This window comes from Homo sapiens, chromosome 2 (genome assembly GCF_000001405.40).
Source record: "Homo sapiens chromosome 2, GRCh38.p14 Primary Assembly".
NCBI classification, from domain to species: Eukaryota; Metazoa; Chordata; class Mammalia; order Primates; family Hominidae; genus Homo; species Homo sapiens.
The window spans coordinates 200,857,077-201,095,247 of record NC_000002.12 but is presented as its reverse complement, the minus strand read 5'-3'; the positions used below and the strand labels follow the sequence as shown (position 1 = coordinate 201,095,247).

The window sequence follows — 238,171 nt, the reverse complement described above, 5'->3', positions numbered from 1 at the left end:
TTGCTGGGATTATACAGGCGCCCACCACCACGCCCAGCCAATTTTTTTGTGTTTTTAGTAGAGACGGGGTTTCACCATGTTGGCCAGGCTCATCTTGAACTCCTGACCTCAGGTGATCTGCCCACCTCGACCTCCCAAAGTGCTGGGATTACAGACATGATTCACCACACCCAGCCAGTTTCATTTTTTATAATTCTTTTTTTTTTAACTTTTATTTTAGGCTCGGCGGTACATGTGAAGGTTTGTTATATAGGTAAACTCATGTCTTGAGGATTTGTCATACATTTCATCACCCACCCAGGTGTGTTAAGCTTAGTACCCAATAGTTATTTTTTCTGATCCTCTCCCTCCTCCCATCCTCCACCTTCAAGTAGATCCCAGTGTCTGTTATTCCCTTCTTTATGTTTGTGAGTTTTCATCATTTCACTCCCACTATTATAAGGGAGAAAATGTGGCTTTTGGTTTTCTGTTCCTCTGTTAGTTTGCTAAGGATAAATAGGCTCCAGCTCCATCCATGTTCCCACAAAAGACAAGATCTTGTTCTTTTTTTTTTTTTTTTTTTTTTTTTTTTTGAGATGGAGTCTCGCTCTGTCGCCCAGGCTGGACTGCAGTGGCGCGATCTTGGCTCACTGCAAGCTCTGCCTCCCGGGTTCACACCATTCTCCTGCCTCAGCCTCCCGAGTAGCTGGGACTACAGGTGCCCGCCACCAGGCCCGGCTAATTTTTTGTATTTTTAGTAGAGACGGGGTTTCACCGTGTTAGCCAGGATGGTCTCGATCTCCTGACCTCGTGACCCGCCCGCCTTGGCCTCCCAAAGTGCTGGGATTACAGGTGTGAGCCACCGCGCCCGGCCAATGCAAATATATATTTTTAAAAAACTCTTCGTTTTCTATAATAAGGTAAAATGCCTGACCAATGTATTTAAAATATGAAAGTAAATTTAGAACGATATTTGATTAGTTACCAAATCAGCAGGAAAATGTATGTTAAATGCTGTTTTTCCAAATTGAGCTTGGGAATTAATTAAAATGAGAGTGGGTAGAACGTGTGCAGGGAGTACTAAATATTTTTTTCTTTTCTTTTTTTTTTTTGAGATGGAGTTTCGCTTTTGTTGCCCAGGCTGGAGTGCAATGGCGCCATCTCGGCTCACTGTAACCTCCGTCTCCCAGGTTCAAGTGATTCTCTTGCCTCAGCCTCTTCGTCTCTACTAAAAATACAAAAATTAGCCGGGCGTGGTGGCGGGCGCCTGTAGTCCCAGCTACTCGGGAGGCTGAGGCAGGAGAATCGCTTGAACCTGGAAGGCGGAGTTGCAGTGAGCCGAGATGCGCCACTGTGCTCCAGTCTGGGCAACAAAGAGCGAAACTCCATCTGGAAAACAAACAAACAAACAAAAAACCCACAAAATATGTGAATTTTTCAAATTGCACAAAATCTTCTGATTTTCATTATAAGTATGCATGTTCTTATTTTGCAATGTTCTTATTTTGTAATGCATTCTCAGAAACACAAGTGTTTAGCAACAACCAAACCAAAATTCTTTCCAGTTAGTTTTGTAATTTGGGGCCATATTTCAAAAGAGTTACTTCATTTTGTTGCAGGTGATATTAAACAGAAAAATATACAGACCTTGAGACAAGGGAATTTTGTCCTTTTCTTTTTGACTTCTAAAGCAGTTTTAAATTGTTTATATGTATCAAAAGTAATTCAGTCTAATACAGTATATGGGACTAATAATTTAATCTTTAAATTAGTTAGCATTTTGGATAGTTTATTATAAGTGTAAACTTACAACAATGTAATACTATATATAAATTAAAAATATATATATATAACATAGTATAGAAGATTAAAATAAGATTCCTCTTTTCCATAAATCCTTTCTGACAGAATCAAAGGCAAGTCAATGCAAAACAAAAACAAAAGCAGAAAATTCGCTTTTTCTCCTCAAATTGGTATTGAGGTAAACCAGGACTTGAGGGATTCCACTTTCATAGCTATTTTTTGCTTGTTTGTTTGTTTGTTTGTTTGTGACGGAGTCTCGCTCTGTCGCCTGGGCTGGAGTGCAATGGCATGATCTCGGCTCACTGCAACCTCTGCCTCCTGGGTTCAAGCGATTCTCCGCCTCAGCCTCCTGAGTAGCTAGGATTACAGGCACCCGCCATCATGCCTGGCTAATTTTTGTGTTTTTGCAGAGACAGGGTTTCACCATGTTGGCCAAGCTGGTCTTGAACTCCTGACCTCAGGTCATCCGCCTGCCTTGGCCTCCGAAGGTGCTGGGATGACAGGCATGAGCCACCACGCATGGCCTCTCATAGATATTTGAATTGGAGTACTTTGCAACTCTAGAGATTTGGAGGGTGAGTGAGGATTATATAAAATTTTGAAACTCATGTTGCCAACTGAGAGGCCATCATGAAGTAACATTTATTTTATTTTTTATTTTTTTCTGAGACGGGGTCTTCTCTGTCATCCAGGCTGGAGTGCAGTGGCGTAATGTCAGCTCACTGCGGCCTTCACCTCTTGGGCTCAAACAATCCTCCCACCTCAGCCTCTCAAATAGCTGCAACTACAGGAATGTGCCACCACGTGCCACCACAGTGGCTAATTTTTTCTATTTTTTGTAGAGACAGAGTCTCTCTATGTTGCCCAGGCTGGTCTTGAACTCTTGGGCTCAAGTGATCCACCCACCTTGGCCTCTTGGAGTGCTGAGATTACCCGCATAAGTCATTGCGCCTGGCCACATTTAATTTTTTAAAAATAAACTACCTGGGTTGTACTTAATAAACTATACATTTAAAATACTCTAAAAATCTGATGAAGGCCTCAAATGCTATTTTAAAATTTTTAAATTTAGAGACAGAATCTCACTGTCGCCCAGGTAACCTTCCCTCCGGGCTTAAGTGATCTTCCTGCCTCAGCCTCCTGAGTAGCTGGGACTACAGGTTCACACCACCATGCCCGTCTGATTTTTAAAAATGTCTGTGGAGACGGGGGTCTCACTTCATTGCCCAGGCTAGTCTCCTGGGCTCAAGCAATCCTTCCACCTCAGCCTCCCAAAGTGGTAAGATGATACTTGTGAGCCCCCATGGCTGGCTATTTTTTTTTTTTTGAGACCGAGTCTGGCTCTGTCGCCTAGGCTGGAGTGCAGTGGAGGGATCTCAGCTCACTGCAACCTCCGCCTCCCGTGTTCAAGTGATTCTCCTGCCTCAGCCTCCCAAGTAGCTGGGACTAAAGGCACGTGCCACCACACCCAGCTGATTTTTGTATTTTTAGTAGAGATGGGGTTTTACCACGTTGGCCAGGCTGGTCTCGAACTCCTGACCTCAGGTGATCCACCCTCTTCGGCCTCCCAAAGTGCTGGGATTACAGGTGTGAGCCACTGTGCCTGGCCCCAGCTGCTATTTTTAAATAACTGAATATTGTGAGTAAAAATTACAGTAAATCCCAACCTGTGATGTAACATTTTGTTACATGTAAATGTTATCATATATGTACATTGAAAATACACAAATAGGCTGGGCACGGTGGCTCATGCCCGTAATCCCAGCATTTGGGAGGCCGAGGCAGGAGGATTGCTTGAGGTCAGGAGTTTGAGACCAGCCTGGGCAACATAGCAAGACCCCACCCATCTCTACTAAAAAAAAATACAAAAAATTAGCCAGACATGGTGGTACATGCCTGTAATCCCAGCTACTTGGGAGGCTGAGGCAGGAGAATTGCTTGAACACGAGAGGCAGAGGTTGCAGTGAGCCAAGATCACGCCATTGCACTCCAGCCTGGGCAACAGAGCAAGACTCTGACTCAAAAAACAACAACAACAAAAAAGAAAATACACAAAAGTACACAAATATGGAAACGAAAGGTAAGACAAAGATTAAACATTTTTAAATGTCTTACTAATCATGATGACTACACGCTATCATTAGTTAACAGATCAGTACACTGTTAGGACAAGTTTCATTGTTCTGATAGTGGGTCCAGGTCCTTTTTTTTATTTTTATTTTATTTTTTAGAGACGGAGTCTCGCTCTGTCATCCAGGTTGGAGTGCAGTGGTGCGATCTCGGCTCACTGCAACCTCCGCCTCCCAGATTCAAGCAATTCTCCTGCCTCAGCCTCCCGAGTAGCTGGGACTACAGGTGCACGCCACCACGCCTGGCTGATTTGTTTTGCATTTTAGTAGAAACGGGGTTTCACCATGTTGCCCAGGCTGGTCTCGAACTCCTGAGCTGAGGCAATCCGCCCACCTCGGCCTCCCAAAGTGCTAGGATTACAGGCATGAGCCACTGTGCCTGGGCTTCAGGTCCTTATTTCAATCTTCTTTTTTTTTTGGTTGACTCGTCTCGTGATTAGATCATCCTATTTACTGATAATGTTGCTGACGGAGTTCATAGCTCTTCTATTTTATTCTTGTTTGCTTGTTGTTGGGTTATTAGTATTAGCTTCAATCAGCAGTTTCTTTGTAAAAAAATCTTTTTAAGCCACTTATCTACTTCATGAAGGTTTAGTTAAAACTAGTAGACAAGGCTGGGTGCAGAGGTTCACACCTCTAATCTCAGTACTGTGGGAGGTCAAGGTGGGAGGATTCCTTGAGCCCAGGAGTTTGAGACCAACTTGGGCAACATGGTGAGCTCCCTGTCTCTACAAAAATAAAAAAATTAGCCGGGTGTGGTGGTATGTGCCTGCAGTCCCAGCTACTTATGAGGCTGCAAGAGGATCACTTGATCCCAGGAGGTCCAGGCTGCAGTGAGCTGTGCTTGCACCACTGCACCCAGCCTGGGTAACACAGTGAGATCCCATCTCAAAAAAACCCACAAAAAAGTGGGGTGCAGTGTCTCATGCCTGTAATCCCAGCACTTTGGGAAGCTGAGGTGGGTGGAACATTTGAGGCCAGGAGTTCGAGACCAGCCTGGCCAACATGGTGAAACACATGTGAGGCCAGGAGTTGGAGACCAGCCTGGCCAACATGGTGAAACACAACATGGTAGAAATACAAAAAATTAGCTGGGCATGGTGGCTTGTGCCTGTAATCCCAGCTACTCAGGAGGCTGAGGCAGGAGGATCTCTTGAACCCGGGAGGCAGAGGTTGCAGTGAGCCGAGATCGCGCCACTGCCCTCCAGCCTGGGTGACAGAGCAAGACTCCATCTAAAAAAAAAAAAAAAAAAAAAACCAAGAAACCACAAAAAATGAAAAACAAGAAAACAGTAATTAGTAGATAATAAATTCCAAAACTGAGGACATACAAAGTATAGTCTATAGCAATCTGCTGAAAACTCCTTTTGTTCTCTCCTTTGGAGGGTAGAACTCTTACTTTCACTTCAGGATAACTTACCACTAATTCTGTGTGACTGCTTTGGTATCCGCCATGTGAGAGCAAACTTCACTGTGAATCTATTAAACATTAACAACATTTAATTCATTTTCTTTTTTTTTTTTTTTTTTTGAGACGGAGGCTCGCTTTATCACCAGGCTGGAATACAGTGGTGCAATCTCGGCTTACTGCAACCTCCACCTCCTGGGTTCAAGCGATTCTCCTGGCTCAGCCTCCCGAGTATCTGGGACTACAGGCACGAACCACCACGCCCAGCTAATTTTTTTTTAATTTTTATTTTTAGTAGAGATGGGGTTTCATCATGTTGGCCAGGATGGTCTTGATCTCCTGACCTCGTGATCTGCCTGCCTCAGCCTCCCAAAGTGCTGGGATTACAGGCGTGAGCCACTGTGCCGAGCCACCAATTCATTTTCATTAAACATGGAAATAAAAACAGAGGTTTAAATACTTGCTCCTTTTACCCCAAGAGATAGTCTTGTACATTCCCTGGGTTTTGTTAGAAAGTGAGTGATTCAAAATTCTTAAATTTTTTTAAATTATTGTTTTTGAGACAGGCCCTCACTCTGTTGCCCAGGTTGGATGGAGTGCAGTGGCATGATCACAGGTCACTCTAGCCTCGACCTCCTGGGCCCAAGCAATCCTCCTGCCTCAGCTTCCTGAGTAGCTGGGACTACAGGTGCACGCCATCACGCCTGGCTAATTTTTTTTAACTTTTTTTGTTTTTAGAGACAGAGTCTTGTCCTGTTGCCTGGGCTGGTCTTGAATTCCTGATCTTAAGTAATCCTCCTACCTCGGCCTCCCAAAGTGCTGGGATTATAGATGTGGGCCACCACACCTTCCCTATTTTGAATTTTCTATCAGTAACTGAGAAAGAAGTGTTGCAATCTCCAAACATATCATAATTTTGTTTGGTCTCTAAGTTTTCTTTGTTTTTGCTTTACATATTTTGAAGCTCTGTGCATAAACACTTAAGATTTCTTAGATCCTCTTAATGAACTGACCCCTTCATTATTATGAAATGTCTCTCTCACAAGTAATGGTCTTCATTCTAAAATCTACTTTGATATTAATATATTTCAACATTCTTTTCACTGGGGTTTTCATATGGGCAGTTTATAGATGGGTCTTGTTTTTTGCCGAAGTTGATTATTTCTGTCATTCATTAATTCATTTATGAGACAGGGTTAGGCTATCTCCCAGGCTGTAGTGCAGTGGCATTATCTTGGATCACTGCAACCTCTGCCTCCTGGGCTCATGCCATCCTCCCACCTCAGCCTCTCAAGTAGCTGGGACCACAGGTGTGCACCACCACACTCGTATAATTTTTGTATTCTTTGTAGAGACGGGTTTTTGCCATGTTGTCCGGTCTGGTTTTGAATTCCTGAGCTCAAGTAATCCGCCCACCTGGGCCTCCCAAAGTGCTGGGATTACAGGCCTGAGCCACTGTGCCCAGCCATCTCTTTTAATTGAAATGTTTTAGAGTGGGCTGGGTGCGGTGGCTCACGCCTGTAATCCAGCACTTTGGGAGGCCGAGGTGGGTGGATCATCTGAGGTCAGGAGTTTGAGACCAGCCTGGCCAACAGGGTGAAACCCCGTCTCTACTAAAAATATAAAAATTAGCTGGGCAGGTGGCGAGTGCCTGTAATCACAGCTACTCAGGAGGCTGAAACAGAAGAATTGCTTGAACTCGGGAGGTGGAGGTTGCAGTGAGCTGAGATCTAACCACTGCACTCCAGCCTGGGCGACAGAGCAAGACTCCGTCTCAAAAAAAAAAAAAAAAAAAAAAGAAATGTTTCAGAGTTTAAACTTTAGGCAATTTACATTTAATATAATTATCAATATAGTTAAGTTAAATCTATCATCTTGCTATTTCTATTTGTCCCATTGATCTTTTTCCTTTTAAACTCTTTCCTTTTGCTTCTGGTATCCTGCTGGAAGATAGAGACTGTAAATTCCAAAAACAAAAACAAGACAGGTGGGGCGTGGTGGCTCATACCTGTAATCCCAGCACTTTGAGAGGCTGAGACAGGTGGATCACTTGAGCTCAGGAGTTTGAGACAGCCTGGGCAACATGGTGAAATCCAGTTTTTACCACAAACACAAAAAATTAGCTGGCTGTGGTGGCACTCGCCTGTAGTCCCAGCTACTTGAGAGGCTGAGGTGGGAAGATTGCTTGAGCCTGGGAGGCGGAGGTTGCGGTGAGCTGCGATCGGGCTACTGCATTCCATCCTGGGCAACAGAGTGAGACCCTATCTCAACAAACAAACAAAACACAGAGAAGAAAGTATGTATTAAATTTTTATCTAAATTAAAAAATAAACGCTTTCCTTTTTTTGCATGGAGTCTTTTTTATGTTTCATATTACCATATTCTATTTACCACTATCAGTTTATTAGAAATTCATCTCACTTTAGCATTGCTTTACATTTAAAAACAGAAATTTATGAAGAAAAAGTCACCTTGGGTGCGGTGGCTCACACCTGTAATCCCAGCACTTTGGGAGGCCAAGGCAGGTGGATCACATGAGATCAGGAGTTCAAGACTAGCCTGGCCAACATGACAAAACCTGTTTCTACTAAAAATACAAAAATTTGCTGGGCGTGGTGGTGGGTGCCTGAAATCCCAGCTACCTGGCAGGCTGAGGCAGGAGAATCGCTTGAACCCAGGAGTTAGAGGTTGCAGTGAGCTGAGATTGTGCCACTGCCCACCCCTCTAGGCTGGGAGAAAGACTCATTCTCAAACCAAAAAAAAAAAAAAAGAAAAGAAAAAAATTCACATTGGGATTTTCTCTGTTTCATTATTTAAACAAAATTATCACCCCTCCTCAATAAGTGTTACATCTATTTTTTTTGTTTGTTTTTTCGGAGACAGAGTCGTGCTCTGTCACCCAGGCTGGAGTGCAGTAGCGTGATCTTGGCTCACTGGAACCTCTGCCTACTGGGATCAAGTGATTCTCCTGCCTCAGCCTCCCAAGTACTTGGGATTACAGGTGCCCGCCACCACGTCTGGCTAATTTTTGTTTTTTTAGTAGAGTTGGCGTTTCACCATGTTGGCCAGGCTGGTCTGCAACTCCTGAGCTCAAGTGATCTGCCCACCTCAGCCTCCCAAAGTGTTGGGATTACAGGCATGGAGAATGTCTAGTTTATTGTTAGAAATACAGAAAAAGGTCAGGCGCGGTGGGTCATGCCTGTAATCCCAGCACTTTGGGAGGCTGAGGCAAGTAGATCATTTGAGCCCAGGAGTTTGAGACCAGCTTGGGCAACAAGGCGAAACCCCACCTCTACTAAAAATACAAAAAGATAGCCTGGTATGGTGGAAGGATCCCTTGAGCCCAGGGAGGCTGAGGTTGCAGTGAGCCAAGATCACTCTCCCACTGCACTCCAGTCTGGGTGACAGAGCAAAACCCTATCTCAAAAAACAAAAAAAAGAAGAAAAAAATGTAAGGTTTTTCATGACATAAGAACAATGAGGACTAAGGACTAAGAGGACTAAGCAAGAGTAGAAAATACCACAAAATACCACAATTAAGAAAAATGAACATGATACATGGATGTGTCAGCCAGAAAAGGGCAGTAGAATCTGGGTTCCTCTAAACCATCTGAAGAGGATGATAAAAGCAGCAAGGCCAGCCAGGCGCGGTGGCTCACGCCTGTAATCCCAACACTTTGGGAGGCTGAGGCGGGTGGATCACAAGGTCAGGAGATCGAGACCATCCTGACTAACACGGTGAAACCCTGTCTCTACTGAAAATACAAAAACAAAATTAGCTGGGCATGGTGGCGGGCGCCTGTAGTCCCAGCTACTTGAGAGGCTGAGGCAGAAGAATGGTGTGAACCCGGGAGGCAGAGCTTGCAGTGAGCCGAGATCACGCCACTGTACTCCAGCCTGGGTGACAGAGCGAGACTCCATCTCAAAAAAAAAACAGCAAGGCCAACTCCCATTTAAATACTTGTTAGTGCCAGCTAGGTCAGGACTAGTTAAAAAAAAAAAAAGAAAAAGATTAAAAAAAAACTTCTTAGAACATGCCCATTTGCTCAGCCAAATATATGATGCCTGCCTGCTATATGCAGAACGCACTACTGCTGTTCTCCAACCCCCTATGTATTCTAAACCAAATCTGATATGGCTTGAGACACTTTTTTTTTTTTAAGAATGACAAAAGCAGATTGGCATATATATATATTTTAATTGATTAAATCTTACTAATATTCTGTAAGGGATAAACCAGACAAGTAGGCTACAGAGAAGAAATCTTATTTTGGAGAGTTAAGAAACCACTATGATGCTTCCAGGTATTATCTTCAGTGATGCTTCTTATCTTTATTCAGGGACTCCAGGTAATATTCAGCTCCTACAGCTACCACAAATGCAGCAAATCCCCATTTGAATCCTTTAAAGAATACATCAGAAAAGGAAACACTCTTTGCAAAGCCACCCATGTATCTCCAAGCTTCATTGCTAGAAAAAAAAAAAGAAAAAATTATAATCATACACAACGTGTGTGTATATACGTTGAAGACATTTAATTTTCATCTTTCTAATTGACTTAAATGCTACCCTACAGAAGATCATTTAAGTGAATCGCAATAGGAATCTTTCTGTGGCATAGGATAATTAAGTATATGCCCAAGTTTCACATATAAAATAGAAGAATAAACACTTGATGGTTTCACATTTAATAGTCATATGCCTCAGGATTTTACAGAACCCTCAAATGCAAGACTCACGTCAGCTTATCTGTCACAGGTCAGATGGGCTCTGCCCACACTAGTCATTACAACATCACGGAAAGATGAAGTTAGAGACTTGGTATTAATCTTTGGTATGCCACTTATATTAGATTCACAATCTTGTAGGCTGGGCAAGATGCTTAGCCTGTCATGGTCTGCTTCCTGTTCTATTCAATGATGATTATTATCTACTTTATAATATCATAAAGACTAAACAGGCTCATGCATGATATATTTTGGCAGAGGAGTATGGAGTATGTAACACTTGACATTACTGTTACTATTCAAAAGGATCTCTGCTTCTCCCTACCATAGCAGCCTGAATTTTGGAAGATTGATACCCTGCTCTGGTCTGATAAGGACAAGCCAATGAAAAAATCATGTTATGAAAAACAAAAACTATTTAACTCTAGAAATATGACTTAGGAAATACGAGAGCTAATTAAATCTAATTGGGATACCAAAACCAGACAAAGATGTTAGAAGAAAAGCAGCTACAGAATACTATCCCTCATGAACATAGATGCAAATATTCTTTTTTTGGCGGGGGCGGATGGAGTCTTGCTCTGTCACTGAGGCTAGAGAGCAGTGGCACAATCTCAGCTCACTGCAACCTCCACCTTCTGGATTCAAGTGATTCTTCCACCTCAGCCTCCCAAGTAGCTGGGATTACAGGCACACACCACCATGCCCGCTAATTTTTGTTTGTTTGTTTGTTTATTTATTTATGACAGAGTCTCAATCTGTTGCCCAGGCTGGAGTGCAGTGGTGTGATCTCAGCTTACTGCAACCTCTGCCTCCCAGGTTCAAGCAATTCTCTGCCTCAGCCTCCTGAGTAGCTGGGATTATAGGTGCCCGCCACCATGTCTGACTAATTTTTGTATTTTTTTTTTTTTTGAGATGGAGTCTCGCACTGTCGCCTGGGCTGGAGTGCGATGGTACGATCTTGGCTAACTGAAACCTTCACTTCCTGGGTTCACGGGATTCTCCTGCCTCAGCCTCCCCAGTAGCTGGGATTATAGGCGCACACCACCACATCCAGCTAATTTTTTGTATTTTTAGTAGAGACGGGGTTTCACTATGTTGGCCACACTGGTCTCGAACTTCTGACCTTGTGATTCACCCACCTCGGCCTCCCAAAGTGCTGGGATTACAGGCATGAGCCACCGCGCCCGGCCAATTTTTGTAATTTTAGTAGAGACAGGGTTTTGCCATGTTGGCCAGGCTGGTCTCAAACTTCCAGCCTTAAGTGATCCGCCTGCCTTGGCTTCCCAAAGTGCTGGGATTACAGGCATTAGCCACCACACCTGGTGCAAATATTCTTAACAAAATTTTAGAAAACTGAATCCGACAGCATATAAAAATGGTAATACATCATAATGAAGTAGGGTTCACTCCAGGAATGCAAGATTTGTTTATATTTGAAAATTAATAGAAGTAACTCGCCATATTAACAGAATAAAAAGGAAAAACTATGAACATCTCAATAGATGCAGAAAAAGCATTTAACAAAATCCAATATCCATTAATGGTAATAACAGGATGGGCACGGTGGCTCAGGCCTGTAATCCCAGCACTTTGGGAGGTCGAGGCGTGTGGATCACCTGAGGTCGGGAGCTTGAGACCAGCCTGGCCAACGTTTTAGTCTCTACTAAAAAAACAAAATTAGCCGGGTGTGGTGGCACATGCCTGTAATCCCAGCTATTCGGGAGGCAGAGGCAGGAGAATCGCTTGAACCTGGTAGGCAGAGGTTGCGGTGAGCCAAGATCTCGCCATTGCACTCCAGCCTGGGCAACAAGAGCAAAACTCTGTCTCAAAAAAAAAAAAAAAAAAAAGAAATAATAAACAATGAAACACTTAGTAATCTAGAAATAGAGAGAAATTCCTCATCTTGATAAAAGGCACCTAGGAGATCACTGTAAGAAACATCATACTAAGTGGTGACCCACCAAATGTTTTCTCCCAGTTGGGAATAAGGCAAGGACGTCCACCACTTTCATTCAACATTATAGTAGTGGTGTTAGCCAGTACAAAAATGCAAGAAAAAGAAATAAAAAGTTTACAGATTGAAAAGGAAGAAGTAACAATGTATTTGTAGACAGAATGATTGTTTATGAAGAACATTCTAAGAAATCTGTAAAAAAAATCTACTTGAACTAAAAAGTGAATTTAGCGGCCGGGCGCGGTGGCTCACGCCTGTAATCCCAGCACTTTGGGAGGCCGAGGCGGGTGGATCATGAGGTCAGGAGATCGAGACCATCCTGGCTAACAAGGTGAAACCCCGTCTCTACTAAAAATACAAAAAATTAGCCGGGCGCGGTGGCGGGCGCCTGTAGTCCCAGCTACTCGGGAGGCTGAGGCAGGAGAATGGCGTGAACCCGGGAAGCGGAGCTTGCAGTGAGCCGAGATTGCGCCACTGCAGTCCGCAGTCCGGCCTGGGCGACAGAGTGAGACTCCGTCTCAAAAAAAAAAAAAAAAAAAAAAAAAGTGAATTTAGCAAGGTAACAAGATATAAACTCAACATATAAAAGTCAACTGTGTTTACAAGTATTAGCAATGAACAACTGGAAGTTGAGATTTTAAAATACTATTTACAATAGCATCAAAAATTAAAATAATTCAAGCTGGGTGCTGTAGCTCAGATCTGTAATTCCAGCACTCTGAGAGGCTGAGGTGGTCAAATCACATGAGCTCAGGATTTTGAGACCAGCCTGGGCAACACAGGAAAACCTCGTCTCAACAAAAAATACAAAAATTAGCTGGGCATGGCGGCATGCACCTGTAGTCCCAGCTACTCGGGAGGCTGAGGTGGGAGGATGATTTCAGCCCACGAGGTAGAGGCTGCAATGAGCCAAAACGGCATCATTGCACTCCATCCTGGGCGACGGAGACTCCATCTCCCAAAACAAACAAACAAACAAACAAACAAACAACGCCAGGCCTGATGGCTCAAACCTGTAATCCTAGCACTTTGGGGGGCTGAGGCGAGCGGATCACTTGAGGTCATGAGTTCAAGACCAGCCTGGCCAACATGGTGAAACCCCATCTCTACCAAAAAAATACAAAAATTAGGCCTGGCGCGGTGGCTCATGCCTGTAATCCCAGCGCTTTGGGAAGCTGAGGTGGGTGGATCATGAGGTCAGGATATCGAGACCATTCTGGCTAACACAGTGAAACCCCATCTCTACTAAAAAATACAAAAAATTAGCCGGGCATAGTGGTGGGCGCCTGTAGTCCCAGCTACTCGGGAGGCTGAGGCAGGAGAATGGTGTGAACCCAGGAGGCGGAGCTTGCAGTGAGCGGAGATCGTGCCACTGCACTCCAGCCTGTGTGACAGAGCGAGACTCCATTTCAAAAAAAAAAAAAAAAAATTAGCTGGGCGTGGTGGTGCACGTCTGTAATCCCAGCTACTCAGGAGGCTGAGGCAGGAGAATTGCTTAAACCCAGGAGGCAGAGGTTGCAGTAAGCCAAGATTGTGCCACTGCACTCCAGCCTGGGTGACACAGTGAGACTCTGTCTCCCAGAAAAATAAAATAAAATAAAATAAATAATTAATTCAGTATAAATTTAATAAAATATGTGCAAGACCTGTACGTAAAGCAATAAAATACTGCTGATAAAATGAACAAGACCTAAATTGCCCATTGACTAGAAGACTTAATATTGTTAAGACATCACTTATCCCTAAATTTTTTGTTTTCTTTAAGATGGAAGCTTACTCTGTTGCCCAGGCTGGAGTGCAGTGGCACGATCTTGGTTCATTGCAACCTCAGCCTCGCGGGTTCAAGTGATTCTCCTGTCTCAGCCTCCTGAGTAGCTGGGATTACAGGTACCCACTACCACACCTGGCTAATTTTTGTATTTTTAGTAGAGACAGGGTTTCCCATGTTGCCCAGGCTGGTCTCGAACACCTGACCTTAAGTGATCCACCCGCCTCGGCCTCCCAAAGTGCTGGAATTACAGGTGTGAGCCACCATGCCTGGCCCCTAAATTGATGGGAATCTGATTCAATGTGGATGTGAAATAGATTCCCATTGTGAATCTATGTGAAACAGATTCAATGTGATCCCAATTAAAATCCAAGCAGGGATTTTAATAGAAATTGTCAGGTTCATTCCAAAGTTTATATGTAAAAGCAAAGGACCTAGAATAGCTAAAACAATTTTTTACAGGTTGGAGATCTTGGCTGGGCACGGTGGCTCATGCCTGTAATCCCAGCACTTTGGGAGGCTGAGGCGGGTGGATCATGAGGTCGGGAGATCCAGACCATCCTGGCTAACACGGTGAAACCCCGTCTCTACTAAAAATACAAAAAATTAGCAGGGCATGGTGGCAGGCACCTGTAGTCCCAGCTATTTAGGAGGCTGAGGCAGGAGAATGGCGTGAACCCGGGAGGTGGAGCTGGCAGCGAGCCAGATTGAGCCACCACACCCTAGCCTGGGTGACAGAGTGAGACTCTGTCTCAAAAAAAAAAAAAAAAAAAAAAAGTTGGAGATCTTATGCTATGTAATTTAAAGACACTGTGGTATTGGCATAAGGGTGGACATATTAATGAGGGTAACAGAGTACAGTCCAGACATAGATCCCATAGATACAGTCAATTGATTTTTTTTTCTTGAGGCAAGGTCTCTCTCTGTTGCCCAGGTTGGAGTGCAGTGGCCAGATCTTGGCTCACTGCCGCCTGGACATCCTGGGCTCAAGTGATCTGCCCACCTCAGCCTCCTGAGTAGCTGGGACTACATGTGTGTGTCATCACATCTGGCAATTCTTAAAATTTTTTTGTAGAGACAAAGTCTCCCTGTACTGCCTAGGCTGGTTTCAAAATCCTGGGCTCAAGCGATCCGCCTGCCTTGGCTTCCCAATGTGCTGGAATTATAGGTGCGAGCCACCACCCACATTGAGTGTCAAAAATCACTCAATGGATTTTTGACAACATTATTAAGGTAATTCAACGGAGGTACAATAATTTTTTAATAAATGGTGCTGGAGCAACTGGATGCACATATGTAAAAATACTAATCTTCATCCTTACTTCATATGACACAAAAATGAACTCAAAACAGATCACAGAATGTAAGAAGAACTATAAAAGCTTCTAAAAGAAAGCATAGAAGATAATCTTAGGGTGCAAAAAGGATACATTGTAAAATTTAAAAATTGCTAAATTGTGAATTCATCAAAATTTAAAACTCTCTGAAAGACATTATTCAGAAAATAAAAAGATAAGCCACACTGTGAGAAAAAACATTTGCAAACCTTAAAAAAAATTGTTTTAAATCCTTGCACAGGGCCATACTAACTTCTCTGTATTACAATTTTAGTATATATGTTTCTGAAGCAAGCACCACAAAACTTTTATCTGATAAAGGACTTACACTCAAAACAGGTGAATTTTACTATATATAAACGATAGCTCAATAAAGTCGATTTTAAAATTTTAATGTGGCTAGGTGTAGCGGCTCATGCCTGTAATTTTAACACTTTGGGAGGCCAAGGTGGGCAGATCACTTCACCTCAGGAATTTGAGACTAGCCCGGGCAACATGGCAAAACCCTGTCTCTACTAACAATATAAAAATTAGCTGGGCATGGTGGCCCATGCCTGTAGTCTCAGCTACTAGGGAGGCTGGAGTGGGAGGATTGCTTAAGCCTGGGAGATGGAGGTTGCTGTGAGCGCACCACTGCACTCCAGTCTGGGTGACAGAGTGAGACCCTGTCTCAAAACAAACCAAAAACTTTTAAAGTAGCCAGGCGTGGTGGCTCATGCCTGTAATCCCAGCACTTCGGGAGGCTGAGGCAGGTGGATCACGAGGTCAGGAGATCGAGACTATCTTGGCCAACATGGTGAAACCCCGTCTCTACTAAAAACACAAAAAGTAGCTGGGCTTGGTGGCGCGTGCCTGTAATCCCAGCTGCTTGGGAGGCTGAGGCAAGAGAATCACTTGAACCCGGGTGGCGGAGGCTGCAGTGAGCTGAGATCGCGCCACTGCACTCCAGCCTGGCAACACAGCAAGACACCGTCTCAAAAACAAAACAAAAACCAAAAAAAACCCTTTAAAGTAAAAAGCCATTTTTCATGATTCTCTAAGGAGAATACATTGAAAAGCAACATAGACACTTGATTCTCTAGGATACATTCTATCTAAATTACTTAATTCATCTTACCGGCCCCATGGATCCCTTAGCCCTTTTGCAGCCAGCTTCTTCTGGATAGTTTCTAATGGTGTCCCTTCTATCTTCCATTGTCTATAATCTGGAAGTTCCATTTTATGATGTCCATGCTCATGTCCATGTTCATGGGCCATGTCTGTAAGGAAAAGATTAACACAAGTGAGAAATATGCAAATTGTAGATATCAAATACCCAAATTTATTGTTTATGTTTTAAGGTAAAGCATTTAATATTAAAAAAAAAAGCCAATATAAATACTTGAAAATTCCAGTTAAAGGATTTTATAAAAGTGTCTTATTCTACAACCATGTTCACAGTTAGGAAATACACATACACAAAATATAAAAAAGAAAAATAATTGGCAATCTCATCACTCAGAGATAACCATTTACTATCTGGTTCTTTTCTTCATTATAATAATAGTAAACATTTGCTAAAATGCTTTATGTGTATTAACTCCAATACCTCTAAAACAACTCTTTATAAATAGTAAACATATGCTAAAATGCTTTATGTGTATTAACTCCATTACCTCTAAAACAACTCTTTGAACTTAAATAATGAGTATCCCCATTTTACAGATGAGGACAATGAGACTCCAAGCAATTAAGTAACTTTCCAAAGGTAACAAAAATAGTAATGGTACAGCTGGGATTAGAACCTTGCAGTTTGGTTTTAGAACCCTGCTCCTAACTTCTTCTTCTTCTTATTTTTTGAGACGGCGTCTCGCTCTGTCGCTCAGGCTGGAGTGCAGTGGTGCAATCTTGGCTCACTGCAAGCTCCGCCTCCCGGGTTCACGCCATTCTCCTGCCTCAGCCTGGCGAGTAGCTGGGACTACAGGTGCCCGCCACCACGCCCGGCTAATTTTTTGTAATTTTAGTGGAGACGGGGTTTCACCATGTTAGCCAGGATGGTCTGAATCTCCTGACCTCGTGATCCACCCACCTCAGCCTCCCAAAGTGCTGGGATTACAAGTGTGAGCCACCGCACCCGGCCCCCTGCTCCTAACTTCTAAGCAATATTGTTTTCCTTTTGAATCCTTTCATAATGCATAAATATGTATAATAAAAAGGTTATACATCCTGTTTTAAAAATTTTCTTTAGATGATTCTTTTAAAATGCAATGCTTTTAAATACATATGATTACATGAAAGGTTTCTTTAAAGAGGCAGATCGTAAATATTTTAGGCTTTGTGGGTAAAAGAGGTAAAATTGAGGCAATTATGTAGGTACATTTATAGGAAGAGAAAACACACTACCGCAAATACCTTATTGATAAAATTCAAAATGTAGTAAGTAACTGACTACAAATTTTTTTGTAATACAGGTCTACTGACGAAAAAAATGGAACTCCCCTTTTGGGGGTAACATTCTACTTAACTGGAGCTCAAAGTTAGTGATCCTTAGCATCAAAGTCATTACAAATGTTCATTTGTAAAAACCATTCTTAGCTCATGGACCTTACAAAAACAGGCACTGGGCTGGATTTGGTCCACAGGCTGCAGTTTGCCGATCCCTGAACTGGGCCAACAGATACCTTAGGACTCCTTTTTAATCAATAAATTTGCTTCCTTAATTAAAACATGTCCTCAATGGTTATATAAATACTTTGGTTTTACTAGTGTTATTTTAATATATAATATAAAAATAAACCAGCTCAGTCCTCATTTAAATTGCTAATTCAAATTAAGGGGTATGGCTTAGTAACACTATACTATAATTTGTGTAAGGTTGGCAGTAGCAATCCTTTTATTTTTTTTTACATTTTTATTTTTCTAATTACTTGGCAAGCAGTAGCAATTCTATAATCACTGCTTTTCCGGAAGTAAAATCAAGTAAATATTACCATTATGTCCATATTTATAACTATGAACAGGCCCAATAAGGTAGGATTTCTTTTCTTTTCTTTTGTTTTTGAGATGGAGTTTTGCTTTTTGCCCAGGCTGGAGTGCAATGGTGTGCAATCTCGGCTCACTGCAACCTCCGCCTCCTGGGTTCAAGCGATTCTCCTGCCTCAGCCTCCTGAGTGGCTGGGATTACAGGCATGCGCCACCATGCCCGGCTAATTTTGCATTTTTAGTAGAGATGGAGTTTCCCCATGTTGGTCAGGCTGGTCTCGAACTCCTGACCTCAGGTGATCTGCCCGCCTCCGCCTCCCAAAGTGCTGGGATTACAGGCGTGAGCCACTGTGCCTGGCCTGGTAGGAATTCTTACATTGCATCTCAGAAGAGAGAGGTAATTATTAAAAAGTGTATATTAAAGACACATTATTGGGAGGCTGAGGGATGAGAATCGCTTGAACCCAGAAGGCAGAGGTTACAGTGAGCCAAGATGGTGCCACTGCACTCCAGCCTGGGCGACAGAGTGAGACTCTCTCAAAAAATAAGTAGTTCCAAGATATGAGAAAAAAATTGTACATACTAACTGTGAAAAACCAACACTTATTATTTGTAAACATGTTAAGATACTAAAAAACATTATGTTGATGATTTTCACATTTAATTATATATATATATATATATATATATATATTTAAAGATAGAGGGTCTTGCTCTGGATCATAGCTCACTGCAGCCTCAAACTCCTGGGCTCAAGTGATTGTCCTGCCTCAGCCTCCTGAGTAGCTAGGACTGGAGTGTGCACAACGCCTGGCTAGTTTTTAAATGTTTTATAGCGATGGACCCTCCCTATGTTGTGCAGGCTGGTCTCAAACTCCTGGCCTCAAGTGATCCTTGATCCTCTGGCATAGGCCTCCCAAAATGCTGGGATTACAGTGGGATTACAGCCACACCCAGGAGGATTTTCACATTTAAATGAAAATGAAAATGAAAACCGATACTCTCAAACACAAGTTAAAATTACAACACAACTCTGAATGAAACATTTAACCCATTATTACTTGGTAGATTCAATAAAATGAAGGAAAAAAATTATGGTGTCAGACTTCAGACTGACTTTTGAGACTGAATACATTTATTACAAACGAAGACCATTACAAGTGTTTATTTAGAATGATAATGTCTTGGCTTCTGCATACCATGTTTTCAAAAAATCTTTTTTAAAATAAGGCTTCATTTTAAAAACACTTAAAACAAGACAAACCCTTATTTTGGCAAATGTCAATTCTAGAATATCAACCTGAGTATCAGTGTATTTGGAAGAGAGTATAAAACAAAGGGTCAAGAATTTTGATAGAATAGTTTTTGAAAATAAAACTTGAAACATTACCATGGTATAAAGACTATTTCAAAATTACAATACTACTGTGCTTAAACAAGTAATTTGAAAGATAAATCTTTGAAAGAAAACATGAAAGCGTACATACCCTCATTTCTCCTATACAAGTTTATTTAAATACATTCAATGTATTTTCTCTTCTACCTAATTATTTCAGAAGTATCCTTTTCATAGGAATTTACTAAATATACCTTTTTTTTTTTTTTTTTTTTTTGAGACAGAGTCTCGCTCTGTCGCCCAGGCTGTAGTACAGTGGCGCAATCTTGGCTCACTGCAACCTGTGACTCCCAGGTTCAAGCAATTCTCCTGCCTCAGCCTCCCGAGTAGCTGGGACTACAGGAACCCCCCACCACGCCTGGCTAATTTTTTGCATTTTGTAGTAGAGATGGGGTTTCACCGTGTTAGCTAGGATGGTCTCGATCTCCTGACCTTGTGATCCGCCCACCTGGGTCTCCCAAAGTGCTGGGATTACAGGCATGAGCCACGGTGCCCGGCTAAATATAACATATAAATGACTTTTCAAAAAGAGCAGAAAGTTGAAAACACTTTCTCTAGGAAACCTTTCATTTTCTTTTTTCTTTTTCTTTTTTTTTTTTTTTTCAGACAGGATCTTCCTATGTTGCCCAGGCTGCTGTTGAACTCCTGGCCTCAAGCATTCCTCCCTCCTTGGCCTCCTAAAATATTGGGACTACAGGCGTGAGCCATGGCACCTGGCCCATTTTTCTTTTTAAACTTATTTCTATTTCCAAATAGCCATAAATCAAACAATGATATCGTGACCTGTAAAGTAAGAGCTTGAAATTCTCCTACTTTGCACTAGTAAAAGTAAAATCCAAGGCAAATCACTTAATTTCCCTGAACTTCAGTTTCTTCATATAACATGAAGATAAAACCTACCTTGCAAGATCGTGAGAGCTGAGGAAAACACATTGTGATGTGCCTTCTACTTTCATACTTAGGTGGTGAGAATGTAACTAAGCACAACCATTCTGAAAAACTGGCAAGACCTAGAAAGGCTGAACATGGCTGGGCGCAGTGGCACACGCCTGTAATCCCAGCAATTTGGGAGGCCAAGGCAGGTGGATCACTTGAGGCCAGGAGTTGAGACCAGCCTGGCCAACATGGGGAAACCCTGTCTCTACTAAAAATACAAAAATTAGCCAGGTGTGGTAGCACACACCTGTAGTCCCAGCTACTCAGGAGGCTGAGGAATGAGAATCACTTGAACCCAGGAGGTGGAGGTTGCAGTGAGCCGAGATTGCGCCACTGCACTCCAGCCTGGGTGACAGAGTGAGATTCTATCTCAAAAAAAAAAAAAAAAAAAAGCTGAACATATGAATACCTTATGGCCATCAATTCCACTCCTAGTACATATATTCTAGATAGACACTGTCCAATATGGTAGCCACTAGCACTTGAAATGTGGCTGGTGCAGTTGGGAACTGGGAATTTTAATTTAATTTTAATTAACTTAATCTCAAAACAGATGATCAAATCGTTATTAGAAAATATTAATGTGTCTTTGGAGGCCAGGAGCGGTGGCTCACGCCTGTAATCCCAGCACTTTGGGAGGCTGAGGCAGGTGGAACACCTGAGGTCAGGAGTTCAAGAAAAGCCTAACCAACATGGCAAAATCCCGTCTCTACTAAAAATAAAAAAATTAGCTGGGCATGGTAGCACATGCCTGTAGTTCCAGCTATTAGGGAGGGTGAGACAGAAGAATCACTTGAACCTGGGAGGTGAAGATTGCACTAAGCCGAGATCGCGCCACTGCACTCCAGCCTGGGCGACAGAGCGAGACTCTGTCTCAAAAAATATACAAATAAAATAAATAAATAAAAGTGTCTTTGGAACAATTTGGATATATGAATCTACTTTATCAACTGTAAATCTTATAAACATAATCACAGATCAAAGGTTTATATTTATGGAATATAAAAAATATATTTAAAATATTTTCTTAGAGACATCAAGCCTCTAGTCTTTAAAAAAAAACAAATTTTTTTTTTGAGATGGAGTATCACTCTGTCGCCAGGCTGGAGTGCAGTGGGTGGTGCAATGTCGGCTCACTGCAACCTCCGCCTCCCAGGTTCTAGTGATTCTCCTGCCTCAGCCTACCGAGTAGCTGGGATTACAGGCGTGCACCACCACACCCGGCTAATTTTTTGTACTTTTAGTAGAGACTGGGTTTCACCATGTTGGTCAGAATGGTCTCGATCTCTGGACCTCATTATCCGCCTGCCTCGGCCACCCAAAGTGTTGGGATTACAGGCGTGAGCCACCGTGCCCAGCCTAAGAAATATGTTTTTAAAAGAACCTTTATAGCCACATTGTTTATTCTCTCTCCCAACTGTAAACAACCCAAATGTCCAATAACAATAGAAGGGATTATGGTATAGTCACACTGTAGAATATTATACAACAAAAAACTACATGCAAAAGTGTGATTGAATCTCCACAAATATGGATAATGAGCAAGGGGTGAGTCAGAAAAAAATACACATGCACTCTGAACCCATTTATATAGATTGAAATGCCTAACAATTCATTTTTTAGGAATTCATCATAGACGGAAAAATTAAAGTAAAACAAGTGAGTGCTTAGCACAAGTCAGGATAATGGTTACCTCTTGGTGGAGGAGATGGAATCACAGAAACATACTGGGAGATTCTAAGGCAGTGTTTTTCAACCAATTTTTAACTATTGTCCCTGTAAGGAACCTTTCTAGACATTTTATTCCTAATCACACCCCCCGCCATGAAAATTTAACACTACATATATACTGTATAACTGTTTATATACTGTGGCCCTTTGGAGGGACACAAATCATTGTAGTAACTAAGATTCCGACCCCGGCCCCACCAATTTTCAACCCCTTGAAATGTAAAATCACCCCTGTTAAGACTGCATGTTCTAAGTTATTGGCAATGCTTTATTTTCTAATCTAAGAGGTGGATACAGGAGTGTCTGCTTCTGTTAGTTATAATTTTTTAAAATGTATGTTTTATACACCCTTCTGTATATATACTTGACAATAAAAAATAAAAATAGAAAAATTGACTTAAATTGTGCTGAGGACTGAAAAATGGTGGTTATTTCCGTTTCAGAGCAGCTCAAATAATAACAGTAAGGAAATTAGTTAAATAAAGAAAAAACATGCAACCAAAAATTTTAAAAGCTATCTATGTCTGAAGTGAATCTAAAAGTCTCATGAAGATCAACCTCCACTAAAGGAAGCTGGCTCTAAGAAAATGTGCTGGTATCCTTTCCCTAAGAAAGAAATAAGAAGATAATGCTACTTCCACTACATGCAATTTTAGTTTACCGAAGACTATCAAGTATATATCTTAACTTCCTCGTATTAAAAACTGTGATTATATGAATATTAGAACATAAAAAACAAATGAACTGTTATTACTTTTAGTGATGCTGTTCTTCTGCCTTTGCGATCCAAAGGCAAACAAAGACAATTTTGCGTGTGGCAGAAGCGGGAACAAGCACCTGGATTTAACAACTACAGTAATGATCACTGAATCCTCCAACCACCTCTTCCTACCCCAACTCTAAACTAGGACTTCATTAGTTCTCGCCTGCTAGTTCTTTGATCTCCCTCCCAGCCTCCCATCCTTCTCCATTTAGTCTCTCCTTTTCTGCACTCCCCAGAATAGAGTCTAGCTCTTAATCCTAATCAACGGGCCTCCCACCAACTCCCTAATTTACCTGACAGCAATCTGACCTCTCAGGACACTCAACTCTGCAACCGGAGCCAACCGGAAACGGAGGTTGTCACCTCGAGTTTCTCACGGCAGGAAAGCGGAGAAGCCGCTTAACGTTCCGATACTGGGTTAGAGATTCCTGAATCAGGTAGAGACTACATGAGGGACGCTGGAAGTCGATTATTTTCCCAGTATATGTGCATCCTCAATCTGACTGAGGTAACAGATACTGTAGAAAAGAGAAGGGCGGGGAAGATAATATGTTGTCCTTGCTTGGGGACGGAATCCTTAGACACCGCACACAGGGCGGGGCTGCCGGCATACTGCAGCCAATAAGGGAGGCTGTTGTTGAGAGCGTGTTCTCACCCAATGAGAGGGTTGGTTGTTGCGCTGCAGTTGGCAGGCTGCTGCGGGAGGCGGCGGCGGTAGGAAGCCGGAGACAGCAGGGTGACAGGTAGGCGGCGGTGCTGTCTTTGGGGGAGGCAAAGTGCTAGATGAAGAGGGGTTTTCTTCTCCTTCGGCCGCGGAAACTACAGACGGGAGCTGGCGAGGGTGGTCTGGAAAGGCGGTAGCCGGTGTGTTGGTGGTCCCGGAACCTCTCGTAAACCAGGTAGCATCTTGGGAGGGTCGTGAGGAGGAGAAGGCGGCAGCCGAGGCGGGTGGAAGCCGAGCCTTGTGGGGCGACGTGGGGGCCCACCTAGGGCGTGGGGGCTGCGGTGGCGCCAGCAGAGAGGGAGGAGAGGCGGGAGCAAGGCGGTGTCGTGAGGGCTGAAGGGATTCTTTGCACAAAGCCCCAGGCGAGAAAAGGACACGGCATTGAAGACAGTTAAGAGAAATCCCAGTGATTGCTTCTTAGGGCCATTTCCTGGGGGTGGTGAGGGGGAGCGGAGAAGAAAAATATTTACTGGCGGTCAGATTCTGAACACTCATTATTGCTGTACATTATGTAATCTTTGGCTGTTATTTACCCAAACAACTAGGTTGTCCCTCCTGGGAGAGGAGGTCTTGCAACCTATTAATGTGTTAGAACACTTTTTTCATTGGCTTGAGTGCCATTTACATTGGCAGGTTCTCTAGGCGAAGGGTGGTAGCATGGAGGATAGAGTAGTCACGAAGAGCTTATCCCAATTATGGACTTGACAGATACTAGTTTGCGATGAATGTGGCCAGGTTCATGTTTTGTAGTTCGTGAATTTATTTGAGGGTCAAGGCTGACAACATTTTTTAAAGATCTTCAGAAAAGTGGGGAATCCTTTAAAAATGTACAGTAGGAGCTCAGTGTAAGTTGGAAAATGACTAGAAAATTAGTTGGTAGATCCCTTCCTCCCCCCAGGATATTGTGGAAGTTAGGGACTGTGCAAATAAGGTGGTGGTCTGAATATGGGGAAAAAAATAAACTTTTTTTTTTTTTGAGACGGAGTTTCGCTGTTGTTGCCCAGGCTGGAGTGCAATGGCGCGATCTCGGCTCACAGCAACCTTCGCCTCCCGGGTTCAAGCCATTCTCCTGCCCCAGCCTCCGGAGTAGCTGGGATTACAGGCATGCGCCACCACGCCCGACTAATTTTGTATTTTTAGTAGATACGGGGTTTCTCCATGTTGGTCAGGCTGGTCTCGAACTCCGGACGTCAGATGATCCGCCCGCCTCGGCCTCCCAAAGTGCTGGGATTACAGGCGTGAGCCACCGTGCCCGGCAGAAAAAAGTCAACTTTTAAGTAGTTTGTTCTGTAAGCAAGTCTGAGAAGCTACTTATGAATTATTTATTAGGTTTAAAAAGTGGACTCTGAACCTCTCGGACAGAGGCAAAATATATTTATAGATATAATTAACTAAATTATCTTATTTAAAAAAATTTTATAATTCATTGTTTCCACAATAAAATGTAGAATTAAAATAGGAATTCTATTCAGTATGTGTTATGGAAGGGCAAACGACATAAAAACTTGATTTTGTAGGTCATTGAAAAACAATTTTGAGAGCAGCACTGGAAAATGATTTTAAAAGAAGTGTTATAAATTTCTAAAATGTAAGGTGTTTGAAATATTGCCTTTAGCTTAGGAGATAAGGTCTAATGTAGTGTCAGCAACTCTACAATTTTCCTAAATTTATTTCGGTACTGCATGTCAGAAAAACTTTATAAGATGTGATTTTTTTCTATTAATGGTAATTTATATTCCTATATATGAACCTAAATCAAAATTTCATTTTTTCTCAAAAATTTAATTGGGAAAGAGGTGCATCATTAAAGTTGTTTGTTCCCAGATGTTCTCAGTACTGAGACATTTGTCAGTGCTTTAGATAAAAATTTTTATTGATGTTTGGTGTTTTGTTCTTTGTCTTTTCTCCTTTTCCAAGAATAATGCAATCTCAGTCACAAAGAAAATTTCTGGTTCTATTTTAGGTGGAATTCTGTAGTGTTTTGAGTACCAGTTAAATCTTTGCTTTTATGCGTGTGTGTGTGTGTGTTGCTTTTATGCGTGTGTGTGTGTGTGTGTGTGTGTGTGTGTGTGTGTGTGTGTGTGTTTCTTCTTATGTAACCAGCCTACTAGAGCTGTCTTAGAGAACTAATGGCTGATTTTGAATGGCCAGTAGGTGTCATTGTAGAATGCAGTAAGTTGAGTATCGAGTAGGAAATTACCAAGTAGCTAAAGAAACACTAGTCCAAATTAGCATATAGTGTGGTTAGATGATCGTTTATACGTTATAGAAGTTCTCTCTGATGAAACATTTCAGTATTGGAGCTGTTTATAAGGAATTTGAAACAATGATTGTAAAGGAGTTTAATTGTTTGCCCTAAAATAGACCTTGAAAGTGTGTTTTTTAGCCCGGCCCTTTAACTGTCTTGACATGCAATTCAGATTTAAGTTTGATTATTTGCAATACAGTTTTGGCATCTTGTAGTAGTTTATTAAGTTCTAGAATGATTGAAATTTTCAGCTTGACTGAGTCTTATAGAAAAACCAATGCTACATAGTGAAAAACTGATAAAATATGGGCAGAAGTTTCAAAACTAGTTATCATACCAGTACTTTGTATTGTTCTTTTTTTTTCCCCTTAGAGATCCTTGTTCCGAGTTACTGTTCTTTTAAAGCCAGAACAGAAGATTTTTTTGTCTGTCATCGTCTGTGGCTTATTATCTTTTTTTTGATTTCCAGAATTGCTTCTTTTTACACTTTATCTGGTCAGTAGCCTATGTTCTTTTCTTGGGATGTGGAACTGAACATTTATCACTGACTAAAATGTAGTGGATTCTGGAGGGAGCCAGCACAGAAAGCTCTGAAAGTAGCTTACATCTGTTCCGAGTACAGCTCCTTACCTTCCTAGCCTTCTGTTGAGCCCTTGTCACTTTGTAGCTCTGCTCCTTAAGCCTGTGATAGATACAGTGTTTTGAAAAAGTTTGGACCTAATTTAAGAATTCTTCATGGAGTTGGAAATAGATACCTCAAAACAATTTAGGAGTTTTTAAAAAGGCATACACATATCACTTATATCATCTCCACTTCCCTTCAGAATTTTACGGATGGGAGGAGTGTGAAGGGGGTAGATGTATTTTGGAAACAAATTCCCTTGATTAATTTGGTTCACCACTGGCTTCCACTTCAGAGTGGAAGTGCCTTGGTCTAATTCAAGGCTCTAGCACTTGTGGTATGAAGCAGTAACAGTAGTTTCAGCTTTAGAGAAAGGGCTGCCAAATCTACTAATTTACTAATACTTTTATAGCTCAATAAATTGTCACCATTTCATGTCATAGCTAGGATAGCTTTTTTTTTTCTTTTTTTGAGACGTAGTTTCACTTTTGTTGCCCTGGCTGGAGTGCAGTGGCGCGATCTGGGCTCACAGCAACCTCTGCCTCCCGGGTTCAAGCCATTTTCCTGCCCCAGCCTCCGGAGTAGCTGGGATTACAGGCATGTGCCACCACGCCCGGCTAATTTTGCATTTTTTTTAGTAGAGACGGGATTTCTCCAAGTTGGTCAGGCTGGTCTCGAACTCCGGACGTCAGGTGATCCGCCTGCCTCGGCCTCCATAAGTGCTGGGATTACAGGTGTGAGCCACTGCACCCAGCCTGTCATAGCTAGGATAGTTTTTCTAGCCGGGAGCTGGAGTTGCCAGAAATGAAAATTGTGCTGAATGTTTTGGTTTGGATTAGTTCTTACTTGGCACTTAGCTGCTTTCCATAAATCAAACTAATTTATTTCATGATTCAGACCTGTGCTAATTTGTATAGACATTTATATCCTATTCTCTTACTGTCCCTGAAAGCTATCTAGTTCTAGAATTAAACTAAAATTGGAAAATAAGAGTTGGAGTAATTCAAGGTCCTTTTCTGATAATGCTATATGATGAATATATGCATTAATCTTTGCATTAACATTCACTCAGTAATATATACTAAAAGTTGGCATTGCAAATATGTTTACCTTGACTTGGGTCCAGTTTAGAAACTTACGGTTCATCTTTGTGAATTCTAGACTTTCTGTTTGGGTATCTGGCTGCCATGGAGACAAATCTGAGAAAAAGTATGAGTAGATTTTAATTTTAGAGAAAAGCATAAAAACTCAATTATGTAATATATTAAGAGGTGTGACTTTGATTATTTATAGAATTATAGTACTTTCTAGGTTTGAAATATAACTGCCAAAAAAGTGGTCATAAAATATGGTAAGTGGCATCAATTTATTGAATGGCAAAGCATGGTTTACAGAATATCTGTTTTGTCCTATTTTGACACATGAAACTTCAAACAGTGTTAGAATCAAATTTATCCATCACCTTTGTCATTTTGAATACTTAACTGTTGATAGTGCTTGATTCTTTTTTTTTTTCTGGTGAGAAGATACTAATATATATACTTAGAATTAGCCAGCCGAACTCAGTTTAGATGATCCCAATTTTGTTGACAACCTCCAAAGCATCATAATCAGGAGCCAGTCAAACATAAGCCTTCTTCTCTTCATCAGGTCTGATCAGGGTCTTGATCTTGGCTCATCAATGTTATGGAGCTTCTTTGTAGCCTATTTGACCTGGTGCTTGTTGGCTTTAACATCCACAATGAACACAAATATGTTGTCTTCTATCTTCTTCATGGTGAACTCTGGTCAGCAGGAACTTGATGATGGTATAGTGGTCAAGCTTCTTTCTCCTTGTATCCTGCTATCTTACAAGGATATTTGGGCTGCCTATGGGGCTGCAGTGCCTTGGGCCACCGGGACGTGGGTGACTTGCGGATCTTCTTTTTTTGTGTATGTGTTTGATGCCACTTACCATATTTTATGACTACTTTCAGCCTTTCAGCACTGCTTTCTTGGCCTTCAAAGCCTTTGCTTTGGCTTCTGCTTTAAGATGGGTAGGAGCTTCCTTTTTCGCCTTCGGCACTATCTTGTGAAAACAGTCTCCCTGATTCTTAATTAATATAGACTTGTTAGCTACTAAGACTTGCCAATTAACCTCCTTAAATTCCTTTCCATATTATATATAAAATGGATGAGAGAGGCAAGTTAGATACTGAGCAGGTACTGAAAGTTATAATTTTTCCATATTCTTTTGTATTGGGGCTTTTTAATCTGTGTATTCGTTCTTTATTTATTTATTAGTTTATACTTTTTAAATGAAAAAAGGTGTGGGGATGGGAGAGAGTATACTACTGTCCTTTCTACATTATAGGGTGACTGTAAGACTCAAATAGAAAACATAGTGGCTGGGCACAGTGGCTCACGCCTGTAATCCCAGCATCTCGGGAGGCCGAGGTGAGCAGATCACTTGAGGTCAGGATTTCGAGACCAGCCTGGCCAACATGGTGAAACCCTGTCTCTACTAAAAATACAAAAGTTAGCTGGGCACGGTGGTGCACACCTGTAGTGCTAGCTACTGGAATGGCTGAGGCAGGAAAATTGCTTGAACCTAGGAAGTGGAGGTTGCAGTGAGCCAAGATTGTGTGCACTCCAGCCTGGGCGATGAAGTGAGACTCTGTCTCCAAAGAAAAAAAAAAAAGAAAAGAAAACATGAAGGGCTTTTATAAAATCTAAAGTTAATTTGAATTTGCAGTATTTTACAGTATCTGCTATTTATGGAAAATACTAGGGGAAATGAATATAAAACTTAAGACTCAAATGTTTCTGTTCCTTAAGGTTCTGAATCTTCTCTCATTTTATGCTTTGTTACTCTGTGATTTTTTTATTTAATTAGCATCCAAATATGATGGTTCTCAATCTGTGTCTCTAATCCAGAGCTTTCCCTTTAACTTTAGTTCCTATTCTATACATGTAATTGCCTGCTAGATGAAGATGAGCTACAGGTCCTTCAACTATAATATGTTTAAAAGTGAATTCATGTTTTCCCTTTTGTCATCTTTCTAACCTGCTGGAGCTGGAACCCTGATGTTATCTATCTTTAACCCTTACGCTTCATCTGAGCAATGCTAGGTTCTGTTGACTTTACCTTCTTACTCTTTCTTTGATTCCATTTACTTCTCTCAATTTCTGTAGCTGCTAGAAATATTATGAAGAATTAGGGCCTAGAGGCAACTATCTAGATTAGAATCCTAGCTCCGCTATTTACATCTCAGTGTCCTTATCTTTAGAAATAGAGTTATACAAGCCAACAATTGCAGTCTTGGGCATTTGTTCCAGAGAAACTGAAACTTACATTCATATAAAAACCTGTGTGAATTCTCATAGCATCTTTATTCCTAATAGCCAAAAACTGGAAACCTAAATGTTCTTCAACAGGTTAAATAGACTATAGTGCATCTATATCATGGACTGCTATGCAGCAATAAAAAGGAATGGACTGTTAATAAAATGTAACAACTTGAATGGGTCTCAAGTGAAAAAAATCTCAAAATTGCATATTCCATGATTCCATTTATATAACATTCTTGAAATACTAAAAATAAAGAGATAGAGAACAGATTCGTGGTTGCCATGGTTTAGGTATCAAGGAGAGGGGAGTGGGTGGGACTACAAGAGTGTCTTGGTGACAGAACAGTTCTGTATCTTGATTGTGATGGTAATTACATGAGTCTACCTATGTGATAAAATTGCATAGAGCTATACACACACGTATACATGAGTGCTTGTAAAACTGGTTAGATCTGAGTAAACTTTGTAGACTGTAGCAATGTCAATTTCCTGGTCTTGATATTTTACTGTAGTTATTCAAGGTGTTCCCATTGAGGGAAAATGGGCAAAGGGTACATGAGACCTGTTGGCAGTTTTTTTTGCAACTTCCTGTGAGTCTATAATTTCAAAATTAAAAGTTTTTAAGAAGAATTGTTAGGATTAAATGAGCAGATACACAGAAGATTTTTTTCCAGAGAATTAAATCGTTTATTGATTACACATGATAATGGATGATACACAAGCTTCATTCCCATCTATAATTTTATCTGGTACCATTATTCAATTTAGATATATTGCATAGGATGTGCCAACAATCACTTTTATAACCAATAATTCCATGATTTTGCTTGGGTAATCCCTTTTAATGGTGAACTTCAGGTCACAACAGTAACTATCAGTTCAACTACACCAAGGTTTCCGAAGACAATAGCTTCTCCACCCAAGCAGGTTGTATATAAATTCCAAATAGAACCTGGCATCACCCTGAAGGAATTCTAACTTCACACTGTTGGGGAAATTTACCAAGATGGCTTCAGAGTAGACTAACTTTACACAGCACATTAAAAAAAAAGACATTTATTCAGCGTCACGATCAGACTATTACATTTAGCAATCAACAGCATGGGTGCAAAAAAAAAAATCTACATTAAAACCCTTTGTTGGAATGCTTTACACTTTCCACAGAACAGAAACTAAAATAACCTGTTATACAATTAGTCACAAATACAGTCCTCGAGTTTTTTGCCCATACACATGAGTATTTGTCTAAAACATGTCTTCTTTGTAGCAGCTAGGCCCTGCCACCACTGTGCTTGGCTGAGTTCACAAATCTGTTGTAACCTGTAGCTTCCCTGTCACTTCTCTGGCTCTCCTCTCCTGCTAAGCTTTGTTTCCTAATTAAAATCTTCTGCCACTGCCATAGCTACTGCTACTGCTGGAACCGCCATAGCCACCTTAGTTTCGTGGTTTTGCAAAGTATTGGCCTCCACCGCCATAGGGGCCAGAGCTTCTGCCTCCAAAATTTCCTCCCTTCACGGGTCCAAAATTTGAAGACTGATTTTTGTAATTGCCAAAATCATTGTAGCTTCCACCACCTCCAAAATGGCTTCCATCATTACCAAATCCATTATAGCCATCCCCACTGCCATCATATCCACCACCACCACGGCTGCCACCAAAGCCACCATGACCACTGAAGTTTCTTCCATGACCAAAGTTGTCATTCCCACTGAAACCACCTCCACGACCACCACCAAAGTTTCCAGAACCACTTCGACCTCTTTGGCTAGATGAAGCACTAGTCATCTCTTGCTTTGACAGGGCTTTTCTAACTTCACAGTTGTGGCCATTCACAGTGTGGTATTTCTGAATGACAATCTTATCCACGGAGTCATGGTCATCAAAGGTTACAAAGGCAAAGCCCCTTTTCTTCCCACTGCCTCGGTCAGTCATGATTTCAATCACTTCAATTTTTCCATACTGTTCAAAATAATCTCTTAGGTGATGTTCTTCAGTGTCTTCTTTAATGCCACCAACAAATATCTTTTTCACAGTTAAGTGGGCACCTGGTCTTTGAGAATCTTCTCTCGAGACAGCTCTCTTTGGTTCCACGACTCTTCCATCCACCTTCTGTGGCCTTGCATTCATAGCTGCCTCCACCTCCTTCACAGTGGCATATGTGACAAACCCAAAGCCCGTGGAGCACTTGGTGTTTGGATCTCTCATTACCACACAGTCTGTGAGCGTTCCCCGTTGCTCAAAATGGCTCCTCAGGCTCTCATCGGTTGTTTCAAAGCTCAACCCTCCAATGAAGAGCTTCCTCAGCTGTTCGGGCTCTTTAGGAGACTCTGACTTAGACATGACGGCAGGGTGAAGAGAGACTTTAACGATGCTTCTTCGGCGGCGTCCACGGGCAGAAAGGAGAAGATTTTTATTATAGTACTTGATGCATAATAAATGTTAGCTGCTATTAATAGTAATAGCAGCAGCAGCAGCAGTAGTAGTTGTTCAGGCCTCTAACCTCTCAGTAGGCCTCTCACTAGGACCATTTCAACAGTTGCCGTATATATATGTTTATATATATTATATATATAAATCTAATTAATATATTTAATAATTATTATTATTTTTGGAGACAGGGTCTCACTCTGTTGCCCAGGCTGGAGTGCAGTGGTGCGATTATAGCTCACTGCAGCCTCAACCTCCTGAACTCAAATGATCCTCCCATCTCTGCCTCTTGAGTAGCTGGGATTACAGGCGCTTGCTACCACTCCTGGCTAATGTTTTTTTTTTTTTTGTGAGACAGAGTCTCGCTCTGTTGCCCAGGCTGGAGTGCAGTGGCGCGATCTCAGCTCACTGCAAGCTCTGCCTCCCAGGTTCATGCCATACTCCTGCCTCAGCCTCCCAAGTAGCTGGGACTACAGGTGCCCGCCACCACCACGCCTGGCTAATTTTTTGTATTTTTATTAAAGACGGGGTTTCACCATGTTAGCCAGGATGCTCTCGATCTCCTGACCTTGTGATCTGCCTGCCTCGGCCTCCCAAAGTGCTGGGATTACAGGTGTGAGCCACCGCGCCCGGCCTCATTTTTGTATTTTTAATAGAGACAGGATATGTTGGCCAGGCTGGTCTTGAATTCCTGACCTCAAGTGATCCACCCTTTTCAGCCTCCCAAAGTGCCAGGATTACAGGCTGGAGCCACCATGTCTGGCCAGATTTCTATTATAATATAGTAATTTCCTCCCACCAGTTTTGCCAGTTGATCTTTTATTAAAGATAGTATACCTTTGTATTTGTATTCCATAATATTACAATATGTGCTTTTACTTTATTTTATAATTTTTTGAGACAGGGTCTTGCTTTGTTGCTCAGACTGGAGTGCAGTTGTGTGATCGTGGTTCACTGCAGCCTCGACCTCCCAGGCTCAAGCAGTCCTCCCTCCTCAGCCTCCCAAGTATTTGGGACCACAGGCATGCACCACCATGCCCAGTTGATTTTGTCCTTTTTATAGAGACGAAGTCTTGCTTTGTTGCTCAGGCTGGTCTCAAACTTCTGGGCTCAAGTGATCTGCCTGCCTTGGCCTCCCAAAGTGCTGTGATTACAGGTGTAAGCCACTGCACCTGGCCAGAATGTGTACTGTTTTATGCAAGTCTGTTGGGTAGGCCACAGAGAGATCAGTTTATTTTCCGTTTTCTTTAAGAATGAAAAACAGTCTAAAAAATGACAGTCAGTAAAATAATTTGTGAAAAGATTTTTCTGAATTAAATTTTAAATTTAAAAATTTAAAAATTTTCTTATTCAATAAAAATAAAAAAAAAAAAACTATAAGTATGAAAGACTTCAAGTGGCAGCCAGGAAGAACTGGTTCAAAGTATTTATGAAGTATAAATAGAAAAGTCTGTATAATATGCAGGAAAATCAGCCTTAATTGATTATGATTGTTGTGCTACAGCAGTGTTTTTTTAAAACTTGAAGGAGGTTAATCTGTAGAAGAGTCAACTATTTTATTTTATTTTTTTTTTCAGATGGAGTTTCGCTCTCCCAGGCTGGAGTGCAATGCTGCAGTCTCTGCTTACTGCAACCTCCACCTCCCGGGTTCAAGCGATTCTTCTGCCTCAGCCTCCCAAGTAGCTGGGGTTAAAGGCATGTGCCACCATGCTTGGCTAATTATTAGTATTTAGTAGAGACAGGGTTTCACTATGTTAGGCTGGTTTCGAACTCCTGACCTCAGGTGATCCACCCACCTTGGCCTCCCAAAGTGCTGGGATTACGGGCATGAGCCACCACCACACCCAGCCAACTTTTTTTTTTTTTAATTTGAACAAGTTTTAAACAGCTAGTTGAACATCTTCCATTAAAATGTTCCTTTTTTTTTTTGATAAACTATTTATTTTCTTAACCCATTATTTTCATGTAATTTGGCTTTTCCAGTTACAGTTTTGTAAGCCACATTGCCTTTTTAGAACATAACTACCAACTGTTGGCAAAAAATTACAGTACTGTAGTATGAAATTTGTTAGTGTACTAAAGTACTCTAAACATCCATCCATATGTTGTACTCTCCAAGAGTAGAATCTCTTTTTTCAGTCTTGCTTCCTACTCTACCCCTCCCATTTCAGTAGAAATATCTTATACTTTATGAACATTAAGTTGAGGCATAGCTGAGATGGCTGTTGGTGTTTTAGAATACAAATTTGTTGCTGGAGTCTCTTTTTTGCTTTATCAGTTAGGAATTGTGTTTGGCTGCCGGAAACAGAGATAAGAAATAACCATTGCTTAAAGTAGTTAATTTGGTAAAAAAAATTCAGACGTAGGAGATCTAGGGCCTATATGGCAACTCTGTGGAGTTGTCAAGGGCACAGGCTGCTTCTGTCTTCTTCTTTCGCCATCTTTAGCATGTGTCTTCTACTTTCAAGATTACCTAATGGTTGCTGGACCTCCAGCCATCACATTTATGTTCTAGGCAGAAGAAAGGAGGAAGAAAGGCATAGACAAAAGGGCTATATCTCTCATCTTTTAAAAAAACCTCTCTAGAATTTCCTACACAACACTTCTTCTGATCTCATTGACTGAAACATAGTCATTTGGCTATACTTAGCTACAGGTAAGGTTCAGAAATGGCTTTTAGCTGGTCATACAAACTAGATTAGTGAGAGTGGAGTAAGGATCTATATTGGATGGAAACTAGTAATCTTTGACATACTTGCTCCTTATCTTCTATACTGTATCTGCTGCTGACCGCCTAGTAGTGCTGTTAAGCTCTTCATTCAATAGACATGAATTAAGTGCTAACTATGTACTAGGTCCTGTTAAGAACCGGAAATGCAAATGCAAGTGAGGCATACTCCCTGCCCCAGAAAAGTTGTGGTTTAGTAAGAAGAACCCCCCCCCCCCCGCTTTTTTTTTAGACAGAGTTTTGCTGTTGTTGCCTAGGCTGGAGAGCAGTGGCGCAATCTCGGCTCACTGCAACCTCCGCCTCCCGGGTTCAAGTGATTCTCCACCTCAGCCTCCCAAGTAGCTGGGATTACAGGCATGTGCCACTACGCTGGCTAATTTTTGTATTTTTAGTAGAGACGGGGTTTCACCATGTTGGCCAGGCTGGTCTTCAACTTTTGACCTCAGGTGATCCACCCGCCTCGGCCTCCCAAAGTGCGAGGATTACAGGCATGAGCCACTGCACCCAGTCAATAAGAGGGCTCTTCAACCTGCACACAGGTCTTTGACAACATAAGATGTTGAGTACTATGGGCTGTTGTGACTATGATTCTGCCCACCCCATCAATTTATGAGGCTTAAGAGGGAGAAGGGGAGAGGCCTTCTTTGGAAGGGGAGTATTAATGGAAAGAAACTATTCCCTGCTCTGTGAGGGGAAAGGAAAGGGTTTTTTCCTTCCCAAAAGTCAAGATAAGGAGGTCCTGAAAGAGTCACTCTCTGTCATTAAGAAGAGAGATTTACATTTGCTCTTTGGTTGGGTATCTGCCTAGCCACCAATCTCACTTATATGCCCCTGTTCTACTGAAGAAGACATGGTAATGGAATGCCTGATACCAGGGCCAGGCATTCCCATCTATAACTTGGATTCCTGTTCTGAGAGGTATAAGAGATGGATTCTGCATATATCCTTAGGTCATTCTGAACAAGTCAGGAACTATATTCATCAGGGTTTTCCAGAGAAACAGAACCAATAAGGTTGTGTGTGATTTATTATAAGGTTTATTATAGGAATTGGCTTACACAATTTAGGAGGCTGACAAGTCCCGAGATCTGCAGGGTAGTTGGCAAGCTGGAGACTCAGGAGACCTGACTGTATAGTTCCAGTCAGACACAGTCCAAAGTCCTGAGAACCAGAGATAACATAGTAGCAGTCACTCAGGCTTGAGACTCTGAAGAGCTAATGTTTCAGTTTGAGTTTGAAGGCTGGAGAAAGCCAATGTCCTTAGGCAGGAGGAACTGACTCTCTACTTGGGGGAGGCTTAGCCTTTTTGTCTGTTCAGGCTTTCCACTGATTAAATGACATCCACCACATTAGGAAAGGCAGTCTGCTTTACTCAGTCTATAGATTTAAATGTTAATCTCATATGGAAACACCCAGAAAAATGTTTAGCTAAATATATGGAGATGAGATTGGAAACATTTTTATCCAGGGTAGAATGGAAGCTCTCTGACCAGAGAAAAGTGTCATGACATAGTGATAAGAAACAAATGTAATTCGATATGAAAATTTCTGTGATTTCTTTTTTTTTCTTGAGATGGGGTCTGGCCCTGTTTCCCAGGCTGGAGGCCAATGGTGCAATCTTGGATTACTGCAACCTCCACCTCCCAGGTTCAGGTGATTCTCATGCTTCACCTTCCTGGGTAGCTGGGACTACAGGCATGCGCCACGATGCCTGGCTAATTTTGTATTTTTAGTAGAGACGGGGTTTCACCATGTTGGCCAGGCTGGTCTCCTGACCTCAAGCGATCCACCCGCCTTGGCTTCCCAAAGTGCTGGGATTACAGGCGTGAGCCGCTGTGCTGGGCCTAATACCTGTGATTTCTATTGGTGACCAAATCACAAAAATATTATGGCTGGTTGTTTTATTGTTTTGCCTATACTCACAATCTAATGACATTATAAATGTTAGTTAGAGATTGGTAAAAAGTGATACAATTTTCTTCTTATCAAAGTTTATGAGTTTTATTATAGATCCCTGGGGGTCTGTGGACGCTATGTTGAGAACTTCTGTGTGAAGAGGAAGGAGAGGGCTTTGAATTGATGCAGGGTTGTATGCTATGGAAAAGATTCATAGAGGAGGCAACTGTTGGTCTGAGTGTTGGAAGAAGGGGAGGGTAGTTAGGATAGAGGGTAGTTGAAAGGCATTCCAGAGAGGAATGTAGCATAAGAAAATGTGTGAGGTGTGAGACAGCCTGGCATATTGTGAAATTGTAGATCAGCATTGGTGAGGGGAAGTCTGTGTTGAGCCAGGGTATAATTTCTATTCTTGCTGACAAGACCATTTTGTTCACGTGCCTGTTGAGCAAATACTGGTTACAAAGGCCATTTAGCCAAACCGATAGATCCATATCTTTGGTCTCTTCAGGTATAGTGAACAACGAGATACTGTTTGAAGTTTTGCCTACTGGGAGTTCCCTTTCTCCTGTCCTGTAGGGCTACTTCTCTGTAAGGTCAATGCCAGCAGACTGTATGCAACCATGTATAAACCAGGCCTAAGTTTTTTTTTTTCCTTCTTTCCTTTGATCTTAGGGAACTCTACAAGGCCATAGATTAAGGAAGAGTTGATTAGTAGAAGTAAGTGCCATGGGTGTCTCAGCCATTTGTTCTTCTAGCTTATTTGTGCTTTTGGAGCCTGCTCTAACCTCATTACAACCATTGTAGTCAGGATTACTTGGTTATGTAGTGGTAACAACCAACCTTCAAATAAAGGCTTAAAATTTGAAAAAGAGAGATTTGTTTCCTCTCATGTAAAATCTGGTGCAAGCTGGGTGATTCCAGGCAGCTGTTCTTCATTTGATGGGTCAGCATTGCATATCTATATTTATCTCTGCTTCTATTATCATAGTGACGAGAAGAACAGGCTGGAGAATTGCATACTGGCACATAAATGTTTCTACAGAAATGATTTCTGCTCTTTGGTCAAAGAAAGTCATAAGGTCACATTTGACTTAAAGAGGATAGACAAATATAGTCCTCCCTTGTTCCCTTGAAAGTTCATATCTGACACACTATCACTTCCATTTCATCATGGAATGCTGCCAGCACATATAGCTTTATGGCTTGGAGGATCGGAACACTCACTTCTTGAAAGTATGTCAGGTCACATGGTCAGTCTCTGCTGGTGCTCAAAAGCCAAGCAAGGAGCTATTTCTCAAAAGAAGAGCAATCATCTGCAGAGAGGGCATAGCTCTCTTCAGAAGCAGTAGTTCTCATGCAGGGGCACACTTGACAATGTTTAGAGACATTTTGTTGGTCCAATTCAGGGCATTGCTATTGGCATGTAATAGGAAGAGGGCAGGGATGCTGCTAAACATCCTACCATGTAAAAGACAGCCTTTCACAATGTCAAGGGTGACCAAAATGCCAATAGTGCCAAGGTTAAGAAATCCTGCTTTAGATGGACTTAAGTGCCTGGTGGTCTGTGTTGTGATTCTTCTAGCAGGGCCTACTGGTAGCTTTATACAGCTACTTTATCATCTACCACAGACGCTTTGAATACCACCGAATTTGCTGGATATTAAGGCCCAAATGGCAGAGCATCTTTTTTTTTTTTTTTTTTTGAGATGGAGTTTCACTCTTGTTACCCAGGCTGGAGTGCAATGGCATGATCTTTGCTCACCGCAACCTCCGCCTCCCGGGTTCAAGCAATTCTCCTGCCTCAGCCTCCGGAGTAGCTGGGATTATAGGCATGCACCACCACGCCTGGCTAATTTTGTATTTTTAGTAGAGATGGGGTTTCTTCATGTTGGTCAGGCTGGTCTCGAACTCCCAACCTCAGGTGATCCGTCTGCCTCAGCCTCGCAAAGTGCTAGGATTACAGGCGTAAGCCACTGCGCCCGGCTGGCAGAGCATCTTATACTGCTACCTTGACCTCTTGCCTTCTCATGTCCTAGGCCCCATTTAAAACTGGCAGCTATTAATGAATTATTCAGGAAATGGGCAGAGCATCACACTAAATATGGTTTATGTTATTTCTAGAATTTAAAGAGTTCCACTGTGCACAGTGCTTCATTTTATTTTATTTTATTTATTTTTTTTTTTGAGACGGAGTCTCGCACTCTTGCCCAGGTTGGAGTGCAGTGGCGCCATCTCGGCTCACTGCAAGCTCCACCTCCCAGGTTCATGCCATTCTCCTGCCTCAGCCTCCTGAGTAGCTGGGACTACAGGCTACAGGCGCCTGCCACCACCCCGGCTAATTTTTTGTATTTTTAGTAGAGACGGGGTTTCACCGTGTTAGCCAGGATGGTCTCGATCTCCTGACCTTGTGATCCACCCGCCTCGGCCTCCCAAAGTGCTGGGATTACAGGTGTGAGCCACCGTGCCCAGCTATTTTTATTTTAGAGATAGGGTCTTTCTATGTTGCCCAAGCTGGTCTTGAACTACTGGCCTCAAATGATCCTCCCACATCAGCCACCCGAGTAGCTAGGATTACAGGCATAAGCCACTGCTCCCAGCATTGTGCTTCTTTCTAAGTGGTGGTGGCAGGCTGAGCTATGATAACTTGTCCTTCATTTTTATTTTTATGTTTTTATTTTTAGAGACAGGGTTTCACTCTGTCACCCATGCTGGGGTGCAGTGGCATGATTGTAGCTCAATGTAACCTCAAACTCTGGGCTTAAGTGATCCTCTCACCTCAGTCCCTGGAGTAGCTGGAACTATAGGTGCTCACTACCATGGCCTGTTAATTTTTGTATTTTTTATTGAGACAGGGTTTTGCCATGTTGCCCAGGCTGGTCTCAAACTCCTGGGCTCAAATGATTTGGCTTCCTCGGCCTCCCAAAGTGCTGGGATTACAGGTGTGAGCCCCTACGCCTAGCCTAGAATTTTAGTGTTTGTTTTTTTTTTTTTTTTCGAGATGGAATTTCGCTCTTGTTGCCCAGGCTGTAGTGCAATGGTGCGATCTCGGCTCACCGTGAGTTTTAGTTTTACAAGATGAAAAGAGTATGGTGATGGTTGGACAACATTATGAATGTATTTAATACTACTGAAATGTACATTAAAAATGGTTAAGATGGTAAATTTTTTTACCACAATAAAAAAAATTGAGGAAAAAACACAAAAGAAAAAAAGATGCCAATATTTCAAATATTTTTGCCTTTAGGAAGAACTTATTATGAACTGTGTCAGTTAACTAAGTAAGGAATACTTTTAGAGGTTAAAAATGCCACGAAATCCAGACACTGCATTTCTTGACTCAACTCTTTGAATACCAACCGCTTTAAACATTTATTTATTCAGTATTTGAAAGGTTTATTCTAAAATTCAACATAGGCTAGGTACAGTGGCTCATGCCTGTAATCCCAGCACTTTGGGAGGCCAAGTCAGGAGGATTGCTTGATGCCCAGAGTTTAAGACCAGCCTGGGCAACACAGCAAGAACTCATCTCTGAAAATTAAAATTAAAAAAATTCGACATGTTTTCTTGGAATTTATTTTTGACTTTAATTTTGTGCCTACATACCTAAATAGGTTATATATCCAATATGTTTTTAGGTTCTTTGGTGTTGGATACTACTTTTTATGGGGGAAAATTTTTTTTTTACTTGAAATACAAGGAATGGATCCTTTCCTCCCTCCACCCCTATGTCACTAAATGGGAGTAAATTGTACTTAAGATATGCCCAAGCTTTAGCACCCAGAATGTAGTCTTTAAAATATTATTTCCTACTAAAAGGGGTTCCTTGGAGAAATGTCTGGTTCTAGGCCTAAGGCAGGATTTGTAGAAGGTAAGTCTGGAACTTCTTGTCCTAGCAGGAAGCTAGGAGGTTATCTTCATTTACTAGGTTTATGTCAAAAGGGCTTAGGAGCTTTGTAGAGGGTCCCTCAAGACCATTCCCACATTTCATGATTTCCAAGATTGACTCTCAGGACTCAAGTCATTTTATTCACAGTTATAGTTTATTGCAATGAGATGATACAAGGCAAAATCAGCAAAGCGAAAGGCATATGGAATGAAGTCTGGAAGAAACCAAGCTCAAGCTTGCAAGAATCCTCTCCCAGTAGAATTGGAAAAGATGCCATTAATTCTCCAGTAATGAGTTGTGTGCACAGCCTCAGATTAGCCCCTAATGAGATTTTAAGGGCTTCTCCGATTATTCCTGAGCATGCGTATAGCACTGGGTACACATCCCTTTGCATAAATATGACCTTCTGGATTCCCAGGAAGTTGTTGGAGCTTTTCAGAGTCTTTTATGGACATCTCATTCCCCAGCTTTTCTTTTCTGGGTTTTTTGTTTGTTTGTTTTTGAGGTAAGGTTTGTTTGTTTGTTTTTGAGATGGAGTCTCGCTCTGTCATCCAGGATCAAGTACAGTGGTGCAATCTCAGCTCACTGCAACCTCTGCCTCCTGGGTTCAAACGATTCTCCTACTTCAGCCTCCCAAGTAGCTGGGATTACAGGTGCTCGCCACCATGCCCGGCGAATTTTTTGTATTTTTAGTAGAGACAGGGTTTCACCATGTTAGCCAGGATGGTCTTGATCTCCTGACCTCGTGATCCACCCGCCTCAGCCTCCCAAAGTGCTGGGATTACAGGTGTGAGCCACCACGCCCGGCTTGGGCAGTTCTTTTTCTGATCTTCCCTGAGATTACTCATGTCATTTGATTGGGACTGTTATTTAAGATGGCTTCACTCACACATTTGTTGGGTAGTGCTGGCTGTTGGCTGGCCTATGTCTATTCATTAGGCTAGCTTTGGCTTCTTCACATGGCTGCTAGATTTTAAAAGTAGAAAGAAGGGCAAGCTCCAGTATGCAAGCACTTTTCAAACCTTTGCATTACGTGGGATAGTTTCGCATTCCTATAAATGTTTTTGAGCTCTGCTCTGGGATGCAGTTACATTTATTTGAAAATAGTTCCAGATTTTGATTTTACAGATCACCTGAGTTCAGGAGTTCGAGACCAGCCTGGCCAATATGGTGAAACCCCGCTTCTACTAAAAATACAAAAATTAGCTGGGCGTGGTGGTGGGCACCTATAATCCCAGCTACTTGAGAGGCCGAGGCTGGAGAATCACTTGAACCCAGGAGGCGGAGGTTGCAGTGACTGGAGATTGCGCCATTGTGCTCCAGCCTGGTTGACAAGAGCGAAATTCCGTCTCAAAAAAAAAAAAATTTTAAGATTTAATAGATAGTACTGGATCTGTGTTCACTGTAGGGGTAGTAAGTCCCCATTACTTAGGAAGAACTCTTATGTGTACTTGACCCCATCCTCAATGGAATTGGTGAGAAGCGGCACTATTTCTGGCCCTGTGTAAGTTCTGGACACTGCTACCTCTAATCTTTCTGGTGCTTCTTTTCCTGGCTTCTGGTAGTTTCCTCACACACACAGTGTGCTGATCAGTTTTCGTTTGACTACTAGAGAGGGATCCTTTGCAGATCTTCAGAGTTCGTTTTCAGTACAGCTCTCCACATTACGCTGTCCTCTAACACTTTGGTCTACCTGTACTCTTAGCTCTGCCTCCTTAACTCAGAGAGTCTACCAGGTTTCACTTGCCTTTCTCTTCCTTACCCTGCAGCCTGGAAAGTCTTGAGGAAGGAAGTTGAGGCAACTTCATTGTTCTTTACTGTCTGTGCCCAGTGTAATGAAAACTGTGTTTCATGTACTTTCTTTCTTTCTTTTTTCTTTTTCTTTTGAGACAGAGTCTCACTCTTGTCTAGGCTGCAGTGCAGTGGCACAGTCACGGCTCACTGCAGCCTCAACCTCCCAGGTTCAAGTGATCTTCCCACCTCAGCCTCCTGAGTAGCTGGGACTACAGGCTTGTGCCACCATGCCCGGCTAATTTTTAAAATTTTTTTTGCAGAGACGAGGTCTCACGGTGTTGGCCAAGGTGGTCTCAAACTCTTGGGCTCAAGCAGTCCTCCTGCCTTGGCCTCCCAGAGTGCTGGGATAACAAGCGTGAGCCACTGTGACCTGCCTTTGTTTCATATTTTCTTCCGTGTTTTTTTCTTCCCCCCCTCCTGTTGCCCAGGCTGGAGTGCAGTGGCGTGATCTCGGCTCACTGCAGCCTCGCCTCCTGGGCTCAAGTGATTCTCCTGCCTCTGCCTCCTGAATAGCTGGCACTACAGGTGCGTACCACTGCACTGGGCTAGTTTTTGTATTTTTAATAGGGATGGGGTTTCACTATGTCGCACAAGTTAGCCTCGAACTCCTGAGTTCAAGTGGTCCACCCGCCTTGCCCTCCAAAAGTGCTAGGATTACAGGCATGAGCCACCACATCGGGCCCTCTTCCATGTCTTAAATTCAGGCAAGAAGGTAAATTCACTTTCTGTCACTCCATCTTGTTGAGAAATAGAAGGCCCTTCTCTCCTCACACTTTTCTCCTTCCTTAGTATTAGGCTCATGATTGAGGATTGGGGTGTTCTCTATGGTCTTGGTACAATCTCAGTTTTGGGCTGGTTTTTGTGCCAGGACCTTACAGTTTTCCTGCCCCCACCCCACACAATGACAGATTAGGCAATACATATGCTTAATACCAAGGTAGTGATTAATTGAGGGAGAACTGACATCTTTATGAGTCTTCCCAACTCATGAACATGGTATATCCTCCGCTTTATTTACACCATCTTTATTTTCTCTCGAAAATGTTTTCTTGTTTTCATTGTAGAGGTCTTATACATCTTTTGTTAGATTTATTTCTAGTCTTATTTTTTAATGCTGTTGTAAGATGCATTTTTAAAAATTTGTGGCTGGTTTATAGAAACAATTGATTTTTTGTATATTAACCTTATATTCAGAAACTTAGATAAATTCACTTATTTTAATAATCTATAGAGTCTTTTGGGTTTTCTTGGTGTATAATTATATCATCTGTGAGTAATAGCATTTCTTCCTTTCCAGTCCTTATTCTTTTTGTTTTTCTTGCTTTACTGTACTAGCTAGGCCTTCCAGTACAATGTTGAATAGAAGTGGTGATAATGGTCATCTCTGTCTTGTTTTCAACCTCAGAGGGTAAAGTTTTCAATATTTTACCATTGTGATACTTGCTATAGGCTTTTTACGGATATTCTTTATGAATTTTTCAATAGGTTATATCATAACTGAATATTGAATGTGTCATGCTTTTCCTGTACCTATTTGGATGATCACATGAATTTTCTCCTGAACTGCCGTTATATGCCTGGAGTAAATTCCTTTTTATATATGGTATTCTTTATATATAGTACTAGATTTAATTTGCTAATTCATTGATATTTTTGCCTCTGTGTTCATAAGAGAAATTAGTGTGTGATTTTCCTTCCTTGTAATGTCTGTGTTAATTTTTGTTATAGCTATACTGGGTTTGTTTGTTTGTTTGTTTGTTTTGAGACGGAGTCTTGCTCTGTCCCCCCAGGCTGGAGTGCAGTGGTGCGATCTCAGCTCACTGCAACCTCCGCCTCCTGGGTTCAAGCGATTCTCCTGCCTCAGCCTCCCAAACAGCTGGGATTACAGGCACCCACCACCACACCTGGCTAATTTTTATATTTTTAGTAGAGACGGGGTTTCACCATGTTTGGCCAGGCTGGTCTCGAACTCCTGACCTTAAGTGATCTGCCTGCCTCAGCCTCCCAAAGTACTGGGATTATAGACATGAGCCACTGTGTCTGGCTATTATAATGGTTCTTAAAAATAGGAAGTCTTTATTCCTTTTTTTTTTTTTTTCTTTTTTTGAGACAGGGTCTTGCTGTGTCACCCAGGCTGGAGTGCAGTGGCGTGATCTCGGCCCACTGTAACCTCTGCCTACTGGGTTCAAGAGATTCTCCCTCCTCAGCATATTTATTATTTTCTGTTCTCTGGAAGACTTTAATAAGCTTGGTGTGGTTTCTCCCGTAATTGAAAGAATTCACTAGTGAAACCATCTTTACTTGAGATTTTCTTTAAGGAAAGATTTTTAATAATACATTCCATTTCTTTATTTGCTTTGGGGCTATTTGGATATTCTGTTTCTTTCAGCATTAGTAATTTAATTTATATTTTTTAAGAAATGTGTCCGTTTTATACTGACATGGTTTTTTTTGTTTGTTTTGGGGGGAATTTTTTTTTTTTTTGAGACAGGGTGTCACTCTGTTGCCCAGGCTAGAGTGTTGTGGCACAGTTATGGCTCACTACAGCCTTAAACTCGTGGGCTCAAGCAATCCTCCCACCTCACAGGCTCTTGAGTAGCTGGGACCACAGGTGTGTGTCACCACACCCAGCTTATTTTTTTTATTTTTTGTAGAGATTTCTTCTTTGACCTATAGATAATTTAGGAATGTAGTTTTAGGCCAGGTGCAGTGGCTCACGCCTGTAATCCCAGCACTTTGGCAGGCTGAGGCAGGAGGATTGCCTGAGCCCAGGAGTTCAAGACCTGCCTGGGCAATATGGTGAGACGCTATCTCTATTTAATTTTAAATTTAAAAAATAAAAAAGAAATGTAATTTTAATTTTCCAGGTAGTTGGTGTTTTTCTAGGTTTTTCTTTATTATTTTTGTTATTGTTGTTAATGATTTGTAGCTTATTTTTGTTGTGGTTAGAAACCATACTTTGCATGCCATCATCTTTTTTGAAGTATGTTGAAACTTCTCTTGTGGCTGACTATGCAGGGAGTCTTTGAAAAGAATTCAAATTTTTGCCAGGTGCGGTGGCTTACGCCTGTAATCTCAGCACTTTGGAAGGCCAAGGCGGGTGGATCACGAGGTCAGAGGATCGAGACCACCCTGGCCAACGTGGTGAAACCCCGTCTCTACTAAAAATTAAAAAAAAAAAAAAACCGGGGTGGTGGCACGCGCCTGTATTCCCAGCTACTCGGGGGGCTGAGGCAGGAGAATCTTTTGAACCCCGGGAGGCGGAGGTTGCAGTGAGCCAAGATCGCGCCAGTGCACTCCAGCCTGGGCGATAGAGCGAGACTCCGTCTCAAAAAAAAAGAAAAGAAAAAAGAAAAGAATTCAAATTGTGTAGTTGCTAGTTACAGTGTTCTGTATTAGTCATTTTGGTTGGTTGTTAATTGCACCATTCAGATCTTACTGATTTTTGGTTGCTTTTTCTGTCAATTTGCTGAGAGAGATGTGGGTCTCCAACTATTATTATGGCTTTATCTTTTTCTCCTTTTAATTCTGCAAATTTTTGCTTTATGTTTTTGTTTTCTTTTTTTTTTTTTTTAAGACAGAGTCTTACTCAGTTGCCAAGGTGGGAGTGCAGTGGTATGATCATGGCCTACTGCAGCCTTGACCTCCTGGGCTCAAGTGATCCTCCCAGCCTCCCAAGTAGCTGGGACTACAGGCACACACCACCACACCCTGGTTGTTGTTTTTTTGTTTGTTTGTTTGTTTGTTTTGTAGATAATGGGTTTCGCCATGTTGCCCAGACTGGTCTTGAACTCCTGAGCTCAAGCCTCCCAAAATGCTGTAATCATAGGCTTGAGCCGCCATGCCCTGCTGCTTTATGTATTTTGAGGTTACTGGGTACATATAAGTTTATGATTGTGGTACCTTCCTGTTGGATTGATCCCTTCATTAATATTACTTTAATCTCTAATAATCATCCTTGCCATAAATTCTAAATCTTTCTCTGAAATTAGTGTGTCTTTTTTAAGGACTGTGCTTCTTGTTTAATCCAGTCTGACAAAATTCGTCTTTTACTAGAAGAATTTTTTCTACATCGGGGTATCTACTCTTTTGGCTTCCCTGGGTCATACTGGAAGCAGAAGAATTGTCTTGGGCCATACATAAAATACACTAACACGAATGATAGCTGATGAGCTTAAAAAAAAAAAAAAATTGCAAAAAAAATTGCAAAAAAAAAATCTCATCATGTTTTAAGAAAGTTTACAAATTTGTGTCGGGCCATATTCAAAGCCCTCCCTGGGCTGTGAGTTGGACAAGCTTGGTCTATATACTGTAATATAATTATTAATATAGTTGGGTTTATATGTATAATCTTACTGTCATTTGCTATTTGTCCCATCTGGTTTTTTTTCCTATTTCTTGCCTGCTTTTAGATTAAATATTATATTTTCCTTCTAACTTGTTTGATATATGTATATAATTTTGTTGTAATGGTTATCCTAGAAATTACAACTTCCTTCTTTAACTTTTTACAGTATAATACAAACTATTACTATTACTAGTGTCACACAACTGCTAAAATCTTAGAACCTTTAAACCTTATAAGGCATTTCAGTTACTGTTTTGAACTGTCACTATTAACATTTCCTTATACTGTTTACCCCGATATATATATTTTTTATGCCCCAGAACTGAGCGGATGATATTGTTTATTTCTTCCTACATTTCCATGTTTATGATTTAGGATAATTTCCTTCTGTCTGAATAATTCCTTTTAAGTTTCTTTTAGTACAGGCTTGAAGGTGAGATTTTTTTTTTTTTTTTTTTTGCAAATTTTAAAATTTCACCTTTATTTTTGAAGGATAGTTTTGCTGGGCATAGTATTCTAGATTAGCAGTTATTTTCTCTTTGGCCCTTTAACAGTGTTATTCTATTATATTTTGGCTTCTGTTGTTTCTGTTGAGAAATTTGTGAGTCTTACTGTTTTTTGAAGAGCAACTCTTTTTTTTTTCCTATGGCTGCTTTTTTATGATTTTTTTCTCCATCCTTACTTCTTCCCTTCCTTCTCTAGTTTACGGCATCCTGGGTAGAATTTTCTTTTAATATGTCCTGCTTGGTGTTGGCAGAGCGTTCTGAATTTCTAGATTGATTTCTGTCATCAGTTTTTGAAAACTCCCAGTTATTCTTTCTTAGAATATTGCATTTATCAATTTATCTACTTTTCTAGGACTTCTGTTTTATATGTGTGTGTGTATATATATATATATATATATGAGAACTGTGACACACACACACACATTAGACATTGTGAGTGTGCATCACATTTCTCTTAAACCTCTCCCTCTCCTCCTTTCACTACTTTCCCTTTCCCCTTCCTCTCTCTTCCATTCTTTTCCCTTTATGCTTCAGTTTGGGTATTTTTTTATTGATTTGTCTTCTAGTTTACTCATCCTGTATTCTGCTGTGTCTCATTTGCTCTAAGACCAATATATTAAATTCTTCAGATTATGAGACTGATGTGCTGCCGGCTGCACTGAGAGGGCTCTATATTGAGTTCTTAATTTCACATATTGTATTTTTCGGTTCTAGAGTGCTTATTTAATTATTTTTGTAGTTCCTAATCCATTAGTGAAATGTTGCATCTTCAGCAGTTTTGTACATTTCCCCTTCTATTTTCTATTAATCAGGATTACTTTAAATAATTGTCCTTGTGTGTTAACTTCATTTTACAATTATCTGTGAGTCTGATTCTCTTGTCTAGTTTTCTCTTAATTATTGGTCACTTTTTTTATCCCTTTGTATTTTTAGTAATTTTTAAATTGTGTGCCAGACTTTGTATATGAAAGAACCATAGAGGTGCTATGCAGTGTTCCCAGTAGGGATCACATTTTTCTCTGTTGCACAAATTGGTAAGGACCTAATTACCTTCAACCAGACAGGGATTGAGCTATTTTAGGGTTGTCTTAAAGTTTAATAAACTCATTGTTCTTGTCATTTGGCCTTTTTCTTTGTCACTTTTTAAACTGAGAGTCTACTGAGTATCTATCTCCTTGGCCCTGAAGTCTGTGGGAGATTTGTCTCTGTAGAGATTCCCCACATAGCCATTCTGCCTATAGACTGCTTCAAAAATTTGGCAGTCATCTTGGTGGTTGTGGTTCAAAATTCCCAAGGTACAAAAAGAGAGTCTTTCCCACCCTATTTCCATGATATCAAGTGCCCCTTCTCAAAGTACTACCAGTCTCTTTTGTGTCTTTCCAGAGATACTCCCTTAGCCCTTTTCAAGTTCTTCCCCCCCACTGCAGAACCTTCTCATAAAACAAAACTCACATGTGAAAGCCCAGTGTATGAGATAAAGTGTCAGCTGCTGTGGTGGAGTAGGGGGTCCTGACACATCTTCAGTTAAAATAATTCTAAGAGAATTTTATCACAGTATTCTTTGTATCAAAGAAAGGTAGAGCATAATGTAGTCAGCAAACACATGAAAATAGTTATTACTTTCTAAGAAAAGTCTCCATTTTAGCAATTTGAAAATGATTCTGACAAAATCTTTTAATGTGTTTTTCTGCCAAAAATTCAGTAAGAGCATTTTTTGTGTTCTTTTCTAAAAAAGATAAGTTTTTCAGTTATGTGAAACCCATCCAAAATAATTTTGTAGCTTATGATACTTATTATTTAAGCTTGGTTTTATACTGCATATTACGATTTTAATGAGGGTATTTTTAAAATGATTGTGTGTTTGTGTGTCTGTGTATGAGAGAGAGAGAAAGAAAAATCACTGTAACATGTTTCAAAAGAGTCATAGAATTTTTGTCTGGAAGGGACTTAATTTTACAAATAATGCAAGTGAGGCTCCAGATAATTTAAGTAATCTACTCAAGGTCTTATAGATAATTAATGGCAAATTTGAAATTAAAATTCAGACTTTCTGTCTTCAAAATAATGCTTTTTAATTAGGTTTGATAAAGGTATACAAGTATGCTAGTTATTACAGAAATGTTTTGGATCTATAATTATTTCTTAAAATTAGATAAGCTATATTGTAAATGCCTATCAAAACTGTTCTTTGTATTACATTCTTGAGAATATTACCTCAATATTTCAGTTTTCTATTTTTATTTTTTATAGAATTGGAAAATATTTAACTCTTAACAAATGAATTCCCCACTTGAACTCTGCCGAATTCCTGTGCCACCTCCTCCTTTAGAAAACTGATCTTAATACAGGTAAAATTAAGACTTTAACTTTTTAAAGGATAAAGAATAAATTTTCTATATCATTAGACATGTTAGCATTTTTGGTAATCTTTGCTGGATAGCTTCTATTTATTGAGCAGTTTTACCTAACATAATGACATCTTAATTATTGCCTTTGAATTCTATTTTGAAAGTTTTTCCCTTTTATAAATGTGTTTTTTAAAAACCTTTCTGTTATCTAAACTTTATTGAAGAATTGAATTTACTCAGCATAATTGCATTATCCGGCTACATCTAGATCGATGCTGTCCAATAGAACTTCTTTGATGATGGCTATATTCTATATCTGTGCCGTCCAATATAGGAGACTCTAGCCACAAGTAGCTTCCTATTTTAGTCAGTGCAGCTCTGGGCTTTGCCTTAGGAAATTTGGTAATTATACTAATAGTATGTCTTAAATGCCTAAGTTTTAGACTTACACCTTGAAATATCTTCATAGTTGTTGGTCAAGTTTGAAAATTAGCAGTAGCAAAACCATCACTGGCTATTTCATATGTTGTCCTGATAATTGTATAGCTTGGTTTATCCCATAATTTTGATCCACAAGAAACCTTTGAGAGCACTTACCACAGTTAGTTTTGCTCACTGTTGTATCTTTAACATTTTACTTGGTACCTAGCATGTAATTGGTATTCACAGTGCATATTAGTTGAAAGAATGGATGAATAATCTCTGTACTATAAAGGAAAAAAATGCCTCCTAAATTGTTCAAACCATTAAATAATTATATTGATAATATTTCTATAATAATAATAGTAGCAAGCATCCATTGAAGACTTATGTTGTACAGTCACTGTTCTAAGTAAGACCTTACGTGTGTTGATTTATCAGATCTTTAAAAATAAACCTTTGTCATAGCGACATGCATTATTCTCATTTTATAAGTAAGGAATTTGAAGACAGAGATTACTTAAGTAGCTTTCCCAAGGACACATATTATTGTACTTAGAGAGCTTGGACAAAAACTGTGAGTTTTCTTCCCTGCAAGTAGTTCTTTACCTTCTTCAGATCACATTCCAGCAGCTTATTATTTTGTTCATTATGTTGTAGTTAGGGCTTGCTAATAAAGGTTGCCATTACCATCTCTGGTACAGTGGTGCACACTTGTAATCCTAGCTCTAATCCCAAGGCGGGAGGATTGCTTGGGGCCAGGAGTTCAAAACCAGCCTGGGCAATGTAGCAAGAACTCATCTCTAAATAATGGTAATACTATTAATAATAAAAAGGTCATCATTGTCATAGTTATCATAAAGATAGTCATTTTCTGTGATAGCCTCTTTGTTATACATTCTGGAACTAAGGCAGTATGGATCTGAATTAAGCTGCATGCTGGAATATCAGCTTGAGTTCTTTTAAGTATAGTTTTTACCAGGTGATGTAATATACAGTAGGAGAAATGATCTTCAGAATTTTATATTTTATGGTTAGATAAACAGAAAGGTTGCAAGTCCAGGCACTGTAGCGTATGCTGTAATCTCAGCTATTCAGGAGGCTGAGGTGGGAGGATTGTTTGAGCCCAGGAGTTCAAGACCAGCTGGGGCAAGATAGCGAGACCCCATCTCAAAAAATAAAAGATAGCTTGCAGTCTATTTGTAGCTGTGCTCTGTAGATATCTCTATGTACTAAGAGTGCTGTGCCTGGTTAGAAAATACATGTTTGGCCAGGCGCGGTGGCTCACACCTGTAATCCCAGCACTTTGGGAGGCTGAGGCGGGTGGATCACGAGGTCAGGAGATCGAGACCATCCTGGCTAGCACAGTGAATCCCTGTCTCTACTAAAAATACAAAAAATTAGCCAGGCATGGTGGCAGGCGCCTGTAGTCCCAGGTACTCGGGAGGCTGAGGCAGGAGAATGGCGTGAACCTGGGAGACGGAGCTTGCAGTGAGCTGAGATCACGCCACTGCACTCTAGCCTAGGCAACAGAGTGAGACTCTGTCTCAAAAAAAAAAAAAAGAAAAAAAGAAAATATATGTTTACAGAATTTCTCTGTAACCAGTACTATTCTATTTTTCTTTCTTTTTTTTTTTTTTTTTAGTATTTATTGATCATTCTTGGGTGTTTCTCGGAGAGGAGGATTTGGCAGGGTCATAGGACAATAGTGGAGGGAAGGTCAGCAGATAAACATGTGAACAAAGGTCTCTGGTTTTCCTAGGCAGAGGGCCCTGCCACCTTCCGCAGTGTTTGTGTCCCTGGGTAGTTGAGATTAGGGAGTGGTGATGACTCTTAAGGAGTATTCTGCCTTCAAGCATCTGTTTAACAAAGCACAACTTGCACCGCCCTTAATCCATTTAACCCTTAGTGGACACAGCTCATGTTTCAGAGAGCACGGGGTTGGGGGTAAGGTTATAGATTAACAGCATCCCAAGGCAGAAGAATTTTTCCTAGTACAGAACGAAATGGAGTCTCCTATGTCTACTTCTTTCTACACAGACACAATAACAGTCTGATCTCTCTTTTCCCCACATTTCCCCCTTTTCTATTCCACAAAACCGCCATTGTCATCATGGCCCATTCTCAATGAGCTGTTGGGTACACCTCCCAGACGGGGTGGCGGCCGGGCAGAGGGGCTCCTCACTTCCCAGACGGGGCGGCCGGGCAGAGGGGCCCCCCCACCTCCCAGACGGGGTGGCGGCCGGGCAGAGGGGCTCCCCACTTCCCAGACTGGGTGGCTGGGCAGAGGCGCCCCCCACCTCCCAGACGGGGCGGCGGGCGGGGGCTGCCCCCCACCTCCCGGACGGGGCGGCTGGCCGGGCGGGGGCTGCCCCCCAGCTCCCGGACTGGGCGGCTGCCGGGCGGAGACGCTCCTCACTTCCCGGATGGGGCGGCTGCCAGGCGGAGGGGCTCCCCCAGACGGGGCGGCTGCTGGGCGGATGGGCTCCTCACTTCTCAGACGGGGCGGCTGGTCAGAGACGCTCCTCACCTCCCAGACGGGGTGGCGGCGGGGCAGAGACACTCCTCAGTTCCCAGACGGGGTCGCGGCGGGGCAGAGGCACTCTTCACATCTCAGACGGGGCGGTGGGGCAGAGGTGCTCCCCACATCCCAGATGATGGGCGGCCGGGCAGAGACGCTCCTCACTTCCTAGATGGGGTGGCGGCCGGGCAGAGGCTGCAATCTCAGCACTTTGGGAGGCCAAGGCAGGCGGCTGGGAGGTGTAGGTTGTAGCGATCCGAGATCACGCCACTGCACTCCAGCCTGGGCAACATTGAGCATTGAGTGAGCGAGACTCCGTCTGCAATCCCGGCACCTCGGGAGGCCGAGGCTGGCAGACCACTCGCGGTCAGGAGCTGGAGACCAGCCCGGCCAACACGGCGAAACCCTGTCTCCACCAAAAAATACGAAAACCAGTCAGGTGTGGCGGCATGTGCCTGCAATCCCAGGCACTTGGCAGTCTGAGGCAGGAGAATCAGGCAGGGAGGCTGCAGTGAGCCGAGATGGCGGCAGTACAGTCCAGCCTCGGCTCGGCATCAGAGGGAGACTGTGCAAAGGGGAGAGGAGGACCGTGCAAAGGGGAGGGGGAGGGGGAGAGAGACTATTCTATTTTTCAAATGAAGGTACTAAAATATATTTTTAGGATTTTAGAGTTGGAAAATAACTAATCATTGTAGGAAACTGAAGCCCAAAGGGTTTAAATGAGTTGTCTGAGGACATATAAACAGTATGGTTCATTGACTATATATATGTTTTTTAAGTACCCGTCTTACATCCAGAAATCATAGTATCTTTGTTAGCTTTGAATGCATAGTAGTGAGCAATGCAAAAATGTACCCTGTTCTCTTGGAATTTACAATCCAGTGGGGAGATGGACAATTAGTAAGTAATGAGGTCTGATAAAGAAGTTACAAACCCCGAAGTTCTAGGCAGGAAATAAATCTTGTGTTGGAATGGAAAATACTGGGGAATGGAAGAAGAGCTGCTATTTACATAAAGTGGTTCAGAAAGGCTGCTGAGACTTACAAGATCAGAAGGAGCCAGCCACTTAAGTAGCAGGAGCAGGACAGCATTCTAGGCTGGAACAGCCTGCACAGATGTGCTGGAGTTAAGGTGCACGTAAAGCTGTAGAGAAACTCAAAGGAGAGTATGGCCAGAACATAGAAAGCTGTGGGGAGAGTAGTATGAACCATAAGACAGGGACCAGATTGCATAGTGCCTTTTTCAATCATAGATTTCAAAATTATGGCATTAGATTCAAATCTGAGTTCTGCCACTTAAACTGTGTTACCTTGTATAGGTCACACACCCATTTACACTTTAATTTTCTTATCTATTAGATGAGAATAACAAGCTACTTCATAGGACATAGTATCATGGAGATTATATAATGCTTATAGCAAACACTTATGTAATGTTTATCTTGTGATAAGAACTGTTCTAAGTATACAAAAACTATATGAAGTAGGTACCGCTATTCCCAGTTTTGAAATGAGGGACAGCGGGTTTGAGTATAGCTAGTAAGAGGGTACAAGGGTTTAAACATAGCTAGTAAGTGACCTTAACCTTAGGCAACCTTGCTCCAGGGTTTGTGATCAAAATGTGATCCTCAGGATCCTTTAAGGGGGTCCATAAGGTCAAAACTATTTTTCATATTAATATAAAGACAGTATTTGCCATCTTCACTGTCATTCTGTCATAAATATACAGTGAGGTTTTTCTGCAACAGATTGAATGCAGAAGCAATTATGAGGCTGGGCACAGTGGCTCACGCCTGTAATCACAGCGTTTTGGGAGGCTGAGGCAGGTGGATCACTTGAGGTCAGGAGTCCGAGACCAGCCTGGCCAACATGGTGAAACCCCATCTGTACTAAAAATAAAAAAATTAGCCGGATATGGTGGTGCATGCCTGTGATCCCAGCTACTCGGAGGCTGAGGCAGAATTGCTTGAATCTGGGAGGTGGAGGTTGCAGTGAGCTGAGATTTTGCCACTGCACTCCAGCCTGGGCAACAGAGACTTTGTCTCAAAAAAATGAACAAACAAAAAAAAATTATGAGATTCACAAAAAAAAAAAAACAAAAGCAATAACAACAAAATGCTATTCTCAATTTGTTTTTGTTTTAGAAGAACATAATTTTCACCTTAAAATGTTAACATGTAATAGGCTTATTTTCAAATGAATTAATAAATGAACTTTTTTAATGAAAGAAATTCTGAGGCCAAAAAAAGCTGAGAACTGCTGCTGTACACCACTACATTGTGCCACCTGTTGTTAAATCAGATAAAATATAGGAAACACCTGGTACCATGTTTATACTTAATAGGCTCGCTAGTAATTTATTTCCTCACTTTTTTTTTTTTTTTGAGACAGAGTCTCACTCTGTCGCCAGGCTAGAGTGCAGTGGCGCGGTCTCGGCTCACTGCAACCTCTGCCTCCTGGGTTCAAGCAATTCTCTGCCCCAGCCTCCCAAGTAGCTGGGATTACAGGCATCCACCACCACGCCTGGCTAATTGTTTGTATTTTTAGTAGAGACGGGGTTTCACCGTGTTGGCCAGGATGGTCTCGATCTCCTGACCTTGTGATCTGCCCACCTCGGCCTCCCAAAGTGCTGGGATTACAGGCGTGAGCCACTGTGCCCAGCCTATTTCCTCACTTTTAAGACACATTTTTTTTTCACATTTTGATATTTTTAGAAATTGAGGTGTGACTTGTCTGAAGAAACTTTTCAGCGACCAGCCAAGTAAATTGTGAAGTAGTAGTAGTCATCTATACTTGGTATTTCTAGAATTTAACTTTATGTATTCTTTTATTCAGTTAGTTGGTATTAGCGGCACCATGTGGGGTTGAAATATTAATTGGATTTGTGTCCCTAATTGTTGTTTAAAATATCTGCTGTATATCACTGTATGATACAGCTTTGAAATGAACAATTATCTCAGTAGAAGATTGCCTGACCGAAAAAAAGACAACAAAATTGCCAAATCATTCAGTCTCTTATATCAAACCTTGGCAAGGTTAGTGTTACTAATTCATGCATCTGGGACAACATCTACTTGTCAAAAATTTCTGGACGATATTTGAAGAAGGTATTTAACTTCCATTTGGTATTTAGTTTTCCAAGTAAAATTATAAAGTTTAACTTAGAAAACAGAAATCTCAGGTTTTGTTATGGCCAGAAATAACACTGTCAGTGCTGAAGGTGCTCAAAATCAACAGATGATTGGATGCCTGCTATATGCCTGTCACTTGGGATACAGTGCCTGTCCCTGTAAAGTACAGATTCCAGTAGAAAAGACAGACATTAAGTAAACAAATAACGTTAATTACAGATTATGCTAAATGCTATGAAGAAAATGGGCAGAGTAATGGGGTTGGAGGGAGGAGGAAGGTAGAGGTAGCTGATTAAAGTATATAGGGAAAGGTTCTATAAGGAGGTGATACATGAACTGAGTCTATTCCAGCCATATACAGAGCTGGGAGAGAATGCCAGGTGTCAGGTACAAAGACCAAAGGTGGCCAGAAACATAAAGGATAATTTTTAAAAAGTGGCATGTGGTTCTGTGGAAGACCTTATACGCTTGTCTTTTAGTTAAGCTTTTTTTTTTTAATCAACAATTTGCAAGTCTTTTTCTTTTTTTTAATTATACTTTAAGTTTTAGAGTACATGTGCACAACATGCAGGTTTGTTACGTATGTATACATGTGCCATGTTGGTGTACTGCACCCACTAACTCATCATTTAACATTAGGTATATCTCCTAATGCTATCCCTCCCCTCTCCCCCTACCCCACAACAGGCCCCGGTGTGTGATGTTCCCCTTCCTGTGTCGATGTGTTTTCATTGTTCCAATTCCCACCTATGAGTGAGAACATGTGGTGTTTGGTTTTTTGTCCTTGCGATAGTTTGCTGAGAATGATGGTTTCCAGCTTCTTCCATGTCCCTACAAAGGACATGAACTCATCCTTTTTTATGGCTGCATAGTATTCCATAGTGTATATGTGCCACATTTTCTTAATCTAGTCTATCATTGATGGACATTTGGGTTGGTTCCAAGTCTTTGCTGTTGTGAATAGTGCCGCAGTAAACATACATGTGAATGTGTCTTTATAGCAGCATGGTTTATATTCCTTTGGGTATATACCCAGCAATAGGATGGCTGGGTCAAATGGTATTTCTAGTTCTAGATCCCTGAGGAATCGCCACACTGACTTCCACAATGGTTGAACTAGTTTACAGTCCCACCAACAGTGTAAAAGTGTTCCTATTTCTCCACATCCTCTCCAGTACCTGTTGTTTCCTGACTTTGTAATGATCGCCATTCTAACTGGTGTAAGATGGTATCTCATTGTGGTTTTGATTTGCATTACTCTGATGGCCAGTGATGATGAGCATTTTTTCATGTGTCTTTTGGCTGCATAAATGTCTTCTTTTGAGAAGTGTCTGTTCATATTCTTTGCCCACTTTTTGATGGGGTTGTTTGTTTTTTTCTTGTAAATTTGTTTGAGTTCATTGTAGATTCTGGATATTAGCCCTTTGTCAGATGGGAAGATTGCAAAAATTTTCTCTCATTCTGTAGGTTGCCTGTTCACTCTGATGGTAGTTTCTTTTGCTGTGCAGAAGCTCTTTAGTTTAATTAGATCCCATTTGTCAATTTTGGCTTTTGTTGCCATTACTTTTGGTGTTTTAGACATGAAGTCCTTGCCCATGCCTATGTCCTGAATGGTATTGCCTAGGTTTTCTTCTAGGGTTTTTATGGTTTTAGGTCTAACATTTAAGTCTTTAATCCATCTTGAATTAATTTTTGTATAAGGTATAAGGAAGGCATCCAGATTCAGCTTTCTACTTATGGCTAGCCAGTTTTCCCAGCACCATTTATTAAATAAAGAATCCTTTCCCCATTTCTTGTTTTTGTCAGGTTTGTCAAAGATCAGATAGTTGTAGATATGTGGCATTATTTCTGAGGGCTCTGTTCTGTTCCATTGGTCTATATCTCTCTTTTGGTACCAGTACCATGCTGTTTTGGTTACTGTAGCCTTGTAGTATAGTTTGAAGTCAGGTAGTGTGATGCCTCCAGCTTTGTTCTTTTGGCTTAGGATTGACTTGGCAATGCGGGCTCTTTTTTGGTTCCATGTGAACTTTAAAGTAGTTTTTTCCAATTCTGTGAAGAAGGTCATTGGTAGCTTGATGGGGATGGCAATGAATGTATAAATTACCTTGGGCAGTATGGCCATTTTCACGATATTGATTCTTCCTACCCATGAGCATGGAATGTTCTTCCATTTTTTTATGCCCTCTTTTATTTCATTGAGCAGTGGTTTGTAGTTCTTGAAGAAGTCCTTCACATGTCTTGTAAGTTGGATTCCTAGATATTTTATTCTCTTTGAAGCAATTGTGAATGGGAGTTCACTCATGATTTGGCTCTGTTTGTCTGTTATTGGTGTATAAGAATGCTTGTGATTTTTGCACATTGATTTTGTATCCTGAGACTTTGCTGAAGTTGCTTATCAGCTTAAGGAGATTTTGGGCAGAGACGATGGGGTTTTCTAGATATACAATCATGTCATCTGCAAACAGGGACAATTTGACTTCCTCTTTTCCTAGTTGAATACCCTTTATTTCTTTCTCTTGCCTGATTGCCCTGGCCAGAACTTCCAACACTATGTTGAATAGGAGTGGTGAGAGAGGGCATCCCTATCTTGTGCCAGTTTTCAAAGGGAATGCTTCCAGTTTTTGTCCATTCAGTATGATATTGGCTGTGGGTTTGTCATAGATAGCTCTTATTATTTTGAGATATGTTCCATCAGTATCTAATTTATTGAGAGTTTTTAGCATGAAGGGTTGTTGAATTTTGTCAAAGGCCTTTTCTGCATCTATTGAGATAATCATGTGGTTTTTGTCTTTGGTTCTGTTTATATGCTGGATTACTTTTATTGATTTGCGTTTGTTGAACCAGCCTTGCATCCCAGGGATGAAGCCCACTTGATCATGGTGGATAAGCTTTTTGATGTGTTGCTGGATTCGGTTTGCCAGTATTTTATTGAGGATTTTTGCATTGATGTTCACATCAGGGATATTGGTCTAAAATTTTCTTTTTTTGTTGTGTCTCTGCCAGGCTTTGGTATCAGGATGATGCTGGCCTCATAAAATGAGTTAGGGAGGATTCCCTCTTTTTCTGTTGATTGGAATAGTTTTAGAAGGAATGGTACCAGCTCCTCCTTATACCTCTGGTAGAATTTGGCTGTGAATCCATTTAGTCCTGGACTCTTTTTGATTGGTAAGCTATTAATTATTGCCTCAATTTCAGAGCCTGTTATTGGTCAATTCAGAGATTCAGCTTCTTCCTGGTTTAGTCTTGGGAGGGTATATGTGTCCAGGAATTTATCCATTTCTTCTAGATTTTCTAGTTTGTTTGTGTAGAGGTGTTTATAATATTCTCTGATGGTAGTTTGTATTTCTGTGGGATCGGTGGTGATATCCCCTTTATCATTTTTTATTGCATCTATTTGGAGGCACCCCCCCAGTAGGGACAGACTGACACCTCACACGGCCGGGTACTCCTCTGAGACAAAACTTCCAGAGGAACGATCAGGCAGCAACATTTGCTGTTCACCAATATCCGCTGTTCTGCAGCCTCCACTGCTGATATCCAGGCAAACAGGGTCTGGAGTGGACCTCCGGCAAACTCCAACAGACCTGCAGCTGAGGGTCCTGACTATTAGAAGGAAAATTAACTAACAGAAAGGACATCCACACCAAAACCCCATCTGAACGTCACCATCATCAAAGACCAAAGGTAGATAAAACCACAAAGATGGGGAAAAAACAGAGCAGAAAAACTGAAAATTCTAAAAATCAGAGCACCTCTCCTCCTCCAAAGGAACGCAGCTCCTCACCAGCAATGGAACAAAGCTGGACGGAGAATGACTTTGATGAGTTGAGAGAAGAAGGCTTCAGACGATCAGACTACTCCGAGCTAAAGGAGGAAGTTCGAACCCGTGGCAAAGAAGTTAAAAACCTTGAAAAAAGATTAGATGAATGGCTAACTAGAATAACCAATGCAGAGAAGTCCTTAAAGGACCTGATGGAGCTGAAAACCACGGCACGAGAACGACGTGACGAATGCACAAGCCTCAGTAGCCGATTCAATCAACTGGAAGAAAGGGTATCAGTGATGGAAGATGAAATGAATGAAATGAAGCGAAAAGAGAAGTTTAGAGAAAAAAGAATAAAAAGAAACGAACAAAGCCTCCAAGAAATATGGGACTATATGAAAAGACCAAATCTACGTCTGATTGGTGTACCTGAAAGTGACGGGGAGAATGGAACCAAGTTGGAAAACACTCTGCAGGAGATTATCCAGGAGAACTTCCCCAATCTAGCAAGGCAGGCCAACATTCAAATTCAGGAAATACAGAGAACGCCACAAAGATACTCCTCAAGAGGAGCAACTCCAAGACACATAATTGTCAGATTCACCAAAGTTGAAATGAAGGAAAAAATGTGAAGGACAGCCAGAGAGAAAGGTCGGGTTGCCCACAAAGGGAAGCCCATCAGACTAACAGCGGATCTCTCAGCAGAAACTCTACAAGCCAGAAGAGAGTGGGGGCCAATATTCAACATTCTTAAAGAAAAGAATTTTCAACCCAGAATTTCATATCCAGCCAAACTAAGCTTCATAAGTGAAGGAGAAATAAAATACAGACAAGCGAATGCTGAGAGATTTTGTCACCACCAGGCCTGCCCTAAAAGAGCTCCTGAAGGAAGCAGTAAACATGGAAAGGAACAACCGGTACCAGCCACTGCAAAAACATGCCAAATTGTAAAGACCATTGAGGCTAGGAAGAAACTGCATCAACTAACGAGCAAAATAACCAGCTAACATCATAATGACAGGATCAAATTCACACATAACAATATTAACCTTAAATGTAAATGGGCTAAATCCTCCAATTAAAAGACATAGACTGGCAAATTGGATAAAGAGTCAAGACCCATCAGTGTGCTGTATTCAGGAGACCCATCTCATGTGCAGAGACACACATAGGCTCAAAATAAAGGGATGGAGGAAGATCTACCCAGCAAATGGAAAACAAAAAAAAGCAGGGGTTGCAATCCTAGTTTCTGATAAAACAGACTTTAAACCAACAAAGATCAGAAGAGACAAAGAAGGCCATTACATAATGGTAAAGGGATCAATTCAACAAGAAGAGCTAACTATCCTAAATATATATGCACCCAAAACAGAAGCACCCAGATTTAGTTAAGCTTTTTGTTTTCTTTTTCATAAAATATTATTTCATATTGTCTTTTAAAGTACTTAATAAATTACTGTCTTAAAACTAGTAGTATTTTTATAGAGTTGGGAAATATGTGTTATGATTATAATTAATACCACTATATTTCTCTATTTAAAGGTATTTCATTTTTAGTCATTTTTTTAAGTGGTATGGGTGGAAACTATAGATATTTAATGTGCTAAATTTGTGGTTATAGGAAAGATCAAATAGGAATTTAAAATAGTAATTTAGCCTGGAGATGGTACTTTTTTTTTTTTTTTAAACTAGAGGATGGTCATCAGGATTACTTGAGGGACTTTTCCAAAATAAATATTCTGGACCCTATATCAGACAGGGATTCTGATAAAGTATATATCAAATTAAAAGATTTGTGTTGCTTTTTAAAAAGTATTTGGCTTGGCTGGGTGCAGTGGCTCATGCCTGTAATTTCAGCACTTTGAGAGGCCGAGATGGGAAGAGTGCTTGAGCCCAGGAGTGAGACCAATCTGGGCAACATAGGAAAACCCGCTCTCTATATACAACAAAAAAAATTGGGCTGGGTGCCGTCGCTTACACCTGTAATCCCAGCACTTTGGGAGGCCGAGGCGGGCAGATCACGAGGTCAGGAGATCGAGACCATACCGGCTAACATGGTGAAACCCCATCTCTACTAAAAATACAAAAAAATTAGCCGGGCGTGGTGGCGGGCGCCTGTAGTCCCAGCTACTTGGGAGGCTGAGGCAGGAGAATGGCGTGAACCCGGGAGGCGGAGCTTGCAGTGAGCCGAGATCGCGCCACTGCACTCCAGTCTGGGCGATAGAGGGAGACTCCGTCTCAAAAAATAAAATAAAATAAAATAAAATAAAATAAAATAAAATAAAATAAATTAGCCAAGCATGGTGGCACATGCCTATAGTACCAGCTACTTAGGGGGCTGAGGTGTGAAGATTGCTTGAGCCTGGAAAGTCAAGGCTGTGAGGCTGCAGTGAGCCCTGATTGTGTCACTGCATTCCAGCCTGGGAAACAGAGAGAGATCTCATCTCTCTCTCTCTCTCTCTCTCACACACACACACACACACACACACACACACACACACATACACACACATACAAATAGCTTTTTGATTTCTAAAGGCAGTTTATGTTCTTTAGAGAACATTTGAAAAAAAATGGACCAATTGTAGTTTTTTCTTGCCCTTTTCAGTAAAGTAGTAATATACATTTAAAAAAAAAACAAATGCCTTGTAGTTAGCTAAAAGATGACTTGTTTATACATTTCTCCTAAAACATAGACTTCTTGATTTAAACCATTTAAAATGTTTTGAATAATTATAATTATCTAAAAAACTTTTAATTTTGATGTTTAAAAAATGTTTTTGTAGCCTGGGCAACATAGTAAGACCCTGTCTCTACAAAAAACAAAATTATAAAAAATTAGCCAGGCGTAGTGGCACACGTGTATAATCTCAGCTACTCAGGAGGCTGAGGCAGGAGGATCAACTGAGCCAAGGAGTTTGAGACTACAGTGAGCTATGATTGCACCACTGCAGTCCAGCTGAGGTGACAGAGACCTGTCTCTAAAAAAAAAGTTCTTAATTTTTGTGTAACAATAACTAGTTAGAAAAGATAATGGAAGCGAATCTCAATCGTAATTGCATCAAAATATAAAAACCACGTAGGAATTAATTGGAAATTGTGTTGACCTCTATGAAGAAAATACAAAATTTATACTAAGACATATGAAAGAAGATTTTTAAGAAAGAGCAGTGCTGTGCTTCTCTGTGGGATAACTCAGTATTGTGAAGATGTAATTTGGAATTAATTTATAAATTCTCCTGAGGATAGGATGTGGGGAAGGAATTTATTATCAAAAGTCTAATATTCATCTTCAAGAATAAGGCAGGCAATAATGATGAAATATATTTTTAGAAAAAATGAATTAGGATAAAGCTTGTACTGTTATATATTAAAGTATATTATAAAATGACAGTAAATAGGCTGGGCGTGGTGGCTGACACCTGTAATCCCAGGACTGTGGGAGGCCAAGGCAGACTGATCACTTGAAGTCAGGAGTTCGAGACCAGCTTGGGCAACATGGTGAAACCCCATCTCTACCAAAAATACAAAAAATTAGCCGGGCATGGTGGCACATGCCTGTAATCCCAGATACTCGGGAGGCTGAGGCGGGAGAATTGCTTGAATCCGGGAGGTGGAGGTTGCAGTGATCGAGATTGTGCCACTACACTCCAGCCTGGGCAACAGAGCGAGACTCTGTCTCAAAAAATAAAATAAAATAAAATAAAATGGTAGTAAATAAATGATTGCAGTCCTTGTGCAAAACTAGTGGGAAAAGTAGCTGGGAAATATTTTCAAATATATGTAAGACTTTAGTAGTATTTCAAGTCTCTGCAGAAACAGAAACAAGAAAAGGCATGCAAACAATGTATTAGAACAATTGGAAGAAAAAATTGTTAGATTTTAATCTAATATCATATTCTAAAATAACCTCCAGATTGTTTAAAGAGTAAACCATGAATGTGGTTTTTAATTTTAGAAGAGTCAAGCCTTAACTAAGCAAGCAAGGTGATTTTTTGTTTGTTTGTTTTTTGAGACAGAGTTTTGCTTGTCGCCCACGCTAGAGTGCAATGGCGCTGTCTCGGCTCACCGCAACCTCCGCTTCCCAGGTTGAAGTGACTCTCCTGCCTCAGCATCCTGAGTAGCTGGGATTACAGGCATGTGCCATCATACCTGGTTAATTTTGTATTTGTATTAGAGATGGGGTTTCTCCATGTTGATGAGGCTGGTCTTGAACTTCCAACCTCAGGTGATCCACCTGACTCGGCCTCCCAAAATGCTGGGGTTATAGGCATGAGCCACTGTGCCCGGCCGATTTTTAAAATACAGTAATATATATTGTGATTTCTTTTTTGTTACAGAGTGTTCTGATTCCAATTTTCATTGTGCTAGTTTTAAAAGTCTTATATATTAATAAATGCAGGCAAATTGATGGTTTTATATTTAGATTAATTTAGGTTTCTATGCTATGGTAGTAGCTTTATAAACAGAGCAGGAAGAAATTATTCTGTACATGTAACAGCCATATGCTTCTTAAAAATCTGAAAGATTATAGTTTTGAGAGTAGATTTGGATATGCTATCAATAATGTTTATATCTTATAACCTTAAAATTTCAAGTACAATTTTTAGAATTTATACTGTGGAAGACAACAACACAAATGCACAAATATGTATAAGGGTGTTGATTGCAACAATGTTGTGGTAATATAAGAAAATTGAAAACAATCTGTGTCCATCAGTAAGTTATTGGACAGATAAGGGTTTGTGCTTACAGTTTTATGGCTGTTAAAAAGGATGAGATAAGCTGGGCGCAGTGGCTCACACCTGTAATCCCAGCACTTTAGGAGGCCAACGTGGGCAGATCACCTGAGGTCAGGAGTTTGAGACCAGCCTGGCCAATGTGGTGAAATCCTGTCTCTACTAAAAATACAAAAATTAGCTGGGTGTGGTGGTGCACTCCTGGAATCCCAGCTACTTGGGAGGCCGAGGCAGGAGAATCACTTGAACCCAGGAGGCGGAGGTTGCAGTGAGCCAAGATCTCGCCACTGTGTTTCAGTCTGGGCGATAGGGTGAGACTCCAACTCAAAAAAAAAAAAAAGGAATGAGATAGATCTATAGATCTTTGATGTGTTTTTAACAAATGTAAAAAGCACACTGTAGAACACTATATATGATGTGAACATATGACTACATTTAAATAACATATTTACCTACATACATGTTATAAATATATATATAAATACAGATCTGGAAGAATGGTTGACAGTGTTTGTGGATGGAATGAGTGGTTGGGCTAAGTTCCATTTTTTTTTTACGGGCATCTATTTATGATATTTTAAAATTATTTCAAAATTTATTATCAACTAACTGTATTTATAGATAGATATTTTTGTAAAACTATAGAGGTAATAGTTGAGATACAGAGCAGGTATGGCTTTTTAATTTTCCAGTAAATAAAAATCAAAGGTCAGTAATTTAATATCCAGCAATAGAGATAAGGGAGTTGTTTAAAGTTCCAATTTTGTTTATTTTGGAAAGTATGTCCTTTTTGTCACCATTACAATGAAATTTCCGGACTTTTTGTTTTTGTTTTTGAGACGGGGTCTCACTGTGTTGCTCAGGCTGGAGTACACTGGCATGGTCATAGCTCACTGGAGCCTTGAAGTCTTGAGATCAAGCGTTCTTCCCACCTCAGCCTCCTCAGTAACTGGGACTACCGGTGTGCATGACTATATCCAGCTAATTTTTTTTTATATGCTTTAAGTTCTAGGGTACATGTGCACAACGTGCAGGTTTGTTACATAGGTATACATGTGCCATGTTGGTTTGCTGCACCCATTAACTCGTCATTTACATTAGGTATTTCTCCTAATGGCTATCCTTCCCCCATCCCCCCACCTCATGACAGGCCCTGGTGAATGATGTTCCCCACCCTGTGTCCAAGTGTTCTCATTGTTCAATTCCCACCTATGAGTGAGAACATGTGGTGTTTGGCTTTCTGTCCTTGTGATAGTTTGCTCAGAATGATTGTTTCCAGCTTCATCCTTGTCCCTACAAAAGACATGAACTCATCCTTTTTTATGGCTGCATAGTATTCCATGGTATATATGTGCCACATTTTCTTAATCTAGTCTATCATTGATGGACATTTGGGTTGGTTCCAAGTCTTTGCTATTGTGAATAGTGCTGCAATAAACATACGTGTGCATGTGTCTTTATAGTAGCATGATTTATAATCTTTTGGGTATATACCCAGTAATAGAATCGCTGGGTCAAATGGTATTTCTAGTTCTAGATCCTTGAGGAATCGCTGCACTGTCTTCCACAATGGTTGAACTAGTTTACACTCCCACCAATAATGTAAAAGCATCTGTTGTTTCCTGATTTTCTGATGGTCGCCATTCTAACTGGTGTAAGATGTTATCTCACTGTGGTTTTGATTTGCATTTCTCTGATAACCAGTGATGATGAGCATTTTTTCATGTGTCTGTTGGCTGCATAAATGTTTTCTTTTGAGAAGTGTCTGTTCATATGCTTTGCCCGCTTTTTGATGGGGTTGTTTGATTTTTTCTTGTAAATCTGTTTAAGTTCTTTGTAGATTCTGGATATTAGCCCTTTGTTAGATGGGTAGATTGCAAAAATTTTCTCCCATTCTGTAGGTTGCCTGTTCACTCTGACAGTAGTTTCTTTTGCTGTGCAGAAGCTCTTTAGTTTAATTAGATCCCATTTGTCTATTTTGGCTTATGTTGCCTGGTGTTTTAGTCATGAAGTCCTTGCCCATGCCTATGTCCTGAATGGTATTGCCTAGGTTTTCTTCTAGGGTTTTTATGGTTTTAGGTCTAACATTTAAGTCTTTAATCCATCTTGAATTAATTTTTGTATAAGGTGTAAGGAAGGGATCCAGTTTCAGCTTTCTACATTTGGCTATCCAGATTTCCCAGCATCATTTATTAAATAGGGAATCCTTTCCCCGTTTCTTGTTTTTGTCAGGTTTGTCAAAGATCAGATGGTTGTAGATGTGTGGTGTTATTTCTGAGGGCTCTGTTCTGTTCCATTGGTCTATATCTCTGTTTTGGTACCAGTACCATGCTGTTTTGGTTACTGTAGCCTTGTAGTATAGTTTGAAGTCAGGTAGTGTGATGCCTCCAGCTTTGTTCTTTTGGCTTAGGATTGTCTTGGCAATATGGGCTCATTTTTGGTTCCATATGAACTTTAAAGTAGTTTTTTTCCAATTCTGTGAAGAAAGTCATTGGTAGCTTGTTGGGGATGGCATTGAATCTATAAATTACCTTGGGTAGTATGGCCATTTTCACAATATTGACTCTTCCTGTCCATGAACATGGAATGTTCTTCCATTTTTTTGTGCCCTCTTTTATTTCATTGAGCAGTGGTTTGTAGTTCTTGAAGAAGTCCTTCACATGTCTTGTAAGTTGGATTCCTAGGTATTTTATTCTCTTTGAAGCAATTGTGAATGGGAGTTCACTCATGATTTGGCTCTTTGTTTGTTTGTTATTGGTGTACAGGAATGCTTATGATTTTTGCACATTGGTTTTGTCTCCTGAGACTTTGCTGAAGTTGCTTATCAGCTTAAGGAGATTTTTGGGCTGAGATGATGGGGTTTTCTAGATATACAATAATGTCATCTGCAAAGAGGGACAATTTGACTTCTTCTTTTCCTAATTGAATACGCTTTATTTCTTTCTCTTGCCTGATTGCCCTGGCCAGAACTTCCAACACTATGTTGAATAGGAGTGGTGAGAGAGGGCATCCCTATCTTGTGCCAGTTTTCAAAGGGAATGCTTCCAGTTTTTGTCCATTCAGTATGATATTGGCTGTAGGTTGTCATAAATAGCTGTTATTATTTTGAGTTATGTTCCATCAATACCTAGTTTATTGAGAGTTTTTAGCATGAAGGGTTGTTGAATTTTGTCAGAGGCCTTTTCTGCATCTATTGAGATAATCATGTGGTTTTTGTCTTTGGTTCTCTTTATGTGATGGGTTACGTTTATTGATTTGCGTATGTTGAACCAGCCTTGCATCCCAGGGATGAAGCTGACTTGATCTTGGTGGATAAGCTTTTTGATGTGCTGCTGGATTCAGTTTGCCAGTATTTTATTGAGGATTTTTGCATCGATGTTCATCAGGGATGTTGGTCTAAAATTCTCTTTTTTTGTTGTGTCTCTGCCAGGCTTTGGTATCAGGATGATGCTGGCCTCATAAAATGAGTTAGGGAGGATTCCCTCTTTTTCTATTGATTGGAATAGTTTTAGAAGGAATGGTGCCAGCTCCTCTTTGTACCTCTGGTAGAATTCAGCTGTGAATCCGTCTGGTCCTGGGCTTTTTTTGGTTGGTAGGCTATTAATTATTACCTCAGTTTCAGAACCTGTTATTGGTCTATTCAGAGATTCAACTTCTTCCTGGTTTAGTCTCAGGAGGGTGTATGTGTCCAGGAATTTATCCATTTCTTCTAGATTTTCTAGTTTATTTGCGTAGAATTGTTTATAGTATTCTCTGATGGTAGCTTGTATTTCTGTGGGATCAGTGGTGATATCCCCCTTATCATTTTTTATTGCATCTATTTGATTCTTCTCTCTTTTCTTCTTTATTGGTCGTGCTAGCAGTCTATCAATTTTGTTGATCCTTTCAAAAAACCAGCTCCTGGATTCATGGATTTTTTGAAGGGTTTTTTGTGTCTCTATCTCCTCAGTTCTGCTCTGATCTTAGTTATTTCTTGCCTTCTGCTAGCTTTTGAATGTATTTGCTCTTGCTTCTCTAATTCTTTTAATTGTGATGTTAGGGTGTCAATTTTAGGTCTTTCCTACTTTCTCTTGTGGGCATTTAGTGCTATAAATTTCCCTCTACACACTGCTTTAAATGTGTCCCAGAGATTCTAGTATGTTGTGTCTTTGTTCTCATTGGTTTCAAAGAACATCTTTATTTCTGCCTTCATTTCCTTATTTACCCAGTAGTCATTCAGGAGCAGGTTATTCACTTTCCATGTAGTTGTGTGGTTTTGAGTGAGTTTCTTAATCCTGAGTTCTAATTTGATTGCACTGTGGTCTGAAAGACAGTTTGTTGTGATTTCTGTTCTTTTACATTTGCTGAGGAGAGCTTTACTTCCAACTATGTGGTCAATTTTGGAATAAGTGTGATGTAGTGCTGAGAAGCATGTATATTCTGTTGATTTGGGGTGGAGAGTTCTGTAGATGTCTATTAGGTGTGCTTGGTGCAGAGCTGAGTTCAATTCCTGGATATCCTTGTTAACCTTCTGTCTCATTGATCTGTCTAATATTGACAGTGGGGTATTAAAGTCTCCCATTATTACTGTTTGGGAGTCTAAATCTCTTTGTAGGCCTCTAAGGACTTGCTTTATGAATCTGGCTGCTCCTGTATTGGGTGCATATATATTTAGGATAGTTAGCTCTTCTTGTTGCATTGATCCCTTTACCATCATGTAATGGCCTTCTTTGTCTCTTTTGATCTTTGTTGGTTTAAAGTCTGTTTTATCAGAGACTAGGTTTGCAACCCCTGCTTTTTTTGTTTTCCATTTGCTTGGTAGCTCTTCCTCCATCCCTTTATTTTGAGCCTATGCATGTCTTTGCATGTGAGATGGGTCTCCTGAATACAGCATACTTATGGGCCTTGACTCTTTATCCAATTTGCCAGTCTGTGTCTTTTAATTGGAGCATTTAGCCCATTTACATTTAAGGTTAATATTGTTATGTGTGAACTTGATCCTATCATGATATTAGCGCACCCAGCTAATTTTTGAAAATTTTTTTGTAGAGATGGGAATCTCGTGCTGTGTTTCCCAGGCATGTCTCAAGCTCCTGGCCTCAAGCAATCCTCTTACCTCAGCCTCCCAAAGTGCTAGAACTGCAGGTGTGAACCACCATGCCTGGCCTTCTAACTTCCTATACCATCAGACCATGCCTTCCTGTCCACCCTCAACTCTTGCCCATTGTGCCCTGTACTCCAAACCACTTGGATCTTCGTTTAGATTCTGTAACTTTCTGTGCTTTTTCTTACCACAGGACCTTTTATATAAGTGGTTCCCTCTTCCTAGAATGTTCTCTTTCTACTCCCCTTAATTCTATAGATCTTTGATATCTCAACTTAAGCAGCACCTCAGAGAAGCTCTTTTGATTCCTTAGTCAATATTGGCTCCTTTGTTTTGTACTTCTGTGTCTTTCTTTCTCTCCTTCTTTTCTTTTCTTTTCTTTCTTTCTTTTTTCTTTCTTTCCCTTCATCTCTTTGAAAAAATATGTTTGGTCTCCTCCACTATATAAGTGGTTCATTAAAGTGGGTGTACATCTGGATTTGTTTATTATTATATTTCCAGATCCTAGCAAATGGTTGCCGTATAGTTGATGCTTAAGAAATATTTATGGAATGAACCAATTAATTCTTACGGAATCCCTTTTTAGCTTTTCGGCAGCTGCCTACTTGGGTGCTGATAAACTTCCAGGGTTGACCTTAGCATTTAAATGGAATTACAGTTTACATCCTACAGCTTGCTTTTTCTACTTGGGCATTTTCCTAGTGCATTTATTTATTTATTTATTTTTGAGACAGAGTCTCACTCTGTTGCCTAGGCTAGAGTGCAGTGGTGTGAACATGGCTCAGTGCAGCCTTGACCTCCTGGGCTCAAGGGATCTTCCTGCCTCAGCCTCCTGAGTAGCTGAGATTACAGGTGCACACCACTACACCTGGCTAAGTTTTTTTTTTATTTTTTATAGATATTGGGTCTCACCATGTTGCCCAGGCTGGTCTGGAACCCTTGGGCTCAGTCCTGCCTCAGCCTCCCAAAGTGCTGGGATTGCAGGCATGAGCCACTGTGCCCAGCTGTTTTTCCATTTTAGAAAATTTATGGATCTGTTTTCTTCAGAGGCCTTATTGTGTATGGTGCATATATGTTTATATTCAGTTTGCTGAATATGTAACCTTTGGTTTCTAGTTTATCTAGCTTTGTCATTTATACTCTCTTGGTTCATTTTATGATGTGTAGTTTGTTCTGGTTATGTATTTGGTAAAACTGTAGACTGCATTTGTCTGGATAATGTGCAACTTGATTTTACTCAGGACACTTGTCTTTGCCAGTTTGAAGTATTTACTGGAGAAAATATGAAAGCATTAGGATAATAGGTTTCAAGTGTATCATTAAACATAAAACTTATTTTTATTTTATTTTTGAGACAGGGTCTGGCTCTGTCGCCCAGGCCAGAATGCAGTGGCACGATCATAGCTCACTGCAGCCTCTATCTCCGGTGGTCAAGTTATGCTCTGACCTTTGGGTACCAAGTAACTAGGACTGGATGTGCACGCCACCATGCCCAGCTAATTTTCTTGATTTTTAGTAGAGACAAGGTCTCACTGTGTTGCCAGGCTGGTCTTGAACTCCGAGCTCAAGTGATTCTCCTACCTCGGCTTCCCAAAGTGTTGAGATTCAGGTGTGAGCCACCACGCCCAGCCAGAACTTACTTCTGAAAAATTTTCTTTTAATTGTGCTCCAAACTAAGACAAGTCACCTTATCTAAAATGTATAGTAGATTAATTTTCCTTGGTGAAAGGCACATATCATTTATTTCTAGTTGTTCCTATAAGTACTACTGTCCTCAGCTTCAATACTTTTTTCTTTTAGAGATAAAAGAGGAGTAGAAGGTAAAAGAAAATGCTGGGAACTGACCGTTGTGTTGTGGAAGAATGGTTATCAGAATTCAAGGTAAATTGGATTGGAGATCAGAATGTATTATATTTTTCTATACATCAGTAATTCAAACTGAATATGTGCTCTATGGAGAAACATTATGTGCTCTATGGAGAAACATAAAAATATGGTAGGAAGTGGAAATGGCAAAATACAAAATAACGTGTTTCTGTAATTGCAGTTCTTAAAAATGGTACTAATATGAATAATGGCTAGAAGGTGATACATAAAGATGAAAATAGTTGTTAGGATTGATGAGACGATATTTTAAAATATATTCAGTAAAAGAGAAGATCCATCAAGCTTTAATAAGGCACAAAAATAGGATTTATGCCTACGTTTTTCTGTCCTATAATTAAAAATCAAATAGTTTTTATGGAAAACTATGTAATTTATGAATACTATGGAATTGTAAATGTTTTGGCAAAACATAAATGCAAGAATTGAAACATCCTACATTTTTTTAAAGATTAGATTAATTTAAGATGGCCCATTTCAGGAAATGTTGGTATAATGTGTGATTTCTAATCAGTATTTATGGTTGAGTAGTTAGAAGAATTGTGTACTATAACATCCTAACTTAATTTGTTTGAACTCTGATGCTTCTTTCTTTCTTTTTTTTTTTGAGATGGAGTCTCGCTCTGTCACCCAGGCTGGAGTGCAGTGGCACGATCTCGGCTCACTGCAACCTCCACCTCCCAGGTTCAAGCAATTCTTCTGCCTCAGCCTCCTGAGTAGCTGGGATTACAGGCACCCGCCACCACGCCTGGCTAATTTTTGGTATTTTTAGTAGAGACAGGTTTCACCATGTTGGCCAGGCTGGTCTTGAACTCCTGACCACAAGTGATACGCTTGCCTTGACCTCCCAAACTGCTGGGATTCCAGACGTGAGCCACTGTGCCCAGCCTATTTCTTTATATTAATTATTTTTACTTTTCTCACTTGAGTTTGTTATAAATCTGTTCAAGAACTATTTGTGTAAAATAAAGTTCCTTGCTTCTCAAATGTTCACTTTTGTTTTCCTTTGGTGGTTTCTTTTAGGCATTACCTGACACTCAGATCACCAGTTATGCAGCAACTTTACACCGGAAAAAAACACTTGTACCAGCCCTCTATAAAGTTATTCAAGATTCAAATAATGAGGTAGGAGACCTCAAGAAAAATAATTTCTACATAGTGAAATGAAATATGTATACCAAAACACATAAATTTAAGTTTTATAATTTTCTTTCCTTGTGGATCTGGAAAATTTTCTTTCTGCTGTTTTTCATTCTGATAGTTGCTTTGGCTTTCCCTATTCCCTGCCTTTCCATATTTTGAAATGTTTTGGTCAAATTTTTTCCTGTTGAGTGTGCAGTATGTTTTGATTGTTAATTTTATTGACCATCATCTCAGTGGATTATTTATTTGAAACTTTTCTGTTTCCTGTTCTGGAATGTTTCCTGCTCTGGAAGCCATATTTTAACTGTATACTGATCCAGCTTTATTTATCTTAAGTATTTTTACAATTATTTTACTGATAATATATAACTAGGTATAATCACTCTAGTCAGTGAAATCAAACTGATAACACAAAATGATGCTGCTAGTAAATTTAGCCTGAAAAGGATCAGAGGAAGCACTTTTTAGTCTAAGTAGTCAAGATCAATAAACTTAGAATGAGAGTTTTGTATTATTTAGCCTTGTGATAGAAGGAAAAAGTACAGTTATTGAATCTGTATATTAATTTATGCAAAATACACACATTATCTTTCCATTAACACAGTAGTATGACATACAGTTTTATCACCACTGGATTCATGTATGCTTAAAATGAAAATGAAAGGAACACACAGGAAAGTAGCTTCTTATCTTCCCAGATACAGCCTCCAAGAGTGCCTCTGCTGTGTACTGGAGTGAGTTTGAAGAAGTTCAGGTAATCCTCTCCTAACCAGCAGCTTAACTTAAAGTGCATCTTCATTTTTGTCCTACCACTAAAAGCTTGCTTATTGACCTCCTTCTTTCCTGTCTCCTAAATTGTGACTGGCTCTCAGTTAGACTTGCATCTGTTGCTATTTGTAGCAGCAATTGCAGGATTCATTTGCTTTTTCTCTTGCAGTGTATTTCTGAATGTTTTATAACTCTGGGTATGCATAATGTACGTATATGCATATCCATATGGTCAAGAGTTTTCAGAATTCTTTGTTTGAATAATGAATGTGTGTATTCCCTACCCCTTGTTTTGCTCTGTCTTAACATTTAAGCTTTGCTTATTAAAATGTATTTGTTTTAATGCTTTCTCTTTAGATTGTAAGCTCTTCATGGGCAGTGGTCAGATATTCTGTATTTGTAACTTCCCGAGAATCTAGTATTTTATCATGTACATAATGAACATAGAATAGTATTGATTGGAAGGACAGTGAAGTACAAAATGAGATTCTAAAATGACATTTTCATTAGGGCTCACAAGTGTATAAGAAGTATCCCTTTCCTATTTTTTTGTTTAATACTTTAGAAGCTATTACATTAAAAAAGCTATTCTCATTACTTTCTGTTGTCATATTTCGTAATATTAATGTGTGGGACTTTGGGGGTTTCATGGCTAGAAATGGAAAAATTACAGCTTGAGGGATGCGAGCTCAAGGTCCAGCATTCATTATAATCAATCAGTTGCTAGAGGAGGTCTGAATTTCTCTCCTGTCTCCTGTCAGGTTAGAAGGCTCTAACCATGTGTTCAGACTTCAGAAAAATAGAATGATAAATTCTATAGAATTTCAAAACAATTCTGGACTTTAGTCATAGAAGGAGGTCCCTTTTAATCCTGATTTTGTTATATTCTGAAAGAAACAAACATACTATTTAGGTTACAAGAAATTATTTTAGAAAATTGTCATGTGCCATATTTAGTATGAATTAAACTTAAAATAGTTGCCGGCGCAGTGTCTCACGCCTGTAATCTCAGCACTTTGGGAGGCGGAGCGGAGTGGATCATGAGGTCAAGAGATTGAGACCATCCTGGCCAACATGATGAAACCCCGTCTCTACTAAAAATACCAAAAATTAGCTGGGTGTGGTGGTGCACGCCTGTAGTCCCAGTTACTCAGGAGGCTAAGGCAGGAGAATCGCTTGAACTTGGGAGGCGGAGGTTGCAGTGAGCCGAGATTGCATCACTGCACTCCAGCCTGGCAACAAAGCCAAGACTCCATCTCAGAGAAAAAAGAAAATATTTGGAAACTTTCATATTTTCAGATTCAAATCTACCATTCTACAGCACTCTCTTGCCTTTTCTGGTGTTTAGTGGGTGAAATATCTCAGGTTGTATGAAAAGCCATCTGTTCTACTTAGGCCTGGATTCTGTCTTCTCTAGCTACCTTAAGGACTCTGGTCCTGCAATTATTCCTTCTCTCTTCCATCACTGATCTTTTTTTCTTTCCCTGATGAGTGGAATATGATAAACAACCATATTCTATTCTCTAAAAACTTTATTTCAGCTTACCTCCTATTATATTATCTACCCCATTTCTCTGTCCCTATTCACAGATGAACTTCATAAAATATTGCTTATTCATAGCCTCTGTCTACTTGTCTCCATTTCTTCACCTCACATTCTTTAACCCACTCAAGTTAGGCTTGTTCATTATTCCATCCAAATACTCTCAGTGTGTTCATCAAATATCATGTCTCTTAGTAATTATCATGTCAAAACAGTGTTTGCTAAATTTGGGAATGGTGTCAGTTATGATTTTTTCTAACCCAAGGATGATGATTTTTAATACTTTTTGATGTGGGTGGTGGTGCCATTTAAGGGAGGTCAGAATCATTTATATTAAGAATTTGAGAACATGGTGCTTGCTATGAGACATATGCTTCAAATTAAAGTTTTTTTATTGTTTGTTTGTTTGTTTTTTTCTGAGCCAGGGTCTCACTCTCTCTCCCATGCTGGAGTACAGTGGCACCATTATAGCTCACTGTAACCTCAAACTCCTGGACTCATGTGATCCTCCAAACTCACCTTCTCAATTAGCTACAGGCACATGCTACCACACCCTGCTAATTTTATTTTTTATTTTCTAAAGACAGAGTCTCACGGTGTTCAAGGCTGGCCTTGAACTCCTGGGCTCAAGCGATCCTCCCACCTTGGCTTCCCAAAGTGCTGGGATTACAGGCATGAGCTATTGAGCCTGGCCACAATTAAAGATTTTAACACATAGCATTGGCAATTTTTCTTTTTTTTTTTTAAGACAGGGCCTCACTTTGTCACCCAGGCTGGAGTGCGGTGACTTGAACACAGCTCACTGTAGACTGAACCTCCTGGGCTCAAGCAATTCTTCTGCCTCAGCCCCCCAAAAATAGCTGGGACTACCCAGGTGCGTGCCACCACACCTGGCTAATTTTTGTATTTTTTGTAGAGGTGAGGTTTTGCCACATTGTGCAGGCTGGTCTGAAACTCCTGGTCTCGAGCCATCAGCCTGCCTTGGCCTCCCAAAGTGCCGGAATTACAGGCGTGAGCTACCACACCTGACCAGCGAGTTTTTAACGGTCTTACTTTGTAGTAGTATCTGATTAAAACTTACTGGATTGCCAACATCTACCCCCCATTCGCTTACAAAAAACACAGAGTAATAATGCTGGTAACCCTGTATTTCTTCACTGTGCTTAGTTAAAATATAGTGTCCCACATGCCAGTGTACCTGTTGCTACTGAGAAAGAGGAGTTTAAGGTCTTCATAGAAGAAATTCATCATAATTGTACCATGGCCCATAAAGTTTAGAGAAGGCAATCTTTGGAGAGTTTTTTACTAAAGAGGAGATTGAGTTTGAAACATGAGTATAAATTTTTAGTAAACAAAATTTGTGAGAGCAACAGTTTTTTACTTCTAAAGAACTGAATATTGCTCTCAATATTTAAGAAAGATGCCAGCAACTGACAGTTTCCAAAAGTTTATTACTTGTTCATTATTGGCACTACATAGAATACACTGTTTTGTGATTAAACAATCTATACCTCCATTCTAATATAAGAAGTGCGGTAGAGTGGAAACATCAACTTGATGTCAGAAGACCTGAATTTAGTGTCTTATTTCACCATTAACTTCACCAACCTTTGACAAATTGTCTGACTGGTCTAGACTTCAATGTAAGGGAAGAGTTGGAATATTTTTCTTTTGTGTCAGTCTTGCTCTGTTACCCAGGCTGGAGTGCAGTGATGCTGTCATGGTTCAATGCAGCCTCAAACTCCTGGGCTCAAGCTATCCACCCTCTTCAACCTTGTGAATAGCTGGATGTGTACCTCCACACCCAGCCTCTGGAAAATTTTTTAAGATTTTAAAAACTGTTCTGATAGTGATTTCACATAAAGGGCTTAGTATTTACTAGACTAGGATGTATATGTATGTAAATTTTTTAAGCTTTAGAATTCTTCCAGAGCTAAGCCTAACTCTTCTAAATATGTTAACTGTATAATTGACATGGATTTGTTAACTTTTTATAATCATGACAGTGACTTTTTATTGTAGAGTGTTAGATTATTACAGATGTATGTAACTATATTCAAACAGATTTCCAAATGTATATGCATTATTTTAATCATTTAGAATAGAGGAAAGTACATGAAATTACTGAACTATTATTCTTTTTTTTTAAAGAGTTAGTATTAAACTTTAAAAATTACTTTATAGTTTCTTGTCAATATTTTATATGAATTTTAAAGTCATAGCCAGTTTTCTGCAGCCTACGGTTACTCCAGCAAACCCATTCTAAATTGGCAGTACATATTTAGGGAAAAGTGGGAAAGTTTATTTTAACTGCTCATTTTCTTCAGTTTTCTAGGTCATGAAGTTCCTCATAAGTCATATTGTGTGATATCGTATGAAAAATTAGCCAATTGAACACTGAAAAAGCTATTTCTGGATACTTTTCTCCTTTATAAAATCTTTCACATAAATACAATAAGAAAAATTTAAGTCAGTTTTAAAATAGTTTGCCTCACTTGTATGTATTTTAAATATTAGCTAGAATTTTGGATGCACAAATATGTATTGCAAAATCCCTTCTTCTACTGAGTGGTATATAAGTTTTTTTAAAATGGAATGTGGATGCTTTAATAAATTTCATATTGCAGTGAAGACACTGAGCACTTAGAGACAATGACATCAATACAATGAAAACTGATTCCACAGAACACTTACAAATGCATACATTTTCCTCCAAAGAAACATGTTTTTCACAGATTTAAGTAACAAATGATTTACATAGGATTCTTCTGATTCCAAAATATGTACAGAATTTTTGACTGTCAGAAACTGATTAGCAGTGGTTGAAAAACAGAGTTGCTTTGCCCAACAGCATGACTCTTAGAAAATTCTGTATCAACACACATTTTTCAGTAAGAGTGGTATATAATTTGCTTAAATCATAGTCTCAGTTGAGATTTTAAGTTTATTCCCAGCAATATTATGCAAAATTATTTTATTTCAATGGAAAGTTTTTGAAATGGAAGATAGAGTTGATAAGAATAGAAAGGAAAATTCTTCTCAAATATAAATGTAGTACATTGGCTAAAGGACTAATAATCTAGTAAATTTAGTAGTACAGTATACTGAAAGGTACATTGATGTATGGGCACAAAATACTTCTTATAGTTAGTGGATTGGTCAGTTTAATATGTGGTCTCTTTACACAAAGGTTTTGGTTAAATTAAAATGTGGAGAAATTAATATTAAGACTTTTAAAAATATTATACAGATATAGGTGCCTTAAAAAAAAAAAAACAACAGTTACAACCAAAAGAATTGAAATGACCAGTGCACTTTATTTTCCTTTTAGCTCCTGGAGCCTGTCTGCCATCAGCTGTTTGAGCTCTATCGTAGCTCAGAGGTTCGACTTAAGAGGTTCACACTGCAGTTCTTGCCAGAATTGATGTGGGTTTATTTACGGCTTACAGTTAGCCGAGACAGACAGAGTAATGGTTGCATTGAAGCACTTCTGTTAGGAATTTACAATTTGGTAAGTTGAAGATGACAGTTTGGGAAATTTTAAGTATTTTTTAAGGTCCTCTGAAATAATACTTAAGGAATGTTTAGAGAAAAATAAATTGGCCAGGCGCAGTGGCTCATGCCTGTAATCCCAGCATTTTTGGGAGGCCAAGGCAGGCATATCACTTGAGGTCAGGAGTTCGAGACCAGCCTGGCCAACATGGTGAGACTCCGTCTCTACTAAAAATACAGAAATTAGCTGAGCATGGTGGTGTGTTCCTGTAATCCCAGCTACCTGGGAGGCTGAGGCAGGAGAATTGCTGGAACTGAGGAGTTAGAGGTTGCAGTGAGCCAAGATTGTACCACTGCACTCCAGCCTGGGTGAAAGAGTGAGACTCCGTCTCAAAAAAAAAAAAAAATTAAAAATAATAAATAAATTGAGGCCGGATGTAGTGACTCATGCCTGTAATTCCAGCACTTTAGGAGGCCAAGGTGGGAGGATCACTTGAGCCCAGGAGTTTGAGACCAGCCTGGGCAGCTTGGCCAAACCTCGTCTCTATAAAAAATTAGCTGGGCATGGTGGCATATGCCTGTAGTCCCAGCTACTGAGGATACTGAGATGGGAAGATCTCTGGAGCCGAGGACATCGAGGATGCAGTGAGCCATGATTGTGCCACTGTGCTCAAGCCTGGGCAAGAGAGCAAGACCCTGTCTCAAAAAAAGAAAAAACAATTCAAATGTCTATAAGTGTAACTTGTTTGAACTAATTAGGTTGAGTACAGGGGTAGATATTGATAATGCATTTTTTTGATAATGTATTTTATAAAGTATGTAAAACTACTATAATTGATTGTATTATTAATATTTTATTTATATCTTCAAATTGTTTTATTTGACCAATATTTATGAATGTTTTTGGATGTATGCCATTGAGTTGGACACTGAAAATATGGAGAATTACATGTGTGGCACCTGCTTTTAGGAAACTCCTGCTGTGTTCGAAAAGACATGTTTATAGATAACTAATAATGTGGTTTGTATAATAAGAGGATTTTAGAGAGAAACTCAGATGTTAGCTGAAGTTATCATGGCAGGCTTTATTGAGGTGATGCCATCTAAGCTGGGTCTTATGAAGAGGTATAGTTTTGGCCTGTTGAGATGAGGAGCCGGTGAGGTTTCTGGAAGCAGCTATCAATTGAACATAAGCAGAGAGGCAGGAGAGTCAAGTCACGTCCTGGAAATAGAAAGTAGTTCTGTTTGAAGCACAGAGTATATATGCAAGCTGGAAAAGACAATTTTGTGTCAGTTTTGGAGAATCTTTTTAAAGTGAAGAGTTTAGGTTTAGGTTCTCTTTAAAGCAATTAGAGGGTTTTGAACAGAAGAATTGTATTATATATTAGGAAAATGAATCTTATGGTGGTGTGCAGAGAGACTTTTGAATTATAAATTGAATTTAATCACCACTTCTTATATGTTAAAGGCTATATACATAATTGAGAAGAGTGAGGCAAATGGACATGAAATTTCTGTTTCTCTGAGGGGAGGACATCAGTTACAGGGAAAAAGTCCATATAGTATTATAGCATGTTAGGATTTTTAAAATCTTAGTAAGAACACAGTGGAAACTAGGGGGAGAAAAACCATAAACACTTCTGAGATACTAGGGGCTTTACATGGAACTTGAAGATTGAGACTTGATTACTTCTGCAAGATGGGGAGGGTATGCTAGAAAGGTTACAAAGACTGTAGGAAGCAAGGTAAAAAGGTGAGAGAGTTTAGGAACATGGGATCATCTGTGTTGCACCTTTCTGAAGACTTGGGCAGCACAAGGCACCTTTTCTTGCGCAGTGCAAGGAAGCAAAATAGCACAGCATCATATTTCCATTCTCATGTGCCTCTACAAAATTGGGCAGTTACCTGAACTCATCAATAAAGAATCGTGAATTTTATGAATGTATCTTGGAGTCGTTGAGTGGGGTAGCAATTGAGAAACCACAGTGTTATTTGTCATAAAAGTTGTAAATTTGTTAATAGTTATTTGATAATATATTATATATTTGATAGTACATTGTTTATGAAACTGTTTTCTTCTAAGGAATTAAGTACCATAAACATTATTATTCTATTTTTTTCTCATGATGTCCAGTTAAGGACCATTGGTATTGAAATTTCTTCACCTTGAAGTCTTATATTTTGTGTATTTAGTATACATTATAAACAAAATTCCACATAATAAAGTTTAGTTGTATAACTGAAAGGTAATAAGGTACAAGAAAATTGAATCTCATGATAAATATTCTTCTGTACCAGTGCTCACTCCTCTCTTAGTTACTTTAAAAAATCATTAGCAAACATTTCCATCTCTAGAAGTCTGAAGGAAGGAGCAAGGGCTTTAGAATGACTTGCATTCAGTTCAGAACCATGCCCTGCCACTTATTAGGTGTTTTAAATTTGGGCAAGTTACTTAATATCTTGACTTCAGTTGCCTCATCCATAAAAAAGAAAACATTGTTAGTAGGACTAAAAACAACTTGAAGAATTCATTATGTTGCATAAGGTGTTTATAAATGTCCATTATTATTACCATCAAAATTAAAAGTGGGTTTAAAAAAATGAAAATTGATCTAGGAATAAAATTCTCTACTTTCCTAACTTGCCTGATTGTTTTTTCTTTTCAAGTAGGAAATTTGTTATATATCACTGTGTTTCCTATAGTGCTTACCAGCAGATACTTAGTAAATGTTTGTTGATTTAATAATGGAATTTGGTGTTTTAGATTATGCTTAGCATTAAGCTATCATTTTTATTAATGTGTTTAGTGTAATAAAATTCAATAATGGGACACATGAAACAAACATTTTGCAAAGTGTCATGTTTGACAAGTTGTTGACATAACTTATTGGTGCTGTGGTTCAGTTATCTTTTGACAGTGCAAAATTAGTATACTATAGAAAAATGCTCAGTTATATGTCAGAAATGTAACCCTAGGCTTTGGACTCCTTTTGATTCCCTCGATGTCTGTGTTCTTCCTTTTCTGTGGTTCTCAGTTTTTCTTAATCACAGTGGGAGTCATCCATATATTCTTTTCTGTTTTTCCTTCTTTCCCTCCCCAGCACTTCGTTGTTTCAAATAGCCCCAGGGGGAGTTGTATATTTCTCTTAAACAAAATTTAGCATATCATTTTCACAAATACCTGCAAAGATAAATCAAAAGTACTTGGCTTAATTTGAAATTTAAGAATAAAATTAAAACATTTTTGCTTAACTTAAATCAGGCCCATTCATCTTAGCATAGGCTTTCTCTGAAGCACAGTGGCCCAGATGTGGTGGGACCTGGTTTAACTACAAAGAAGTTATACCCTCAAGGGACTTTTCAGACCTATTTTCCTACCATAATTAGAGGTATGGTCATTATTCACATGTAATTGGTATTCTTCTCTGACATAATAAACTCAGAAATGAGCCCTATACGGAAGTTCTTTGGGGTTTGTGTTTGGTGATGATGATTATTGCTGCTGTTCTTTCTTTTTTTTTTTTTTTTTTGAAATGGAGTGCAGTGGCACAGTCTCAGCTGTCGCCTAGGCTGAAGTGCAGTGGCAGTCTTAGCTCTCTGCAACGTTTACTTCCGGGGTTCAAGTGATTCTCCTGCCTTAGCCTCCCAAGTAGCTGGGATTACAGGCATGTGCCACCATGCCCAGCTAATTTCTGTATTTTTAGTAGAGATTGGGTTTTGCTTTGTTGGCCATGCTAGTCTCGAACTCCTGACCTCAAGTGATACTGCCTGCCTCAGCCTCCCAAAGTGCTGGGATTACAGGCGTGAGCCACTGTGCCCGGCCTGATGTTTCTTCTTTTTAGGCCATGCAGCTACTCAGTCTCTGACTACTTACCATATAGGTCTAGTAAGGGCAGTCTTCTTTCTATGGATTTTATGCCAGTGATGTATGCTAATATGAGTTGTAAGGGAAATAGACAAAAATAAGACAGTGGGGAAAAGGATTGCTGCAGTTTTCACTCCTCTGATTGTCGTCATCTGTAGGCGTGTGTGTGTGTGTGTGTGTGTGTGTGTGTGTATTTTTTGAAACGAAGTCTCGCTCTTGTCCCCCAGGCTAGAGTGCGATAGTGTGATCTCGGCTCACTGCAACCTCTGCCTCCTGGGTTCGAGCAATTCTCCTGCCTCAGCCTCCTGAGTAGCTGGGATTATAGGCGTCTGCCACCATGCCTGGCTAATTTTTGTATTTTTAGTAGAGACAGGGTTTCATCTTGTTGGCCAGGCTGGTCTCAAACTCCTGACCTCAGGTGATCTACCCGCCTCAGCCTCCCAAAGTGCTAGGATTACAGGCGTGAGCCACCACGCCTGACTGCACATATTTATTTATAACAGGAATATTGGAGGTGCCAGAGATGGAGAAATGAAGGATACCATTGTCCATTGTCTTTTTTATGAAAATAAAGTGTTTTCTAAAAAATCACAAGAACTGTCTTGTAGCTTAGTAAAAATTACCTAATAGGAATTTATTTTTAATGACTTAGACTAATAATCATTTTGTTTGTTTGTTTGTTTTTGAGACAGGGTGTCACTCTGTCACCCATGCTGGAGTGCAGTGGGTGATCTCAGCTCACTGCAACTTCCACCTCCAAGGCTCAAGGGATCCTCCCACCTCAGCCTCCTGAGTAGCTGGGACTACAGGCCTGCGATACCATGCCCAGCTAATTTTTGTATTTTTTTGTAGAGATGGGGTTTTGCCATGTTGCCTAGGCTGGTCTCAAACTTCTGAGCTGAAGCGATCCGACTGCCTTGGCCTCCCAAAGTGATGGGATTACAGGCCTCAGCCACCACACCTGGCCCAATAATTATTAATGTGGCTTATTTCAGGTCATTCGTTTATTGCGAATGATTGTAAGAGTTTCTTTTATTCAAGATTCATTCATAAAGGTTCTCACCATTTAAAAAAAAAGGGATAACTATGAGGTGTTGCATGTGTTAATTAGCTTGATTGTTTTAATCATTTCACAGTATATACATATATTAAAACATTGTGTTTTATGCCATAAATATATAATGTTCATTTGTCAATTATACCTCAGTAAAGCTGGAAAAAATTCATTCTGTATTAAATTAATGTGTTTTTCTTGTTTTCGTAAGTGTGGATCTCTTGGATAAGACTTTTAATTTTAATCTGTTTAGCATAGCCATGTTTTTACTAAAGGAGCTAATCACTTGTAATCTTCCCATCCTGTATGTAAATTTAACATCAAATTGATTCGTTTGCCTGCCTCATGTCTTTGCTGTCATATTGTATTTGATTTAGTATAATATTGTACTCAATGTCCATCTCTCTGTGGATTCTGTGGATTATAACTGTACTACCAAAGTGTACAAATTTGTTAATAAGTTAGAAAAGATAAACTAGGGTGGTAATGTTTTTATACATTACTGTTTCTGAAAAATCTTCCTACTGCCAATCATATATTCTGTAAATTAAGAAAGTAATTATTATTTCGTGTAGATCTGTGATTATTTCATTATCTTTGTATATTTTTTGACTATAGGAAATCGCTGATAAAGATGGGAACAATAAAGTTCTGTCTTTCACTATCCCCTCCTTATCCAAGCCTTCAATATACCATGAAGTAAGTAACATTGGAAAGGTGGAATTATTTTAAATTATATTGAGTAACAAATCAAAAAGTCAGTTTCTTATCAGAGATAAATATTCCTAAAATATCTTTACTGATTTGCTTCTTAAAAGTGGATGTTTGTTATTAGAAGACTGAGCTGTGACGAGAGAGGTAGAAAATAATGAAAATTTTCTTTAGTTCTTTTGTTTTTTTATTCTTCTATCAGTATCTTTTTTGTTTGTTTGTTTGTTTGTTTTTTGAGATGGAGTCTCGCTCTGTCCCTCAGGCTGGAGTGCAGTGGTGCGATCTTGGCTCACTGCAACCTCTGCCTCCTGGGTTCAAGCGATTCTCCTGCCTCGGCCTCCTGAGTAGCTGGGACTATAGACACGTGCCACCATGCCTGGCTAATTTTTTTATTTTTAGTAGAGATGGGGTTTCACCATGTTGGCCAGGCTGATCTTGAACACCTGACCTTGTGATCCGCCCGCCTAGGCCTCCCAAAGTGCTGGGATTACAGGTATGAGCCACCACGCCTGACTCTACCATCATTTTTTACTCTCATTAGTCTTTTATGAATTTTTAAAAAATTCTTTAATTTTTAAAATATTTTTATTTTTAATTTTTTAAATAATAAGCTTAAAAATATTCTTTAATTTTTAAAGTCTTCCATACTACTTAGAAATCACCTTAGATTGATTTGTTTTTGTTATTCTTTATTATTCTAGGAAAATAACTACTTAAAAGAATGTTGACACTCTAATTGTTGTATTTCAGTTTAAAGGAATCTAATTGCTGTATTCTAGGTGTTCAGTACATTATACTTTTTTGCTTATATTTATTTGGCTGAAGAATTTGAGAACACTGATAATCATGTAGGTAAATGATACCTGTTGAGCTGAACTTCTTCTACTTTCTGTCTTTAAGTAAAATCCAATAAGAAACTTATGAATCAAACTTGTGGTCTGCAGTGGCCTTTGTTGCCACTACACTAAGTCGTGAGGATAACATTTAAAGAAACTTTACTAGTAGTCTAAAAATTGTATTCTATTTTCCTGTCAACACACAGTATCCTGACCATCTCATAGCTCTTTGCACTATTAATTTGCTTAATTAATTCCGTGGGACTTTGTTTTGTGTTTAAAATAGAATGTCTCCCATTTAGCCAGGAATCATTTTAGCACAGTATATTTCTGAATAATAGATTTTAATTAAGTTGTGTGTATCATGAAATAAAATGGAGAGTAGTAAAGTATTAAAGAATGGATGGTTCTTCTTCTTCTTTTCTTTTTTTTTTTTTTTTGAGACAGAGTCTCGCTCTGTCACCCAGGATGGAGTGCAGTGGCGCGATCTCAGCTCACTGCCACCTCCACCTCCCGGGTTCAAGCGATTCTCCTGTCTCAGCCTTCCGAGTAGCTGGGACTACAGGTGCATGCCACCACGCCCGGCTAATTTTTTTGTATTTTTAGTGCAGATGGGGTTTCACTGTGTTAGCCAGGATGGTCTTGATATCCTGACCTCTTGATCTGCCCACCTTGGCCTCCCGAAGTGCTGGGATTACAGGCGTGAGCCACCGCGCCTGGCCTGGATGGTTCTTCTAACTTTAGAAACATGAACTCAATAATGTTAGTATTAAAGAGACATTTGGGCCAGTTATGGTGGCTCATGCTTGTAATCCCAGCACTTTGGGAGGCCGAGGTGGGTGGATCACTTGAGGTCAGAAGTTTGAGACCAGCCTGGCCAACATGGCGAAACCGCGTCTCTACTAAAAATACAAAAATTAGCTGGATGTGGTAGTGGGTACCTGTAATGCCAGCTACTCAGGTGTCTGAGGCACAGGAATCACTCAAACCCAAAAGGCGGAGGTTTCAGTGAGCAAAGATTGTGCCACTGCACTCCAACCTGGGAGACAGAGTGAGACTCTGTCTCAAAAAAAAAAGAGAGATATTTGATTATAGTCTTTAATATTGTTTGTATAATTATAAGCAGTTGTACTCATTCTGGAATATAGACATTAAAATGGATGTATTTTTAACCTTTAGTTTTTTCAGCAACTTTTCATACTCTCTTAAATATAGATTTATTACATGACTTTTAAAAAATGTTTTTAGTTTTATATTTTACAGGCAATTTCCAAAAGAAGCTATAGAATTTATATAATTGACAGTTGAAAGATTCTGAACCTTTTCCGTGAAGAATGAGAAGAATAAATGATCCAAAACTGCCTTTTATGGAAAAGAAAATTAAATATTATTACATGATACAGATTTTTACTTCATGGTAGAGACATTGTCTCATACTGTACCTTATTTTTGTAGCCTTCAACAATTGGATCCATGGCTTTGACAGAAGGGGCATTGTGTCAGCATGATCTCATCAGAGTTGTTTATAGTGATCTTCATCCTCAGAGGGAAACATTCACTGCACAGAACCGGTAATGGTCAAAACTGTATATAGTAACAACTTGTATGTATGTATGCATGAATATATATATGAATGAATGAATGACAGAGTCTCACTCTGTCACCCAGGCTGGAATGTAGTTTGTAGCCACAAACATGGCTCACTGCAGCCTTGACCTCCCAGGCTTAAGTGATCTTCCCACCTCAGCTTTCCAAGTAGCTAGGACTACAGGTGTACACCACCATGCCTGGCCAATTTTTTTTTTATTTTTTGTAGAGAAAAGGTCTTGCTATGTTGTCCAGGCTGGTCTCGAACTCCTGGCCTCAAGCACTTCTCCTGCCTCAGCCTCACAAAGTGCTGAGATTATAGGCATGAGCCACTGCACCTGGCCCATTTATTTATTTATTTAGAGACAGAGTCTAGTTATGTTGCCTAGGCTGGTCTTGATCTCCTGGCCTCAACGTGATCCTCCCACCTTAGATTCCTGAGTAGCTGGGATTACAGGCATGCACCACTGCACTCAGCTAACAATCATTAACTTACACTTAGTAGTTAACTATAATTACTTCAGTTCAAGTTTGGTATGAGAAGACTCCAAAAGGTAAATACATCATAGTTGTGAAATACCCATTGTCTAATGTTTGGTATTATGTTATGGTCATCTTGTATAAAGCAGTGTAAAAAGTGGATGTGCAGTCAGTCAAACCAGGATTCATATTCTAGTACTGCAATTTAGAAATTTTTCCCTCAGACAGTTTATCTACTCTGTACACCTTGCTTTCTTGGTTGCAGAATGGGATTCGTACCTGAAATTTTACAGTTTGAGGGACAGGTTGCAAAATTGCCCTCACTTCTGACTAATTGAAAGTTTTGGGAGTTCCCAAAACCAAACTCTTGTTTGATAATTTGCTAGAAGGACTCACAGGATTCACTGAAAGCCATTATACTCACAGTTATGGTTTATTACAGGGAAAGAATAGAGATTAAAATCAGCCAAAAGAGACACATATAGTAGAATATGAAGGGTTTCAAACACAAAGCATCTGTTGTCCTTTCCCCTGAAGTCAGGATACATTACCCTCCTGGCATCAATGCATGACAGTAAACACAAAGTATTGGTAATGGGAGAGGCTCATTTAAGCTCTGGTTTCCAGAGTTTTTTTTATTGAGGCATCATTATGTAGGCATGATTGATTAGGTTGATTGCCTACTTGGTTGATCTCAGCCTCCATGTGGACTGATGCAGTGTGACCCAGAGCTACCACCTTAAATCACACGGCAGTTCTTTCTGGCATGGCCAACTCCTACCTAAGAAAGTCAGATGTGGTCAGTCCGGCCTGAAGTTCTGGTGTTACCAGTCTCGGCCCTAAACAAAGACTCTTTATCAGATTAACTTCCTAGGAGCAAAGGCCAGATGTCTCTTTGGGCAAGGCCAGTTTATAGATGGCCCATGAATTATTATGGTTCAACTTAAGGTTTTTCAACTTTACAATGGTATCAAAGCAATATGCATTCAATAAAAACTGTACTTCAAGTACCTATGTAAACCTTCTCATTTTTACTTTCAGTACAGTATTCAGTAAATTACATGAGATACTCAATTTTATGATAAATATAAAATAGGCTTTGTGTTAGATGATTTTTGCCCAGCTGTAGGGCTAATGTAAGTGTTCTGAGCACATTTAAGGTAGGCTGGACTATGCTATGATGTTCAGTAGGGTAGATGTATTAAATGCTTTTTTGACTTATGATATTTTCGATTTACAATGGGTTTATTGGTATGCAATTCCATCATAGGTCGAGAAACACCTGTATTTATTATACAGGCTGTCCCCTGGTCTTTGGCCAAGGCTCAAAAATGATCATGTTTATCTGGGCATCTACATTTAGTATAGCATTTATATGACAGATACTATCATTATGAATATGCCTAACATTTGGAGGAGCCAGTGTAGGTTACAGATAGATTTAAAGAAATAACTAATTCATCCTTTAATGTTTGCATATATTTTCATATTTTTGCACAAATTTGATTACCTCACCCCTCTTCTTTATCTACCTTGTGGTAAACTTGTGCAGCACTATTTGTCATAGAAATTAGTTAATGATTAGCTAAATTTAGTTCCTCCTCAGGCAAGTCATGTTCCATTAGTATTCATTCTAAGGAGGCTTCAATTCAATTTCCAATACATATGACCAATATTATAACCTTACCAACAATGCCAATATTATACCATGTCACAGGATGGCAGTAAATGAAACCTGAAAAATAAGAGCCAAAGATACTGGCACATTCATAGAGTGCCAGTCAGTCATTAACAATTATCCCAGTTCATCATCATATATGACCAAAATATCTCCCAGAGAGAAGTCACTCAAGTTTACAGACTTCTGTTTAGCCTTATTAAGTTCTAAAAGCAGGAGTGGCCTCACAAACACTTGACTTTTACTCTTTCAGGCATCTAGTATAATTGAGCTAATAGTATCATCTCTTGCTCTGAGTGTCTTCCAAGGTGCTAATGTATTTCCCACATTGCAAAACTCATTTATTCATTTAAAAAAATCTCGCCAGGTGCGGCTCATGCCTGTAATCCCAGCACTTTGGGAGGCCGATGCAGGTGGATCACCTGAGGTCAGGAGTTCAAAACCAGCCTGGCCAATGTGGCAAAACCCTATCTCTGCTAAAAAATACAAAAAAAAAAAAAAAATTAACCAGGCGTGGTGGTGGGTGCCTGTAATCCCAGCTACTTGAGAGGCTGAGGGAGGGACAATCACCTGAACCAAGGAGGCAGAGGTTGCAGTGAGCTGAGATCACGCCAGTGCACTCCAGCCTGGGTGACAGAGCAAGACTCCGTCTCAAAAAAAAAAAAAAAGCCAGGCGCGATAGCTCACGCCTGTAATCTCAGCACTTTGGGAGGCTGAGGCAGGCGGATCACAAGGTCAGGAGTTCGAGACTAGCCTGGCCAACATGGTGAAACTCTGTCTCTACTGAAAACACAAAAGTTAGCCAGGCGTGGTGGCGCATGCCTGTAATCCCAGCTACTCAGGAGGCTGAGACAGGAGAATCGCTTGAACCCGGGGAGGCGGAGGTTGCAGTGAGCCAAGATCGTGCCATTGCACTCCAGCCTTGGCGACAGAGTGAAACTCCGTCTCAGAAAAAATAAATAAATAAATAAAAATAACAAAATAAAAAATAAAAAATCTCAGCTACTATTTCTCTCTCTCTTCATTTGTACTCCGACTTTTCTACCTTGGAGAGAGGTTAGGTTTGACCATCGTGTTGGTCTCTATTTCTGGCAGCAAAACTGGCTAGCAAGTGCCTCCCTATCAATTCACTCCCAAGGATGTAGGGTATATTTATATAAAGAACTAATGTGCTATCACAACTAGGCGATAAATATACATTCTCTGTCAATCCTAATTTTGCCAGATGGAATGAAGGCATAGCCTAGCCCATCAGGCCTTTAGGAATTCTGACATAAAGATTTGAAGGTGTAGTTCCGGTTTTTTTGCTTAGGAATCATCTCTGCTCCTTGCACCCACAGTTGCAGCACTGGTACTGGAACCACTGCCTTAGGTGGGAAAAAAAAATGTTGAGGTGATGTGGAAAAGACGGGAAAAAAGTGTAGTAATACCACCACCTTCTGTCACTATGAGAATAACAGAATAGTAATGATGACTATTCCAGCATCATCTCTCCACTGCCTAATCCCAAACCCCCCCAGAAAAACAGAGGAATCTCTCCAGTGATAATTGGCCCTCCCTTGGCCCCGCTCAGGTTAAGTACACAGTCATGAAGGCCTATAAGCCAACCCTTCATACCTGTATCTCACCCCCAGCCTTTTAGACCAAAAATATCTCATTTGATTGTTCCAATTATTTTCATTTTTCAATTGCTTTCATTCCACGCAATTGCTTGTTCCATTACCCTGAGGATGTCTCTTTGCCCACTGTTGGACTTTTGGTCTTTTTTTTTTTTTTTTTTTTGAGATGGAGTCTTGCACTGTTGCCCAGGCTGGAGTGCAGTGGCACGATCTCGGCTCAGTGCAAACTCCGCCTCCTGGGTTCACACCATTCTCCTGCCTCAGGCTCCCAAGTAGCTGGGACTACAGGCGCCCGCCACCATGCCTGGCTAATTTTTTGTACTTTTAGTAGAGACGGGGTTTCACTGTGTTAGCCAGGATGGTCTCGATCTCCTGACCTCGTGATCCACCTGCCTCGGCCTCCCAAAGTGCCGAGGGATTACAGGCGTGAGCCACTGCACCCGGCCATTGGACTTTTGGTCTTTAAAGTGTGTTTCTTGCTCCAAAAATGTAGCTAAGCAGTCCATATGGGTACAATATCTTCTGGTCCTTTTACAGTACTCTGAGCATTTGATCCACAATCTGATAAGCAAAACCTAATGCAGTGTCTGTTCCTGTCAGGACCCATTTGTGGCCTCCAGAGACTGCTGGCATCTGTTTGGCTTGCCAGCTATGTGCAGGACCTTCCCCCAGAGGAATCTGCCCCATAGCCATCTGCAGTCTTTGTCTGTTTTATTGGCATTTTATGCCTCAGAGGGTACAAAAAATATGTCTAAATTCAACCCATCTCTGCATTGCTGCAGTACCACCATGTCCACTCATTTCATGGACCCAAGTGATCACTCCAGGTGGCTACACAGGGATATTTGCCCATAGGTGCCAGTCACCTGATTCTAGAAGGGAGTTCTCCTGATGTGCATTGACATATCCTACTTATGCACGCTTCAAATTCCCATAGTGATTTCCATATGCCTGTTTTTTTCCATACAGGCACCCCTTTATTAGGCCAGTTTTATATTACCCTTCTGCCTGACCACATGGCCAGGCCACTGGCCACCACTCATAAGCTGATAAAAACCCAAACAGGCCAGGCATGGTGGCTCACGCCTGTAATCCCAGCACTTGGGGAGGCTGAGGCGGGTGGATCACCTGAGGTCAGGAGTTTGAGACCAGCCTGACCAAAACATGGTGAAACCCTGTCTCACTAAAAATACAAAAAATTAGTTGGGCGTGATGGTGGGCACCTGTAATCCTAGCTACTCGGGAGGCTGAGGCAGGAGAATCACTTGAACCCAGAAGGCAGAGGTTTTGCAGTGAGCCGAGATTGTGCCACTGTACTGCATCCTGGGCAACAAGGGTGAAATCCATCTCAAAAAAAAAAAAAAAAAAAAAAAAGCAACAACAACAACAAAAAACCCAAACATAGCGGCAAACTGCATGCAATTCAGCCAACCTGCTAAGCTGATATGTTTTCACTTTTTTTTTTTTTTTTAAGATGGAGTCTCGCTCTGTCGCCCAGGCTGGAGTGCAGTGGCGCGATCTCTGCTCACTGCAACCTCCGCCTCCCAGGTTCAAGCGATTCTCCTGTCTCAGCCTCCTGAGTAGCTGGGATTACAGGCGCACGCCACCATGCCTGGCTAATTTTTGTATTTTTAGTAGAGATGGGGTTTCACCATTTTGGTCGGGCTAGTCTTGAACCCCTGACCTTGTGATCCACCCACCTCAGCCTCCCAAAGTGCTGGGATTACAAGTGCAGTGGTGCGATCTCAGCTCACTGCAGCCTTCACCCCACTAGTTGAAGCTATTCTCCTGCCTCAGCTTCCCAGCCCAGCTTTTTAAAGAATAAGTCTTGGGCTGGACACATTGGTTCATGCCTATAATCCTAGTGCATGGATTGAGGTGGGAGGATCACTTGAGGCCAGGACTTCAAGAACAGCCTGGACAGTATAGCAAGACCCGATCTCTTAAAAAATAGCTGAGTGTGGTGATACATGCCTATGGTCCTAGGTACTCTGGAGGCCGAGGCTGGAGGACCAAGCCCAGGAGTTTGAGGCTGCAGTAAGCTATGATTGCACCACTGCACTCCAACCTGGGCAACAAAGCGAGACCCAATCTCTTAAAAAAATTTTGTATTTCTTTCTCTAGTGGCACATAGATATCTTATTCTTTTTAATGATGAGTTATTATTCCATTTTATGTATGTACCATCAATTTTTAGCCAGTCTCTTATTGAGTAAATTTAGATTGTTTTCAGTTTTTTGCTGCTATAAACAATATTACAGGGAACACATTTTTTGTACATACATTTGCGTGAGAGCACGAAAAGTATCTATAGGATAAATTCCTAGCAGTGAATTGTTACGCTAAATAATATCTGTGGCCGGGTGCAGTGGCTCACGCTTGTAATCCCAGCACTTTGGGAGGCCGAGGTGGGTGGATCACGAAGTTAGGAGTTCGAAACCAGCCTGGCCAACACAGTGAAACCCGTCTCTACTAAAAATACAAAAATTAGCTGGGCGTGGTGGCAGGTGCCTGTAATCCCAGCTACTCGGGAGGCTGAGGCAGGAGAATCGCTTGAACCCGGGAGGCGGAGGTTGCAGTGAGCCAAGATCGCGCCACTGCACTCCAGCCTGGGTGACAGAGGAAGACTCCATCTCAAAAAAAAAAAAAAGAATCTCTGCTTTTTTAGTTGGAGTAGATATTGTCAAATTAGCCTTGCCAAAGCAACTATACCAATTGAATGTCCTACTAGTAGTTTGAGAGTTTTTCCTCCTACTAACTCCCAATACTGATTATTTTCAAAGTTTTTAATCTTTACCAATCTGATAGTTAAAAACTGGTGTCACATTGTTATTCATTATTGTTTTTCTTTACCTATGAACTGCATATTCATGTCCTTTGTCCTTTTTTTTTTTTTTTGGCTGATTGGTGGGAGAGGTTTGTTTCACTGTATTGCCCAGGCTGGTCTCAAATTCCTGGGCTCAAGCAGTCCTCCCACCTCGACCTCCCAAAGTGCTGGGATTATAGATGTGAGCCACTGTGCCCAGCCCCATTTTTCTTATTGAGCTGTGTATTTTTTTTTTTTTCCTGGTGACTTGCAATAGTTCTTTGAATATTGAGGAATTGACACTGGTTTTTCATGTTGCACGTTTTCAGCTAATTATTGACTTTACATTTATTTTTTAAATTGAGATATAATTCACATACCATAAAATTTACCCCTTTAGGGAGCCAGGCACAGTGGCTCATGCCTATAATCCCAGCACTTTGGGAAGCTGAGGCAGGTGGATTACTGGAGGCCAGGAGTTTGAGGCCAGCTTAGCCAACATGGTGAGACCCTGTCTCTACTAAAAATACAAAAATTAGCCGGGTGTGGTGGCTCATGCCTGTAATCCCAGCTACTGGGTGGCTGAGGCAGGAGAATCACTTGAACCCAGGAGGCGGAGGTTGCAGTGAGCCGAGATTGTGCCACTGCACTCTAGCCTGGCGGCAGAGCAAGACTCTGTCTCAAAAAAAAAAATAAAAATAGAAATAAAATTTACCCCTTTAAAGCATACAATTGAGTAGTTTTTATTACTAGACATTTTACATGAATGGATCCATACAATATGTTGCCTTTTGTGTATGGCTTCTTTCACTTAGCATGTTTACAAGGTTTGTTTCTGTGGTAGAATGTATCAGTACTTTCTTTTTATAACTAAATAATATTTCATTGTGTGGATATACCACATTTTATTTATCCATTCATCAGTGGATGGACATTCGAGTTATTTCTATTTTTTCTTTTTTGGCTGTTATGAATAACTCTGCTCTCTTTAGTCTATTTGGGCTGCTATAACAAAATACCTTAGACTGGGTAATATATAAACGATAGAAATGTATTGCTCACAGTTCTGCAGATTCGAAAGTACAAGCTTAAAGTGCCAGCAGATTCAGTGTCTAGTAAGGGCTCATAGTCTCTGCCTCATAGATGGCACCTTCTAGATAATCAAATGTAGGAGGGCAGAGCTGTCATGACCTAATCGTGTCCCAAAGGCCCCATCTCTTTTTTTTTTTTTTTTTTGAGACAGAGTCTAGCTCTGTCACCCAGGCTGGAGTGCAGTGTCACGATCTTGGCTCACTGCACCCTCTGCCTCCTGGGTTCAAGTGATTCTCCTGCCTCAGCCACTTGAATAGTTGGTACTACAGGTGTGCAACACCGTGCCTGGCTAATTTTTTTTTTTTTTTTTTGTAGAGACAGGGTTTCACTATGTTGGCCAGGCTGGTCTTGAACTCCTGACCTCAGGTGATCCACCTGCCTTGGCCTCCCAAAGTGCTGGGATTATAGGCATGAGCCACCTTGCCCAGCTGCAAAGGCCCCACCCTCTTAATACCACCATATCGATGATTAAGTTTCAACATGAATTTAGACCACAACAGCTGTTTTGAACATGCATTCACAAATTTTTGTGTGAACATACATTTTTCAGTTCTTTTTAGTATATACCTAGGAATAGAATTGCTAGGTCATATGGTAATTCAACACTTAACTTCTTGAGGAACTGTCATGCTTCTTTCCAGAGTAGCTGTACCATTTTACGTTTCTACAACAGTGTATGAGGATAGCAGTTTCTCTACATTCTCACGCTTATTTTCCATCTTTTTTATTGTAGCCATCTTAATGGGTATAAAGAGTGATATGGCATTCTGGTATTTACTTGTTTTTGCTGTATGTTTTAGTTTTTTATGTAGCCAACTTTATCAGGAATACACATACATTTTTTTCCCCAAAGCTAAATATGCTTTAGCTCTGCATATTTTTCTTTTTTTCTTAAGACAGGGTCTTGCTTTGTTGCCCAGGCTGGTGTGCAGTGGCATGATCATGGCTTACTGCAGCCTGCACCCTAGAACCCCTGAGCTCAGGTGCTCCTCCTGAGCTCAAGTACTCCTGCCTCAGCTTCCTGAGTAACTAGGACTACCACCATGGCCCGCTAATTAAAAAAATTATTTTTGTACCAACAGGGTCTCAATATGTTACCCAGGCTGCTCTTGAATGCGTGAGCTCAAGCAATCCTCCCTGCCTCAGCCTCCCAAAGTGCTGGGATTTCAGGAATGACCTACTGGACGGAGCCTCCTATTTCTTTTTTTTTTTTTTTTTTTTTTTGAGACGGAGTCTTGCTCTGTTGCCCAGGCTGGAGTGCAGTGGCATGATCTCAGCTCACCATAACCTCCGCCTCTCGGGTTCGAGTGATTCTCCTGCCTCAGCTTCCCGAGTAACTGGGACTACAGGCGCGCGCCACCATGCCCAGCTAATTTTTGTATTTTTAGTAGAGATGGGGTTTCACTATGTTGGCCAGGCTGGTCTCGAACTCCTGACTGTATGATCCGCCTCGGCCTCCCAATGTGCTGGGATTACAGATGTGAGCCACTGCGCCCAGCCCTTCTATTTCTTTATAGTCTCTTTTTCATCCTAGTAGAGTTCCTTAGATGTCTGGCAACCTTTTTTCCCTCATGTTTAAGAATAGGGGAATAGGCTGGGTGCGGTGGCTCACGCCTGTAATCCCAGCACTTTGGGAGGCCGAGGCAGGCAGATCACCTGAGGTCAGGAGTTCGAGACCAGCCTGGCCAAAATAGTGAAACCCTGTCGCTACTAAAAATACAAAAAAAAATTAGCCAAGTGTAGTGGTGGGCACCTGTAATCCCAGCTACTTGGGAGGCTGAGGCAAGAGAATGGCTTGAACCTGGGAGGCGGAGGTTGCAGTGAGCCGAGATCATGCCATTATACTTCAGCCTGGGTGACAAGACCGAGACTCTGTCTCAAAAAAAAAAAAGTGGGGAGAGGGAATAAAAAATGAGAAGCTCTGACCATGTTAATATATGGCTGATTTGAGCTAGTATTGGTGCAAAAGTTATTGTGGTTTTGCCATTTAAAAAATTTTTTTTAAAGTTTTGCACCAACTTAGTAACTGACTATAAACTTCACCATAGGATCCCACTAGGCCATTCATTTGGAAAATTTCCCAAGTCCATATCTTTAAGTCTTTCTTCTTAGAGTGGTCAAATTCCCTAGAAACAACTCTTCTGGTATCTTAACTAGAGATCTTTTTGCTAGTATTTTGGTGGCAAACTGGCAATATCTAGGCAGGTATATTTCACTTCACTTAATCTTCCTATTTTCAGTTTGGCATCCACCCCCATCACAGCTAGGGCTCCCAGGTAGAAATTAGTTTTTATCCTTTCAGAGAATAAATCTCCATTCTTTTACCTAGATATATGGAGAAAGTGAAGGGATCTGAAAGTATGGCTGCTTCCAGATCAGACTTTCAGCTTGATTTTTAACTTTTCATTTTGAAATAACTTCAGACTTACAAAAAACATTGCTAAAATAGTACAAAGAGTTTCCATAAACCCTTCACCATTCATCTATGGGAAGCTTTTTAGAGGTACAACTTCCCTAGTTCCTACCCGAGGATTTAAGTGGGTCAACTGGGTTAAGACATAGAAGTGTATGTTTTTAAAAAGGTCTCTAAATAACTAATGTGCATCCAGATTTAGGAGCCACTTTCTTAGACATTATAAATGTTAGGAAAGCATTTATTTATTCATTCAACAAGTATTTATTAAACAATTATGTATTAGACACCGTGCTGGACACCAATGATAGAGATTAATAAATCAGGATCTCTGTTCTAAAGTTGCTTTATTACTAAACGGGTGAAAGAGACATAGAGGCGTAAAATTACAATTCAGTGGGATAAATGCTATGTTAGAGCTACAGAGGTAAGGGACTGGTTTACTTTAGCAGAGAGAATTAAGAAGGGCTTTATGGCTAAGGTAAAAATTTGATCTAGGACTTGAAATCTTATCAGGAATCACCCAAGTAAAAAAGCATATTCTATTAAGAAGGAGCAGCAAGCATTAAAGCAAGGGATTCTGAATGGTTACAGCATATTGTTGGAATGGTAAGAAGATTGATAAAGTGTGGTATATGTGGTTGGTAATGGAGAGAAATAAGGCTGGAGAGGAAGGATGAGGGTGGATTTTAAAGTACCTTGTAAGAAGGACTTTGATTTTAAAGGACCTTGTGATAAGTTTGGATTTTATTATGAAGTCAGTAGGAAGATGGTAGACTTATTCATAGGGGAGTCATCTGTTCAAGCATGATTGATTGATTGATTGATTTTTTGAGATGGAGTCTCACTCTGTTGCCCGGGCTGGAGTGCAGTGGCACAGTCTCGGCTCACTGCAACCTCCGCCTCCCGGGTTCAAGCAATTCTCCTGCCTCAGCCTTCTGAGTAGCTGGGACTACAGGCATGTGCCACCACACCTGCCTAATTTTTGTATTTTTAATAGAGACGGGGTTTCACCGTGTTAGCCAGGATGGTCTCGATCTTCTGACCTTGTGATCCACCCACTTCGGCCTCCCAAAGTGCTGGGATTACAGGCATGAGCCCCTGCACCTGGCCTGATTTATTTTTTAAAAACGGAAATATAGATGACAAGATGACAGCAAGGGTTATGATTTGTAATAAGGAGAATATAAACAGGGAAACCTTTGAGGAAGATGCTATATTGATTTGATTAAGAAATCATAAAGGTCAATATTAAGGCATTGTCATAACCAGTTGCTAGTAGAAGTAATTATTTGTAATCCTTTTAACCTTGCATTTGTTGTTTTTAGGTTTGAAGTCCTGAGTTTTCTCATGCTGTGTTATAATTCTGCTATTGTATATATGCCTGCCTCATCTTACCAATCTCTTTGTCGGATGGGTTCCAGGTGAGAAGAGTGATTATTACTAATCTTCATATTTATTTGATAGATATTTATTGAGCACATTCTCTAAGCCAAGCACTGTTCTAACTTCTGGTATTACAGCAGTAAACAAAACTCATGGAGCTTGCATTCCTGTAGGAGTCCTTATCCTCATGAGGCTGTTTTTGTTGTTGTTGTTGTTTTGGTTTTTTATGAGATAGGATTTCTCTCTGTCGCCTAGGCTGGAGTACAGTGGCTCAATCATAGCTCACTGTGCCCTCAGCCTTCTTGGCTCAAGGGATCCTCCCGCCTGGGCCTCCCAAGTAGCTGGGACCACAGGTGTACACCACGACTCTCAGCTAATTTTTGTAGAGAAAGGGTCTTGCTATGTTGCCCAGGTTTGTCTTGAAGTTCTGGCCTCAAGCATTCTTGCCACATCAGCCTTCCAAAGTGCTGCGAGTACAGGTGTGAGCCACCATGCCTGGCCTCGTGCATTCTTGAAAATGTTTTCAGCATTAAAGAAATATTTTCTAGCTGAACGTGGAGTTGTACCAAGACATCCAAATCTAGGGTTGTTTAGTGATATATCTTATTCCCTGGTTGCCAGTTTTTGTAAATCACTTTGAGATCTTTGAAAAAAAATAGTGCTATATATGGGGAAAGTCTTAAGGAATATGAACCTCTTCCCATACATTTCATAAATAACTGTCTCTGTGTTGGAGAAAGTGATTAGCAATAGTACCAATGATGTGTGTGTCTCATTTGTATGTAGGGGGTGGATATTCTGTATCTCATGGATTATAATCTTTACTAAATCATAATTTCTAATAATTTGGACAGACCTAGGCTTAAATCTTGTTCTGTCACCCAGACTGGAGTGCAGTGGTGCCATATTGGCTCATTCAACCTTTGCCTCTCAGGTTCAAGTGATCTTCTCACCTCAGTCTCCTGAGTAGTTAGGACTACAGGTGCCCACCACCATGCTGGGCTATTTTTTTTTTTTAAAAGAGACCAGGTTTCACAATGTTGCACAGGCAGGTCACAAACTCCTGGGATTAAGTGATCTGCCTGCCCTGGCCTTCCAAAGTGCTAGGATTACAGGCATGAGCCACCACACCTGGCGTTAAATTTCTACCATAGAAAAAATGTAGGCCAGGGTCAGTGGCCCATGCCTGTAATCCCAGCATGATGGGAGGCCAAGGCCTGAGGTCAGGAGTTTGAGACCAGCCTGGCCAACGTGGTGAAACCCTGTCTCTATACAAAAATACAAAAATTAGCTGGGTGGTAGCGCATGCCTATAATCCCAGCTATTTGAGAGGCTGAGGCATGTGGATCACTTGAACCTGGTAGGCAGGGTTGCAGTGATCTGAGATCACGCCACTGCACTCCAGCCTGGGCGACAGAGTGACACCTTGTCTCAAAAAAAAAAAAAAAAAAAAAGAAAAAAGAAAAATTTAAGTGATACAAATTAGTTCAGAGACAATGGATGTTTAGAGGCACAGAAGTTCAGTTATAGAAGGAATTCTGAATTCAGCCTTTCAAAATGATTTTTACTTGAGGATATCAATCCCCCAAAAAGGTTAAATGTTGTGTTAGTTTTCTATTACTGCATAATAAATTGCTACAAATTGAGCAGGGTAAAACATCACACATCTATTATTTCACAGTTTTTGTGGGTCAGGAATCCAGATGGCTTAGCTGGGGTCCTCTGCTCCTCTGCTTAGCATCTTAGAAGACTGCAGTTAAGATGTTAGCTGGAGTTGCAGTCTCATCTGAGGCTCAGAAGTTTTGTTGGCAGAATTGAGTTCCTGTGGCTGTAGGACTGAGGGCTTCAGTTTTTTGTAGCTGTGTGCTGGAAGCCATCCTTTGCTCCTTGTCATATTGGCCTCCCAACACAGGCAACCTACAACATGGCAGCTTGCTTCTTCAACGTGGGAGGAGTGAGACTCCAGCAAGACCTGTTACCTTATGTAACGTACTCACGTACACATAATCATGGAATCCCATCACCTTTGCCTTATTCTGCTGGTTAGAAGCAAGCTGTAGATCCCACCCGTGCTGAAGGGGAAGGGCATGACACAGTGTGAATACCAGAAAGATCATAGGGATCATGGCTCTCCAAGAGTCTGTCCACCACAAGTGCTTTGCTCAAGGTCACATGCTATTTTGTTACTGGGAAGAGATCCTGCTTATAACAAAACTTATTAATTTTGCCCATCTAAATTAGCTGTTACTTTGATTTTATAGATTACTTAAAAATATGTTTCTCTTAACTGTAATACCATGATTAACAAAATTCTTGTCTCTAATTTAGATGCTACTTAAGCACTTACTCCCTATCTGCAGATAAACTTATTTATAATTCATTACTTTTGGTTCATTAAAAGAAAACTGCTTGTTCTCTTATTGGCAACATTATTGTGGCCTTCAATAGAATTTTTTTCTTTCTTTTTTTTTTTTTTTGAGAGAGTCTTCCTTTGTCACCCAGGCTAGAATGCAGTGGCACAATCATTATACATAGCTCACTGCAGCCTCGAACTCCTAGGCTCAAGCAGTCCTTCCACCCCAGCCTGTTTATTAGCTATGACTATAGGGATGTGCCACCATACTTGGCTAATTTTTAAATTTGTTATAGAGATGGGGTCTCACCGTGTTGTCCAGGCTGGTCTTGAACTCCTGGCCTCAAGTGATCTTCCTACCTTGGTCTCCCAGAGTACTGGGATTACAGGCATGAGTCACCACACCCAGCCTAATAGAATTTCTTAATAACAAAAATGATGGCGGAGTTTAGTGGTCCTCAAACTTTTGTTCTTTTGTTCATATATCCTCTACAGAATTTTGAAAAACTATGTATGTACTCCTTGTACATTGTTAAGTTGACATTAAAAAATTTTCATCCTATCTTAAATAGGTAGAAATGATATAATTTCTAGGCCAGGCGCGGTGGCTCATGCCTCTAATCCCAGCACTTTGGGAGTCCAAGGTGGGCAGATCACCTGAGGTCAGGGGTTTGAGACCAGCCTGGCCAACATAGTGAAACCCCATCTCTACTAATTAGCCGGGAGTGGTGGCACATGCCTGTAGTCCACTACTTGGGAGGCTACTCGGGAGGCTGAGGCAGGTGAATTGCTTGAAACTGGGAGGCAGAGGTTGCAGTGAGCCGAGATCAGGCCACTGTACTTCCAGTCTGCGCGGCAGAGCGAGACTCCGTCTCCAAAAAAAAAAGGAAATGATATAATTTCTAGTATGGAAGTATCTACATAATTAAAAAAATAACTGTTGGGTCACTGTTTTAAATATATGTAATGTAAATACCATAGTGGTGTGATACTCACCATCATCCATTTGAGGAATAAATGAAGAAACTTTTCTTTAATGGTCTAACATTACATTTATTCCTTTTTCTCCTTGAAATTGAAGAAGAAATTTCCATTCCCCTTTCCCCACATGGTTTTATCTTAATATAATGCTATTTTTATTTATTTATTTATTTATTTTTGAGACAGAGTCTCACTCTGTCACCCAGGCTGGAGTGAAGTGGCGTGATCTCGGCTCACTGCAAGCTCCACTTCCCAGGTTCACGCCATTCTCGTAGCTGGGACTACAGGCACCCGCCACCATGCCCGGCTAATTTTTTTTTTTTGTATTTTTAGTAGAGACGGGGTTTCACCGTGTTAGCCAGGATGGTCTTGATCTCCTGACCTCGTGATCCGCCTGCCTCAGCCTCCCAAAGTGCTGGGATTACAGGCGTGAGCCACCACGCCTGGCCATATAATGCTATTTTTAAATTGCAGGTCTTTTATTGTATGTCTCTGCTATAAAAAATATATAAACAATTAAAAAAAAATTTCCCAAGACCATAAGGCACTAAACACTGAAAGATTTCTTCTGGACTCACTATTATAATTATCTTACTAAATTAATTGATTAAATAATGTAGTATATTACAACTGTTGATCATTATCAAGCATAACTTTTTTGGAAGCATCACTTAATGAGATTGAATGGATGTTAGGGAGTTGTTTATAGTTCTTTGTTTAAAAATGGCCTCACAGACAACAGTATTTTGAAATGTCCTTTTGTTTTGAGATCTCTATACTTCCCAGTAATTCACCCTGATACAATTTGGGGTGAGTAAAAGTTAGACATTTTTGTGTGTATGTGTGTGAAGAGAAAGAAGGATGATTGCGAAAGAGATGATTAGCTATTTCAGAAAAGTTGCTTTTATGGGCAGTCCACTAGAATGAGTGCTTTATGAGAGCACAGATTTCGGATTTTTATTTTTTATTTTTTATCTTTCACCTGTTCACAACTGTATGCCTAGGCCCAGAACGATGACTGGTATATAACAGGCACTCAATATATACTTGAGGAATGAATAAATTGAATAAATGAATTTAGGAAAACAAAAACTATTTTATTTGATGAATCTGGAAATCACATGTTAAATAGTGTATTTTCCTAGGGTTTGTGTGAGTGGCTTTCCACGGCAACATGAAAAACACTGGAAAGAACTCTGTGGTCGAATAGTATTGGATCCTGAATTTATGGTGCAACTTCTCACAGGGGTTTATTATGCCATGTAAGTAGGTGGAATATAAAATTGTATGAATTCTTCCTAATGTTTAGAAACTTTGAATATTTCTCTTTCTTCCTTATCCGACACAATACTGAATCTTTTGTTCCATGATGGGCTTATCTTGTTTTTCTAATATGGTTTCCTTTTAGTACTTTTAAATAAGCCAAAATATAACATAACTAGTCATTAAAATTGGAGTCTAGAAATTGTCAGGTTTTCTGTATGGAAAACTATCTCTACATAGTTCATAACCCAGGTTTTCATGAACGCATTGAAAAGATTACTCTAAATATCAGCATGTAATAAAAACCAATTTATGTGAAGAAACATTTGTAAACATAATATTTAAAATCTGTTTTGTTTTTATAACCAAAAGTGGGATAGTTTATAAATGAAATGACGTAACACTTGGTATGAAAGTTTTGCTTCACAACCAAAATAGCAGGACTTGGAACAATTTAAAAAGTTGTGCTGAAGATTAGATATTTGCTCAAGAGTATAAATGATCTGCTTCTTCATAGGTATAATGGACAGTGGGACCTTGGCCAGGAAGTTCTTGATGATATCATTTATAGAGCCCAGCTAGAGCTTTTTTCTCAACCACTATTGGTAAGTTATTATCTTAACTCTTTATTAAATATACTGGTACCTAAAAAAGGTACTAGGTTAAAAATGTAAGACAATCCAAATAATTAGGGGAAAATTTGTATTCCATGATAACAGTTGGTTAACTGTTAGAGAAAAAACAAAATAGGTTTAGGTCCTTTCCACCTTCCAGTACCAAAATAAAGTTCAGATAAAGTGAATAACTAAACGTTTTGAAATCCTTTAAGAAAAGAGAGAAGAAAAGGTTCTAAATATTCAGATTTCTAGAGAAGGGAAGATTTCTAAGCATAAATGATAGGACAAGTCACTAAAATAAGATTGATTTGCCCACCTCCCCCCCCGGCCCCGACATAAACACCTAAATTCTAAGCCATTAGGATTTTGGGGGTTTTTTTGTTTCTTGTTTTGTATTTTTTTTATAGGGACAGGGTCTTTCTGTGTTGCCAAGGCTGGCCTCAGCCTCCCAGAGTGCTGGAATTACAGATGTGTGACACCACACCCAGCCTATTCCATCAGTTTTTTTAAATTTTTTATTTTTATTTTGTTTTTGATACGAAGTCTCTCTCTGCCACCCAGACTGGAGTGCAGTGGTGTGATCTTGGCTCACTGGAACCTCTGCCTCATGGGTTCAAGCGATCCTCCCATCTTAGCCTACCAAGTAGCTGGGATTGTAGGCATCACCATGCCCAGGTGATTTTTTCTTTTTTTTTTTTTTGAGACGGAGTCTTGCTCTGTCTCCTATGCTGGAGTGCAGTGGCGCTATCTCAGCTCACTGCAACCTCCGCCTCCTGGGTTCAAGCGATTCTCCTGCCTCAGCCTCCTGAGTAGCTGGGACTATAGGCGTGTGCCACCACACCTGGCTAATTTTTTATATTTTTAGTAGAGATGGGGTTTCACTGTATTAGCCAGGATGGTCTCGATCTCCTGACCTCGTGATCCACCCACCTCGGCCTCCCAAGCGAATTTTTGTATTTTTAGTAGAGATGGAGTTTCACTATGTTGAACAGGCTGGTTTTGAAATCCTGATCTCAAGTGATCTGCCTGCCTTGGCCTCCCAGAGTGCTGGGATTATAGGCATGAGCTACCACGCCTGGCCTCCATCACGTTTTTAAAAGCAAAATTAATATATGCAGGGCACAAACTGAGAAACATATTTTCAGCAGTCATGATACAAATAAGCAAATTAATATTTCATTCTATGTAAAAAGATTTTGTACTCTCCCACAAAATAAACAAATCTCCAACTGGTAAGTGATCAATTAAAAAACAAATGTAAGGCTGGGTGCAGTGGCTCATGCCTGTAATTCCAGCACTTTGGGAGGCTGAGGCGGGTGGATCACCTGAGGCCACAAGTTCAAGACCAGCCTGGCCAACGTGGCAAAACCCCGTCTCTACAAAAAAATACAAAATTTAAGGCCAGGGGCTGTGGCTCACACCTGTAACCCAGCACTTCGGGAGGCCGAGGCGGGTGTATCACGAGGTCAGGAGTTCAAGACCAGACTGTCCAAGATGGTGAAACCCCATCTCTACTAAAAATACAAAAAATTAGCTGGGCGCGGTGGCGGGCGCCTGTAATCCCAGCTACTTGGGAGGCTGAGGCAAAGAATTGCTTAAACCCGGGAGGTGGAGGTTGCAGTGAGCTGAAATCATGCCACTGCACCTCAGCCTGGGCAACAGAGTGAGACCCCATTTGAAAAAAAAAAAGAAAAAAAAATTTAGCGGGATGTGGTGGTGCACACTTGTAATTCCAGCTGCTTGGGAGGCTGAGGCATGATAATTGCTTGAACCTGGGAGGCAGAGGTTGCAGTAGGCTGAGATCATGCTACTGCACTCTAGCCTGGGTGACAGAGCAAGACCTTGTTTCAAAAAACAAAACAAAAAAAAATGTAAATATCCAGTAGTGAAGTGAGGAAGGCATTCTTTATGTTACAGTAGTAGTATGACACAACTCTGACTATCCCCTGAAGAAGCAGTTTGGTAATGTGTGTTTATTTCTTTGACCCTCTATCCCATGTCTAGCAATGTATTCCAGGAAACTAAACTTAAATTTAATACCAAAATTATAAATACCAAAGACAATGTATTATAAGCACAACATTACAGTTTTATTTCTAATTGCAAAGGAATAAAAACAGTCTAAATGTCCCACAGCAGAGAATGATTTAAGTTATATAATATTTACTTGATGAGATTATATATTTGAGGTTTTATATTAAAGGGAAGTGCTAGCTTGTATGAGGTAGAAAAACAGTATACAACTATTTTTTAGATCTAGACAGGACAGAGGAAACATACAAAATGCTATAATAGTTGTCTCGGTGATTTGACTATGGATTTTTATTCCTTTCCAATTTCCTAAGCTTTTTGTAATATTTTGATAACAGTATTCTTAAAATACTATTTTCTACTTGCAGCATTGTAAGAATACAGCTTTTTATTTTATTGTTTCAAAAAATTACTATTATTTTTTGAGACAGGGTCTCACTCTGTCACCTATACTGGAGTGCAGTGGTGTGATCACAGTTCACTGTAACATCCACCTTCCGGGCTCAAGTGGTCCTCCTGCCCCAGCCTCCTGAGTAGCTGGGACTACAGGTGCATACCAGCACACCCAGCAAATTTTCGTATTTTTTTGTGGAGACGAGATCTCACCATGTTGCCCAGTCTGGTCTCAAATTCCTGGACTCAAGTGATCTGCCTGCTTCAGCCTCTCAAAGTGGTGGGATTACAGGCATGAGCCACCTTGCCTGGCCCAGCTTCTCAAAAGCCATTTTATTTATATCATTTTTAAAATACTTTAAGCTAAATATAAATTTATTGAGGTAGCATTTGCAGTAATTCTCCATTTGAATTCCCATTTGTTTCCTAATCTTACCCTAAGAGTTATATTAAAACAAATGGATAAAAAGATTAAAAAATTATATCATCATAGTAGTACCTTGAACTTATGAATCTCTTTAAATTAATAGTTTATCCTTTCAACAATCTTGTAAATTAAGTAGAGGTGGCATTTCCAAGGCAATACAGGTAAAGAGATTAGTAACTCTAGTGTTACTAACAGTATTCTTTTATTGTCAGTGGTCTCTGAGGGACCCAGTAATAATACCCTTTTTCCCTATTCAAATCTAGAGCCACGTGATAAACAGAAAAATAGTTCGTAGATGGGGAACAAGTATTTTCATTACTGTTAAAAGCTAAATTGAAAGACTCAACTTTCCTTCACATCTAGACCTTGGAACAGCCCACTGGAAAGAATGTTTGAGTGAGCTGATCAGGCACACCTATCCAGGCTGCTTAATTCCACATGGGCTTGTCCAAGTGGAGAGGGAAGGAGCAAGACAATCCTTTAGCTCAAGATTTTTGCTAGATTAGTACAACCCAATTAGGAAACATGCATCAGTCAAATGGCAATTACCAGGTATGTCACTTTCCTTTTCAGGGAGCAGAAAATGGTAGGACAAAATGCCAGAAGTATTTAGGGAACATTTCTCCTCATGTAAACAGAAGAGTGGAGAACATCCTAATGTTTATCAGAGATTAAATTTTGCATGTTATTTATCATCTGAAGAATCAGACAATTCTAAATTGTCTCATAATCAGAGTTTATATGTTAATTCTTTCTTTGGAATGCTTTTTCTCTTTGAAAGTCAACAATTTTAAGGCATCAGTGGGGTATGTGACTCATATTTTAGAAATTCTCATTTGAAAAGCCTGCTTAAAAGAATACAGAACAACAAAGATATGTTTATTACACATTATAATGCAAATTTTAAATACATATTCGAAAATTATGGACACATGTAGTATAAACAAAAACTGCATATTGATTGTAAACTTGTATAGACTTATATTATCATTGTAGGTTGCCAATGCCATGAAAAACTCATTACCATTTGATGCTCCTGATTCTACACAAGAAGGCCAGAAAGTCCTTAAAGTTGAAGTCACTCCAACAGTGCCGAGGATTTCTCGGACTGCAATTACAACAGCTTCAATCCGTCGTCATAGATGGAGAAGAGAAGGTGAGTACAAAATCCCCATAGTCCACACATGGAGTCAAGTAAATTTATCACTGTTTTTACAGACTGTCTTAGCACGTGATATTAAAAGACCCTGTATAATTAAAGTAATTTTTTTTGTTAAAAATATCACTAGAAATGTGACTAAATGTCTAAAGTTATTTTAATATGTATTTATAAAATAGATGTTTAGATTGCTGTATAAAGATTAAAACAAAATAAGATGAGGTTAAATTTTGTCTTTTTTTGAACTAAATAAGAACAATAGGAAAGAAGTTGCTTTAACCTTGTTACCATACTGGAAAAAAAAAGGTGCACATATGAGCACTGTGGGAAAAACTATATAACTGGCCAAACTAACAGTATAATGCAAGCTATTCATAAAATGATTTATTCTTGATTTTGGATTTTTATCTTTGCCTTTCCTTTTTTTGTAAGTGCTGAATCCAGCAGTATTTCATACACATGGTACTTGAATAGTCAAGCTGTCTTGCCTAAGAGATATTGCCATTTTAATGATCCTGATTTTTCTGTCTTAATTCATTTGCAAACCTCACATTGTTCATCTGCTGCCTTATGTGTGTGCACAGCATGCACACACATGTAACTATATAAATAGTGTTTGTGTTTATATCATATCCATATATACATTCTCTTATCTGCCTGGGTCAAAATGCTCAGAAAATAATAGAGCAGCATAAAAGCACTAAAATGTTATATGTTGAATCCCAGATGGCTTTGACTTCTCAAACGAGGCTGACTCGAGTATTCCTGGCTCCCCGATCCAACACGGCTCCACTGACCTAGGGATCAAACGTGTGCAAGAGGGGGAGGTGCTGGTGCGCAGGACCCCTGAGCATGGCTCGCCGGAGCCCAACTCAGCAACAGCCACAACAGAGGGTAGGACAGAGATGAGGAGGCAGAAGTCAGTGAGGCAGTTGCTGGAGAAGGATCCTGGCTCTCTATCCCCAAGCAGAGCATCTTTCCATTCTAATGTGTGTTTCTAGTACCCCAGGGTGTATTAGCTTCTCTTTGCAAAGCACCCTCCCTCCTCATATACATAGCACCAGGTCAGGTGCAATCTTTAGTTACTATTTGTGCTGGCCTGGAGTCTGCATCCCTGTGTAATCAAGGAACAGCTTGGCATGGCTACTAACAAGGCAGGGTCCTGTCTCCAAAAGGTCTGCAAATGCTTGGAATTTTTTTATTACTGAGCATGTTTATTCTAACATTAGGAAAGAAAAATGCACCCAGTGGACATGAGCCTTATTCATCAATATGAATGATTTTATTTATACAATAATTTATTCTTTAAAATTTTGTGAAGAGAGTTTTAAAACATTAGCATATTATCATTAAGACATTGAAGTGGAGCCAGCTGATTTATCTGTAATTCTATGGTGTTCAATGGACAATTTCTCAGCTCTTTGACAAAGTATGCTGATATTCATTGGCTTTATCATCTGTAGATTAAGTTGCTTAGGCCTAACTAGTAAACTACTGATACCTTCTAGAAATGTGCTATCCTGATGCACAGTACATTTTACAATTTATTGTAAATAATGGTTGTATTCAATTCAATGGAATTAAAATGTATTATTCTATTTAGAGGTCAGATATCCTAGTAGAGCCTTATTTCTACAATGTAGGTATCGCAACATGGAGGGGTTTTTTAATACCCTTCCCCCCCGAACCCCCATCTGTAAAAGAATGCTTCTCTTTGTTGGAAAAGTATTTACTTACTGTTTTGCATGTAATGCCGTAGGAATTTTTAGCTTTGTAAAAGAGGGAACTGTAGCCAGTTTTTTTAAAAATTATTTAATGTATTGCTACTGTGGAACCTTTATACTTATTTATGAAATCAAGCAAGTAGCTTTAAAAGAGGTTATATATTTTTACTTAAAGACCAAACATACATAAAGCAGTTAATTTCCACCATAGGGAACTCTTGCTCTTTGGTGCATTAGAAATTTGAGCATGCTCAGTAAGAATCTAAATCTACCCTCTGTTCCCTTGCCCATTTACCCAGATTGACCTTAATTCATTTAACAGTGTTGCATGTGCATGACCTAGGGACCCAAAAAAGTTGGTGCTGTTTGAGAGATCCTTTAAATGGCTCTGAAAGATGGCAGCGTTCCCTTTTTCCCCTGTATCTTATTACATTATCCCTAGGAGTAAGTTTTATCTTGTATAAACACATAACAATAAAAAGATGAATAGATGTGGAACCCAGAGTTGGCCTAAACTGAACATTCCTGAATGACTGAGCCACTTATCTACTACTATTGCTAGAATATTGGAAGTATTTATGCTAAATATAGTACTATGTTAATCAACAGTTGCTGAAATTCCAGAAAGTGTGGGATTAGATTGAAGCATTCCTTCCAGTACATCGAGTCATACACTTTGAAACAAATGAAACAAAATAGTAGTTCCTTTTTAATATCCTATAAAATATTAAAATATCCTATTTTAATATCTATCACTGGTAAAATTTCAATTTGGGGGAGGGAGGGAGAGGGTGTAGCCACAAGGAAAGAGGAATGTTTCCTTATTTTACCTTTTAATCCAGATTATTTGTAGTTTTATTTATTTATTTTTTTGAGGCAGGATCTCACTCACGTCGCCCAGGCAAGAGTGCAGTGGCACAATCAAGGCTCACTGTAGCCTCAACTTCCTGGTCTTAAGTGATCCTCCCACCTCAGCCTCTGGAATAGCTAGGACTACAGGCACGCCACCACAGCCGGCTAGTTTTTTTGTATTTTTAGTAGAGATGGGGTTTTGCCATGTTGTCTAGGCTGGTCTCAAACTCCTGGGCTCAAGCAATCTGCCCACCTCAGCCTCCCAGGGTGCTGGGATTACAGGCATGAGCCACCGCCCCTGGCCTATTTGTAGTTTTAAATCAGTATTAACAGAAGCCAAATGTGTAAGTAAAGTCAGCCATGAATAGAAAAGTTCATTAAAAATCCATTTCATAGCTTCTTGGCGTTCAGTGTAAATACAAAAAGGAATAAAAAAAAATAAAAAAATTCCATTTCAGATGTCTCCTCTTTGGACCATGAATGGTATTGTTATCACCTTTGGAGAAAATTACAAAGGAAAAATGTTTTGAGACACAATTGCCTTTTTCTTTCTTGAGGGTTTTTTCTCGACCCCCAGATGGTCTCACTCTGTTGCCCAGGCTGGAGTGTAGTGGCACAGTCATAGCTCACTGTAACCTCAGACTCCTGGGCTCCAGCAAACCTCTGGCCTCAGCCTTCTCAGTAGCTAGGACAACAGGCATGTCACCATGCCCAGTTAATTTTTAAATTGTTTGTAGAGATGGGGTCTTGCTATGTTGCCCAGACTAGTCTTGAACTCCCAGGCTCAAGCAATCCTCCTATCTTGGCCTCCCCAGGTGTGACCCACTGCAGCCAGCCTCCTTAAGATTCATAGCTCACTGCCACCTCGAATTCCTGGACTTAGTGATCCTTCTACCATTGCCTCCTGAGTAGCTGGGACTATAGGTGGGTGCCATCACATCTGGCTAATTTTTTAACTTTTTATGGAGATAAGATCTTGCCATTTGCCCAGGCTGGTCTCAAACTCCTCAACTCAAGGGATCTGCCTGTCTTGGCTTCCCAAAATGTTGGGATTACAGGCGTAAGCCACCATACCCCACCAAGCTTTTTAAACAGAAGAAAGGAAATTACTAAAACCTATGAAAAGTCTTGGTAATTCTGAACTCTGCTCAAGCTTTTGGATTAACATAGATTATTGACTAGTTTTCTGCTATGATGGCTTTAAATAATTTTACAATTAAAATTGGGTTTATTACATGTTGAAATTGAAGGGACAATATAAGCCCATCACTTACTTTTCTCCTGATTGTCAAGTACATTCTATTTATGACTTTTAAAGCTGGAGTTAAGATTATTACTAAACTGGCCAGGCACGATGGCTCATGCCTATAATATCAGCACTTTGGGAGGCCCAGGCAGGTGGATTGCTTAAGCCCAGGAGTTTGACACCAGCCTGGGCAACATGGCAAAACCCCATCTCTACAAAATATACAAAAATTAGCCAAGCATGGTGGCAGATGCCTGTAGTCCCAGCTGCTTAAGAGGCTGAGGTGGGAGGATCACTTGAGCCTGGGAGGTTGAGGCTACAGTGGGCTGTGATCGTGCCACTGCACTCCAGCCTATACAACAGAGTGAGACCTTGTCTCAAAAAAAAATAATAAAAATAAATAAATGTTTTTAAAAATTATTACTAAACTGAAGATAATACCTGTGATTAAAGTACAATCAGTATTCCATTATATATACTAAGCATTTCTTAGTATATAAAATATCAGTAGATTCTCTTGCATGGTGGCTTTTATGTTATCATCTTTTTTATGGCCATATTGCTTGGGCATCAGATCTGCATGTAGCAAGATTCAGAAGCTAGCACTAAGTCTCTCAGTCTCCTTTCCTAATAAATATACCTAATGATACATTTCTGTTCACTCCCAGTTTTATATCACTAATATCAATTCTGACCCAATAACTATCCTTTCTTGGGCATTTTGGAGTTCTTTATACTAATTGTAAGTAAATTACTAAAATGTATCATATGAATATAATTTAAAGTTTTTATTTTGAGGTACATTATAAAAGTACATTATATACAGTTCTTTTGAAGAGGTTGAGAGAAGTGGTGTCAGCTGCTACTGTTCTTAGTAAATGCATTTTCATATGGCTTTGCATGATGATTAAAGATTATTAAACTGCTGGATATAATAAGGTGCCTTTTGCTTTAAGGATAGCTTATTTCATTCTTTAGAAGGAAGAAAATAATCCATATGAGTAAATATAGCTAAGTAAATAGTTTATTTTTCCAGGTGCTATGTTAAATAAAAGATTGTGTTTAAATATTTTGTATATATTTTGCTTAGGTAACCTATATCTCTAATATTTGTTTAGATTCTTTCCTAACATTTTTACCTTACCTGTAATGTTGATATCTGTTTTGTAGATTCAGATTAAACTTTACAGAAGTCTGGAAAATGTATTTAATAGGTAGCAAACCAATATGAGTTATTGAAAGAAGCAAATGTATTACTTTCTAAGAGAATATTCATCATACTTTCAGTAAGAGAATTGGCTTTCTGTAAACTGCAAGCTCAGTATATTATATATTCTTCTCTTCTTCCTACAAAAACCCAAGATAAGAATTCTGTTGTTGGCCGGGCGCGGTGGCTCATGCCTGTAATCCCAGCACTTTGGGAGGCTGAGGTGGGCAGATCACTTGAGGTCAGGAGTCGGAGACCAGCCTGGCCAACATGGTGAAATCCCATCTCTACTAAAAATACAAAAATTAGCTGGGCGTGGTGACACACGCCTGTAATCCCAGCTACTCGGGAGGCTGAGGCAGGAGAATTACTTGAACCTGGGAGGCAGAGGTTGCAGTGAGCTGAAGATCGTGCCACTGCACTCCAGTCTGGGTGACAGAGCAAGACTGTCTCAAAAAAAATAAATAAATAAATTATTTTGTTAACTGCAGTTTCTGCATGAAATGAAATGTGATGGGACACTATCGTATTTTGTGATTATGACAATACATCTCAATACTAAGAATCTAAAATATAGAAATAATTACATAAAATATTATCAAAACATACCATATAGAAAATATAAATCCTTAAATACCCCTGCTGGTTCCCTACCACTGCTCTCTGATATTTTCTTCACATTAATTGATCAAAATATGGAAACCAGTGAGTAGAAAAGGCCATAGACAAAATATGACTGTGAAGTTACAGAAGCAATATAGTTTTGAGTTATTTAAAAAATTTGCTAGTTCCATGTTAAAGGTTCTAAAACCATATAGAAGCAGTTAACCAACCACTGAGTAAATATAAAATTTTATTATAGTTAAAAAGAGTTTGGCCTGTAAGCATAAATGGGTTTTTGGTATAATTCTGGATAACTGGAATTAGAAGAGGGTCTCTTTTGCACATCTTATGGTGGGTTAAAGAAGGTATGAGGGGAAAAGTTTTTTTTTTTTTTTTCCAGTAGGTAGATATGGTCATTTCAGAAGAAGAATGATAGTGTATTATAAAAATTTATGTTAACAAACTGTTGTATTTTACCTAGTCGTTTTACATGCCTAAATATTGACAGTATACTAGATATGTTTGTGGATAGTTGTACAAAAACTGGACTAAATAAAGCTAAACTAACATCTATTAGCATAGTAGAATTCTGTGTAGATTAAGATTTCCCCTAAATTATTTAGGGGAAGTGTTGATAGTAGGGCCATTGACAACCTATAGCGAACATTGCCCAAGAGATAAGGTCAGTGTTGTTATTCACAGCTGCTTCTTATTTAATTTAGCTATTGCTGAGTCTGTCTGATTTGTTTTCTTAGGTGCTGAGGGTGTAAATGGAGGAGAGGAGTCTGTAAACCTGAATGATGCAGATGAAGGATTTTCATCAGGGGCTTCCCTCAGCAGTCAGCCAATTGGGACCAAACCATCCTCCTCTTCTCAGAGGGGAAGCTTAAGGAAAGTAGCAACTGGGCGTTCAGCCAAGGATAAAGAAACAGCCTCTGCCATCAAATCCAGTGAGAGCCCTCGAGATTCAGTAGTTCGCAAGCAGTATGTACAGCAACCAACTGATCTTAGTGTAGATTCAGTTGAGCTGACACCAATGAAGAAACACCTGAGCCTGCCTGCTGGCCAGGTGGTGCCAAAAATCAATAGCTTAAGTCTAATCCGGACAGCCAGTGCTTCCTCAAGTAAATCATTTGACTATGTAAATGGCAGTCAAGCAAGTACCAGCATTGGGGTTGGCACTGAGGGAGGTACTAATTTAGCAGCCAACAATGCTAATCGATACTCAACTGTCAGTCTGCAGGAAGACCGGCTAGGTCAAGCTGGCGAAGGTAAAGAGCTCCTCAGCCCAGGAGCCCCCTTGACCAAGCAGTCTCGATCCCCAAGTTTCAATATGCAGCTAATATCCCAGGTGTAGTTTTGACATCCTCCCTCATCTTTCTGCTTACCTTTTAAACTGAACATTTCATTGTGCAAGAAGACACTTCATCCCACATTGTGAAAATATTGGTCACTGTTATCAGATTTCATTTAGTTTAGGTATCTTCATACTGTATTTTGTATCAAAACAGCAATAAGGTTTTCTTTATCCCTCTTTCCTACATCTTCTCTTCACCTATCCCTTGTAAATGTGTTTGTGAAGCAGTATAAAATGGTTGCCTTTTCCATGCCTTCCTTTCTCCTTGGGTGATGTGCAATCCATCGTAGGCTGATCGGTCCCATTTCAACACTGTGAGACTGAGGGTACATTAGAGGAAATGGTGTATATGATCCCTATGAAACGATTCTTTGGCTTTTGTTTAAAAACAAAACGGGTTTGTTCTCATAATCTATAGAACTATGAAGATTACTGGATCATATTTTTTTCTCTTAACCAGGAGTGCCTCAGAGATTCTGCTATGACTTTGGACTTCTCTGAGTCTGTGCAATCATTTTCTGGAGAAGCATGGGGAAAGGTGGTAGACTGCTGCACTTTTTCATTAAAATGAGGGTAGCTCTTTCTCCACCCCCCCATCTCCTTTATCCCGAAGACATAAATGTTCAATTACGGAGGCATTTAAATCAAGTTGTGACCACCTCCATTGGAGGGCAGGACTCTTGATTGTGTAATTGATAATGCACTTTCTCAATGGCTGTATAGTCATTATTAACGTGTCTTCCCTCTTCCCCACAAGGACATATAAGGTCATTTCTGTCCTTCAAGTTTGGCCAACTAACAAATCAGAATCTGAGGGGCATGTTCTATTTCCCAGGAATGATTGACACTTTGGTGCTGGGGTTTTGTGGGGGCGGGGGGTAGTTTTTGTTTAGCTTTTGTGGAGATTGTGTGTGTGAGAGGAGATTTGATTTTTTTTTCTTCTTTTCCTTTGTGAGCTGATGGCTGAAGTGTAACAGTACATCTTCAGGTAAAGAGAGGGATTTCTCAATCTACTTTCTGTTATGTCAGACTATAAGAGAAACCCTTTCAGCTGCTTTCTAGATGTACCTAAATTCAGTCAGACATTTTGGATTAAGAAACCTAAAGTCCTGATACATTACATACTCCAAGGAAATATATCAGGGACAGACAATTGGCTGAAACACTGATACTTCAATGTGACACATTTTTATAGAACATTTCTACCAGGGGGTACTGACCTTGATTTCTCCTACAAGGACCACACTGCCTTTGTGTTTAATGTAATGCAATTTGTGTACCTTCTAATCATATATCTGCAGTTCCTCATTTTTATAAAACTTTGATATCATGCCAGTAAGCTAGATGTTGAATGTATGTAAGTAGCATTTGGTAACTGCTAAGAGGTTACAAAAACATTATTGGTAAAAAAAATTTCCTTAGTTCTGATCTGGTTGGATAAGATTTTATCATAACTTTTCTGGGTCTCAGGCTCTGATGTTTGAAAAAGAAGGGAATATATTGGGTTTTAAAAAAGTGTATTGTGACTTAAACTGTTATAAGTTATCCTTCCACAGAATACATCAGAGCTATCAGTGCTTTGTACATTTAGATGTTTTTACTTGATTATTGTTTAAGAAAAATATACTGAATTTATAGAAAGCAAGTATTCTCCTAATTAGCAAAAGTTAAAATTTTATCTCTACCATTAAAATTACAATAGATTTTGATAAATAACCAGAAAAAACGCCTTTTTTTTTTTCACACCTAGCAATCCTCCCGTTTTTATTGTAAGGACTTTCTTTTTTCCCTAAGAGACTTTCTGTTAGACTCTTTATATATGAGATGCTTGTTTAAATATGGTGGTCTGTAACATTTTTCCAGCTCATGTGAAAATGGAAAACTAGAACCTGAACTAGTATCTACAACATTGCCAAAGTCCAGGGTAAAGCTAAAAGTTGATAAGTAGACAATTTATTGTTTTGTGTGTGTCTGTGTGTGTGTGTGTGTGTGTGTGTGTGTGTGTATGGTGTGTATATGTATATATCACAAAGTTGTATTTTAAATATTTTAAATACCCTTTCTTTTAATTTAAGGGATGTCAAATAAATGAAAGGAGTTTAAAAATAGCCAAAATAAATGAGCTATAAAGGCCCATAACATACTAAAACAGGCAGTTTCAGGTATGTAAGGAAAGGAACATTATACTTACCTAGAAAGTGAGATCTAAAAAAAAATTAAAAATAAATAAAAAATAAAAAAGAAAGTGAGATCTTGGCTATGGCTGGAGGTCAGTCACTTTATGGCATAAATTATTTGGGAGGTAAAAAGACTGTTTTCAATTCAAATTGTGCATTTATTGGCATCTAAATCTAGCATGATTTTGGTTAGAGCACAAAAGAAATACCACATAATACCAAATCACAGCAAATGTTAGAATTAATACAACAAAATTTTCCTTTGGCTAGAAATCTTATGTTATACCTGAAAAATTGGTTTTAAAAAATGTTCATCTTGGCCGGGCACGGTGGCTCACGCCTGTAATCCCAACACTCTGGGAGGCTGAGGTGGGTGAATCATGAGGTCAGGAGTTCGAGACCAGCCTGGCCAACATGGTGAAACCCTGTCTCTACTAAAAATACAAAAAATTAGCTGGGCGTGGTGGCAGGCGCCTGTAATCCCAGCTACTCGGGAGGCTGAGGCAGGAGAATCTCTTGAACCTGGGAGGTGGAGGTTGCAGTGAGCCAAGAATGCACTACTGTACTCCAGCCTAGGCAACAGTGCAAGACTCCATCTCTGAAAAAAAAAAAAAAAAAAAAAAAAAAAGTTCATCTTAGAGGATTTTATTTATCTGTATGTATATACATATATGTTTGTATGTATACATACCCACATTAACATTTTATGACCCTGTAACATTTGTTTTCTATTCTTTTAGGTGATGTGAATTGACCTCAGTGAAGAAACATTTCATTTAGTCTAAGCCTTGCATTCAGGGTCTTACAACAGATTTCTTGTGCAAGAATTATTATTAGTTAAAATGGAAGGTGTTAGTTTAACAAACTGAGAGTCAAATTTTCTAAGTTTTTAAATATGCATTTTAACATGCATTATTTTTGGCATTTAATTTAAAATAGTTTTGTTTCATGTATACAACAGCTGTTACAGATATATGCCAGCAATATTCATACTTTTTTAACAAGCTTTTGTTATATATTTTCTAATCTCCATAAAAGTCTAATCATCTATGAAAAAGATATTTAGGGAGAAAATACTTGTTTTCTGTAATAAAACAATTAGGTTGGTGCCATGTATGCCAAGTTGGATAAAAGAATACAAAGAAACAGCTGAAGGTTTTGGGAGCTCGCTCTGACATTAATTACTAGAAAGCAAACTAAAATGCAAAGTGAATAGTTAACTCAGAAGATTTGAATTTTTTGAAATAGGGTCTCACTCTGTCCTCTAGGCTAGAGTGCAGTGGCACTATCACGGCTCACTGCAGCCTCAACCTCCCTGGGCTCAGGTGATCTTCCCACCTCAGCCTCTGGAGTAGCTGGAACTCCAGGCATGCACCACCACACCTGGCTAATTTTTGTATTTTTAGTAGAGACGAGGTTTTGCCATGTTGCCCAGGCTGGTCTCGAACTCCTGGGCTTAAGAGATCCACCCACCTGGCCTCCCAGAAGTGCTAGGATTACAGACATAACTACCACACCTGGCCTGAAGATTTTTAAATGTGAAAATATTTTAAGAAGCTAAGGGGAAAATCGTTATTTTAAAATCCTGATCCCCTTAACTTTACCCCTTACCATTCCCCTTACCTTTCCAATTCACTTTTGTCTATTTATTATAGAATCAGAATTGTGCTAAGAAGAAACCCTGGAGATAATCTAGCTAGTCTCCCACTCCCTCACCCCAACCTTCATCCTCAAGAAACAGAGGCTCAGAGGTTGTGGTGTGATCAAGATCATATACCTAAAGCAGAGCCAGAATCAAACCCAGTCTCCCATGGGTTTGGGGAGGCAGTGGGTTGTTAACTCCATTTTTGCAGTTTCTTTATAGTTCTGGTCTAGTAGTTGGTGAATACAACACATTAAGAAAAGTGTTAAATCCAGAAAAAATGTAGAGTAATCTAGATGGGGAAATGTTGGAAATGTTAAGTATATCTACAGATGTAAGGATCAATACATTATTCTAATTTATGCCTTACTATTTTCTGCCACATAACAGTTGTATGCTGCCATTTTATAGTTGAATACATTTGTTGGGATTTATTTAAATATAAAATAAACCCTGTGAAATGGCTTTGATCAGTGTTTTCTAGTTATTTTAAAGTAATTTTTGAGTCAGCCAGCTTTCAGTCACCAGTGTGGCAAGCTAATTATATTGCACAATAGAGTATTGCAAAGTAAAGATTAAATAAATTTGATTCCATTACTTTTTAATGTAGAAAGAGACTGAATCTTATGCTTAGAGCAAATGCAAGCAATATTTCCTTATATGATTGAAAAAGGTTCTATAGTGTGAAGCTTATGATTCCATAATGGAACAGTGACCATGATGTCATTTAAAGTGTGTATATACCATATAAAATGTCTTAAATGCGGTAGTCTCAGCTATATAAGCTCAGTATTTCCAGTCTGTATTCTCAGATTCCATCTAGTAGCTTTAAATTAATTAAAATTGTTTATTAGACACTGGAATACTGAGAATAACTTCTTTCAGATTGTTTTGTTTGCACCACTTTTGTGAATATTTTAATGAAGTGGAGTCCATTTTTGAGTACTTCAGTTGTTGACAATCAGTTGTCTCGTTTAAATCTCTGCATGTTCATTTGTAAATAAAAAATGTAGTACCTGTCTTTAGGGGTAGTCCCCTATTTATTACAAACACTGGCAAGGAATATCTGTCCATTTCTGACCTTGGATTACAAAGTATGTTTTGGGTTTTTCCTTTTTTAATCAGTATTTCAGTTACATCTTTGTTTTCAGCTTTAAAAAGTTTAACGGGTCATGCCAATGATCAGAAAATCTGTAAGAATTTTAGAGCAATTTTTCTATGTACAGCTATGTTAAACAGTCTGAACATGAGACTTTTTCTTTCAAGTTGAAGATTATTGTCATCGTTTTACCACTAAGTTGGTTGAGACACTTACTTGTAATACTTTAATTTTTTTAAAGTGTTTTTAGAAACAAGTTGTTTGAAAACCAATTAGAAATTAGAATATTTGCCAGATTATAAGCAGATGGAATGCAGTGTAAAACTGTTAACAATGCTAATAAAATTATGAGTCATCAGATTGGTACAGTTTTCCCTGCCAAGATGGTCATATTGATAATGTAAGACAAATTTTAGTATTACTTGCATTATGTGTACCTAATAGGTATATCATACTGGTACTGAGCATATATAGAAAATACTATTCATAGAGGAGTCATCACCACCCAACCTCCTTGCCTGTGTAGGCATATTTCTTCTGAACCTGACCACACAAGTACAACATTTTGGTAACTTCAGTCTTTTCAGTATTTTTGTAATCTTAGCCATAGTCCTATGAGAAATGTACATAAGAGCAAACAATTCAGGATAGAAATTAGCAGAAAGCTGGGAATGATGTGAAATAACTGGCAGCATAGTACAGAAATGTAAGGTATATGTTTTGCTTCTGGATTTTTAGAAATTGTGCTAATCATGTTTACAAATTAAGGCATATTCAGATGTCTGCTATTATGTTTAATATTGATTTGATAAAAAAATGGAATTAGGTGTAGCTTAGAGTATAAATGAGTCTTTTTAAAAATGTGTATCTGGAAGTAGGGCTAATAAAGAAATCCTTTTATTTTCAAAGAAATGAACTTAATTGGACAACTCATCCCCAATTACAGAATTGATATCAATATGGTTTGCTGTATTTGAGTATAAACAGCTCAGTGTTAATTATATCAAAGGAAGTTCTTTACATCTTCATTGATTACAAAATTTACCAAAGAAAATGTATCTACCAAATATAATTTTTAAAGTACTTGTTAAGGAATGAGGCCTCTTTAACATATAAAGTATCTTAAAAATATTCTCTGACCTGGAAAATAGGTTTACAGTAGCTACAAGATTCCATTTTAGGTTTTCTTATGTCAATAAATGTCAATATTTTACACTTCCAGCAAAAGTACCCGTTAAAGCTAAATCTAAATATTATTCCTCATAGCACAGTTTCTGGTCTCCTTAAATTAAGGATCCTACTCATCAGGATTGAATAAAAAGGGGGAAATTCCTAAAATTGGTATATTGTATAATATTGTGGGTTAAGTAAAATTTAGGGGGGCATTATGGAAATGTACCTATTTTAAAGGGCAGTGGCAATTACTATAATATTGGTTAAACTGGTAAAGTTTGTTAAATAATTTATGTCCATGATCATTCTGAGTGTTTTTTTTCTTTGCAGAAAAACAGGATTGGGTTAAGAAAAGCTAAAATACTCATTTTTTTAAAATGTATAGCCCAATAAGAACTAAATGATTTATTTCAAAAGTTAAATAATTTTTTTTGGAAATCATGGAATGTATTTGCATATTGATGTTCCAAACAGGTTTTATGTATTGTTTTTTATAGCAGGGAGTAGTTGAAAAGTAATGAGTATATTGATTAGCTGTCTTGGAAAGAGAGGATTGGCTTTCTAACAATCACTGATACAGGTTTGGGTTTGGGGGGGTTTGTTTGTTTGTTTTTAAGTTTTATCATCCATACTGAATTGAGAGATATGCTCCATGTTTAAAAATATTTGTAATAAGTTCATCTACTTGACACTGAATCTTTTTTATTCTTACTCTAAAATTATTCTGGCTTTACATTCAGTTTAAGTGGTTAAGTGAAACAGTTTTTAGGGTGCAAAAATTATTTTCCCACTGTTTTTCTCATGATAATTTGAGTCTCCTGAGCTATAATTTCTGAAGGATTTTTACTACTTTGGCATTATGTAATCTGATCTCTGTCACAATGATATTAAATAAGAACTATCTCACTTTCATATGTTTGCTTCATAAAAGGATATGGAATGTACACATCAGCTCTTTTTTTTTTTTTAAACTAGCATCAACCTATAACTTGGTATAAACTTCCCAAGTATTTAGAGAATAGTGCTGGTGAAAATTTAAATAGGATAGGCATATAGAAATTATGACTTGTATTGAGTGATGTCCTTTCAACCTAGGACTAGTGACAACCTTCATTTTTTCAGAGCTGAAGAAAAAACCGTGAATTTAAGATCATATTTATTGGTGCATGTAAGCCATTATCCTGTCTTAATGAACCGATTAATGCTGTTGATTGTTGAAATGTGAAATGTAGTCACTGTTGACCTTGTAAATATCTGCCAGAGATGAAAAAATATTTTAAGTTATTGTAAATAAAGATGTATAAAATTCAGTATCAGTCTGCAATGCAGAAACATATCTTAGATGTTAAAATACTGTGTTTGAGAGATGTGTAATTTACCCTTAGATGTATCTAGTTACATTAAGAGTGTAAATTTTTTTGTACAGTATAAAAATACAGCTCTATTTGGCTTTTAACTGGATTTCCCTGAGTTGATTTTATCTTACGTAAATTTTATATCTTAAAAGGGTCTTTTCATATTTTTTCAAAGTGTACCATTTTTATTTTATATCTGAACCTTTATATCATACCCTATTACATTAAGGCAGTATAAAAATTATATTTAACACCACAAAATAAGAAACAAGACAAAGGCAGGTGTGAAATTAATACATAAAACGTGCCATATATTTCTGTAGTTAATTGCAGGGGTACAGATTTAGCACTGAACGTTAAAGCAGCCAAATGTAAAGACAGAAGTAAGATTAATTACATAATTTTCATATTCCTTAAGATTCAACAAGTTTCTCAGGTGAAGCACAACTATTTCTAATGTTAAAATATTTTCTTTCCTGGGTCCTTGTAAAGAGGAACCAATATTATTATAATACAGTTTACAATACAACTTATGAAGGTGCCTGTTTCTTCACACCCTTACCTGCAGTTAGTTCTCTCATCATTAAACTTTTTGGCCTTTCCCACATTGTCTTTCCTAAAGATACTTTAGCCTTCGCTTGGAACATGGGTTTAATCAAGGGTTAAGCCCTAGGCCCTTTTTCCTTTCCCTTTCTTTACATGCATTTTCTGGAAAAATCTCTTTTGTGCCTTTTTTCTTTATGACTGTTATTCCTTGCTGAGTCAAAGTTTTATCCTCCATTTTATTTTAGATTCAAGCAAAGTACATTATCTTTTTGATATTTATTATTCCTTAATCCAAAGATTGGCAGATCCAGAACCAAGACTGTGTTTTTCTCTTTGATTCTGGATCTGCATTAGTAAGGAAGGATGAGATTCACAAGCTGACAGTTCCAATTTTTTCCCTTTATTAGAAATGTAATAGTTGTTCATTTACAAAATACAGAAAAAGGGCCGGGTGTGGTGGCTCACGTCTATAATCCCAGCACTTTGGGAGGCCGAGGTGGGTGGATCACCTGAGGTCAGGAGTTTGAAATCAGCCTGGCCAACATGGTAAAACCCCATCTCTACTAAAAGTACAAAAATTAGCCGGGCATAGTGACAGGCACCTGTAATCACAGCTACTAGGAAGGCTGAGGCAGGAAAATCGCTTGAACCTGGGAGGTGGAGGTTGCAGTGAGCCGAGATCGTGCCATTGCACTCCAGCTTGGGGGACAAGAGCAAAACTCCATCTCAAAACAAACAAACAAAAAACAAAAGAAAATACAGAAGTACAACAGGAAAAGTAATATTTTCCTTTAAGGTATTGTAATATAATTGTGATATTAATAGAATAGTGGAGGCACTTTATATACACACACACACATACATACATACATACACACACACACATACACACTATCCCCACACATACAACTCTTGTCCAGGTAAGTCACAGTATTTTATGGTACAAAGATTCTTCCCATGTAAATTAAACAATAACTAACATTATTGGGTGCTTAGGATGTGCCAGGCACTATTCTAAACACTTTAAAGAAAATGCAGTCATTCATTTAATACTCAGTACAACAGCATTAGATAAGTACTATTCTTCTTTTATGAGAAAAGTAAAGTACAGCTGTCCAAAGTCACAGAGCTAGTAAGTGGAAGAGCTAACATTGAACATAGACACTCAGGCGAATGCACTTGTGAACTTAAACATCGTAATATACTGCATAATTGCATTGATTGTTCTCAACTATTAGTACACTTGCCAAGCACCTACCCCAGAAAGCCAGTCCCCCTGTGAAGGACGGGAAGAAAGGGAGGGGTTGGATCTCAACAGAGCTAGATTGCTAATAGGCAAACTAAATCCATGAAAGAATCAAGCCCTAACATCCTAAGTATCCACAGTTATAAGTTAACTTCTCTCCTATGTAATATACAGTGGTTCTTGTGTACCATCCTGAGGGAAAATGAGAAAATAGTCTTTTTGTGGTTCACGTAAGGAAGCTCAGTTGAGAAAAGCTATTTTACAGCATAATAAAGCAGAAGAGACTGCCAAAATATAAAACTTAAAATTATATGACAGTTCTTCCTATGACCCTTCCCATCCACACAAAAAAGCTGCTGGGTAGCATGGGAGGAAAGCAGAACTTTGTTGGGCTGATGACTATGTTATGATTTAATGTTAAATTTTTAAGTACCTGAGAGAGGGCAGACGTATAGTCTTTCGTGTTTAGGATATGTAAAGGTCTTTATCTGGCCCGGGGTGATAATCCAAATGGGATAGATATAATCTGTGATAATAGGCCGGGCACAGTGGCTCATGCCTGTAATCCCAGCACTTTGGGAGGCCAAGGTGAGTGGATCGTCTGAAGTCAGGAGTTCGAGACCAGCCTGGCCAACATGGTGAAACCCTGTCTATACTAAAATTAGCTGGGTGTGGTAGCGCACCCTTGTGATCCTAGCTATCCTGAGGCATGAGAATCGCTCAAACCTGGGAGGCGGAGGTTGCAGTGAGCCAATATCGCACCATTGCACTCTAGCCTGGGCGACGGAGTGAGACCCTCTCTCAAAAAAAAAACCAAAAAAAAAAAAAAACAGAAACAATGCTAATAGTCTCAAAACAAAACACTCATATTCAATAGGCTTTTTATTTTATTCTCTCCAATATTCAGTAGGCAATTCCCCAAACATAGGCTTTCTTCACTTCCTCCAAGTAAAATTACAGAATGTTAAGAAATCTATATATATTTCCTTTATTCACAAATGTTACACTGACTTTATACACACTGTAAAACGCAGAATTTTGTTTGTTTGTTTGCTGTTTTTTTTGAGACGGTGTCGCCCAGGCTGGAGTGCAGTAGCATGATCTCAGCTTACTGCAAGCTCCGCCTCCCGGGTTCATGCCATTCTCCTGCCTCAGCCTCCCGAGTAGCTGGGACTACAGGCGCCCACCATGATGCCCGACTAATTTTTTTTTTTCTGTTTTTTAGTTGAGACGGGGTTTCACCGTGTTAGCCAGGATGGTCTCCATCTCCTGACCTCGTGATCCGCCCGCCTCGGCCTCCCAAAGTGCTGGGATTACAGGCGTGAGCCACCACGCCTGGCCAACTCAGAATTGTTTTCAAAAACTAATTCCCATTATTGTAATTACTCTGTGTACGTTTTTTTGTTGTTGTTGTTGTTGTTTTTTTTTTTTTTTTTGATATGGAATTTCGCTCTTATTGTCCAGGCTGGAGTGCAATGGTGTGGTCTTGGCTCACTGCAACCTCTGCCTCCTGGGTTCAAGCAATTCTCCTGCCTCAGCCTCCCAAGTAGCTGGGATTACAGGCGCCCGCCAACATGCCCAGCTAATTTTTATATTTTTAGTAGAGACGGGGTTTCACCATGTTGACCAGGCTGGTCTCAAACTCCTGACCTCAGGTGATCCACCCACCTCGGCCTCCCAAAGTGCTGGGATTACAGGCTTGAGCCACCACACCCAGCCCTCTGTGTACATTTTTAAGGATTACTGTGTCAAATCTTTCACTACTTATTTGATGATGTCATCTCGTGTCCTCACTGACTGCTTTACCATCCCTGGTACAAAAAAAATTATCTTGGAGGTTTTGGCTGCCATATTCTCTTTTATTACTAGATACTCAGATATAATCACTTTTCCTGAGCATGACAAATCAATTTGACATATAAAAAAATTTCAGGGTAGAAGTTATTTGCTGAGGCATCTGCCACTGACATTCTAGATCTATTGAAACTTTATCAAGTGTGTGTTTAACATACATGATCTAGGCCACTGCGTATCTCACAAAAAATTTTATTGCCAATTTTTAATTGTCTCTAGCTCACTGGTTCTCAGCCCTAGCTTCACATTAAAATCATCTGGCCAACTGGGCACAGTGTCTCACGCCCGTAATTCCTGCACTTTGGGAGGCCGAGGTGGGTGGATCACCTGAGGTCAGGAGTTTAAGACCAGCCTGGTCAACATGGTGAAACCCTGTCTCTATTAAAAATAAAAAAGAATTAGCCGGTTGTGGCGGTGGGCGCCTGTAGTCCCAGCTACTCTGGAGGCTGAGGCAAGAGAGTCACTTGAACCCAGGAGGCGGAGGCTGCAGTGAGCCGAGATCGTGCCACTGCACTCCAGCCTGGGCAGCAGAGTGAAACTCTGTCTCAAAAAAAAAAAAAAAAATCATCTGGGTAATTTTTTAAAACAATTCTGATGACCAGGCCCCATGCAGACTCTCTGGGAGTAGGATCTGGCGTCACATAGTTCTCAAAGATCCCCAGCTAATTCTCATGTGCAATCAGGATTGAAAATTCTCTTTAATGCTATACCAATCTTTGGCATAGGTAAGCTTTCTCTCTTCTGTCCAGAACCTGACTCAATAATAAATTTTTCCTAGAGAAACACCTAGTATAGTAACTGACAATACAAGAAAGAAGTATCATTAACCCATTCCATAAATATACCTCCACCCCAAAGAATAGACCCATCCATATTAATGCTTTAGTCTGCCTTCTCTATTCCCTAACTCAGGCCACTGAACACTGTAGGTGTTAATACATTTTCAATGGACCCTTGTACTTCTTGGCCTGTCCCCTTTCTCATTCCCTTTAGTTTCTATTCCGCAGCTTCAGCACATAAAGTATCACTTTCTCAGCAGCCTCAACTCTTTTTCTATGAAATGGAGGCCATCATGCTAGAATAAATATGCTTAATTTCCTGTTTCCCACCACCACTTCAAAGTTCTGAACTCTATCTGTAACTATCCTTATCCCCTTGCTGCCTGTCTCAAATGAGAGGTATCTCACATTATTTCTTATTTTTCTCACACTCCCTGCACAGTTCTCATTTTCGCCACTTGGCTTAAATCTATAAACGGATGACCCTAGATCTGTATCTCTAGGCCTAGACCTCTTGAATGTTAGACTTTTAAATCCAACTGGCTGCTGGATAGCTGGATATCTCTCAGGCACTTCAAAGTTAAGATGCTTTAAACTAAACTCATCTACCTTTTTCCTCTATCAGTAATCTCTCTCTCACATCACACCAATAAACTAATCCAGGCAACCAAGCCAGAAACCTGAGAATTATATCTCCTCTCTCCCTCACCTCTATTATCCAGTCTCCAAATCCTGCTGACTGCCCCCTTTTTTTTTTAATTAATCCTTCCCATCTTTACTACTACAGCACAAACTCATATCCTCTTCATATCGACTGCTTCAATAGCCTCCTAACTAGACTCCTTGCCCTTAAATTTATCCTCCTTAGTGATGGATATTAAATGCTTATCAGTGCCCTGGTTAAAATTATCCAGTGGTTCCAATATAGGGGATAAATTCCATGTTATTTAGCCTGCATACAAGGCCCTGTGGCCTACTTCTACTCCATCTCCTATCATTCTTAAGTAACAACAAAGTGCTTTGTACTACCATACTCATTTGCACAATCACACCCTTTGTCCTTTGTACTGCCACACCCAGTTTGTACTTTCTTCCTGAAATCTCTTCTCCAGTACTTTCTCTTTTGCTTAAGTCTACTTGTCTTTTGAAATTGGATTGGCCGTTCCTCTGCTATCCCCCAACCCAACCCCTAGATTAAGCTAAATGGCAGTTGTCCTTGTAGTTCTCAGTACACCTTTTTGAATTTTTGTGTTTTTTTTGGTACAGATGGGGGTCTCCCTATGTGCTCAGAGTGACCTCAAACTCCTGGGCTCCAGTGCTCCTCTCGCCTCAGCCTCCCAAGCTGTTGGGACTACAGGTGTCAGCCACTGGGCCCAGCCTACACCCTTTTGTGTTGAAATTATCTGATTCTTTCTACCGAACTAAATTCTAAATTCCTTAAGGGTAAGGGCCATACCTGGGCATTATGCCCCTGGTTGAGGTAGGGGCTCAAAAATTTTATTAAATAAACTGTTCAAAGACCCAGGGAGAAAATGGATTTTTTTCAAGGAGCAATAGCATCAATATGAAGCTTTTCACGATACTGGCAAAGACAAAAGTTAACTGAGTTTCCCAAACTTAGGAACCAATATAAATGTATCTTAACTTGTTCATAAGACCTACTTAGTTCTGGTTGCTTAATCTAGATCTCTCACAGATATCTATACAGCTATTTAGATTATATTTCAATTTGGAAGATATGAACTGAGATCATATTCTTGAATTTGATCAAGTAAAATATGGTTTCGGTAAAAAACCTTGTTTGAATATAAAAAAATTTAAAAAAAGATTTAATTTTTTAACTCAGTCATCTCCTTGAAGAAGAAATTTATAAAGATTCTGATTTTCTTCAGTGTGCTGACAGATGAGATCACAGGTGAAGAAAAATATAAGCTGCTATCATCTTGATTCTGCAGTCTATTTAAAAATTAATTAAAACTTTAAGAATTTTCTCCTTAAAGAATCTAAATTTGATGACTCACATTCCTTTTTACATTCCTTTTTTAATAGATATAAAATGTCAAGAGTTTATTACAGTTTTGAGTAAATTTTTCTCTGGGTTCTACATAGTATGTTTGCTCCTGCTTTATTTTTTTTCTTTTTCAGAGCTGAGGCTTTATTCCAAAGTTTGGTAATGCTAAAATTGATCAGAAGCTCAGCGTGCAGGGACTAGCTTATCAGCTAGTAGGTGTCAGCGTAGGTCTATATTAATAAACTGGCTTTTTCAATTGGGGCCTCCTCTCTTTTCTGATTAGCTTGCCTGAAAAAGTCTTTAAATTTAATGCCCAGGGGATATATGACTCATTGCCAGCGTTCTGGGAGCCAAGTAAGACGAGGTCCTGAGCTTATCCTCCCCATTTCAGTATGACCTCATTTCTACTCTCAGTTGTGCCTAGTGGTAGAGTCTAGATCCTCTCGGTTCACCTTATAATCTCCTGGTCCTCCACAAAGTATGACAGGAGATCTAGCATCTAATTGTTTCAAGACTCCCAACCAATCTTCAGTCTCAGCTTCATACTCCATTTTTTTTTCCAACCAATCCTCCAGTCTCAGCTTCATGCTTTTTTTCTTTTTCTTTCTTTTTTTGAGACAGAGTTTCGCTATAGTTGCCCAGGCTGTAGTGCAATGGCATGATCTCGGCTCACCGCAGACACCGCCTCCCGGGTTTAAGCAATTCTCCTGCCTCGGCCTCCCAAGTAGCTCAGGTTACAGGCATGCACCACCAAGCCCAGCTAATTTTGTATTCTTAGTAGAAACGGAGTTTCACCATGTTGGTCAGGCTGGTCTTGCACTCCTGACCTCAAGTGATCCACCTGCCTCGGCCTCCCAAAGTGCTGGGATTATAGGCATGAGCCACCGCACCAGACCCATGCTGCTTTTAACGTATTCCTGAGACTACCACCTGGAGTTCTGTGAAAGGAATAGGCTTCTTACTGGCTTCCCCCTTTCAGGCCTGGATTCCAGCTAACCAACTTATGTTAACCTGTTTTTCTATTCTGTTAATTTTATGTTTACTAACTTCAATAAAAAATTCTGATTATTATTTTACTGGTATTTAAAAAGTCTTCAATTCACCCTGTTTCATAGATTAGATTTTTAAAAGCCAGTCCCTAAATTTCAAACTATTACCCAATTAGCTGCTTGTGCCTCTACTCTTATAGTATTGAGCTTCTATTTCCCCCTTTGGAACAGTCTACTTGCCCTGCGCAAAATTTCCGTGAATACATGGGGAGTTGCCATTTTATGGTCCCCTCTGACTTCAGCTTCCTGCTGCTCCTAAATCCTGTGTCTCCATTCTGAAGGTATGGCTCTTTGTTTTTATCTTAGTGTCAACCTAAAAGCAAAACTCAGCTCCTTCCCTCTATTTTCCACACATATACCATAAAAACTACATCCAAACCCACCACTCACACCAAGGCCTCTGTGGTCTGTAGAAGCCTTTTTTCAAGATGTGAGAAGGAGAGGAATGAAGGGGAGTTTACTGACATCATAGAAATATAAAAAAACAGCCAGGTGCAGTGGCTCACACCTGTAATCCCAACACTTTTGGAGGCCGAGATGAGTGGATCACTTGAGCTCTGGAGTTGGAGACCAGCCAGAGCAATATGGTGAAACCCCCACTCTACAAAAAATACAAAAATTAGCCGGGTATGGTGGTGTGCGCCTGCAGTCACAGCTACTCAGGAAGCTGAGGTGGGAGGTTTGGTTGAGAGCAGATAGTCGAGGCTGCAGTGAACAGTAATGTTGCCACTGCACTCCAGCCTGGGCGGCAGAGGGAGACTGCATCTCAAAAAAAAAAAATTATATATATAAAAAACACACATAAGTTGAACATATCTATTCAACATTCCTAGATCTTCATCTTTTTTTCAAATTTCTTTTCTTTTTTAAGAAATGGGGTCTCGATGTGTTGCCCAGGCTGGAGTGCAGTGGCTATTCACAAGTGAGATCACTGCTCACTGCATCCTGGAACTCTGGGATGCAAACAATCTTCCTTTTCTCAGCCTCACAAGTAGCTGGGATTACAGGTGTGTGTGCTGGGCTAGTCATCTTCACATTTTTAAACACTCTTCAAACACATCATTGTTAACTGTTGAGCTATGTTCTCTTTATCTTCTGTCTCTAGTCACTCCCCAAATTCTTATTTATAATGCACAAAAAATTGCCTTTCTCTTCCATTTTCTTAACTCCACCTAGCCAAAATGGAATAATGAGGTATCAAGGCTATGATCATTTCTTTCTCAACTGGATTTCCTAAACAGCTCCCAAATCTTGTGACTCTATATCTTCCCTCCCAATCCTACCTCCTTTATCCAAAGATCTTTCAATACAAATCTGACCAGTGCCCTAAGGGCCAACTAAGCCCTTCATAATAACAGACCCAATGCTTGGCATTTTACACAGCTGTTACACGGATTTGGACCTTCTACCTGGAAAATTTTACCCCTCTTGGCCTGTTTTAAATCTATTCAACACAGGGGTTTCAGTTTAAACATCTCTTCCTCCTAGAAAATTGTTCCTGACTCCTTCTGGGCTTTTAATTAGCTACTCCTACCATGTGCTCCAATGCACTTCCCATATCATGGTATTTTTCTCAATATTGTCCGTTCAATATCTTCACGTGCTAGGTAACTACAGTGAATGCAGAGATCGTAGTTGTCTCGCTCGATAATGAATACTTATCTTCTGTTCGCAGAGTACTCTGTAGTTTTGTTTTGAGTAAGTGAATCCAAATGAAACAATACCCTGTTCTTAATACTGTATGGATCCCATCCAGGTTCATTCCTTTTCTTCCTCATTTTCTCTGTCTTGTCTTTTTTATATTTTGGATAGTTGAAGTCAATCATTTTCTCTGTCTATTCATTCTATTTCCCCAGCCTCTTCATCCCACTAGCCGTCCGATCCCATCTCCATATTCAGTGCTTCTCCTAACGTCTCTTCTTCTCCCTACCCCAAACCCTGGAGATGTACAAGATCCTACCTTTCACGCCAAATGAAGAAAATCTTTAAAAAAGAAATGCGAATCAATTTCCATTACCTTTTTCTTCAAAAGGTAGCTGGGAAACCAATGAACACTTTTTTTTTTTTTTTTTTTTTTTTTTGAGACGGAGTTTCGCTCTTGTTGCCCAGGCTGGAATGCAATGGCTCGATCTCGGCTCACTGCAACGTCCGCCTCCCGGGTTCAAGCGTTTCTCCTGCCTCAGCCTCCCGAGTAGCTAGTATTACAGGCATGCGCCACCACGCCCGGCTAATTTTGTATTTTTAGGAGAGACGGGGTTTCTCCATGTCGGTCAGACTGGTCTCGAGCTCCCGACCTCAGGTGATTCGCCCGCCTCGGCCTCCCAAGGTGCTGGGATTAGAGGCGTGAGACACTGCGCCCGACCCCAAAGAACACTTTTTAAAGATTGCTACAAGACAAACAGCTACCACTCAGCCAGCTACTGTGCAAACTTCCTCAGATCCAAACAACACTTCCTTTTCCCTTCCCCGGAAACGGAAAGAAGAAAGGAAAGGTAAGGCCCACAACTCAGGGCCCAAGAATCCGTTTTCCTCAGGTTTCCTGATGGGCGGGGCCGAATGGCCGGCGCCGACTGGACGGCAGAGCCGTCGCTCTTGGCCGACTCCTCTTCCTATTGGCTTCCTCGGGCACCGCCCCCTGAACAGGGCGGGAGATTCGGTGTGCCGCACGCAGGCTTCCCATCCCCCAGCTGGCCTCCGGTGCTCCTTACCTCCCCGGTGGTCGGGCGCGAATTACTGGAAATTGGCTTTTCCCGTTGGGGCCGAAGGTACCTTCCCTGCGGCGGCGACTCAGCGGGGTGTCGTTCGGCCGGCGTGACGCAGCCGGATCGGCGCCAGACGGAAACCTAGCGGTGAGTAGTGGGGTGTCGGGGCAGCCTGCCTCCCTTTTCTGCTTAGCTCGCGGCGTGTGAGGTGCGTCCAGGTGCACCCAGCCCCGCGTCGGAGCTTGGCCCCTAGCGTCCCAAGTCGCGCATCTCAGGACTTTCCCTCGGCACTTGGGGCATGGTCTTTGCGCCTCGCTGCCCCCCGCAGGCTGCCCGGGGGCTCGAGAACCCTTACTGGTGGAGCGCAGCCAACTGGCCAGAGGCTGGAGGCGCAGGCCAAAGTCCTTTAAGACTTGAGGTGAGAGGCTCACTCTGGGAGGACCTTTCGTTAGTCTGCCCCGCAGTTATAGGCCTTTTGTGCAAGGGACGCCTGATACTAACCTACCTGATTCCCAGCTTACGAAGCCCTCTGGTTGGAAAAGGAGAACTGTGAAGATGTGTAACGACAGTGGTAAAGTGCCCTGTGAGGTATGAAGAGGAAGAGATCGCGTCCCAGAACCACTGTAGCTAGAACCTTTGATGTCATCCCAGCCTGGAGGCACCAATGTGTCCTGCCAGCTAACTGATCGGTCACCTTGGAGCCATGCTTGGCTGTAAAATGTTGATAAGCCAGGCTCTTTTGGTAGAGCTTTTTAATTAAAAAGATGTTGAGACGTTACTTTTCATTTTACAATTGAAATCCTAATAGAATCATTACACTTTCCCGCAGTTAAATTGCAATCTGAAGAAAAATAGCACGGCCCTACACCGTTATATAAGGGCACTGCACGTTAAACGGACATCATCACTTATTGAGCAGTTTTTCTGTTAGATGTTGAATGAGTTAGAGATGTACAAGAGATCTGCATGGTTAAGTTGAAGTTTAAAGTAAAAATATCTCAGTGCACTGCAGTAAGGAGCTAAAAAAGAAAAAGGTTAAAGTAAAAATACCGATAATTGGGAGCATTCAGTGATGCTCTTTTATATATCAGGCACATCATTTCATTTAATCGTCAGGACTTTGGACAAAGTCACACAGTTATAAAGTATGGAGTGGAGATTGGAACTCAGGTTTCTCCAATATTAAAATTGGTGTTTAACCACTAATCTATCCAACCTTCTTTTTCAAAGGATTATGTTTTTAAAAATTACAGCAAATCTTTTATTTGTTTTCAAAGGAGAGTGTGTTGCTACCACTTGGTGCAATGCTAACACTTGGTGCTGCAGAATTGCCTTGAAGTAACTCCTTGAAAGGGGTTGGCCTATAAGCACCAAGGCAGTGCCTTGAGGGGTCATAATGGTCACTAAATATTGCATTTTATTGTGTGATTGTTAGGTTTTTTTGTTCGTTTGTTTTTCAGGAACTGTTGGAAAGCAAAGAAGGAAACGTTTCTCATGAGGTCTTTGTAGACATTTTCTTTAATTTGGTGATTTTGTACTATTTAATAAGATGCTCCAAAATTAGAAAAGGAAATGTTTGTATAAATGCACTTGGCTACAAACAAGTCTCAGGCTGCCTCTCTCCAGGCAATTCTTGTGTAGAATACCATAGGGAAATTGCCTAGGACAATACTCAGTTGCCTAGAATATTTGTTTTTAAATTTTCCTAGAAAATCTTGTCCCCACATCCCCAAGAACAACTAAACTTTTGCCAATAAGAATTACGTAACCGACCTTTACTTGCTTTTTGCTTTGATTGCCAGGAAGCTCAGAGCCAAAAATTCATTGTGTGATTTTATTTTCTGCTTTCCTTTATATTTTTTCTGATGCAGACTCCCTATTAGCATTTATAAATTATAATTTGTTTTATTGCATTTGCTCATTGTCACTGCTTCAAATCCTTTGTAGTACACAGCAGTGTATAATTAAGTAAAATAATGTAGATTATGCTGACTCTGGCCATGCTCTTTGAAGTATGCTTGATAGAACTAGTGATGTTTCACCCAATGAACTGGAAAGTTAGAGAAACTTTCCAGTTTGGACATTCTATAGTTACCTGCTATAGAATACCCTAACCCTAATTGACATGTAGAGAAATAATTAGACCTATTATGAATGGTTTTCAGAGGTCAAAACAAGCATTTAGCGTCCAGCACAGTGGTTCACACCTGCAGTCCCAGCACTTGGGGAGGCTGAGGTGGGCAGATTGCTTGAGCTCAGGCCAGCCTGGGCAACATGGGGAAACCCCGTCTCTACAAAAAAATACAAAAATTAGCAAGGCTTGGCATTGCACGCCTGTAGTCCCACCTGTTCAGGAGGCTGAGGTGAGATGTTGCAGTGAGCTGAGATCGCACCACTGCACTCCAGCCTGGGTGACAGAGCTGAATGACCCTGTTTCAAAAAACAAACCCCACAAAAACAAAAAACCCAAAACAACAAAAAAACCAAGCATTTATGATAACATTTTTATTTGATGGCAGGAGAGGTATGTGGTGTAATAGAGTGGTCAGGAAGTTAGGAATCTGCCAGGTGCAGTGGCTTACACCTGTAATCCCAACACTTTGGGAGGCTGAGGTGGGCCAATCACGAGTTCAAGAGATCGACACCATCCTGGCCGACATGGTGAAACCCCATCTCTACTAAAAATGCAAAAATTAGCTGGGTGTGGTGGTGCACACCTGTAGTCCCAGCTACTCGGGAGGCTGAGGCAGGAGGATCTCTTGAACCCAGGAGGCGGAGGTTGCAGTGAGCTGAAACTGAGCCTCTGCACTCCAGCCTGGGACACAGCCAGACTCCATCTTAGAAAAAAAAAAGAAGAAGTTAGGATCAGTCCGAAGTGAATTTCAACCCTAATAGATTTATAATTGTGTGTATTTGCATTAATAATTCAATGAGTTATTAATATTTAATGAGTTGACCTCAGTTTACTCATTTGTAAGTTGGGGACATTATATATATAAAGAGAGAGATGCAAAATACCTAAGTCAGAGAATCTGAGGATTTAATGAGCTGGTGTACATAAATGTGCCTAATACAGTGCCTCACAAACAGCCCCTTAAAAAACCTGTTGCTTTATTTTATACAAATATTACATAAATGGGTTAAACTTTTTCTCTAATACACCCAGTTTCCCCATAATAGGAAACAGTATTATGACTAGAAAAATGGCCCAAGAGGACATGTTTTACAAGCAATGGTCATAAGTTATAGATGAAGTATTTATTATCTTTATTTTTTATTTTTATTTTTAAAATTTTTCCTTCATATCACAGCCAAGTCCACAATTTTTTGTTGTCGTTGTTGTTTAAAAAAATTTTTTTGACCTGGTGTGGTGGCTCACTCCTGTAATCCCAGCAGTTTGGGAGGTAGAGGTGGGTAGATCGCTTGAGCCCAAAGGTTTGAGACAAGCCTAGGCAACATGGTGAAACCTCATTTCTACAAAAAATACAAAAGTTAGCTGGACGTGGTGGCAGAAGCTAGTAGTCCCAGCTGTATGGGAGGCTGAGGTGGGCAGATCACCTGAGCCCAGGAGGTTGGAGCTGTGGTGAGCCAAGATCATACCACTGCTCTAGGTGACAGAGCCCAGACCCTGTCTCAAAAAAAAAGAAAAAAAAATTAGAGACAGAGTCTCACTCTGTTGCCCAATCCGAGTAGACTATAGGCACATGCCACTACGCCCAGCTAATTTTTTTTTTTTTTGGTAGAGGCAGGCCTTACTGTTGCCAGGCTTGTCTTCAACTCCTGGCCTCAAGGGATCCCCCTGCCTCAGCCTCCCAAAGCACTGAGATTATAGGCATGAGCCACTGCACCCAGCCCACTATTTATTATCTTTATACACAAAGTATGAACCTCATAGAGTTGTGCAGATTAAATGAGAATACATATGGAGTACTCAAAACTGTCTAGCACAATGTAAGTGCTCAAATTTTGTCCTCCTCTCTTCCCACTCCATCCAGATGTTCTCAGTATCTAGGGCTTCCTAGCCAAATCAGTAATGGTCTTTTTGTCCTTTACTATACCATTACAACAGCTTTGGCTTTGTAAGGTCTACATGTATCTATTCATCATGCTTGTTAAAACTTGTGGAACTTGTTTTTGCCCCATTGCTTTCATTTTTCTGCTAGCTGACCCTGACTGAGTTATTTTTCCAATTACAGGTGACTGTATCTGAATTTTGCAGCTGCAGAATGTGTAGTACCTTAAAAGGTAAATGAAAACTGAAAGAAGTCATTTAAGCATGTTGCTTGTCAAAATAAAACTTGGTAACATTGAATTAGTTTTCTTCCTGCAGTTAATGAACTCAGAAGAGATAAATGACTGTGGTGGTGGCCCATGCCTGTAAATCCCAGAGGTTTGGGAGGGTGAGGTGGGAAAATTGCTTAATTCCAGGAGCTCAGAACCAGCCTGGGCAACATAGTGAGGCTCCATCTCTACAAAAAAAGGAAAACCTGCCAAGCATGGTGGCATGTGCCTGTAATCCCAACTACTTCAGAGGTTGAGATGGGAGGATTGCTTGAGCCCAGGTGGTTGAGGCTGCAGCAACACAGTGAGACCCTGTCTCAATAAAAAAAGAAAGAAAAGAGAGACACAGTCAATAGTTTCTCCTGCCAAAAGAAAAGGTGAAAACAAGATTGTAAGAAAGAGAGAAGAGAAAAGAAATCACCAAGAACACTGAATCTTAGTTTACATTTTTTGGGTAAACTGATTAGCTGGCAGCAGTTAAAATCATCATTAGTTATTTTCAGGCCAGTAGCATAGTAAGTTCTGAAAGTTCATTTTGTGAGACTAGCCAGAGTTGATCAAACTTTTGCTTGCCAAACTCTGGAGGTTTGTTCAGTGAGGAACTGAGTGTAAAGTGTTCGAAAGATTTGTGTTTACTGTTTAGTTACCAAGATATCTAGAAAGCCATATTCATATTTGTAAAGTTGTTTGGTAAGCATTCCATAAAAGTAAAGGGAGGTGCTTGAGGGTTTTTTGATCCAGGCTTAGGACACAAGTGAAGTTTAACAGACTCCCCACAATTGACTGTAGCTTTCTAGTGAACAGATAATAAAATCCATTAAAGCATTATTCTTTGTTTGGCTGTCACTTTTCTAAACACTCATGTATTAACCACCCCCTTTCTGTTAATGTGCTTATCTGGATTGGTTAGAGCTTTCATTAAAACTTAAAATTGTTTTTCTGAGAATATTTTATTTTATTTTTCTGAGTATATTTTAGCTACCTTGATTGGATTTAGCTCTTCTCAAATCTCAGAATCTCTTTGCCTCCCCAATTTTTTAGATAAAGAATTGAGTTACCTACAGTTGAATATGTAGTAATACAGTAATGCATAATGTATTTTTTATACTTAAAAAGACTTTAAAAATATTAGATAAAGACATGTATTCATTATGTGAATGTTTAATTTGGTGGTTGATATGAATTCTTCATCACTTTTGAGTAACTTACTGTTTTTGTTTAGGTTGGCAACAATGAGTAAACCAGAATTAAAGGAAGACAAGATGCTGGAGGTTCACTTTGTGGGAGATGATGATGTTCTTAATCACATTCTAGATAGAGAAGGAGGTATTAAGTGATTGTACAATTTGAAGAGATGCTTATTATAATGTTTATGGATTATTTCACTTTTAAAACTTTTAACATTTTCTTTTGAAAATATAGCGCAAAGGATTGATCTGGTTAGTAAAACTAAATAAAAACTGCTTTAATTTTTAGTTTAATTCTTTCAAACTTTAATTGAAAATGTTCAGTAAAGCCTAATATAAAACAAAATGCCCAGGAGTGGTAGTCACTAATAACTACCCATTGTAATTTAAAATATGTGGTTATTTTGAACCCTAAAAATATATACTTTCAAGATTGTGTGTGTTTTTTTTTTTAACTATATAAACTGTGGAAGAGTGGTCAGAGTGGTCAGTTTTAATCAAAGAGAAAGCTTTTTTCCCAGCTTTTAAGTAATGACAATATAAATATTATAATTTCTTATTTAAATGTAATGTTTAGAAAGAATTTATACCTGTCATGCTCTATTTCTTTGGATGTTCTTATAGGAGCTAAATTGAAGAAGGAGCGAGCGCAGCTTTTGGTCAACCCCAAAAAAATAATAAAGAAGCCAGAATATGATTTGGAGGAAGATGACCAGGAGGTCTTAAAAGATCAGAACTATGTGGAAATTATGGGAAGAGATGTTCAAGGTATTTGAGGGGGTGAAATATACACTCGTTTCTGCTAGTAGCAGAAATTGCTTTATAGGATACACAAAAGTAGTCTGGTAGGTTAAACAGTGGTGTTCTATATGATCATGTTTCTCATCTAAAAAGCATTTGCTTCAATTTCTCCATAGTTCTTTTTTTTAACAACCAGTCCTGCACATAGTTTTCAGTAAGAAGGAATCTATAGACCAACCACTCTAAAGTTATTTTATTTTTAAAATTTTTCCAGGATACATGTGTACAATGTGCAGGCTTGTTACATAGGTATACATGTGCCATGGTGGTTTGCTGCACCTTTCAACCCATCATCTAGGTTTTAAGCCCCACATGCATTAGCTGTCTGTCCTTATGCTCTCCCTCCCTCCACCCACCCGCAGGCTGTGGCATATGTTGTTCCCCTCCCTGTGTCCATGTGTTCTCATTTTTCAACTCCCACCTATGAGTGAGAATATGCAGTGTGTGGTTTTCTGTTCCTGTGTTAGTTTGCTGAGGATGATGACTTCTAGCTTCATACATGTCCCTGCAAAGGACATGATCTCATTCCTTTTATGGCTGCATAGTACTCCTAAAGTTATTTTCAAGATTATTTATTTATTTATTTATTTATTTTAGAGACAGGGTCTTGCTCAGTCACCCAGATTGGGATGCCATGGCACAATCATAGCTCATTGTAGCCTCCAACTTCTGGGTTCAGGAGATCCTCCCAACTTAGCCACCTGAGTAGCTAGTACTATTTTTAAGGTATTTATTTATGGCCAGACATGGTGGCTCACGCCTGTGATCCCAGTACATTGGGAGACTGAGGCAGGAGGACTGCTTGAGCCCAGGAGTTTGTAACCATCCTAGGCAACATAGTAAGATCCCGTTTCTACAAAAAAAAAAAGTTTTTAATTAGCTGGAAGCTGGGTGTGTGATGGCTCATGCCTGTAATCTCAGCATATTGGGAGACCAAAGCAGATTGATCGCTTGAGTCCAGGAGTTTGAGACTAGCCTGGCATGGTGGCACACACCTGTGGTCCCAGCTATGAGTGAGGCTGAGGTGGGAGGATCACTTGAGCCTGGGAGGTTGAGGCAGCAGTGAGCCGTGATCATACCACTACACTCCAGCCTGGGCAACAGAGTGAGACCCTGTCTCAAAAAAAAAATAAAACTAGCTGAGCATGGTGGCGTGTGCCTGTAGTCCTAGTTACTTGGGAGGCTAACGCAGAGGATTGCTTGAGCCCAGGAGGTTGAGGCTACAGTGAGCTGTGATTGCATCACTATACTCAGCCTGGGTGACAAAGCGAGACCCTAGGTCAAAACAGAACAAAAAAAAGATATTTATATTTTTAACTTATTTAAAATACCTTTCTAAAGCAAGTTACTTTATTCTTACCTTGATCTTTACAGAACTAGGAGGAGCATTTCAAGAAGTAGTGTTCTAACCCAGGGATGCTGGTATTATGTGTGTGGTTTTAATTTTTACATCTAAGCCAGATTCCTGCAAGATTATTCTTAACATAAAACATTTTTTTAGGTTCGAATTATATTTTAGTTAGGTTTTTCCTGGGTACAAGGAACACAGATCCCCACAACCTAGCTTAAAAAAATAATGACAAAGGAAAGAAATCAATATTGTTGGGTACTAGGAGAGTTGGAACTGGGACAGTGTTAAAAACTGAGGAACTGTGCTTTCATGAGTCTCCAGGTCTCCCTGTGTCATCTCTGTGCATCTGTTCTGATTTCTCTATGCCACATATTTTCTTCATGTACATGTGTTTTATTCTCACATACTTATAAATGTCCATCAAGTTCCCAGTGTTAAGTGATTTGGTTTTTCAGTTCTCCCATTCTAGATTCTCAAGAGTCAATTTAGCTCAATTCATTTTTAAAATCTGGACATAGAAATAGCATATAATTGGAATATCCACAGATGAATCACAGTTGAGTTATCTGTGCCTATTACTTATTATATTAATGAACATAATTACATAGTTCATTAACTATGGGGGTAGAGTCATATACTCCATGTATAGAGTTATACAAAAAATGACCACTGCTCCTCAATAGATTTAGTGGGCTGGGTAGGGTCTCCTATGTGTCCACAGCTAGACAGTTGACATTTTTTGAGCATATTCTAAATAAAACTTGGTGTTCTTGACTCCCTATTATGCCAGGCCTAAGAAGAGATTGATAACAGTATTCCACAAAGGAAACTTTTATCATAAAAATTGTCTCTTAAAAAAGTAGTATGTTTGTTGTAGAAATTCAGTGCTTCCAACCTTTCTCACATAACAGCACTCACAGCAAATGATATTTGGAGGCACAATGGAATAAATAGAAGAGGATGCTGCAGACCAAGGACAAATACCCCAGGGCCCTAACCCTACCCCTGCTACTGGCCTTGATTGGCATCCTCAAAGGCCTGAGAGAATCAGTACTCAGCACATATGAAACCCATACCATTTATTTATTTATTTATTTATTTATTTATTTATTCATTCATTCATTCATTCATTCCTCACACTGGGGAACTTTGCCTTATTTTTTGGCATCATGCCCTATGTTTTTCAACCTTTTTAAAATTATTGACCCCTAATTAGCCTTTTTAGACATTTTCTCCTAATCACTTTTTCCCACCCTAAAAATTTCAGTACTACATATATGCTGTATATCTGTTTATGTACTGTGACGCTTTGGAGGGCCACAGACTATTATATTAATAATGTCAAAGTCTTTTTTCCACACTCCCTCCTGTGCCAAGATCCAGTTTTACCCAATTGGGAGATGTATTGTACCTGTCAAGAATGCCTGCTTTAGAGAACGTGGAACCGTTAACATTTCAGTGTGTATCTTCTGTCTGTTCATACATGCATGGGCACACATAAGCTTGCACCATTACGTTTATAAATAGACTTTTTGCAATTAATAATGTATCATATATACATTACTCTGTCATTAGACATTCTTCTACAATAAGAGTTTTGACATGTATTGCCAAATATCCTCCTAAAGTTTATACAGATTACACTATTTAATCATAGTTACATTTTCCTAAAGACTTAGTTTTGGCCAGGTGCAGTGGCTCATGCCTGTAATCTCAGCACTTTGGGAGGCCAAGGCGGGTGGATCGCCTGAGGACGGGAATTCAAGACCAGCCTGGCCAACATGGCGAAACCGTGTCTCTACTAAAAATACAAAAAATTAGCTGGGCGTGGTGGTGGGTGCCTGTAATCTCAGCTACTCGGGAGGCTGAGGCAGGAAAATCGCTTGAACCCGGGAGATGGAGGTTGCAATGAGCCAAGGTCACACCATTGCACTTCAGCCTGGGCAACAAGAGTGAAAATCCATCTCAAAAAAAAAAAAAGAAAAAGAAAGAAAGAAATCCCAAATCCCATCTCTACAAAAAACATACAAAAATTAGCTGGGCGTGGTGGCATGCACCTGTAGTCCTAGCTGCTCAGAAGGCTGAAGTGGGAGGATCACTGGAGCCCAGGAGGTTGAGGCTGCAGTGAGCCACAATCACACCATTGCACACTAGCATGGGTGACAGAGCAAGAATTTATCTCATACACACACAAAAAAGCTTAGCATCTGAACCATTTTTAAAGTGTATGGGTTCAGTGGCATTAGGTACATTCACACCATTTGTAACCAATCTCCCAAACTTTTCTCATTGTACAAAACTGAAATTTATTCATCTGTAGATGGACACTTGGGTTGCTTCAACCTTTTGGGTATTGCGAATGATGCTGCTATGAACATGGGTGTACAAATACCTCTTTGTGACCCTGCATTCAATTCTTTGGGGTTTATACCCATAAGTGGAAATGCTGGATCATGTGCTAATTCTATTTTTAATTTTTTAAGGAACCACCATACTTTTTGCACAGTGGCTGCACCATTTTACATATCAACCTACAGTGTACAAGGGTTCCAATTTCTCCACGTTCTTACCAACACCTATTTCCTTTTTTAAAAAAAAAAAAAAACAGTAGCCCTTTTAATGGATATGAGGCGGTGGTTTTATTTTCTTTTAAATTTAACATATCGTTAAATTCTCAGAGGTCAGTCTTCGGACAAAAAGAACTGTAATAGCTAGTAGTATTGCATTCTAATATATAAATAATGTGTGGTTTTCTATATTATACTTTTGGATTGTTTGTAACTTTTTATTAGTGTAACTAATGCAGTAGTGATTGATTTTGATGTAGGACTTGAGTCTTTGAATGTAAGTTTGTTGGAGATCAGCTGGTTGAACAGTATTGCCTTTTTTTTTTTTTTTTTTTTTGAGACAGGGTCTCACTCTGTCACCTAGGCTGGAGTGCAGTGGCACAATCAAGGCTCACTGCAACCTTAGCCTCCCTGGGCTCAGGTGATCCTCCCACCTAAGCCTCCTGAGTAGCTGCAACTACAGGTGCGGACCACCATGCCTGGCTAGTTTTTGTATATTTTGTAGAGGTGGAGTCTCACCATGTTGACCAGGCTGGTCTCAAACCCCTAGGCTCAAGTGATCTGCCAGCCTCAGCCTATCCAAAGTGCTGAGATTAGAGGTGTAAGCAATTATGCCCAGCCTGCTTTTTTTTTTTTTAATTTTTAAGCTATCATATCCATAATGCATCAACTGGAATTTTCCAGTTTCATTTTCTTCCAATAAACTGATAACTTAATGATACTTTTGATGCTATCTGAGTGTAGTAGGCTTTCATGTTTCTCAAATTTTCTCTTAAATCTTTTACAGTTTCTCATTCTCACCTTATTTAAAACCAGTTGTTTTAGTTAATAACTTTTTCAAGTTTATATTTTGTCTATATTTGACATTCAGACAAAAATAAATTATATAGGCCGGGCGCGGTGGCTCATGCCTGTAATCCCAGCACTTTGGGAGGCCAAGGTGGGTGGATCATGAGGTCAGGAGATCGAGACCATCCTGGCTAACACAGTGAAACCCTGTCCCTACTAAAAATACAAAAAAAATTAGCCGGGTGTGGTGGCGGGCGACTGTAGTCCCAGCTACTCGGGAGGTGGAGGCAGGAGAATGGCATGAACCCAGGAGGCAGAGCTTGCAGTGAGCCTAGATCGTGCCACTGCACTCCAGCCTGGGCGACAGAGTGAGACTCCGTCTCAAAAAATAAATAAATAAATAAATTATATAAATATATAGTTATACATTCTATATTCTAATTATATATTCTAGTTGTAGTTCTATCATTGCAGTAACAAGTTCTCCATAAATAGATTTGTGCATATATGAAAACTAGATATACTGTAGAAGTAGCATTGCAGATCACTGGGCTAGTGATGAACTGGTCAGTAAATGGTGATGGGACAATTGTATATTCCCATTTTAAAAAAAAGGCCCTCTACCTCCCTTTATAAACAGATTAATTACCTTAATTATTTAAACATGAAAAGCAAATTGTAAATGCTTTTAGACAAAAATATAAGAGAATATGGTTTTGGTCTTGATTACAGAAAGTTTTCTTAGAAAATATGTAATCAAAAGAAAAGATTGACAAATTCAACTAATTAAAATTCATTGTTTCTCAAGAAAGTGAGAAGACTACAGACTAGAAGAAAATGTTGCAGAAGACATGTCTGATAAAGGACTTTTAATCCAAAATATACAAAGAGCTTTTAAAATTCAGCAATAAGAAAACAATTTAATTAAAAAATAGGCAAATAGGTATTTGAACAGATACCATATGCTTATTTGCCATCTATTTTTATTCTTTATTACCAAGGAAAATAAACAGATGGCCAATAAGCATATGAAAATATGCTCAATATCATATCATTAGGGAATTGCAAATTAAAACAAAATGAGATACCACTATACACCTATTAGAATAGCCAAAATCCAAAACACGAATACCACCAAATACTGATTAGGATGTGGAGCAGCAAGAACTCATTTATCTCTAGTTAATGCAAAATGGTGCAGCCCCATGAAAAACAGCTGTGCTGCTGCTTATGAAACTCAACATACTCTAACTATATAATCCAGTAGTTATGTTTCTTAGTATTTACCCAAATGAGTTGAATACTTATGTCCACACAAAAACCTGCAGGTGGACCTTTATAGCAATTTCATTCACAATGGCCAAAACTTGGAAGCAACAAAGAGGTCGTTCAGTAGATGAATGGATGAACAAACTGGCACATCCTGACCATGGAGTATTCAGCACTTAAATAAAAAAGAGCTATCAAGCCATGAACAAGATATGAAAGGACCTTAAAAGTATGTTACTAAGTGAAATAAGCCAATCTGAAAAGGCTACATACTGTATGATTCCAACTATATGACATTCTGGAAAATGCAAAACTGTGGAGACAGTAAAAAGACTAGTGTAAAGTCTATTTTATAAGAAACCAGCACTTTCCTTCAAATGACACCATAAAAAGAGTGTAAAGACAAGCCACAGCGTAAAGAAGATATTTTTTCTGAGAAGAAACCTGTAAAAAAATGTTCAGTGTCATTAATGATTAAGGAAATACAAATTTAAGACGCCTCTCTTCAGTTTATACCCATTGTTTGACAAAGATTAAGGAGTTTGGATAAAACCAAGCGTTGGTGGAAATACAGATCACTAGGAAAGCTTAATAAGGAGGATGAGCACACACTTTGGAAAGTTTGACACCATTTTCTAATAAATCCATTAAGTATTGACAAAAATTACATATATTTAAATGAAAACAACTTTCAATAACTTAATGAGGAGGGCATTGTTTTCTATTTTTAATGTCTGGCTTCATTGAAGGCAACTGGATTTTCTTCTTCACGCATTCCATTAGTCAATATGGTAACTTGTTATCACATCATGTCGTCTCTGGCATACCTCACTGTACACTCTTGTTTGAGAGTCAAAAGTTAATTAATGTCTTAGTATTATTACGAAGTAATTTTGACCTCAGGGATCCTAGCAACCCTCAGGCCACATGTTGGAAATTGCTGTGATAGAAAGTAGGATACTAGAAATGAATGTTCACTGTGTTGTAGGTAGCAGTTGATATTTAAAGAGGAGATTGAAGAATGTCAGTTAAGTCAGGATCTGTGAAGAAAGCTTTTTTTTTTGATACTTTATCACTTTATCACCGAGGCTGGAGTGCAGTGGCACAATCTCTGCTCACCGCAACCTCTGCCTCCCAGGTTCAAGCAATTCTTCTGCCTCAGCCTCCTGAGTAGCTGGAACTACAGGCATGTGCCCCCATGCCCGGCTAATTTTTTGTATTTTCAGTAGAGACGAGGTTTCACTGTGTTAGCCAGGATGCTCTCAATCTCCTGACCTCGTGATCACCTGGCTCAGCCTCCCAAAGTGCTGGGATTACAGGTGTGAGCCACTGCGCCCGGCCAAGAAAGCTTCTACCATAAAACAGCTGTTTAAATCTCAACCTCAACAATTGTACTTTTCATCTTTGCTTCAGAAAATAAATATAACCAAAAAACTCCCTTTAGTCCTCCCTTCCCAGGGACAACTGTTACTAGGAATTGAATGCATATCCCTCTAATCTGGGGTTTTGCTATGGTTTTGTATTTTTACATAGATGTCTGTGTATCTTTGAATAGCATGTTAAAACTTATATAAACAGTTTCATAGCCTGTTTTCTTTACTATGTATTTCCAAATATTTTATATATAAATATAGTTAAATCTTTATGCAAGGCTATGAGGGGTACAAATCTTAAGTTTTTTTGTTAAAATTTTTTTCTGTTAATTTTGTTCTTTTTTCCTAAATGTATATTGCATTTTTTTCTTTCAGAATCATTGAAAAATGGCTCTGCTACAGGTGGTGGAAATAAAGTTTATTCTTTTCAGAATAGAAAACACTCTGAAAAGATGGCTAAATTAGGTATGTTGCTTTTCTGATTTCTATAACTATTACTCATCTTTCCTAAGGTAGATTTAACCACATTCCCCATGATTATTATACCACTACATTTCCTAAAAGAATGAAGAGAGATTCCCTATGGTTTAGGGAATAATGAGACGTTCCCTAAAAGAAGGATGTTATATTAAGCACAATTAAGTTCATTTGTTTTTTTCATGCTCAGATGTCTTCTGTTTTCAGCTAGATTATAAGCTTCTTGTAGTATGTGCACAGTCTTTGTTTTTCTTTAGTCCTCTCCAAAATATGTAGCTTAGTTTCTTTTTTTTTTTTTTTAAAGGTGGAGTCTCACTCTGTTGCCCAAGCTGGAGTGCAGTGGTGCAATCTCGGCTCACTGCAACCTCCACCTCCTGGGTTCAAGCAATTCTCCTGCCTCAGCCTCCTGAGTAGCTGAGACTACAGGTGTGCTCCACCACACCCGGCTAATTTTTTTGTATTTTTAGTAGAGAAGGGGTTTCACCATGTTGGCCAGGTTGGTCTCAAACTCCAAACCTCAAGTGATCCACCCACCTCGGCTTCCCAAAGTGCTGGGATTACAGGCATGAGTCACCATGCCCGGCCATAGCTTAGTTTCTTCACAAATTTTTTTGAAGTAACAAGTGAGAATCACATAGAGATATTCTGAATTGATTAATAAATAAGAGTTTTGCTGGGCATGGTTGCTCACGGCTGTAATCCCAGCACTTTGGGAAGCTGAGGCAGGAGGCAGGCAGATCCCTTGAGGTCAAGAGTTTGAGACCAGCCTGGCTAACATGGTAAAACCCCGTCTCTACTAAAAATACGAAAAATGAGCCAGGCGTGGTGGCACGTGCCTGTAGTCCTAGCTATCCAGGAGGCTGAGGCAGGAGAATCACTTGAACCTGGGAGGCAGAGGTTGCAGTGAGCCGAGATTGTGCCATTGCACTCCAGCCTGGGTGACAGAACAAGACTCCATCTCAAAAAACAAACAAACAAAAAAACCCAGAGTTTTACCCTGTATATGGAAAAATGTTGTTTATATTACAGAAAAATGCTTATATAAAGTTATTAGTAATGGTCTTCTAACATTTTTCTTACTTGAGTTACCACCTATACCAATTAACACTTCAGTTGCTGATTTTCAGAGAACTAAGCTGTAATAAATTACATATAACCTTAAAATTAAACTGTCAATTATTTTTCAAAATTCAGGCCAGGCATGGTAGCTCATGCCTGTAATCTCAGCACTTTGGGTGGCCAAGACAGGAGGATCGCTTGAGGCCAGTAGTTCAGTACCAGCCTGGGCAACATAGCGAAACCCTGTCTCTACAGAAAATTTAAAAATTAGGCTGGGTGCAGTGGCTCACGCCTGTAATCCCAGCACTTTGGGAGGCCGAGGCAGGTGGATCACAAGGTCAGAAGATCGAGACCATCCTGGCTAACACAGTGAAACCCCGTCTCTACTAAAAATACAAAAAAAAAAATTAGCCAGGCGTGGTGGCGGGCGACTGTAGTCCCAGCTACTCGGGAGGTTGAGGCAGGAGAATGGCGTGAACCCGGGAGGCGGAGCTTGCAGTGAGCCGAGATCGCGCCACTGCACTCCAGCCTGGGCGACAGAGCGAGACTCAGTCTCAAAAAAAAAAAGAAAATTAAAAAATTAGCCAGGCATGGTGGTACATGCCTATAGTCCCAGCTACTTGGGAGGCTGAAGCAGGAGGATGACTTGAGCCTAGGGGTTCAAGGTTGCAGTGAGCCATGATCACACCACTACACTCCAGCCTGGGTGACAGAGTGAAACCCTGTCTCAAAAAAACAAAAACAAAAAAATCAGATGGCACTGTATTTCGATCTTGTGGTATGAGGGGGTCATCATTTTTGAAAGCAGTAAGGAAGGGAAATAATATATGTGAAAGCACTTTGAAAATTATAAAGGTATATAAATACAAAGTTTGGAAATACCAAAAAGTCAGGAACAAAAGTATAATAATTATCCACCTGGTAAATGTAATAGTTGAAAAAGAGGGCTTATAACGTATAATTATAAAACACCTATGGATATTTCTTCAGTGGTTTGTTTTTATTCAATCACTGTAGCCAATGACACATGTAAACATTCAAGGTCAAGTAAAAATAAAATATGTTAAATGTTGACACTGATGAGGAATATATGAGAAGTAATTATAAAACCTGTATTTCTGAATATAAGTTAATCAGTTGCCAAAATCAGTTTAGTTTTTCTAAAATGTGTAACATTAAATACATTACTGATTTTGAACATAACATGGTACATACAATAATTTACATTAATTGATGTGTTTCTTAGTATTTATTATCTACATCAAGAAATTAAGTTTTTTTGGTTGGTCGCGGTGGCTCGCTCCTGTAATCCCAGCACTTTGGGAGGCCGAGGTAGGTGGATCACTTGAGGTCAGGAGTTCAAGACCAGCCTGGCCAACATGGTGAAACCCAGCTCTACTAAAAATACAAAAATTAGCTGGGTGTGGTGGCACACACCTGTAATTCTGGCTACCTGGGAGGCTGAGGCAGGAGAATCACTTGAACCCAGAACGTGGAGGTTGCAGTGAGCCAAGATTGCACCACTGCACTCCAGCCTGGGTGACAGAAAGAGACTCCATCTGAAAAAACAAGAAATTAAGTTTTTAAATCTATAAAAATGACTGAATCCTGTATAGGAGCACTGAGAAACCAGAGAAGAAATGCTGATGTAATAATTAGAAAGATAAAGTAGACAGCAAGACCAAAATGAAACCCTAGGACAATGGTGCAGGACAAAGAAATACCACTGGAGAAAGAGGAGAATTATTATTGTAAAGTGAAATAGAACTCACAGGAGTAATCAAGTAGTAGTTCTCCATTTGGAGAATTAGCATGCTCATAACTTAAAGATGATAATGTGTTGTATTTGTAAGCACTGCATAAAACTGGAATATTATCCTCATTCTGCGCATTTCTGTCATCATATCTGAAAGAAATACACATTTTAAAGTCATGAGAAGATAGTTTTATAGATATTTCGTCTTTATTATTATGACCATGAAATTTCAGGAACGCAGTTTAACAGACTGATCAGACTTTCTATAATCTTTGTTTAGTTATGATGCTCTTTAATGAATTTCATTGACTCATTAAGTATTGTTGCTAATTGTGTTTACATCTAAATATATCAGTAAAATAGAATGCCTTAATATTTAATAAATAACATGATCTGCCAGAAAATCATATGTTATTCTGAGTATAAATGATGATTTTGTCCAGGCATGGTAGCTCACACCTATAATCCCAACACTTTGAGAGGAAAAGGTAAGAGGATCACTTAAGCCCAGGAGTTTGAGACCAGCCCGTGCAACCTAGTGAGACCTTGTCTCTATAAAAAAAAATTAAAAAAAAAAATAGATTTTCATATAATTGGGCTAACCAAGATATAGGGCTAGAAATAGACTATAAGTTAGATAGGAAGGCTTTGTAAAATACAGAGAATGTATCTAGAGTAAGAAAATAAATGTAAACAAAAGAGCAAAAGTAGAAGTACCAGGTAGAGAAGAAAGTGAGGAGTTCAGTCAGGCTGGAGAAATAAATGGGTAAATTAAAAATAGATTGAGATCCAGCAATCCCACTACTAGATATATACCCAAAGGGTATGAAATGAGTATGTCGAAGAGATATCTGCACTCCCGTGTTCATTGCAGTATTATTTTGCAATATCCAGGATATGGAATCAAGCTAAATGTTCATCAACAGAGGAGCAGATAAATATAAATGAGGTAAAAGAAAATAAGTATCTTTTTAAAAAAATTAGAAAATAGATTGGTTAGATAGGACCAGATAATAGACTAATCTAAAGCTATCATTAGACAGAGACCAGTTTATTGTGTAAAATACAATACAGATGAATTAATAGAATAATGAATATAAAGATACAAAATTTATGCCCTATTTTTTTTTGCAAGCCCACAAATAATATCATAATTTTTTTTAAGGGTCTCACTGTATTGCCCCGGCTGGAACGTGTGGTGTAATCTTGGCTTGCTGCAACTTCCATGTCCTAGGCTCAAGCAATTTTCCTGCCTCAGCTTCCTTTCCTCAGTGTCCCTTTAGCTCGGGCTAAAGTCACACGCCACCACACCTGGCTAATTTTTCTATTCTTTTGTAGAGACAGGGTTTCTTCATGTTGCCCAGTCTGGTCTCGAACTCCTAGACTCAAGTGATCCACCCACCTCGGTCTCCCAAAGTGCTGGGATTATAGGCTTGAGCCACCATGTCCAGGTCTAATTTTCTATTAATAGAGTCAACAGCCATGCCATTACATTTCATTTAATATCATCAAAAACAAATATGACATAGGAGCAAGAAAAGAATAAAAACTGTACACATGCATTGAAAGTGTGCATGTAGATGATTAATACAGAGCAAAGGTCAGCCAGCTTTTTCTGTAAAGGGCCAGACAGTAAATATTTTCAGCTCTGTGAGCTAGACAGTCTCTGTTGTGACTACTGAACTTGGCTGTTGTAGCTGAAAAGCAGCCACAGACAATACGTATGGATGGTGTGGCTACATAAAGCTGTACTTAAAACAAGTGGAAAGGCTGGGTTTGGCCCCATAGACTTATAGCTTGCTGACCCCTGACATAAAGAAACACTGTAACTTTTTGCCATTCATAGTCATAACTAAACACAAAGTTATGTGTTAAATAGTGATTCACCGCTGGGCGTGGTGACTCATGCTTGTAATCTTAGCACTTTGAGAGGCCGAGGCGGGAGGAGAACTTGAGGCCAGGAGTTTGAAACCAGCCTGAGCAACATAGGAAGACCCAGTCTCTACAAAAATTTAAAAATTAGCTAGGCATAGTGGCGCACGCCTGTGGTCTCAGCTATTTGGGAGTTTGAGGTGGGAGGATTGCTTGGGCCCAGGAGGTCAAGGCTGCAGTGAGCCATGATCACGCCAGTGTACTCCTGGGCGACAGGTACTTGTACTAGGCATTGTGCCTGGTGCTTATTAGACATGTTGAGTCATCCAAGAGGTGTTGGAATGTCTGCCTATCTCTGTGTGCTCACAAAAATGACTATCTTAGCCGGGCGCGGTGGCTCACACCTGTAATCCCAGCACTTTGGGAGGCCAAGGCAGGCAGATCACGAGGTCAGGAGTTTGAGACTAGCCTGGCCAGCATGGTGAAACCCCCGCTCTACTAAAAATACAAAAAATTAGGTGGGCATGATGGCACACATGTGTAATCCCAGCTACTCAGGAGGCTGAGGCTGGATAACTGCTTGAACCTGGGAGGCAGAGGGTGCAGTGAGCTGAGATCGCACCACTGCACTCCAGCCTGGGCGACAGAGCAAGACTCTATCTCAAAAAAAAAGAGACTATCTTGTTCTTAATCCTCTTCAATTCTTCCTTTTTATTCTTTTCTCCCTGGCTCCTTTGTAGTTTAATAGTTATTTAAAATCAGGTGGAGCATTTTTATGTTTCAGTATAACACCAAAATGATCTCAGCTAAGTTGCTTTTGTTGCTTCTTTTCATATGAAGTTTTTTCCCTATCCTGTGAATCAGCCTTTAATCCAAAAATGACATAAAGAGAAGAGCAAGGACTGAGCCTTAAGTATGCCTAGAATGTTGAGGAGGCTGAGGACAGTGAAGAAGAGATGAAATAACCACAACCAGTAGCTTGGGAACCAGGATAATGTCATAAGACTCAAATGGAGGAATTAATATCAAGGGAAGATTAAAAAAAAAAAAAAAACTTAGTGAATCATATAGAAGACCGAAGGGATTAAGGAAGAAGAAGCAGCCAATTCATTTGTAGAGATTGTTATGAGTATTTTGGGTCAGTTTCAAGACTGGAGGATAAAAATGGGGGCAGGTTAGAAAGGTTTAGGAGCCAGTAAAATGGCTTTCACTTGTACAAATTTAACTACACCTTCTCCATTTAGAGAAAAAAAGCAAAAAAGCAGTTAATTTGGTATGTGCCCTTTTTCTCAGTGAACAGTGTCCCAGTGTGAGAGTTAACTTGGAAAAGGTAAATCTGTTTCTTCATTTGGGTTCATTTTCCACATGCCTCTCATGGTGTGAGTGTGAGAGCATCATTAAAGATAACACTTATATTTTTTTATTTAAAATGGCCTCTATTATAAGTGATTTGGTCTTTGGTCTTTAGAAAAAAAAAGCGAGAGAAAGAAAATTGTTAAAGTAAAAATAAAATGGCCCCTAAACAAAAGACCACTATTCCATTTATTCTCGGTTGAAGAAATGGCCATCTGTTCAACACTCTATTTTATGTATTATTTATATGTATTATAGACTTTTTGGCACAAAATAAACTGTTCACACTTTATGGAAGATTTAAAAGATTTTAAAGTATAATTTTAACTCTGCACAGTTTTCACTTGATTTTAGATCTCACTTTCTGGCCCTTCTTTCTCACCCCCCATCAAAGATGTGCCTCAACTATATATGGTAAGAAATGAAAGGAACATAAGTGGTTGATGGAGAGGAGAGTATGGTAATTAGAGAAAGCAGCAAGGTCAAAGTTAGTTATTTGTATTTTCTTTTAAAGAAATCTGTGGGTAATATGAAGGAAAATTTGAAGATTCTGGGAAGACAGCTAATAAAGGTGAAAGCAGTATTACTCCTAATATGGGTAGGATTATTTTTCTGATAAAAGTAACAGAGGTTTTTAAAGAATTTTTGTAAGCGTAATAAGGTTATTTCCCTCTTTATCTACTGTTGTCCTTTAAAAGGTTTTTATATATTTCTTTGTTTACAGCTTCAGAACTAGCAAAAACACCACAAAAAAGTGTTTCATTCAGTTTGAAGAATGATCCTGAGATTACGATAAACGTTCCTCAAAGTAGCAAGGGTAAGACATTACATTAGTTCTTTGAAAAGAATTTTCATAGTTGCTTCAAGATAGAGCATGTTACTTTTTTCCTTGTTTGTGAATTTTTATATATATTTTCTTCTTTTCTGAAAATTCATTCAACAAAATGCAATTAATATTTCAACTCATGTACCTTAGTATACCCGTGTTTAGCAGTCAGTAAGAGGGAAAAATATCTGTGCTAACTGAAGTTGTGCAAATTGACAGGGTTAACCAGAAATAGTCTTTAAGTCCTGTTGTCATGTGCTTGAGTTAGCCAATTATTTATAGAAGATTTGGCTTTGGGAAATACTATATGAAATAAGGCGTTTGGAGTTTGGAAGTCTTACAGATTGTGGAGCAGCTGTTTTTGAATGATCCATTCTAACTAGATTAAAAAGTGTACATTTCGTTGCTCTTTATTTATATTTTTGTTTTTGTTTTTGAACACCAATGTCACTTGCCGACATTTCTGTTTTTTTCATTTTTTAGAGACAGGGTCTCGCTATGTTGCCCAGGCTGAAGTGCATTGGCTATTCACAGGCACAATTACAGCACACTATTAAAGCCTTGAATTCCTGGGCTCAAGTGATCCTCTAGCCTCAGCCTCTCGTGTAACAGGGCCTATAAGCACACCGCATTGTGTCTGGCTCCATTGTACTTTTTTTTTTTTCTTTTTTTTTGAGAAGGAGTCTCGCTTTTCACCCAGGCTGGAGTGCTGGAGTGCTGGAGTGCAGTGGTGTGATCTTGGCTCATTGCAACCTCTGCCTTCTGGGTTCAAGCAATTCTCCTGCCTCAGACTCCTGAATAACTGGGATTACAGGTACCTGCCAACATGCCCAGCTAATTTTTGCATTTTTAGTAGAAATGGGGTTTCACCCTGTTGGTCAGGCTGTTTTCTAACTCCTGACCTCAAGCGATCCTCCTGCCTTGGCCTCCCAAAGTGCTGGGATTACGGGCGTGAGCCACCGCTCCTGGACAGTTGTACTTTTCAATAATCAAAATTTAAAAGGGCTCCGTTTTTCTTGTTAGAATGCTACAGAAATGCAGGAAGTAGCTGTTAAAAATGTGAGTAATCATGAAACTAATAGTGATAATCCTCCGGTGGAGATGGAATTAATTTATAATTCAGTAATAATGTGGTGGCTTCTATGTAGAAGCTGCAACTTTGCTTTTTTTTTTTTTTTTTAATTTTTAATTTTTTGAATAGACACAGGATCACGCTATGATGCTCAGGTTGGTCTTGAACTCCTGGCCTCAAGCAATCTTCCTGCCTTGCCTCCCAAAGTGCTGGGATTACAGATGTGAGCCACCATGCCTGGCAAACTTTACTTTTAATGAAACTAGACCACAATGAAAAGTGAAGTGTCCGTAGTAAGTCATGGCTTTTTGTTTCATTCTTTAGGCCATTCTGCTTCAGACAAGGTTCAACCGAAGGTAAGCAATTGACTAAAAAGCAAAAGCCTTAGTGTTACAAAGTAAGACATGATGAAAAATTGCCAGAAATTCAATGAAAAAATTGATCTCTTAATTTATATAGTGCTTTGTAATTTACAGATATTTGGCAGTTAAATACCTAACTTATAGGTGGAGAATTTGAGGTTCAGAGAGGTAAAGTGACTTGTGTGAGTTCACTTGACTAGGAAGGAGAACAGCTAGAAAATGAAGCCAGGCCTCCCAGACCCAACTGTTGTGCTTTTTCTGCTGTGTGTAGCTGGCCTGAAAATGTTTGGGGTTTTGCTTTTATGTATCATGTTCTGTTTCTTTTGCAGGGGGAAGAGGGCAGTGTTGTGCAGTTTGATCCCAAGATGCATTAGATCCATTACTCTATATTTTTATCTCCTCCTTTGTGGGGTTTTTTCTTTGTTTGTTTGTTTGTTTTTGAGACGGAGTCTTACTCTGTCGCCCAGGCTGGAGTGCAGTGGCGTGGTCTCGGCTCACTGCAACCTCCACCTTCCAGGTTCAAGTGATTCTTACACCTCAGCCTCCTGAGTAGCTGGGATTACAGGTGTGCACCACCACGCCTGGCTAATTTTTGTATTTTTAGTAGAGGCAAGGCTTCACCATGTTGGCCAGGCCGGTCTTGAACTCCTGACCTCAAGTGATCCATCCACCTGGGCCTCTCAAAGTACTGGGATTTCAGGTGTGAGCCACCACGCCTGGCCTCCTTTGTGTTTTTGTGGTATAATTTTCTCATTATGCCTTTTCAAGTGGTGAGTGTTCCATGAAAGGGCCATATATGCAAAGCATCCCCCAAATGCCAAAGGAGCCAAGAAACCAAAGGACAAGGCAGACAAGTTTAGTTTGTCTGTAAAGGGTATTTTATTAGAGACAGAAGCATGGTCTTGGGCAGCCACAAGACAGGTAGCTCTCTGCAGTGTTACTCCCCAGACCCACGGCTTACCTACCATAAGGAAAGGGTATACATGTTCCAGCAAGATAATTAAAGGCAACCCTCTTTAATTGTCAAGAGGGCAAGAATGCTATATGCATTGTAGCCAGTAATTTGTGTGATAATATCAAGGTTGACATGTTCTTTCACAGAAGGCAGTACATAAAGTAGGAATCAGGAGGCATTCATGAGACTGGGGCTAATCAGAAGTTAACGTGATGGATTAGCATCCAAGATGGAGTAACTTTTGTCTCCACAGTCAGTATAGACATTTAAGGCCATGGTTATGGCCTGTGCAGGAATGTCCTATTTAGACAAGTCTAGGTATGGGATTAGACATGCCAGACTTTCATTTGTCTTTAATAATGCTTTTTTCTTATGTCTTGTGTGTTCTATCACTATAAAAGGAAAAAAACTCATTGCCATAATCTAATCAAGAATTTAGATTATTCTTTCTCAAGTTATAGATTATAACCCATTAGAAGATATTGTCAACTCTCCCAAAAAACCAGAAAAACCTGTTGATGAAACAAAGCTACCTATCACAATAAGAGACAACATCGTTGTGACAGAATCTTAGTGTACTGTCTTAGAAAAGCAAGTTCAAGAGAAAATATGTATCGGGCTTGGGGATCCTGGGCTCAAGTGGCTTAAAGCAGGTTTTTCAAAATGGTAAACTGATTGGGATTGGGCAAAGTTAGGGACATGATATTTTAGGATTGGTAGACACAGTGAAGATCGTGTCTTAAAGTGTATCTTGATAACTAAACTGTTGATAAGATAAGCTGTTTGCCCTAGGAGTAATCTGTTGTCCTGATAGGGAGAACAGTTTGCCCAAATGAGCAAACTGTCAAGAGAGATTAGTTTGCAGAAATGTTCTATAGCAAGTAGGAAAAAATTATTTATTAGTCTTGTCTTTTTGAGCAGGAATTTTCTGCAGTGGTTATTTTGACACAGGTGTTGTGAATTCTCAGACTTAAGCTGTGTAGATATATATAAGTTATCTCAATACTCAATCTTGAAATCAGTTTAATAGGACATAAACTGCATTTTTAACAAATGAAGTAGAACAGAATTTTAAATTTCTGTTTTATAATTTTTTTTAGTTATATATACACGTGTACTGGGTCAAGATGACAAAATGTAAAAATTTTTGAGGATCTTGATCAAAAAATTTGAGACATACTGTAATTCCATTGGTAAGGGATTAGCTCAGTTATTAGAGTACTATTCTTTTTTTTTTTTTTTCCCCCTGAGGAAGAGTTTCATTGTGTTGTCCAGGCTGGAGTCCAATAACGTGATCTCGGCTCACCGCAACCTCCACCTCCCAGGTTCAAGCAGTTGTCCTGCCTCAACCTCTCGAGTAGCTGGGATTACAGGCATGCACCAGCACGCCCGGCTAATTTTGTATTTTTAGTAGAGACGGGATTTCTCCATGTTGGTCAGGCTGGTCTCAAACTCCCGACCTCAGGTGATCTGCCCGCCTTGGCCTCCCAAAATGCTGGGATTACACAGGCATGAGCCACTGTGCCCGGCCTAGAGTACTATTCTTAAAATCAAATCAGATTTTAATGACACCAGCAATCTATCACAAGACAATAAACTTAAATTTTTTTGTCATATTGTCATGTTGACAAAATCACAGGGTACTTTAACTTTTTTATCAGTACTATTAGAAATTTACAGGTATATAACAGTGGATGTTTTAATGTGCTAACAATTTATGGTATTAAAGTATTCTATAAAAAAACAGACTTTGTACTCCTACAAAAAGTTACAATTTTTTAAATACAGAAAGTAAGAAAGTGTAAATCTCTCCTTCTCTCCTCAAAGAATGTAATACTTTAACACCAGTAAATTTCTAGCACATTAAAAGGCCCATTGCCATATACATAGGGGTGCCCGTTCCCTTTCATACTTATGATTGCTACATAATACTATCTTTTAAAAAAATACTCCATTGGGCCGGGCGCTGTGGCTCACACCCATAATCCCAGTACTTTGGGAGGTTAAGGTGGGCGGTTCACTTGAGGTCAGGAGTTTTGAGACCAGCCTGGCCAACATGGTGAGACCCTGTCTCTGCTAAAAATACAAAAATTAGCTGGGTGTGGTGGCACGTGCCTATAATCACAGCTACTTGGGAGTCTGAGGCAGGAGAATGGTTTGAACCCATTTGTCATAATCTTCTAGTTCTAGGAACTAAGCTCATCTAGTTCTAATGCAGTCTATTGAAAGCAAAATATTTTTCTTTTTTTCTAGCCTCTTTCACTCAGATCAGTCATTAATTTCCATGTTATTATTTAATGCTTTTTCTATTTCTAAACAGAACAATGACAAAAGTGAATTTCTGTCAACAGCACCTCGTAGTCTAAGAAAAAGATTAATAGGTACGTATTTGTTTTTACATGACTTTTTATAAAAAGTAGCATCTAAACAAGAGGCAATAATAGTTAAGTATATAGGTTCTAGACTTAGACTGCTTGGTGTTTTGAATCTTTGGCTTTTAGTTGCAACACTTAGCACCATGTCTTTCACATTGTAGTCAGTGTATATTGAAGTCAGCTAAAAGGTCTTTCCAATGAAATAACATGCCTTTTAATTGTTTTGAGACAGTTTGGAAATTATTCTATTGATTTATTTGGAAATTTTATAATGAAATAATATTAAATATTCATAGTTGTACTGAATGCTAAACAAAGTCAAGTAAACAGACATGGCTTCTGCCTTCTAGGAAATTAAAAATCGTTTCAGATTTTTGAATATTGAACTTTGAGGCAAATGACTGGACCTTTATATATCAGGAAGATGTCAACACCTTTCATAATGTTGACCCTTGACAATAATAGTATTAGTCAACATTGTTAAATTCAGCCTAACATCAGGGCTTCATACTTCATAGCCCTTTCTTTTCAAGGTATGGATTTCATAGAGTTGTTAAAACTGTATTTTTAATCACCATAAAATTGGTAATGCTAAATGATTTGGTATATTAAAGCAGTAAAAGATCTGTATAGTTGTGATTGTTATTTCATGTCAACTATATCCCATGTCTTATGTTTTCTCCTCATCCCAAATATGGGTTGTTTTTTAGAGAGAAGGTGAACTTCCCTCTTCCTTCTTAATCACCACAAAACATATATACCTACATGGAGGAAGCATACATGTAAAGAAGGTAGAGATACTTTCTGGTACCTGCCACCACTTCTAACTGTGCATGTACCACGAGCAGCAGTCAATGCACACCTGAATCTGCTGAGCTATATATGCCCACAAAATCAAGCCTTTTTTTTTCTTTTTTTTTTTAATATCTACATTTGTTACATGCTGACTTGGGATAATCCTCTGCAGTATATCTGTTGTTCAGAATAAATATGCTGATTTGTTTAAGTTTTTTCACTCATATTTTGGAAGTTAGCTTTTAAAAACAGTTTTATGCCTGTTTAGTGTGAAACTGGCTTTATTCTTATTTGATAAATGTAAAACTAGCTATATTATTTCTGGGGAGTTGTAGGGATGAGGTTGTGGTTTGTTTAAAAAGACAATTCTTGAATCAACTCTGGGATGGTGTATGTGTATGTATTAGTAATAATTATAATCATAAGTACCATTTATTGAGTGCTATATTAGTTAGTATGACGTTTTCAGTAGGCAGCAACAGAAAATTCTATAATGGTAGTTTAAGCCATAGACATTTAAGTATCTCACATCAAAACAAGTATGGAGATGCAAGTTCCATGGTTGATGTGACTTAACAGTATCATTAAGGACCCAGATTCTTCCTATCTTTTACTCTGCCACCAGCATTTTTCATCTTTAGGTTTGATACTTCATATTGCAAAATGGCTTTCATAGCTTTAAACGATGGGTATAAATAGGGGCTTTTCTTCCGTAATTGAGGAAAATCCTTCTCAGAAGCTGCCAGCTATTTTCCCTCAATTCACTGGTCAAGGGGTCACATAGTCAACCATAGTTGGAGCAGAGGCTGGGAAAGCAGGTACCTTGAAGAGGAAAAAGGCAGTTACCATGATTCATCCCCTAGGATGGGGCATATTGCCATATTTTGCAAAATTGGAGTTCTGTTAGCAAGGAAGAGGGAAGGAGAACGGTGTTAGGTATGATTAACAATTTCTATCACAGTTCCTGTGTGTCAGGAATTATTAGTGGCTTTATATACATTTCAATGTAATCTTCCTAATGGTTTATTAAACTATGTACTATTAATTTGATAAATAAACTGGTGCTGAGAGAATTTGTTAATTAGCTCTGGTGAAATCATGAGCAGGTAATGACAAAACCAGAATTCAGACTCTTACTACAGAGCCCCCACTCTTTGCTTTACCCCACAATGCCTCTCTTGTCAAACCATGAAATTGTCCAAATTGCTATTTTTCCCCCCACAGTTCCAAGGTCTCATTCTGACAGTGAAAGCGAATATTCTGCTTCCAACTCAGAGGATGATGAAGGGGTTGCACAGGAACATGAAGAGGACACTAATGCAGTCATATTCAGCCAAAAGATTCAAGCTCAGAATAGAGTAGTTTCAGCTCCTGTTGGCAAAGAAACACCTTCTAAGAGAATGAAAAGAGATAAAACAGTAAGTGAAGAGAGAGACTTTAACCTTAAAGAAAAATTGTGTAATATTTCAAAGATAGGCTACCCTAAGAGATCCACATCTCTCAAAATAATATTTTTTCTTCACTTTTCTATATTTTCTCAGCCTTCCACATAAATTCCCACATATATTTGTTTCTACTTCTGGGCTTTCTTTTCTGGCCTGTCTACATATTCATGAATTAATACCATAGTATATGCTAAATAGTATATGCTAAAAGTGACATCTCAATTCCACTGTATAAAAATGAACTTTTTAGGCTGGGCACAGTGGCTCATGCCTGTAATCCCAGCACTTTGGGAGGCCAAGGCGGGTGGATCACCTGAGGTCAGGAGTTCGAGACCAGCCTGGCCAACATGGTGAAACCCTGTCTCTACTAAAAACACAAAAATTAGCCAGGTGTGGTGATGTGTGCCTGTAATCCCAGCTACGCGGGAGGCTGAAGCAGGAGAATTGCTGGAACCCAGGAGGCAGAGGCTGTAGTGAGCCGAGATCATGCCATTGTACTAGCCTGGGCAATAAGAACGAAACTCCGTCTCAAAAATAAATAAATAAATTTTTAAATAAGCTATGGGATTAGAATAAAAAATAACAAAAATAAAAAATGAACTTTTAAGTAAATATTGATTGGACAATTGGAGGCATGAGTTCTCAGTGTATCTTGTTTTTGTACCATTGTCAATGTATTCAAGTCAGTGTAATGAATGATGTGGCTAGGGACCCATGTTGAGTCATTTGGAAGAACATTGCAGGCACCTTGGTTTTAGAAAAGGCTAATTATCCTGGTGCTCTGTCTAAAGGTTCAGAGCAATTGAGGAGCCTACTGCTTAAATAGCTTTCTGTCCCTTCCTTACCACCCTAGAGTTTAGTCCTGCCCAAAATCAGAAGAACAAATAGTGTGAGAAGAAAATTCCGCTTGACTGGAATAGTAGGCCAGTTTTTTTATTTGTTTGTGGGTTTCTTTTTTTTCTTTTGTTACCTTGCAGTTGATTTCCTCATTTTCACAGTACTTCAGCTATACTAATATTAAAGGATTTGCTAAGACTATTTGAAGCCAGGCATGGTGGCTCATGCCTGTTATCCCAACACTTTGGGAGGGCAAGGTGGGAGGATTGCTTGAGGCCAGGAGTTTGAAACCAGCCTGGATAACATAATAAGACCCTGTCTCTGCAAAAAAAAAAAAAAAACAATTTAAAAAATTAGTCAGGTGTAGTGGTGCATGCCTGTAGTCCCAGCTACTTGGAAGGCTGAGGTAGGAGGATCCCTTGTGCCCAGGAGGTTGGGGGTACAGTGAGCTGTATTTGCACCACTACACTGCAGCCTGGGTGACAGAGTGAGACCCTTCCTCAATAAAGAAAGGAAAAAAAAAAGACTTACTTGAGGAGAAACAAAGATCTTGATATATAAAACCATCTCTCTTTTTTTAGTCTAAATGGAAATTACATATTGTAACTTAGGAATCATTTTTAGGAACAGACTACTACTTCACCTAGTCATTTCTTTAACTTATATGATCCTAGTAATTACTCAGTTTTATTACTGAAATTAAATATGCTTGGTCCTTAACTGGTACTGTTGCTTTAAAAAGAAAATACTACCAAGTAAAGAATTTCACGTGTCCTATTTTACATTAATATTACTGTCTAATTTTGATATGAGACAGATATTTGAAGCTACTAAGGACTGACTACTCTGTTCACTTTCAGAGTGACTTAGTAGAAGAATATTTTGAAGCTCACAGCAGTTCAAAAGTTTTAACCTCTGATAGAACACTGCAGAAGCTAAAGAGAGCTAAACTGGATCAGGTATGTTACAAGGAATGTTACTTCTAAATTTTTTTTACTCTGTCCTGAAAAATATGCTACGTAAGCAACAGATTTGAAAAGTATACACAAGTAGAATTATTGTCCTGATCAAATGAAACACAAGTTAATGTGATTATTACTTCTTTTATTATATAAATAGTAAATAGGCCGGGCACACCTGGCTCATACCTGTAATCTCAGCACCTTGGGAGGCCAAGGGAGGAGGATTATGTGAACACAGGAGTTTGAGACCAGCCTGGGCAATATAGGGAGACCTCGTTGTTACTAAAAATTTAAATAAATAAATAAATAATTTACTGGATTAGACAGACTGTAATTATGCATTTTTCCCCTCTTACTCGTTTATTATTTCTTCAGGATCTATGATAATCATCAGGGTCATAGTTCCTTGATATCCATTTACCATTTATCTCTGTTATTCATTTAACCTATATGTATTCACTAAATCTCACACTGGTCATAAAACAGCAACTGCAACCTGACTTTCTCTCAGTTAAAAACTTTGCACAAAGTAGAGGATATTCTGCTTGAGGATATTATGGAAAACCTGCCCAGTGTGGTAAGGTAACAAGATTACTATGTACCATGGTTCCAGTAGCTCATTTTACAAAAAAAAAAAAAAAAAAAATACCATACAGTTATACTTGCTGGGGTTTTACATCTCTGTGAGAGGAGACAGAACCATCTGAGTGAGAAAATCTTTGTCAGTAATAATTGCAATTGATAATCTAAGTCCTGGCTCATTGGTATTGAGACTCGGATCAGAGAATATAAGCAATATGGGAGAAGGACACATGAGTCTAGACTCACAATAGGACTTCATCAGACTTAGAGGCAAAAAGATCTCTAGGAGGATGAAAGAAACACCTGTCAGTGAGGGAGACGAAAGCCTTTCATTGGGCGTAAACATAGCATAGCTAACCAATACAATCTTCAGTAGCATGTGACAATAAGCATTTTTCATGTCTGCAAGTCAGTCAGAAGTTGGCTGATCTAGGATTTGCTCCATGTTTCTTTTCCTCGTTGGACCAGCAGGCTAGCTGAGGCATGTTATCCTCATGACAGTGGCAGAGGCATAAGAGGAAAAGTGGGAAAACACACAATCTCTTACAGCCCAGGCTCAAAACTAGATTGCCAGTTCTGCTTCATTCTAGTACAGCTGGATATTGGGGTCGAAAGTGCAGTTTTCCATGAATATTAATTAAAGTTTGAAATGAGGCTGGGCATGGAGGCTCACACCTGTAATACCAGCACTTTGGGAGGCCAAGGCGGGAGGATCACGAGGTCAGGAGTTTGAGAGCGGCCTGCCCAACATGGTGAAACCCCATCTCTACTAAAACTACAAAAATTAGCCAGGCGTGGTGGCACGCGCCTGTACTCCCAGCTACTCAGGAGGCTGAGGCAGGAGAATCGCTTGAACCTGGGAGGTGGAGTTTGCAGTGAGCTGAGATTGTGCCACCACACTCCAGGCTGGGTGACAGAGCAAGACTCTGTCTCAAAAAAAAAAAAAAAAAAAAAAAGTTTGAAATGAAAGTACATACATGAGATAACATTCTAGTGTTCACACTCAAGTGTGAATATGCTCAGATAATCTAGTGTAAATGACTGCTGGAAAAGATATTAGTGCTTTCTCTGCTTTTTCAGGGCTCTGAACTCAGAAGAGATAAGAGTTGTTTTTTTTTAACTACCTACTTAACAATTTTACTTAAAGGTAGTTCTGTTTGCTTTAACTGTGACTAAATAAACACAGTACAAGCCAGAGTACCTGGAATATTTATCGCAACTCTAATCTTCAGTATTTAAATAATATTTTACTTGAAAGGTGGTGGAATCATGAAAACATGGTAGTGCCAAAGTGAAGACCCATGTGTAGCTTTTTGCTAGAGTTTTCATTTCAAAAAATGATCTCTGATTCATCAGCATGAATTTCCAAGTTTGGGGTACAGGGCAATGCACTTTCCTCAGTTTATTTATATTATTGTTTTTAAAAATTTGCAATACTTACCAAAGATAAAGGATTTGTTAGAAACAGCTTTTGGAAGAGGAGCAGTGATATAGGTTTATTTTACTAATGATAATAGTAAGTAAATTATAAAGAACCTTTAATGTTTTCTGAGAAAGTAAAGCCTATTCTTGGAGTTTATAATCATTTAAGTGGTTCTGGACAAAACTTACCAAATTCTTTACTGTTATTACTAAAAAGAATGTTAACAATTTTAAGAAAACAAAAAAATTATTTTTTAAGAATTTTGTTTATCGGTTGATATACTCATTGCCAAACCAGATTAAAGTAATATTCCAATTGGATTGGCTTCTTCTAAGCTCTACTTCTAAGGAAATTGTTTGGATTGATTTGCTGTCTGTGCTTTGAGAATGACTTTTTTCCCCTCCTCCTTTTTTTTAAAGCAAACTTTGCGTAACTTATTGAGCAAGGTTTCCCCTTCCTTTTCTGCCGAACTTAAACAACTAAATCAACAGTATGAAAAATTATTTCATAAATGGATGCTGCAATTACAGTAAGTATTATCATTACAAACCCTTGTAAAATAAAGAATAATATTTACATGAATCTTTATGTTAAAGTAAGTTAACATTTTTCTTTTTACAGTGAGTTTCAGATATTTAGTCATATATAAAAATAAATGTAAAAATAGACATTATGACTCAGATATAGAAATGTCACTTTATTGTATGACTCTTCCCAGAAATTCTACAGTTTTTAAGAAATTTGTGTTTATCAGACTTGACAGCCATTGATAAGATAAATAGCATTTCTTAGAATTATGTTATTGGTTTAAAAAACTTGAATATTTCCTTTGTCAAGATTAATAAATATAACAATTAGAAAAAAAAATTATAAAGTTTTCCACAGCATAGTTCTTTAAATGAAAGGATAATATTTACTTTAATCTTATGTATGTGTACTACAGACTTTCAGAATTTTATGAACAGATTTGTTCTATAAGCATTATTTTACTATTTTAACATTATTTCCTAGAATATTTTTTCACTGTTATTATTTTCACACACCTCAGATTAAATTTTAAATTTCCATTAAAACACCTAGAAGAATGATTGAAATCAAAACATAATACTTTCTTTTTATGATAATTACTTTTATCCTTGCAGTTAAAAAGACTTGAACATAAGGAAGTGCTTAAAATGTACACTAATGTGAATATACATGCACACTCACAGTTACATTGTCACTGAGGTAAATAAGAAGGTAGAGCCATGGACCAGGCACTTGGCCTCCCATAATCCCAGTGCTTTGGGAGGCCAAGGCAGGAGGATTGCTTGAGCCCAGGGGTTTGAGAGACTCTGTCTTAAAAAAAAAAAAAAAAAAAAGTTATGCTAGGAAGGGAATGATTAACTTGCCTGCAAGAACCTCAGCTTCTCTCAATAACTATTTATGGATCTATGCATTATAAATTTGTAAGCTCTTCATTCTAATCCCATCCCCAGCCCATCATTTTTTTCTCCCAGCGTGTCAACTTAGATAACTTAATTTGCTTTGCTTCTCAGATTAGACCTTATAGTCAGCAAGTTTGTTGGAATTGCTAGCTCTCTGAATTCCTTGCCTCTTTATTTCTGCTGCTTTGACCTTGGTAATCTCTACCTTTGGAGGTTACCTCTTTTCTGTTCTTCCATTTCTAGGTTATCCTGCATTGCCAGAGAGCATCACATAAATACTGTTTCTGCTTGACCTTTGTAAACAATCACGGAGTTGGACTTTAGCTTGACCTCTAGTGCTTGGTGTTCTGGGTGGTCTCATTCACCCTTCTGGCTTCAGTTGTTTTCTGTATATGAATGACTCATGTAACTGTTAACCTCCAACCCATACCTCACTCTCAGTAGCAGACCTGGATATCTGAATGTATATTAGAAGTTTATACTTGGGTGTCCTGTAAATAATTCAACATACATAAAATTAAACTCATCTGAAATCCACTGTTCCCACCTGCCCCTGCTATCCAGCAGAGTGAATGACTGAATGTTAGTCACTCCATTTGTGTAGTTGCCTATGGCAGAAAACTGAGTCATTCTTTTTTTTTTTTCTTTTCTTTTTAAGAGACAGTCTCACTCTGTCACCCAGAATGGTGTGAATACAGCTCAAGGAGCCCCAACCTCCTGGGTTCAAGCAATCCTCCCACCTCAGCTTCCCAAATAGCTGGGTCCATAGATGTGTGCCACCATGCCTGGGCTAATTTTTTTTATTTTTTATTGTGTAGAGATGAGGTCTCACCATCTTGCCTAGGCTGGTCTCAAACCCCTGGGCACAAGCAATTCTCTGCCTTGGCTTCCAAAACTGCTGGGATTACAGGTGTGAGCCACAGCGCCCAGCCCTGAGTCATTCTTAAGTATTCTTTTCCTCACTCTCCACATCTAATCAGTCTCCAACTCTTACTGGTTTGACTTTCTATAAAGTTCTTGACATTTTAACATTTTTCTCCATGACAGCTAAGTTAATCTTCCACAGTTTTGTTCCTTCCTGTCCATTCCCCAAATATAATCAATGTGATCTTTCTGAAAAGAACATGTTACTTTCCTACTTAAAACCTTTCTGTTAACCCCTCATTAGTTACTTTTAAATGCTCATTCTTGGCTGGGCACGGTGGCTCACGTCTGTAATTCCAGCACTTTGGGAGGCCAAGGTGGGTGGATCACCTGAGGTCAGGAGTTCCAGACCAGCCTGACCAACATAGTGAAATCCTGTCTCTACTAAAAATACAAAGTTAGCCGGGCTTAGTGGTGCATGCCTGTAATCCCAGCTACTTGGGAGGGTGAGGCAGGAGAATTGCTTGAACGCGGGAGGCAGTGAGCCAAAATCGCACCACTGCACTCCAGCCTGGGTGACAGAGCAGGACTCCATCTCAAAATAAATAAATAAATGCTCATTCTCCTTGGAATGAGTGAATTAATGGTTTAGTATGACTTAACAAGGCCTTTGTTACTTGACCTCTTTTCAATTTGTATCAGTTTCAACTCTGCTTCAGCCTATAAAAGTTTTTAGGACTTTTTTTTTGTTGTTTTTTTTTTTGAGACAGAGTCTTGCTCTGTTGCCCAGGCTGAAGTGCAGTGGTGCAATCTCGGCTCACTGCAAGCTCTGCCTCCCGTGTTCACGCCATTCTCCTGCCTCAGCCTCCTGAGTAGCTGGGACTACAGGTGCCTGCCACCACGCCCAGCTAATTTTTTTGTATTTTTAGTAGAGACAGGATTTCACCGTGTTAGCCAAGATGGTCTCGATCTCCTGACCTCGTGATCCGCCCGCCTCGGCCTCCCAAAGTGCTGGGATTACAGGCGTGAGCCACTGCGCCTGGCCTTTTTAGGGCTTTTATTGGCAATGGTCTCCCTTGCCTCCAGTCATCTGTCATCTGAAAAGTAATAGAAGCTACAGTGAAGCTACTGAACAAATTAGAACTAGAAGCTTGGTATACAGATAATAAAATTGTGCCTTTACCTTGTATGGGTTTGGAATAAATATTTATTTATTTATTTAAGATGGAATCTTACTCTGTTGCCCAGGCTGGAATGTAGTGATGTGATCTCAGCTCTCTGCAACCTCCACCTCCCAGGTTCAAGCAATTCTCCTGCCTCAGCCTCCCAAGTAGCTGGGATTACAGGCACCTGCCACCATGCCCAGCCAATTTTTGTATTTTTAGTAGAGACAGGATTTCACCATGTTGGCCAGGCTGGTCTCGAATTCCTGGCCTCATGTGATCCACCTGCCTCGACCTCCCAAAGTGCTGGGATTACAGGCGTGAGCCATCATGCCCGGCCAATAATAATTTTTAAAAAGAATACTTTTTTTTTTTAGGAAGGAAGAGGAAGAACTGGGATGGCTGAATCACTAAACATTGATTCCTGGCCTTGCACGGTGGCTCATGCCTGTAATCCCAGCACTTTGAGAGGCTAAGGCAGGCACATCACCTGAGGTCAAGAGTTCAAGACCAACATGGTGAAACCCCGTCTCTACTAAAAATATAAAAATTAGCTGGGCATGGTGGCGGGCGCCTGTAATCCAGCTGCTCAGGAGGCTGAGGCAGGAGAATCGCTTGAACCCGGGAGGCGGAGGTTGCAGTGAGCTATGATGGTGCCACTACACTCCAGCCTGGGCGACAGAGCGAAAAAAAAAATTATTATTAATTAGTTAATTTTTTTTTACAGACACTGTCTTGCTCTGTTGCCCTGGTTGGAGTGCAGTGGCGGGATCTCGGCTCACTGCAAGCTCCGCCTTCCGTGTTCACGCCATTCTCCTGCCTCAGCCTCCCAAGTAGCTGGGACTACAGGCACCCGCCACTGCACCCAGCTAATTTTTTTTTTTTTTGTATTTTTAGTAGAGATGGGGTTTCACTGTGGTCTCGATCTCCTGACCTCGTGATCCGCCCACCTCGGCCTCCCAAAGTGCTGGGATTACAGGCGTGAGCCACCGCACCTGACCTAATTTTTTTTTTAAATAAAAATATTTTTGGCTAGACATGGTGGCTCACACCTGTAGTCCCAGCAATTTTGGGGGCCAAGGTGGGTGGATTACTTGAGCCCAGTTGTTCAAGACCAGCCTGGGCAACATGGCAAAAGCTCATCTCTAGTAAAAATATAAAAATTAGCCAGGTATGGTGGTGCACAGCTGTAGCCCCAGCTTCTTGGGAGACTGACGCTGAAGAGTTGCTTGAACCTGGGAGGCTGAGGTTGCAGTGAGCCAAGAGTGCCACTGGACTCCAGTCTGGGTGACAGAGTGACTCTGTCTCAAAAAAAAAAAGATACATATATATACATACATGAAAAACTTTTTTGCGTTTGCCTTCCCAAAATTCGGGGATTACAGGCTTGAGCCAGTGCGCCTACCCCTTTCCTGTATTTTTTATAAACTGAATTTAAGGAAACTGGTTGATAATAAAATTGGCAATAAGAGGTATTGAAGTTTAATTTCATGAATACTGTCTTTCCTAACAGCCTTGGGTTCAACATTGTGCTTTATGGTTTGGGTTCTAAGAGAGATTTACTAGAAAGGTTTCGAACCACTATGCTGCAAGATTCCATTCACGTTGTCATCAATGGCTTCTTTCCTGGAATCAGTGTGAAATCAGTAAGTTTCAAAAATGTTAAAGGGAAAAACATTATATCCTCTGCCAATTCAAGCCCCCACATAAATGAGGATGGAGTATTAAAGAATTTTTGTTTTAGCCTTCACGGTAGTAGGATTGTATAGTGCTTAATACCATGTGTTTGGACTCAAGAATCTAGCTTTGAAACCATCTTCGAATGTCCTACATTGTAACTGACATGTATTAAAACTTAGGAAAATGTTAGCTTTGTTTACTATACTGAGTATCAGTGGTACTTCTGAAGGAGGGAATTATGGGGTCTTCAGTTTTGTTATAAACTATGAAAATGCTTTATTAGGCAAAAACTACATGCTGTGAAAATGCTTTAAAATGCAACAGGATGTGATGTGAAGACTGTAGTTTAACAATACATTTATCATAGATCATTTTTATTTCAAATGCTTAATATCTCTTCATCATTTGAACATGAAATCTTTTGGGTGCTGGATATTGAGCCATATAGTATTCCTTTTTTAAAGTGTCTGTAGTGTTTGTGTCCTGTTTCCTTTGATAGAACTGTAGTTTTCTAATGTTTCTCATGTTCTTGGGAGCTTTTTCATTTGTTTTTGCTGCCCTCTTATATTACCTATTACCTGTACATCTTTGCTATTCTTTTCTGTTTTCTTTTAGCCACAACTTAGGCAAAAAACAATGAATTAGATATACTCAAGTACCAGTAGAATTTTTAAAAGTTATTTTTTAAACTTTTGGGAAATCCAAATTCATTTTTAATTTATAAAAAAAGGTTTGATTTTCTAGTTGTATATGACAATAAATTGTAATTAATGTGGTACCTCTTCCACATTCATGATATAGGTCCTGAATTCTATAACAGAAGAAGTCCTCGATCATATGGGTACTTTCCGCAGTATACTGGATCAGCTAGACTGGATAGTAAACAAATTTAAAGAAGGTAACATGAAGTAGATGCTCGGTAGTTTTAGAGTAAAGTTAAGCATATACTTCTACTTATTCATGTATTTATATACATACAATATTATTATTATTATTTTTGAGACAGTCTCTCTGTTGCCCAGCCTGGAGTGCAGTGGTGCGATCATGGCTCACTGCAGCCTTGACCTTCTGGGCTCAAGCAATTCTCCCACTTCAGCCTCCCAGGTAGCTCAGATCACAGGCGTGTGCCATTATGCCTGGCTAATTTTTTATTATTTGTAGAGATGAGGTCTCGCTATGTTGCCCAGGATAGTCTTGAACTTCTGGGCTCAAGCAGTCCTCCTGCCTTGGCCTCCCAAAGGGCTGAGATTATAGGTGTGAGCCACCACACCTGGCCCAAAAAGATTATTTTAATAATGGCATTTATCTTGGTGCTCTAAAAAAGTTTGTCCTTTTTCTATGAACTTTTTCCGTGAACTTAACAGGAAAGAAAAATGTTAGTCCCACTTTCTTAAGTTTGTATATCCAAAAGCCTGTTTCTGTTTATAAAACACTCCAAAAGTGCAGTGGCACGATTTTGGCTCACTGCAACCTCCGCCTCCCGGGTTCAAGCAATTCTCCTGCCTCAGCCTCTCAAGTAGCTGGGATTACAGGCGTGCACCACCAAGCCCAGCGAATTTATTTCAGAATAATTTTCAGGTTTTGTTTTGCTTGTGTAAAGTGCCTCCACTTGAGTGGTACAAGTTTGTCTGATATTTTTATATTGTTTAATGTTTTTATAAAACATTATTTCTTGGCTGGGCGCAGTGGCTGACGCCTGTAATCCCAGCACTTTGGGAGGCCGAGCTCAGTGGGTCACCTGAGGTCAGGAGTTCGAGACCAGCCTGGCCAATATGGTGAAACCCCATCTCTACAAAAATACAAAAAAATTAGCCAGGCGTGGTGGCACATGCCTGTAGTCCCAGCTACTTGGGAGGGTGAGGCAGGAGAATTGCTTGAGCCCGGGAGGCAGAGATTGCAGTGAGCCAAGATCATACCACTGCACTCCACCCTGGGTGATAGAGTGAGACTCTATCTAAAAATAAATAAATAAATAAAACATTATTTCTTTATTCTGTGTACATATCATTACATTGAGATAATTTTATATACTAAGATCTCTTGATTCTTTTGGTGTGAATGTTTTGGTTATGTGAGTATGTCAGAAAATTGGAAATAGTATTATATAGTCTCTAACAGTTAATTGCCATTTAGTAATGACTAAATTAAGAATTAAGAGAAGTAATTGAGAATGCCTAACTGCTTTGATGGATAATTTTTTTGATAATGACAATAATCTTAGCTCTGTTCCGTAGTACTTTTATCTTGTCAATATTCTAGCATGTTCTTTAGTTTTGTCTTCATTTTGTTTCCAACCTGAAAAGCTTTCTGTCCCAAATTTCCTTTCACACTCCTACACCCATTTTATCCACAGTTCTTTATAGAAATGGACCGTATACTTTTTTTTTTTAACACAGTCTTGCTCTCTCACCCAGGCTGGAGTCCAGTGGCACAAACACAGCTCACTACATCCTAAATCTCCTGGGCCCAAGTGATCCACCCAACTCAGCCTCCCCATTAGCTGGGACTACAGGCACATATCACCTGCCTGGCTATTGTTAAAATTTTTTGTAGAGATGGAGTCTCACTGTGTTGCCCAGGCTGGTCTCAAACTCCTAGGCCTCAAGGGATACTCCTGCCTGGGCCTTCCAAAGTGCTGGGATTACAGGCATGAGCCCAGCCAGACAATATACATTTTTATACCAACTCTACACATTTGAAAACAGGTAGAGTTGATTCTCATTATTCACAAATTCTATAATAGCAAATTTACCTGCTTGCTAACATTTATTTATAATCCCAAAATCAATATTCTTGGTACTTTTGCAAAGTGAAACATGGCACAGAGTGGCAAAAAGTTTGCATTGCCCAATGTACATATTCTAAGCCGAGGTCAAACAAGGCAATGCTTTGCCTTCTTGTTTCAACTCTCATACTATAAACAAGCATCGTTTTCACAGTCTGTTCAGTGCTACGTTTTTCACATTTTTCTGCTTTTTTGTTGGTGATTTGGCTGTTTAAAATGGCCCGCAAGCATAGTGTTAAAATGCTATCTAGTGTTCCCAAGCACAAGAAGGCTGTGATGTGCCTTGGGGAAAAAATACCTGTGTATATAAACTTCCTTCAGTTATGAGTTACAGTGTTCTTGACTGTGAGTTCCGTGTTAATAGACCAACAGTGTATATTAAAAATAAAGTTGCCCTTAAGCCGGATGCGGTGGCTCACACCTGCAATCCCTTCACTTTGGGAGGCCGAGGCAGGTGGATCACTTGAGGTTAGGAGTTTGAGACCAGCCTGGGCAACATGGTGAAACCCTGTCTCGACAAAAAATACAAAAAACTAGCCGGTCCTGGTGGTGCGCACCTGTAATCCCAGCTAGTCGGGAGGCTGAGACAGGAGAATCGCTTGAACCTGGGAGTTGGAGGTTGCAGTGAGCCAAGATCACATCACTGCACTCCAGCCTGGGCAACAGAGCGAGACTCCGTCTCCAAAAAGAGTAAATAAATAAAAATAAAATTGCCTTTAAACAGAAACACACATAAAACAAAGTTATATATTGAACCTAACCCTGTATTTCCTCTGGGAACAGTGGTTCAGTATTCAATAATTCAGGATTTGCAGCAGCATAGAACTTAATGTAATGAGAGTCAAGTATATATTTCCCAGAACCCTAAAACTACTGCATATGTGAACATATCTTATTCATTGATTATGTGGGCATATAGTGAATTACTAGCAGGTTATTGTAAGAGAAACAAATCTGTTTGGTTTGTTTTCAGTTCTTTCAACCTTATTATTTAATTAAAAATCAATTGCTGCAATATTTATTCCTATAATAATTTTGCCTTGTTTTTCTGAATTGTCTTTAGTTTTCAACATAAGTTCTCCTACTTAAAGAATAACAGAAGCATTGCTTTTTATTCCCTTACCACAGATCCTTGTAAGAGCCCAGTATTGTTCGTATGCTCATTAAAATAGATGCCTAAGTCACTTTATATTTGTGTGCGTCTGTGTGTATACATACGTTTGGTTTTGGGTGTTTTTGGTTTTGATACTGTTAAATATGATGACGTCTAGATTTCAGGGAACCTGGGATTTTCACAATGTGTCATCTCAGAATCTTTGTCACTGTATTGTCTCTCTTACCCATCTACCCCCGAGTAGAAGAGAAATTAACTCACTCTCTGAAAGACTTATACTCTATCACGTATGCCAAGTCTCCAGAGAGACTTATCAATACCTGTGGCTTTTAAATATACATTAAAAATAAAAGTTACCTGATTCTGCTGCCCTTTCACACTATTTTATTTTTCTGTTTCATACGGTTTCAGTATTTTGGAAGACATGTCCTGCCTTCAATTTTTTTTTTTTTTTTTTTTACCTATTTCATTCTAATGTCTTTCCTCTGTGCTATCAGAACTGTATGCTTGATCACCTGTAACTTTCTTCTTACCAAGCCCAGTGACCTTGGCTCATCCTTTATCTTGATCTCTGCTGTATTTGATAGTGTCAACAGCTCCATCCTCTAAATTCCTCCTTCACTGACTTTTATAATTTATCTGAACTTCCTGATGCCTTGAGCAGTATCCTAACCCCCACCCCCCACCCACTCCTTTTTTGGTCTCCTTTGGCTTTTGTGATAATCCGGGTTTTCTATATAATCTCTGAGAGCATTATATATAATGCTTTCTGAGAAATCCTTTGGTTTTTTTGGTATCCCTCCACTCCCACAGTGTAATAAAACATGCACAGATTCACCTCCAATCTATTGTATACATCTTGCCTATTTCCCATGCCTTATTAAAGCTGCTTTCTTTAGGCTGAGCACGGCGGCTCACACATGTAATCCCACCACTTTGGGAGGCCGAGGCGGGCAGATCACTTGAGCTCACGAGTTCTAGACCAGCCTGGGCAACATGGTGAAACCCCATCTCTACAAAAAATATAAAAATCAGCTAGGTGTGGTGGTACACGCCTATAGTCCCAGCTACTCGGGAGGCTGAAGTGGAAGGATGGCTTGAGCCCTGGATGTCAGGGTTGCAGTGAGCTGAGATCACCCCACTGCACTCTAGCCTGGACAACAGAGCCAGAACTTGTCTTAAAAAACAAAACAAAACAAAAAGCTGCTTTCTGTAGGGCCTGACTTCAGTGCTAATCATGTCTATTTTATGAGTAAATGACATATCTTCTCAAATAAATTACATACCCCTAAGCAATCATTATTTTATCCTATACTACTTTATTTTTTAATACCTAGGCATTGTGTATGGTAGAGGAAATAATCACTGAAATATCACTAAAAATAATAATTGCAGCTGGACATGGTGGTTCACGTCTGTGATCCTAGCACTTTGGGAGGCCAAGTTGAGTCCAGGAGTTCAAGACCAACCTGGGCAACTTAGTGAGACCCCGTCTCTACCAAAAAAACAATTAGCCAGGCATGGTGGTGTGCGCCTAGTTCCAGGTAATCGAGAGGCTGAGGTGGGAGGATTGCTTGAGTCCAGGAGTTGGAGGCTGCAGTGAGCTATGATTGTACCACTGCACTCTAGCCTAGGCAACAGAGTGAGACCCTCTAAAAATAATAATAATAATAATTGGATTTCTTTTCTTTTTAGATTCTTCTTTAGAACTCTTCCTTCTCATCCACAATTTGGATAGCCAGATGTTGAGAGGAGAGAAGAGCCAGCAAATCATTGGTCAGTTGTCATCTTTGCATAACATTTACCTTATAGCATCCATTGACCACCTCAATGCTCCTCTCAGTAAGTTAATTGTTACTATTTTTCCTTCTAGAGATATCAGTCTTACAAGACAAATTCTATTAATATAAATCAGAAAATTTTTACTGTTTTTAGTACGCTTTTTCCCCTTTTACATGTTTAAAAACACAGGTTGCCAAAAAGATGTTCTCAATCTAATTTAGAACATAATTTTTGGAAATAAAAATTCAGATACTAAATGAGGATGTTTTAGTCTAAAGTTAAATGGAGGGAAAAGACCCAACTATTATTTTGGTCTCTTTCTCTTCTTGTAATATCGCAACATTTATTTTATGAACTTAATTTATAGACTTTCTGATAATCCTGTAGAAGAAAATGTTAAAACATTACTAATTTTTTAAAAAGAATGCATTGGTAGTGCTAAGATTTTAATTTATGCTTAATTGAAAATAAAGGTTCAGATGTTGGTTGAAAATGAAATTAGATTGTGAGTTACTGATTTAGATATGGAAGTGGCAAAAATGAAAAACTTGGGGATTCATTTTTATTTAATCCTTTCTCATTCTTTTGTAAAGTGGAATCTAGTAACATGACAATATAAAAATAATTTGTAATTCTTGTTTTCTTTGATCATGTGCTAGTGTGGGATCATGCAAAGCAGAGTCTTTTTAACTGGCTCTGGTATGAAACTACTACATACAGTCCTTATACTGAAGAAACCTCCTATGAGAACTCTCTTCTGGTAAAGCAGTCTGGATCCCTGCCACTTAGCTCCCTTACTCATGTCTTACGAAGCCTTACCCCTAATGCAAGGTAAGGATGAAAACCATATTTCTTTTTTAAAAACTATACATTTTAAGATATGTACTACTAGGTTTTAATGGGGATACTGAAGTCCCTAGTTAGTTGAAGGATTAAGTGAAATTATAGTAATAATAGTTACCAGTACTGGATTATGGAGTAGGCAGACAAGTCAACAGTAGTCTATCAAATTGCCCAGTAATAAAGCGAGAATACCAACTTTTTATTTCTTTGATATTTCTGAATATGAGCACCTGACTGGTCATAATGGAGAAAAAGCAGACTTTTCATGACTTTTACTTAAATTTTATGGTTATTTTTCATTACATATTGAACATTCTGATCCAAACAGTGAGTACTTTATATGCATTACTTCATTTGATCCTAACTAAGGTGGATAGTCAGTGGCACAAAGACTTTGATCCAGATATGCCAGCTCCAAAACTCATGCTCTTAAACATCACTGTATAATGTCTCCAGTCAAGCCCTTACAGCAGCCTAACCTAGAGGCATATCTGAATTAATAAATGCAAGCTGGTTATAGCATAAGCCAGCAAAAAATAAATTGCATAATTAGCCGGACGCAGTGGCCTACACCTGTAATACCAGCACTTTGGGAGGCCAAGGCAGGTGGGTCACTTGAGGTCAGGAGTTCGAGACCAGCCTGGCCGACATGGGGAAACCCCATCTCTACCAAAAATACAAAAATTAGCCAGGTGTGGTGGCACGCACCTGTAGTCTCAGCTACTCAAGAGGCTGAGGCCGGAGAATTGCTTGAACCCAGGAGGCAGAGGTTGCAGTGAGCTGAGATTGCACCACTGCACTCCAGCCTGCGTGACAGAGCAATCTCTGTCTCAAAAAAATAATAAAGAAATTGCATAATTAGCCTGTTGAAAGAAGCTTTTAGTAACAAACTTTACCCCCTGACAAAAGCATAAAATTATAGAATTATATTTAACAAGATGAAGTGTTGAAAAATAACAAACCTTGCTGAGAATAGATAATTAAGAGCTGGATAGATGAAAAGAAATATTGTGTTCTTGGGTGGGTAGATTAAATATTATAAGAGTAGCAATTCTTTCCAAGTTAGAAATGTGTTAGACTTGCCAGGCACAGTGGCTCAAGCCTGTAATCCCAACACTATGCGAAGCTAAGGCAGGAGGATTGCTCCAGCTGGGACCTTGAGACCAGCCTGGGCAACATAGGGAGACTACATCTCTACAAAAAATTTTAAAAATTAATTGAGTGTGGTGGTGTACACCCATAGTCTCAGCTGAGGAGGCTGAAGGGAGCCGAGATTGCGCCACTGCACTCCAGCCTGGGTGATAGAGCAAGACCCTGTCTCCAGAAAAACAGGTATTAGATCTATAAATTAGTCAAAATGTAAATGAATTTTTTTGTTTTAAATTTGAAAGAAAATTTAGTTTCCTAAAGAATAAACAGTCAGCTGGGTGTGGTAGCTCACACCTGTAATCCCAGCACTTTGGGAGGCCGAAGCGGGTGGATCACTTGAAGTCAGGAGTTCGAGACTATCCTGGTCAACATGCTGAAACCCTGTCTCTACTAAAAACACAAAAATTAGCCGGACTTGGTGGCACACACCTGTAATCCCAGCTACTTGGGAGGCTGAAGTGGGAGAATCGCTTGAACCCAGGAGGCGGAGGTTGCAGTAAGCCAAGATCACGCCACTGCACTCCAGCCTGGGTGACAGAGTGAGCCTCTGTCTCAAAAAAAAAAAAAGAAAGAAGAAAAAAGAAAAAAAGAGGGAACAAGCAAGTCTAGCAGAGACAATTTCTTTTTTGTTTTTAAAGAGCAATGAAGGGACACTTGTGGTCAAGATGGCATAATACTTCTCACTCTTTCCTTTCATCCCCTCTTGTTCCAAACACACAGCATAATAGACAGAATTTAAAAATAAATACCCTGGCTCAAAATACAAACATCTCAATACAACAGAATGATAAATCAGTGAGCAGAGTTGAAGCCACAGCACAGCTGCATTCTTGGTTTAGAAGCAGCATTGGCAGCCAGGATATTGACTTATATGGGATGATAGTAGTGTGACGATATATATTGTCCAAACCAGATATTTTCGTTTAGGACAAATGCTGAACTGAACAGATGTTTGTTGTAGAAATAAAACCATATAAAATATATAGCATTCAAATGTATATATCAGTATGAATAAAAGTTTAAAATGTGCATGGAATTAGGTCTTTTTAGGTACTAAAAATAATAAAAAAAAATTAGGTACCAACCCTGGAGAAGAATAAAGGGGAATAGATAGAGGAGAGTGTACACAGGGACTTTGGGGATATCTTTTTTTTTTTTAACCCCCCCTAGCAATTTATTTTCCATTTATTTTTCTTTTACCTGTGTGTTTGTGGTGGAGGGATTAACTTTTTGTTGTGAGATGATTATAGATTCAGAAGAAGCTACAAAAATACATGCAGGGAAGTCTCATGTACCCTCCTCCCAAAGCACCAACTTCCACCAACCACCACCATCTCATATAAACACAGTACAGTATCAGAACCAAGAAATTGACATTGTTATAATCCCATCCATATTTGGATTTCACTATTATACATGCTGCACTCGTGTGTGTAAGTTCTGTGCAGTTTTGTCACTTGTAGCCTTGTATGACTGCCACCTCCATGTATACACTCAGCTGTACCATCACCACAAGACTCAAATGTTAACCCTCAAATGCTAATTTTAATGAATGTTGTTACTCTGTAAAGCTGATTTGAACACTGAAGATGAGATTAGCATTCAACTCGGCCAGGCATAGTGGCTCACCCCTATAATTCTACTACTTTGGGAGCCTGAGGAGGGAAGATTGCATGAGGCCAGGAGTTTGAGACGAACCTGGGCAACGTAGACCCCATCTCTACAAAAAGTAAAAATAAAGCCTTGCATTAATATTGGAATATGCAGGCTGGGCGCGGTGGCTCATGCTTGTAATCTCAGCACTTTGAGAGGCTGAAGCAGGCAGATCGTTTGAGGTCAGGAGTTCGAGACCAGCCTGGCCAACATGGTGAAACCGCATCTCTACTAAAAATTAAAAAATCAGCTGGGCATGGTGGTGCATGCCTGTAATCCCAACTACTTGGGAGGCTGAGGAGGGAGAATCGCTTGAACCCAGGAGGTAAAGGTTGCATTGAGCTAAGATCACACCACTGCACTCCAGCCTGTGCAACAGAGTGAGACTCTGTCTCAAAAAAAAAAAAAAAAAAAGGTGGGGCACAGTGGCTCACACCTGTAATCCCAGCACTTTGTGAGGCCAAGGCGGGCAGATCACGAGGTCAGGAGATCAAGACCATCCTGGCTAACATGGTGAAATCCCATCTCTACTAAAAAATTAGCCGGGCGTGGTGGCGGGCACCTGAGGTCCCAGCTGCTCAGGAGGCAGAGGCAGGAGAATGGCGTGAACCCAGGAGGCGGAGCTTGCAGTGAGCCGAGATCGCACCACTGCACTCCAGCCTGGGCGACAGAGCGAGACTCCGTCTCAAATAAAATAAAATAAAATAAAAAAATTGAAATAGGCATTAAATGGTTATCTAATGAAATTTTTTGATGGAATTGGGGACAAAGTCTTCATTCTGTTTTGTTATTACTAATAATAAAAGTCCTTAACTGCTGAAGGACTGTTGGAAGTTGCTGTGTGTAAAGTTGAGGGTCCATGCAGTGTGAGAACTCAAAACGTTAAATATGGCACTGGCTACGCTGATGCAAGTTTTTTTTTTGAGATGGAGACTCATGGTGTCGCCAAGGCTGGAGTGCAGTGGCAAGATCTCGGCTCACTGCAACCTCCCTCTCTGGGGTTTAAGGAATTTTCATGCCTCAGCATCCCACAAGTAGCGGGGACTAGAGGCATGCACCACCACACCTGGCTAATTTTTGTATTTTTAGTAGAGATGGAGTTTCACCATGTTGGGCAGGCTGGTCTTGAACTCTTGACCTCAAGTGATCCACCCACCTTGACCTCCCAAAGTGCTGGGATTACAGGCATGAGCCACCATGCCCAGTCTAATGCAAGTATTTTTTAGTTTGGCATGCCTAAATGTCTGTGTGCTAGCCTCAGCATTTTCTTATTTAAACTATTTTGAAATTTTGCTTGATTCTGCAAACTCCAGTATCATTTAGACTTTACTTGGTATGTGATTGAATAAAAATTTTAACCAAAATTCAGCTCTGGAGTTAGTAGTAGTACCTAGTTAAAAAGTAGTCATTGAGGGCCGGATGCGGTGGCTCACTCCTATAATCCTAGCACTTTGGGAGGCTGAAGTGGGCGGATCACTTGACGCCAGGAGTTCAGGACCAGCCTGGCCAACATGGTAAAACGTTGTGTCTACTAAAAATATAAAAAATTAGCTGGGCGTGGTGGTGTCCACCTGTAATCGCAACTACTCAGGAGTCTGAGGCATGAAAATCGCTTGAACCTGGGAGGCCAAGGTTGCAGTGAGCCAAGATCGCACCACTGCACTCCAACCTGGGCAACAGCGAGATTCTGTCTCAAAAAAAAAAAAGTGTTCATTGAGATGATCCAAAATATGATTATAGTAATTGTTTTCTGGACCTGCATAACAATGAAAATTCATATAAGTTTTGAATTTTTGGCATACCCAAGGACTGATGGGAGTCTTAGTTTGTGTAATACTGCTTCTAACCCCATAATTCTACTTGGTTCACTCTTCCATGGAATAATTCAAAATACAAAGAAATACGTACAGTTTTATTTAGTGCTGAGTTATTTTTTCTGTATCCAGTCATCCATTAAGAGTTATTTTTAATCTAAACTTAGAAATAATGTAAACATCCAAACCAATAGGGAAATGGTAAGTTTATGGTACATGGTAGATAAGCAGTTGTTAAAACTTCCTTAAGTTCTTCTTACATGTGGCAAAAAAAAAGAAAAGAAAAACTTGTTTAGGAGAAGTTTTAAAGACATGGGAAAAATCAGGCCGAGGCGGGTGGATCACCTGAGGTCGGGAGTTCAAGACCAGCCTGACCAACATGGCGAAACCCCGTCTCTACTAAAAATACAAAATTAGCTGGGGTGGTGGCACATGCCTATAATCCCAGCTACTCGGAGGCTGAGGCAGGAGAATCGCTTGAACCCGGGAGACAGAGGTTGCGGTGAGCCAAGATCGCGCCATTGCACTCCAGCCTGGGCAACAAGAGCGAAACTCTGTCTCAAAAAAAAAAAAAAAAAAAAAAAAAAAAAGACGTGGGAAGAATCAAAAAGTGAAGAAGCAAGGTATAAAGTGGTATATGCAGTATATAAATGTGTGAATTTCTGTTATTTCCACCCGCCTCATTGCACAAAGATTTGAGATAACAGCATACCCAGTATGATCTCAACACCAAGTGTTAATGGATATGGGATTGATATTTTTCTCTTTAGATGTTATTCTGTATTCCAGCTTTTCTACCAACACTAACCTAAAAAGTAAGAAAAAAATACTTTCATATTTTATTTTTTTGAGACAGGGTGTCTGTCACTCAAGTACAGCCTCAAGCTCCCAGGCTCAAGTGATCTTTGCACCTCAGCCTCCCGAGTAGCTGAGACCATAGGCGCATACCAGTATGCCTGGCTAATTTTTTAATTTTTTATAGAGACAGAGTCTCACTATATTGCCCAGGGTGGTCTCAAACTCCTGGGCTCAAGCAGTCCTCCCACCTCAGTCTCCCAAAGGGGTGAGATTATAGGTGTGAGGCACCACACTCAGCCTATATTTTTCTTTAGAAGAAATAAAAAAGCGGGCCGGGTACAGTGGCTCACGCCTGTAATCCCAGCACTTTGGGAGGCCGAGGCGGGCGGATCACGAGATCAGGAGATCGAGACCATCCTGGCTAACACGGTGAAACCCCATCTCTACTAAAAATACAAAAAATTTAGCCAGGCATGGTGGTGGGCACCTGTAGTCCCAGCTACTTGGGAGGCTGAGGCAGGAGAATGGCGTGAACCCGGGAGGCAGAGCTTGCAGTGAGCCAAGATCATGCCACTGCATTCCAGCCTGGGCAACAGAGCAAGACTCCGTCTCAAAAAAAAAAAAAAAAAAGAAATTAGAAAGCTTTCTGTTTAAGTAGGCAAGGATATGATATTCCTTGGAGGAACAGAAGATAATGCGGATAGGCCAACTACTTGACATTTTCTTTGTGTATTTTACTATTAGTTGTTACCTTTTGATGTTAACATTTTTGGATTTAAATTCCTGTTTTTTTTTTTTTTTAGGGGAATTTTCAGGCTACTAATAAAATACCAGCTGGACAACCAGGATAACCCTTCTTACATTGGTATCCAATATTTATGACATTCAATTGTGTAATTTTTGTTTTACCCTGTACATTTCCTGTCTCTGGAATTTAATGACAGCAGTGCAGTTTTTCACAGCAGTGAGTAAGTGGTCACTCATGATGGGTATGTCTGCCACATAGCAAATTTTCAAGCAGCTCTACAGATCCACTGCTGAGCAAGGTGTTTGCCAACACAAATTGAAAGACAAACCCAGCTTACTTTTAAAATTTTCTGTGCTAACTATGGATGTGTATCTGCCAAGTACATATTTTTCATATTCTAGGCATCTTAGGAGATTTTCTTCCCCTTTGGCAAAAATGATTTCAACAAACATTTTAATAATTGTTCTGCTCTCATGACTTACTTGTTCCTTCTTTAAAAGTCCTATCAATACTTGTTCACTGCTCTGGGATAACATGCAAATAGCACTTTTATTCTGTTCTTTTGTATGGGTGTTTGTATATTGGGTCATGTCTTAAGTGCTGACTTATGTTCATATCCTTTTGAACTTGCCAGGCCTTTCTTTTCAAGATTTTTACCAGCAGTGTCGGGAGGCATTCCTCGTCAATAGTGATCTGACACTCCGGGCCCAGTTAACTGAATTTAGGGACCACAAGCTTATAAGAACAAAGAAGGTAAGACTCCACTATTGTAGCATTGTATGCCAGGAATAGTCCGTATCATTTACTTAAGGACACATATATGTTTGACTTAGACCTGATTTTGAAACTGATGTTCCCTGTTGAGTCACAGAGATTCATTTAGGGGATGTGCCATTTGAGTTTGTAGAAAGAGCCATGGTAGAAGTACCCTGCTTCAGAGCAGAGCAGAAAACTCACATGTTCTAGTCCAGAGTAATAGGCAATTAGAAACATGGTGAGTCAAATAATTCTGTTCTTTTGTTTTTTCCCTCTTGCTCATTCATTAATTTGGTCTGTATTTATTGAGTACTAACTACATAGATATTGCACTAAGTATTAGGATACAGTAGTAAGCAAAAATCTGATTGCTTTTCTTATGGAGCTTAAAGTCTAATGGGGGAGATGGACATTAGTCAAGTAATCGCACACATAACATTTTAACTGTAAGGAAGTCCTATGATTAGAAGGTACATAGTTCTGAAAGAGTTTATTTAAATAGGTGGATTTGACCTAATTATGGATAGATATCAGAAGAGACCACTGAGCTGAGATCTAAAGGAAGACTAGGAGGCCAGGCGTGGTGGCTCACGCCTGTGATCCCAGCACTTTGGGAGGCCGAGGTGGGTAGATCATTTGAGCCCAGGAGTTCGAGACCAGCCTGGCAACACAGGAGACCCTGTCTATGAAAGAAAAAAAAAAAAGAGCTGGTTGTGGTGGCACGCAGCTGTACCTGTAGTCCCAGCTGCCCAGGAGGCTGAGGTGGGAGGATCACTTGAGCCTGGGAGGTGAAGGCTGCAGTAAGCCATGATCGTGCCACCACACTCCAGCCTGGGCAACAGAGTGAAACCCTATTTCAAAAAGAACAAAACACACACACTGAAAGAGTGACATTTTAGGGAGACAGATGATGAGTTCATGATCTTAATCAGTTTAGACAACTCTGTTTGAGGTTCCTTTGAGATTTCCAAATGGAAATGTCAACTATGCAGTTGGATACCTAGGACAAGAAACCAGAGGAAAGATATGGGTTGGAGAGAGAAGATTATGATTCTTATATATTTAGATTATAACTGAAACCAGGCATTGGGGTACTACCTAAAGGGAGGACGTTTAGTGAGAATAGAGAGCTAGGAGATAAGGCCAGAAATGTGACATTTAACAAAAGTAAAGGATAAGCCTGCAGAGGTGAGAGAAACAGCCAGAGAACTAGGAAGAAAACCAGGATGTGATGTCACAGAAGCCAAGAGAAGCATGTTTTAATGCAGAGAAAATAGTCAGCAGTGTCAGATGCTGCTGAGAGGCCAAAAAGATTAAGACTGAAAATATCTGTGAGATTTAGGAATATAAAATTCCTGATGGTCTAAGCAAACGATGTGATAATGGGAACAGTAGCTCAGTTAAACTGTGCTGAATGAGAAGTGTGGAAATGGAGACTGCCATCATAGCCAACTTGCTTGGAGAAGTGCAGAGATAATGTGATAGATGGAGAGGAATGAAGGTGTGTAGTGAGGGTTACTGAAAAATTGGACACACTTGAATGTATTAAATATTTAAAAGCCAACAGGGAAGGTTCTTGTTGAAAGGAGGAAGAAAGGACACAGACATCAATAGTGTTAGATTCTAAACAGGGCAGGAAGGTGAAGAATGATCTAAAGCACAATGAAAAAAATAAATACCCACCTACCCACCCTCTAGTTAGTTGTCTTTTCCACTATAAGGATGTTTAACTATAACTCCATATATTTAAGTATATATGACTGTGTGCCCTTTTGCCTTTTTATACTTATATATTTAAAAATTACATCCAAGAAATAAATTCATTTTTTCTTTAGCCTCTACAATAGAAGAGTTCATATACCTCTTATGAATGACTAACGTACAGGTATTCTTAAATCTTTCAGGGAACTGATGGAGTAGAGTATTTATTAATTCCTGTTGATAATGGAACATTGACTGATTTCTTGGAAAAGGAAGAAGAGGAGGCTTGAAGCTTTCCTTTATTCTTGAATCTCCCATGGAAGGGTTGTACCCCAGCTGCCACTCCTCTAGTTGAAAGTGTTGTGTTTACATCTGACATTAAATTATTTTTCCAGCATACAAGATTTAAATTTGGGAAGGGGGGGATGTCCTCAATTAGAACTTTTTGATCAGCCTGGCTGGTACCGTCTAGTACTATGCAGCGGTCCTCAAGTTGGAGAAAATGTGCCTTTCATTCATTACCTCTCTGGAGACTTCTTGCTGGAATGAACAGTGTGCTCAGGGACTATTTGGAACTGGATGTTTTTGAATTATTTTATACTTAGAGATATTCTGAATTTTTTGAGGGCCTTTTAACACTCCCCGAGCTGATTGTTTGCAAGTGTGTTTGTTCCAGAGTGTGGAAGTATAAAGACATGGGCATCACGTAAATTGGTTTTGTTTGCTATTCTGTGTGTCAGAACCAACGAGTGTAATGGAGAGGGCAGGTCATCTCTTATTGTTTCTAAAACAACTTAAAAGGTGTAGATTGGGAAGAGGTGAGTGATCCAGCTTTCTCCTTTTGGATTGAGGCTATGTACTTGGTGGGGGCAGGGGAGGGAATATATTATAATACTATTCAGTTGGGATAATGGGAAAAACAGAGTATATAGGGTATCTACCCAGCCTAGAAAGCACAGGAACAATACGTCATATATTTGGAACAGTTATTGTCTGTGCCATGACCTTCATGATACCAGTGAGAAGCCAGGCTAGAGAAATAAAATCCTGAATTACATTTTAGTAATTGTTTTCAAGACAACAAAAAATAAAACATTTCATTATTCTTGTATATTGACATATTTTTCTTTTCTTGAACAACATGCAGGTGAGTAGCATATTAATGGCTGGCTGTAAATTAATTTTGATTCCTCTGTCAAGTAGACCTAAAACTCACTGTAAGATATTTCAGTTTTTTCCTTAAAGTGATGATTTCAAACCTCCTGAATATTTGCGCGAGACTTTTTTCTTAGGAAAGAAAAAAGGCTCACCTTGGCTACTGTTGTCAGCTTACAGTCATCACATACCCCCTGAAATATTTGACACTTGGAAATGAAGTTCTTCCTGAAAATATCACTGCAATAAAATACGTACTACGTCAGCATTTCTCACTCATTTCTTATCTTGTAAACCTCTTTCATGAAAATATTTCCAAAAATCCTTGGAATTTTTAAATAATTTTTCTTGTGGCATATAATTAAGTAATTTTGGCCAGGCATAATGGCTTATGCCTGTAATCACAACACTTTGGGAGGCCAAGGCAGGAGGATCTCTGGAGCCCAGGAGTTTAAGAACAGCCTGGGCAACATAGTGAGACCTTGTCTCTACAAAAAATTTAAAAAATCATCCGGGCATGGTGGCCCATGCCTATAGTCCTAGCTGCTGTGGAGGCTGAGGCAGGAGGATCGCTTGAGCCCAGGGGTTCAAGATTACAGTGAGCTATGATTGTGCCACTGCACTTCAGTCTGGGTGCAGAGCAAGACCTTGTCTTTTTTTTTTTTTAAATCATTTTTTTAAAAAGTAATTTTATGTTAAGTCCATGGGCTTAGTCTTTTTTTTTTTTTTTTTTTTTTTAGATGGAATTGCACTGTCATCCAGTCTAGAGTGCAGTGGCGTGATCTAAGCTTACAGCAGCCTCCACCTCCTGGGTTCAAGTGATTCTTGTGCCTCAGCCTCCTGAGCTGGGACTACAGGCACACGCCACCACGCCTGGCTAGTTTTTGAATTTTTAGCAGAGATGGGGTTTCACCATGTTGGCCAGGCTGGTCTCGAATTCCTGACCTCAAGTGATCCTGCCTCGGCCTCCCAAAGTACTGGGATCAGGGGTGAGCCACTATGCCTGGCCAAGGGCTTAGTCTTAAATATAACCTCTAGTCAAAATGTTTAAACAAATTTGTACATAAATGTGATTTAAAAAAATTTTTTTAATAGTACCAAAGGATATTCAGTGAAAGTGAGTTTCCTGCCCACTCCCTGATCCACCCAGTTCTTTAGGCAACCACTGATAGCATTTTCTTAAGTATTCTTCCAGATATCGTCTATGCATATGTAAAAGTATCTGTCTTTCTCCTTTTAAAAACACAATTGGTAATATATCATACTTGCTGGTTTGCACCTTGCTTTTTTTGCTTAATATATCTAGTTTATAATGACCTAATGTGCAAATTTTTGCATCTGCCCTAAATATCTACTGGTTTATTTTTATAATTTTTGTGTCTATACTATTTGCAAGCAGTATGTGTCAGTAGACTTTATTATTAATAAATAAAAAGCCAATTTGGATAGAATCACTTTATAAATTGGTAGTGCTGGTTTTTTACTAAAAATATTTTTAAGTTCTTCAAAAGAAGTTTTATGAGTGCATCTTACAGATCTGGTGAAGATCTTGGCACATTATTGTATGCTGTTTGTTGACTTGTGTCCGCATCGGTGTCCCTGAGGCTCTAGCAATTATGTCTTGACTGATAAGGCTCTAATTTCTTCTACTGTGTTAACTTGCTTCTGGCAAGATTGAACAGATCTACTGAAACCTTGAAAGGTTTTCTGGGTACTCTTAATAAAATTGCAAAAAAAAAAAAAAAAAAAGGCACAGGAGATGTCAAACATTTATTGTTTATAAATTTGCCACAGTGCTGAATTTATTGTGCAAGGACTGCTAAATTAGTTCTCACAGTAGTCCAGAAACTGGACTTTCTTAGCATTGTTTGTTATTTTAATACATGATCACTTCACTCATATAAAAGATCAGTGGAGGCCGGGCGTGGTGGCTCACGCCTGTAATCCCAGCACTTTGGGAGGCCGAGGCAGGCGGATCACGAGGTCAGGAGATCGAGACCATCCTGGCTAAAACGGTGAAACCCCGTCTCTACTAAAAATACAAAAAATTAGCCGGGCGTGGTCGCGGGCGCCTGTAGTCCCAGCTACTTGAGAGGGTGAGGCAGGAGAATGGCGTGAACCCAGGAGACGGAGCTTGCAGTGAGCCGAGATCACGCCACCGCACTCCAGCCTGGGCGACAGAGCGAGACTCCGTCTCAAAAAAAAAAAAAAAAATTCAGTGGAAACAGGCGCAGTAGCTCACACCTGTAATCCCAGCACTTTGGGAGGCCAAGGCAGGCCAATCTCTTGAGGCCAGGAGTTCAAGACCAGCCTGGCCAACATGGCGAAACCCTGTCTCTGCTAAAAATACAAAAAATTAGCTGGGCATGGTGGCACGCACCATGTAGTCCCAGCTACTCAGAAGGCTTAGGTGGATCGATCATCTGAGCCCAGGAAAGCTGAGGCTGCAGTGAGCTGTGATCATGCCACTGCACTCCAGCCTGGTGGGTAACAGAGTGAGACCCTGTCTCAAAATAAAAGATCAGTTGGTTTGGGGGCTGATAAATAGATTTTGCCTAACTTTTAAACAAAATAACTTTAGAAGTCTACTCTTTGTTCCAGCTAATTCAAATGTGGAGGCAGTGGCATTGTTCAGAATGTACTTTTTATATTCTATGAGGTCAAATTACTCTTCCAGCATAATCCTGAATAGCCTAAATTTGAACACTTACTACACAAAAGGCAGTAGTTGTGAGGATATTAAGGTGAAATATGAAATGTCTATAAGTGTTTGTTTTTGAGACAGGGTCTCTGTCACCCAGGTTAGAGTGCAGTGGTGCCATCTCAGCTCACTGCAGCCTTGACCTCCTGGGCTCAAGTGATCCACCCACCTTACCCTCCTGAGTAGCTGGTACTACAGGAGGCACACACCACCACACCTGGCTTTTTTTTTTTTTTTTTTTCCTGTAGAGATGGGGTTTCACCATGTTGCCTAGGCTGGTCTTGAACTCCTGGGCTCAAGTGATCCACCCACCTGGGTCTCCCAAAGTGCTGGGATTAACAGGTGTGAGCCACCTCACCCAGCCTATGAGGTTTTAATAGCATAAGTTGTAGCATCCTTAATGTGTTGAATAAGGCAAATTTGAAAAGACTGATGCTATGGAAAATATAACTTTAAGCATGAGTACAATACAAAGCTCATTACTAAATTTTCATACCAATTTTTATATTTATCACTGGCCCCAGGCTTCCCAAGTATTTAGGGTCAACATCTTTACCTTTGGTACCCAAAGTGTAGGTCTTAAAATGGCAGCATTTGCCTGGCACAGTGGCTCACGCCTGTAATCCCAGCACTTTGGGAGGCTGAGACAGGTGGATAACTTGAGGTCAGGAGTTCTAGACTACCCTGGCCAACATGGTGAAACCCCATCTCTACTAAAAATACAAAATTAGCTGGGCATTGTGGCGAATGCCTGTAATCCCAGCTACTTGGGAGGCTGAGGCAGGAGAATTGCTTCAACCTGGGAGGCGGAGGTTGTATTGAGCTGAGATCGTGCCACTGCACTCCAGCCTGGGTGAAAGAGTGAGACTCTGTCTCACAAAAAATAAAAAATAAAAAAAAATAAGGCCGGGTGTGGTGGCTCACGCCTGTAATCCCAGCACTTAGGGAGGCCGAGGAGGACGGATCACCTGAGGTCAGGAGTTTGAAACCAGCCTGACCAACATGGAGAAACCCTATCTCTACTAAAAATGCTTAATTACCTGGGTCTGGTGGCACATTCCTGTAATCCCAGCTACTCGGGAGGCTGAGGCATGAAAATCGCTTGAACCCGGGAGACGGAGGTTGTGGTGAGCCAAGATCACGCCATTGCCCTCCAGCCTGGGCAACAAGAGTGAAACTCCGTCTCAAAAAAAAAAAACGGCCAGGCTCAGTGGCTCACACCTGTAATCCCAGCACTTTGAGAGGCCAAGGCAGGAGGATTCCCTGAGCTCAGGAGCTCAAGACCAGCCTAGGCAGTGTAGCAAAACCCGGTCTTTACAAAAGTAAAAATTTTTTTAATTTGAAAAAATTAGTCAGTAGGGGGTGGGTGGTGGCAGGTGCCTGTAGGCCCAGCTACCCAGGAGACTGAGGAGAGAGGGTCACTTGAGCCCAGGAGTTTGAAGCTGCAGTGAGCTATGATCACACCACTGTACTCCAGCCTGGGTGACAGAGCAAGACCTTGTCTCTAAATAAAAAAGAAAAAGGAGGGAGATTAGGATTTTGCTTTGGGACTGGTGAAAGGAGGGCAGGAGAACTCTGAGAGATTGTTTCCTGAGGCCTGCCCCTGAGGCTTAACACACCTAAAAGACTGTAACAAGGGCTAGAGGAGTTATAAGCCAGGAACTGTGCAGAAACATGTATATATGTATGTTTTATATATGATAATATATGTATATTTTAACACCCCACATATTAAAAATCCAGATTTCCTTTGCCCCTGAAAGATCAGGAAGACTTGGCCACGCTGGACCTTCATTCTGCCCAGCAGCACTTGCCTTGGGCTGAACTGTTGCTGCCACCTCCTGGCCAGCTTCACTTCTTTCCTGCACTAGTGTCTGATTTGGATCCTGATCTAGATTGGTATGGAGCACCCTCTAATACATGTGCACAAGAGATTATATAAGGTGTCATGGATGCACAACAAAGGTGGTGACACTATTCCCTACAATCTGCAACCTTCCACCTGGAATGTATTGTCCATGTGGGCATCCAAGGCGACCTTTTAAGTCCTACAGGATAGGGAAGATTTTTCATGTGACACCTGTGAGGGAATGTGCATGTCCTTCCTCAGCCTTCAGCTTTCTGGAGTAGATAAGGGATTACTAAACCACTGTTTCATGTCAGTATCTGGCCTTATTTATTAAATCAGCAAAACAACACAAAACATGTCATTAGACACTAAGCTTAAAAATGACATTTCAGGCCAGGCACGGTGGCTCAACCTGTAACCCAGCACTTTGGGAGGATGAGGTGGGCGGATCCCCTGAGCCTAGGAGTTGGAGACCAGCCTGACCAACATGGTGAAACCTCGTCTCTACTAAAAATACAAAAATTAGCTGGGAATGGTGACGTGTGCCTGTAATCCCAGCTACTTGGAATGCTGAGGCAGGAGAATCGCTTGAACCCGGGAGGCAGAGGTTGCAGGGAGCTGTAATCATGCCACTGCTCTCTAGCCTGGGCAACAGAGTGAGACTCCGTCTCCAAAAAAAAAAAAAAAATGACATTAAAAAAAAATGACATTTCTTTTGAGCAGTGTTCCTTTGTATTTTAATAATCCTGTATTTAATATAGATTAAGTAAATATTTAAGTTATAATGGATGTCACATAAAATTTCCTTTAAAGATAGGTAAGAAGATAAAATAGATACTTAAAAGGAAATAAGGGAGTCAAAATACTAGAAAAAAAATCAAACACAAAAGGCGGCAGTAATGGAGAAAACATAAGTGAAAGATGCCGGACACAAAGGACCACATGTTTATGATTCCACTTATAGAAAATATCCAAAATAGACAAATCCATAGAAATAGGATCCAGGGGATGGGAGGAGGGAATTATTACTTAATGGGGGCTTCCCTCTGTGGTGATGAAAAATGCTTTGGAACTGTAGTGGTAACAGTACCACAACACTGTAAATGTACTAAAAGCTACGGAATTGTATACTTTAAAATGGTGAATTTTGGAAGGGGGGGGCAGGAAAATAAAATGGCGAATTTTATGTTATGTGAATTTTACCACAATAAAAAATAAACAAAAAGAGAAAAAGTTGCTTTACACAAAAGCATGAAGTAAAAATTACATGTGGTATGGTAAAATAGCACAAATCATAAAAGCAATCTAAGAATGCCTAAAATGGAGGGAATATTGCTTTAGCCAGATTACCTGAGAACGCAGTCCTCAGGTGGAGAAAGGTGTATCTGCCCTGCCCAACCAGCAGCAGGCAGGCAGGGGCCTCGCAGCCCAGCGCAGGTGCTGTTTAGAAAGGGGCATCCACATGGATAAAAGGCCCAGATTAAATGGGGCAGGATGATATTTTGAGATATCTGACTTTGTTCTTTCTGCTCTGGAATTTCATTCCCTGGCCCTGCCCCCTGCCTGCGGCAGCCAAGTTCATTGCCAGGAGAGGGAAGTGACAGAGCAGAAATCGGGAACAAAGGACTGTGGAAGAAAAAAAAATTACAGGTAAGTCATCTAAAAAGCAATAAAGTAACAGTAATATGAATAATGATTGTGTATACATATTTTCAAAACAACATCCTGATAAATCTCATTCTGATTCTGAAATTTAGGTGAGAGACTGGAATGTAGGCAGAACTAGGAACAAGGACAAACAGAACTTCTTATCACTGCAAAAAGGCTACTACCTAGAAGTGTTCAAGCCCAAGTTTTTCAAGCATAATGTTAACTAACCAAGGGCAGAGATACCCAAATGGATCCATCCCATCTACAATTAAACTAAGGACAGAATCACTTGAGCTCCTTCCAAAGAATGTTAAGTAAACAGATTTTATTCAATCTTTCCTAGAGTTTATAATGAACATTTGTTATTTAATATGGTAGTTATATTACAGTTTTACCTTACGAGCGATAGAACATTTGGTGAATAAGATTAACAAACCGGAAATGATGATACCCTCGAAGACACTCTCTGGAAGCACACCAGTCCCACTGACTCATGTTACAAATTTAAGTTGGCATCCAGCTGATTTGTAGAATGTGTTATCCTGATGTTTCTGCAATTATACCACCTGAAGAGGGTCCCTGTCAGTCTCTGATAGGATAATATTTATCTTATTCTCCAAGTGAGAATCCAGCATATCTCGAAGGTCAGAAAGAAAGCCTCGTTCAGTGTTGCTGTGTTCACAGAGGATGACATTTATTCCTTGGGAAGCAGCATCCAAAGTATCATGATGGGACATCTCACCTACCAAAAAGGGAAGAGCAAATTCTTAAATGCTAAATATGGAATCTGTGGAATGAGGAAACACAAAAGCAGAAATACCAAGTTTGTAGTCTATATGAAGTGAATGTAATAGAGCAGAACTGTTTTACATATAAATCTAGAAAGTAGTGTACAGTTTTCTTTTATGTCCTCCAACTTAAAAAGAGAGAAAAGTCTGGGCGCGGTGGCTCACGCCTGTAATCCCAGCACTTTGGGAGGCCTAGGCAGGCAGATCACCTGAGCTAAGGAGTGCTAGACTAGCCTGGCCAACATGGTGAAACTTCCATCTCTACTAAAAACACAAAAATTAGCTGGGCGTGGTGGTGCGTGCCTGTAATCCCAGCTACTCAGGAGGCTGAGACAGGTGAATAGCTTCAGTCCAGGGCCTGGAGGTTGCAGTGAGCCGAGACTGCACCACTGCACTTCAGCCTGGGTGACAGAGTAAGACTATCTTGAAAATATAAAAATAAAATCCATCCCACTGAGAATTCCAACTTCTTTTTCCTTAGCAGACCCCAAGGCAATTATCCAATCCAACATATCTGGCCAGAACCAGATCTGTAAACACCCATTCAAAGTGTTTCCACGGTAAAATGAATGATCACTGCCAAGTAAAATGAGGCCTTCAGAAAATTTGCCTCTTATGTAAGTAATAAATACCTCTGGAGGAAATTATATGTATACTGCCCAGCAGACTTATGCTTTGTAAGCACCAGTATTTCTGTCGTCAACTTAGTCTAATATATAAGGATGAAATGAATTTAAGATTACTTCCAGGTTAAAAACAAAGTATTTTTCTTTGACTTAAGCAAAATCCCTAGAAACTCTGGAGGGAATCTCATCTGTTGTGAAAAGATTTGGGGAAAATTCATATTCTGAATTTTTAATTTATATTGTTAATTTTTTTTTAGATGGAGTTTTGCTCTGTCACCCAGGCTGGAGTACAGTAGCACGATCTCAGCTCACTGCAACCTCTGCCTCCTGGGTTCAAGTGATTCTCCTGCCTCAGCCTCTCGAGTAGCTGGAATGACAGGCACCCACCACCATGCCTGGCTAATTTTTGTATTTTTAGTAGAGATGGGGTTTCACCACGTTGGCCAGGCTGGTCTCGAACTGCTGGGCTCAAGTGATCTGCCCGCCTCAGCCTCCCAAAGTGCTGGGATTACAGGCGTGAGCCACCATGTCCAGCCTAATATTCTGAATTTCTTAAAATGCAGTTTGTGAATTTGATGACTTCTAATTTAAGAGCAAAACTGTACTGTGTACAATTAGGTTTGTTCTTTAAAAAGTACAATTTTGAACTGTATTTAGAGACAGAAGGGCATATAAATTTAAGAAAAAAGGGTTCTTGGAAAAAAATGAGTTCTCTTTTAATTTTCCCATAAGAAAACACCTATAAGTAAAAAAATGAGTTTTCTTAATTCCAGAATTTTTTAGTTCCCCACAATCTCCTCCTAATAAGTGTCATCTCATTATAAGGAACAGTTTTTATTCAAGCACCTTTTAAAACATCTTAATCTATAATAGTAGAAGTAAAAAGCAAGAAAAAGACACTAAGATGGCCCAGTTGGAAGCCTTGTTTTAGGAAAGGTAAGTCTGGCTGCCTGTACTGTGACAAATTCATTGGCTGGAGAAGGCATGAAAGGGGGGAAATCAGTGAAGACCCTGCAATAATAGCTGAAGCCAATGGAAAGAAAAGCTTGGCCCAGGATGGCAGCTTGGGAAAGAATAAGCAAATGGAGAATGAAAAGACAAATGGGAGAACTTAATTTACAAGGAGCAGGCTCCCCATCTGCTGGTCTTACGGGGTATTACCCTTAACAACCTAATACAATGAGAACACGGCCTCAGGCTCACAGGAAGCGTGATGAAGTTCAGCAGAGGTCCTTTAGGTGGGGCTTCACATCTCTGAAGTTATACTCAAAAGTGATGCCTCACAGACCAGAGACAGCTAATGCTAGCCGGATAATATATTTTCTATTTCTCCCCACAGCCAGATAGGAAGGACATTTTAACATTTTGGAACTGCTTGAATTTATCTTATGCACGTATCATTATACTTTATCATTGTTTTAAAAAACTAGTTTTTAAAAAAGTATAAGGAAACAGATACCCCAAATTGAGAGAGAAGCACAAAACAAAGAGCCTATACTCTTTAAAAATGTCAATGCTATGGAGACAAAGCTGAGAAACTATTCCAGACTGAAGGAGACTAACAACAACTAAATGCAATGTGAGATCATTGGCTGGATATGGATCAGAAAAAGAAATGCTATAAGCTTTTATCAATTGGGAAAATGTGAATATGGACTGTATATCAAGTAAGTGTTTTAACAATATTAAATTCCCATGTTTGATAATTGTTCCATGGACTTAGAATGTCTTTGTTCTTAGACTATACACTGAAGTATTGAGAGGTAAAGAAATTGTCATGTCTGCAATTGATTACAAAATGGTCCTAGGGGAAATACATCAATATATATATAGAACATATTTTAACTTGTATATATTATGTATCTATACATGCAAACACAAATGTGTATAGACACATATATAATATGCACATAGGGAATGTACAAATATGGCAGAATATAACCATAGTAACCAAGGTGAAGAGCATATAGGAGTTCAGTATACTATTCTTGCAACTTTTGCATAGGTCTGAAATTCCTAAGTAAAATGCTAAAATGAATTTTAAAATAGCCAGACACAATACTGTAAGATATTCATATTGAAATTTCACTTTAATCTGGTAGAAATTTAAGGGCTTACAAAAATCTTTTATCTTCAGAAAATATAAAATAAGTAATAGTCACATACATGTTTTGTTTTTTTAAATCAATTTATTGGTTTAGAGCAATTCCATCAGGCTTGCTCAGATGCTGCTCCTCGGTACTTCAGGATGTGACAATGCTTTGAGTGCAGCAGCCTTTGTAAGAGAGTGTGCTATATAACAAAGTGTGGGTGTGGGAGGCAAGGGAAGCATGGAAGTAGCCAAAGGAATGGCCAGAGGGCTAAGAGCCTAGAGCCTGGTCCTCAAAGTGGGAAAAGTAATTCTTTAACTCATTCTCTCCTAACCCTAAGAAGGAGGAGGTAAACAAAGTGGCAACCCCTTAAAATGCCTCCAAATCCTTTGGAGGTGTAAGGGGCCATGTTTGGCCATATTCCTGAGTAGTAACTACATAAAGTAATTCTTTCAATAAAAATTAGCCAGGACCTATTAGGTAGTATCCTAAATGAGAAAGTATAAGGCCCAGCAGCCAGACAATTACTATCCAACAGAAGTGCACATTGGAGGTCAAGGACAAAGTGATAGGGACCCACAAGAGGCAGGAGCAGGACAGTGTCAGAGAAGGCTTCTCAGAGGGGGTGTTCACTTATCACTAGGAGTACAAGGAAAAGGCATTCTAGCCAGAGAAAACAGCATAAGCAAAGGGTACAGGAAAGGGGATGCAATGTTCAGGCTCCACCAGACAGATGAAGGAAATCACTGAAGTCTTTTTAATCAAGACCATCAAATTTGCACTTTGAAAAGTTAATTTCAGGAGAGTATATGGAAGATACCATTAGAGGGTTGATGCTGTACTTCAAGTAGGAGATGGTGCCTGGATAGAGATAAGGGGGAAGATTCTAGAAAGATTTGGGAGCTTGAATTGATAGGAATTGATGATTGGCTTTAGGCTGAGTAAAAGGAACCATTTCCTAGCTAAGGTGACAGGGTAGAAAGTATCCCACTGATGTGAAATCTGAGAGGTTTGGGACAGTTTAGGAAGAATGTAGGTAAAATAAATGCTGACCATTAACTTTTGAGATAATGTAATAAACTGTTCAATGATTTCATCCCTCCACAAAGAATGCAGTAAGTCCCCAGTTCTGTTGTAGTTTCTGTTTAGTTCAGGTTCAGAAAACATTAATTAGGTATCATCTATGTGCCAGGTACTGTCCTAAAATTTGCCATTTTTGATTTTGCAAAAAATAAACCAAGAGAGATCCAAAGTCTGTCCTACCTGTGAGGTAAAGGTCAGCCTCAACACCCTGCAGAACGCTGCTCCCAGAACCAGCACACAGGGCCACGACTTTGACTTGAGACTCTTCAAAACAGAGGAAACAAGAGACCAATACTTTACAATTCCCTTTCATTTTACTATTATAATTTGTACCAAGAATCCTAAACATAATACAGATTTCACTCCTGGTCTCATCACCAGTATATGAATTGTTCTTACTGCATTTTAAAAAAAACATGTTTTAATATAAGCAAACAGGTCATTCTTTGATATTGCATAGCTAACCCAAGGCATGGTTATTATTCCTTTGTTGTGTTTTTTTTTTTCAACAACCTTTGTAAATTGCGCAAAATACGGAACAATGCACAAATTTGCGTGTAATCTTTGCATAGGGGCCATGCTAATCTATATCATCCAATTTTTAGTATATGTGCTGCTGAAGGGGGCACCGTTATTCCTTTGGACATGGCTGCACAAACTCACAAACCACTGAATAGTACTAATGGTGCAGCTCTAGGCTGTATTGCAACAGTGCTAGGTAAAATAATCTCACCTGGGTCTTCAGACAACAGTGAGAGGTAAGCAAGTACTATCTCTATTCTCAGGTGAGGAAGCTAAGGAACTAAAAGGACTATAAAAAGAGGAATGCTACAAATGGATTTGGCACTATTTTTAAATATACTATTTATTCTCAAAAAGCATCCTCTGGAAAGTGAAATAACAGCAACTTTCGAGCCAAAATCCAAGTATTTAGCACTTGGGTTTCTAAAATGAACACTTTAGTGGACACTCCAGTTCAGCAGCAGGGTATCTCAAAGAGGGGGCTTTGGAGTTATTTTGGAAGTCAAATCCCACCTCTGCTATCCATTTTCTTTGGACACTAACTCCCTTGGGTTGTTTGATCTAACTGGACTTTTAGATAAGTTACTGATATGGTTTGGCTCTGTGTCCCCATCCAAATCTCACCTTGAATATAATCCCCATAATTCCCACGGGTCAAGGGCGGGACCAGGTGGAGGTAATTGGATCATGGGGGCAGTTCCCCCATGCTGTTCTTGTGATAATGCGTGAGTCTCACGAGATCTGATGGTTTCATAAGCATCTGGCATTTCTCTTGCTTGCACTCATTCTCTCTCCTGCCACCCTGAGAAGAGGTGCCTTCCAACATGATTGTAAGTTTCCTGTGGCCTCCCCAGCCATGCAGAACTGTGAGTCAATTAAACCTCTTTTCTTTATAAATTACCTAGTCTCAGGTATTTCTTCATAGCAGCGTGAGAACGAACTAATAAAGTTACTTATCTCTCTGAACCACAATTGTTCACCTATAAAATGGGAGAAATAGTACCAACCACAAAACTAACAACAGCTAGCACTTTATACTTAATGTGAGCCAATCACTGTGCCATGTCACATGGATTATACTACCACCTTCTGAGTTAGGTTTTATTAATGCAGTTTTTACAGATGAGGCTACTGTGACACAGAGGGCATAAACTTGTCAAAGACATGCAGCAAACAGGACAGACAAATCTGAAGCCAGGTTGTCTAAGCTCAGAATCCACACCTATAACCGCTGTACCCCACTGCTTTTGCCAGCAGGAGCTCACGTACTTAGGACAGACAATCAGTACAGTGCTAGGCTCACTGAAGGTGTTGAACAAATGTCTGTTCACTCTTTTTGTTCTCAAAAGTACCAGGAAAGGCCAGAAGAAAAAACTACAAGACTTAGAAACTACAATGGATCAGATCACTCAGTAGCACCTCACTAGAAAATATTACCAGTCTTATAAGTGCAAAGTTTATGTTGTAATTGTAGCAATCATGATTCCAGCTCTCTTCCTGACACATGGTAAGACTGCACTTTATGCCTCCCTTGCTTGTATTGGGCAACATGACTAATTCTGGAAAATGAGTTGAGCAGAAATTAACATGTTTCCTGGAATTTTAAACTGATGGTTTAAGACCCTGCAAAACTCCCTCCCTCTGCAACAGCAACCAGTCTACAATGGTCAGACTTCCTACAATGACCAACTTGAAATGAACACATAGCATGACAGAGAAATAAATCTCATTGATTAAGTCAATGAGATGTATTCCACATCAGAACCTGGCCCACCCTAATCAATAACGTAAACCAATTATCTCCTATGAGCTGCTAACACATTCTCTATCACATATTAATACAACCAAGAGTTTCGATCTTTGTCCAATGTTAACAGTAGGCATACTGGATAGATGAAGGAGCTATATTTACCTAAGGTTCTCCCCACCCCAAGGGCTAAGCGAATATGAGATAGTTTTAGGTGTCTTTTTATTCGATCAATCATGGTTGCCAGGGAGACAGATTCATCCAGTGTGCATAACCGTCCCATTCCAGTATGTAGAAGCAAAGGCTGAGGAGAAACAGAAGTTAGAAACGGTGTGCATTGTTAGTCCTAAAACAACAAATGCTAAAATCATCAACATGCACACTGTGAGATTACTATAGCAAGCTCCAGGCTAAATGTGGGGATACAAACCTGACAAAATCATTCTTCTAGGAGTTCACAGTTTTCTAGGAAGGCAGATGTTTAAATCAATAATCAGGCCAGGCGCGATGGCTCATGCCTATAATCCTAGCACTTTGGGAGGCTGTGGTGGGTGGATTGTTTGAGCTCGGGAGTTTGAGACCAGCCTGGGCAACATAGTGAGACCTCATCTCCACAAAAAAATCCAAAAATTAGCCAGGCAGTGGCGTGCGCCTGCAGTCCCAGCTACTTGGGAGGCTGAATGGGAGGTGGGCTTGAGCTACCCAGGAGACAGAGGTTGTGGTGAGCTGAGATTGTACCACTGCACTCTAGCCTGGGGACAGAGCCAGACCCTGTCTCAAATAAACAAAATAATAAAACTGTTTAAATACAAGGTAGGTGCTACAGTTGCAGCAGCACAAAGAATGACAAACTAAATGAGCTGTGACTTAGGAGGCTTGGGGAGTACTTGGAGGAAGGACTTAGGTCTTAGAGAAAACCCTAAAAGAGTTAAAAAGGGGGAAATAAAGAGTTTAAAAAGGGGTGATGTCAAGTGCAGTGTGGCAGGACAGAGGTACGATGAGATGGAGAAAGGCATTCTAAACACAGAGGACATGGACAAAGGTGCCAAAAACTTGAGAGAACACACTATGGGGGCAGATCCAAAAGAAGACAGTATGGCTACTGTGCAGAGTACATGCTGTGGAAGGAGAGGAGGCTGGAGGCCCAGGCTGTAGCAGATCATTAAGGGCTTCCAACACCATGCTAAAGAGCCTGGACTGCCTCCTAGGTGCTCGGTGAGACTACTCTCATCGCAGAAAATGAGAGTTTCAACTACTGTGGTGGCAGAGCCAATACAGAGGAGAAACACTGTATAGATATGAGGCCAGACTCAGCAGGGCCTGGAGTCAAGGAGGAATGTGAAAACTTGGAAACTAAAGTAGATAATGATACTGAAATATGAAATATGGAAAAAAAAAAAAGCGGGGGTGGCAAACGGATAAAGTATTTGGATATACTGAATTTGAAATACTTGTGGGCTCTGTAAGTGCAAAACATCCAGAAAGTAGATGAAAATATGGGTTCTTGTCATTTTTTCCCTTAAGAAAGCATTCTAAGCCAAAAAGTAAAGATAGAAATCATCATACAAATGGCTATCAAGTTAAAGAAGTGAATGACATGGTCCAGGCAGAGCGTGTAAAATAAGGAGACAGCAAACCTGTAACCAAATCTGTAACCCTGAAGACGTACCAATATTTTCCTGTTCCTGGAATGTCTCCCTTTCTCAATTACTTCCTAGAGAATATTATGCTCTCATTGCCATTTTGTACTTTAGATAACAGTGAATGGCCTGTTGATCTAATAATTTACAAATGAATTTGCTGAAGAAAAATGCAAAGTAATGATATTCATCAAATTGTACACATCAAATATGTACAATTCTTAGTATATCAATTATACCTCAATAAGGTATACCTCAATATACCTAAGTATATCAATTATACCTCAATTATACTGTTAGAAAATGTGTGCACAGTATTTTAAGATCAAATACAAAATATTCTTATTACCTTCTCCAGTGACAGAATTTCCGTCTTCTGATAAAGTTGTTTGTTCCGGGAAAGAAAATCTACCACCTGCATCAAAGCCTTCTGAGTACAATTCAGATTAATCCGTGTTTGTTCCTCATTACCAGTCCTAGGGGGGAAAAATCACTCCATTTAGGACAAATATAGCCAAAATGTATTTTAGATAATCCACAGTTTACAAACCTACTATAATAGATTAGATTTATGTGGAACCAAGGATTTAACCAACAGAACCCATTTAATCTGAAACTAATCCATTTTCTAGAATAGCATTTCTCTAACTCTACTGGGCATCAGAATCACCTGGAGGATTATTAAAACACAGAGTGCTGGGCCCCACCCCTGGAGTTTCTGATTCATTATATCTAGGTGGGGGTCTGAGAGGTTACCTTTCTAACAAGTTCCAGGTGATGCTGATGTTGCTGGTCCAAGGACCTCACTTTGAAACCACTGTTCAAGAACTGTTCTCAATCCCGATTGTGCATCAGAAATTTCTTGGCCAGGTGCAGTGGCTCACATCTGTAATCTCAGCATTCTGGGAGGCCAAGGTGGGCGGGTCACTTGAGCCCAGGAGTTCAACACCAGCCTGGGCAACATAGCAGGACCCTATCTTATTATTTTTTTAATTATTAAAAAATTAAAGTTAAAAAAAAAAAAAAAAAGAAGGCCAGGCACAGTGGCTCACACCTGTAATCCCAGCATTTTGGGAGGCCAAGGTAGGTGGATTACCTGAGATCAGGAGTTCAAGACCAGCCTGTCCAACATGATGAAACCCCATCTCCACCAAAAATACAAAAAAAATTAGCCGGGCGTGGTGGGGGGCGGGTGCCTGTAGTCCCAGCTACTGGGGAGGCTGAGGCAGGAGAATCACTTGGACCTGGGAGGCGGAGGTTACAGTGAGCCAAGATCACACCACTGCACTCCAACCTGGGCAACAGAGTGAGACTCTGTCTCAAAAAAATAAAAAAAATTCCTTCTAGCTTCTTAAAATAACAGCTGCTGGATCCTTCCACAGAACCAGTGAACAGAACATCTACAAATGGGGCTGGGGCAAAATGAATTTTTTTAAAGCCTTAGAGATGATAATTTTAAAACATCATTGAATTTGAGAATGTCCTGGACAGATTCTCAGGCAAACTCCATTCTAATTATAAGGTCTGAGGTGAATACAAAAATCTGCATTTTTTTTTTTTTTTTTTGAGACAGAGTCTCTCTCTGTCTCCCAGGCTGGAGTGCAGTGGCGCGATCTCGGCTCACTGCAACCTCCGCCTCTCGGGTTCAAGTGATTCTCCTGCCTCAGCCTCCTGAGTAGCTGGGATTACAGGCATGCGCCACTACGCCCAGCTAATTTTGTATTTTTAGTAGAGACGAGGTTTCTCCATGTTAGTCAGGCTGGTCTCAAACTCCTGACCTCAGGTGATCCACCAGCCTTGGCCTCCCAAAGTGCTGGGATTACAGGTGTGAGCCACCGTGCCCAGCCTGGGAGTCTCTTAAAACAAACAAAAAAAGACTATTCAGAAAAATATTTCCCATGATGTTAAATAAAAAGACTGATTTATGAAAATATATATTTAAAATGTAAAGATAAATATAAAAAAGCACTTGGGAATCACTGATTTGCTGGGAACCAATAAAAGCCTTATCACCACATCACTAGGATCTATCTGTATTCTCTAAAGTAAAAACAACTATCTTTGAACATTACCAGGATTAGAAATACTGTAGGTAAAATGCATAGTATAGTCCCCTGACATAGAAAATACTTAGTGTTACTTACCGTTTTTATTGTTTTGAAAAAATTCCATAGTTCTCCAGGACCCACAAACAAATGAGGAGTATGCTACTTTGTAAATCAACTCCAGAGAAAACTATTTGTTTCAAGCCTAAATACCAGGGTTATAGACTTTGTAAGGAAGATGCTTACCAATAAATACACACAAAAAAAAGAGAAAAATAAATTGTACCTAGCAGAAAAAGAAGTGACAGAAACACCGTCAATTCCTTTCACTGCAGACATGACTTTGTCCAGGTCTTGGGTGTAGTTAACGTTGAATTCTACTCGGTGGTTTCCCTCTGTAGGGTAGTTGGGAGCTTTGGAAGGATGTATGGGCCTGGAGGTACAAGCTCCTAGAGAAAATATTGTGGGAAAATGGGAGTTTTGGGGGGTGAGAGATTAAGATTTAAAAGTAAACTATTATAGGCAAAATTTCTAAGAAATGACTTTTTAAAAAGATTCATTCTCATGCTTACATAACATACACACATCCCTTAGATATACATCACCAGTCCCCATAATCTAGGGCTTTGGCATGGACATACAAAATCAAATTATTTTCAGAATTATTTTCCAAAAGATTCTTAAATCTCTGAAAAACTTGGACAAGAAAGACTGATTCATACATTTTCAGATAATACACAGAATGGTCTACTGCTTGGTAAATCTAGCCATGTAAACCATCATTCAGGTTGCAAATGCTCATACTTTATTTGACCACATTAATCCAGATATCATCATAAAAGCTTTAGCCCAAAATGAGTAAACTAAAGACTTACTAAAATAAAGCTAAAATCCATCCATCATTCCCTCATTGTGCTAGGCATAAGTAAACATTCACTAAAAACATTCATTAAAACCCTGATGTCTATTTACTTGACTTATCAATCAAGTGTATTCTGGAGAGGCCTGAGCTTTCAATTCAACAAGCATTTTCCAAGTGCCTGGGTGACAGGCATTGTGCCACAAAAGTGAGGAATCATGAAGCTCAGTCCAGTAAGGAAGACTTCTGCTCTCCTTACTCCATAAGAATAAAAAATGTTTCCTTTTTCAAATGCAATTTAACTGCCAAATTTCAGCAACATTATTTTAAAATTATTATATAAAAATGGAATCATGCCCTCCCCAACCCTAAAGCAGTTAAAACTTTACTGGAAAGACATCCTAAAGTTTCAAAGTATTTGCAGGGAAAATATCAAATATGAAAGAGGCTTCTCACCAAGCCCTTTAGCCAACCAGTTGTTGACGCCCTGGGGCGCAGCATCATAGGCTGTATGAGGAGAGTAGATACCGACTCTGTTCTCCAGAGCCCGGATCACCAGGCGCTCCTTCCATGTGTTCCAGGTTATGCGCTTCATGGGTCGGAAGATAGGCGGATGGTAGGAGAGAATGAGGTCTGCCTTCTTTTGCAGCACCTCCTCCATCACTTCCTCAGTCAGGTCATTGGTCAGGAAGAGTGTATTTACAGTATGTGGTGGGCTTGGTTCCACCAGTAATCCAACATTGTCCCAACTCTCAGCAAACGAGAGGGATGCAAAGTCATTCAAGGAAGAAAGGAGAGCCTTCAAATCCATGAAGGAACGGGAAGAATTGCAGATCAGGGAATCTACAAACCGGACTGTCGTGGGGACTGGGCGTACGCAAGATGACAACATACAGAAATCAGGTAAAGTTCAAGTTTCTGATGTCAAAACAAAGAAAATGGTACACAGGTATACTTTAGGCCTGGATCTTTGAGGCATCAAAACATATGGGCAAAAGAGCTGTCGTCATAGAGATCTGGGTTCAAATAGTGGCTCTGCCACTTACCAGCACACTGTAACTTAGGTAAGCCATTTAACCTCTCCAATCTTGTTTTCTCACCTACGAAACAGAGATACTATAACCCACTTCACAGGCCATCCAGAGGAGCTAATGAATTATGTAACCTAGCAAAGCCTGGTACATAATACACAAACGTCCATCCCATCTCCTGCCTTGCACACCCTTGTTCTTATTCTCCCTACCCTTGCTTCAACCAACCTCCTCCCTAATCCATTTCTCTAAATATTACCTTTCCTTTTCCCAAGCCCCCTCCAACTTCTTAAATAAAACTTTTCTTGACCTCCCTTTTCAGCATCCTTCCCAAGGCTCCCCACCCCTCAGTATTCTCATAATTCTGTGTGTGCCCATTATGCTAAAGCTACTATGTAATAGGAACTAACTTCAATAAATCTCAGTATCACTAATATAAGCCAGCACTAAATGCTTACTGCATAGAATGACACTGCCCGCCTCCCCTGATTGCAACAGAATTTGGAGTTGGGGTGGTATATACTGGCATTACAATGTGCTTTACCAAAAAACAGAATAATGTGGCGGGGCGCCTGTAATCCCAGCACTTTGGGAGGCCGAGGCGGGAGGATCACAAAGTCAAGAGATAAAGACTATCCTGGCCAACGTGGTGAAACCGTCTCTACTAAAAATACAAAAATTAGCTGGGCATGGTGGTGTGCACCTGTAGTCCCAGCTACTCGGGAGGCTGACGCAGGAGAATCACTTGAACCTGGGAGGCGGAGGTTGCAGTGAGCCAAGATCATGCCACAGCACTCCAGCCTGGCGAGAGAGCAACACTCCGTCTCAAAAAGAAAAAAAAAAAAAAAAAGAATGTTTAAAATGTCAAGTGCTTTATCAGAATCAAAAATCAAGGAATACATAGGCAGGTCACTCTATAAATGGGCAGGGTCAAGGCAGAAGAAGGGAGAAGCCACTGCCCCTTAAGCAACATTTGCTACACAAAGGCCAGGCTCAAGAGGTGGGAGGGGATAAGGTATAGGGTACTTTTCCCAGACAGCCTGTAAGCCTTCTAAGTATCTACATCCAACAAGGAACTGAAAAGGTTGGCAACAGAGGGAAGGTGGGAGGGCAATGGAAAGGTAGAAAAAAACTGCTGGCTCCAAAATATGCACAATTAGTAAATGTTTAATCAAATAACCACAAAAGATAATGCTGTCAACCCCATTCTTAAACTTACCACTTATAAACACTTTTTGAAGAAAAACATTTCATAGTATGCACAATAAGAAAGCATAGCCAACTGTAAATTTGATGAAATATCCATAAGTCAATTATTCCAAAAGCAATTTTTCAACATTTCTATTTAATGAGATGAAGATGCTTGTTTAACACATTATTTGAAGTGATACAGGGTCTCCAAAAACCACTCGAGGTCTTGGAAGTTTGTTTTTGTTTTTTTCTTTTTGACACAGGGTTTCACTAGGCGCCTAGGCTGGAGTGCAGTGGCGTGATCTCAGCTCACTGCAGCCTCGACTTCCTGAGCTCAAGCAGATCCTCCCACCTCAGCCTCCTGAGCAGCTGGGACTACAGGCGCTAAACACCACACCTGGCTAATTTTTGTATTTTTAGTAGAGATGGGGATTCGCCATGTTGCCCAGGCTGGTCTCAAACTCCTGCGCTCAAGTGATCCACCTGCCTCGGCCTCCAAGAGTACCGGGATTACAGGGGTGAGCCACTGCGTCCGGCCTTGAAAGATCTTCTAATGGTCCTCATAGTACTCCATTCTCCAGCATTTTCTACATCTGGCAAGCTCGAAAGTGAAACCCTAGTGGGCCATCATGCAGGTTTTGAGTTATTTACTGTTACAGATGAGGAAACTGCGAAGCTACATGGCCACAGTCAACAACGACAACAGAAGGCAACATAGTATGGCGGTTAAGAGCACCGACTCTGAAGCCAGCCTGAATCCTAGAGCCAGAGCTGTGCAACAGCAGGTAAATGACTTATCCTGTGCAGTTTCCTCCTTAATGGAAATAGTGCCCAGGCCACAATATCGCGAGATTTACACGTAAAGCTGGAAACAACTCCCGTCCTAGAGTAAGCACTGTTTACTATTAAGCAGCATCAGTAGGGCCCCTTTGCAACCTGCAAACCGCTCCCTCGACGTTACCTCATCTATGCCTCATTTCAGTGCCACTTCAGGCCTTTTCCAGGACAGTGAAAAACCACGAGACACAGCCAGTTAAGTCTGAGTCAGGACCCCTGTCCCACTAGTGCGCTGTGCTCTGGTGCGGCAGGGCAGTTTTCTGACCCAATCTCCTCTTCTGCTGTCCTCTGCAGCACCAAGATAACAATCACAGCCGGCCCCAACCGGCACCTACCGCGAAGGTCACAACTACACTCGCGGGTTTTTAAATCGCCCACTACTCACCAGTCCCGGAAACTTCTCTGCGTCACTTCCGGTCCCGCGTCGGCGCTCCGGATGCTGTGGCACTTGGCTCCCCGTAGCGGGAGAGCTGGGCGGAAGTGGTCCTTTCCGTTTGGCAGCCGAGTGTAAAGCATTGCTTGAGGTTGCCCAGGTAGTTTCGCCTTACACTTCTTGTCCCAGTGCAATTATTAGTAGAGCTCCCTTTCACTGTCAAATTTCCGGTTGGGGATAAATTGCATTGTCGTTTTGGTTTGAGATAGGAAGATGAGGGGAGGAAGGAGGTGAGGCGGTAAGGGGCGTTCTCTCTCTTGGGTCCCGCGCCCAACTTCCGCTGGCCCAAAGAAACTATAATTTTGAACCAACAGACCTCTGCTGGCATCTGCGATTGCATTTTTCCTGTTTTAACAACGGCTGTGCTAGACGAAGTGGTGAAGCCCAAGTATGGAGTAACGTCATTAATTCTTTCATTCACTTATTCGAATGCTTGCTGAGTTCTGTGTTGCTACTGGTTTAGTTCTTGGGATACTGCGAGTGAACAGTGGGCGGCGAGGCTGTTGTTGCAACGTCAGAGTAAAAGAAGGACCCTGCACGGCGGCCTCCCAGCACTTCGGGAGGCCGAGGCGGGCGGATCACCTGAAGTCAGGAGTTCGAGACCAGCCTGGCCAACACGGCGAAACCCCGTCTCTACTAAAAATACAAAAATTAGTCGTGCATGGTAGCGCGCGCCTGTAGTCCCACCTACTCGGGAGGCTGAGACACGACAATCACTTGAACCCGGGAGGCGGAGGCGGAGGTTGCAGTGAGCCGAGATCCTGCCGCACTGCACTCCAGCCTGGCGACATAGCGAGACTCCGTCTCAAAATGAAAAAAAAAGAGAAGTTCATAGTATATTAGTGATAAGTGCTGTGGTGGAAAAAAAAAAGTTCATAGTATATTAGTATAAGTGCTGTGGTGAAAAAAAAAAAAAGCGAATTTCATAGTATATTAGTGATAAGTGCTGTGGGAGAAGGAAATAGGAATGTCCTAGGGCTGAAGGGCTAAAGCAGTTCTGTGTAGGATTGTCAGGTCAGTTAAACTTGACATTTAAGCAGAAATTTGGAGGTGAGGAAATTAGCCGTAGAGATGTCTGAGTATAAGAATTCCAGGCAAAAGGGACACCCAATGCCTGGACCCTAAGGGAAGGTATCTGGGTTATTGGGGGACTTGCAAGGAGGCTCTTGAAGAAGAGCAAGCCGGGCAAGTAGGAGATTGGGAGGCTTGAATCGGGTAGGATATCTTCTATAGCCGGGTTTTTATTACCTAGGGGATGCCATTAGAGGATTTTTTTTTTTTTTTTTTTTGACGGAGTCTCGCGCTGTCACCCAGGCTGGAGTGCAGTGGCGCGATCTCAGCTCACTGCAGCCTCCGCCTCCTGGGTTCAAGTGATTCTCCTGCCGCAGCCTGCTGAGTAGCTAGGACTACAGGCGCCTGCCACCACACCCGGCTAATTTTTGTGTTTTTAGTAGAGACGGGGTTTCGCCATGTTGGCCAGGCTGGTCTCGAACTCCTGACCTCAAGTGATCCACCCGCCTCGGCCTCCCAAAGTGTTAGGATTATAGGCGTGAGCCACCACGCCCGGCGAGGTTTTTATTTAAAATGTTCAGTAAAGATGAGCGTGTGTGAGTTAAGACAGGAAAATGAGCCTAATTCTTTTTTTCTTTTGGGACTAGAGACTTATTTTTGAGCTCGCTGTAAGACTGAGAAATCACGTAGTCCTTCCTGAAACCACTAAGAGGAAAAATGGTAAGTTTTGAGCAATTTTTATCTAATGTCTTTCATTATAAGTAATTTTTAGAAATTCAGTCAAGGGCAATAAAAGTTCATGGAAATTGCAGTGGCAAGATGGAGAAATTGTATAATATAGAAGCACTTAATATGGAATAATTCTTTTAAAAAATACACAAAATTGCTTTAAAATTCTTTAATGTTGTCACTTAAAATGCACAGAATTTACCTTTTTTTTTTTTTTTTTTTTTGAGTTTCACTCTTGTCTCCCAGGCTGGAGTGCAGTGGTGTAATCTCGGCTCACTGCAGCCTCTGCCCCTGGGTTCAAGCGATTCTCCTGCCTTAGCCTCCCCGGTAGCTGAGATTACACGCGCCTGCCACCACGCCCAGCTAATTTTTTGTATTTTTAGTAGAGATGGGGTTTCGCCATTTTGGGCAGACTGGTCTCGAACTCCTGACCTCAGGTGATCTGCCTGCCTTGACCTCCCAAAGTGTTGGAATTACAGGCGTGAGCCAACTCGCCCAGCCAGAATTTACCTTTTATGGAGAAAGATTGATTACAAGATAGATAGAAATGGAAAGGGAGAGTTGAAGGAGCAGAAGAGAATAGACAGGTCTGACAATTTTAATTGGATTATTTTGCTCTAGATCTAAAGTGGGCAACTAGGCTGGGCACAGTGGCTGACACCTGTGATCCCAGCACTTTGGGAGGCGGAGGTGAGAGGACTGCTTGATCCCAGGAGTTCAACACCAGCTTGGGCAACACAGTGAGGCCCCCGTCTCTACTTTTAAAAAAACAATTAAATAAAGTGGGCAACTAGAACCTGAAGTAGAAAAAGGCAATGAGAATAGTGCCCTGCTTCTCCCACACACATCTTTAACCTGCTCATACTCTCTAACTGCTAGGCCAGGCGCGGTGGCTCACGCCTGTAATCTCGGCACTTTGGGAGGCAGAGGTGGGCCAATCACTTGAGGTCAGGAGTTCGAGACCAGCCTGGCCAACATGGTGAAACCCTGTCTCTACTAAAAATACAAAAATTATCTGGGTGTTGTGGCATATCCCAGTAATCCCAGCTACTTGGGAGGCTGAGGCAGGAGAATTGCTTGAACGCAGGAGGTGGAGATTGTAGTGAGCCGAGATCACGCCACTGCACTCCAGTGTGGGCGACAGAGCAAGACTCCACCTCAAAAAAAAAAAAAAGGAGAAATGAAAAAGGAACCCTCCAAATTGTTTTCTCCCTCTCTGGAATACAGTATCATATCAAGGGGTATACAGGTTACAGAAAAACAGGTACAACAAAAACAAAAAGCAAGCAAGAAAGCACTGTGGTTATCTCTGCACATTTAAGATTTAGAAACACTGACACTTGTTATATTTTTGTTAGTCGAGAAAGGAATTATTTTTTAACCCTATTTCTCAGAATTAAATTACCTAAGGAAAATGGTGGAAATTATGTTTTGAAAAATCATTTTCTCATCATTTTTCTATAAATAAGGATGTTGGTGAATTGCCATGTACATCAATAATACATAACAATTGTTTTTATTTTTCTTGATAAAAAATTCAAAGTTAAAATAATTCTTTCCATCAAAATATTTACTTCCAAATTTTTGTCATGGATACTACTTAACCCTAACATTTATATTCTGGAGTTTTTTCTCTACTGTTGGGATCAATTTTGAGAAAAAAGTACAACTTAACCTCTAAGAGCTGCTTTGTGGATGGGTCATCTCTGAAGCAGTATTTCTGTCTGTTTTTATTCAGATTATCATCTTGAATATCCACACAGGGAAATAAACAATGCATAAAGTCACCTAAATAAATTTCATTTGTTCTCACATTTTCTCTCCTTTTTAGTCTGTGACACTGCATACAGATGTAGGTGATATTAAAATTGAAGTCTTCTGTGAGAGGACACCCAAAACATGTGAGGTAAGTACTATTATTTACATATTCAACATCAGTTAATACAACAAGATAAGCACTTTGGAATTGAATAATCTAACCTAAATAACAACAACAAAACTTTCTGTAAAACCATTGTTAGGGAAAACTAGCCATCCTAACTTCTGGCCTGATTTCCACTTATTTGTCCAATGTCAAAGGTGGATCAAAGAGAACGTAGATAATTTTTCGGTAACGATAGAGTAGCCAGTATCTTTTTCTTTTGAACTAATTTTCTTCAGGAAACGTAATCATTAGGACATTATATTACTTTTTTCTTTCTTTTTTTTTATTTATTTATTATTATTTTTTTTTGAGATGGAGTCTCGCTGTGTCCCCCAGGCTGGAGTACAATGGCGCGATCTCGGCTCACTGCAACCTCCGCCTCCTGGGTTCAAGCAAGTCTTCTGCCTCAGCCTCCCGAGTAAGTGGGATTACAGGCGTGCGCCACCATGCCTGGCTAATTTTTGTATTTTTAGTAGAGACAGGGTTTCACCATGTTGGTCAGGCTGGTCTCAAACTTCTAACCTCAGGTGATCCATGCACCTCAGCCTCCCAAAGTGCTGGGATTACAAGCATGAGCCACTGCACCTGGCCTTTTTTTTTTTTTTTTTTTTCTCAAGACGGAGTCTTGCTCTGTCACCCAGGCTGGAGTGCAGTGGCATGATCTTGGCTCACTGCAACCTTCGCCTCTGGGGTTCAAACGATTCTCCTGCCTCAGCCTCCCAAGTACCTGGGATTACAGGCACCCACCACCATGCCCAGCTAATTTTTATATTTTTTTAGTAGAGACGGGGTTTCACCATGTTGACCAGGCTGGTCTCAAACTTCTGACCTCAGGTAACCCGCCTGCCTCAGCCTCCCAAAGTGTTGGGATTATAGGCATGAGCCTCCATGCCCGGCAGGATATTATATTAAAGAATTGTTGTATACTTTTTTTTTTTTTGAGACAGGGTCTTGCTCTGTCGCTCAGACTGGAGTGCAGTGGTGCAATCACGGCTCATTGCAGCCTCAACCTCCTGGGCTCAAGCAATCCTCCCACCTTGGCCTCCCAAGTAGATAGGACTACAGGCGTGTGCCACCATGCCAGGCTAATTTTTTTTAAATTTTTATGGAGACGAGATCTCACTATGTTGCCCAACTTGGTCTCGAACTCCTGGTCTCCAGCCATCGTCCCATCTCAGCTTCCTGAAGTATTGGAATTATAGGCGTGAGCCACCATGCCTGGCCTGTTCTATACATTATTTCGCCTGTTTATTTTTATTTATTTATTTATTTATTTTGAGACAGAGTTTTGCTCTTGTTGCCCAGGCTGGAGTGCAGTGGCCCAATCTTGGGTCACTGCAACCTCCGCCACCCAGGTCCAAGGGATTCTCCTGCCTCAGCCTCCCAAGTAGCTGGGACTATAGGCGCCAGCCACCATGCCCAGCTAATTTTGTATTTTTAGTAGAGATGGGGTTTCACCATGTTGATCAGGCTGGTCTCAAACTCCTGACCTCAGGTGATCCACCCGTCTTGGCTGCCCAAAGTGCTGCCCAAAGCCACTGCACCCGGCCTGTGTCACCTGTTTAAATGACAAGGATGGAAGGAAGAAGAGTCACCTGTATATATTCATTTATTCAGCAATTATTTATGGCTGGGCATGGTGGCTCACATCTATAATTCCAGCACTTTGGGAGGCTAAGGTGAGCTCAGAAGTTCTAGGCTTACCTAGGCAATATAGTGAGACCCCCATCTCTACAAAACAATACAAAAATTAGCCAGATGTTGTGGTGTGACCCTGTTGTCCCAGCTACAAGGGAGGCCAAGGTGGGAGAATTGCTTGAGCCTAGGAGGTCAAGACTGTAGTGAGCTCTGATCACACTGCTGCACTCCAGCCTAGGTGACAGAGCAAGACCCTGTCTCAAAACGAAACAAGAAACCCATTATTCGTGAAAGGCTATCTTGCCCCAGAGTCTGGAGATACAGTGATGAGCAACAGACATTCCTTACCCTCATGGAGCCAATATTTTAGTTGTAAAAATAAGCAGGGCAGGAAAATTAAGTAATTATATTTTTAAGAAATTATTTTCATTTATTTATTTTTTTTTTAAAGATAGAGATGAGGTCTTACTATGTTGCCCAGGCTGGTCTTGAACTCCTGGACTCAAGTGATCTTCCTGCCTCCCAAAGTGCTGAGATTACAGGTGTGAGCTGCTGTGCCTGGCCTAAAATTAAGTAATTCTAAAAGATGATAATGCCTTGAAAAAAATTAAGTGTTGAGATAGAGAATAATGGGAAAGGAAGAAGGTGAGGGCAGGTGTAGCCAATAAACTAATACTTAAATTAAATGCAAAGGTATGAGGGCATCTCCATGGAAAGAGGTATAGAAAGAATATTCCAGGTATTCAGATTCAGAAAAGGTTGTGAAATAAAATTTTAAAAAATTCCAAGACCAGGCACGGTGGCTCACACCTGTAATTCCAGCACTTCGGGTGGCTGAGGCAGGAGAATCATTTGAGCTCAGGAGTTCAAGACCAGCCTGGGCAACATAGGGAGACACTGTCTCTACAAAAAAAAAAAAAAAAAAAAAAGAACATTCCAGATATAGAAATCTCAGGTACAGAGTACCCCAGGTAAGAAAAGCTGCCCCTTTTGGATTAATTGTCAGAATGCTGATGGAGTTTAGGTAGTAAGCAACAAGAAAGCAGTTCTTAGTATATGTGATGAGGAGATGAGCCAGGTACTGCAGGGCTTGTTAGGCCCTGCTGAAGATTTTCTTTTTGTTTTTGGTTGTTTTTTTTTTTTTTTGAGACGGAGTCTCTGTCGCCCGGGCTGGAGTGCAGTGGTGCGATCTCGGCTCACTGCAACCTCCGCCTCCCAAGTTCACGCCATTCTCCTCCCTCAGCCTCCAGAGTAGTTGGAGGCGCCTGCCACCACACCCAGCTAATTTTTTGTATTTTTAGTAGAGATGGGGTTTCACCATAGCCAGGATGGTCTCGATCTTCTGACCTCGTGATCCACCCACCTCGGCCTCCCAAAGTGCTGGGATTACCGGCGTTAGCCACCATGCCCGGCGAAAGATTTTGTATTTTATTTCAAGAGGAGAAGGAAGCTATTGAAGTGTTGTAGGCAGGGAAATGACATCCAAAGTAATGACAACAGTCATAGTTTAAATATGCTGCTATCACGTTTTCAGTAAATATGATTGGTTTTTTGTCTTAACTGGGTTTCTGCTGCATCATTTCTCAATCATTTTTACTCCCTTCAGAATTTCTTGGCTCTTTGTGCCAGTAATTACTACAATGGCTGTATATTTCATAGGAATATCAAGGGTTTCATGGTTCAAACAGGAGATCCAACAGGTAAGTTATTCCATTAACCAAGATCTAAGGAACTGAATGTATAGTATGAAGAAGTGGGTAAAAGAAGAGGAATTAAATACGTGGAGTTTTTGTTTTGTTTTGTTTTGTTTAATAAGTTCTGTTCTACAAGTACAGAACATGCAGGTTTGTTACATAGGTATATGTGTGCCATGGTGGTTTGCTGCACCTATCAGCCTGTCCTCTAGGTTTTAAGCCCAGCATGCATTAGCTATTCGTCCTAATGCTCTCCCTCCCCTTGCCCCCACCCACAACTAGCCCTGCTGTGTGTTGTTCCCCTCCTTGTGTCCATGTGATCTCATTGTTCAACTCCCACTTATGAGTGAGAATATGCGGTGTTTGGTTTTCTGTTCCTGTGTTAGTTTGCTGAGAATGATGGCTTCCAGCCATCCATGTCCCTGCAAAGGACATGATCTCATCCTTTTTATGGCTGCATAGTATTACATGGTGCAATTTTAAAGCAGAAATTATTAGCACCTACCCCTAAAATGTGAACAATATTGTGCTCACTTTGGCAGCACATATACTAAAATTTGAACAATACAGAGAAGATTAGTGTGGCCCCTGCACAAGGATGAGACACAAATTTGTGAAGCTTTTCATACTTAAATATATATGAACAATATTTATAAGGAGGGTTATTCTTTTTTGTTTTTTGTAGGTCTGTTTTAATCTTCAGGTCTGTGAAGTTAAATTTGGGGAATTAGGAAAGGCCATATCAAATTTTATCTATATTTAAGCAGTCAAACTATAAAGTATTCCTTAAGTTTTGGGAAATGAACTTGTTTTCAATTTAATTAAATACTTCTTTTGATTTGCTTCACTTGTAATGTAGGAACTGGAAGAGGAGGCAACAGTATTTGGGGCAAGAAGTTTGAGGATGAATACAGTGAATATCTTAAGGTAAATCCTCAATGCTTTAAAAATCTATTTCTCATGCCTTGGTTATGCATGGAAACTTTGATACATGTGTCATAGTGATACAAGTTAACATCATTGCAAAATGAACATACTTTTTTATAGTTTTTGTACATTTGACAAATGATGTCGGGGAGACTTGAGAAATGGTGATCCTAGCCTGACATGTGTACTGGAATCCCACCACCACGTGGCTCTTGATAGTAAGTGAGTTCATCTTTGAATCTAACCTGAAATGTTTAACTAGTAGTGTACCAAAGAGACTTAATATCTCACCATAAAATTCATGTTGAATGACATGAAACAGTGGCCTTTTTTGAGAGTGGGGAGGAAAGACTATCAAACTTCCTGGTTGCAATGTTGCCCATTATCAGTACCCAGCTTTTATCATCTTCTGTTAGATGTTTGAACATCCCTGTATTAATATGACTTAATACCTATGGTAGATCACAACTAGGTTAAAGAGTAGTACATATAAATAGTCTTTAACATGGTAAAATTAGGGATTTTTAATTTTCTTTGTTATATTTTTCTGTGTTTTTCAAACCTCTGTGGAGTCATTTTTTTTTTTTGTCTAAAATTAAAAATTAGTGCATGCCTAGTTTTAAAAATCAATCCCACTTCCCAGAGATAACTTCAGTTGATGACTTATTATGTGGTCTTTCAAACTTTGTATCTCCATAGAATGATAACTTTATGATTAGAAAAAGAGCAATGAAGTATCCTCAACCAGGGCCGGGTACAGTAATCCCAGCACTTTGAGAAGCCCAGTAAGGAGGATTGCTTGAGGCCAAGAGTTTGAAACCAGCCTGGGCAACATAGTGAGACCCCCATCTCCACAAAAAAATACAAATATTAGCCTGTTATAGTGGCGTGTGCCTGTAGTCCCAGCTACTCAAGAGGCTGAAGTGGGAGGATTGCTTGAGCCCAGGAGATCAAGGCTGCAGTGAGCCAAGATCATGCACAGAACGAGACCCCACTCAAAAAAAAAAAAAAGTCTACTCAATCAAAATATGCAGTTTAAGTGTATTATTATATTTCCATTACATTAAAATGTACCCACAAAAATTCTGAAAAAAATTCATTGCAGTGTTTATCTCTGGATGATGAGACTAGGAGTAATTTCTTTTCTTTTTGCTTTTTTTAAAACCTTTTTTTAGAGACAGGGTCTTGTTCTGTCCCCTGGGCTGGAGTGCAGTGATGCATTCTTGGCTCACTGCAGACTAAATTTTCTGGGCTCAGGTGATCCTCCCACCTCAGCCTCCAGAGTAGCTGGGACTACAGGTGCATGTCACCATGCCTGGCTAATGTTTGTATTTTTTGTACAGATGGTGTCTCACTATGTTGCCCAAGCTGGTTCATTTTACTTTTCTATTGTAAGGAAATGTATTAGTTTTGTTACAGGAGTTGAGGCTGGGAGGTGATAAACTTTTTGAAAAGTCAACTTTTTCCTGAATGAATAACTAAACAATTTTTTAGGTATTAATTATTACATTAATGACTGCTTCCATATACCAGCTGAAAACCAGAGACTGGCTATGACAGAATCACCTGTGGAACTTTGTTGTTTGTTTTTGAGACTGGGTCTCACTCTGTTGCCTAAGCTGAGTGCAGTGGCCTGATCACGGTTCACTGCAGCCTTGACCTGAGCTCAAGCAGTTTCTCCTGCCTCAGCCTCTCAAGTGGCTGGACCACAGGAGTGCACCACCGTGCCCAGCTAATTTCTGATTTTTTGTAGAGACGAGGTCTTGCTCTGTTGCCCAGTCTGGTCTGAAACTCCTGGACTAAGATGATCCTCCTGTCTTGGCCTCCCAAAGTGTTGGGATTATAGGAGTGAGCCACTGCACTTGGCTGGAAGTTTTAAAACTATAACAGATCATGGCCTTGCCCTCCTAAAAATAAAGTCAGTAGGGCTGGTTAGGACTTAGACTATATTTTAAGGTTCCTAGATGATTCTTTTGCAGGCAGAGTTAAGAACCATTATATAGGCCGGGCGCGGTGGCTCACACCTGTAATCCCAGCACTTTGGGAGGCCGAGGCGGGCGGATCACGAGGGCAGGAGATCAAGACCATGCTGGCTAACACAGTGAAACCCCGTCTCTGCCAAAAAATACAAAAAATTAGCCAGGTGTGGTGGTGGGTGCCTGTAGTCCCAGCTACTTGGGAGGCTGAGGCAGGAGAATGGCCTGAACCCGGGAGGCAGTGCTTGCAGTGAGCCGAGATCGTGCTGCTGCACTCCAGTCTGGGCGACAGAGCGAGACTCCGTCTAAAAAAAAAAAAGAACCATTATATTATACACCTTATACACCAAGATTGTGGATATGTATTGACTCTTCATATATTCTGGCCCAGGAATTCCATTCCCAAATGTTTACTCAAGAGAAACTTGTAAGTTTGCACCAAGAGACATGTACAGGAGTGTTCTGATGTACTGTTTGTAATAGCAAAAGTCTAGAAACAACCCAAATGTCCACTGATTGTAGATGAATCACTATGTAGATTGTGGATAAATTGTAGTATATTCAGTAGTGAAATATCACATAGTAGTAAAAAAATAGTAATAAACTATGGCTATATGTACATGTATAACCTTAGAAATGTAACAATGTTATTTGTAGAAAGCATTTCCCAGAAGACTAAAATGTTACGATGTAATTATATTCAGAAGGAAAAGGAAAGAATGTGTTGTTTAGGCATGTGTAAATGTGTTAGGGCTGGGCACAGTGGCTCACTCTTATAATCCCAGCACTTTAGGGGGCCGAGGTGAGAGGAACAAGTACTTGAGGCCAGGAGTTTGAGATCAGCCTGAGCAACATATTGAGCCCTCATCTCTACTAAAAGTTAAAAAATTAGCCAGGTATGGAGGTGTACATCTGTAGTCTCAGCTACTCAGGAGGCCAAGGTGGAAGGATTGCTCAAGCCTAGGAGGTCAAGGCTACAGTGAGCTATGATTGCACCACTGCACTCTAACCTGGGTGACAGAGTGAGACCCTGTCTCTAAAAAAAAAAAAAAATGAAAAAATGAAAAAAAAAAGGTATTAGAATAGTGGTTACCTCTTGTAGAGGCTGAGGTAATAAATGGAGAGGAGCACATGGATATATGTAATTAATTGGTAACTTTTATTTTTTCTTGAGCTCCCATTATTCAATGAATTGGTAAATTTTAACTCTGAAAGCTGGGAAATATGTTAATGGGTGCTTATTTTATTAACTTACATTTTTATTAACTATATTTTTGTGTATGTATTAAATATTGTGTATGTATTAAATATTACATGTGTATTTAATATTACATTTGATTGGTGGACACCTTTTAGGGAGACAAGCATTAATATTTTGATATAGGTGCTTCTCTATGACTTATTAGCGTCACCCAATGAATAGCTAAAGCTAGAGTAATTGGTGGAGTTGTAGTGTATTACAGGCACCTCCCTGTAACATAGTTCACAGTTACATCTTCATTCTTATCAGTAAGGTCCTTTTAATTTCTATACACTGTCTCTTGTAAACAAATACTATCATGATAGTAGAGCTAGGTGAGACCTTTCTTAGATCGTTCAGTCCTGGGGTTATAAACTGACTGCCCATGAGTGGAACACCCACAGATGCATTATCTGTGGCCCTTAGTTAAAAAATATATATTTAATGTCATTAATCAAGAGATAGCCTATTCATTTTGCCAGACTTCATCTCTCTCTAATGTTTACATTCTGCCCAATTGTCAGTTTATCTGCTTGACCCTTGTGAGCATCTGAGTTATAAATAGACCCTTGAACTAGTCCAGCCTCCCTTGTTTTACAGATAAAGAAACTAGCAAGAGTCCATTGTATGTGAGAAGAGATTGTGGGCATTTTGGTTTTGTTGCCTGCCTGATCATTTCATTCCAGCACACTATTCCTTAATATAAATGTAAGGATTATTTCTATTATTTGTTGGTATTGCAAAAAGTGTCCATGGCTGTATTTCTTCAAAGTGAAAATGAAATTAATTGAGAAATATTATTTGATATATTAACCTTTTACATACAAGTTTTCAAAGGTACAGAAAAGGCAGAAACTGAACATTTGGATTATCCCTAATAGAGAGAAGTTGGTTAAATGTTTTCTTGCTCCCTTAAATATTGTGAAGGTAAAGATTGAATGTCTTGGCTGGGTGTGCTGATTCACACCTGTAATCCCAACACTTTGGAAGCTAAGGCAGGAGGATCACTTGAGCCTAGGAGTTAGAGACCAGCCTGAGCAACATAGTGAGACCCCAATCTCAAAATATTTTTAAAAAAGAAAACAAAGGTGTGCCTGTCTTGTTTCAATACTATATTTGGGATGGTTATATAAAAACACAGTTAATACTTTGATGTGTCTTTTTCAGCACAATGTTAGAGGTGTTGTATCTATGGCTAATAATGGCCCGAACACCAATGGATCTCAGTTCTTCATCACCTATGGCAAACAGCCACATTTGGACATGAAATACACCGTATTTGGAAAGTGAGTATTCTGGTTATGGTTTTCTTTTAGCATTTCAATGCAAGTGGTGCATATGCTTAGCTGTGACAGTAGCATAACTAATATTGAAAAGAGTGAGGCCGAGCGCAGTGCCTCACACCTGTAATCCCAGCACTTTGGGAGGCCAAGGTGGGCAGATTGTCTGAGGTCAGGAGTTCGAGACCAGCCTGGCCAATGTGGCAGAACCCCTGTCTCTACTAAAAATATTTTAAAAAATTAGTTGGATGTGGTGGCACACACCTGTAGTCCCAGCTACTCAGGAGGCTGAAGCAGGAGAATTGCTTGAACCTGGGAGGCGGAAGTTACAGTGAGCCGTGATCATGCCATTGCACTCCAGCCTGGGCGACAGAGTGAGACTCTGCCTCAAAAAAAAAAAAAAAAAATGAAAAGAAAAGAAAGAAAAGAAGAGTGGTGTGAGAGCTAAACGTACCTGGAGTTTAAGTCTACCACTTAGCAACCCTGTGACCTTGGGAAAGTTATAATCTCCCTGAGCTTTATTTTCCTTATTTTGTAAAAGAGGCCAGTAATTTTTCAATATTGTTATGCAAATTAACATAGTATATCTATTTTCTTTTTCTTTTTCTTTTTTTGAGACGAAAGGCTCTGTCGCCAGGCTGGAGTATGGTGCAGTAGCACAGTCATGGCTCATTGCAGCCTCAACCTCCTGGTCTCAAGTGATCTTCTCACCTCAGCCTCTTGAGTAACTGGAACCACAAATGTGTACCATCATGCGCAGCTACTTTAAAAAAAAAAAAAACAAAAAAAACACTTTTTTTTTAGAGACATGGTCTCACTATGTTGCCCAGGCTGGTCCATTTTCATTAATGATAGCATTTCACAGCAACTAACAGATCTGAAAAATAGTGGCTTAAACAAGATGGACTGGCATGGTGGTTCCATTTTGTTACCAGTGTTCTAGGCGCCTCTGTCATAATATTGGCAGCACAGCTCTTATCAAAACTTCTGTGTATCAGGGAGGAAAGGGGAGGAAAGACAAAAGGTGCTTGCCAGCTGATTCACCTTTTTTAATTAACAGAACTTTCCCAGGCCTGTAATCCCAGTGCTTTGGGAGGCTGAGACAGGAGGATCACTTGAGGCCAGGAGTTCAAGACCAGCCTGTGGAACATAGCAGAACCCATCTCTATAAAAAAAATTTAAAAATTAGCCAAGTGTGGTGACACACACCTGTAATCCCAACTACTCAGGAGGCTGAGGTGGGAGAATCACTTGAGCCCAGGAGTTCCAGGCTGCATGAGCTGAGATCACACTTCTGTACTCCAGCCTGGGCAACAATGATACCCTATCTCTAAAAAAAAAAAGATAGAAAAAAAGAAAAGCCGGGTGCGGTGGCTCACACCTGTAATCCCAGCACTTTGGGAGGCCAAGGAGGGCAGATCATGAGGTCAGGAGATCAAGACCATCCAGGCCAACATGGTGAAACCCCATCTCTACTAAAAATACAAAAATTAGCTGGGTGCGGTGGTGCGTGCCTGTAATTCCAGCTACTCAGGAAGCTGAGGCAGGAGAATGGCTTGAACCCTGGAGGTGGAGATTGCAGTGAGCCAAGATTGCGCCACTGCACTCCAGCCTGGTGACAAAGCGAGACTCCGTCTCAAAAAAAAAAAACTTTCCCAGAAGACCCAGAACTTAGTAATGTGACCACTCCTTACCTACAATGGAGGGTAGAAAATGTATTTCAGCCACATTGCCACCCTTACTAAAATTAGATTTCTCCGAGTAAGAAGAATGGCTCCTAGGAAGGTATTTCACAGTTTCTGCCAGGGTATCTATTAAGAGTACTATGTCTGGGAGTTGCTTTTATAAATCAGTGGGAAGTCAATTTGTCTGTTCGTTCAACAAATAATTATCATGCTTAATAAACCAAGGCACAATTCTAGAGTTTGTTCTATTTAATAGTTTGGATGCCAAATTAGGTTAATTAAAAATAGAGGACTCCCAGTCTAGGTAACATAGTGAAACCCCGTCTCTACAAAAAAATTTAAAAATTATCCAGGTGTGGTGGCTCACACCTATGGTCCCAGCTACTTGGGAGGCTGAAGTGAGAGGATTGCTGGGCTCAGGGTGTCAAGGCTGCAGTGAGATCTAGACAGATCTTTTCTTTTTCATTCCATATACATGTATCTAATTTACACATTAATAATAATCAAGGAGAAAAGAAATATTACAACATCTAGTAGTTTTTTTATGTTTGTAAATAACCCAGTTTCCCTCTTATTTTCTCCCTTAACCAACATCATTCAAAATTATTGTTCAGTTATTACCAGGACTCATTTTACTGGATTTGCGACAAAACTGTAGAGTTTAGAACAAAGATTAACCTTAGGTTCATTAATTCCTTGTTTGTTGTATACAGATGCACACACATTTTTCTGGGAAGATGATCCAGTAACTTTCCTCTAGTTCTCCAAGGGGTCCGTTTCCCATATACTTGACTCTACTTAACTGCCTCAGTTCTACCTGCTGGGTTTTTTTAACTTTTTACCTGAGACCTATGTTTTCTACCTCCTCTGTTTCTCTTACTGACCTAGAAGGTGGGATAGCCTTTAAGACTTATAATTTAAAGACTTAAATGTCTATATTTAGGGGTAAAATCAAAATGTTTTGGTTGAAGTACCCATTTTGTGAAAATGCAAAATAAAATGCAAATCTGCTAATTTTTTTTTTTTTTTTTTTTTGAGACAGAGTCTCACTCTGTCGCCCAGGCTGGAATGCAGTGGCGCCATCTCAGCTCACTGCAAGCTCACCCTCCTGGGTTCACGCCATTCTCCTGCCTCAGCCTCCCAAGTAGCTGGGACTACAGGCGCCCGCCACCGCGCCCGGCTAATTTTTTGTATTTTTAGTAGAGACGGGGTTTCACCATGTTAGCCAGGATGGTCTCAATCTCCCGACCTCGTGATCCGCCCGCCTTGGCCTCCCAAAGTGCTGAGATTACAGGCGTGAGCCACTGCGCCAGGCCTACAAATCTGTTAATTTTTTAAAGTACATACCAGTGGTTGAGAATCCCTAATCTGAAAATTAAAAATTAGGAACTTTTTGAGCACTGACATGATGCCACAAGTAGAAAATTCCACATCTGACCTCATGTGACGGGTTGCAGTCAAAATGCAGTCAGATGACCAGGTGCAGTGACTCACGCTTGTAATCCTAGCACTTTGGGAGGCCAAGGCGGGCAGATCACGAGGTCAAGAGATCAAAAGCCACTCTTTCTTAGCAAATGTTTTAGACTGAAATTTCCAAAACTTGTATTTGAAGAATAGCTCTCAATATATTTTTTCTTGGTGGTAACATGAAGTGGGATTGCTGGAGGCTGTTAACTGTCAGTCTTCTCTTCTCCTATTTTTATTACTTCTTGTTGTTATCCAGAAGCAAAAAGTAGAAATGCCATAATTAGGCCAGACGTGGTGGCTCATGCCTATAACCCCAGCACTTTGGGAGGCTGACGTGGGCAGATCACTTGAGGTCAAGAGTTTGAGACCAGCCTGGCCAATGTGGTGAAATCCCATCTCTACTAAAAACACAAAAATTAGCTGGGCATGGGGGCATGTGCCTGTAGTCCCAGCTGCTTGGGAGGCTGATGCAGAATTGCTTGAACCTGAAGGAAGAGGCTACAATGAGTCGAGATAGTGCTACTGCACTCCAACCTGGGCAATGGAAGTGAGACTCCATCTCAAAAAAAAAAAAAAAGAAAGAAATACTATAATTAAACAATTAACTGCTGGGCTTGGTGGCTCATGCCTGAATCCCAACACTTTGGGAGGCCAAGGCGGGCGGATCACCTGAGGTCAGGCCAGACCAGCCTGGCCAACATGCTGAAACTCCGTCTCTACTAAAAATACAAAAATTAGCCAGGCGTGGTGGTAGGCTCCTATAATCCCAGCTACTTGGGAGGCTGAGGCAGGAGAATTGCTTGAACCCAGGAGGAGAGGTTGCAGTGAGCCGAGATCACACCATTGCACTCCAGTCTGGGGGACCAGAGCGAGACTTCATCTCAAAAAAAAAAAAAACAAGTACAAAGTGGAGTGGTCACCTACTTTAGGACTCTCATTGTAGGGCAGTATTGCTAATAGTGTCATCTACATACTTTCTCCATGTATTTCCTGTAGCAAAGAAATCTTTATGACTAGTGTGTTGTAATAAGACATACATATTTGGACTTCATCCGTGGTTTCCAGCATAGTTCTTTTAAAAACCTTGCAATTTCCTGAGTGACAGGAGTGAAAGGAATATTTTATTGTTCATAATAAACCCCATTCAACCATACCTGAGTTTATGCTAATGAGGTGACTCTTGGTGGGGTTCTAGATAGCTTCAGTATGGAGGGCTGGTTGCCAGAGGAATCAGCCATGTATTTTTAGAGGGGTGGAACATTCAGTGACCTCCTATTCTTGACCTCTGGGAAGGAGAGAAGGGCTGGAGATTGAGTTCCAGTCACTAGTGGCCAGTGATTTAATTAATCGTGCCTACCTAATGTGCCCTCCGTAAAAACCCTAAACAGGGTTTGAGAGCTTCCAGGTTGGTGAACACAAGTAGATACTAAGAGGGTAACACACCCCGAGAAGAGCATGGAAGCGCTGTGCCCCTCTCTCAGACTTTGCCCTATGCATCTCCTCCATTTGGTTGTTCCTGAGTTGTAACCTTTATAATAGCCCATAGTAATAAATAAAGTGCTTTCCTAAGTTCTATGAGCCATTTTTGAAAATTATTGAACAGAGCTGGGGGGCATGAAAAATCCCAAATTATATCATGGTTAGTCAGATAGTACAGATCACAATCGGGACTTGGAACTGGCATCCGAAGTGGTAGGGGCTGTCTTGTGGGATTAACCGGGGTCTCTGTTCACTCCTTGTAGTTAGTGTCACAATTAAATTATAGGGCCAGGTGTGGGGGCATGCATTTGTAGTCCCAGTGAGATCCTGTCTTTAAAAAATTAAATAAAATTTTGAAAAAATAATCAAGTTGTGGGATACCCAGAGAATTGGAGAACTGGGAAAACCCACACATTTGGTGTTGGAAGTATGAAAGTGTAGAAAAACAGTTTGTTTTCCCTTTAACTGGTTATATTAGTCCCATTTGTAGCTGTTCTCTGTCACTGTATGAATGGGGTAGAATATAATTTTAGGTACTATGGTGGAAATATTCCTACCCTTTGTATTGTTGACTAAGGGCATAAAAGTAAATTATTTCTGAATTTTGATCCATATCTATGATGGAAAATCAACATTTTGTTGTACATTCAACTAGAGAACTCAGAGATCTGTAAGACTTGATTATTTTTTAAGGAGACTGTAATTGTCATAGATATGGATATCATGTTTCAATTTAAGGAAATTTTCATATGTTATGTTGTTTCTCTTTCAGGGTAATAGATGGTCTGGAAACTCTAGATGAGTTGGAGAAGTTGCCAGTAAATGAGAAGACATACCGACCTCTTAATGATGTACACATTAAGGACATAACTATTCATGCCAACCCATTTGCTCAGTAGCTATGATAGACCTGGACAAATAACTTGACAAATTGCTGGAACACACTTATTGTGGTTTACCCGGTTTTAATTATGTCAGAGATTGCATCATCCTTCTGCTTGTTTACAACTATGATCTTCTATGAAATGGTGGTACCAAGGGGCGCCCAACAGCTTTTATCCCCATTCTTAGAGCATATTCTTTATTATAATGATTATCCAACATATTTCTTTAATTTTAATACAAAAAATACATCATTTAATTTTTGTTACATATGAACATTCATTTTTAAATGCTCAGCCTCAAGTGCAGGCATTTTTGAGTGGCCTGATTACATATTCCTCCCACAGCAAGTCCGTATCCTGGAAGTGTTATTTTATAATAAAATTTAAAAAGTTTTAAAGAATTAAATCGTAGGACAAATTAATTAAAATATTGTGTAAAATTACCTTCAGGCTATGTGTATAAGGTATATATGAAACGTAAATGAACTTCATGTTTAAATTTGGGTCTCATCTCCAAGATATCTTATTATGTATATGCAAGTATCCCCAAATCTGAAAATTTGGGTATTCCTGAAACTGATACTAACGGTAAGAGCTCTACCATTAATTATTCACTTTATACAGTTAGAAAGAGGAGGGACAGGATAAAAAGTTAGTCTGGAAAGGCCAGCCAATCCATTTGCTATTTTCTCTGATTTTTTTTTTTTTCTTTTTGAGACGGAGTCTTGCTCTTTTACCCGGGCTGGAGTGCAGCGGGTCACTGCAACCCCTGCCTCCCAGGTTCAAGTGATTCTCCTGCCTCAGCCTCCCAAGTAGCTGGGACTACAGGTGCACACCACCATGCCCAGCTACTTTTTGTATTTTTTTTTTCAGTAGAGACGGGGTTTACAGAGACCATGTTGGCCAGGATGGTCTTGATCTTTTGACCTCATGATCTGCCCACCTCGGCCTCCCAAAGTGCTGGGATTACAGGTGTGATCTTTAGGTTTACAGTAAAGGCTCTCAGAGGTCCTGGAGGCCGAGTGTGGTGGCTGACGCCTATAATCCCAGCACTTTGGGAGGCCAAGATGGGCAGATCACGAGATCAGGAGATCAAGACCATCCTGGCTAACATGGTGAAACCCTGTCTCTACTAAAAATATAAAAAATTAGCTGGGCATGGTGGCGGGTGCCTGTAGTCCCAGCTACTTGGGAGGCTGAGGCAGGAGAATCACTTGAACCCGGGAGGCAGAGGTTGTAGTGAGCCAAGATCGAGCCATTGCACTCCAGCCTGGGTGACAGTGGGAGACTCCATCTCAAAAAAAAAAAAAAAAAAAAGATGTCTTGGAATACAGTAAACACTCAACATTTCCCAACTGATTTGCTCATGGACTTTTTTTTTTTTTTTTGAGACATAGTCTCACTCTTGTCACTCAGGCTGGAGTGCAATGGCACAATCTCGTCTCACTGCAACCTCCGCCTCCCGGGCTCAAGTGATTCTCCTGCCTCAGCCTCCCGAGTAGCTGGGATTACAGGCATCTGCCACCATGCCTAGCTATTGTTTTTTTGTGTTTTTAGTAGAGACAGGGTTTCACCATGTTGGCCAGGCTGGTCGTGAGCTCCTGACCTCAGGTGATCCGTCCACCTTGGCCGCCCAAAGTGCTGGGATTACAGGCGTGAGCCACCACACCCGGCCTGCTCATGGACATTTTTTAAGGCATATCTTTTTTTTTTTTAATTTTAGATTCAGCAGGTACATGTGCAGGTTTGTTACAAGTGTATAATGCATGGTGCTGAGGTTTGGGCTTCTACTGATCCTGTCACCCAGACAGTGAACATAGTGCCCAAAAGGAAGCTTTTCAGCCCTTGCCCCTGCCCCTTCCTCCTTTTTTGGAGTCCCCAGTGTCCACTGTTCCCATCTTTTTGTCCATGTGAATCCAAGATTTAGCTCCCATTTATTGTAACTGAATGCAGGCTGGGCTGCACGCCACTTGCAAAGTCAACAACAAGGAGGAGATGCAGGAAAAGGAAAGTGACTTTATTCCAGAGCTAGCAGTGGGGAAATGGCCAAAGCTAGTACCTTAAAGAAATCATTTTGAACTTTAGGCTGGGGAGAGGTGCTTAAAAAGGGAACTTAGAATGGGAGGCATGCGGGAGTGGTGCAGGGTTTCAGATCTCTGTGGCTTGCTGTAGTGGCTATCTTGAGTTGTGGTCCACCTGGAGTGGGGGCTGGCATCATCTCAACAATGGCTGGGTTGTTGACTAACCACCTTAAGGTAATCTCTGGAATTTTGCAGCTGGGTCTCCAAGCCTGGTATATGTCATGATTAGCCCTTGATGGGCCAGGCACAGTGGCTCACACCTATAATCGCAGCACTTTGGGGAGGCCAAGGTGGGAGGATCACCTGAGCCCAGGAGTTTTAGATCGGCCTGGGCAACGTAGTGAGACCTTGAATCTACTAAAAATTGAAAAAAAAAAAAAAAAAAAAAAAAAGCCGGATGTGGTAGCCCCAGCTACTTAAAAGGCTGAGGTGGGAGGATTGCTTGAGCTAGGGAAGTAGAGACTGCAGTGATCCATGGTCGTGCCACTGGACTCCAGCCTGGGCAAGAGAGTTAAGACCCTATAGATAAGAGTGTATAGTGTAAGTTTAACAAGTGTACAGTTAGATAAATGTGCATAGTATAAGGGAGTGTGAGGCGGGAAAGGGAGGGAAACGGTTTTAACAAGACTACATTCTGAAATTAAGAAAGAAAGGGCCAGGCACGGTGGCTCACGCCTGTAATCCCAGCACTTTGGGAGGCTGAGGCAGGCGGATCATGAGGTCAAGAGATCGAGACCATCCTGGCCAACATGGTGAAACCCCGTCTCTACTAAAAATACAAAAATTAGCTGGCCGTGGTGGCACGCGCCTGTAGTCCCAGCTACTTGAGAGGCTGAGGCAGGAGAATTGCTTGAACCTGGGAGGCAGAGGTCGCAGTGAGCCGAGATTGCACCACTGCACTCCAGCGTGGAAACAGAGACTTCTGTCTCAAAAAAAAAAGGAAAAAAAAAACTTTAAAATGCATTTCAAGGCTAGGATACTTGGTTATATTACAAGTGAGAACATAAGGCATATCTCTGAAAATATTGAAGAGTGGAGCTTTACAGAATATCCATTTGAAAAATGCAATGAACTAGTTAAAGGCACCAGTTTGTGGAGTTCTGGTCTGTGTTTGAATCACAGCTGTGTCCCTTACAGTGTAACTTTAAGCAAGTTAACATCTTCAAGCTTTAGTATTCTCATCCATAAATAATACCTCAGAAGACAATTGTGAGGGTTAAATGTGTGTAAAGCTTCTGGCATGTAGTAAGTAAGTAGAAGCTGCTGTCCTAACATTCATGTCCACCACAGGGCTCTCACCTCATCAAGCCATTCATTGGGTTCTACCACTGATTTCATCAAGACCATATTCTGCCCACTGCCTAGATCACAGTGGTTGGATTTGGGTGTTCCTAAAACTTATACCAGCCGAGCGTAGTGGCTCATGCCTGTAATTCCAGCCCTTTGGGAGGCCAAGGCGGGCAGATCACCTGAGGTTGGGAGTTCGAGACCAGCCTGACCAACATACAGAAAACCTGTCTCTATTAAAAATACAAAATTAGCTGGGCGTGGTGGCACATGCCTATAATCCCAGCTACTCGGGAGGCTGAGGCAGGAGAATTGTTTGAACCCCGGGAGGCGGCGGTTGCGGTGAGCTGAGATCGTGCCGTTGGACTCCAGCCTGGGTGACAAGAGCAAAACTCCGTCTCAAAATGTTTGTCTTGGCATCAGTTCTTGGTTTGTCTCATTTCTTCCAATGGCTGGTCTAATTAATGTTTTGATTCTTTCTTGACTAGTTTGGAGTTAGCTTACAGCTATCCTCTTGTCACCATTTATATCTTCCACTAAACTGAGGTGCTTTTTACTAGCAGCGAATCTGTATCCGTACAGGTCTGCAGCAACCTCAATTCTTGCCTCCTCAGAAGAAAGAATTCGACTGAGGGGCAGAAGGAGAGGGTGAGGCACGTTTTAGAGCAAGAGTGAAAGTTTATTAAAAAGCTTTAGAGGAGGAATGAAAGAAAGGGAAGTACGCTTGGAAGAGGACCAAGCGGGCGACTTGAAAGATAAATGTGTGGCTTGAGCTTTTGACTTGGCGTTTTATACACTGGCATACTTCCAAGGTCTTGCATTACTTCTCCCCACTTGCCCAACTCCTGAGATCTTATTGGGAAGCTGCTGCTCACCAGTTTCAGGTGTTTTCTATTAGGAGACTGCCGTTCCCTGGTGCCAGCTGTGACCAATTACTACTTCAGCAAGAGAGTTAATAACCGCCTGACCATCTCACCTGATGGTTGCCCGACACTCCTAGTGTGTGTTTGGGGGAGCCATCTCCTGCTTTGTTCATACCTGACTAGCTACCCACCGTAACAGTGCCAGTTATACTAGTGACTTTTTTTTTTTTTTGAGACAGAGTCTCACTCTGTCGCCTGGGCTGGAATGCAGTGGCGCAATCTCGGCTGACTGCAACCTCTGCCTCCAGGGTTCAAGCAATTCTTTTTTTTTTTTTTTTTTTTTGAGATAGAGTCTCACTCTATTGCCCAGGCTGGTACGCAATGTCGCGATCTTGACTCACTGCAACCTCCATCTCCCGGGTTCAAGCAATTCTGCCTCAGCCTCCCAAGTAGCTGGGATTACAGGTGAGCACCACCACGCCTTGCTAGTTTTTGTATTTTTAGTAGAGACAGTTTCAGCATGTTGGCCAGGGTGGTCTCAAACTCCTGACCTCATGATCCACCCACCTTGGCCTCCCAAAGTGTTGGGATTACAGGCGTAAGCCACCGCACCCGGCATACTAATGACTTTACATTTTGTTTCACTTTTAAAATTTTAATCATTTAAGTTTCTAGACTTAGTATTAAGGCCTTTCTTTGGCCAGACCTTGTTTTGCCACTTTTTTTTTTTTTTTTTTTGAGACGGAGTATTGCTCTGTTGCCCAGGCTGGAGTGCAATGGTGGATCTCGGCTCACTGCAACCTCTACCTCCTAGGTTCAAGCAATTCTCCTGCCTCAGCCTCCCGAGTAGCTGGGATTACAGGTGCCTGTCACCACGCCCGGCTAATTTTTTGTATTTTTAATAGAGACGGGGTTTCACCATCTTGGCCAGGCTGGTCTTGAACTCCTGATCTCGTGATCCACCCGCCTTGGCCTTCCATAGTGCTGGGATTACAGGCGTGAGCCACTGCGTCTGACCTCCTCCAAGTTTTATTCTAAACTCTGCCACTTTTAATTAGTGGTGCAAATATGTTTTTTTTGATTTTAGGAGTGTTAGTCCAAACTGCACCATTTTGTAAATCCTGCCCCCCCACCGCCCTGCCCCGTTTCCCCAGCCCTGCCTGGTCTCCCCCACCCTCTATTTTGCAGACCTTGGTCAAAGTGAAACATTCCACAGGGGTTCGGGCTGTGAGAAACATCCTGCCTAACCACCTGACCACAAAACGGACAAAGGCGCAACTAAAGAAACACCCCTATCATATTCTGCCGGGAGAAAGTGCAAAGAACACCACATTCCCGGGGGGTCGTGGTGGCTCACGCCTGTAATCCCATCACTTTGGGAGGCCGAGGCGGGTGGATCATCTGAGGTCAGGAGTTTCTACTAAAAATACAAAAAGTAGCGAGGGGTGGTGGCGCACGCCTGCAGTCCCAGCTACTGGGGAAGCTGAGACAGGAGAATCGCTTGAATTCAGGAGGCGGAGGTTGCAGTGAGTGGAGATCGCGCCACTGCACTCCAGCCTGGGCGACAGAGCAAGACTCCGTCTCAAAAACAAAACAAAACAAAAAAAACTACCACCACATTCTGCGGGAACAAGGGCCAGAACCGCCTCATTATGGGAACATCTTAACATCCTGCAGGGCAGCAAGTCAGCAAGCCATATGGCCCAGGCCCCTCCCGCCCTTACCTAAAAGTACCCCACTGGTGGGCACTGGCATTAGGCTGGTTCCCCACTTCTGTAGGTCTTAGGCTGGACATAAAGCCCGCAGTTGCTGTAGAGCTGCCACTCTGTATCTTTAACGCTGGCCTTCCCTTCAAAACTTATCAAGGAGCTTATTTTTAGAATGTGTGCTCAGTTACGGCCATAAAAGTATCATAGACAGGGAGGTATGCTGGCTGCCCACGTTGGGCCTGATGCAGGCACCATGAGGATCAAGGTGCAGAACATTGATTTCTGTTGGCTCACACTGATCCCATTAGTAATTTGAAGCCATCTGACGCTAGTGGTATATTTTATTTATTTATTTATTTTTTAGAGACGGGTCCCGCTATGCTGCCCAGGCTGGTCTCGAAATCCTGGGCTCAGCGATCTGCTCGCCTCGGCCTCCCAAAGTGCTAGGGTTACAGGCGTGACCCACCGCGCCGTGAAGTATTAGTTTTAAAGCAATTGTTTTAGTGGTCGCTAACAGGGTACATGCTACTGTGTATACTGATTCCCTCACTTTTCCTTGTTCACAAGTTGTTCCTTGTTCTAGAGTTCAAAAACTATCAGTGAGTGGGGACAACACGCCGACGGCTTCCTTTCATCCGCCACAGCGGGCTCTGGTTCCCTCCCTGGCGCCTGCGCCCACGATGGTCGCGCGCGCGACACGCCCGCCCTTTCCGCCTGCTCGCCCCGTGCATGACCCGCCCCGCGGCGGAGACGCGCTCGCTGCGTCATCAGTGTTTTCGAGACGAGTCTCGACGCAGCAGCTGTCAGCTCCATTTTGTTGTTGGTGCGCGACGCAGTCAGCTGCGTGATTCCCGTGATTGCGTTACAAGCTTTGTCTCCTTCGACTTGGAGTCTTTGTCCAGGACGGTAAGACGCAGGAGGGAGCGGACTAGGTGACAGGGCCGTTCCTGTGAGCCTCGCGGGCGCCTGGCGATGCCCCCTTTTCCTGCTTGTTTGCTGCCCGCCGTCCCCGGCGCGACGACTGCCTGCTCCCTTCACTCCCAGGCTGCACAGTGGCGGCGCGCCCCTCTTTCCTGCGCGGCCGAGCCTGTCGCCGCCGGATCCGGCCTGCGGGGGTAGTTACGGTGTTTGCTAGGCCGGCCGCCCTCTTGGAGCTTCTGCCCTCCGCTGAGGAAGCGGCGCCGCCTGACGCGGGACGGTCGGGCGGGCGCCATGTTGTGAACCGCCTCGGCGGAGCTGTAAGATGGCGGCTGGGCGGAGGCCGGCTTCGGCCCTGTGGCCGGAAAGGCGAGGCTCCCCGTTGAGGGGGGATTTGCTGGGGTTCCAGAATGTGCGTGAGCCAAGCAGCTGTGGGGAAACGTTGTCTGGAGTAAGTGGAGAAAGAGACGGAACCCGTAGGGGTTACAGTTAATGTCTAATGATGAAAGTGTCGGCGTAAACATCGCGAGTGGCTTTGTCCTCAGTGGTGTTAACAAAAACCAGATTTAGGAACCCAAGGAAAGAGAAATGCTGGGGTGTATTTGAAGGAGCGTTGTGACAGAAGTCAGGTGACCGAGAATTTTATGCGATGGCGTTTCAGCCACTCCTCTTGGGTTAGCAGTTGGAGCTTTTTTCTTTTCTTGGAGTCTCGCTCTGTCGCCCAGGCTAGAGTGTAGTGGCGCGATCTCGAGTCACTGCAGCCTCCGCCTCCCGGGTTCAAGCGATTCTCCTGCTTCAGCCTCCGGGATAGCTGGGATTACAGGCGCCCGCCACGACGCCGGGCTAATGTTTGTATTTTTAGTAGAGACAGAGTTTCACCATATTAAGCTGGCCTCAAACTGTTGACCTCAGGTGATCCATCCGCTTCGGCCTCCCAAAGTGCTGGGATTACAGGTGTGAGCCACTGCGCCCAGCCTCCTTTTTTTCTTTTTTGAGACAAGGTCTCGCCCCTGTCGCCCCGGCCGGAGTGCAAGTGGCGCAATGACGGCTCACTGCAGCTTCGACATCTGGGCTCAGGTGATCTTCCCACCTCAGCCTCCTGAGTAGTTGGGACTACAGGCGCGCGCCACCACTCCTGGTTAATTTTTTATTTTTTATAGAGGCGGGGTCTCTCTATATTACCCTGGCTGGTCTCGAATTCCTGGGCTCAAGCAGCCCTCCTGCTTCGGCCTCCCAAAGTGCTGGGGTTACAGGCATAAGCCACGGCCCCCGACCCAATTGGAGGGCTTTAAAAATTATACTCAGGCTGGTCCAATGGTAGTGGGTTATCAGAACTTAATAGTTATTAGTGTCACGAAAATTAGTATACAACCCCTACCGCTAAATTTGACTGGCGTTAAAAAAAAAAGAATTGTAGCGGAAGACACAGAGGGGTCCCGCCGGTAAGAAAGAACGGCAGTTGATGAAGTAATTTCTGTATAATGTCTTTTTCAAGTTGTTAGGTTAGAGATTTTCGATTTTGCTCGAAGCATTTCTGAAAAGAAGGTGGCTCCTACCATTCCCAAAAAGATTGTGTTAACATTGCGTTTAGGATAAATTATGTTGTATGTGCTTGGGAGTGGTACTGGAAAGATGGTGTTTTGTTGTTTTTATATTCTGATGCCACCGTTGCCTTCGTGTGTGATTAAAGTCCTTGGTAGTTTCATTTGTCCGTTTACGGAAATGCTCTGTAATGATGATTCTGTCAGCAACTCAGATATAACTCTGATTACGTTTGCAGTAATCAGTAATGCGGTGTTGGTGAGGAACATTTATGATTGCATTTGAGTTGGAGACTAGTTTCTGGTACACGTTTAAACGGGGAGAATGACGTGTGTTTCACGTGTCTGTGAAGAGACCACTAAAGGCAGGCTTTGTGTGAGCAACATGGCTGTTTATTTCACCTGGGTGCAGGCGGGCTGAGTCAGAAAAAGGAGTCGGCAAAGGGTGGTGGGATTATCATTAGTTCTTATAGGTTTTGGGATAGGCGGTGGAGTTAAGAGCAATGTTTTGGGAGCAGGGGGCGGATCTCACAAAGTACATTCTCAAGGGCGGGGAGAATTACAAAGAACCTTCTTAAGGGTGGGGGAGATTATAAAGAACCTTCCTAAGGGTGGGGGAGATTACAAAGTATATTGATCAGTTAGGTTGGGGCAGAAATAAATCACAATGGTGGAATGTCATCAGTTAAGGCTATTTTTACTTTTTTTGTGGATCTTCAGTTGCTTCAGGCCATCTGGATGTATACGTGCAGGTCACTGGGGATATGATGGCTTAGCTTGGGCTCAGAGGCCTGACAGCGTGGACTTCTATAGTGCTATATTTGTACTACTGGGAGGGCAGGGGTAAAATGTACCAAAATTAGTAAATTGTGATTCCTCCCTCTACTTTTTTCACTTTTTTTTTTTTTTGCATTCTTCCAATAAATCTGGGCATGATATGGCTAATGCAGAGTGCCTGTGAATGAAGTTCAAACTGCAGAATATGGGACAACACAGTAATTGGATTTATCAGTGATTTCAGATTGGGTGATAATGATTCTTGAATTTTGGTCTTAAAACGAGGTCACGAGGGGACCTTTGTAATTACGAATTTTAAACAGCTCAGTGTGGGGTACAATTTAACTAGGAAAAACTTGCCTTTTATGTAGATGAGACACTCAAAGAGAACTTACTGTCCTGATTGGGATGACAAGGATTGGGATTATGGAAAATGGAGGAGCAGCAGCAGTCATAAAAGAAGGAAGAGATCACATAGCAGTGCCCAGGAGAACAAGCGCTGCAAATACAATCACTCTAAAATGTGTGATAGGTAAGGAGGATACTTAAAATGTCTGAATATAACAATACATTACTAGACAAAACTAGTATCACTTAAAATAAGTACCTGATTACTACCATTCGTTTGTTTCCAATGAGAGATTTTGATGGTTTGTAATGTTTGTAAAATTAAGCTGCTTGTGGGGGAGTCTAGGTGCTGTCTTGAAGAGAATGTGAGGATATTTGGTCTTAGCATAAAACATTGAAAATAATTTTTATTTCTCTAGCCATTATTTGGAAAGCAGGTCTATAAATGAGAAAGATTATCATAGTCGACGCTACATTGATGAGTACAGAAATGACTACACTCAAGGATGTGAACCTGGACATCGCCAAAGAGACCATGAAAGCCGGTATCAGAACCATAGTAGCAAGTCTTCTGGTAGAAGTGGAAGAAGTAGTTATAAAAGCAAACACAGGATTCACCACAGTACTTCACATCGTCGTTCACATGGGGTATGAACGTTTTTAAAACATTTTGGAAATTTTATATCCCATGTGGAACAGGGAAACTTGAATTTTTGTGTTTGATTATTTGAGAAAGTTTTAAGATGAAATCATCTCAGTTTTAACCTGCAGGATTTTTTCTGTGTTTGTGCATTGGATAGGAAATTCCGGAAATAAAGTACACATTTAGTTCTATAATTTAATTATTGGTTGGCTCCTAATTGACATTCCAGTGAAATGATGGGAGTTAATTGATTTAATTTAGATTAGTTGAAAATTATTACAAAATATTCTAAAAGGGTTTTTTGTGGTACTTCAAGAAACCTGATTAGTTTTGATCTATTGAAATCACAAAAGTAGAACAGGGCATTTTATTTTTGTATAATTTAGGATTAGGTATGCTTCTTTGTTCTAACAAGTCATGTTTTCTAACCCTTCTTTCACTAAGCAAACCAGAACAGATTTGAACTGTTATGGGTTATATATTAGTATGGAGATCAGCTCAGATGACATTAAAAATGCCGTAGTGTTATTCTTGTATGCCAAATCTTTTTTTCCCCAAAATTAGCACTTTAATTTTATTTACTGTTATAATATTTGTTTTCTTAGATTAGGTAGGAAATCTTAATTTGGCCACCGCCTACTTTGACAAGTAAATATTACATCATACGATTTTGCAACATTAAATTAGAACACTAGAAACTAAAAAATTATGTTTCAGTGAATGCTACAACTAAGCATTTTTTTTTTTTAAGAAAAACAATTGTATTATGTTTTGTTGCCTTGCCACTTTGAGTATCTTATCTGAAAATCTGTTCCTTGCCATGTTTTTCTCCTGTTAACATAAACTATGTGCCCTGTGAATTTCTGGGGACTGAATTTGAAATTGCTCCTGCCAACCGTTTGTGGCCTGGCGTGTATCTGAATGCCTGAATATCTCCCCGCTGAATGAATTTCGTATTCTGCCCTGAATTCACTCGGGTATATTGATTGGCTGGATGATCTTGGTGCCGCCCACTTGACGTTTCCAGAAGAGTCACCGAAGGAAAAGAACCAGGAGTGTAGAGGATGATGAGGAGGGTCACCTGATCTGTCAGAGTGGAGACGTACTAAGTGCAAGATGTATAGAATATTTTTCAACACTTATTAACTTTTCAGATAACATAATCTATATATAGATTAAGCTTTCAGGGATTTGGAAATCTTTTTTTCTTTCTCTTTTTTGTTTTTGTTTTATTTTTCCATTTCTTTTGGTGGGGGGGATTGTATTTTTGCTTTCTTTAGAAATGTAATGTTTGTTATATAGAACTTCCAGAACAGTAATCAAATTAATGAAATTAGACCTAATAATTATGTTTTTTGATGGTGTTGACCAATAAAATATCTAGTGATAAGGAAATTTGTAGCATCAACTAGAATAATCTACATTGATAGCATTTATTGTGATAAGTACATTGTTTCCACTTCTTGATATGACTGAGATTTATTTCTCTCTTTTAGATGAAATTGTTGATACTTTAGGTGAAGGAGCTTTTGGAAAAGTTGTGGAGTGCATCGATCATAAAGCGTAAGTTTCCCATGTTGGGATTACTTTTAGGGAAGTTGGCAATACAGGTAATTGATTTAGCTTTAGAAAGTGGTCTGACCATGAGTTAGATACATATCTTTATACCCTTTTTTACTTGGATGTAAGACACTTCCAGTTAAGAGGTACTTGCCCCTTCATATTTTTTAAACAGCTACTAATAGTATGTATAATTTCTAATTTTAGGCTGAGAACACACTTTATATTGTTTTGAAAGTATTGTTTTGTTGTTCAACTGGACACTGTTGTTAGGCCATATTTTTTTCCCCCACCATATTAGTGGTTCTCAGCCTTGGTTTTATGTTAAGATCCTCCTCGAGAGGTTTGCCTACCCCAGACCTTTTCAGGGTAGTTACCTAGGAATCTATATTTTTAGGAAGTGCTGTAATTCATTCTGATAACATAGCTGGAGATAACTTGGTGTCCCAAGTTTAATTATGTATGTTTATCAAACTACTGATTGAAATTTTTTTTTTTCTCGAGACAGAGTCTCGCTCTGTCACCCAGGGTGGAGTGCAGTGGCGCAATCTCAGCTCACTGCACCCTCTGCCTCCCGGGTTCAGGTGATTGTTCTGCCTCAGCCTCCTGAGTAGCTGGAACTACAGACACGCGCCACCATGCCCAGCTATTGTTTGTATTAGTATTGTATTGTTTGTATTAGTAGAGACTATGTTGGCCAGGCTGGTCTCGAACTCCTGACCTCAGGTGACCTGCCCACCTCAGCCTCCCAAAGTGCTGGGATTACAGGCATGAGCGCTTGGCTCCAGCCATGAAATTTCTTAAGATAGTATAGAATTTTTTCCGTTACTCTTTTTTTTTAGTTCCCTGTTTGTTGTTGTTGTTGTTGTTGTTGTTATTGTTCTTCCTCTTCCTGAATGGCAAAGCATTTTTGAGGGGGCTTCCTACTATTGATTGGTAAGGACATGAGAGCTAGAGCTCTTTTTTTGTTTATTTTTCTTTTCCCTGAGATGGAGTCTTGGTCTGTCGCCCAGGCTGGAGTGCAGTGGTGCAATCTTGGCTCACTGCAACCTCCACCTTCCGAGTTCAAGTAATTCTCCTGCCTCAGCCTCCCAGGAAGCTGGGATTACAGGCACACACCACCGTGCCTGGCTAATTTTCATATTTTTGGTAGAAATAGGGTTTCACCATGTTGGTCAGGCTGGTCTCGAACTTCTGACCTCAAGTGATTTACTACCCTCGGCCTCCCAAAGTGCTGGGATTATAGGCGTGAGAGCCACTGCTCCCGGTCCTAGAGCTCTTTACTCTTTCCCCACTGTATCCTAACTCTTTTGGCAACCTGGACTAAAAGAACATTTGAGATAATGTTTGACAGTGACAGGTACCATATAGGAAGAAGTTGTTTAGCTGAAATACCAAAAAATAACTCATGTGAGTGGTGGTTTGATGAAAGAAATTTGTGTCATTCAGCATGTAATAGAATCAGAACTGAACACTAAACCATAAATTAAAAAAATACAGTGGGTCAGAGTAGTAGTACAGTTTGAAGACAGTAATACCTGGAATTGAGCATCATGTCTGTCATTCTTAAATTTGCATGCATCTTTCTAACAGGGGAGGTAGACATGTAGCAGTAAAAATAGTTAAAAATGTGGATAGATACTGTGAAGCTGCTCGCTCAGAAATACAAGTTCTGGAACATCTGAATACAACAGACCCCAACAGTACTTTGTAAGTATCAGATTAGAACTTGGGAAGTGGTATCAGGTATATTTAAATTAGGAGCAACTATACTTAGCTATTTTTCATGTGTTTGTAGCCGCTGTGTCCAGATGTTGGAATGGTTTGAGCATCATGGTCACATTTGCATTGTTTTTGAACTATTGGGACTTAGTACTTACGACTTCATTAAAGAAAATGGTTTTCTACCATTTCGACTGGATCATATCAGAAAGATGGCATATCAGATATGCAAGTCTGTGAATTGTAAGTTCTTGGTATATCTTCGTTAATTTGCTGGTTTTATCCATTCCACATATCAAAATGTGCATCCTAAGTGTGTACAATTTTTATTTGATTAAAAATAAAGGGGGAGGAAGAATAGGTATGAAGAGATTTGATTACAGGCTGTTGATCCAGCAGTGTACATTTCATTCAGCAAGTAGGATATCCACCATATAACAACGTACTTTGTTGCAGACTATGATTTAGACTTTTCTGATGCGCAAAAATAGTAACTTCGAATGCTGGGTAAAAATTAAGGCGTGATATATCTCATAAAAGAAAGCTTCATAAGAGGTAGTAAGTTTTAGTTACTGGTGATTTTCTAGCAGACTGGAATGTTGACCATTCTTTGGGAAAGGAATCAGAGGTTTTTTGTTGGGTTTTTTTGTTTTTTGAAATGGAGTCTCGCTTTGTTGTTCAGGCTGAAGTGCAGTGGCGCAGTCTTCACTCACTGCAAACTCTGCCTCCCCAGTTCAAGTGATTCTCCTGCCTCAGCCTCCCGAGTAGCTAGGACTACAGGCACACGCCACCACACCCGGCCAATTTTTGTAATTTTGGTAGAGACAGGGTTTCACCATATTGGTCAGGCTGGTCTCGAACTCCTGACCTCAGGTGATTACAGG

The 238,171-nt window shown here is 40.3% G+C and overlaps 6 protein-coding genes, 1 long non-coding RNA gene and 5 pseudogenes across 61 annotated transcripts in view, besides 21 other annotated features; 5 read left to right on the top strand and 7 right to left on the bottom strand.

The window, feature by feature from the left end:
• NDUFB3 (NADH:ubiquinone oxidoreductase subunit B3) lies at window positions 9,498-23,247 on the bottom strand. 4 transcript variants are annotated; one of them, XM_047444488.1, is made up of 4 exons: window positions 23,189-23,247; window positions 22,095-22,969; window positions 16,226-16,367; window positions 9,498-9,789 (listed from the first exon to the last, which is right to left on the bottom strand). In XM_047444488.1, exons 3-4 carry the CDS (start codon window positions 16,363-16,365, stop codon window positions 9,633-9,635), a joined length of 297 nt encoding a protein of 98 aa, XP_047300444.1. In that variant the 5' UTR covers window positions 16,366-16,367; window positions 22,095-22,969; window positions 23,189-23,247; the 3' UTR covers window positions 9,498-9,632. The 4 variants fall into 4 exon arrangements, with proteins under 4 accessions (XP_047300444.1, XP_011509532.1, NP_001244031.1 ...); XM_011511230.4 differs by having other exon boundaries at window positions 22,887-22,969; NM_001257102.2 differs by having other exon boundaries at window positions 22,887-22,909.
• RNU6-1206P (RNA, U6 small nuclear 1206, pseudogene) lies at window positions 15,304-15,406 on the bottom strand (annotated as a pseudogene).
• Window positions 22,725-23,348: an enhancer, noted in NCBI's record as "NANOG-H3K27ac hESC enhancer chr2:201936623-201937246 (GRCh37/hg19 assembly coordinates)". NCBI's record gives its function as "activates a minimal SCP1, AML or CMV promoter by ChIP-STARR-seq in primed H9 embryonic stem cells {active_cell/tissue: H9 hESC(primed)}" and the evidence as "EXISTENCE:reporter gene assay evidence [ECO:0000049][PMID:30033119]".
• Window positions 23,349-23,974: an enhancer, noted in NCBI's record as "NANOG-H3K27ac hESC enhancer chr2:201935997-201936622 (GRCh37/hg19 assembly coordinates)". NCBI's record gives its function as "activates a minimal SCP1, AML or CMV promoter by ChIP-STARR-seq in primed H9 embryonic stem cells {active_cell/tissue: H9 hESC(primed)}" and the evidence as "EXISTENCE:reporter gene assay evidence [ECO:0000049][PMID:30033119]".
• Window positions 23,485-23,574: an enhancer, noted in NCBI's record as "active region_16973". NCBI's record gives its function as "activates an Ori minimal core promoter by ATAC-STARR-seq in GM12878 lymphoblastoid cells {active_cell/tissue: GM12878}" and the evidence as "EXISTENCE:reporter gene assay evidence [ECO:0000049][PMID:35858748]".
• On the top strand, window positions 23,577-121,530 carry HYCC2 (hyccin PI4KA lipid kinase complex subunit 2). 20 transcript variants are annotated; one of them, NM_001321627.1, is made up of 14 exons: window positions 23,577-23,638; window positions 49,655-49,752; window positions 71,209-71,289; window positions 72,316-72,417; window positions 73,134-73,189; window positions 78,078-78,257; window positions 83,776-83,856; window positions 86,160-86,275; window positions 97,708-97,803; window positions 102,245-102,361; window positions 102,880-102,967; window positions 106,827-106,986; window positions 107,716-107,883; window positions 113,377-121,530. In NM_001321627.1, the coding sequence occupies exons 6-14, from the start codon at window positions 78,171-78,173 to the stop codon at window positions 113,976-113,978; spliced, it is 1,515 nt and encodes a 504-aa protein (NP_001308556.1). In that variant the 5' UTR covers window positions 23,577-23,638; window positions 49,655-49,752; window positions 71,209-71,289; window positions 72,316-72,417; window positions 73,134-73,189; window positions 78,078-78,170; the 3' UTR covers window positions 113,979-121,530. The 20 variants fall into 20 exon arrangements, with proteins under 20 accessions (NP_001308556.1, NP_001308557.1, XP_047299958.1 ...); NM_001321628.2 differs by having other exon boundaries at window positions 23,577-23,794; XM_047444002.1 differs by lacking the exon at window positions 73,134-73,189 and adding an exon at window positions 42,979-43,075 and having other exon boundaries at window positions 23,577-23,794.
• Window positions 23,595-23,864: an enhancer, noted in NCBI's record as "active region_16972". NCBI's record gives its function as "activates an Ori minimal core promoter by ATAC-STARR-seq in GM12878 lymphoblastoid cells {active_cell/tissue: GM12878}" and the evidence as "EXISTENCE:reporter gene assay evidence [ECO:0000049][PMID:35858748]".
• Window positions 23,965-24,104: an enhancer, noted in NCBI's record as "active region_16971". NCBI's record gives its function as "activates an Ori minimal core promoter by ATAC-STARR-seq in GM12878 lymphoblastoid cells {active_cell/tissue: GM12878}" and the evidence as "EXISTENCE:reporter gene assay evidence [ECO:0000049][PMID:35858748]".
• RPL23AP30 (ribosomal protein L23a pseudogene 30) lies at window positions 28,006-28,428 on the bottom strand (annotated as a pseudogene).
• HNRNPA1P35 (heterogeneous nuclear ribonucleoprotein A1 pseudogene 35) lies at window positions 31,000-32,222 on the bottom strand (annotated as a pseudogene).
• Window positions 51,556-52,068: an enhancer, noted in NCBI's record as "NANOG-H3K27ac hESC enhancer chr2:201907903-201908415 (GRCh37/hg19 assembly coordinates)". NCBI's record gives its function as "activates a minimal SCP1, AML or CMV promoter by ChIP-STARR-seq in naive H9 embryonic stem cells {active_cell/tissue: H9 hESC(naive)}" and the evidence as "EXISTENCE:reporter gene assay evidence [ECO:0000049][PMID:30033119]".
• Window positions 52,069-52,580: an enhancer, noted in NCBI's record as "NANOG-H3K27ac hESC enhancer chr2:201907391-201907902 (GRCh37/hg19 assembly coordinates)". NCBI's record gives its function as "activates a minimal SCP1, AML or CMV promoter by ChIP-STARR-seq in naive H9 embryonic stem cells {active_cell/tissue: H9 hESC(naive)}" and the evidence as "EXISTENCE:reporter gene assay evidence [ECO:0000049][PMID:30033119]".
• Window positions 73,021-73,190: an enhancer, noted in NCBI's record as "active region_16970". NCBI's record gives its function as "activates an Ori minimal core promoter by ATAC-STARR-seq in GM12878 lymphoblastoid cells {active_cell/tissue: GM12878}" and the evidence as "EXISTENCE:reporter gene assay evidence [ECO:0000049][PMID:35858748]".
• On the bottom strand, window positions 76,178-131,816 carry LOC105373835 (uncharacterized). 2 transcript variants are annotated; one of them, NR_187976.1, is made up of 3 exons: window positions 131,618-131,816; window positions 86,147-86,262; window positions 76,178-81,419 (listed from the first exon to the last, which is right to left on the bottom strand). It is a non-coding gene; the product is annotated as an uncharacterized LOC105373835 (long non-coding RNA). The 2 variants fall into 2 exon arrangements; NR_187975.1 differs by having other exon boundaries at window positions 76,178-79,460.
• Window positions 131,179-131,577: a silencer, noted in NCBI's record as "fragment chr2:201828394-201828792 (GRCh37/hg19 assembly coordinates)". NCBI's record gives its function as "represses an EF-1alpha promoter that drives an FKBP-Casp9 reporter gene in an ReSE screen in K562 erythroleukemia cells {active_cell/tissue: K562}" and the evidence as "EXISTENCE:reporter gene assay evidence [ECO:0000049][PMID:32094911]".
• ORC2 (origin recognition complex subunit 2) lies at window positions 131,588-186,271 on the top strand. 10 transcript variants are annotated; one of them, XM_011511252.4, is made up of 19 exons: window positions 131,588-131,758; window positions 135,808-135,856; window positions 137,115-137,218; window positions 137,704-137,847; window positions 145,605-145,694; window positions 152,101-152,160; window positions 152,471-152,563; window positions 153,969-154,000; window positions 157,282-157,342; window positions 159,356-159,549; window positions 161,274-161,372; window positions 163,800-163,909; window positions 168,348-168,480; window positions 169,316-169,412; window positions 174,109-174,255; window positions 174,855-175,026; window positions 181,256-181,317; window positions 181,835-181,953; window positions 183,861-186,271. In XM_011511252.4, the coding sequence occupies exons 3-19, from the start codon at window positions 137,125-137,127 to the stop codon at window positions 183,945-183,947; spliced, it is 1,794 nt and encodes a 597-aa protein (XP_011509554.1). In that variant the 5' UTR covers window positions 131,588-131,758; window positions 135,808-135,856; window positions 137,115-137,124; the 3' UTR covers window positions 183,948-186,271. The 10 variants fall into 10 exon arrangements, 8 of the variants coding, with proteins under 8 accessions (XP_011509554.1, NP_006181.1, XP_047300526.1 ...); XM_011511253.4 differs by lacking the exon at window positions 131,588-131,758 and adding an exon at window positions 131,907-132,029; XM_047444568.1 differs by lacking the exon at window positions 131,588-131,758 and adding an exon at window positions 131,995-132,199.
• Window positions 132,286-132,355: an enhancer, noted in NCBI's record as "active region_16969". NCBI's record gives its function as "activates an Ori minimal core promoter by ATAC-STARR-seq in GM12878 lymphoblastoid cells {active_cell/tissue: GM12878}" and the evidence as "EXISTENCE:reporter gene assay evidence [ECO:0000049][PMID:35858748]".
• Window positions 159,639-160,140: an enhancer, noted in NCBI's record as "OCT4 hESC enhancer chr2:201799831-201800332 (GRCh37/hg19 assembly coordinates)". NCBI's record gives its function as "activates a minimal SCP1, AML or CMV promoter by ChIP-STARR-seq in naive H9 embryonic stem cells {active_cell/tissue: H9 hESC(naive)}" and the evidence as "EXISTENCE:reporter gene assay evidence [ECO:0000049][PMID:30033119]".
• A 5,044-nt stretch (window positions 186,272-191,315) lies between the features above and the next one.
• Window positions 191,316-205,921, bottom strand: NIF3L1 (NGG1 interacting factor 3 like 1). 11 transcript variants are annotated; one of them, NM_001369444.1, is made up of 7 exons: window positions 205,857-205,921; window positions 202,869-203,512; window positions 201,840-202,002; window positions 199,858-199,984; window positions 198,034-198,172; window positions 195,780-195,863; window positions 191,316-191,754 (listed from the first exon to the last, which is right to left on the bottom strand). In NM_001369444.1, exons 2-7 carry the CDS (start codon window positions 203,302-203,304, stop codon window positions 191,570-191,572), a joined length of 1,134 nt encoding a protein of 377 aa, NP_001356373.1. In that variant the 5' UTR covers window positions 203,305-203,512; window positions 205,857-205,921; the 3' UTR covers window positions 191,316-191,569. The 11 variants fall into 11 exon arrangements, with proteins under 11 accessions (NP_001356373.1, NP_001129511.1, NP_001135827.1 ...); NM_001136039.2 differs by having other exon boundaries at window positions 202,869-203,330; NM_001142355.1 differs by having other exon boundaries at window positions 202,869-203,279.
• RNU6-762P (RNA, U6 small nuclear 762, pseudogene) lies at window positions 196,127-196,228 on the bottom strand (annotated as a pseudogene).
• Window positions 205,094-205,343: an enhancer, noted in NCBI's record as "active region_16968". NCBI's record gives its function as "activates an Ori minimal core promoter by ATAC-STARR-seq in GM12878 lymphoblastoid cells {active_cell/tissue: GM12878}" and the evidence as "EXISTENCE:reporter gene assay evidence [ECO:0000049][PMID:35858748]".
• Window positions 205,336-206,535: an enhancer, noted in NCBI's record as "BRD4-independent group 4 enhancer chr2:201753436-201754635 (GRCh37/hg19 assembly coordinates)". NCBI's record gives its function as "activates an origin of replication core promoter dependent on BRD2, P300/CBP, MED14 and CDK7 cofactors, and independent of BRD4, by STARR-seq in HCT116 cells {active_cell/tissue: HCT116}" and the evidence as "EXISTENCE:reporter gene assay evidence [ECO:0000049][PMID:35650434]".
• Window positions 205,336-207,091: a biological region, named in NCBI's record as "BRD4-independent group 4 enhancer GRCh37_chr2:201753436-201754635".
• Window positions 205,602-206,346: an enhancer, noted in NCBI's record as "NANOG-H3K27ac-H3K4me1 hESC enhancer chr2:201753625-201754369 (GRCh37/hg19 assembly coordinates)". NCBI's record gives its function as "activates a minimal SCP1, AML or CMV promoter by ChIP-STARR-seq in primed H9 embryonic stem cells {active_cell/tissue: H9 hESC(primed)}" and the evidence as "EXISTENCE:reporter gene assay evidence [ECO:0000049][PMID:30033119]".
• PPIL3 (peptidylprolyl isomerase like 3) lies at window positions 205,957-224,341 on the top strand. 10 transcript variants are annotated; one of them, XM_005246652.6, is made up of 7 exons: window positions 205,957-206,004; window positions 207,563-207,635; window positions 209,476-209,550; window positions 212,813-212,906; window positions 213,760-213,827; window positions 218,211-218,329; window positions 223,727-224,341. In XM_005246652.6, the coding sequence occupies exons 2-7, from the start codon at window positions 207,633-207,635 to the stop codon at window positions 223,851-223,853; spliced, it is 486 nt and encodes a 161-aa protein (XP_005246709.1). In that variant the 5' UTR covers window positions 205,957-206,004; window positions 207,563-207,632; the 3' UTR covers window positions 223,854-224,341. The 10 variants fall into 10 exon arrangements, with proteins under 10 accessions (XP_005246709.1, XP_005246708.1, XP_011509660.1 ...); XM_005246651.4 differs by lacking the exon at window positions 212,813-212,906 and adding an exon at window positions 209,881-209,986; XM_011511358.3 differs by having other exon boundaries at window positions 205,957-206,299.
• Window positions 206,234-206,483: an enhancer, noted in NCBI's record as "active region_16967". NCBI's record gives its function as "activates an Ori minimal core promoter by ATAC-STARR-seq in GM12878 lymphoblastoid cells {active_cell/tissue: GM12878}" and the evidence as "EXISTENCE:reporter gene assay evidence [ECO:0000049][PMID:35858748]".
• Window positions 206,347-207,091: an enhancer, noted in NCBI's record as "NANOG-H3K27ac-H3K4me1 hESC enhancer chr2:201752880-201753624 (GRCh37/hg19 assembly coordinates)". NCBI's record gives its function as "activates a minimal SCP1, AML or CMV promoter by ChIP-STARR-seq in primed H9 embryonic stem cells {active_cell/tissue: H9 hESC(primed)}" and the evidence as "EXISTENCE:reporter gene assay evidence [ECO:0000049][PMID:30033119]".
• Window positions 206,604-206,653: an enhancer, noted in NCBI's record as "active region_16966". NCBI's record gives its function as "activates an Ori minimal core promoter by ATAC-STARR-seq in GM12878 lymphoblastoid cells {active_cell/tissue: GM12878}" and the evidence as "EXISTENCE:reporter gene assay evidence [ECO:0000049][PMID:35858748]".
• Window positions 213,427-213,533, top strand: RNU6-312P (RNA, U6 small nuclear 312, pseudogene; annotated as a pseudogene).
• Window positions 224,342-230,589: 6,248 nt separating the features above from the next.
• The window catches only part of CLK1 (CDC like kinase 1), an 11,650-nt gene continuing 4,068 nt past the window's right edge, over window positions 230,590-238,171 (top strand). Inside the window, exons 1-7 of one of the 4 annotated variants that reach the window (NM_004071.4) lie at window positions 230,590-230,684; window positions 233,386-233,546; window positions 233,782-234,010; window positions 235,033-235,123; window positions 235,502-235,568; window positions 237,159-237,275; window positions 237,364-237,530. In NM_004071.4, coding sequence (NP_004062.2) covers window positions 233,386-233,546; window positions 233,782-234,010; window positions 235,033-235,123; window positions 235,502-235,568; window positions 237,159-237,275; window positions 237,364-237,530 — 832 coding nt within the window. In that variant the 5' untranslated portion in view covers window positions 230,590-230,684. The other 3 variants (NM_001162407.1, NR_027855.2, NR_027856.2) reach the window with 3 other exon arrangements.
• Window positions 230,871-231,420: an enhancer, noted in NCBI's record as "active region_16965". NCBI's record gives its function as "activates an Ori minimal core promoter by ATAC-STARR-seq in GM12878 lymphoblastoid cells {active_cell/tissue: GM12878}" and the evidence as "EXISTENCE:reporter gene assay evidence [ECO:0000049][PMID:35858748]".
• Window positions 231,451-231,530: an enhancer, noted in NCBI's record as "active region_16964". NCBI's record gives its function as "activates an Ori minimal core promoter by ATAC-STARR-seq in GM12878 lymphoblastoid cells {active_cell/tissue: GM12878}" and the evidence as "EXISTENCE:reporter gene assay evidence [ECO:0000049][PMID:35858748]".
• Window positions 232,624-232,673: an enhancer, noted in NCBI's record as "active region_16963". NCBI's record gives its function as "activates an Ori minimal core promoter by ATAC-STARR-seq in GM12878 lymphoblastoid cells {active_cell/tissue: GM12878}" and the evidence as "EXISTENCE:reporter gene assay evidence [ECO:0000049][PMID:35858748]".

What these genes read in the sequence shown, in the direction of transcription:
- ORC2 (XM_011511252.4), top strand. Translation starts at nt 137,125, where the DNA reads ATGAGTAAACCAGAATTAAAGGAAGACAAGATGCTGGAGGTTCACTTT. An exon ending in TGAAAAGATGGCTAAATTAG is followed by an intron (nt 145,695 to 152,100) that starts GTATGTTGCTTT and finishes ACTTGATTTTAG; the next exon opens with ATCTCACTTTCTGGCCCTTC. An exon ending in GGATAACCCTTCTTACATTG is followed by an intron (nt 181,318 to 181,834) that starts GTATCCAATATT and finishes TGAACTTGCCAG; the next exon opens with GCCTTTCTTTTCAAGATTTT.
- NIF3L1 (NM_001369444.1), bottom strand. Translation starts at nt 203,304, where the DNA reads ATGTTGTCATCTTGCGTACGCCCAGTCCCCACGACAGTCCGGTTTGTA. An exon ending in TGGGGTGGGGAGAACCTTAG is followed by an intron (nt 195,864 to 198,033) that starts GTAAATATAGCT and finishes TCTGTTTTGAAG; the next exon opens with AGTCTCAAGTCAAAGTCGTG. An exon ending in GGCTGACCTTTACCTCACAG is followed by an intron (nt 191,755 to 195,779) that starts GTAGGACAGACT and finishes CCTTTTTGGTAG; the next exon opens with GTGAGATGTCCCATCATGAT.
- HYCC2 (NM_001321624.1), top strand. Translation starts at nt 71,239, where the DNA reads ATGCTGGGAACTGACCGTTGTGTTGTGGAAGAATGGTTATCAGAATTC. An exon ending in AATGGTTATCAGAATTCAAG is followed by an intron (nt 71,290 to 72,315) that starts GTAAATTGGATT and finishes GGTTTCTTTTAG; the next exon opens with GCATTACCTGACACTCAGAT. An exon ending in ACAGGGGTTTATTATGCCAT is followed by an intron (nt 102,362 to 102,879) that starts GTAAGTAGGTGG and finishes GCTTCTTCATAG; the next exon opens with GTATAATGGACAGTGGGACC.
- PPIL3 (XM_005246651.4), top strand. An exon ending in GGACACCCAAAACATGTGAG is followed by an intron (nt 209,551 to 209,880) that starts GTAAGTACTATT and finishes TTTTTTTTTGAG; the next exon opens with ATGGAGTCTCGCTGTGTCCC. An exon ending in AAATACACCGTATTTGGAAA is followed by an intron (nt 218,330 to 223,726) that starts GTGAGTATTCTG and finishes TTTCTCTTTCAG; the next exon opens with GGTAATAGATGGTCTGGAAA.
- NDUFB3 (XM_047444488.1), bottom strand. Translation starts at nt 16,365, where the DNA reads ATGGCCCATGAACATGGACATGAGCATGGACATCATAAAATGGAACTT. An exon ending in CTAAGGGATCCATGGGGCCG is followed by an intron (nt 9,790 to 16,225) that starts GTAAGATGAATT and finishes TTTTTTTTCTAG; the next exon opens with CAATGAAGCTTGGAGATACA.